General features: G+C 40.6%; 4 protein-coding genes across 4 annotated transcripts; 2 read left to right on the forward strand and 2 right to left on the reverse strand.

Annotated features, from left to right (window-relative positions):
* The first annotated feature begins 61,044 nt into the window (after positions 1–61,044).
* Positions 61,045–174,827, forward strand: LOC128744511 (protein phosphatase 1 regulatory subunit 14B). The gene is made up of 6 exons (XM_053841573.1): positions 61,045–61,243; positions 80,106–80,690; positions 161,517–161,937; positions 162,051–162,125; positions 172,618–172,659; positions 172,810–174,827. Exons 3-6 carry the CDS (start codon positions 161,725–161,727, stop codon positions 172,849–172,851), a joined length of 372 nt encoding a protein of 123 aa, XP_053697548.1. The 5' UTR covers positions 61,045–61,243; positions 80,106–80,690; positions 161,517–161,724; the 3' UTR covers positions 172,852–174,827.
* Positions 174,828–190,673: 15,846 nt separating this feature from the next.
* LOC128744510 (uncharacterized) lies at positions 190,674–215,718 on the reverse strand. The gene is made up of 6 exons (XM_053841572.1): positions 214,423–215,718; positions 191,998–192,676; positions 191,841–191,937; positions 191,547–191,764; positions 191,144–191,448; positions 190,674–191,077 (listed from the first exon to the last, which is right to left on the reverse strand). Exons 1-6 carry the CDS (start codon positions 215,010–215,012, stop codon positions 190,963–190,965), a joined length of 2,004 nt encoding a protein of 667 aa, XP_053697547.1. The 5' UTR covers positions 215,013–215,718; the 3' UTR covers positions 190,674–190,962.
* Positions 215,719–231,024: 15,306 nt separating this feature from the next.
* Positions 231,025–233,645, reverse strand: LOC128744509 (pre-mRNA-splicing factor CWC22 homolog). The gene is made up of 2 exons (XM_053841571.1): positions 232,435–233,645; positions 231,025–232,368 (listed from the first exon to the last, which is right to left on the reverse strand). The coding sequence occupies exons 1-2, from the start codon at positions 233,591–233,593 to the stop codon at positions 231,065–231,067; spliced, it is 2,463 nt and encodes an 820-aa protein (XP_053697546.1). The 5' UTR covers positions 233,594–233,645; the 3' UTR covers positions 231,025–231,064.
* A 15,873-nt stretch (positions 233,646–249,518) lies between these two features.
* Positions 249,519–251,438, forward strand: LOC128740932 (pre-mRNA-splicing factor CWC22 homolog). The gene has a single exon (XM_053836510.1). The coding sequence runs from the start codon at positions 249,519–249,521 to the stop codon at positions 251,436–251,438; it is 1,920 nt and encodes a 639-aa protein (XP_053692485.1).
* Positions 251,439–279,101: the final 27,663 nt, after the last annotated feature.

The following is a 279,101-nucleotide window of genomic DNA, read 5'->3' on the forward strand; positions in this document are numbered from 1 at the left end:
GGAATTTTACCACCACATCCTCGGGCTAAAGGAATGCCGTAAATGCATGTTATATAACACCTTGAACTGAATTGTCAAAATTCGACAATTTGTGCTTTAGGATTGAATTAACAAGTAACTTATTGATCGAAATAATTAGATCATGGATGATTTGTAACTTGAAGATTGATTGTATTGTTGTACAAAGCACAAAAGACATCTGGTGAACGACATTTAGCTTGCTACCCAGCGGCTGCTGGTCGTAAATTTAACTCAAATCATTCCGATCTTCGGAGCAATTGACACTCTCCGACAAATCCTTGACCTTCGAAGTAGCCACAGCCAACCGTTGGTCGTAAAAATCGAACCAAACGTAGACAGGGGTAAGGTACGTGCTAACGAAACTACCCCCCATGGTTTAAACATACCATCCATCAGCGCGAACGATGCAGCTCGTCGACCGGCGGACATTCGTTTCATTCGCGCCTTGTCGAAAAGAAATCGTACCGTACGAAAAGTCAGCCAACCATAAAACGTTCGCCCCAAGCAAAGCGCGATTGTTTCTTGCACGTGTGGTATTCGAGGTAGGTACATATCTTTTAAAGACAAGTTCATTAGGCAATAGCTCAATAGCTCAGGGCTGTGGATTGTTCTTGTTGCTAAATCGGATAAGTTTAACCAAAGGTTAGCAAACAATGGAAAAAGCGTTGATTTGTGTTTGCGATTATATGAAGCGGCATTCAATAATAGACCGTGTTAAATGATAGATATGCACTGGTTAGCTGCCATTGTTGTCAGAAATGTTACCATGCGTCTCCGTTATTAGAGAAATATGCGATGTGTGTAGCAATGTTTTCTGGTTCCCAAGCGATTGCATGGGAATGATTCAAAGGCAAGGAACTTGGATTCCTTATGATTTGAAGCTAAGGGACGTTGAGCGTCAAAACATGATGGGGCTCGAAACCAGAGTTTAAAATCGCCTTAAAATCTTAAACTTGATATTGAATATTCAATTAGACTTGAATTTGGACTAATTTGAACTTCAAATCAAACATGGACACGACATTAGACACGAAGTTTTTCTTAGAATTTTAATTGACAATTTTCGTCTTATTCTCTCACTCGTTTTACCTTGTTTCTGTTCCGTTTTTTTCTTTTTCTGGCTTTTCTACTTTTTGATCCGTATTTTCTACTTTTCTGTACAGTTTTCTTCGCTTTGTTCTCACTTTTCTTCCTTTTTTCCTCTCTTTCTTTCGTTTTTATGTCCTCATTTTCTCTTTCATTATTTCGTTTATTTCGTTTCCTGTCCCATTTTTTCTTATTTCCAGTTGTTCAGTTGTTTTTCTTCATATTTTTCACTCGTTTTTGTTATTTTCTTTCGCATTTCAGACTATCTTCCTCTCTTTTTTCTTTTTTTTACTCATTTCTACTTTTTTAATTCTTTTTATGTCCTTTCCTTTTCATTTCTCGTCTTCGTCTGTTCCATTTTTCCTCTTTTTGGTACTACGTTTTTCCGTCTATACTGTCATGTTTATTCTGTTTTTGACTTCGTTTATTCCTTTCTTCTCCGGTTTTTCCTCTTTTACTTCCTCTTTTACTTCCTCTTTTACTTCCTTTTTTGTCTTTTTCTCTGCCGTTTTACCTTTCTATTTAGTCCGTTTCTGTTTTTCTGTTCCTCTTTTTGTACCATCTTTCTCCATTTGACTCATTTGGCTTCTTTTTCGCGTTTCCGTCATTTCCTCTATTGATTTTCTTTTATTTCTTGCTTCTTTCTATTCTTTCTTGACTCATTTTTCCAATTTTTCTCTTTCGTTTTTTCTTTATTCTGCCAGCTGTTCCCTCTTTCACTGCTTTTCTTTTCTCTTCTTCTATCCCATTTTCCTAGTCCAGATTTTTCTCTGTTCCGTTTTTCGTCTTTTTTCTCCAGTTTATCCTCGTTTTCAGGGTCGCTTTCCTTCTTTTCTTGTAACGTTTTCTATTATTTTCTATCTCATTTTAATTTTATTCCTTTTTCGGTCCCAGTTTTCGTCTGTTTTCGCTTTTTCAATACTTTTCTAACCCGTTTTTCGTTTTGCTCTGCTCCGCTCTTCCTTTTATTATGTCCTGTTTTCCCTTCTTTTCTGGTTTTATCTCTTACGTCTTCCGTCTTCACTTTTTTTCCATTTTCTGTTTCATTTTACCTGTTTTTCTATTCTCGTATCTCCATTTTCCTACTCCCATATTTTCTTCTTTTTTCCTCATTTTCCATCCCGTTTTTACTCTTTAGTTTAGTTCTATTTTCCTTGTCACTTCTTTTCCTATCCCATTTTCCTAAGTCTTGATTTTCCTCTGTTCCATTTTTCGTCTTTTTTCTTCAGCTTATCCTCGTTTTCAGACTCGCTTTTCTTCTAACGTTTTTTGTGATTTTCTGTCTCATTTTGACTTTTTTCTTTTTTCGGTCTTGGTTTTCGACTTTTTTCGCTTTTAGTTTATTTTTCATTTTCTGTCTCGTTTTATCTCTTTTTCTGCTCTCGTTTCTCTATGTTCCTGCTCCCATATTTTCTCGTTTTCTCTTCCTCAGTTTCCATCCCGTTTCTTTGTTCTGTTTATCCTTATTTTCCTTCTCATTTTACTGATGGATTACCCTTCTTTTCTCTCAGATTTTTCCTATTCTCTTCCGTTCTTCATCTTTTTGTCCAGTTTTTTCGTTTTCGTTTTTCATTCCCTAAGAAATGGTGAGAAATCTGGGTCATCTTCATTCCGAAAGCGGGAAAACGTAACAGGAGGAAGCCTAAAGCATACAGACCAATTAGCCTTACATCTGTGATTTTAAAAATAGTGGAAAAAATCATTGATCTTAATATCAAATCGGCACACTTGAAAAGAAGACCGTTGAACAAATTCCAGTTTGCCTACCGAGCTAGAAAATCAACTGAAGCAGCATTTCATACGCTGATTTCAAAAATAGAAAAAATTTATTACCAAAGAAATCTCACTTGCAGCTTTCCTTGATATTAAGGGAGCATTTGACAACGTCTTCCACAATTCTATAAATGTAGCCATAGAGTTACGGGATCAGATGCTTTTCCAATTAGATACGCGCTATGCTAATCATCCGCATAATAATAGCTGTGACGATAAGCCCCCCGGTTGGGGTAACGTTGTTACTATTCGTTGTTACCAGTCAGCATACAGGGTGTTCAATAAGTTCGAATACAACTTTTCATCATTTTGTAAGTGCGCATCATGTGCATTTTGTGTACTGGTATTGGTGTCAGTTTTTTCATCTATATTTCATCTATAACACCATCCGTCGGTACCGGAAGCTCCGGGCGGTCACGTTCCGCGAGGACGCCAGCAGCCAGCAGTTCGTCGAAAAATGAACCGCTCGATCCGGAAGACCGCTGCTGACCTGGATGTGTCGATCGGGACTGCCCATGCCCACACCATCATGGCGACGGACCTGGCATGCAAGCCGTACAAGAAACGCAAGGTTCACGGGGTAACGGAGGCTACAACGAAGAAGTTCGAGGCTGAACAGAGCAAAACTGATACTTTCGCGGCACGCTGGTCAGGAGTTCGTGTTTTCTGATGGGAAACTCTTCATCTTGCAACAGCCGCACAATGTCCAAAATGATCGGCTGTGGGCGCCGACGTTGGCCAGTATCAACATAAACATCTTGCGGTTCCAGAGTGCCGCGTCGGTGAAAGTTGTGGCCCCGGCACTTCGTGACCTCTACGGGAGAGATCATTACGTCTTTCAACAGGACGGCGCACCGTCCCACACGGCGAATATCGTCCAAGCGTGGTGTCGGGAGCTCCCAGCTCCCCGGATCTTAATCCCCTGGACTTTTATGTATGGTCGTACATGCTGGCCAAGCAGAGCGAACATAAAGTGAGCACTACGGACCAATTTAAGAAACTCATTTCCAAGATCTGGGACGAGATGCCCGTGCATCAGGTGCGTGCCGCGTGTGATTCTTTTCAGAAACATCTCAAGCTCAAGTTTACCAAATATGTCGTAAAGGTTCTTAATAAACACTGCTTCAATAAAAATTGACTCAGAAAAGAATATCTTGTATCTTCATTTTTTAAACACATTTTTAAAGTATATTCGAACTTATTGAACACCCACACAATCAGAGCATCCGCCGAAAAGATGGCGCGAAGATAGTGCCAGTTTCTTTCAGAGTTCAGAGTCAGAGTCCATTTATGGAAGTCAGTATGGCACCGAATATCACCCTTCCCTTCCCTTCTTCAGTGTACCAACATGCTCACATAGACTCGGGAAACCATCACAAAAATATAAAATTAGTTCAACTAACCTGCTAGCCATAATAAGATCTTGCAACTCGAAGCACTAAACATTGCATTCTATAAGTTCTATTGCTTTTTCGGTCATTAATTACACTAAATACTGAGATTAGTGACCAATTACTTAATATTCATCACTATATTTTACTTCTTCGCCGTCGGTTTTTCATTAATTTTTTTCAGCCGTTTCAGTCGTCAAATCACTCGCAAAACTTAACTTGAAGCATCGGCGTAACCCGATCAACTGGCAAGGGAGACATCCTCGGCAATCTTGGAAGGCACTAATGCACTTTGCTCCATATGCATCAATCAGCTACCTTCTGGATCACTACACGCAGATTTGGAATTTGAAACCGCTGTCGCATTTCGTTGAAAACCGTCTCCGAGTTTGCGTGCCCGAACTCCTCATGGTAGTGTTGAATCAGTCGCTTTGTGATCTCGTGCGATCGCGATAGAATGATCGGAGATCGGGTACTTCTTGTCGAAGGGGAGTTCCTCGGAATTCGCTAGACTCCCGTCCATACGCAACAGGTCGTCTATCACTGGTGAACTCTTGTAGATGCGGTTATTCTTCTTGACCTTCTCTAACGGCTGCCTAGGTTGGCGTTGCATCTTATCCGGACAACTGTTCCACTGCATATGACGCCACAGGATTTTTTCTACTCACTTGAGTTCATCTTGCTTTAGGGGGGTTTGCACAGTTCCAGTTGATGAACCTGCCGCATCTTTCGCCGCCGCTTTCTCGAGTATTCGATGTTGCTTCGTCGTAGCTCGTATCGTTAAAGTCGACTCGCCACGTCGTTTACGACGGCAATTTTCGATGAAGCGCACCATCGTAGCCGTCACTCGTAGAAGTCTTGTTCACGAAGAAATTGCTTCTACATTCACCACTTCGTGGAACAAAACAGCCCCTCGTACTTCTTCCTCCGTTTCTTCAACGATCGACTCTTTCGATGGCCACGTATCTTCTTTCATGGCCAATCGGACACCTTAGTGAGCTCTAAGATTTCTCCAATGCGGATCTATAGGGTACGAATTGCTTGTAGCGATGTTGGTCGGAGTTGATCCAGCTGCAAACTGTAAGAGAATCTGTCCAGAAAACGGTGCGAGAGATGTCGTACGAATGGTTTTCCAGAACCGACAGACTCCAGCGGGCCCCGATAATCGCGCCCATTATCTCCAGACGAGTTTATTGATTGCCGCTTTATCGGTGCAACCTTCGCTCGTGACATCATCAGGTTGCAATGTACCATGCCTTTCACCACCGCTCGCAGGTACGCCACGCATCCGTACGCATGTCCACTGGCATCAGTAAAGATGTGTACTTTCAACGACTCAACGTCCGTCGGCGCGCTTCGCATCGCCGATGTAGCAATGTGGAATTCGTATGGCTTCCACTTCTGGCAACAGCTCGGTCCACTGCTTTCACAACTCCCAGCACTTAGATGGATAGTGAATGTTGACAACCAACCGAGCGGAGCGAAAAACCCCATCGTGGAAAATTCGAATTCATCTGTGTTCCGATCCCAGATTACTTCTAGAACTCGCTCCTTCAGCGTTTGTTTGTCCTGGTTAAAGTTTCGTTTCTCCCAGACTCTGGAGCACTTCTGGCGAGTTAGACACTCAGTTCCGGATTTCGAAGCCTCCCTTTCGGTGTACCAGACGCACCACTTGTGCCAGGTTTACTGGTTCTTCCATGGATTCAACGCTGTTGAACTAGTCGTCGACGTAGTGCCGTTTAATGATGGCCGCGGCTACTTCCCGGTATCGACCAGCGAACTCGTCGGCGTTTTTGTTTTTTACAAATTGGGCCGAACATAGAGAACATGTCGACCCAACGGTTGCCACGTCCCTGACGTAGATACTCGCTGGATTGTTTGGATTCTTCCTGTAAAGAAGCCGCTGCTTTTGTCTGTCCTCGACGCGAATCTTCATCTGGTGGAACATTTCCTTCACATCTCCGCCCGAAAGCTAGTCGGCATTCTCGGAAACCACAGAGGAGCTTTACCAACCTTTCAGCAGTAGCGAGTTCAGCGAAACTCCTAACACAGTGGCTGCAGTATGCCACACCAAGCGTACCCTATCAGGTTTTTTCGGGTTTGTACAACATTGAGTGGCAGATACCAGACATCGTCTGGTGAAAATCCGGTCAGCTCTTCCACTGTAGCCAAATGAGCGTCTCCTGATACTAGTCGATTTGCTTATTCACGTTCTTCTGCAGACTCGGGTTCTTCTGTAGTCGCTTTTCCAGTTGCTTCATTCTCTTGACAGCCATGGGATAACTGTCCGGGATTCATCTGATTCATCTGACTTGAACGGTAGGCCGGTTTTGAAACGGGCACCTACTCGTTTGGTTGTCCGCTGGAAGATCTCCCGGGCACGTCTGTCCTCCGATCATTCCTGTGGTATCTCTACCACCGACTGTTCCAGAGCGTAATGGCTTTTGAGGATCTCATGTAGGTCCTCGTTCGTTATTGCTTGGTGGTGACCGATGAAATTGCCAGTTCCAACCGTAGTAGAGTGTCGTGGGCCGTATACGGTCCACCGAAGTTTGCAGCGAACCGCACGACTCCGGACGCCCAAACATTAATTCGCCGAGATTCCATTTCCCTGCGTGTGACATCGGCCGTCCACCTAATCGTCAGTCGCTCTTGTACGCCAACGACCCCTTATCGGTCGGCAAGCTTCCGGTCCAACAGCGTTACAGAGGCACCCTCGTCAAGGAATGCCAGTACTGTGATCGAGGTTTCATCACCGTGAAGCTGTACCGGCTCCGTCCGAAACATAGCATAACAATTGGATCGGATGTGTGCACTCAAGCCGACCGTGCACTTCAACCGATCCGCGTACGACAGCTTCTTGAAATCGGCACAATGACGAAGACGGTGTTCTGTGTTTTGGCACATTTTGCATGGCTTCAACCTCTTTTGATCGCTGGAACTGGGCGCTGGATTCTCCTTTGCGTGGCACAGTACAGCGCACCCTTTTCCTTCGGTTTCTTCTTTCCGAATGACGACGATCCGGCTTTGGACTGGTACGCTGGCATGAGATCTACGTCGACATCTGCCTCACAGGCGTCTTCGCGACAATCTCCATAAGGGAATCCATCAGAGTGCGAAGCGTCGGCTCTTCTTTGCTCTTCCGGTAGTGCATCCACTCTCGTTTTTCCCGATCAGGAAGCTTGGCGACCAAAGACTTGATGAGCAACGGATTGACGAGATGTTGCCGAATATCCGCGGCTTCTAAGTGTCCGCAGAGTTGTTCCACGGCATTCCCGAAAGGAACGAAACTATGCAGATTGTCCAAAAGATTCTTTAATAGTTGTTCCGGACGGCCGTAATGGCAACGTATCTCTTTGTAAAATGCACGGAATAGGCACAAGTTTTGGGAATCAATTGAATACTTGGTATGCAAACCTGCAAAATCCGTTCAGAACTGACTAATAACTCAGTCAGTTCCGACTGAAGTTTTTGGAGCGTCTTAGTAGAATACGAAACCTGGAAACTAAATAAAAAGAAAACTTATCAAATTTAATTCTACTATGTATATTTTATTCTTGACAGATACGTATTTCGCCTACGACTTGCAGGCTTCCTCAGTGTCTGTTTTCGAACAGTCTGTCTGAGTTAGGGTAAAGAACCGGTTTTGAACAGTCTAAGCGGGTCACTGATTGTTTTACCTTATTACAAGCGATGGGTTGACTAAGTGGGGGATATCAGCATACCAATCTTCTTGCTATCTTTAGTTCTTCAAGCTGTTACCATTGGAAGACACTATTGTTGAGCTAAACTTTTGATTTTTCGCTTTAAAAGTTGGAGCGGCGGAACTAATTTTGAACAGACCGAACCCATTTTCACCCGCAAGGTGCTTTTTTAAGCAATCCTGAAATCTGAATTTTTTTACGTTCCCTTAAAAAAATCCCTCGAACTTTTCCCCCTATTCAGTAAGTTCGCGTTCCTATCCGCGACCTACTAATCGGCATCTGATGCGTAATCGGCATAGCGTATCGGCATAGATGCGTAAAATGCCATCTGTCTAATTTGTTTATCGGGGCATACACTCACCTCACCGCTCGGCAAACGGTATTCGTCGTCTCTTTTATTCTCTGGTGTTCTTATGGGAAACTGCGAGTTTGACGTCTCACTCGCTGTTCATAAGGATGGTGAGAGAACAAAAGAGGTAAACATATAGCAGTACAAACGATCTGACTCAGAACAGTGCTGTCAAAGCAAATAACATTGAAACACATCGTTGCTTTATTAAATCACTGAGAAAATCTTCGAAAATTATTGAAAAAGCTGTCTTTTGTGTTGTTTTTAATAAAGAAAAATTAATTATGAACATACATTTCTCTTGAAAGTATTGAACCACGTTTTCACCATAGGAGGTTTCAGTTAATTTCAAACTTAAAATTCTTATTTCCAGAACCGAAACAGTGTCTTGGCAACACGATAGTTCATCAGTTGTGCTGCAGCTGCTGCTACTGGTGAACAGGTTTCGTCAATTCAGAATTTGTTTTCAGTTTTGTTAGAAAATAATAAAACTTTCGGCTAGTGACAAAGCCTTAGATAATAGAAAAAAAGAGAGTGAATAATATGGTATGTGACAATTGAGTGCTTGACTTTTAGAGTGGTTGTAATCAGTGCTGAAAAATGTGATGGATTCGTTAGTAGCGAGGTGGCGTTTGCCTTCAGCAGCTGAAAAATGTACGTTTTTGGACAACAATTTTCAATTCATCATGTTTCTTGTCGGAAACCCAATAAATTGTGTTTGTGTGAATCAAATATATGGCTAAGTGATTTGTGAAGATGATCCTATCAAAAGATTTTGAAAATATGAATAAAAAAGTACATTTTCGGCTCATTTATGTTCAACTGATTAAAATAGGTGACACTGCTTAACTCGTTCCTTACCCTATCATATATTTACCGCGTTATCTCTCTTCAATAGTAGGACTTCACTGAATTAACTGCAGAAGTGTAACTCAATACTGTGAATGGAACTGTGAAATTCTGACACTGTGACAGAATCCTGACAACCACTAAAATCCTGGCATACTATGATACCAACAATATGGGTTGACACTGACCCACAATTGTGTGTGATCCATGATTTTCCTTTCCTATAATTCCTTTTAATTTAACCCATAACAATGTGAAGTCCTAATACTGCTCCAGTTACTTTTGCCAACTCCCACGGCAGTTAACGTTTACGCAATTCCATTAGTCAAACCTAACATTTCACGTTGGTCCTCGAACTCGAAAAGTTTCACACAGTCTCTGCATCGCCGGCTTATCGGTGGGATCAGCTTCGCATCGTTCATCTTCCCATAGTGCCGGGACGCGACAGGCCCACCTGCCTGACTGCTGGCTGGGCTTGGTGGTTGGTGACCTACTCCGCGCTTAAATTATACCCACGTGCGGTCGCCCGGCCCAACCGCAAGTTTCATTTTTCTAGCTCCAGTTGATGAAGTGGTTCACGCGCGTACAACAACAACAACGGTTCGTCAACCGCAAACGGATTTGCCCCGTTCGTTGCTGTGGTCGTGGTAAAGTGTACGGATTAGGTCACAACACGGTACTCTCCGGTCGGTCGGGCCGTGTCGCGATTGTGATGGCTTAGGTTTAAGCATTGATGGCATCGTCATCGTCGCCATCATCGTCGTCGTCACCGCCTTTTGAACTCTAAGCAGCTCAGCGCCGCACGATTTCCAATAAGTACTATATACGGCACATTCATATTTCAGCGGATCAGGCTTTTAGGTTTGTGTTTTAGAGCCTCGCGACTGTTCAAAGAGACCGCCCTCCCGGGCGGCGGTGCGGTGTTGTAGGTACATCTGTCCGTCGTCGTCGTCGTTGGGATGGGTAGCGGTGAACGAGATGATCGGCTTTCTGGCGATTGACGGACAACACGTCGAGCCGGCCAGTTGCGCCCATCCGTTTCGTACGCTCCTGTAATTCGAAAGATATATATTAGCGAGAATCGTCAGGCTTGTGCCATTTTGTTCGATGGAGGTCTCTCAATGGGATGTTAAATCAAACAGCGTACAAGCCTTCACCAGTTTACTGGACTAGTGCTGAACAGTGACATTTGCTCTATAATTTTGCGGAGGAGGCTTACTGGTAAGAAGTTTACTGCATTTGGGTTATCCTCTTATGGCCATATGTAAGTTTTAAATACATCCTCCCCTCCGGTCGGTTGCTTTGAAATGGAAAATACGCGGCGTTTGCAGATTTTACAATCGTATATAAATGTTTATTCCTATGAGTTTAGAATGGTACCTTGAAAGATTTTGTTGTGCTTTGACACTGTACTATTTGTTGTGGGAAATTTAGATATTTTAAAATTTGTTGTATTGATTTTTCTTTTTTAATTTGGATTTTCGAATTTTGACTTTTGATTTTTGATCTTTGATTTTTAACTTTTGACCTTTGATTTTTGACTTTTGATTTTTATTTTTGACCTTTGACTTTTGACTGTTAACTTTAAACTTTTTACTTTTTTTTCAGTTCTGACTTTTGACTTTTGCCTCTTGACTTTTGATTTTTCGCTTTTAGCTTTTGAATTTAGGCTTTCGGTTTTTAGTTTTTGACTATAGACTTAATGCTTTTAAACCAAAATAGCTCCGCCGTCCTACTTGATGACTTGATTTTTCACAAAACCAAAATTTCCTTATGAAAAGTCGATAAGGCCATTGCAAATCATTTTCAAAGTTTTTGTCATCCCCCCCCCTTGGAAATTGGCTTGAAAAATTGGGAGGTAAAAAAATAATTTGTAGGATATGAGTTAAATTTTTTTTATAAAATCAGTTGTATGTGGGCTCTACAGCTTGAAAAACTCGAAAAAGGAGTGTACGAGTTGAGTTAACGCTTCTAGCACGAAATAGACAGTGGAATTTCCGAAACTCGGCCAAAAAAATTTTCTTTCGTTTGTCTTTTTGTTCATAGATTTTTGCATGAAAAATAACAACGTTTTAATAAAAGCAAGAATAGATTTTGTTTTCACGTTTAAACTTTAAGTAAAAATGCCTAAAATCCATTATTTTTGCTCGATTTAAAAATTCTCTATGTTTTTTTTTCGCCCTCCCCTTCAGTGGCCCAACACCGGAGGGATACAAACTTTTTTAAATATTTGTAATGATCTAACTAACCTTTAGTTTTTGTCAGAGCACGCTAGTGACTGTGCAACATACTTTGAAAGAAAATCGAGACTTTTTTCACACATTATTCCAAATTCGCAGGCTTTTCGCCTGCGACTTGCAGCCTTCATCAGTGTTAGTTTTCGAATTGATAAAACCTGCTAATCGTAAGCGAAAAGCGTATCTGTCGGAAAAAAATTAGGGTAAGGAACGGCTTAATCATATTCCTATCGGCCTATTTTGATCAGCTGAATGTAAAAGAGTTCAAAATGCAGTAATTAGTTCATATTTTTAGTGTTTTCGGCCAGAAATATGATGAATTAAAAATTGTTCTCAAAAAACTTGCAGGAAAATGGAAAAACTAGAATAAGGCCATTACAAATATTTTATAAAGCTTTTGTCCTTTCAGTGTTGCGCCACTGAAGGGCGAAACAAACAAAGTGATTTTTTCGTTCGACCAAAAAAATGCGTTTTAAGCATTTTTATTTAAACTTTAATCGTGCAAACCAAATCAATTCTTCCTTTTCACATACACGTTATTATTTTCCATGCAAAATCCTACAAAAAAGAAGACAAAAATGATAGAATAATTTTTCTGCCAATTTTCGGAAATTCCATTGTTCGAGTTCTGTTCCACTTCTGTTTCGTGTTAGAAGCGTTAACTCCACTCGAACACTCATTTTTCAAGCTTTTTAGGCTGCAGAGCCCACCGGCAATAGATTTTATAATAAAAATTTGACGAATATCATCCAAATTATTCGAAATTAAAAGTCAGTATCAGTAAAACGGAAAAGAATGTGACCGAAAAGGAGGAAAAGCTCGAAGAATGGAAGAGACGGGAACCGAAAATAGAATAGAAAAAGAATTAAAAAGCGAAAGAGAAAGGAAACTGATTAAAAAGAAGTCGAAACCAAACAGAAAATGGCAAAAACGAGAAAAAACGGGAGAGAAAAGTGAAAAACTGGGGTGACATTGCGATTCTCGTTTCGAAACGAACCAAAATCACTCGAAACGATAATCGCAATGTCACCCCTGGACAAAAACGTGACAAAAAGTCGACCAACGGGTTAGAAAATGAGAAGAAATGCAAGAGGGAGAAAGAATAAAAACCGCAATGGAAAAAAACGAAAAAAACGTAATAGAATGGTACAGAAAACGGGACGCTGAGAGAGAAAAAAGTTGAAAATAAGAAAACGAGGGAGAGAAAGAGGGGGAAACCCTTGGAGACAGAACATAAAAAGGTGAAGAACGGAAAAGAACGAAAAGAAAAATGGAAGAAAAGATGAATGAGAAAAAATGAAATGAAAAAATGAAAAGAAGAATGATAGAAAACGAGAAAAAACGGGAAAAAAAGAGAAAAAACAGAACAGAAACGGTAGTAAACAAGGAAGAAATAAGAGAGCAGAGAAATGGAGAAATAAGTACAGAAAAAGGGGAAAACCAAACAGAAAAAGAAAAAAATGAAGTGAAAAAATTAAAACGTAAATTAGAATTTAGAAATTAGAAAGGAATAAAACGGAAAAACAAAACGCAATAGAGAAGGGGGAAAAGCGGGAAGAACGGAGCAGACGAAACGAAAAAGCAGTGAAAAGCAAATACGAAAACCAGGACCAAAATAAAGTAAGTAGTCAAAACGGGACAGAAAATGATAAAAATTGGAATTGAACAACGAGTAAAAACGGAAGAAGAAAAACGGGACAGAAAATTAAGAGAAGAGGAGCAGTGAAAGATAAAACAACTTAACGAAAAACAATGAAGGCAACGAAAAACAACAGAAAATTAAGAGATGAGGAGCAGTGAAAGATAAAACAACAAAGAAAACTAGAGAAAGAGGGAAAAAGGCGCAAGAAAGGCAATATAGAACAGAAAATAAGTGAAATCAAAATGGAAAAGAAAATTGCGAGAAAAAAGAAATCCGTTTGAGGAAACTAGAAAAGAGGGAAAAAGAGGTACAGTTGGATTTCGATTTTGGCATGGTTCGTTTTTGGCATGGTTCGATTTTGGCACGGACCGATTTTGGCAACAAAAGTATTCGTTTTTGGCAACACAAAAAATTATTTTTGTAAAATGTTAAAATAATCGGTTTATTTGAAATTGATGTTATTTACAATTACTAGACTCATGATTTAAATACACTGGTATCGTTTTTACGCGGTTTTTACTCGACTGTTTTTCAGTGAATTTATGATTATACGCGGTTGTTTCTATGCGGATTTTGGAATTTACGCAGTTTTTTATGAGGTTTTGATTTATATGATTCGTAATCTTAACGTAAAAAATGACTTCAGCGTACATATGATAGTTCTCTAAAACTAAGCAAATATTAGTGTTTCGGTCTATGTATCTTAATGTAGGATAAGCTGTTATGAGTTATTCCATTGACAATTGCGCTCGACTGACACGTTTAAAACTTTCTAGAATAGAATACACTGAAGTCGCTTTTTACGCGGTTTGATTTTCAGTAAAGGTAGCAAACTTCTTGGCTACGCTGGTGAATTTTATGTTAAAGCCAGAAGCTTTGATACGGCGGAAGCGATTTGTGCGAATCTGAAAGCAAAGGCTAGGATGAGAGGGCCTAAAATAATCACGTTGAAGATCAAATAAATAAATGACCCAGGCTCAAACGAGCCGAACTTCAGAGAAACCTGGGAAATACGCGACGAGTAACCCGAGAGCGAATTGAATGGAGCTCAAAACAGCACGAACCACCTCGGCTGACGACTGACGGCTGACGACGACGACGACGAGGAGGAGGAGGAGGATCGTCCTACCAGTCCCGTAAATTTTCTTGTGCTCCAAATAGCTGACTGTGAAGTTTCAACCTTGAATGCGGAGAACAGATTTTTCTTTGACGCCGCTCCTGAAAAACCACGATTTTCAAACTTTATGTACCCTTTTCTCAGAAACTACACAACGTATTGGAACAAACTTTTTTTTGTTTTGTTGGTAGTAACTTGGCAAAGACTTTTATAATTTTTGAGGTTTGTAAACGAAACACACCCTAAAAAAACGAAAAAGAAGAAGAAAAGATGGCTGAAAAAATAAAATTCTGTCTTCTTTTTCTTTTTTCTCTAGCTGTGTTACGTTTACAAACCTCAAAAGTTGTAAAAGTCATGTTAGCCTTCCCCCCAAATTGTCTCCAATGAACTCGCCGAAAAACTGCGTTACACTCAAGTCGCTTTTTACGCGCAGGATACGTCCCGCGTAAATCAAAACCGCGTAAAAAACCGCGTAAATTCCGAAAACCGCGTAAATTCCGAAAATCGCGTAAAAAAAACCGCGTAAATTCCGAAAACCGCGTAAAAAACCAAAATTTCGCGTAAAAAAAAACTTTGTGGATTTCAACACTACGCGAAAAAGTAGACGTTTTGAGCACATCCGCGTAAATTCCGAAAACCGCGTAAATTCCGAAAACCGCGTAAAATAGTCGCGTAAAAAACCGCATAAAAAGCGACTTCAGTGTATTTGCCCAGCAGTTCATATAATTTTCTTCACAACTTGGGCGTTAGAGGGATGAATACATGGCCACTAAAGGGTTAAAAATGACTAACAGCGAAAACATATTGACAAATAATCAATGTATGTTGCATATAGGAATAATTTATTTAGGTTGAAAAAGATCTCGATTTTGGCACGGTCTCGATTTTGGCAACATAGGTGACACGCGTTTGTTGCCAAATTCGAAATCCAACTGTATAACCGGATATAGAAGAAGAAAGTTGGGACCAAAAGTACAGAAAAACAGGAAAAATGGACTAAAGAAGAAAGTAAAATGGAAGATAAAAAAATGAGAAACGGGGATAAAAGGGAAAACCGGAAGTCGAAAACAGAACAAAACATGACAAAAGGAGAAAGAAAACAAGGCAATCCAGCTTTCCACGAGCGAAAATGGCGGCTATTGAGCATAATTGGGCACAATCTTTTGACATTCATTGTACGAGCGTCGAGTTTGCCCTAACGGAGTTACTATGGAAACATCCATGATTGTTTATTGTTCAAGTGTAAAAATGTAAACATTGTTTCAATTTGCAGATCAGCTGAAGTGGAACATAACTGAACGGATTCTAACTTTTGTAGTGGTTTGCGGCCATAATTTTCTGAAAGCACCGGCTCAGGATACTTTTTACAATTGTGCGAATTAAACGTTTGAGTGCACTCAGAGGCAAACATTAACTTCATATTGGTCGATCCGTTGACAAGTTTGCTCGTCTTGATAAGAAACTTTCCGTTGCGTATTTGGCCATTCTCCCTGAAAAGTCCGAAAACTGCGAAGCCACAATCCATAAAACTTCTTATCCGCACAATCATGTTCCTCCTCAGCTGATCTGCAAAATTAAACAATATTTACATTTTTTCACTCCAACAACAAACGATCATGGATGTTTCCATAGTAACTCCGTCAGAGCGAAATCGACGCCCCTGCAATGAATGTCAAAAGATTGTGCCCACTTGTGCTCAATATCCGCCATTATCGTTCGTGGAAAGCTGGATAAGAAGAACGAATATGAAAAACGAGAACAGAAAGAGGTAAAAAGAGTTAAAAAATGACAAAATCGGGAAACGAAAAAAAGGAGAAAAGGAAAAAAGCGAGAGGTGGAAAACGCGAAAGGAAATAAGCAAAAGCGAGTGAAATACTGGACTGAAAATAAGAAAATATGGGACAGGAAACACGTGAAAGAAAAAAAGAAAAAGCGGAAGGAAAGTGAGAGCGACAGTCGAGTAAGTGATACAGAAAAGGAGAAAAATGGAACAGAAAAGAGGTAAACCGTGTGACAGAATAAGACGAAAAATTCTAAGTTCAAGTGTCTATGTCCAGTTGGATGTAAAATTTAAACCTTCGCTTCGCTCACCTTCGCTAAGTCTATAGTTTTGGCCTAATATCAAGAATTTTCAGTTTTCCTGAATCTACATTTCTTGCATTAAGCATTTATTCTTTCCCAACAGAAAAGCAAAGCCGACTGCTATACGTCGTTTGAAAAAAGCAAAAAAAAGAAAAAATTAAAGCTTAAATCGGAAAAAACGGAAAAGAGTACGAAGGAAAACGTGCCAATAACTCGGCATACGGATTGGAAAAAGAGAGAAAAAAAAACAAAAAAGAATTGGCCTGAGAAAAAGAAAAACGAAAAAAAACGTGACAGAATGGGAAAGAAAACGGGACAAAAACAAGGTAGAGAAAGAGAGGAAAATGCTTAGAGACTGGATATAAAAATAGATGAAGAATGAAAGAGAAGAAGAAAAATGGGATGAATAAGAAAATTAGGATAAACTGGACAGAAAAGGAGAAAATACGGGATAAGAAAAAAACGGAGCTTCAAAATGGAGAAATGAAAACAGAAAAAAAGAAAAACGAAACAGAAAAATAAAAAAGACAGTGAAAAAAATTAGTACGGAAGACAAAAGGAAAAAAAGACGAAAACTGGGACCAAGTACAAAGTAAAATGTCGAAACGGGACAGAAAATGATCAAAAATGACATTGGACAACGAGGAAAAACGAAAGAGGAAAACGAGAAAACAGGACAGGAAAGGGAAGATGAGCAGTGCAAGATGAAACAACGAGGAAAAACGACACTCAAAAGAGAATAGAGATCAGAAAACAAAAGAAAAAAAGAAAACCGTTAGGGGAAACGAGAAAAGAGGGAAAAAGAAATTAAACCGGATATAAAATGAGAACAATGTGACAAAAACGGGAAAATGGGGGCAAAAAAAAAAAAGAAAAACGGACTAAAGAAGTAAAACGGAAGAGCGAAAGACGCACAATGGCAGACGAAAAAATTAAACTAGAGAGTAATTCTCGCTGAAACGGGGCCACTACTGACACGAGGTCTTCAAATATTGGAACTTTTGCGCTTAATTGGTTGAAAATGGTTTAAAAATAAGAATTACACTTTTGATACATCGAAATAGTGGACCCCTCGTTCGCCAAGGGGCCTAACACCGTTTCAAAAAAGTTTAATTTTGAGCAAACCTTGGGATATATATCATGTGATATTTCATAAATTTGCCATGAAACAACTAACAAATGGTCCGGTTCTGTGAAGAAGAACAGAGCTTTCAAATGGAATAAAAAAATTTTGGCTGCCATCTTGTATTTGGTCGCCATATTGGATTTTATCAAAAAATCGCGGTTTTCACCTAGAACCCCTCAACCGATTTTCATGTTAAGACCACCATTGGATAGCTGAGAAAAAATGATACAAAAAACATTCATAAAATTAGGTGTGCAATGGCATTAACTGAATAACACCAGTTATTTGTAGCAATGTTCAAAATTTTCATACAAAATCCAATATGGCGACAAAATCCAAGATGGCCGCCAAAAAAATTTATTCCATTTGAAAGCCCTGTTATTCTTCTTTACAGAACCGGGCCATTTGTTAGTTGTTTCATGGCAAATTTATGAAATATCACATGATATAGATCCCAAGGTTTGCTCAAAATTAAACTTTTTTTGAAACTGTTACGCCCCCTGGCGAACGACGGTCCACTATTTCGAGGTATCAAAACTGTAATTCTTATTTTTAAACCATTTTCAACCAATTTAGCGCAAAAGTTTTAATATTTGAGGACCTCGTGTCAGTAGTGGCCCGTTTCAGCGAAAATTACTCTAGAGTAGAATGAAAAAAGACAACTAAAAAACAGAATAAACGTGACAGAGAAGACGGAAAAACGCACCAGTAAAAAGAAAGAAAAACGGAACATACGACGATAAAAAACGAGAAAGGAGATAAAAAGACGTAGGAAAAAGACGAGAACTGAAATCGAAAAAAAGGCATAAAGGAGAAGATAAATGGCGGAAAACGAGAAAGCAAATAATCTAAAGCGAGTGAAAAACAAGAAGAAAAACAGGACTGAAAATAAGAAAATATGGAACAGGAAACGAAGAAAAACGGAAAATCGAAATTAATTTCAAGTAAACCTTCGTGTCTAATTTTGTGACCATTTCCGGTTTGAAATAAAATTTCAAGTTCATGCTAGTTCAAATTCAAGTCTTATTTAATACCATCTTTAGGCTCAATTTTAGGTCAAATGCAGTTCTATCTGGTTTAATTTCAACTTTTTAAATCCAGTTGCACCCGAAAGTCTAAAGTTTTCAACCTATTTGGCTGGTATTTTTGAGATAAGTAATAATAGAATCGACATTCTACGATTATTCCGCTTTTCCAAGCCAAAGCATTCTTCTGAAAGGTCGAGTGTCCCTTCTTATGGTTATGTCAGGGCTCGTGTTATTTTCTTCTTTTCTGTTTATTACTATGGTAGTTACTCTCTTACTATATTGTTGTTGTTAAAGCATTTCAGTGTGAACCTTCAAGAGCGCTTCCACCAATCAACTGAACAAAAATCGTGAGAACTAAGCTTAACAAAACCTAAATAGGTATTAAGTTTACAAGGGCCTCAAATTAATCTGAACTAAAACTGTAACAGTCCCGTTCTTTTTCGTCATGATTTTGACCAATCAACTTTCCGGCAATTAGATCGAAAACTGGAGCAATTGTCACTCAATTAAGCGTCCAACTCATTCGTCATTGTCTAAAACAGCGTAAATAAAATTGCTGCTACATAAAACAGTACGTTAAAAAAGCACCCCATAAATCCAATCACTCATTCCAGAACAATGGAATCCGCTAACTCCCCCGAAAATAAAACGCTGAAACAATGCAGTGCAGCATAGTTTAGCGCAATGCCCAACACTAAGTGCCATGGCAGTAACCAGCAATAAACTAAACTCCACTTTCCGCTTGACAGGCAACACATAACCTCTCTCTCTCTCTCTTTCTCGCTTGCTCTGCTTGTGCTCTGTTCTCTGGCCTGGCTCGGGCAACATAATTAAGTATCGTGCCCGAAAGTAATGAGCTTATTGTTGCAGGACGGATGGAAAAGTGTAGTGAAGTCTGCTCCAGCGATGAATACATAAATACATGAATATGTAGTACGTATCAGCGAAAGCCATCAGCGAGCGCAGCATAGCCCGGTGTAATGCCACACACGGGCCACGGAGCGGGGTCTCTTCCCACTCAAGTAGGTCAAAAGCCACCATCTCGTATATGTACGTTCGTTCCCGTCGCGTTCAGAGCGGCTTCGAAGTGGCGTTCTAGGGAAGTTAAAAAGCTGGAAGAAATCCGAGTTGAAAGATAGCAAGATTTGGGTAAGGTACCGGGCCCCTACGTGGGGTTGGGGCAAAAAAAACCGTGAGATCTCGTGTTTGCTAGCCTGCCTGCATGCATGCCGTAGAATGCGCCATAAGCACATATCAAGTAAGCCATCAAACGACATCGCAGGGTTGGGTGTTAAGCAAGCAAAGTGACTACACTGATGAGGTAATTATTTCGGTCTTGACGAAATTTTTGCCAAGCAAAGCTAAATGAAAAAGTTCTCTGATTAAGCCGGAAGCTGACTTTTCTACAGTTTTGCTTCTACAGATTCTTTTTCCTCCAAAAAAAAAACCCGAATATTTTCTAATCATTTTTACCAAGACGAAATTCTATTGAAATAAAAGAATACCATTCTGATGACAATAACGTAATAAAAGGTTGCCGTGCTTATAAAAAAAATAATTCTGATATTGAAAAGTCAATTTAAAATAATAAATAGTATGGAGCTCTTTCTAAAAGAAATTTAACATTCCTTAAAGTGTTCCAACAACCGTAAACAAACTCGTCGTCAGCTCAAAAGTCTCGACTGGATTCCCAGAAGGTTACTGCAAAAGTAAAACCTATGACTAAGATATCGATAAACCATAGGTAGAACTTTCTAGCGTTTCACATTGCTCACGAAAGCATATTTTATTTACAAAGCAATGTCTGCTGCTTATTAAGAAATAAAGCCGGTTGCTTGCTGCTCATTTCGACTGACCTCGACAGCAAAATATAATAGGAGGTGGAGGTTCGATTCACCGGTCGCCCCCGGACGGTGCGGTGGTGGTCCCGAGCTGCCGAGCTGATTCCGTTTTGTTTGCCGAGATAACGAAAATGGTAAACGGAGATAAAGCCTGCACGAACAAAACACGGTATGCTTCACATCACAGTTCAGCTCAGCTCATTCGAGTCGAAGGATAATGGCCGGATTCCAGCCGGCTCAGTCAGTCAGTCCGACTTCGACTGCACATATGTATGAGGTACCGACTGATTTGGCAAAGAATGCATATTCACACTGTGACCACTCTGTGGTGTGCACCACAGCAGTCAGCTTGGCTTGATCGATGATTCACACACATGTCCGAGCCACAGTAAATGCAAAGTCACCACCGACCGACCGATGATTCATGGGAAGGAAATTAATGAAAGTTTATAAGCAGATGTCGTAGACGTCTGGAAACGGTTGGAAGCAATCACTCCGACGAGTCTAAGTTAGAAAATATAACAAAATTAATGCATTAGAAAACGTATACATGAGCGGTAGCAGTGACACGAGCTAGTCTGGATTAAATTCTAGACGAAATCGATCAAGTTTGCTGAATGCTGAGACGTTTTTGTTTTGGATCTTCCCCTTCACCACACAAAAAAGCACAGTCGGTGAGAGGATCAATTGTTCTTTGAGTTAGGACCTTGTTTGGTGATTGGCATTATTTTGACGGACAGCTATACAGACGGTAAATAAACAATAATAACTTTGAGTTAGATGGCACTTGATGGTATCCTTGACTGCTGTCAATAAACAGCCCTGCATGAAGGCGAATATAAAGCGCATTCAGTGCATACAGTTTTTGTCCTGATAGCATTCTTTTATCCGTCATCCTACGGACATGACTACTGAACTGCTGACAGTGCTTGTCATTCTCCGTTTTCTCCCCTCCCCTGCTGAATGATTGCTCGACTAATCCGTCAGTCAATTTTCTTGCTCTTGACTGATATTTTAGTTCTCAAAGTTTAGTTTTTTAAACTGCCTGCTTTTGTAAATCAACCAAAACCTGGCCGAAAGAAATTAATTAAAACTGCGGAGCAATACTTACGTTTATTGTAATCTCGTTTGCCGCTGTTGGTCGTTCAAAATGACAATGAATGAATGAATGATTAGTATTTGGTTTAATTCATTATTGCCGAGAATAAATGTATGAATGTAGAGTGCGGACACGAACATGAACGCAAGTGATTCGTTCGAATCGTTGGTTTCGGGTTGACAATGTTGAGTTCATTTGATCTGTACTAGACACAGCAAAGTATGAGCAGTATAGTGCGGCAGTTCAAAGGGGCCATCCACATACCACGTGGACAGCTTAGAGGGGGGTGGGGGGTATGAAAGTGTCCACGCTTGTCCACGGAAGGGGGGGAGGGGGTACGGAAAATGTCCACGTGGACAAGTTTTTTTTTTCATGCAATAGAAATTAGAAATAACTCAATAGAACTGCAATAGAAATTTTTTTACAACTCTTGCCTTCTTTGTGAAATGATAAATGTAACGGAAGAATCCACGAATATTCACCACTTACGTGACTCATTTATCACAAAGGTCGCACTTGCGCCAAAATGCATTTTGCCTCAAAATAAAATCCAGCTCGCCAAAAAAAGGGCTTCCATCGACAACCTATTTCCAAAAGGCTTCGCCTTCAAAAAATTTTACGAATCACATTGCGTCGAAAAGGTCTTGTGTTGCGTTGAAGTAGACGGCCAAGCTGAGATGTTCTGGATACAGATACTCTAGACAAAGATACTCTGGACAGAGAAGAATCGTCAAGCGAAAGTCAAGCTATCAGCTTTCTTGCAGTCGATAATAATTTGCAGTAGACAAGATCATAAGAATTAAGGTCCTAACAAATTGCATACGGATTTTAATACGCTGCGGAAAGTTGACGGAAAATCCATGGAAAAACTCAAATTTCCGCAACGCCTAAAAAGCCGTATGCATTGTGTCACGGCCTTTAGACTGGCGCTTCCTTTCACCCACGTCAGCTTTTTGATAAATACTGCATAAATCAAGTTGAAAACAATATTTAGAACAATGCATTTCTGTTTTGTTAAATTTGACATGAGAAAAAAAAATGTTCACGTGGACAAACAGGGGAGGGGGGTGGGGGTTGAGGGAATGTCCACGCTTGTCCACGGAGGGGGACGGGGGGGTTGAAAATTGGTATTTTTCTGTCCACGTGATATCTGGATGGCCCCAAACGTATTGGATAGATTAAATATGAGATTTCTAAGCATTGATTGAGTATCGTATTTTAATTATAACGTAACTGTTTTTTCGACAAAATTGATTAAGCAAGGGAAGGTCAAAAGAAGATGAGGTGGAAAAATGCCGAAGTGCAGAAAAAGAAACGACAATACATTGTATAACAGCAGAAACAGACGCGCTCCTAGGTTGCTTCCTTGGGGTACACTAGCAAGATTGCTATATTTTTGTTTTATCGTGACTCTTGAAGTTTGCAAAATATGATTACAACCATTTGGTGAACTCCTATAAAAGAGATAACGTGATTATTCCGATTGAATTCAGCTCAGATTTTTTCGGATGGTAAATGTTATAATTCGCTTTCGACGTTGACGTGGTACAAATGTGAGATTCATTTTCAGCGATAAGCGGAGCAGGACAGAACGTCTTTTTGTCACCACTGTACTCGCTAGCAGCAACTGGAACTGTGACTAGAGACCTTCAGCGGCAGTAACGATACTACGGTTGTCAAAATTCCCGACCGTTATAACAGTATACGCTGCTTACTTCTATCAGCACTTTTAGAACCGGGTCTCATTTTCCAATTTTAACGTATCTGCCGCTTCTGCAAGAGGCCACAGATTTCTGCGATGACACTGAACACTGTAAGGTTGACTTACAGCATGCAGGCAGTACTATTCTGCCAGACCATTCCCCGTCTGAATCCGATACAGACTCGTCCTGCCTTTCGGGTGTACCCCACTTCGAATTCAGCTTTCCGGGGGACGTCAATACCTTAGATTACTTCACTTTACCATCGCTTCCTGTTATCAATTTATCAATCTCTTCGGCCTCAACAGAATCAGCAGCTTCTACGTGTCGATTCGCATCGCAATTACTATGGATAAAAGGAACCAATTTGTCGGAGGGCCTTGGAGTAAAATCATCGCGGAGATAGCGTGCCATTTTAGTTACTTTTTGTGCTTACAATTTCTTTTTATGGTTCAATGTGTTTATTTTACACATAAATTATTTATTGATTTTGTACTATATGTTAGGTTTACAGACTGTTCAAAACATGCTGGGGTTTTGTACCATCTTGAGTAAGAATATGAGTCTGTCTTCATCTGCCTTGTATACTAGAACCTTTAAGAATTGACTTCATCGAGCCACTTCGCTCGCTTATTGATTTGATTTTGATCGTACCGAACCATTTCTTCCATCTATGATCGTACCGAATCATATAAAGAAGCAAAGCCATGGGTATAAATGTCCTGTTGAGAACTTGACCCATTTATCGACAGACTTCGCAGCCGGTTATTAATTAGAGTGCAGGACAATTACGGGGCTAGTGTAACGATCTTACTGACTCTATAGCAGCACCTCCCAGCCGAGATTCGAACATACGACGACTGGTTTGTTAGGATACCATCGTATCCCGAGGCTAACTGGGCGGCCATATATTTCATTGAACAATGATCATTCCGAATAATTTTACTTATCACTGGTCGTACCATACCATTTAACTCATATATGGTTATACCGAACCATTTTAATGATATCCCATACAGGATCATTTTATTCACCAATGGTTGTTCCACACCATTTAATCTATATATGATCTTACTGAGCCATTTTAAATGCTATACAGAATCATTTTATTCACCAATGGTCGTACCACATCATTTAATTTACATATGATCGTACCGAGACCGCCCAGTTAACTCCGGGGTACGATGCTGGCCTAACAAGGCAGTCGTCGTATGTTCGAGTAAATGTCTGTCGATAAAGAAGGGCCGAGTTCTTAAGGACGTTTATACCCATGGCTTTGCTTAATTTTTTTTTATGGTCGCATCGAATGAATTTAGTCAAATGCCACGCCGAACCATTTTATTCTCCAATGGTCCTACCAAAGTATTTAATTCATATATGATACGAAACCATTTTGATTAAACGCCATGCAGAATTATTTTATTTACCATTGCACTGGCCCCGTAATTTTCCTGTACTCTAACAGCCAGCTGCGAAGTCTGTCGATAAAGAAGGGTAATGTCTAAAGACGGTATAAACCCATGGATTTGCTTTGCTGTGGTCCAGAAAGCCAAATTAGGTGGAATAAATTGTTTACTCAGTAGTCGTTGATTTTAGACTATTTTCGTGTTAGCAACAAAATCTTGATTTAGGAAGCCGCTTTTTTTCGGCATGAGCTAATTTAAGGTGACCGTCAAATTAACCAAGATCCAGAAATTATCTTCAAAACGGAACAAAATAGAGTTAGTAGTTGTTACCCTTCCATCTTTTCACACGCTCTTCCTCTTATCTCCCAGCCACTTGTACAACTTTTAATGGTCCATATGCAAGATAATCGCAGCCACTTTGACTTATTTGGACCCCCCCTTTTTTTTAGCGATCACCCCCCTTTTATCAACCTCCTGTGCTGATTCACTTATGTCAAGAAACCTGTACGCTAAGTTTGCTGAAGAACAGTCAAGGCATTCCGGAATTATGGCGCAACTCGTTAACTTTTATATACTTAAATATGTTTAAACCCCACATATTCAAAGTTGATTTATTTGAGATAGACAAAAATTCCCCCTCCAATTTTTTGGTATTATGCACAGAAAACTACGTTCTTTCAAACGCAATCAACCGATTTTAATTCTACTAGCATCTTTCTGAGATAATAACATTTGAAAACGGCTTATTTTTAACACAAAATTTGATATAACTGTAGAAGTAAAGTAGATAGCCAATTTTTTTTTCACCAAAAGTTGCGTCTTATTGAGCCTCAAAAGTTAGCTGAAGGAGTGTTTTGCGATAAATGCTAAATAAAAAAAATTTGGAGAAAAATCGCAAAATAGAAGAGTCACCCTAACTTGATTCAGGAAAAACGCCCTAATATGGAAACGGTTTGAGATAGAGGGATTCCGTCTTCTGCAATATTACTCAAAATACTTTAAGCTATAAAATTGCTGCAGTGACTCACGCTCTATCTTGTTTCATTTTGAAGATAATTTCTGGATATTGGTTAATTTAAGGGTTACCCTAAAACAGCTCATGCCGAAAAAGTGGCATCCTAATTCAAGATTTTGTTGCTAACACATAAATAGTCTAAAATCAACCACTACTGAGTAAACAATTTATTCCACCTAATTTGGCTTTCTAGACCATAGTGCAATAGTCGTTCCGAACCATTCCATTCATTTATGGTCGAACCGAACCATATACTTCATTGAACAATGTTCATACCGAATCATTTTAATTATCAACGGTTGTACCGAACCTTTTAATTCATCGATGGTCGTACCGAACCATATACTTCACCGACAATGATTGTACTGAATCATTTTAGTTTATGACCATACAGAAACATTTTGATTGCGATGGGTGGCTAAATAGGTAGGGTCGTTTATAGCCATTTCTTTTAATATCCTATGGTCGCATCGGCCCGTCTCATTTATATTCGGAGTTCGGAGCATCTGAGTTTCATCGGAAAGATCGAGACGAAATGAAAGAAAGCAAGGTACTAAACAAGCGTTATAAAAAACATTCTCAAAAAGTTCAGTCATTCAAGTTCAAGTATGGAGTACTCTATTCATACTGGGATAACAAAACATGGATGAAATTATTTATTTTGAATAAAAGTTTTTATTGTATATGCGACTAATATTTTTAATAACATGTAAGAATTGTAAGCCATCGGTTTAGCCTCAGCCGTGAGCGTTGCTGAGACTCCCTGAAACAAGCCGCAGGGTCGGCACGCTTATCCTGGGGTTTTCGCGGGAAAGCAAGGAAATACCTGATATAGTCGATGGAAAACTCACGATTTACCTTTTCACAAATTTATTCACGCTTTCTGGACTTTTACCTTCTACCTTTGATCTTTGTACCACCCACTTTCTTAATCTATCTAACCTTTTATATTTCTTCGACGGGGCCCCTCTTCTTCAGCATACACACACAGCCTGCACCACTTTTCGCCTTCACAACTCGCTGCCGCTCGTGATCGCCACTTCCGGCCTGGAGACACGTCGATTTCATTGACCAGCGGCCTTAGCCGCTCCTTCCGCGTCGGATGCAGGACTCACTCGGGCTTTGCCGATCCGCCAAAGGGTTTTGGCTCAACAGATGATCGTGGTTGATTTTAAACGAACACTGCGAGGTTCTGGGCGTTAGTTGGCTGGCGAGGGCTTCAATTGGCAAAACGGCGTAGGGTGGCATTACCTGTATTCGCTAAGTTACACTCACTTCCTTTATATCTCAGCACTTCTAATAATTGTATAGGATTTTTGGCTTTGTGAAATAGTACTGCTTTTGTTGGTACTAGGTCACTGTAAGTAGACCGTTCGGCTTGAGGTCCTCTTTTCAAATGCTATTTTTGAAAGTTGAGTGTAACTTAAATAAGTATTTAGTGGCAGGTCATTGCCCTACGCCAACGGTTAATGCCTTCGCCTAGTACATAAGCTGAGTCTTCCGCCAGATTGTTTATATTTGCATCTGACGCGAGTCCTGTCATCCGCGCGGCCCTCATTTTCAATCGTTTCCTCCTGGTGGTGGGATATGACAGGTGACAGGCTGCGTACTTAAGGTTGATTGGCTGATTGTTAGCTATCTATTGGGTGGTGTTGGGTGGTACTCTGGGAGAAAGATCATCTACTTCGACAAACATTTCCAGCTTTTACATTTTACAATACATAACATTTAAACGAATTATACAATAAATCTCAATAACCTTCTAAGCGGAGGCTACCAACGCTTAAGGCCCATACAGAATGCATACGGATTTTACTACGTTGCGGCAAATTGACAGTTTTTCCATGGGTTTTCTGTCAAATTTCCGCAGCGTAGTAAAATCCGTATGTATTGTGTCTGGGCCTTTACAGAATTGTTGCTTTGAATATTCCGCATACGCACAGCTATTCAGCTGACCATTCTAGATATGGCAAAGTAGATTGCCTTTTCCCGGTTGGAAAGCAACCTCGTATAAAAATTATTTATTTAGTTTTATTACACTAGTAAATCTATTAGTCAAATTTATTCCGTTTCTCTCACATTTCTGGTTTGAACGGTAAAGACGAATTTTGTTAAAAAGCAAATAAAGGTATTATCTCGCTATGTTTATAAAGCAATATGTAATTATGCTTGCGTACTTGTATACTTTGCCTTTCCTTATTCTTATTCTTCTTATTAATACCAACACAGCCACAATAAAGGATTCCTGGAAATAATTTTAGTTATTTCTAATCATAGAAATATTTCAAATTATTTTCTTGTCTGTATTAACATTTGCAAAATATCAAAGATATATTGCAAATGTTTAATCGGCCAGGCCAACTGTGAAGTATTGCCGCAAAGACGATTATAAGAAATAAATGTTGTGTGAATAAGTTATTCATACATAGATGCATTTCAAAATCAACAAGGGAAGAAGAAACGGGGACGTCTCGTACCAACCGTTTCTGTCTTCTTCTTCTTCAGCAGCATAGAGCCGGGGTGGCTCGTGCTGTTTCAAGCACTCGTCTCCATTCAACTCGGTCTTGGGCCACTCGTCGCCAATTTCCTAGTCGTCTCAGAAGTCGCAAATCGCTCTCGACCTGGTCGAGCCATCGTGCACGTTGGGCCCCCCTGTTCCTGGTGCCGGTGGGGTTGTTGAAGAGGACTATTTTCGTCGCACAGTCGTCCGGCATCCTTACGACGTGTCCGGCCCACCGTAGCCTGCTAACTTTCGCTAGATGTACGATGGGAGTCTCCCCAAGCAGTGCCTGTAGCTCGTGATTCATACGCCTCCGCCACTCTCCGCTTTCAGTTTGTACTCCGCCAAATATCGTCCGCAGCACTTTCCGCTCAAACACGGCAAGGCCGCGTATGTCCTCCGTAAGCAGCGTCACGGCTTCAAGTCCATAAAGAACTACCGGTCTAATAATGGTTTTGTACATTGTTAGCTTCGTGCGGCGGCGTATGCTTCCTGATCGTAGCGTTTTACGAAGGGCAAAGTAGGCCCGATTTCCCGCTTGGATGCGCCGCTGGATCTCCTTACTAGTGTTGTTGTCCGCGGTCACCAGCGATCCCAAATACACGAACTCCTCTACCACTTCTAGTTCGTCGCCGTCAACGGTTACCGTCCGTGGGAGGCGCGCATTTGTTTCCTTTGAGCCTCTTCCTTTCATGTATTTGGTCTTCGACGCATTTATTTTTAGCCCAATTCTCCTAGACTCCGCTTTCAGTCTGGCGTAGATTACTTCCGCCGTCGCAAAGTTCCTGGCAATGATATCGAAGTCATCTGCAAAGCCTAGAAGTTGGCTACTCTTGGTAAAAATCGTGCCTCTCGTTTCGATGCCCGCTCGTCGGATCACCCCCTCAAGAGCGATGTTGAACAGCATGCAGGATAGACCGTCACCTTGTCTCAACCCTCGTCGCGTCTCGAAGGGACTCGAGAGTGTCCCAGAGATGCGTACAAAACACATCACTCGATCCAATGTAGCTCTGATCAGTCGCGTCAGTTTGTCCGGAAAACCGTATTCGTGCATTATCTGCCATAGCTTGTCTCGATCGACTGTATCGTATGCTGCTTTGAAATCAATAAAGATGTGATGCGTGGGCACGTTGTACTCCCGACATTTCTGCAAGATCTGTCGGATAGTAAAAATTTGGTCCGTAGTTGCGCGAGCCCCCATGAAACCCGCCTGATAATTCCCTACGAAACCTTGTGCTATCGGTGACAGCCGGCGTAACAGGATCTGGGAGAGTACCTTGTAGGCGGCATTTATCAGCGTAATACCGCGATAGTTGCAGCAGTCTAGCCGATCACCCTTTTTGTAGATGGGACAAACCACTCCTTCCATCCATTCCTCCGGTAGCTTTTCCTCCTCCCAAATCCTCGAAATAACCCAGTGTAGAGCCTTTGCTAGCGTTTCTCCGCCATGTTTATAAAGCTCTGCCGGTAGGCGGTCCTTCCCAGCGGCTTTATTGGTCTTCAGCAACCTGATTTCTCGTTTGACTTCTTGGAGATCAGGTGCTAGGACATCACTATCTTCCATGGGCGCTCCTAGGTTAATTTCCGTTCCGCCTCCTTCTGCGACTTCGCCATTGAGGTGTTCATCGAAGAACTGCTTCCACCTGTCGACCACCTCGCGCTCGTTTGTAATTAGATTCCCTCCCTCGTCCCTACACATGTCAGGTTTCGGTGTGTAGCCCTTCCGAGTTTGGTTTACCTTCTCATAAAACTTGCGCGTGTCATTAGCTCGGAATAGTTGCTCCAATTCTTCACGATCCCTGTCCTCCTTTTGGCGCTTTTTCCTCCTCAAGATCGTGGTCAACTTGTTCCTAGCTCGTCGGTACTTGGCCAGGTTCTCTCTAGTGGCAATACTTAGATAATTTTTCCAAGCATTTTTTTTCTCCTCCACCGCTTGTTGGCATTCCCCATCAAACCAATCATTTTGTGTACTCCGAGGCTCAATACCTAGTGCCGCGGTAGCGGCCTCTCCGATGGCCGAGCGTATTCTGCCCCAACCGTCTTCGAGGTTTGAAGCACCTAACTCCTCGGAAGAAGGCAGTGCCTCATTCAGTACTCGCGCGTAGTTCTCGGCAGCTTGTGGGTTATCTAGCTGCCTGATGTTCAGCCGAGGAGGGCGGCTTTGACGTGTCCGGTATACGGTGGACAGCTTTGAGCGCACATGTACTGCTACTAGGTAATGGTCAGAATCGATATCCGCACCCCGACGGGAGCGTACGTTCGTGATGTTAGAGAAGAACCGGCCCTCTATGAGAACGTGGTCAATTTGGTTCATTGTACGTTGGTCAGGTGATCTCCAGGTGGCTTTGTGGATATCTTTGCGCGGGAAAAACGTGCTTCGGATCACCAGGCCTCGGGAAGCTGCGAAGTTTATACATCGTTGGCCGTTATCGTTTGTGTCGGTGTGCAGGTGACCAACCGTTTCTGATTAACTGTAAATTTGTTTCGTTGAGAGTATCGTTGCTAATAAAGGTTAAGTGATACTCCGGACCCTCGGGGATGAACTTATGGCATTTAGACCAAAAGCCCGTCTGGAACTGGGCAAGGGTATAGCGCCTTATTTCGCTCACTGAAAATATATAAAATACGCCATCAACCCAAAAGTAGATAATTAAGTATTTTGCAATATATAAAAATTATTTTAACAATAAATGTGGGCATAACTTGATGTTACTGTACAAAATTCGCCGTCACCGTCACATAAAAATTGTCGTAGAATAACTGGTTCAAGAATCTTTGAAACAAGATGTCCGAAGAATCGAAAACTCTCCCCTCCGGGAAAATAGAAGACTCCAAACTTTCCATACATTGCCCTTTGATTTCACAGTAGAGTATATAAAGAATAAATAAATATAAGGAACGTCCTCACCCGATTTCAAATCTGGTACTCAGGTTATATTGCCAATCGATGTCAGTTGAATCGGCCATGTCCTTAAATATTTCCGGAATACTATGGATAAAACGACGAATCTCGATTCAGTGGATAATATTGACAAGTATTCAATTCTTCTGGGAGTTCATGACGGCACATTCTCCGAGAAATATCGGGAACAGATCCTCAAAATGTTAGTTCCAGATAGCAACTTCGAGTATGGAGAAGGTATTTCACAAGAATTTTCACTTCTGTCCGGTTTCGCATAAGCCGCTGAATATTCGGAATTTTTACAGCATAACAATCACATCGAAATTCACTTGAATTTATTATTTCTTTAACACGACACTATCATATTGTTTTCAAAATATCTTCTTGAAACCCTACAAGAGAGAAAAAATTCAGCCGCAAATATTTTTTCGAAAATCTATGAAAAACGTGACAGTAAATTTTTTTCGCGTCCATCCGCAAGCATAGTTTGCTACGATCGTACTTGTATACTTTGCCTTTCCGTGGCAAAACTTGATAAGTATCATATACTTACTACAGACGATTGACATTGACTCACGGAGAATAAAAATGTAGTTTCAACCATATTTATGGTTGTTTTACGCATAAACAAAAAATTCGTTTTGTTTCAAACTGAAATGTATGATTGAAATGAAAATATTTATTGCTATATCAATGTTAACTTCAAATTTAAAAATACTTTACATTTAATTCAAAACTGTTATTTTCTTGATTCAAACAGAATCTCGTTTTGAAACAACAATATTTTCAGGTTGTTATAAAAATATATTATTGAGGCTTAAAGCAACAATCATTTTGTTTGAAACAAACTGGAGCTTTTTCGCTCCGTGCTAGCATATAAACAGTGCAACATTTTACCTTTGTTATACTATAACAAAGGTTTAAAAATTGGTCGAAAAACACGAAATTGATCCGAGGCCCGGAGGGCCAAGTCACATATACCAATCGATAGGGTTCGTCGATTTGAGCAATGTCTGTGTGTGTGTGTGTGTGTGTGTGTGTGTGTGTGTGTGTGTGTGTGTGTGTGTGTGTGTGTGTGTGTGTGTGTGTGTGTGTGTGTGTGTGTGTGTGTGTGTGTGTGTGTGTGTGTGTGTGTGTGTGTGTGTGAGTGTGTGTGTGTGTGTGTGAGTGTGTGTGTGTGTGTGTGTGTGTGTGTGTATGTATGTAATGATTTTTTCTATCGCCTGTTTCTCAGAGATGGCTGAACCGAATCGTTCGCTATTACTTTTGTTTGAAAGGTATTATTGTCTAGTAGATCACTATTGAGTTGCTTCGTGACACGACGTTTCGTTTAAAAGTTATAAGCAAAAATGTGAAAAATACGTGACACGGGTTTCTCTAGAACTACATGACCGATTTCAGCAATCTTAGTATCAAATGAAAGCTCTTATTAAAGCTAAATTATTCAGAAATTTTTAATTGAAAACAAACAAGTAGTTTAAAAGTTATGCTTAAAAAACCTGTTTTGACAGGGTAATAATTATCGCCTGTTTCTTAGAGATGGCCAAACCGATTTATGCGCTATTAGTCTCATTTGAAAGATAATATATCCTAATAGATCACTATTGAATGATTTTTTGATTGGACGTTCAATTTGAAAATTATGAGCAACCGTATACACCACACCAAAATTAACAAAAATTTATAATGATTTTAACCAAGATAATTTACCTAATTTCAATTATTTTAATATCAAACGAGAGGTTTTGACACTACGAATATATATGCAAAATTTCATAAGAATTGGTTTTACCGGTCGAAAGATATTAACCCTCGAACACTCGCGCCAACTTTTGTAACGCAGTTACTCGCACAATAGCCGCAAACCAAAGAAAACGTGTGCACTAGAGTTTTGACTGGGTAAGATTGGTTTTATGTTTATCGAACCTTTGGAAGAGTTTCTTGAAATTAAAAGTTCTATCGTTTGGTGGAATTAAAATTTTGATTAATCCCCCTAAAAGTGAAATAAATAAAATATTTTTCTTCAGTGTTAATATAACACATTGATGTGTTCTGCAAAGTTATAGTGCATATTATTACAAGATATTTTGCTAAAGACAGTAACCTTCTATCTCTGCAGCGAAGATAGAAAAATCTTATTTATTGTATATGAATTTGTAAAATCAGTTTTTCTATTTTTGCTCTTTTTGTAATTGATGAATGACTTTCTAATGTACTACAAAATTGTACAAATAGTAAAAATACACAACTTTGCTGAAAACAGTATACCTGTATGATTGCTTGTTTAGGAACTGTAGAACTTTGATTATAAAAAATACCCTAATTTTGACTACGAATTACTCGACTACCAGCAGACGGATACATTTTAAACATTTTACATTGGGTAGCTTTGCTGCATACAGACACCATTTTTCCATATGGAGAAACGAGAGAAAATTCCACTTGGGGTCAATTGCGGTACACCTCGCTTGCTGATTGCTTCGTTTCTGTGATAGCGGTTTATGCTGATCTATTTTCCCAACAATTTAAATTATTAATGCATTGAATAATTATGACATTTTGCTCAGAATAAGTTCATTGAAGAATATACGTTAGTTAAACAACGATTTGTAACTTTATAACAATATGGCGTTGAAAAACCTACACGTGTTGTACAAAATACAACAGCGTGAGTAACCGAAGGTTAATAAAAATTGATGAAAATTATTCTAGAGAACTCTATTGATGTGAATCAAATAGAATGGCATTACAGGAAATTATGCATAGTTCAAAAACCTATAAACTAGACCTTTACTAGGCAATGTATATGTTAAAGAATAAGATTTCCTATTACAACTTACTTTTATTTGCACTTACTCAAATTAATAACAACTTACTTATCCTTACCCAGCAATTTCATAAAAAAAGGATCTATCAAAATTTAAAAGTGTTCCTATTTTGTTCAAAATTTGTAAACTTATTCAATTTTTAAACATTTTATGTAAACCAACGCATTACGCAACGTTGACCAATAGATGAATTATGTTCCGAAAACGTGTGGATTTCTATCTCAAATAGCAAGCAAGACCGTATAACAAAGGTTCCTTTCACCACTAGGTGGATTAAATCGGGTTTTTTCTCTTTGATTTTAAAGAGAGAAAGCAAATAACATAAGAAAAAATATTTATTTTCAGAGACTCATATCGTCCGCTACCCAATTTTATAATACAGTAAAAAAAAACACTTGACTTACCTTTAGAAACGTCTTAAGATTCTCGGCTGAATCTACTGTTTTCCACTGAATTCATTCCTTTTCTAAAGATTCAAAATGAAAACGCTCATGTTGTTAACAGTTTACCTACCACGGGACAGAGAAAACGACACACTTTCTATTCGATCATGGTGGAGACGCCGACGAAGGTCAGTGATCGATTGCCATTCTTCTAACTAAAAAAACACGACATTATTGTCAACGTAACATTTTTCACCCGCGGTCCCGGCTTTTTTGGGCGATTCTTTCACGTAAACCTGAACAACGAATCTAATTCTTTCCCAAGTAGCACACTTTAGGTGCATTTAGTTGAAGCAACCGGATTACGACTGAAATTAGTCTTATCTCGGTTACCATAACAACTTTGTAATAACCGTGTTAGTAGGGTTCTGTTAAAACAGGAGCTGATCTGTCACGATCTTCATTTGTGTGAAGTCTATTTTACAGCCACAAAGAATCACTCAAGTCTTACTTGTTAGCCAACTGCTGGCGACTGACTGTGGTCAGCAATGCCAGGTCGTTGAACTCGGACGGAATCTTGACCATACCGATGATTGCCGATACGATGATATACTGAACTGTTCATCTTACGACGATAGTGCAACGTAACACAGCTGAGATGGTGTATTGCGCTATCTCAACCAAGAAGAAAGGCTCTCGGAGCGGCTTGTGGATGCGTGGATTGCGCTGAGATAGCGAAAAGAAAGTTTTGTGTTAGAAATTCACGATCTGTCGAAGTCTGGGGCATGCAAGGAGCTACACGAGCGATTACAAATCCTTTTGCTTCTGCAAACATGATTAACAGAACTTCATCCATAAGACAGCTTCCATGGTCTCTTCTATGCGTCGCACCATGCGTTCCCATACGCCACCCATACGGGGTGCGAACAGTGCAACGATAACCATCGATGGACGTTGTCAAATATTGTTAATCTGCCGTGCCAACTGGCGCCAACGAAATTGGTGGCTCCAAAAAATGCTACATCCATAAGGTAAACATCTGGCAGCAGGGTGGCATCGAACCGGGAATGTCTTATTCGCATTCGTAATACGGATTTGGCGGTACATTTCCTTGATGCCCTGTCCGGATCCGATCTACCGTTCTCGTAATCGGCAGATTATCAACGAAAGCTATAGGAGCTATCAGACGCAGAGGTGTGCAGCGTGCTTGATGGTTAGATCAAGTGGAGTAAGAGCTGGAAAGCCTATATTGTAGTTCGCAAGATAAAATTGCAACCATATAGCGAAAATGATATAAACTCCTAAAAACAGTAATGTAATCAGCCCGATTAAACACAGCTTTCTGATCTGGGAATGGGAATGAATCTCTGCAGCATAAAATTAATTCAAATTTATACATTAAAATTAATTTATATTCAATAGCAATGCTTAGTTTTTACAATAGTTTTCCCCAGCTAAACTGCTTCCCAGCAGTCAAACAAACTCAGCTTCTCATGTTCCTGTCTCTAACATTTGGCGGTCTGTGTCGTAGATCCAGTCGTGCGCCTATTGATTGTAGAAAAGTACTCTGCGCTTCCACGTATTATCTGTTGAATAAAAGCAGCGACCAGTGGTAGCTGTACCACAAGACTGCCAAATTGACAGGACTAATTATTAAAATAAAATAGTTCAGCGTTGGAACTTCATGACCTGTTGTAGTTTGGAACACTATTTCGGATCGTTTCGGTTCGCCACAAGGTACGACACTGGTCTAACAAACCAATCGACGTATGTGTGAATCACGACTAGGAGAAACTGTCAAAGTCAGTATGATCGTAGTACTAGCCCCGCCATTGTCGTGTACACTAACGGTTGGTTGTAAAGTCTGTCGAACAAAAAAGTTGGAGGCCAAATTCCTTCGGAATGTAGGGCCGTGGGCAGTGGTGGGTAGAACGTCCGACATTATCTATGACGGACGTTCTACACACCACTGCCCACGGCCATCCACGTTGAGCGCAGGCGCTAAGCGTTATTCTGTCGTAGTCAACTGGCACCAACGAAATTGGTAGCTCCAAAAATTGCCACATCCATAAGGCAAATATTTCTCTCATGTTACATTCGGATCACTGTACCAACGTAAGCAGTAGGAGCTGAACGGGGCCTTTTAAAAGCTGCGGAGATTGAGCCGCAACATCATGAACAAGTCGTTACTTCCCGGGCTTCGTCTCTACCGGAATATCTCTACCGACTGAGCATTTGAATGCTTCAAATGATCAATTTCAAAATGCAACAAGTCCTTGACGGTCAGACTTGAATCGATCCCTACACCAGTAATCGTCATGACTTTTTAGGTCATGAACTTTTAGGTTCTCAGTTACGGTTGAAAACCTGTAAGTCATATATAATACATTGCACTTTATTCATTTAATTAATTTAGACTTTTTGTTGCAGAATAGTTTAACAAGCACTTGTTTCAAGGGTATCAACTGTACACTAATTGAATAAGATACTCTTAAACAAACATGTTTGTTGGGTACTCACCTTGAATATGTTTCAACATGAAGACTTTCTATAATCTTTCTAATCCCAAGTCCTTCGAAAGTTTGACAGCGTTAAAAAACAGAGAGTCATTTTGGTATTGGAAAAATCTGTTCGAGGCTTTTTGTGGCTAAATTAATAAAATGTGTCTTTTTGAGTTTTTAAAATTCCGTTCTACACTGTCAACATTGATAAGTTCAGAGTTCACAAAATTCATTGAAGTTTTGTAAATTATTCAGAAAAAAAATTGATTATTTGATTACAAACATAATTGAAAAGATCTAGTAACCTATGAGAGTGTGTCAACTGTCAAAAATAGATTCAATCGTGGGCTGTAAACTGCTAACCGTTTGTTTCAGGTTGGGCTCACTGCGCAGCAGAAAATTAACTGATTTATGAACCTGATTATTGACTTAAGCCTTGTATCAAAGAAAAAACAGTGAATCAGATAGGTCTTTTATTACATTTTCATTAAGTAGATTTTCATCAAAATAAAACACCGCTATTAAAGGCAAAAACAAAGCAAGCAGTGTTAAAGTTTTGTTCCGCTAAAAACCATAGGGATCATTAACAATGCGTCTGGGGAAATTAAGCAAGAAAATAACTATCCGCTAACCGCACGCATTAGTGCCATTACGCAAATTAATATTTATTGCACGTCGTTTCTTATTCGACACAAGTGACGCCATTATATTGCACTGATTTATGCGTATCTTCAGCCCTCAGCATCACTCGCCGGGCCCGCTGTCCGCTGTGGTGGCTCATGATATGATGGCGGCGTTAACAATTATTCTAGGTTAGTAGGTACGGCGGAAGAACTATAAACAAAAGCAAAATTTCCCCAAGTGTCCTGAGCGCGTCGGTCGGAATATGTGCTCGGTAATAAAGATAATTCCGACGATTGCTAGGCAAAGCTTGAACCAAATTGCACCTCTCATGCAAAAAAGAGGCTTTCCAGTAGGAAGTATTGTCTGCTGCGAATGCACGCGCAGACAATAGGTATTGTCGCCTGTCATCATAGCCAAATGGGGCAAATCGTTATCACCCTCGCAAACAATCTGTGCCAGAGTACATTTTACCTCACGCAGTCCTAGCAACGAATGTCAGAGCACACCATACCTACGCTGTGAAACCAACAGCCAACTCAGACCGCAATGGGGTGGGACTCAATTTGTAAATATTTATCATTACACGAATAGATGGCGCCTCGGGGTGTTTTCATGGCTGCCGCCGGCAGCCATCGCCGCGACGACCGACGTGCCGAAAGTAGGCCAACGAACGGAACCCCAGCTTCCACCACGTCTACATACCTACATACGTCCCGTTTGGTAGAACAAAACACCCAACCGTTGTTGTTATGTAGAGAGAATTGTTGTATAAGCTGGAAAGTCGACCGGAAGTCCTATGAAGTGTGCCATTTTGAATCGCAGCTCTCTTCCGGGCTTCCGGGCTGCGGAGGTGAGACTGCCAACGGGTTGAGTGAGTGATCGTTTTTCTCGAGTGCTGTTTTGTTTGTTTATTTGAACACCATTTAGTGGGTGGAAGGGTTGGATTAGAAAGTTTTTTTTTCGGTAAACTTCGACGATTACCTGTTTTTTTTTGTCCACACTCCCAACAGATAAATTACCCTTATCTTTAAAGTCGTCATTCGACAGAATGTTGCTCTGTTGTTTGCGTATACATAACATGTTTTCGTCCGTTTATCGGTCTGTCTTTTGCATAACCGAAAGAGATAAGAACCCATTTCCGAAGCCCGGTGTTGTAGCCATTATTTACAACATACACGCCAAGCCTTCAAGAGCTAACTGGATTTGTAGACTTTTTTGTAAACTGAACGATTTGAACCGTGGCGCTACGGAAGATAGTTCCTAGCGCTGCTGCTGGCTGGCAGCTGCCAGCTGCAGCCGCAGTCGAACGCGAAAAGGCAGCCAGCCATGTGGAAAAGCCTTCAATTTTTTGTTCAGTTCGTTCATAAGTAGGTACATACCTATCACAAGCTTCATGCACTGGCAGCAAGTTTATGGTGTAATCTGCAACATCTTCGGCGTGCATGATGCGAGCGAGCATTGCTCATCACCCCGCCGATGCGATGCGGTTGAAGGATGAACAACGCCGGAACTGTGGCCGGTGCGGTGCGGGGCCGGTGAATGTTCCACGGTCCGCACACATCATTCATAACATTCATCATCCGCTGTGTGATGCAACTAAGGATCAGCACTTGGGCTTTAGCAAGTGCATCGCTCGGCTCTTGTTGATTCTTGATATTTGGTTTGGTTTTTTGTTCGTGACTCGAACGTTGATTTCAAGAGCACGGCATTTGTTATTAATTTTTTATGTAGATATTGTGTAGTCTTCATTTCACTATTATAAAAGACCACTTAATTGAGACCAAATATTAGATCAGATCAGATCAGTGACTAACCCTCTCGAATATCCAATAAAGAATGAATGCGATTCTTCATGTCACGTTTGTACCATGGGTGAAAATCAACGAACGTTATTACTATGGTTATAGTTACAGTAGGCATTGGTAGTATGATTACCTGGATTATGTAAACGTAGAATTGGTTTATTCAAAACGAATTTGTTTCGACAATAGTTAGATATTGACTGTATTAACTTAGGTATGTTTACTCGTTACTATGGTATGCTTTATAACGGTGACCATGGTTACAATGTGTCTAAGACTTAAAATTAGTTTTCAATGGGACCGCGGGACATGCGACCAACTTCGAATCCTCTCGAAGCCGGACATCTTGGCAGGTTTAAAAAACATCTGAGATAGAAGAAAACGCGGTAGAATTTGCTTGGTACCTAGTAATATAATCGAGCAACTCACTCGGAAACTTGTGCTCCCGTTCACTAGGCCTCGACGACTCACCAGTGCACAATGGGCAAAAACGAGCTCGTAATCCCAAGAATTAGAAGCCGCTGGTTTGGAATCTTAGAAGATACCTATTCTTATGTAAAAAATGCAGGATATCGATTGGTGATGGTTTCATCCAGCGCAGACTTCGGGAAGTGGTTCATTTTGCCCTATTTTACTCAAAAATCATGTTAATAGCTAATCAAACAGTATAAAAACTTATTTGCCGCCCGTGAAACGAACTCAAATAGCTTCCAAATTTTGTCATAACATCAGAAGAATCAAATTCCATCCATTCTATACTGTGCGAAATGCAAGAATAGTCCATTGTGCCTAATTCACCCCCATATACATAGATAACCTAATTCTACAGACGATATCCGCTTGTAGCATAGCCAATCATTAAGGATTTCAGCGTGCCCACAACCTCTTATAAGTTGTAGGAACAGCAGAGAAAACCTGGATTATGCATAAAACGGAAAAAACGCTGTAGAAAATTACCCATTGGGTATTTTCTCTTGAAAATTTGAGTAGAAGTAGTTTGGAGTGTATTGTTCACACTCTATTTTTATCGCGCTCAGTTTTTCGTAAATTGGAAAAAATGGCGTCACCCTAAAAGCAACGTCGCGAATTTATTTTCCGGGGCTACTGTACTTCACCGCCCAGCACAAGTTTGATGTTCCGGAGGAAGTAAGGATGCAGACACTTTCATAGTTTGCCAAAAATACATGATTTGGCCAAGAAATACATCATGTGGCAAACGGAGTGCGCCGTTCATGACTACCGGGACTGTAAACGGGCAGATCTACCTCAAACAGTGTTTACAGAAGCATATGCCTTTTCTGTCGAAGCAACACGAGGGCCCTACGATCTTCTGGCCGGATCTACCTTTGCACCAATATTCAAAGGATGTATTGGAATGGTACGAAGCCAACGGAGTTACTTTCGTACCCGAGAACATGAACGCCTCTAACGCACCGGAACTAAGGCCCATCGAAAAATACTAGACTATTATGAAGCAGGCACTACGGAAGCATCTCAAGGAGGCGTAGTCTGAGGAAAACATGAAGAAAAAGTGGATTTCCGTACAGATGAAGATGCAGCTAGGTTGTACAAAACTTGTTGAGTGGAGTTAAGCGTAAGGTGCGAGCATACGGTTGTGGTATTGAAGTTGAATGAAACAAATATGCTAAAAGCTTACTAATGGGTTATATTTTGTTGTCTGAAAGTTTGAAAAGGATCGGTCAAATAGGTAATTTTCTACAGCGTTTCTTCCGTGGTGCAATTGGATGTGGGACACCCTTTACGCAGAATTGATTTATTTTGCTTCGCCAATAGTTAGATAATGAGTGAACTAACTTAGATAAATATTCTTAATTTGTACCCCGTATGTTGTTTACTCGTTGCTATGGTATGCTTTATAATTGTGACCATGGTTCCGATGCGTCCAGGGCTTACTATGTTCAACACTGTTTGTCAGAGCCGTAGCGTGACATTGTGGGGCTCTTGGCGGAAACCCAGTTTCTTAAGTCAGTGCTCTTTCCAAGTTTATCATTTTTATGTATAAGGGGCAAATACTTAGATGCACTTAACGTATGAACTGATTTCGGATGGCGATGAAAAAGAAAACTCAGTTGGATCTCAATGAAACAAATTTATTTTAAATCCTACGCCTTCTATAAAAATGATTCAAAACCCTGCCAGGTGGCTTTACAGTTGTTCACCGGAATCTTCGCTATGGCCGATCAAAAGATAGACGTCGGCTTATTATTCAACTCTTTCGTGGCCTTGGCGATCAGGCCCTTCTCCGTTTTGACCACAAAATTATTGAAGAAAATGCTTCGTTTGAGCTTAACCCTAAAATTTACTATTGATCGCAGTTGTGAGACGTTGAGAGTTGACAGACAGAGAAGGTGGAACACTCGCCGTGTGGTTTCCGGCTACCTAATCATGCAGTTCGGCGCAGGATTTTCGGAGGGCGCGGCTGCGGGATGTGAGCACACCGGGAGAGAGTTATTTTCTCAGCTGGCTTAGCACAAAGAGAGAGAGAGACTCTTAATCGGTCTGTTTTACACAATCTGCACTTACGCCCTTTGGCGGTTGGGGCCGAATTGTACGTTTGGGCAAAAATTGAGCCACGGGACCTGATGCTGCCGGGAGTCGGCAAGTCAGGTGCCCCTAAGTCAAGGTCTACCTCCGTGCCGATGACTGAATGGCTGGAGGGGTGAAAACATGCCAGTCGCGAACGGAGTGCTTTGGGCATCTTGCCCCTACTGTGCCATGCGGGGCTCTGGCACGGTCGATCTTTGTTGTCCCTTGCGTTTCGTGGGAACAGCATAGTAGTCCTGCCCAATTTCCCTTATGGGTTTTACGCCAAGTGCGTTCTGGCCAACTTAATTGGCTTCGCTTACAATTTGCTGTCTGATCTGTGTTGGAGATTGTTTGTGCATATACTGCGCTAGTCAAATAGTTAGAGTCGCACAAATAAATCTTCAACACAAACGGGCAGCAAATTTGTATTTATGCGAAAAACTTTTTAATGGCTCTGTCACCATCGCATTGGTTCAGGAGCCATATTTTCGCAAGGGGTACTTTCATTCGACGGATATTGGAAACCAGAACTTTGCTGTTTTCAGCAAAACTGGTATGACAAATCCTCGTTTGATGCCCAGGGCATGCATATTGTTGCATAGGTCAATAAGTGCATGCCTTATCTCTGAGTTGACTACTCGAGATATTTGTGCAGTCACAGTAGAACTCGTCGTGGATGATGTCCATAGCCCAAGTAACAATTCCAAGTTTTATTACGTTTGTATAGTGGTTTTCATGACCAATTTCATAAAACCGCTAAGAAAACTATGAGCGCCACCAGAACTTTCTGATGACCGCTATAAAACTGCTTTCTGACCAAGTGGCCCAGTTCTCAGAATGTTTTTATAACCGCTATAAGAATTAGGTCATAAGCTCAAGTAGTCGTATCACGCTCTGCTCAAAGCAGCAATAAAACCGGTTAAGCTTTCCCTGCTTGACAGCCATTGCCATAATTTACAAAAGCTTTTCGCTTTTCGCTTTTCTGGCAAAAGCTAAATAAGTTCACTAACTTTGTCAACTTGAAAATACATCCGTGAGAAGAAAAGTTTAGGTTTTAGTGACAGATCATTCTGAATGATTTGGTTTATAGCGACCAGAATAATGTATTCCATAGAATATTTATTAAATTTTAAACAATTTCATTGGTTTGCAGTATGTGCGCATTTAATTTTATCGTGCATATTGATATGATAGGTCGATAAAAGCAGCGCGCCACTGAAATTTTGCAATTTACGAAAACTGGTTGTTTCAACAAATTGAAAATATTCAGTTAGTCAATCTCAATTTCTAGCAAAACCATTTTAGTTGCTTCGTCTGACAGGAAAACCGGTTGATAATAACTTTTTTTCTGCAAAACACTTTGCTTTGATGAATAGTTGTTTGCGAGCTGAAACAAAATACTAGAATATGGCAATATGGCTTCGCATTGGTATTGAACTTAGGTATTCTTCATAATAGCAGCAAAAAACTGTTTGGTCAGGGTGTTACCGTTTTAATAGCTCTATAAAACTAACAGATTTATTGCGGTTTGACAAGTAACCACGATAAGATCAATTTTGATTGATGCGCCATTTTGTATTAATACGCCACACGTATGGTAGATTTGTAAGAGACGTGGTGCAGCCAACAAGTTTTAACGTGGTAATACAAGCAACCACAATAAATTTGCTTTATTAACAGTTTTATTATGGTTTTCTAGCAAGCTATAAGTGTGTTTGGACTCGTATCCCCTAGGTATTGCGCAATACCACAATAAAACCAGAGGTAATGATTAATACCGCAATAAAACCTTTATAAAATTCAAGTAAAACCAAGTGGCTTTAGAATTGTTACTTGGGAGGCGCTATGTCTACTGTTCTGCATACTTACCACACGATGAACCGTCTCCCAGCGACGATTTCAGAAATGTGGTGAGATACTGCCAATCTAATGGGCTTCCGCTCATTGTAGGCAGTGATGCCAATGCCCATCACATCATTTGGGGCAGCTCGGATATCAATCTGAGAGGCTCTGATTTGATGGAATATTTGAGTAGTACCAACCTTGGAATACTCAACATTGGCAATTGTCCAACTTTCATACGAGCTGGTAGAGAGGAAGTGTTAGATATAACACTCTGCTCTAACAGGATCAGTCATGAGTTGGCACAATGGCATGTTTCAAATGAGACACCAATATCTGATCATTGCTTTATATATTTTGATCATTTGGGTGTCTCCTTGAACGCTGCAACATTTCGCAATCCGAGATTTTCTGACTGGGAACTCTTTGAGGAGGAACTGGCGACGAAATTTCAAGGATTCGAACCGACGATTGAGTCATCGATCGACTTGGATGTGGCTGTAGATGTCACAACATCTTTTATTGCGGACGCTTTTGAAGTAGCTTGCCCGCTAAAAACTATTAAAACGACTAGAGGAACACCGTGGTGGAACTCTCATCTCGCGAAACTAAAGAAACGATGCAGGAGAGCCTGGAATAGACGTCGGAGGGATGGCGTGGAGCCTTTCAAGCAGGCCCGGAAAGCCTATGCAAAGGCTCTACGATCTTCAGCACGCACGAGCTGGCACAGGTTCTGTAGCAACGTTTCCAGTTTCGGCGAGGCAAGTCGACTTAATAAAATACTGTCAAAATCGAAAGATTATCAGGTTAATAACATTCGAAGTTCGAACGGTGAATACTGTTCGAATGACAATGAAATCCTGGAATGTCTCTTTTATAGTCACTTTCCGGGCTGTGTGGAACCTGAAGTTCGAAACGATCCAGAAATCGTTTTAGGTGGCTTAGACTCATGGGCTTTTGCTCGGAGACTTGTCACAACTGAAGCGATTGAGTGGGCCGTGAACAGCTTCTCTCCATACAAATCTCCTGGAACAGATGGAATATACCCTATTCTACTGCAAAAAGGATTCAAGTACCTCAAACACATTCTGAGAAGGATGTTTGTGTGTAGTATTGCTATTGGGTACATCCCAACTCAATGGCGTGAAATAACCATTAAGTTTATTCCTAAAGGTGGACGCGCGACATACGAGCAAGCAAAAAGTTTTAGACCAATCAGTCTAACGTCATTCTTGCTTAAATCACTTGAGCGGATTGTTGATCACCACATCCGCGAAACAAGCTTAGTAGAAGTTCCTCTTCATTCAGCACAGCATGCTTATCAAAGTGGCAAGTCTACAACCACTTTATTACATGATGTGGTGGATAAAATTGAGGTTGCTTTTTCACAAAAGGAATCTTGCTTAGGAACTTTTTTGGATATTGAAGGCGCGTTTGATAACGTATCTTTCGCTTCCATTTTGGAGGCTGCTCGTTATCATAATGTGCCTTCAATAATCATAAAGTGGATAGAACAAATGCTTAGTAACCGATTGCTTTTTTCGTCCTTACGGCAAGCAAGCATTTGGAAGCAAAGTGTTTGTGGATGTCCACAAGGTGGCGTTCTCTCGCCTCTTTTATGGAACCTTGTGGCGGACGGCCTATTGAGGAAACTCAATGGTCTAGGCTATCCGTCATATGGTTTTGCGGATGACTATCTCATCCTAGTAGTTGGAAAGTGCATAAGCACATTATTTGACTTAATGCAGCAGGCACTTCGTGTCGTAGAAACGTGGTGCCGAGAAACTGCACTTTCGGTAAATCCGAGCAAAACATCTATCGTCTTATTTTCAAAACGTAGAAATACCAATGGAGCTCGCGCTCTGCGCTTTTACGATTCGGATGTTGATGTTGTGAACGAAGTGAAGTACGTGGGGTTGATTCTCAACTCCAAGCTTGACTGGTCCACAAATATTGATTTCCGAATTAAAAAAGCGTGCATGGCCTTTGGGCAATGTAGACGAGCAATTGGCAACTCTTGGGGGCTTAAACCCAAATACATACACTGGTTATACACGGTCGTTGTCAGACCAATACTGGCGTATGGTTGTCTTGTATGGTGGCAGAGAGGGGAAGTTGTGACTGTCCAGACAAAGCTAAACCATCTTCAAAGGATGTGTTTAATGGCAATGTCTGGTGCATTTACTACAACTCCTACTGCCGCCCTAGAAGCTATTTTCAATATTAAACCTCTACACTTCCACCTGAAGCAAGAGGCACTAATATGTGCTTATCGACTACACGCGATTGGCCTTTGGCAGTCTGTGGACGGTTCCACTGGTCATACTCGACTGTGGTCGCAAATTGTTGCTGAGGACAAGTTTGCCCTTGCTCCTAGCGATGTAACGCTCATGCGTACTTTCCCGTATAGGACTTTCTCAAGTGACTTTCCTCCTAGAGAGGATTGGATGTCAGGCTACATGGAAAGGAAAATTTCCGACTATGTGGTCTGTTATACCGATGGTTCCTTGTACGAAGGTCGCGCGGGTGCTGGTGTTTACTGCCGTGAGCTGGAATTGGAGGAATCCTATTCGTTGGGTAGTTACTGCACCGTTTTTCAAGCTGAAATCTTTGCAATTATGTGCGGAGCTCAGTTTGCACTTCAGAAAGAACTGATAGGCAAGATTATCTACTTCTGTTCTGACAGTCAAGCCGCTATAAAAGCCCTTTGTGCGGCTAATTCTAAATCTAAAACAGTCATCGCCTGCCACACCCAATTAGAAGAACTAAGCATTCTAAATGCCGTTCATCTGGTTTGGGTTCCTGGCCATTCTGGTATAACCGGAAATGAATGGGCTGATGAACTAGCAAGATCTGGAGCAGAAAAGTCGGTTTTCGGACCGGAACCTGCTTTACCAATTGCGGCATGTTGGATAAAACAAAAGATTCGATCTTGGTTTTCATCTGAACATGTACGTTATTGGGAAAATCTTGAAACTTGTCGTCAAACAAAAAGTTTCATTGTTAAGCCTTGTGAGAAGGTTGCGAAATTTCTTTTGCAACACTCAAAGGTAAATTGCAGTATTCTTGTCAGATCACTGACTGGTCACTGCAGACTAAATTATCATATGGCTACGATTCAGCTCGCTGTAATTGTAATTTATGTGAATCCGACTACGGTACACCATATCACGTAATTTGCAACTGTCCTGCAGTAGCACAATTGCGTCATAGGATCTTTGGATCCTACGTCTTAAATGAATCGGATTTTAGGAAACTAAAATTACGAGACATTTTGATGTTCCTTACCGAAAGCGGTATTGAGCTATAAGCTCTTATTTATCATGAGTATACCCCCCAGGGGGTGTACTTTTGATAAGTTAACTACCAAGGATTGCAGTATCCCCTCGGGGGTACAAAAATCTCTCGGTATATATATGTTTGTGTTTGTCCAAATTCCTCATCCACCCCTTCCTATTCCTCCTGTTTTCCTTCCCGTCCTCATCAGGTAAATGATGACACGGGCAAGATGGGCAAGGCACAAATCTTCCACATGATTGTGAGGAACGTGCTGCTCGAGCCAAAGATGCTGATACCTGATACCTGATACCTTATTATTCAACTCTTTCGTGGCCTTGGCGATCAGGCCCTTCTCCGTTTGACCACAAAATTATTGAAGAAAATGCTTCGTTTGAGCTTAACCCTAAAATTTACTATTGATCGCAGTTGTGAGACGTTGGGAGCGTTGGTGATCGTCGGTACAACCTTTAACTTCAGCCGGTTCATCTCCTCTAGTGCTCTCTTGACTTGATGGGCCAAGGTCAGGTCCGGCCAAAAGACCACATTCTTTGCGCGATACTTTTTATTGAAGGCGGCAATTTCCGATAGGTACTTCATACTATAACTTCGTATCACTTCGTTCACCGTAAACCCTGAAACCCGGAAATAACAGCGGCTTGAACATTCTCTTCTCTCTGATCGTCAGCCTCAGAAGGATCTTCTTCGGGAACTTGGGGCGGAAGATATACTCGACGTCATCACTTACCATTTTGGTGAGTGACGTAAAACTCCATTGCCAGTCTCCAACGTCAAACAGTTTTCGTCGCCATTTATGATTTATGTTTTTCACCAGCATCTTCAGTCGTTCTCTGAGCGATTGCCTGCCACTCAGACTCGACCAACCTCGACTGATGCTTCCGCATAAAAATGCCCATTTTTGTCAAGTACTCCTTCAGGGATTAACCGGTTTCTCTGACCTCCCGACCCAAAGCGCGAAACGATGAGGCCACCTTGCTTTCAGTCTTTATTCTTAGCTTCCGCGCAGCTCAGTCGGGCGGCCGGAATTAGGCCTTTCGCCTTTCTCGCGGGAGAAGATGTTGTGAATGTTAGATTGCTCTATTCGGCGGATACGAGGTGCTTCATCATGTCCAACTTCTTCGCTGGAAGTACGAACAAAGCATCGAGCGCAGTTGTTTGACGGTTTTCACCCTGGGTGCTGCATGCAAATCAACTGGCAAGTGGCATGAAAAATCGCTTAAATCAGTGTAGTATTTAATGCACACGTTATTGCTAATGCTCTAAGAGCTTGCGCCCTTGGCGGGGTCCAGTCTGGCAAACTGTCAGAATAACGCTGACGGATGTGTTGACGCAGTATTCTGTTTGGCTCTTAAGAAACGCCAACACTGGTATCGCGTTCTTGCGGAGGGGGAGAATTGCTTCGAGAGGCATGAATCAGAAACCGAACTGTGCCAACTCCAGTCATGTGCAACGTCAAGGATAGGTGCCTGATTACCGAAAAATCGGAAATGACTAGGCGTTGGAAACAACATTGTTGTTAAATGGTAAACCAGAAAAAGCGGCTAACCCCGCGAAACTCCTTGAGCGGTCGAATGTTACCCCTAGGCCCCGGACATATTCTACATGATGCACTACTTTATCCCGATAAATATAATCAAAAATTACCGAACGAACTTTCCTGGTGAATGCCGTAATTGAGCACTTGTTCGTGTTTATTTTTAATCAACGTTTTTCACAGTATTTGCCGACATGTTCTAAATCGAACTGCAGTTTTAAACAGTCATCCATAGACTTAATGGGAAGAAATATTTTCACATCGTCTGCGTAAATCAGAAGCGCGAAAAGGAGTGGTCCTAAGTGACTTCCTTGCGCCACTCCGGAGTGTACAGTAAACGAACAAGATTTGTTTTCACAAATTTTCACAGCTCTGGAACAAAAACTAAGCTACCTAGCTCAACTCTGTCACTTTCATTCGAAAGGTAAAAAAAATTTGAGTCGAAAATTGCTCTCAAACCTTGAATTTCATGAAATTTAGTAACTTTTTAGAAGCAAAAAGTTTTGAAATAAGTGCTTCTCAAATCAGATTACTCCTAAAAAGGCGTGATAAAACTGATTGCTTATATTTGCCAATTTGAAGTTCTGATACCGTGCTACAATTCGTTCTTTAACGTGAAACGTGAACGTGAAATCTCTTTTGAATTAGTATCTGAAAAATGCACAAATGAATACATCACGCATAGCACAGTAGATCACCGCGTGCGATGGACGCGCTCTGACGTATATGAAAAACAATAAAGAAAGAGACTTCTCGGGTCTCTCTGGGACATTTCTGAAAACGAATGCAGTGTTAAAATGTATTCTCCGAAAGAACTCGTGGACATTCACCTTTGTTAAGGCTTCGCTAATAATGCAGCAACGACAGCTCAGCAGGAGTATGGTTGTAGATTTTCTGATCGTCGGGCGTCGGCTACCTGGTGCATGTAAGTGAACACGCTTCCAGAGATGTCTATGACAACGCACCATCGCTTCCGAGAAGGAACGTTGTTTTCAACGAGGCTTTGAGGGGAGCATCATCAACAAGTAGCGTCAGCGATTGACCATAAAATTCAGCAGATCGTGGGAAATGATCTCAAGACAAGCACAAGGCAAACCCTAAATTTATGAAAAACATTGCTGTTGCTATGATTGACTGAAGTTTTTGGAGCGTCTTAGTAGAATATGAAACCTGAAATTAAATAAAAAAGAAAACTTGCCAATTAAATTCTACTATGATTTATCCTTGGCGGATACGTATTTCGCCTACGACTTGCAGGCTTCATCAGTGTCTGTTTTCGAATTGTTTAGCTGTTATCGTTTTTCTTACGTGTCAGATTGTGTTCGTCGCAAGCGGTGATCTAGTGTGCTATGCAAGATGTATTGATTTGTGCAGTTTTCATATTCTAATTTAACACCTAACATGATACGTTTCAAATGAAATTGCAACGAAACTAAAACAGATAGGCGTTCAACGTCAAAGAACGAATTGTAGAACGGTGCCAGGGCTTCATCTTGCACTATGGGCCAGAAATTAAAATTTCAGGACGAAAATATTTGCGGTTAACCGGCATGTCTCAGCTCAATGTGGTTTTCGGCATCTTTTTGAATGAAAAAATGATGCATCTTTTGAAGGGGTCGTCCAATATTTAGGTGTTACTTTAACAACAATTTAAGTAATAACTTTTTGAGTAATTTTTTTACCTGTTTGGTTTTATAATATTAAAGATAAACCAATTTCAAGTATTTTTTCTGAAGATATCAAACTCCTACCTTTTACCCATTTTCAGCAATAAACCTTTGTTTATAAACGACCCCTCAAATCACATTTCTTCTTGTAACATGTTTATTTCAACAGACAGCTCAATGTGATGTTCTAGACAACATTTTGCACATAAAAGAGGAATATTTTTTCTGAAGACTGTTTTGTTTTTTCTGCATTAATTAATAAGATATAACTGTTTTTAGGTTAAAAACTGTCTGATGAAAAATGTGTATTTTTTCAAGGATGGTATCTTCGAAGAAGTAAAATAATAAAATATAGCGCATCCTTCTGCACTATTAGGGTGACCATGAATTCACCCTAATAGGGGTGATAAAACTTTTGTTTTCCTAAATAAATTTAAAAAAAAGTTTTTTTCTCCAAAAGTTGCAGAACATACCAAAATTAGCAACTTTGCTGAATAAAGTAACTATCTATCTCGTACCAGTTGCGAAATATAATGGTGTGTTAAAAAAGAGCACTTACAAATCAATTACACTCAATAACTTTGCACACGATTATTTTATTGCTTTTAAATGTTCTACAAAGTTATTCAGTATGTTGTAATACATATTTTCTGTGAAGACTGTTTGACGCTAGGACGCATATTTATTAAGTTATTTATTGTATGGAAAAAAAATCCGCGCTATTCCCAGGTATTCCAAGCCATGGTATTCCCAGGTATTCTTTGAAATACACATTTGGGCAGATAGCTTTAATAATTCCCTACAAACTGGTATGCAAACTAATTGCAGATACTTGCAGATGGCTATGATATTCGGATTTTTCATCAGACGGGTTTTAACCTAAAATCGTTTATAAACAAAGGTCTATTGCTGAAAATGGGTAATAGGTAGAAGTTTCCTATCTTCAGAAAAATTACTAAATTACTAAAATTGGTTTATCTTTAATATTTTGAAACCAAAAAGGTGAAAAAAAGTTTACTCAAAAAGTTATTACTTAAATTGTTGTTTAAGTACCGCTTAAATATTGGACGACCCCTTCAAAATATGCATCAATTTTTCATTCAAAAAGTTGCCGAAGACCACATTGAGCTGAGACATGCCGTTTAACCGCAAATATTTTTGTCCCGAAATTTTAATTTCTGGCCCATAGTGTATTGGTAAACTAAAGTAACTAGTTTTATAACACCTTTTTAGAAGAAATTTGATAAAAACGCCTTCAGAAACGCTTAGGTGAAAGCTTTTTACTTCTAAAAAGATACAAAATTTTGTTAAGTAGGAGGTTTAAAATTAATTTTTAATACAAATTTTTTTCAGCCTGCAAATTAAGATAACAGAATTGAGTTAGCTAGAATAGAATAGAGCTAATTTATGGCAAACAGCACCTAAAACTAAAAATGTTTAATAACTCTGTAACGATTGAGATTTGGCCATATGCGTAGAAGGATATTTTTCTTCAAATGTGGTCCTCTGTCACTTCCTGAAATATTTGCACTAAGCTACCTAACGCCCTGTATATACAACCCACCTGCAAACCATTTGAGACATAACCCACGGACGCTCCACGGCGGACCACCTTACGACAAACCCTCGATAAGTTCTGGGAAATCAACTTGCAAACTCACCACTTGTTTATAGACTTCAAGGCGGCGTACGATTCAGTTAAACGAAATGAGCTGTGGTAGATTACGCTTGAACATGGTTTTCCAACAAAAAAACTGAGTAGGATGATACGTGTTACTCTTGATGGTTCAAAATCAAGCGTCAGGACAGCGGGTGTGACATCGGAGTCGTTTGTGACGTTAGATGGTTTGAAGCGAGGTGACGGACTATCAAATTGGCTTTTGCGGATGACATCGATATCATCATCTTAAGGTGGAAGCTGCGAGGATAGGGCTTATCATAAATTCTACCAAAGCAACAGCCTGCAACTCCGTACAAAACTCGCGCTCTATAAGATGTTAATTCTGCTGGTGGTACTCTACGGCCACGAAGCGTGGACGTTGAAAGAGTGCGACCGACGTACTCTTGGCGTTCTCGAGTCTAAGTTCCCGCGAACTCTTCTTGGTGACAACTACACAAAGATACGGATATTGTGAAGCAACTAAAACACGGCAGGCTGCAATGAACTGGTCACGTAGCAAGCATGCCGGATAAGAGACCAGCGAAAACAATATATAACAATGCACCCGACAGAGGCCGAAGACTTTCAGGCAGACTCCGTACCCCTGGGAAGAGCGCTGTTGATGTGGATGCTAAAGCAGCGGATGTTAGCGGCTGCCCAAGACCGAGAAACGCAAAAACGGCTCTTGAATTCGGCACGGATTCGATAAGCCGATTGTCGCCGAAAAAGTAAAGTGCATACTTTGAAAACCGAAACTTTTCGCGTAAATTTAAGGAAAGTTACTATGTCAGTCCTTTGTTTTACAAATTGCATTTCACAATACCTACAAGAACAAAACGAAGAAACGAAGAAATGCAGGTAATTGCCACCATCAGCTCACTGTTTGTCTTTCCGGTTGCCTTGGAAACAAAAAGAAAGTTGTTCTACAATTTCAAAAAGCTCCTCCAATGCTTGCATCGCAGCATGCTTCCCATTTCATCAGTTGAAATATGTCATTGTCTAAGCTTTTCGTTCAATTCGATTGAAATTGATAATCCTTCCGTTACAGTGTTCAGGAGCAAAATAGTTTCAAGTTTTGCAATGCCTCTTCCGCTCGTGCTTCGTAATCCTTTTACAAAGTGCTCAGTTTTTGAAAGATGCTTTGGTTGCAATTTTTTTTACTACGTCCGTTCAACGTAAAATAATAGCACGTGTGAAACGCTGAACGAACACCCGCAAAGAAGCCGTCAAAGTTAGCGCACCATTTTGGAAAGCCAATTTCAAAGGTCATTTCAACGAAGCAAAACAGTTGACTAATTTCCTCTTTAGCCAGCTGCATGGTTGTTCGGTGCTATGGGCTTACAACTCCACAATAGTCGATTATGCAAAGTTATCAGTACTGAGAAGAAAAAAATAAACACAAAACCGTCCGAGGAGGGAGCGAGCAAAAGAGCTTTTAGGCCGCGCTCGCTAAAGTGAGATGTTTCGAGTGCGATTGCAAGTATGGATGAACTGAAGTGCAACCGAGCGGGCCGTAATTATGCTGATTAACTTTTAATCATTGCCGCAAACTGACGAGTTTATGGATAAGTTGAAAAAATGTTGGTGAAACAAAGCCCAGAAGAAAAAATTGAAATTAAAATGCAGAACGTTGAACAGCAAGTTGAACCATCATCATCAACATCATCATCATCATCATCATCATCATCATCATCATCATCATCATCAGCTGACGAGTGGGCTCCTAGTAGATGAAGAGCGCTCTCTGAACTGGACAATCCTCAAGCGTCCGAAACGATTATCGCGCTTTGATGCCGGGAGGAAAAGGCATTATCGCCTGATATCGCCGTAATTTTCTCCCTCGCCCACTTGCTCAAGCTTGCACTTGCGGAAGCTCAGCTCAACTTGTTTCTTGGTTAGGTGCCTAGTATCTTGTGTACTATTTAAATTCTGCCTGCACTCAAACCGAATTGGAAGCCGATAATAATTACCATCATCTGCTGCGAGCGAGGAGGATGCTTGGTGGTTTGGTGTGTGCTAGAGAAGTGTGTAAAAATACAATCCTTTGTTTATCTTTCCGGGAAAGTCTTCATTGTTTGGACATTATCAACAACTGGGGTTTTATAGGGGAAAAAAACTGGTGGGAAATAGCAAACATCAAGAAAGAAAACGCTTTGCTTTGTTTGATAATCAGGAAATGTATTAATTTATTCTCTTTGAAAATGAGTGATAAACTCTGCAGTTTGCTGTTTGTATGCATTTTGCTAGATGCTTAAATTAATTTTTTGCTTTGACCAACTCTGACTTTGCAGAAATTATTCTATTTTAATTATGCAAAGCGATCCCTGACATGGGCGTCAACCTTCCCCTGGAAAGAAAAGTAGGCGAGTTGGCCTGACAGCGGCCAGCTCAATAGCAATGTCAGACGAAGATATTTCTTCCTATTGTTCGTTCTTTAGTGATGGATACTACTATCTGTTAAAGTTTTTATAGCAGTATCGGGAACAACATTTGAATAAAACCTGCAATAAAATTATTTCATTCTAATCACAATAAGAAACTGTTTCAGTCTCATTGTTTTTCCCTCCCTGTGGGCGGAAGCGTTGCTCTACTGTCAGAAGCACCGAACAAAGTGGCCTCCGGTGCTGTCCACCGCCGCCGCCGCTAAAATATGCTTATCACCGGTTGGGATCTGCTCTTATCATTAATCATTAATGACCGCAAACTAATGAACAAGTCGGTGATTGATTTTGCGCGAGCACGCGAGCTTCTGCATAGTCACCCAACCCAAAAAGGTTGGCCTTGCCAAATTGTTGTGCGTTTCCCGTCGTCGCACTGGTTTGCCCGTTTGATTGGTTCACCTCCGTGTCCGATTGGGAAAAAGCAAAACATTGTCCACTTTATTATTGACCGCAACGCGCGCGGTTGCAGATAAAATCAAACTGTTGACATGCACATTTCGGCACAATTTCGTTGTTAAAGTTCATCTATTTGTTTAGCCTATCCCGAAGCTGTTTATTTATTTCGCTGCGTTTGTTTGCAGGACAGTCAAAAGTTGTGTTATTTAGATCGAGGCAGGCCATGGCATTATCCGTTGCTGGCTTGTTTATCATTTCAAAACAAAATGATTCAGCTTATTTCTGTGCAAAAGAGCAAAGTTGTAGTTGTCAAGCGTTTTAGTGACAAATGTGCACTGTGGGAAAACCATTATGTAGGTTTTTCTTTAAAAAATAAATAAAATAACCCGTAATCTGGTTTTGTTTTCGTCCGCAGCTGCTGATACATTGCCAGATCATAAGCTTTATTGCGAATTTATCGGCAAAAATAATTTTCCTTGCTAGAGACATCACCTCGCCCAGTGACTCTGTAGAATTTTCGTCCAGGAAGCTGCCCATAATCCATCTTCACCTACGTTTCGTTGTCCCTAAGAATGCATCCTTCGTACGTAAGAACCTCATTGCACAACTTCCGGACACGTCTTTTGGCCACTAGATTCTACTTTAGTGTCCTGTTTGGAGGTTGCTTACTGGCCCAAAACGATCAGAAATCTTCTCGTAGGCAAATCCTTCTTGAATTTCTTGACGAGGTTTGCTCTAACTGTTCCCAATCCCTTCAAGTACAAGATCCAATCCTTAGTTTAACTTCGACGCTTGCTATGATCCTATCGATAGTGCCGGTTCTGGAAAGGGGCATCCCAAAGCAATTTTCTGTTCGTGGCTTCCATCAAGTATAACTTCTTAGAAACAAAATTAATCGTGATGAACTTTTTAGAACTGAAAGAGAACACATTTCAAAACAAACACCTGTCAAAAAATTCCAGATCCAACCACTAGGAGCGCTGCTGTAAAATAAACAGAGCGTCCAGATAATCAATGACTCGAGTTTGACGTTAGAATTGTTGGCAACCTTCTCGGCTGTTCGTCGAAACCTTACTTAACATCAAACTTAAAATCCTACAAACAATAGATATTATTTAAAATTTTCAATCAAAAACAGCCTAATTGCAAAAAATAATGCTGTATGCTTCATTCTAACTGAATGCGCTTCAAACTTACCTAACCTAAGCTAAGTTGTAATGACAGTTTTCTTGGAGTTTGTGATGTACAGTAACCTTTTTTTCGGTTTTTGTATCGAACTTCTGCGACCAATTGAGACGCAAGCAAATCTCTCTTGTTTTCTGGGGTTTTATGCATCTAACTATCAGAGCTTATTAAACTTCCTTCGGGCTAATTTGAAGAAGAACATGGTAAGTCCACGCTTCGTGCTTCGAGATTTGAGATTTGTGCATAACGAATGAGTGGTTCTAAGAAAGAGTAAACTCGGCTAACTTGTACGCAAGGTGCATTGCGTTTGAGCAGCTAACTAGCCATAATTTGTAGTGGCACATGCTCTATAGACAGAACAGACGGGCAGGACAGACAGATAGGACCGACAGACAGACAGACAGACAGGACGGACAGACAGGACGGACAGACAAGATGAACAGACTGGACGGATAAACAGGACGGACAGGACAAACAGAACAGACAGACAGGACAGACAGACAGGACAGACAGACAGGACAGACAGACAGGACAGACAGACAGGACAGACAGACAGGACAGACAGACAGGACAGACAGACAGGACAGACAGACAGGACAGACAGACAGGACAGACAGACAGGACAGACAGACAGGACAGACAGACAGGACAGACAGACAGGACAGACAGACAGGACAGACAGACAGGACAGACAGACAGGACAGACAGACAGGACAGACAGACAGGACAGACAAACAGACAGACAAGACAGGACAGATTAGACAGACAGGGCAGGCAGAACAGACAGGACGGACACACAGAACGGACAGACAGGATCGACAGACAGAACAGACAGACAGACAGGACAGACAGAACGGCCAGACAGAACGGACAGACAGAACGGACAGACAGAACGGACAGACAGGACAGACAGAACAGACAGGACGGACAGACAGGACAGACAGAACAGACAGGACGGACACACAGAACGGACAGACAGACAGGGTGGACAGACAGGATCGACAGACAGGACAGACAGACAGGACGGACAGAAAGAACAGACAGACAGAACGGACAGATAGAACGGACAGACAGAACGGACAGACAGGACAGACAGAACAGACAGGACGGACAGACAGGACAGACAGAACAGACAGGACGGACACACAGAACGGACAGACAGACAGGGTGGACAGACAGGATCGACAGACAGGGCAGACAGACAGAACAGACAGACAGGACGGACAGAAAGAACAGACAGACAGGACGGACAGACAGAACGGACAGACAAAACGGACAGACAGAACGGACAGACAGTACAGGACAGCACAGACAGGACAGGACAGACAGGACATGACAGACAGATAGGACAGACAGATAGGACAGACAGATAGGACAGACAAACAGATAGGACAGACAGACAGGACAGACAGATAGGACAGACAGACAGGACAGACAGACAGGACAGACAGACAGGACAGACAGACAAGACAGACAGACAGGACAGACAGACAGACAGACAGACAGACAGACAGACAGACAGACAGACAGACAGACAGACAGACAGACAGGACAGACAGACAGGACAGACAGACAGGACAGACAGACAGGACAGACAGACAGGACGGACAGACAGGATCGACAGACAGAACAGACAGACAGGACAGACAGACAGAACAGACAGACAGGACAGACAAGACAGACAGACAAGACAAACAGGACAGACAGACAATACAGACAGACAGGACGGACAGACAGGACGGACAGACAGGATGGATAAACAGGACGGATAGAACAGACAGAACAGACAGGTAGGACAGACAGGACAGGCAGAACAGACAGGACGGACACACAGAACGGACAGACAGACAGGATAGACAGACAGGACAGACAGGCAGGACGGACAGACAGGACAGACAGACAGGACAGATAGACAGGACAGATAGACAGGACAGACAGACAGGACAGACAAACAAGACAGACAGGCAAGACAGACAGATAGGACAGACCGACAGGACAGACCGACAGGACAGACCGACAGGACAGACTGACAGAACAAACTGACAGGATAGGCAGACAAGACAAACAGGACAGGCAGATTAGACAGGACGGACAGACAGACAGGATGGACGGACAGACAGATAGGACAGACAGACAGATAGGACATACAAACAGGACAAACTGACACGACAAACAGACAGACTTACAGGACAGACAAACAAGACATACAGACAAAACAGACAGATAGGACAGACAGACAGGACAGACTGACAGGACAAACTGACAGGATAGACCGACAAGACAAACAGGACAGGTTGAACAGACAGGACGGACGGACAGGGCAGACAGCAAAAAGGCGAACCTGTTTGCTAGGAGTGGAAGGCTACAACGATCACCAGTGTCAATTAACGTTACACTGACGAGTAAAAGTAGTAGTATGCCTTTAGCAAAGCAGGAAAAAGGGCATGGTAAGATGCAGACCCTGATGCTCACGCCAAAGCTTGGTGGTTCCGCACACCGAGATGCAGTAGTGGAGATTAGGGCGAAAATCGATGACCTTTACCTTTAGTGATGAACATGAAATTATCTTTAACGTGTTTTGCATGAAATTTGCTTAGTTGAACGCTAACTCAGCAACATAGAGGCTAGAGGTTTGACCGCGGAAAACGCACTTAGTGAAGACAAGAGGACAATAACTGCCGAAGTGTCGGACACACCGAAAGGGCCTCTAAACTCGAGAAGCCGAAAACCCCCAAAGCTGAAGAACACAGTGAAAGAGTGAAGACGACACAAAAAGAAGCTGCAAAAGATCCGTCGGTCAAGAGCGTGGCCTTCAAGGAGCAGCAAGGCGCTGCTCAGTGCGGTGGTCCAAAAGGGCGAAAAGCAGAACTTAATCTTAATCTAAAACTGTCAAAAGTTAGTCATTGCTTACTATAATGCAAATAAAAAAATAACTTTCTTGTGTTAGGAAATAAAGACATAGTTTCTTCGGCAAAGTTGTAAATATTGTAAAAACAAGCAACTCTACTGAAGAAATAAAATTTCTATCTTTATCGAGTGCTGAACTATAGTGCATATTCTTTAAAACTTCTTTAAAAAGTGGTTTTTCATACTTAACTTCTGTTAGTTGCATTTTACAAGAATATAATGTTCTAGGCAATTATTGAAGTTCTTAAAGTACACGTTTTCGTAGAAGACTGCAAATCTTTTGGACTCTTACTTGCTGAGTTATCCCATATTCAAGCTTTAAATTTCCATAGCTTTACGAGCCCATGGAGTAAAATGGACCAAGCGCATTTATGAATTCAGCACTTCATTTTAAAGCTTAAGTCGAGTACTATAAACTTGTATGGGTTTCGCTTGTCCCCAACCACCCAAATGAGAGTACGGCAAGCATACGTTTTATGTGTTTCGCGTTCGCTAAAGGCTCGATGCACGTCCATTTTTTTATGTTAGTAGAAAGACGCATGGTTTCTTCGGCAAAGTTATGGAGCATATAAAGGTAAACAACTTTGCTAAAGAAATTACATTTCTATTCCTTTCGAGTGCAGAGCTATAGAGTATTATCCTTGGAAATTCTTTAAAAATTTGTTTTTCATACTTAGCTTATGTAAGTAGCATTTTACAGGAATATATGGTTCTAGACGATTATTGAAGGACTCAAAATACACGTTTTTGCGGAAGATTGCAAATCTCTAGGACGTTTCTTTACAAAGTTATCATTTTTGGCTCGTGAAGTTAAGGAAAAATAAAGCTTAAATAAGCGATAACTTTGTAAGAAAAGGTCTTAGAGATTCGCAACCTTCTGCAAAAACATGTGTTTTGCGTCTTTCAATAATCGTCAAGAACCATATACTCTTGTAAAATGCAACCAACATACGCTAAATATGAAAAACTTATTTTTAAAGAATTTCCGAAGAAAGTGTTCTATAGCTTTGCACTCGATAGAGATAGAAATGTCATTTCTTTAGCAAATTTGTATATATTTATATTTTATATAACTTTTCCAAAGAAACCATTTGTCTATCTACGAACACAAAAAAATGGACGTGTATGCGTAAAGCCGTCGAGGCGTGTGCTTTGCAAAAAAGGAAAGGGAAAACTAAATGTCAGATAAAACAAAGCCAAATTTAGTACCGCAAATGTCTAGTTTTTATCTCAATGGTTTTATCATTTTAGTGGTTTTAGCATTTTAATTTAGCTAGATTTTGTCTTAATTACGTCTAATTCCGTTTAGGAGCCCTGTTTAGAGCCCCAGACATAATGCATACGGATTATAATATGTTGCGGAAATTTGACAGTTTTTCTGTCCAATTGCCGCAAATTATTAAAATCTATTTGTATTGTGTCTGGGTGGGGCGTCTGGTTGTTCGAGTTGGTTTAGATATTGTTTTGTTTAATATTTTTCTCGGTTTTTATCCTTATATTTTTTGTCTATTTATTATTCCTCTATTTTCAGTTAATCCAATTGTTTCTAAATTATAGTTATCTATTCTTTAACTACGTTTATCTTTGGTTTTAAATTGTTCAAACTTGGCTTCCATTCCGTAAACTTCCAGGTGGCATTCCAGTTGTGCTGGAAGCCACATTTGGAAAATTGGTAAGAACACTGATAGGGCTATATTTATGAGAAATATAATGTTTTTAACTTTATTTTGAGGGATAGCTGGACATAATTTTGATTGCTTTAAAGATACATAAATTATTAAAAACTATTTGATAGCTTTTTGTCGGCATTGACCAACATGATATAATATAATTTTGTTTTCTATTTGTTGTACATTATGGCCTAAGCACAGTGTTTCATTAATCAATTCGTTACGAAAATTTGGCGTCAAATGTCAAATTTCCTCAACGTATCAAAAAACGGAAGCATTGTGCTTATGTTTTTAAAAAAATATTTGCTAAATAATTTCAATTAATTTTTGTACCACATAAAACCACCCATCGAACCCACCGTGTTGCTGTGCTACTGGCATCGAAGATGATCAACCACCCATCGCCAACTACCGCAAAAGCACACAAAATGAACGGAGGAGCGGAGCAAATGAACACAATTGCACTTTCTCAGAGCTAGAGGTATATGGTGCATTCATTCCGTTTGCAGTTTTTACCATATTGCATATATTGATGTGTGCTTTATTGGGTGAACTTCATTCAATCCACCCATCATAAGCTCCTACAGCAGCCCGCCGATGACCGCTTAAGCAAAGCAGGCGAGCGAGTTTGTCGGGGGGCTTTTCTCCCTCACTCTCTCTTTTTCTCGGTCGTTGTCGATGTTCGCTCGTCGCATGCGTATTCGCTCTTTCGGAGAGATTTTGTCCGGCGCGGTGGAGATCGGTCCTAGCCTAGCTCCCGTCGGACGACCCGTCGGTGGGGCGGCTCAGTTAGGTTTTGGTACTCGCGAGAATCGTTTCAGACTTCTGGCTGGCTGGCAGCTGGATACCTCTTCGGCTGCTGTTGATATTATTTGTGGTGAATTTGCTCGGTGCAGGTGGAACCTATTGTCTGGTATAGAAAGTGTTGTGTTTTTTTTCTGCTCAATCATCGGAAAGGTGTTTGCCAAGTGCCAGGGAAATTGGAAACGTGTGCGAATGAAAATTGTCAATTGAGTGTAAAATTCGTGATTTTTGGTGTGTGTTTTTTTCGTCGGGTGGTGGACGCCGCCGCTGGAGAAAGGAGAAAAAAGGTGATTTTGCTTTGTGCCGATTTTTTTTTGCGCTATAGTTTCTACTAGAGTGCAGTGACCCTATTCCGGAGGCTGCCGTTTTTCTTTCTACCAACCACATCCTCCACATATTTTGTCTTTAACAACCGCGACGCGACTTGGACCCGCTCCAGGAATTCAAATTTTGCAGTCCCGTGTGTGTTCTGCCTGGTTGGACCATTACGTCGGATACCGAACAAAAAAAACCTGAAAAGAGGACAAACGTGTGCGGTAGCTTTGCAGGCGGCAATCGTGACAGGGTAGCACCACGCGCTTTCGGGACCCGCGAGACGACAAGTGTGACAAGGGACGCTTGAGACGGGTGGGCTTTTCTGATTCCGGTTCCTATCCTGCTCGGTCGCGCTGGAGCTGTGCTGTCTGGTTTGGTTTAGTGAACGTGTATTGCTAGAGGTCACACTCGGCTTAGGGGAAAGAAGAAAGCAGGAAAAATACGTGTTTGCGATCCGTGACGAGTTTTTTTTTTTGAGTAGATGGTGCTGCTTTTGTGAATGATGATGATGATGATAATGTTGAAGTTGATGATGATAATGGTAGTGATGATAACTTGAATTCTCAGAAGAAATAATCAAAACGATATCAAACCGGTGGTGGAAGGAAGAAGATAGTAGAACGACTATTTGAACAACAGTACTAACTGGTTGAAAGTTATGGCTGTAGAAAGGAACATAGGAAAATACCGCTTGAAAATGCCGCTAAGTTGTACCGATTAAGCTGGTTAGGAAAGCAAACTACAGAAAATCGACGGCGGTAAAAGTGGTGCAACGCGCGCCGAGTGGTTGGTTGGTTGGCGGCTTAGCGAGAGGCAGCCAATCGAAAAATTGAAGGGAACCGCGCATGTTGTGATGAAGCGAGAAAAGGGTTTTTGTGTTACGCCGGAGCACACGGTGCGGTGTGGTGGTGAAATGTTCGACTGATAAGTGCCTGAAGGCACTAACTATGTTTTATTTCGTACATGAATTTTCTGGGCTAAAAGATAAAAGCTAAGATTAATGATCGTTTTGCGTTTGGTGGCTTGGCTAGCACGGGCAACGGCCTTTTTGTGTTTGGTGACCTACTTGCTCGGTACAATTCGGGCTAGTAAACATAGTTTGGTGTTTTCTATCGCTGATGAAAGGTGTACCGCTTAGCGTTTTTGTACTTTCACTGTTTTTTTGTTTGTTGTAGTAAAAACAAAGGTATAAACACTGGTAAAAAAAAACTAATGGCATGGAGCTGTACACAAAATAATCGGTTTCTGTTAGTATGAACCGAGGACTAAACCATTTTAAACGTTTAAAAGTATTGGCATTGGCAGATCGAGTTTCATAATTGTGGAAAACTTTAACGTTTTTGGTAGCAAAGCAAATTTCTTTAGGATTTGGACCTTCAATTTAAAAGTTATGCTGAAAAATGTTATACAGTAATGTTCCAATTTTGTCTACCCCCGATTTTATCAGCTTTTTATCCCGATTTTGTCAGCCTATAAATTTTGGTCAACTTTTGTGCTTTTAAACATTATTTATAATACTTTTCAGCCTGCTTGAAAGTATTCTGATTCTCTGAGGAAAGTTTTTGAATAAAATGATGGCTTCTTGCGAGTAATTCGGGGTCAAAACTAGAGTATTTTTATAGTAAAAGTTCTATATTTCCTAAACAAGCAAAGGTAGAGGAATACTATATTCAGCAATGTTGTGTATTTTTACTATCTGTACAACTTTGTGAAACATGAAAAAGTCATACAACAACTACAAAAATAGCTAAAATAGCAAAACTGATTTTAACGATTTTTCATGCATGAGAAATAGGATTTTTCTATCTTTGCTGAAGAGATAAAAGGTTACTGTTTTCAGCATAATTTCTTGTAGTAATATGCTGTAAAATCTACAAAGTACACATCAATGTGATATATTGAAACTGAAGAAAAATAAATTGTTCATTGCATTTTTAGGGGGATTAATCAAAATTTGAATACCGCTGAACGATAGAACTTTTAATTTTAAGAAACTCTTCTAAAGGTTCGATAAACCTAAAACCAAGTTTTCCCGCCCAAAGCTAATGTGCACCAAAAAAGGTTCTGGACCAGTGTGCTACGCCCGGTTCATTGAGCTTTCGGTTGACCAATTGAGGGTTAAGCTCTTAAGTCTTGAATTTTGAAAAAAAAATCCCGATTTTTTTTCCCGATTTTGTCAGTTTCCCTATTTTGTCAGTCCAAAATTCAATATGGGACTGACAAACTCGGAATATTACTGTAAAACATTTTTTAAAACTGTTTGTTGCTGTTGATTTTTTGATTCTCTTGAACGTCTCTTATTACAAAAATTTTGAACCAAGTAGTACTATAATAATAAAATGTTGGTGAAACTACGTTGTGGTCCATAAAAAAGTTCACAATATTTTTTTTTCTTATTAATCGATTTCTAATCTTTGAATGGTGAAAAATTCACGGCAGTTCTATTTTTTGTTCCACCGAAAAATTCGGTCGTTATTTCTTTGGGCTGGTACCGAATGACCGAGATCCAAATAGTCGAATCACGAATGGCCGAAATCCAAATGGTCGAATCACGAATGGCCGATTTCCAACAACAGTCACAGATGGCCGAATCACGAAAGGGCGAATCACGAAAGGCCGAATTTTTCCGGAATGTCTAAATCAACAAACAAAATCTAAATCAACAACACATTTTTCGTAAATTCTGAACCTTAGTTTCAGAAAAACAAGACATACTCTGCGTCTTATTTTCTATTTTTGTAGATAGAGTATAGATAATTGATAGTTATTTCTTCCCCTAAGCACGAATGATTTACGTTTATTATAGGGTGCGAGGCATATTGATCGTGTCAGTAGTAAATTCATGATTCGGCCATTAGATATATTATGGCATTTGTTATTTCGACCATTTGTGTTTCGGCCATTCGTGATTCGGCCGTTTGTGTTTCGACCATTCGTAGGTAATCCATTTCTTTGGCTGTAACTCAAGCACAAAGCACCGTGGATGGAAAGCTTTTTCCAGTTAATATGTATTTTTCCTGGAATCCAGTTGACTTCGGGGAGGGACAACCCTGGTTCAACATACTAATCCTCGTATGTTCGAATCTCGGCCTGGAGAGGCTGTTAGAGTCAGTAAACAACTGGCCTTAGCCTCACAATCGTGCTGTTCTCTAACAGTTTACCGAGAAGTTTGTTGAACAAAAACAGAATATCTAGTTTCGAAAAAGGAATGTAGCATCAATGCTTTGCTTTGAAATCAGTGAAAATCGGAAAATTTTCTTTCAGTGAAATACGTCTAATGACTACATCTGCGTCTATCTGACTACAACTACATAAAATTCTACTACCTTTCGAACCAAGGCTGTACGATAGTTTTAAAAAATGCTCAGAGCCACAGTTCAAGCATGCTTCCACCTAAGCCTAGAATGTTATTTGATCATGTCTTCCGATGAAAAAGGGGTTTCTCTATTCATTTTTAGTAGATGGTTTTTGTTAGATCTACCCACTGCTTCCCACAAGCCTCCAAAATGAGGCGCGTTCTGAGAAGATTTATTTAGATCATTTATTTATTTCAGATTTGGATTCTGCAGTCTTTTCCGCTTATTTTGATACTAATTTTCAAATGATCCGTCCACGGGAAGTGGCTGAAAAACGATCATACACATAAGCGTTCCAGCGCGGCGTGGAACAACCACGACGCACAGTGGTCCAAAAGGGCGAAAAGCGGAACTTTTTTCCTAGCGTCCTTTGCTTTCATTTTATCATTTATGATCTTCAGCACTTTTGTTCGAATGAATATCCCCCTTAATCTAAATTTGTCGAAAGTTCGTCATTGCTTACTATAATGAAAGCAAAAAAATAACTTTTTTGTGTTACGAAATATAGACATAGTTTCTTCGGCAAAGTTGTAAATATTGTAAAGACAAGCAACTTTGCTGAAGAAATAAAATTTCTATCTCTATCGAGTGCTGAACCGTAGGGCATATTCTTTCAAACTTCTTTAAAAATTGGTTTTCTTATACTTAGCTTTTGTTAGTTGCATTTTACAAGAATACAATGTTGCAGGTAATTATCGAAGCTCTCAAAATACACGTTTTTGCAGAAGACCGCAAATCGCTTGAACCTTTACTTGCTGAGTTATCGCATATTAAAGCTTTAAGTTTCCATAGCTTCACGAGCCCAAGGGGTAAAATGGGGCAAGCAGATTTATGAAATCAGCGCTTCATCTTACAGCTTAAGTCGAGTACTAAAAACTTGTATGGGTTTCGCTTGTCTCTAACCACACAAATGAGAGGATGGCAAGCATACGTTTTATGTGTTTCGCGTTCGCCGAAGACTCGATGCACGTCAATTTTTTTGTGTAAATAAATAAACACATGGTTTCTTCGGCAAAGTTATGGAAAATTTAAAGGTTGACAACTTTGCCAAAGAAAGGATATTTCTATTCCTATCGAGTGCAGAGCTATAGAGCATTTTCTTTGGAAATTCTTTCAAAATTAGTTTTTCATACTTAGCTTAAGTTGGTTGCATTTTACAGAAATATATGGTTCTAGGCGATTATTGAAGGACTCAAAATACACGTTTTTGCAGAAGAAAGTGACTATAAAAGAGACATTCCAGGATTTCATTGTCATTCGAACAGTATTCGCCGTTCGAACTTCGGATGTTATTAATTTGATGATCTTTGGATTTTGACAGTATTTTATTAAGTCGACTTGCCTCTCCGAAACTCGACACGTTGCTGCAGAACCTGTGCCAGCTCGTGCGTATTGAAGATCGTAGCCCGCTTGAATGGCTCCACGCCATCCCTACGACGTCCATCCCAGGCTCTCCTGCATCGTTTCTTTAGTTCCGCGAGAGGAGAGTTCCACCATTATGTTCCTCTAGTCGTTTTAATAGATTTTAGCGGGCAAGCTTCTTTCAAAAGCTTCCGCAATTAAAGTTGTTGTGATATCTACAGCCACATCCAAGTCGATCGATGACTCAATCGTCGGTTCGAATCCTTGAAATTTCGTCGCGAGTTCCTCCTCAAAGAGTTCCCAGTCGGGAAATCTCGGTTTGCGAAAAGGAGATACCTAAATGACCAAAATATATAGAGCAATGATCAGCTATTGGTGTTTCATTTGAAACATGCCATTGTGCCAACTCATGACTGATCCTGTTAGAGCAGAGTGTTATATCTCACACTTTCTCTCTACCAGCTCGTTAACCGGCTAGCCACGGTCGCCATGACCGATAACAAAATAGATGACGACATGGTCTTCAGCTTTATCGTGCTGATCAACTGCTTCTTCATTTTGCCTACGAAACTATTGGAGCCGATGCTCCGTTTGAGGTTCACCCAAAAATTTTGTATCGGTCGCAGCTGGGGGACCTCCAGTGATCTCTTGGCCTAAGGGGCTGAGGTCAGGTCCGACCAAAGGACCACATCGTCCTTCGTGTAATTCTTCTTAAAATGTCCATTTTGTCCAGGTACTTCTTCACCATTTGGCCGGTTACTCCGATCTATCGACGCACAGTGGGACGGATCAAAAATAGTGAGACATAAGTAACAGCATGGAAACCTTAAGATCAACTAGTTTTTCACAAAAAAAAAAACAATTGACATAAGCATTGACAGGTTTTGTATCTGGTCACCAGATTACCGTTACAAAATTTGCTGATTTAATTCAGAGAACATGCGAAAGCGGTACAAAACTACTGTTTCCATAGTTTTCAGCTATAAAAACTATTGCCCTCATGATAACTTTTCTCAAATGTTCCGACCTAAGTTGTACATGGTGGGATACATCATAAATTGATTCACAGAAAACAAGTAAGATTAGCTGCTCATAGCTGCTTTCCCCCGAGATATACCCCCTTAAAATTACATGTAAAAATTAAAAAACCAGTGATAACTTCTAAACGGAAAAGGATATAGCTCTATTATCTTCGACGAAAATGTGCAATTGAATGTGAATAATAATTTCTTAGAACATTTGTAAAGCAAACGAAGCGTTATTAAAGAGCTGAATTGAAAAACTGTTTTAAGGGTGTCCTCAAGAGTTTGGCCCTAAAACTTCTTTCGTGTAAGAGATAGAAATCTTCAATATTCAACAAAGTTTCTCGAAAATAGTTTAACTACAACTATTCTGTGGGTAGCAATCATTTCTGAATTAAAATATAGAAAATATTTTTTGTATCGGATTAGGGCCACCTTAATGTCCAAATATTTTTTCACCACTAGAAAGTGCTTTTTGAATGAAGAAACTTTTCTGAAGCAACTATTACGCTATGTCTTACGGTTTCGATGCTATTACTTATGTCTCACTATTTTTGAGCCCGTCCCACTGTGCGACGGTCTGCACTATACGGTCGCACAGCATCGTCGGGCGCTAGAACCAGTGTTCGACGCATTAGGTTTTTTTTTTCAAAAGTGAGAGGAATTTGTAAATGCCGGATCGGCCTATCCGGCGGATATGAAGCTGGCAGTACGAACAGAGATACGAGCGTAGTTGCTTGACTGCTGTCGCCATGGCTGATGCAAATCAACTGCTAATGCGAGCACACATTTCACGTGTAGGGGGACATGTCTATAATGTGGCACAGGTGGGCAATACGCCCTAGCTCGTTTATTCCCAAACTTGCACAAATTAAAATGCGAAACTAATGAGAAACTTTAAAATTTGATGAAAACAGCCTACTATGCAAGTTTGACAGTTGTCACTGGCTGTCAACCCAAAACAAAAGTAAATTTGTTTTTTAACAGATTCGGATGTAATTCTTTGCATCGTTTCTGTAAGCTTTTTTGTGGGTAAAATCTGTAAATATCCTGTTGTTGCGATTCGATTGCGTAAAGTGAAGCTCTAAAGCATTATCTCAGGCGAAAAACCGGTGGCTCTTAGTTTGTTTAATTATTTAATATTTTTCCCGGCATATCGTATGCGGCCAATATGCCCCACTTGCGACGGTGCAATATGCCCCATTGCAGATGAGGGTTTAAATACAGATAAATAGATATTAGATAGGCTATTGGCCACTATTAGCCTCAGTTAGTATTGTACAATAAAAGTGCTAGGAATAATTTATCAACCACGTCAAAATTCCAGTTAAACTGCAGATTACTTAACAAAGTGGGGTAATATGCCCTACTTGCAGTATAATATGCCCCATGTAGAAAAGAAAGGCTATCCCAGGAGACCGACACGAGGTTTAATTTATGTGAAAATACAATATTTTGACAATATCTAAGATAGTTTAACTTTCTACAAAATAGAGTAAACATATCAATTGCACAACTGCTTAAAGCACAACGTGGAGTGTATTGTACTGCAGCTGGGGCATATTGCCCGCATAGACGGGAAACCCACACTTTAGACGCCATTTTTAAATAATTCGTAGTATTTTTATCCCACAATATTAAAGGAAGTAAACAGTTGTAATTGATTTTCAACTAGAAAAATAACATATATTCGTTATTATAACGTTAAAATCTTGGGAAGCCCTTTTGAAATGTATCCATTTATTCTTAAGGGGGGGCACATTATACTACATTACCTTATATTTGCGTCTCTCCAATAGCCTCCAGCAAACCCTACACACTTCGAAAAAATCTTGTTGTTTTACGTCTTCTGACCTGCACATAAATGGAACATCGTAAAGCATATAAAATTACGTGTGAAGTCACTTAAAGGCTTGTTTATTACGTGTGGATTTTTGTAAAAATATATCTTTAAAGACGGGTAAGGCTATTTACGTTTTATTTAATGGAAAAATGCATCGGATTTCAGTTTACGTCGAATGTGAGATTCATTTTTTCGTTCTGTGTACTCTACTGAAGGTGAAGGTGCCATCGCTTGACAACAGTGAAGGTGTGTTTAGATTGGCAACATATGGCATGCAACTTCACACGGTTTCCAAGCTGTTGGCCGATGTTTCCAAGCAACATGGCAACGTATAACAAATATTCAGGTGGCAACAGAAGCAACATTGAGCAACAACTTGCAACATGTCACATACCACATGTTGCATTTCACATGTTGCCAAAAAATTGCCCCGTTTAAACGCACCTTGACGTTCGTTAACTATTTTGACATTTCTTCCAGCAAAGCCATCGAAGTAGCCTAGATACTAGCTTGCAAACTATCCAGCTTTCCACGGGCGGTAATGGTGGCTGATGGGTACAAGTTTCTGAAGGGTACAGTTCGGTTTTGACATTCAATGCAGCAGCGGTTACTGCGGTTACTATGGAAGCCACTACGGTTGTTTGCCGGTTGATTGGAAAAATGTAAACATTGTTTAGTTTTCGAAGACCAGCCGAAAAGAAATTTAGTTATTCGGAAGCGCATTTTTGTTTGTTTTGAAATATTGTCACATTGTCCCAATGCAAAGATTATTTCACAAAATGATAGCTAAGAAAGCACAAAAGTTCGCTTCCCTGCAACTAAATTTCTCTTCGGTTGTCTGCAAAAACTAAACAATTTTTACATTTTTCCGCTCAACCAGCAAACAACCGCAGTGGCAGTAACCGCTCCTGCATTTCAGATTTTTGATGTTTATACAGGACGTAATTTATTCGTCACAGAGCACGGATTGAAACGTTCACTGTTCCATCTTCTGACAGTTTTATGCCACTTTAAGTTTTTTAAATTAGTTTCCTCCCTAAAACTAGTAAACCAAAGTAAAGTTCCAGAAAATTGCCTCTGAAATCCATTCCGGGTTTGGATCTAAAGTGGAATAAACACATATTTTAGGAGCTATTAGTATCCATTGGTGAGTTCTAGAAAGACAACCCACTGATTCTGCGTCCCGGATTGCCTCCGTTCCCGAATAGCCTAGGTTCCGGAATAATTTCATAGTGAAAGCGCCGCATATGCCGCATGCCACTTAATAAACAACATCACATCAGGTGTCTCGAAATGTATCAATCAAAGTAAAGCATCAAGGCATATCAAGGAGTCATCAGGAAAGATATCGGTACCGGTTCCGGATTCTTCGTGTTCCCCGGGTTCAAATGGCGCGTACCATGTCTCGTAGCTATAGCAAAATAACTAATGTGAACGGAGCTATCCTATATAGCAAAAAGTCATTTGGCATAACGCTGTTTGGTATTATGCCATTCGACATAAATGCCTTTGGCATAATGGTTATTATCAGAAAATAACTTTTTTTTGGCATAATTGTTAATTTAGCTGGATTACGCCGCATTATTGTTTGTCAGGAGCTAATCCATGCGAGGACTAAGGAAAACTAACTCATAGTCGGTAAACCTAGTGAATCGTCGGTGAGAGGCTGCCCCTCCCGCCTCCCGCCCAGTAGATAGCGTATCCGACGGTGGCACAGTGGTCAAATTTTGAAAAAACGCGGACAATTGGGTATAGAATGCGTAATTTTTCAAAGGTGGTGTCTTTGGAGAAGTTTAATAATAAAATATAGCGCATATTTCTGCACTACTAGGGTGACCGTGAATTCACCTATTAAGGTGATACGAACTTTTGTTTTTTTTTTAAATATTATTTCAAAAAAAATTTTTTTCTACAAAAAGTTGCACAGCACATTAAAATAAGCAACTTTGCAGAATACATCAACAATCTATTTCTTACCGGTTGTGATATATAATGTGTTAAAAAAAGAGCGCCTAAAAATCAGTTATGTTGAAAAACTTTGCACACAATTTTTTTACTGCTTTCAAGTGTTCTACAAAGTTATTCAGTATGCTAAAATACACATTTTCACTGAAGACTGTTTGTCGCTAGGACGCATATTTAATAAGTTATAAAATAAATAAAAAAAAAATTGCGATATTCAAAAAAACTTTTTGAAAAATAATTTTTTTTTAAATTAGTTAAAAAGCAAAAGTTCATATCACCCTAATAGGTGAATTCACGGTCACCCTAATAGTGCAGAAAGATGCGTTATATTTTATTATTAAACTTCTCTGAAGACACCACCCTTGAAAAATTACGCATTTTTTACCCAATTGCTAATGTCCACGTTTTTTTCAAAATTTGACCACTGTGGGTGGGTCACTGATAAACATTCGCGGCCGTCTCACTTTGAGTCACCTAGATAAGCGACCATTTGGTCATGAAATGATGTTTGAGAAATTGTGTCAAGTGGTTCCTTATGGCAAATGGCGTTATGTAGCATTAACGCATTACGACTTCCCCCGGGTGACCTCCGATATGACTACCGTCGATGATTCATTTAAAAAATCAACATATATCAAACGAAGTTCAAACATTTGTTATCTCAAAAAGCAATGTCGCATTCCCCCTAGCAACGCCGGCATAACTTCGGGACCAAATGATGTATGGCCATGGTCTGCAGGAATTATGGCACAAGAAGACATTTTCGAGAAAGTTTTAAAATTTAGAAAAAGAAACAAAAAATTTATGATCATTTCAGTGAATTTTGCGGTGCTTTTATTGATCTAAACCTTAGAGGGGTTGATTATGTAAAAAGTGCAACTTACCAGGTTCATAATGAACTTATTTAAATATAGAAGTTTATATCTAACTCTACTTGTTTACGGTTAACAGTCGACAGAAATGAGCAATGCAATTGAAATTAAGTGTGACAATCAGACAGGGATTGTCTTTTTCGTGTTTGTGTTTAGTACAACCGATTCCGATTTGAAATCGGTTGGTTCGTCTTTAAAAATGATCTTTCATTTAAAATGACCTCAATGACTTCTCGAGTAACATGTTGGGGTTTATTACACACTCAGGCTACGGTGACTTTTATGACCGAAGTTGGACACAATAACTGTAATGAAAGTGCAACAAAGCTCACGTTGTTTGCTTGGCTCGTTCATTATAACGATTTAGTCCTGCAATTTCAATTGATTACAATTGATTGAATTGAATTGATGTTTGTAGGACAAATTTTTGCATACAATGTTTTTACAAAGCAACGAGGAAGACATTGTATGTTGGAAGGATTGATTGATACTGCTCCGATTTGCATTTATGGGTTTGCTAAAAATGTCAAAATCAAAATAAATTTTCTCATTTGTACACTGTCTAAGTACGAAAGTGTTTTGCTGTTATATATTTTATTTTCTGCAGCGATATTGAAAACTTTCAGCCAATATTTCATTTCCTTACATAATAGATAATACTAATAAAATGAATGCATTTTTTATTCTTGCATTTTAACACCAACGAGTGAATGGATTGACACGCTTTTGTGTAGAGGTATTGTTCTCGGATTAGAGCTAGGTTTCAGCCGAGCAAAACTAAAATTGATAGCAACGCTAATGCATGAAGCGCGCACCATTAAACTAAAGCCGACATTTTAACGGTACCGTATAGCATAGCAGCACTAACTTATTGATGGAAAATCTATCCCTTTTCACGAGAATATGCCAACGCGAGGCCAACGAGGCCCGTGTGTGATGCTGTGCGGATGATGTTGTATGATCGTTCGTAGCATAATTCCCGCGCCTAACCTGTACCCTGTCTGTGCGACGCCGTAAAAGTGGGACAACCGTTTTATTTCCTCCCTTGTTGCATATACTACTTATGAGCGCGTCGTTTGGGTGCATTCACAAGAAGACGCTAAGACGTTTGGATTTTGATTGCAGCAACCGGGTGATAATTTGGGTGGAAATTATCATTCAATCAGCTGGAAAACTTTCGTTTGACGTATTTCGAAAAACTCAGCAAGCGCAGGATGCTTGGTTGCTATCACGTTACTCTCAGTTAGTGTCACTAACAATATCAGTTTCGCGTAAAATGGCATTTGAGAGAAAAAAAAGTGTAAAACATCCCATCGTCATAAGACGACGTCGTACCTTGAATTGCTTTTCCAACAACAACAAAAAACCGAGTCCCTCATCAGCTTTCGATCCAATCAGTTTTAAATGACCTTCAATCCGATTTAAGCGATATAATTGATTCCGAACCAACGAATCGATGAAAATCAGTGCTCGAAATGGAATGGTGGCCGGTACGGTACACTACTCGGAATCGGATCTCTCATCTTCGGTGAAATCATCTACCCGTCGTCCACCCGCCCCGTGCGTTGGTTGTTGCGTTGGCTTCCTCCCTCTCGTCCCAGCAAGTCGACCGGCGCGCGACCACCGGGTGGAAATTCCGCAAAGATTTTGTTATTATGGATGCGCTTCTTTTTCTTGCCGTTTTTTTTTTTTCGTCCGCCGAAGAAGCCACGCAAATCGTCGAGACTGCAATTGTTGTTTGTCCGGCGAGTGTTTGTGTTGTAGATGCCCGCATAGTTATGTATATCGGCTCGCTTGAACATACATACGGAGGCATATTCTGTCCGGCATTGGCACCGTTTTGCGAAGTTAATCTTCAGGAACGGCCTTCACCAGACAGCAAAAAAACGGCAGCAGAAGCAGCACCAGCAGCAGCTGGTTGCTGCAACAAAATAAGAAAACAATAAAAAAAACCTCCCCAGACAATTCGCGCGTGTTCGTGTGTGTGTGTATGTGTGGCTATGCGTGTGTTTTTACCACCCAGTTTCACCTTCGGTTTTGTGTTGGGCCGAAGAGCAGTTGCGCCAATCGATTTACTGGTTGTCGGTTTGGTGTTGCGGTGGAAAACACCTTCGATGAATTCGATTTCCACTGCGAGACCGGAGGTAGAGAGTTTTTTTTCGCGATCATTCTCGAAATGTCAAGGAAAATGATAAATTACGTGTCGATTGTTCAAAGCCTGCTTGGATATTTGATGGTTTCGATTGATTCACGTCGTCGTTCAGCATAGGGCTGGAGTGGCTCGTGATGTTTCAAGCAGTCAACTCCAGTCTTGAGTCGGCCTTGGGCCGATCTTCTTGCTAAACTTTCCGGGTTCTAACTGCTCGAACACCACCCTGTCGCCACCCACGAAATTCAGCGTTATCCGGTTCCAGGTATCAATTTTCCATTCCATATCCTTATTTTGTTGTTTGCATCCATATACCGAATGTTCCGTATCGAATTTTCTTGGTTGTTCGTGGTCGGTCCGTTTAGGTGACTTTCCTGTCCACACTAGTGAGTCACGTAATGGTACTACCAACTTGTTTCCTAATTTAGCCGCCTGCTCCAGATCAGCCGTTACCGTGAGACGCTCCCACCGTGGACTGCAGATCCAACAAACATTTTTGTTGAATAACAGCTTCATTTAAACAACATTTTAAAGGTTATGTTTTATTTGTATGAGGGTCTCAAACCATCATAAAATAAATTCATGCCTCCAAACAACCCCACATGCCAAATTTGGTACCTTTTGCTTGATTAGTTCTCGAGTTATGAGGAAATTTGCATTTCATTTGTATGGGAGGCCCCCCATCCTAAAGAGGGGAAGGATCCTTATCCACCATAGAAAAAAATCGTGCCTTCTGAAACCTCCACATGCCAAATTTGGTTCCATTGGCTTGATTAGTTCTAGAGTTATGAGGAAATTTGTATTTCATTTGTATGGGAGCCCCCCCCCCCTCTTAGAACAAGGGGTCTCAGTATACCATAATAAAATATTTACCTCCAAAAACCCTCACATGCCAAATTTGGTTCCTTTTGCTTGATTAGTTTTCGAGTTTTGAGGAAATTTGTGTTTCATTTGTATAGGAGCCCCCCTCTTACGCCCTCCTTAAAATTGCTCTCTAACCCACGTACAAAATTGCTGGTCATTTTATCTATCCAATGACATATAAATTGTTCAGTTTCGTTCAGTAGTTCAGTAGTTATTAGCATTTGAAATCTTTCATTCAAACGTTACACATCTATTTTCGTTTTCACAAAGTGCTTCCCAGTCCCAGTATAGTAAACAAAGACGTAGTCCTACGTCAAAATGTAACCGTTTCGGTCCCTGGCCTCCAGGTGTGTTTCCGAATATTTAGATGTAGAAAATAAGTGCTACAGATGGCCATTCCTCTGTTTGCGGAAAAGTTTATGAGCCTTAAACTGTTATCATTTTTTTCCTATACGAACTCATCACTGCGACCAGTATCGTTGATCTATTATGAAATCGCCCGGGTGTTTGCTGTATGACCTGCACTACATTTCTTTTTGCTATAATCGCTATTGATCGAGCGATATGCTTATTGAATTTTATGCGTGCTTGTGTGTAAATTAATAACCCTTCCTTCAATGCCTTTCTTTACCTTACCCACCTCGCTCTACATGACAGTGCGCAGTCCCTAATTATAGCCATCCCTGACGTGGCAAAACCAGTGCATTTTACTATAAGAGTCTCATTTTTGCACTGTCAAAAGGCCATATCGGGGTAATATAGAATTCAGCATGCAGGAAGGGCGATGAGGGGCCTAAGAATAAACCCATGCTAAAGTCACTTTGACATCGAATTGCCTGTTTCTACTAAGATTCGAACCCATGACCATTAGCTATCAAAGCAGTCTTCCGATTATAGGGTGGAAGAATTCACTGGTCGCTGCGTAGCCGTTGATTGGGCTGTAGTTGAAAAATTTGCCCGGTCAACTGTCAGGATAACTCGTTGCTGTTGCTTTCCCAACGCTATGAAACCGACTTTATGTTCTGCCTTTCTACCGTCACTGTAGTAGATGACATTGCGGCACTTGAATGCAATGTCCGAAATAGAGTCGATTGCATGAACCTCCATTCCTCCGGAATTTGGCCACCGAACCTCGTCGCAACTGCCAAATAGACTCTACAGTGGTTCATAGCCTCTTATTCAGCAACTCCTCTCTTTACCTCCTCGTGATACTACCCGGGATACGAGCAACCTTGGTGGAGATCGGAGCTTCCAACCCCGGTGGAAGCCAAAGGAAAGCTTTTTCGGGCTTCGTTGGCCCTGCAGCGGCAAGGGGGATTGGTGTAGCAGGCTTTGCAAGCCGCCACCACGAAAAATACTAAAGCACGGAACGAAGAACAAGAAAATTCTTACTGGAACAATCGTAATAGACCCACGCGACGAAAAAGGACTTTGGATTGGAAACTCGGAACCTAGGTAAGGCTTGTGGCAAGAATGCCGGACAACTATCCAGCAAAGATGGTGTTCGCCTCAAATCCGGTAGGAACAAGACGACCAGGAGCACAGCGAGCAAGCTGGTCAAACCAGGTGGAGCGAGATCTGGCGGAGAGTACTCGGTGCCAGGAGGAATTGGACAGCGGTAGCCTTCAACCGAACTACGTGGAGAATCTTTGTTAAACAGGCTTTGTCTTAGGACGGCAAGGCGCCTAAGTAAGTAAGTAAGTACCTCGTGAATAGTAGCGACCTTCCCTCCGAGTCGATGTAGCTCTCGAGCAGGCAATCCAGCTCGTGCCGATTCATGGAGAGTTCGGGCATTGCGGGTACGAAGTTTCCAATCGTTAGCCGTCAATAGTTTCCTTGTTCTTTACCGTGTTCTATACTGATTGATCCGTTTCGTGTTTCCATTTTCGTTGTTCTTTGTACGTGAGAGGTTCCGTATACCGTCTACCGACTACCAGAGTCGCGACACCCACGGATGATTCTGCCAGGTATAACCTGAGAGCCGAGGTGGCTCTTGCCGTATCAAGAATACCTCTCCATGGCAGTCGGTCCTGGGCTACTCGTCGTCAATTCGTTGCGCGTCTCGACAATTGTCTTTAACCTGGTCGGGCCGTCTAGCGCGTTGGGCCCCCTATTCCAGGTGCCGGCGGGATTCTTGAAGAGAACGGATTTCACTGCACAGTCGTCCGGCGTAGTCTCCCAACTTTCGCCATGTGTACGATGGGAATCTTTCCTAGTAGTGCCTGCAACTCGTGGTTCATACGCCTACGCCACTCTCCGCTATCCGTTTGTACTCTGCCAAAAATAGTCCGCAACACCTTTCGTTCAAATACGGCTAGTGCACGTATGTCTTCCGTAAGCAAAGTTACTGTCTGTAGAGGACTACCGGTCTGATTAGCGTTTTATACATCATGAGCTTTGTGCGGCGGCCCGTGAGAGGCCAAACGTTGCTTTCTCTGGAGTCTTTTCCTACCATATATTTGGTTTTTGATGCATTGATTTGTAACCCGCATTGGGTTACTAGCCTTCGTTTTTAGTCTGGCGTAGATTGTCTCCGCCGTTCCAAAGTTTCAAGTAATGGTGTCGAGGTCGTCTTTACAAGCAATTTGTTCACAAGTGACCTAAAATTTGTTCCAAAACTTAGAAAAACTGCCAAAGTTACTGATATGCGCCTATTTGTGCTTGAATAAGCAAGATTAAACGCATAACAGTCACAGCATGCCTTGATCCTTGCGTTGTCGGTGACTCGGCAGTACTTTCAAGACCACGTGTCGTTGTTGTTTTGATAATTCACGTGCTCGTTCACTTTCAATTGTTCAAAATTTTCTTTTTGACTCAAATCTCTTCCTGGCCTTTTCTCCTTTTTATTGTAATTTGTTATCTTGAGTTTATAGTGAGGTCGCATGATGAGGTTTGTTTGACTCAAAAGCTGGTCGCTTTCCGGTGAATCCGCACCACTCCCAGAACGTGTCCGAGTATGACCAGTGTGCTCCTGGACACTGTATGTGACAACAAATGAACTATTTCAAACTAGTTTTGCAACTTCGAGGACCGACTTGGAGATGCCACATGTTGTATTTTAGTTAAATTCAGAAACTGATCCCCGTAGAGGTATCTGGAACATTCACGGGCATGTTTCGATGAGCTTGTTCCCACTGTAACTTCGGAATCGTACATCCGACCAAATTCTCCTCAATAGTGTTCTTCTGGGCCATAAAATCTTTCGTTTGCTAGTTGCTACAGTTGAATCGGTCCAGGCATTTTCAAAAAAAAAAAACAGATGCTTATTGATATATTTTTACTACTGTGATTGTTATGCCTTTATTTGTAATAAGTGATCTGACATAGTTTGATATTTTTTTCAACATTTTGGGAACAAAGATAACATTTTTGTTTAAAATATTGAAAGAATAGTTAATTTAAAGATGATTCTCAAGTTTATCTCAAAAGTGGTGAAAAATCAGATGGGACTGTTATGCATTTATGGGCAGTAATAGTAAAAGAATAATCCCTGATTTGTTGAAAACAGACGTGTTTTTGACAGATGGGCACACGCAATTACCGCAACCCATCGAAGCAACGCATATTACACTAATTTTAATGTGAATTTAATTGAATTTAACCGTAAACACCGTTATGGCTATGAAAATGAAGAGCAGCTTCCGAATATTGCCACACTCTATACTTGTTAATTAGGAAATTTTGGCAAAAACTCAAGATTTGATTACATTATTATGTCATTTATTAGCGAAGAATCATGCTGGAACTTTCAACTATCTAGTACGAGGCCTACTTAGTCAGTTGCATATCCATTCCGTTCGTTCTCGGTGCGGATGACAAATCCCCAGCGAGAACTTGACACGTTCCGCTTTCGTTAGCAGCCCGAGGAGAGCCCGAGTCAGTGACTTCCCTTTACTGTTCATTAGGCACACGGAAAAAAAAGTTATTGCCCCCGGGTGGGTGAACTCTGATTCGGTTATAATTTTTGACTACTTCCATGCGGGTCCCACTGGTACTGGAACTGGTACTGGTACTGAAACCTTTAGTAAAGTTCTTCCTCCACCAGCACAGGTGCTATTCCGCCTGCTGCTGTTGCTGCAATGATGGAAGCGGATCTACGCCTCACCGCACGCAACATTAGCGTTCACACTAGCGTGGCGAAACCGGCGAACCGGCGGTTAGAACTGTCAGCCCCGGTGCGGTGCGGTGCGGTGCGGTGAATGACATTTATCAGCGTGCTTCAATCTGACGCAGTAAATTCGCAACGTTTTTTTTTCTAGTTTTAGGAAGCAAAAGAAAATTCTTCAATTTGTTTTTCCTTTGCCAATCAATAAAGCAGTTTTGTGCACACTTTTAAGGAACTTCGTATAGTTGAAGTTGAACATTACTGATGTCAGCAACGAATATACTTCACTAGGTAGAAAGAATAAACAGCGCAACAAGCAGCAGGCGGGAAAAGATAAATCCAATTTATTCCGCTGCCTCGGGTGTTTATGTTAGTTACGGCTTAGGTACGGGCGGTGGTGCGGTGGTGAGTGAAAGAAACAAGTTTCTTATTGACCGTAAACGGAATCGGTGTTTTTTTTTATTTTCTTCTGCCAGAACCTTTTTCCTACGGTTACCGTAAAATAAGCGGCGTCACGCGTCACTATCATCGTTAGTTAGTTTAGTTAGTTAGTTACTTTGTGAGGCCTGCTGGATGGGCCTAAGAGACCTGGGTACGGTACGGATGCCAACGACTTGTTTGCGTTCGCGTGGTGAATCTATTTGCATGCACGATTTTTCAGCTGGGAAAGATCCGAGCGAGAGATGGCCGCCGATAAAACCGTTCACTACACGGGCCCATTATTACCTGTACAGGAAAGTCTTCGGAAGGGAGGCGATAGGCGAATGGCCTTGAATCGAGGCAAGAATGCATAATGGGAGCCGTAGATAATGGTTTATTTTTAAAGCGTAAGAAGCCCAGCACTAGCTGGGAAAGAAAAAAAACAATCTTTTATGCACATATTTTAGAGTGTAGTAAAAATGATCGAAATGTTAATTTCGGCGCCAATCGTACAACTCAGCTGATAATTAACAGCCTTCGGCTGTTATCTCAATGCCGTATAAAATATCCTTATCAATAACACACCGCAGAAGTGTTCACTTCTCTATTATCGCATTGGAATGTAGATAGTTTTTACCCAATTGGATCGTAAAAAGGTGAGCGGTGAGCAAATATGTAATTTACCAACAAATATAGACATTCCTAATAGTTCAATTTACCGATCTCATTGAAAAGCAGCCAAAACACTAATTGAAATGGAGGTAGCAGCCAAAACAAACACGAAAACACTGCCTACCTTGCCTACTACGATTGCCAGTATACAGCCGATGTTTTCTAATGACGTAAATTCCACCCTCTTTTTCCGTTTACTTTCAGAACACATTCATCAACACGAACATTTTTCGGCCCGGGCGTGGAAAGCACTGCTGCTGGGAAGAGCACTGTTGCTGCCGCTGCTGCCACCGTCAACAAACTCATCGCCGAAACACTCCCCCACACTCGTTTACAAACGAACGAACGAACGAAGGGAAAGTTTTACTTTACCGACCCGGTACGCCCGACGACGTCCTTGAATAGCGAAGAGAGTTTTTAAATTATTCGGAAAGTGTCATCCTCGGAGGAAACCCTTGTTCCATTCGATCGGCTAAGCATCCTCGCATCCTGCTAATCAGAATATTCCGTCACACCGACCGACCGACCGAACCGGGGGGAAATACACGGAAGAAAGTGCTTTATTTGTTTGCTGGTGTTTGGGTATTTACTGGTGGGTGTGTGCGTGTGGGCAGAGGAAACGATTTCGTTAGCGTGGGCCATCGAGTAAACTGTGAAAATTGGAAAAGTTTTCAATTTAAAGCACGTGGCAGAACCGTCGCAAGTGTACCAGGAAACGACCGTACCCGGTAGAAGCTACGTTGATCGGAACGAATACTAGCAGACATACGGAAGAGGACATCCGCAAAGGTAAGTTTGATTTGATTTATTGGTTTCAATTTACGATAGAATCCGTCCGGTTTGGCGCATCAATTTGAATTTGTCTGCCTAAATTACACAGGAAAAACATAATTGTCAATTTGTAATAATAATGTATGCGATGTCGCAGTCCGTTGAATGTAAATTTAATATTCAAACCACAAAAATTACAAGCGGGAATAACTGCGCAACGCTATCTATCGCCGTACATCAGTAAATAAATCAAATAGCAGCAGGAAATTTAACCTGCAAAAAAATGACAACTCGAAATTTTCACAACCAACCGCTAACGCGCGACTGCACGGCATGTCAACTGCACTCGGCAACTGCATAAATTTTTCATCCTGGTCCTTGCCAAAAGGCAAAAAAAAGATCCAACTCGCATTCCGCACAGTTTTCAGCTGACGCACGATGCTTCTTTCTTGGCCACCAGCGCAGCGGCGGCGCGGTGTGTCGCCGCACCGGTGAATTTGAAAGCCAATGAATTATGCAATTTTTCAACACGACGCTCGGCGGCTCTTCCCCGCCGTCACTGTCATATCGTCATCATGGACGGTTCCAAAATTTTCGAAACCCAGCCTTAATCTATACGCTTTCCTTCCGCTCTACACTCTGTAGCTGTAAGTAACAAATTATAACGAGAAATTGTGAGTGATAGCATCTGCATATTTTTCCCCATCTCCGCCGAGCTTCGCTGCCGCGTGTATGATATGTGTCATCGTCGTCGTTGCTGGCCAACAACCAGCAATGACCCGCCAATGCGAAAGAAATTTTCAAGCAGAAAAGTATGTTTCTGTCATCTACCTGTCCGGGAAAACATTTTCCTCTCAATTTAGAAGCACTCGACGCTGTTCGCTGTCAATGGCATTCATCTAGTAGTCCGCCACTTCGAACGTGACGTTTGGCTAGCATATTTCAAACGCACATATTCGAGTATTGCATCTAGCTAGTTCTCGCCTGTAACAAAACGATCGGTGCCAAAGTTTGAACGAGAAGAATCAACAAGCAAACCCAACTCTACTGGTACGTATGATGATACTAGTTTGTAGTTCCTTGAAACCACCGACCGGATTCCCTTGTGAGGTGACAAAAAGAATGGTTTTCTAAGTTCGGCGAAACTCCTTGCTGGTCTCGTGGTTGTTACCGTGTGTGCAATGCGCAAAATTGTTTTGTGTCCCAAACATGGAACGACACGGACCCGGGCCGGGGCTCTCGGCTGCTCGGCAACCATGACGTGACGTGAGATGAAACGACGAGATAACGAACGAACCACCCCACCACCCCAGCACCCTACCACCATGCCACGCCACGCCACAGTCACGGGAGGAATTTATTCCGGCAATTATCTGCTTGCGTCATCGCTCTGGCTGGCTGGCTGGCTGGCTGGCTACAATGTATCGGTTGTGGCTGACACTCAAACACACACACACACACATACGTTGGATTAATGAAGTCTCTTTCGGATCGATTGTTGGGATGATGGTGCAATTATTTGTGAAAACATTTCTTCACAAACATGCTTTTTATAGATCGCATTCCCCAGCCAGCGAAGGTAAAGAAAAAGTTAAACTTCTTTGTTGTTATATAGGTAAAAACCTAAAGAAGATATTCTCTCCTTGACAACGCACCCGCTTATTATTGTGGTTGCTTCGATCGATTTCACCGATTGCGAATGAACTTCACCGTGTGTACCGTGCGGGGTCGAACTTCGTATACACCTGAGTAATAGACAGTATCTTTCATCGGAATCCAAAAACATTATTTTTACAAAAAAAAATCTTCTTTTCTTTTAGCAGCATACAGTCGGGGTGACTCTTATGCAGTATCACGAATTTCTATCCGCTGTACACGCCAGCTTCAAATTCGTTTAATAGGGTTTATTCCTAATTCCCGTCGTAGTAAAGAAAGCCACTCTAATTTTGATCATTTCTTAGGTGAATTTAAAGAACACTTCAAATGTTCTGCTGCTGATTTGACTCAAACACACTTACCTTCCGATCCGCGCCCTTCGAATTCACTAAAAAGCGATTATTAAAGCATTTTATTGAAGTTACGCAACTGACTTTATATCTCAAATTCGTCGTTTCGTTTTGAAATCCGTCCATCAAAATTTTTCATTGTCCGAACTAAAAATCACAATAATGTTTACGAACCTAGCGTGCATGTATTTGTGTAGGACGGCATGACAAATGTTGTTCTGCAAAATTTCTGCAGGCCATGCAAGTTTTCCCAGCAGCAGACTAACGACAATGCGTTGAGTGGGTTATTTTTATTTTATGAATGACGGAAATTGAAACGATTAGTCGACATTTTCTTCTCCGTCGCACGAAAAAACGTAGTAGATTTGGCTGTTAGGAATTCTTTAATGAAAAAAGCATTCAAATAGATCTCAGCTCACTTTGATTGATCGCGTATGATAGTTAACAAACTAAAATATTAGGGAATAACTAATTTTGCATTATGTGTCGTAAAAATCGCTGATATTTTTAATAATTTGTGTTGGATAGGACGGGAATGGGCAATTATGATGAAGCAGCAACATACCCTACATTGGCCCCGACCATTCCTGATGCCGGTAGGTTTCTTGAAGAAAACGGACTTCACTGCACAGTCGTCCGGCATCCCTAACGAGGCGGCCGGCCTACCGCAGTCTCCCAACTTTCCCATGGGAAAAGTTCGATGAGAGTCTCTCCAAGTAGGTAGTGCCTACGCCACTCTCCGCTTTTCGTTTGTACTCTGGCAAAAATAGTCTGCAACACTTTTCATTCAAATACGGTAATTGCATGTATGTCTTCCGTAAGGAAAGTTACTGTCTCAAGTCCGTAGAGGATTACCGGTCTGATAAGCGTTTCATCGTCGTCAGCTTTGTGCGAAGGCGCTCGTTCTTTGATCGAAGCGTCTTACGGAAGGAAAAGTAGACTCGATTTCCAGTTTGAATGCATCGTTTAATCTAATTACTCGTATCATTGTCGGCGGTGACCATATGAATTCATCAATCACTTCCAGTTCTTCGCCGCCAATTGTCACTGTCTATGGGAAGCGCACGTTGTTATCTCTGAAGCCTCTTCCTGCGATATATTTGGGTTTTGACGCATTGACTTGCAGTCCTAGTTTCCATTCAATAGCTTTGCTGAACAATATACAGGACCGTCCATGCCCTTGCCGAAATCATCTGCGGAATTCGAAGGAACTCGAAAATGCCCCCAAAACACGCACACATAGCACTTCAGCTTCAGAGTAGCTTCGATCAGCCGAAACAGTTTGTCCGGCAAACCGGTCTCGTGCATTGTCTGACATAGCTGTTCGCGTTTGACCGTATCGTATGCTGCACGGAAATCCACAAAAATATGAATGTTGTAACATTTCCGGAGGAATTGTATAGCAGAGTGAAAGTTTGGTCCACAGTAGGACGGGTCCTCATATAGACTACCTGATATTGCCCTACCAATTCTCTTGATTTTGAAGATCAACCATCGAAGTCCATCGAAGAGTTGCATCCGCCTGTTGACCAACTCGCGCTCGTTTGTAACCAGTTTGCCCTCCTCATCCATATCACACATCAGGCTTCGGAGAGTAACCTCATGAGATTGGTTCACCTTCTCCTAGAACTTACACGTCTTCTTTGCCTGAAATAGTTATTCTTACTCTCTGTCCTCCTTCTGGCGCTTTTCCTCCCTGGGATCGTGGTTTACTCATTCCGCCCTCGTCGATACTTGTCCAAATTCTCCCTCATGGCAATGCTTAGATAGTTCTTCCAAGCTCTTTTTTTCTCAAAATTGCTTGCTGGCATTCCCCGTCAACCCAGTCATTTCCTACACTCGAGGTTTCTTCTTCGACGGCCGAGCGAATCCTTCTGCGCATCGTCGAGTGTCGAACCACCTAGCTCCTCAGAGGAAGGCAGAGCTTCATACAGTAGGTGTGCATAATCTTCGGTAATTCGTGGGTTTATGATGGTGTATAGTTGAAGAAACACATACAAAGTTTCTCGTTGATCGCTTGCCAGTCCATCATGCGATCCGGCATTCTACCCATCATTACAAAGCCTGTTGGTTGCACTACCACTCTGGTAAAATTTGGCCTTGCCGCCACGGGTTCGCCATATCTTCTCGCCTTTTTGACAGATCTTCTGCAATGCCACGATCCCGATCTTTCGGAATTCTAGCTGCTACAGCAGCATCCTATCACCACGAATTCCTAGTTAGTTTGGTTTGAGTAGGTTACAATGCTAGAGCCGTGCTACCGAGTCTCGTGATAGGCTAACCATCTTAGCTTTAGTTCTGAGACTGAATTCAGCCGTCCGCTCCGGATCAAACGCTGTCGTGAGCCGCTTCTAACCTGATGTACAACCGCGCACTTGGAATTAAGGAATCGTCAAGCCATCAAGAGCCACTCCTAGGAACAGACGCTTATGGCTGATACGGTTATTCCTCGCTGCTACACTCAGCGTTCGCCTGAATGCCTCCTACCCAGTCGGTATACGACCTTAATTTCCACCGGGGTTGTTTACCCGATCTCCGCTAAGGTTGCTCTTGCTACATGTCTTGAAATTAATTGTCTGTAGCAATTCTTCAATAGCACGGGGCTATCGTAGAGCGGTTCCCAAGATCTCAAGCCGTTGCCGATGACCCGAGCAGAAAATCATTAGGGGAGATGTCGTCTTCGACCGGGATATCAGTTAGGAGTTGAGAATTGACTACAAAGCTTGCTTCATTTAGAATTGGAACAAACTTTTGCTCATATTGTGGCGCTCTTGGTGGACGTATTTGGAAGTTCTTGGCGCCCACGTATCGAGAATTTTGTTACTTTCACCTATGTATTTTTGACATTCCGCAAAACGACTGTATTTTGTAAACAAACAACAGGGAAGCCGAACGAAAAGGGAAAAATGTGCACAGTCATTTGGAAAATCCATTGTGGTCTGCATCTAGGCTAGCTAAACAGGTGAAATTGCCCAGAAATACCGTATGGCGCGTTATCAAACGGTATGAGGAAACATTGACGATTTGGAAGCCTCAACCTAATCATCGGAGTGGAACTGTCGACCGAATACTGCGTGGTAAGATTTGGAAGACCATTAAGAGGGATCCCAATCTGTCGGACCGTGATTTGGCCAAAAAGTTTGGTGCTGCGCTGCGACTCCGGGAAGGAATCAAGTCGTATCGAGCTAGCAAACAGCCAAACCGAACCATAAAACAGAATAGTGTGGCGCAAATCCGTGCTCGAAAAGCTATACGACCGGGTGCTAACTGAGTTCGACGGGTGTCTTCTGATGGACGATGAAACCTATGTCAAGGCTGACTTCGGACAAATGCCAGATCAACAATTTTTATTGGCAACGGCTCGGGGAGATGTTCCAAGCAAATTTAGATTTGTTTTTGCCGACAAATTTGCACGAAAATTTATGATTTGGCAGGGCATTTGCAGCTGTGGCAGAAAAACGAAAGTTTTCGTTACAAAAAAGACAATGACGTCGGTTCGAAAAGTTCGAGAATTCCTTCGAAACCGTGACGAATAATTTTATCCGTATTTTTTCTTAAAAGTATGAAGAAAATGCTACATTTGTGTAAGAAAAGATCTTGAATTCAATAATAAATAACTGAAATGAACGCAATTGGTTTTGTTTCAATACTATCTGAAGCAAGCATTATATTTTCAACCTCCGCCAGTGCATTCTGCAGGACCTCGTCTGTTGGCAATCTGCTCGATTGTAGATATGGTCAGATTTTTCTTGACTGTACGGATCAACCGCTCCCACGGTCCTCTCATATGTGGTGATAGAAACGGGTTGAAAACCCATTGAGTTTGCGTTGAGTTAAACTCTTTCGCGGACTTAATTGCTGTCCGCAGCTCCATAGTGGTCGCTCGAAAATTGGTACACCGATCGCTGTAAATGATAGCCGGAACGCTGCTTCTAGCCATAATGTTTTGATCGCCATAACACAAGAGCCGGTGGTCAGTGTGGCGTTTTTATTTCGACGGAGTGCACAGAAATTGACCTAACTTCACATAACTTTATGCTGAGAAAATGAAAGTAAAATGTCCTTTGTTTGATGGAAACAGTTACGTGCGGTACAAAAATACTCCTTGTCAATAATTTAGACAATAGATTGAATCTTGTCTGACTATTTCTTGAAAACCCACTGTGCAGTTTGACATAATAGTTTTTATGATCTATCAAATACACGGAATTTGTATAAAAAAACGATTTAAATAATTTTATTTTTCAGCTCATCTCAGAAATTTTAGTGCCGTGCGGTTTTTGTACCAGCACGGTACATGGCTTCAAATGTCTGCGAATGAATGTTCCACATTCAAAAGCAACAATAATGAACTGGAAAACAATTGTAATCGATCTATTTTTGGAAACATCTCATTTAATCTGCCTGTCGCTGAAAAAGGTTCTAGTTTTTCAGTATAAATTGAAATTTATAACTTAGCAGATGGGAGTTCACTGGCCTGTCAACATAATTTTCTTCCTGTCAAATCCAGGTTATGCCACTGTTGTACCTATTTATTGATATTTTTCCAGATTTTATTGTAGAAATGTCTTCGCTAAGACAATTTTTTTCTATCAGAAGTGACTAGAAGTATTAGGTTTGCTTTTTCACTCTATGGAATTCTGTACAATTAATCTGAATTTTGTAGCTGAAAATGATAATATTTAATAAAGAACTGGGGTTCATTGACAAATACTCGGGAAAATGGAGCTTGAGCGTCAGTTTTCATGAAAACTGTCACGTCATATTTTGAATGCAAGCTAAATGAACAACAATTTAATTTAATTTAATTTAATTTATACCTTTCCAACAATCTACTTCTTCAAATTCAGTTAGCTCCGTTACAAATCCAGAACAATCAGCATCTAGTGCCAAAAGCTTGCCAGCCAGCACCGGGAATTATCCACGGCTGCGCTCTGTTTTCCGAATCGGGCGCTCGCTACCTGCCATTATTGCCCAAACCGGGTGACGCCTTCGCCAGCCTTTTCCAGCCAGCCAGCCAGCCAACCGAATCGGGCCATTTCCTCCTAGCTCCAAATAATCCGCTCATTAAATCACCTGTCAATCACATCGCCCGCTGCCATTCCGCTACTAGCAGCAGCAAGGCTGGCCACCACTCATACACAGTTGGAGATGCTCTGGATCGAAATTTGTTCCAAGTCATGCGTGAATTTTCAGCTTCCTGAGTAGGAGCAAACGTGTTTGATTGAACCCACCAGAACCACACAGCAGTGGGCAGTGTGGCACCTTAGGAACTCATTAGCATCGGAACTTTCGTATCCTTCAGAGTGCCCAGAGCACTGACATAACAGAGCATCGATCGGTTGGTCCGTCGGTCGGTCGATGAGCTCGGGTGTAGCAACAGAACGGCAACGGCAAGCAGTTCAAGGGCTTCAGGTTGGAGTTCACAGGGTAAGCAGGGATTTATTTGCTGTCTAGCCATCCGACTTACGACGACGACGACGAGGACGATGCACGTTTCGAGTACCCATAGGTACGTGCGGGGTGGATATTAATTTCGCTGTATCATCTAATCCTTTCATCTAATCCGGTAAAGTGACGGTGGTTTGCGTGTTAAACCACTTCCAGGGAATTGCTCGATTGGTTTCTCTCCTGTTTCTGCTGCTTTCTGTTGCGTTTTAATACACGTGGGTGCAGTTCAATTTTTCAATAAACCACATTAAAGCTATTGTTAGTGTTAAAAGCTTTTTAAAAAAGCAAAATTTAATTTTTCATCATTTCATTTCATTCCATTAAGTTTTTTTTTCGGGTCGATGCTTAACCCAAATTTTAACATGGCTGCATCCACAATAAAAATTTATTCATAGTTAAACGAAAATTATTTATTGTATGTATCAGAAAAAAAGCCATCACAACCGTTCACGGATTAAATAACTTTTATAATCTGACAATTTTCGGCCTTTGGTGTGCCACCAACCGCACACACCACCAACCGTGGTGGTTGGTACGCGACTTTTGGATAGAATTCGGCCGGAATCTGCCGTGCTGTGCCAGAGCACCGTTCAGTTCAGTTACACGAAGCACTTTTCCGATGGCTGTCAGGATGAAAAATGAACCGGAAAACGGTGAAAAGGTGAAAAACGGCGCTAAATTACCTACCGCGCGCTGGTTGATGCCGGTTGGTTGGTTGGGTGAGGAGAATTTTTAAATGGAATTTACAACCGGATGCGATGCACTGGTGAACTTTTATATTTCATCAACCAGCCACAGCGTAAAGAAAGAGGGTTTTCGGGATTTCAGCTAATCCATCTGAAACTAAAGGTGGTAAAAAATGGTTTCATTTAGATTTGGTTGTAATGATCTCACTAGTTTTGGTTTCTCTGTCACTGATTGATCTGGCAGAAAAAAATTCGCTTTAAAATCCGGTAAAAATTAAAACGAAAAAACACTCAGTCCTCGCCTCGAGTTGCAATTCACCCACTGACAAGCGATAATGAATGTAAATAACGGGGCGTTTGTTTATTGGTTTGCAGCCATCATGGATTGCTTTGATCCAAGGTAGGTTGTCAATCGCGTCAAGTTACGTCGCGCTGACGGCAGGCAGGTTAATTGAAAATTGATTGTCCTCGTAATTGTTCTACGTAAACGAGGAAGTGAAAAATTTCGATCACAAAAAATAATCAATGTTTAAATTTGAACAAACGAAAACTTCGTATTGGGGGCCTATCCGCTTTTATGCTCGTGAACGTAATAACATTCCCTGCGGGAATTTATCGTACTTCACCGTAATAATTTCGATTATTTTTTTGCTTGCAATCGAATATATTCCAAATTGTCGCATGACAATAACTCGCTTCTCTACAGTTACGGACTGACAAGTGGTGTGCGTGCTAACTTAATTTTGAACAAACAAACAAATTGATTCAAAATAATCAGAAAAATGGACAAAACAAAACTGTTCGCTATTCCCGCTCATAGAAAGCCGGATAAGATAAGGCCTTTCGTTCATCGTCAACAAGGAGCAAAGATCACATAAAAGACAAGAATGATTGAGATTAAAAACATGACAAAAATTAAGAAAATATAGCAAAAATTTCTACAAATATGACAAAAATGTGACAACGATATGGCAAAACCAAATAAAAATTTATCAAAAATATGCCAAAAATGATATGAAAAAAATAACAATGAAAATTTGACAAAAAATTTGATGACTAAAACAGAACAATAAAAATATAAAACAATACGACAAAAATATGACAAAACACAACCAAAATATGACGAACAAAATGACAGAAATTTATAATTTGATAAAGAAACTAAACCAAAGAACGACACAACCAAAGAAACCAAAGACACGACACAAATATAACAAAAATATGACAAAAATGATAGGGGTGATAGGAAAGATAAAAATGACTGCAAAAAAAACCGGCAAAAATATGACAATATATAGCAACAGTATGATAAAAATAGTACTAAAATATGACCTAATAAAACAAAAATTGAGACAAACACAGCAGCATAACAAAAATCTGGCAAAAAAGTTACAAAAATATAGCAAAAACAAGACAAGAAAGGTAGGCGAATGTCCCCGGTTATGGAACAGGTTTTGGTTTTTGGTCATTGCCTAAGAACGGATTATTTAGTTCCGAATTTTTTTTAAAGCGTTTGAAAGATTGAAGACTTACTTATGTTTTTGCTAAAGACAGCGAATATTTTGTGCTTGAAACAAAAACGTTATAGCGAAATTGGGAGACATAGAATGTGACCAAAAAAAAAGTGTCCCCGATTGTAAAAATGATCGATTTAAGCAACGTCATTTTCCAGGATGCCTTCAACTATTGGCTGCGCTAGTGTGAGATAAGACAAAAAAAGTGTCCCCGATTGTGAAACACTTTGAAAAATCCATAAAAGTGAATAAACATAAAGAAGAAAATAAAGAAATATAAAATGAAAATAAGGTATTACATTCAATTATTTGCATAAGCATAAGCATAAGCATAAGCATAAGCATAGGATACCGCCCGTGTGCTGCTACTCCGTTATTGACCAGGACCGATGAAAATTGCAAAATGATGGCTGGAAAGAGCATACTTGGGACAGCACGCAATTCCTCATTGTGCAACCTTATCAGGTCCCTGCATGCTGATCAATACCGACGCCGGCCACGTCCGAATGCGGGTCCTGGTGGGATGGGAAGGAATATTAGTCTAATACTTGTTTTCTAAATCTAAATTGTAATCAATGCGTGTAAAAACAAAAAGTTCGAGATCTCAAATATGCGGATTTTGCTCTCATATGCCTGAAAAGTGTATTGAAAATGTTTGTGATTATTTTTCTGAATTTTTCATAACCGGAGAACTTGACTGTTTCACAACCGGGGCGCACTACGAGTTTGTAAAAATTTATATAATATTTTTTGAATAAATTATTTCACTTAAAAAAACTTTCCGGCATGTTTTTCCAACACGTTTTCTACAAAACATTCTAAAAGCTGTATTTTGATTGTTGTTTGCTCAAAAGGTAGAGTACAATGAGACGAGACGTTAGTAGTAATTTGGCAGTGCTAGTTCAATAAACATGTCAAAAAAACGATGGGTGTTTCACAACCGGGGCCGTTTTACAACAGGGCACAATCCCCTACTATGAAAACATGACTAAACCTTGACAAAAATATTACGCAAATATAACAAAAATCGGGCAAAATTATGAAAAAAAACTATGACGAAAATATGTCAAAACATGATAACAAACTATAACAAAAATGTGTCCAAGTATGACAAGCGCGGCACAAAAATATTAAAAAAAATTAGCTTCCATAGTAACCACTCCTACATTAGCTCCTGCATTGAATGTCAAAACCGAACTGTGCCCTTCAGAAAGTTGTACCCATCATTCGCCATTACAACTCGTGGATAGCTGGCTAAATATGACCAAAACAGGACAAAAAATGACAAAACTATGATAAAAACAGGACCAGACATGACAAAATATTGCAAAATTATGGTAAAAATGTAACCAAAATATGACAAAAACAGGACGAAAGTATGTCCAAAATATTACAAAAATATGTTAAAAATAAGGCAAAAATATGACAAAATTATTACAAAAATGTGACTAACGTATGACAAAAATAAAACAGGACAGAAATGTGACAATATGTCAAAAATATTACAAAAATATTACAAAATATGATAATATGGAAAAAATAAGACAAATACATGAGAAAAATAAGACCAATATATGACAAATGTTGGACAAGAATATGACAATAATATGTCAAGGATACTACAAAAAAGTGACAAAAAATGGCAGAAATATGACAAGAACACAAAAAAAAACCGGACAAAAATATGTCGAGTAAAACAAATATATAGTAAAAATGTGACGTAAATAGGACAAAAACGTGACAATAATATTGTTGCCAAATTGTGACAAAAGTATACCAAAATACAATAATGTTCCGATTTTGTCTAACCCGATTTTATCAGCTTTTTATCCCGATTTTGTCAGCCTATAAATTCTGTTTAACTTTTATGCTTTTAAACATGATTTATAAAACTTCTCAGTCTGTATGTAACTATTCTGATTCCCTGGGAAGTTTTTTTGAATCAAATTATGCCTTTTAGCGAGTAGTTCGGGGTCAAAATTAGGGTATTTTAATGTTAAAAGTTCTACAGTTCCTAAACAAGCAAAGATAGAGGTATACTATGTTCAGCAATGTTGTGTATTTTTACTATTTGTACAACTTTGTAAAACTGGAAAAAATCATATAACAACTACAAAAACAGCTAAAATAGAAAAACTGATTTTAACTTTATTTCATATGTGAGAATTAGGATTTTTCTATCTTTGCTGAAGAGATAGAATGATACTGTCTCCAGCAAAATTTCTTAATATACCTACTACAATTTTTTGCAGAACACATCAATGTATTATATTGAAACTCACGAAAATAAATTTTTTATTGCACTTTTAGTGGGATTAATCAAAATTTCAATTCCACTAGACGATAGAACTTTTAATTTTAAGAAACTCTTCCAAAGCTTCCATAAACCTAAAACCAAGTTTTCCCGCTCAAAACTCTAATGCACACCAAAAAAAAAGGTTCTAGACCAGTGCACAGTGGTCCAAAAGGGCGAAAAGCGGAACTTTTTTCCTAGTGTGTTTTGTTTTCATTTTATCATTTGTGGTCTTAAGCACTTTTGTTCGTATGAATATCCCCCTTAATCTTAAACTGTCAAGAGTTAGTCATTGCTTACCATAATGAAAATAATAAAATAACTTTTTTGTGTTAGGAAATATAGGCATAGTTTCTTCGGAAAAGTTGTAAATATTGTAAAAACAAGCAACTTTGCTGAAGAAATGAAATTTCTATCTTTATCGAATGCTGAACTGTATGGCATATTCTTTGAAATTTCTTTCAAAATTATTTTTTCATTCTTAGCTTTTCTTGGTTGCATTTTACAAGAATACAATGTTCTAGGCAATTATCGAAGCACTCAAAATACACGTTTTTGCAGAAGACCACAAATCTCTTGGACCTTTACTTGCTAAGTTATCGCATATTCAAGTTTTAAATTACCATAGCTTCAAGAGCCCATGGGGTAAAATGGGGCAAGTGGTTTTGAGAAACCAGTGCTTCATCTTAAAGCTTAAGTCGAGAACTTGTGAACTTGTATGGATTCCGCTTGTCCCCAACCACCCAAAGGAGAGTACGGCAAGCATACGTTTTAAGTGTTTCGCGTTCGCTATAGGCTCGGTACACGTTCGTTCTTTTGTGTTAGAAGAGAAAGACACATGGTTTCTTCGACAAAGTTATGGAAAATATAAAGGCAAACAACTTTGCTGAAGAAATAACATTTATATCTCTATTGAGTGTAGAGCTAGCTAGTGTAGAATGGAGCATTTTCCTTAGAAATTCCTTAAAAATTAGTTTTTCATACTTACCTTATGTTGGTTGCATTTTACAAGAATATATAGTTCTAGGCAATTATTCAAGGACTTAAAATACATGTTTTTGCAGAAAATTGCGAACTTCTAGGACCTTTCCTTACAAAGTTATTGCTTTTGACTCGTTAAATTAAGGAAAAATAATGTTCAAATAGGCTATAACTTTGCAAGGAAAGGTCCTAGAGATTTGCATCCTTCTGCAAAGCCATGTTTTTTGAGTCCTTCAATAACGGCTAGAATCATATACTTGTAAAATGCAACCAGCATACGCTAAGTATGAAAAACTTATTTTTAAAGAATTTCCAAAGAAAATGATAACATGTAACATGAAAATGTAACAAAAATATGGCAAGAACAAGACAAAATATGACAAAACTGCTACAAAAATATGATAAAAATGTGTCAAGAGTGTGACAAAAATATAACAAAAATGTGACGTAAATATGATAAAAACATAACAAACATATATGCAAAGCCATGGGTATAAACGTCCTTCAGAGCATGACCCTTCTTTATCGACAGACTTCGTAACCGGTTATTAGAGTAGGTAGAGGAAAATTACGGCGCTACTCAGTGGTCCAAACAGCGAAATACGTGATCCTGTGATATTGCGCCGAAACGTGAAGTTTTTCGCATGTAGTGTCTTTAGAAACAAGCCCCTTCTTGTGAGAGAAATCTTTGGGTGATCAATTCCCTTAAAAGTAAGATACGAAATTTATTTTCTCGTATATTCGAGATATAGGTCTGGTACTTTCGGCAAAGTTGTAGTAAATATCAATACAAACAACTTTGTCAAAGACACCATACTTGTAACTCTTCATGGAAATTATCTATGAAGCGTTATTCTTGGACAAACCCTTTAAAACAGTTTTCAAACCCTGACTTATTCAGGTTAATTTTTACGTGTTCATAGTGTTCTAGAGTAGTTGTTTATCTTGCTAAAATCAACGTTTCTGTAGAACATTATTATATGTTATTTTCTAAAGTTTCGGAGATTTTAATTTTTTTGGTGAAATATAGTACTTTTTTGAGCTTAAATATTTCCCAAGGTGGCAAATGGTGACAGATCAAACAACTCCTACTTAAAAGTTCACAAAAAAGCCTGTAAAAACAAGTATCAATTGACGGTATCTATTTGTATCCTCAAAAGTTATAGTTGTTTTAAAAATCCATCTCAGTCATGTTTACAAAACAATTAAACTGTACTTCGGATGCAATAAACGCCATTTTGTTTACAAAAAAATAGAACCAAAAATGACAAAAATACAGGATGCTAGGTTATTTGTGACAAAAATATAACAAAATATAACAAAATATGATAAAACCATAACAAAATTATAATAATAATAATACTAAAATGTGACAAAATCCAGAAGAAAATATTGCAAATATGGTAAAAATATGACAAGAACATGAAAACCCTAAGGAAAAATAAAATAAAAAATGACAAAAATTAAGAAAGTTAAAAAATGACAAAAAAAAACTGAAGTTGTTAATCGAAAATATAATCAAAACTGTATATTTGCGAATAAAGCTAGCAAATAATATGACTAAAGACGGCATTGGAAGATTAATAAGCTTTAATTCAGGTGGCATTCCTTCCCTGTAATTGTCCTTAATAGTCGACGAATTACAGCCGGTTTTTCGGAAGTCAGAAACAAGCCTGCTCCGCATTGATGGTCCATCTGCTTATTTCTTTCTGCTGCTCATTTACCATCTGCTTCAAGTAGCTACAATTCTGTTAAAAAAAGCAAATTATTTTAGCGTCCTCTGACTTCAACTTCGTTGAAAACCAAATTGCAAAACAATGACGAATCGAATCGAACTGAGATGCGAAACCTGGCAAAATCTCATCAATATATACAATCGATCAGTCTTGATCGGCACAGAAAATTGTCTTCTGTGTTGTGTCTCATTACAACCATTCAAAATTGACCTCGTCCTAAAGTGATCCTCGTTCGACGATCTACACAAGCATAAAACTCTACAACAGCAGTGTATTGTCTGGCAAAAAAACAATAACGAGCCGACCAGCCTTGTGCGCAGCTGTTTTGTACCACTAATTTTGGGCCATTTATTTTTCACATCTTCCTGCTTTGTTCACTTTTTTTTTTGTTTTGGATTCAACCTGAACAGAGACACAAAAAATAAACGGTCCACCGATTAACTATCATTCGGTCGTGTTCAGAATCATGCTTCGCCCAACTACTGCACTCACCGGACCTGGTAAACCTGGCCGGGAAATGAGTCACAATTCAAATTACGAAAAACTGTAGAATATGTCAGTTCGTGAGAAGAGCCCCTTTTCTAATGAGTCAATTGGAAATAATTTCGCTCAGCATTTCAATTACCAAAGCCACCATCAGGCTGCTACAACAGGGCTGCATACTGTATTGAGATGTTAGCAGCGCTCGGCGAGCGAGCTTTTCTCATCACGAAGAATCGATAATAATCGAGTGTCAATTAGCTAAACCGAACAGGGCATCAGGCAGAGGCAGCTAGCTGGAGGAGGCACAACCAACCGCAAGTATCAAAGTCGTGAACGAATGTCTTTGCGCGCACAAAGTTCATCTTCCCAACAACGGGCAGAGAGGAGCTGTGCATTTCGCCAGCTCAATTAGTTGGTCACGTTTTGCGTTATATTTTACCATAGCTAATTTAGGTTTGAATTCTGCAAAAAAAAAAAAGAATCGAAGTGAGTTTCGGATCGACCACAGAATGGGAATGCCTTAAAAAGTGCCTTTTTGTTGTTTGCTAGCGTATCCTTGGAGTATTGAATTCGTTGAACCGCGCGAACATGTCCCCCCTATTCTGTATATAGAAATTGTGCTCTCTTTTATCACGATACAGCTTGGTAGGTACGCAAAAGCTCGCTTTTTGGTCCTGGCGGCGCCGCCGTTTCAAGCGCACCGTTCCATGAATGGAATGAAAGAATTTTGAACCGAAAGGCAAAGAACTTTGATCGAATTTGGTGAATTGAACCTTATCTGATCTCTATCTACTCTGAATGCCAAATGCAGCGGCGGGACCCACAACCCGCAAGGGCACTTCGAACGAATACGATTGTGCTCTCCATGCTTTATCGTATTATTGCTTGCTGATGTGATAACAATGTTATCATTATTTCTTTTGTATCGTTTTCTTCAACTGAGAAAATAAATACGTACACAAACTGCACGAAACTGTGAGGCAGTCATCCAGACTGCTGCTGAAATTGTTTAGCTTTTTATTGTCTCTTTTTACTATTAGCTTGCGAAAAAGACTGTTTTTACCATCCAACAGTTCGAATTCCACACTATTGAACTTACCTGGTATTAAAATGTTTGACATTTCATACGCCGTTTGTTTGTCCCATCAAATCGCAGCTTGCTGTGTGCAATTTTAGTTTCCTCCGACTGAAAAAGGTTTTGACATTTCGATTGTCACGATTCACGCACGCTACATTATCGACACTCAACCGACACACAATCTATCATCATCTGCATAATGGACGGACAACAAACATCAATGACTCACGGTATTGCTTTCGATTTTTCTTACCCCGCGGCACTATTTATCTACAATTCTACTATCTCGGTTATTCAACCAACAGCTAAACGAACCCAAACAAAGATTTTGAAGTGCAGATGTTGATGAATCACTGGCTGCTAAACGTATAGCGCGTGCAGCTTTGGTTAAAGATACCTATACGTGAGAAATCGATCCGTGGCCATCTGGAAAAAGTGAAACAACCCGACCTCGTTGTGTGGACCCGATTGTATTTTTCAATATGATTTACATAGTTATTCATTGATCCATTGACCCACGACGACGCGACGCAAGGGGTCCAATCAAAACATTGTGGATAGCACAGCAATAAGTATACTTTCGGTCGGTCGGTGTTGCTTGCCAGGGTCCGAGAGTCAGTCATAAAAGACAACGACTTTCCCACGGTCGGAGCACGTTGGTGGTTGTTTGTTATGGATATTGTGCCTGACAAGCTGAGGGCAAATCATGACCGATGGCGGAACATCGTTTTGGCTTTTGTAAATCGATTTTGGAACAGTGGAATTAATTCGATTCAAAGGGCAAATTGAAGCTACCAAATGCGGTCAATGCGGAGTTCAGTTTAGTTGATTAGAAGGTAAACTGAACCTAACGAATGAGAAAAAATTCTAATGAAAGAATTGTCTAGTGGTCTAGAGAAACACAAGGTCTAAAAGAAGGGTTTTTTTATGATTCTAAATTTTGGTTTTAATACTTGAACTCCAATTCTGAGACTGTAAACCTTTGGATGGCCTGGATGATTTGTTAGTTTTTCAGCCGTTACTCAGGATCGAGCTAAACAATTAATTTTTAATCATCAGTTATACCGACTGGTCAAATTACCTAATATGAATTTGAGTTAATTGGTTATTATTGGAGTAGTTGGCCATGAGTGAGCTGTATTTAGTAAGCTATGATACAATACAATTTTCATTCTGTTCTGTTCTGGCGTACTTGCAATAGGTTATGGGGCCCGTTTTTGTCCGTTGCGGATTGAAGCTCTGATTTGAAATGACAAGTTCGACACGCCAGGTTTTGGTAGCTAATGGGTTTTCATGGGTCCATCCGCTATCGAACTCCTCCTTTCGTACGCACCCACGCCTGCCGTACACGACCATCTAGTCCCAAGCCACCTTCTCAATTCGTTCCCTTATCCATTGATTCCTTATTGTTTCATCTACTATAAACACCAAGTCTCTTTCCTTGATATCCTTCACATTCTCGAACCATTTCGACCGTCTTGAGATAACCGGATGATACTCCTTCAACCATCGATTGCAGAATTCGTCTACTAAATCATGTACCAACTTTCAACTACTTCTGAGAGTCGTTCAATAGGTCGTTGGGAAACCGTTTGACTCCCGAAGAACTCCCCAAAAGAAAATGATGTGGAGTTAACGCCTCCTGGTCTGCCGATTCCAACAACGAAATGTATGTTAACGGTCTGGTATTGATCATGACTTCCGCCTCGATAATCACAGTCTCCAACGTCTCATCGTCTGGTTCACGTGGTGTGTCGCCAATCGCTGCTTTAACGGAGCGCACCATCCGCTCCCATACTCCGCCCATATGAGGAGCCCCAGGATATGAGGAGCGAGGATTTTATTTCAGTCCATAATCTGCTTTTGTAACAAATTGTTGGCACCATGGAAGATCGTTCCGTTATTGCGAAAAAATTCAGCTGCTGAACCTCTCCGAGAAACGAAACGTCGAATTGCTAGCACACAGGACTGGGTGGACATACTGTGCACTACCTCCATATGGACAGCGCGAATGCTGAGGCACGTGAAGAGTGCAATCCATGGTTTTACGTTACTGCGTCCCATTTTCACCAAAACTGGCCCGAAGTAGTCGAGTCCTATAAAAGTAAAGGTTCGCACAAAAGGTGTAACACGCACCTTAGATAAGAAAACCATCGGTGGCGGTCTTGCCATAACCTTTCGTACACGAGAATGTCCGCACTCTTTCGCAACCCTTGTGATTAACGTTCGCATTCTCGGAATATGAAACCCCTGCCTCATCTCGTTTATTGTCTCTCGTTTCTCTGTTTGCGGGGCGGAATCGTCGGTGGAACTTGTCCGCCAACTAAAAGGTGATCCGCGATCGCTGTGGTAGAATCGTCGGACGCTTAGCCGTATACGCCACACATGTTGCTACATACATCAATCCTCCCTCGCATTCGCTTAACGCCACATTGCTCCAAGAACGGCCAGAGTTTATAAATGTGACTGGCTTTCGATACTGTAGAACGTTGTAACTGCGATGTTCCATCGATCCTGCTCTACTTCTTCGGGAGACCACTCCTGTGGTGTTGTCTTGACATCAAACAGGATGTCGGCTCGCTTCGATGGCAAAAAAGTGACGAAAAGCCAGTCAAAAGATGTCGAAATGACGACAAATAAACAAATAAGAAAAAACTGAAGAGAAGGGGATAAACTGACGACGAAAGTATGCCGAAACAGCAACGAAAACAAAAATGACTAAAACAACGATAAGCCCTCAAAACAGTTACAAACAACACCAAAAACGATTAACATATGACAAACACGCGATGAAAAGATGGTAAAAAGATCATGAAAACACAGTAAAACTACAACAGAAGAAAAGACACCAAAGTTATAACAAAAAGATCATGAAACGGCGTCGAAACGACATCAACAAGCTGACAAAACGGCTGCACAAGAAAGATGCAAAGACGACAAAAAGGCGAAGAAGAGGTAGCCATCGAAATCATCGAAAAAATGCCAAAAAAAGACAATACAGACGAAGACCAACACTTCAATAGATGACAAAAATAACTTCAAATCGCGTTAAAAAGTGACTAAAAGATGTTGTAGAGAGAGATGCCAGAAAGTCAGATGTTAAAAACAATGTGAAACGACTTACAAAAATAAACAAAAAACGACAAGAAGACGGCCACAGCAGGCGACAGAAACTATAACTTTAAGGACAAGGTCGTCAGAGTCCATTTGTGGCAGTCAGTATGACACCAAATATCACCCTTCCCTTCCCTTCTCCAGTGTATCAACATGCTCCCATAGACTCGGGAAACCATCACAAAAAAAGTAAAATTAGTTCAACTAACCTGCGTAATCAGATCTTGCAACTCGAAGCACTAAACATTGCATTCTATAGGTTCTATTACTTTTTGGGGCATAACTAACACTAAATACTGAGATTTCTGCCCTATTAAAATTCATCACTGTATTTTCACTTTTTCGCCGTTGATTTTTCTTTAATTTTTTTCGGTCGTTCCATTCATCACATCACTCGCGAAACTTGACTTGAGACACAGAAAACTTTAATTTACCACCCAAACAGTTATCTGGTAAGATATTATAATGATTTTGCCCAAACTGTTCACTTGAATTGATATGAAAAACTTTACTTCGTTTCGATTGCAACTCCGAATCCGCGGCCGTCGTTGTTGATACGTTACCAAGGAAACGGGAGTGATGCCATAATTTACGTTGAGCGTGAAATTGGCCAATAATTTTCACTTTTAAATTAACGGTCGTAAAGTGTCCAAAATATACTTCTCTAATATAATTCTCTGATAATAAAATTCACCGTAAACAGCATTTTATGTGATAGAATTGCTGTCGGATCTAGTTCAACAGCAAAAATAGATACGCGATTCTACGTTTCATAATTGTTCATCACAGATTATTACCTGCTGCTAGCAGCTTAGCATAAACTTAGCATAAACAAAATGATAGTGGAAACAGGTACTGAAATCAGTAAAAAAGCAGCTGACCTCTGACGACCTTCACCTTAAGATTTACGGTAATTCTGCCATGCTGTCAATATGAACTTAAACTTAAACTTAAACTATGAACTTAAAGTGATGAAAAGTTGACGGCATGACGACGAGAGGTGACAAAAATACGACGAAAATAACACCGACGAAACATGCTGAGAAAAAGACGAAAAAATGTCGAATATATTACAGAAAGACGACGAACAAGAAAAAGACAGTGAAAAGACAATTTTGTTGTTGTCTTGACAGCAAACAGGACGACGAAAAAATGGCAAAAAAGTGATGAAAAGCCATCAAAAACATGGCTAAATTACGAAAAGATACCAAAACAGCAACGAAACCGACGAAATGCCGCCGAAAACGTGACAAACAATACCAAAAACAGATGTCAAAAACGATGAGCAGACCATAAAAATGCGATAAAAAGATGGCAAAAAAACCATGGAAACACAGTAAAACGACAGCAATAAAATGACAAAAAGATTACACCAGAAAGACGAAAAGACAGCACATAGACGACTAAAAGTCGAACAAGAGATGGTGAAAAACCATCGAAAAATGCCAAAGAGGCAGCAAAAATGCCAAAAAATACGGTATAAACGTAGAACACAGTAAATAGATGCCGAATAGGCGATTGAGAGACAAAAGACTATAAAAAGATGGTAAAACAGCGACATGAAATGACAATAAGGGTTACAAATGATGTCGAAAGACGCCACCAAGTGCAACCAACACGTCGATCTATACCTATAAAAATGAATTTCTATCTGTCTGTCTGTCTGTATGTGCCTTATAGAATCGAAAACTACTGAATCGATCGGCGCATTTGCATCTAGGCGTTTTTGGGGCCGGGGAAAGTTCTTATGATGGTTAGAGACCCCTCTCCCCACTAAGAGGGGGGGGGCTCCCATACAAATGAAACACAAACTTCTGCATAACTCCAGAACTAATCAAGCAAATGGAACAAAATTTGGCATGTAGGTACTTTTGGAGACAAGAATTTTTTCTATGGTTAATGGAGACCCCGCCCCTGCTTAGGAGGGAGATTCTGACCTCTCCTCCTTTAAGAGGGGGGGGATCTCATACAAATGAAATACAAATTTCCTCATAACTCGAGAACTAATCTATCAAAACGAACCAAGTTTGGCATGTGGGTGTTTCTGGAGGCAAGATTTTTTTCTATGATGAATTAAAGCCCCTCTCCTTTTTAGGAGGGGGGGGGCTTTCATACCAATTAAATACAAATTTCCTCGTAACTCGAGAACTAATCAAGAAAAAGGAATAAAATTTGGCATGTGGGTGTATTTGAAGACAAGATTTTTTTCGATGGTGAATTGAGAACCCTCCCCTTTTTGGGAGGGGAATTATGACCCCTCTCCCTTTAATAGGGGGGCCTCCCATACAAATGAAATACAAATTTCCTCATAACTCGAGAGCTAATCAAGCATATGGAACCAAAATTTGGCATTTGGGGGATTTGTAATATGACTGCCCTTTGCTTCTACACGAGAAGATAGACTGTTAGCTTCTACACAATGCAGTCGATTACAGTCTATCTTCTCGTGTAGAAGCAAAGGGCAGTCATATTACAAATTATAAACGTCACCGGGGGAGCGTATGTGTGCGAAAGATGGAATGCTTGGACTGGTAGGACAAAACAAGATCTGAGACTAATTAATACATGGTTGTGGTATAGTTTAAATGCGTAAAGCACTCGAGTACTAATCGAGAAATTGTGAGTTGGAGTCCCACTGCCACGAACTAAACCCAATATATTTTTAGCCGCAGATCAAAAACTTGTCCAGTATTCAGTCTAACATTTTTCGCACCAAACGCTCCTCTGCTTTAATCAAAATAGAGTTTACGTTTGACCGCGAAAAAGTCAGTATCAGTAAAACGGGGCCTCATGAAAAGCGCAATTTATTTGCGCAGCATTTTGCAAGTGTTTCCAATAATATTGCGATCAGTGATACGCAAATCCAGCAAGCTTTAAGCGATGTTCCTTTGGATACACTAAGCATGGATAATTTTACGATAAGTGAGCACTCTGACTCATCCGCTATTAAAACCGTCAAGTCGTCTTTTTCGCCTGGACCTGGTATAATTCCTACAGCTATTTTAAAACAAAGCTCCGATTAACTGGTATCTCCATTGACCCGTATGTTTAATTTGTCGCTGCAGCAGCAATACTTTCCGACTTCTTGGAAAAATTCCTGCATGTTTCCGATCTATAAAAGGGGAGACAAATGCAAATGTCATAAATTACAGAGGAATAACCACTTTGTGTGCTGAATTCAAAATATTCGAGATTGTTATAAAAGACACGTTATTTGCAGCCTACCAGCATTATATAAGCACAACAAGGATTCTTTCCCGGGCGATCTGTAGAAACGAATTTGGTGAATTTCACATCGTTCTGCATAAATAGTATGAGCGCCAAAGCGCAAGTGGATACAGTTTATACTGATTTGAAGGCCGCTTTTGATACCGTTAATCATACTATACTTTCAAGCAAGTTAGAGAAACTTGGATGTACCACAAGATTGTGCAGATGGTTGGAAACTTACCTTACGGATAGGCAACTCTTCGTACAACTTGGCAACTGCCGGTCTACCGCGTTTACAAGTGGTTCTGGTGTGCACAGGGTAGCAATTTGGGACCATTACATAAACGATGCAGCGTTACTACTCAATGAAGGTGGAAGGCTTTTTTTCGCTGATGATCTAAAAATCTATCTTGAAGTCAGAAGAATCGAGGACTGCAGAATGTTGCAGAAGCTATTGGACTTGTTTAGTGACTGGTGCGTAAGGAATCAATTGTTACTGAGTGTGGAGAAATGTTGCGTCATCAGTTTCCATCGCAATAGAGTTCGATTACGAAATTTCCGGATCAAAATTGAATAGGGTAGAAGAGGTGAAGGACCTTGGAGTATTACTTGACGAGAAACTCACCATGAAATCCCACATTTCTGCCATCGTTGACAAATCCAACCGTAGTCTTGGGTTCATATTTAAGATTGCTGTTGAATTCAATGACCCGATCTGCTTCAAAGCTCTCTATTGCTCTATTGTACGGTCAACGCTGGAATTTGCGAGCATCGTTTGGAACCCGCACGAGTCTGTCTGGTCCGCCAGACTGGAAAACGTACAGCGAAAATTTGTTCGATATGCACTTCGTCATCTTCCGTGGAGGGATCAGCGAAACTTAACACCGGACGAAGGCCACTGTCGTCTGTTGGGTTTAAGCACGCTAAGTCAACGTAGACAGATTTCGCAATCGTTGTTTGTCTGCAAGCTTTTAACTGGCGAATATGATGCACCGGTCATCCTATCGCAAATCGGACTCTACGCACCTTCAAGAGTTTTACGACCCAGGATGATTCTACAGGAAGACTCCTATTCAACGCAATATGCTGCCAACTTTCCCATCGCTTCCATGATCAGACAATTCAACTGCTTTGCTGACCTTTTTAATTTTGACGAACCATCACGCATTTACCGCCAACGAATTCGTGCACTTGACAATGCAAATACTAACAATTAAGTAACTTTTAAGTATTCATTTAGACCCAAATTGTTCGATGAATTATACGAATAAATTTTAAATTATAAAAACATTCTGCAAAGCCACCCTTCCCCCCCCCCGCAGAAAGCACATTTGTCTAGGTTTATTTGTTTTCCTAGGTCTTCTGACCTCTATTACTTTCCTTCAGTTCGGTCCGAACGAGCTACAGCGAGAGCAAAACTCGAGATTGTGACAAAGGTCATCCGAGATTCACGATTTATGTACAACACAGTTTAATTTGTGGCAATACGTAGGTTTGTCGGGTCAGCTAGTAAACGATAAAAATAATTTCAAGTCGCGTTAAAAAGAGACTAAAAGACGTTGTAAAGAGAGATGCCAGAAAGTTAGATGTTAAAAAGAGTGAAAAACGACTTACAAAAAAAACATCAAACGACAAGAAGACGACCGTAAAAGGCGAAAGAAACCAAATAACAAAACATAAAAAAAACGGAAAACTTAAGCCAAAGGACGAAACAATCAAACGACCAACAATGAAAGATGAAAGACTGAAAAACAAAGTATAACCGTGAGCACGCCTAATTCTGCGTAATGCATCATACTTTAATCACAAATTAAAACATTCTCAAAGTAAAAAGTGTAAAAAGCATCGAAATTATTTGACACTTTTCAGCAAAACCAACAAACATCTAATACTAACAAACCTTCACAATGAAGCACAAATGTTGATTACGAAGCTAATCAGCAACTTAAGGAAATTATAAGAGACCCTAGGAAAACAAACTGGGATCAGTATAATTTGAAACTGAAGGTTGGAGTCAAGAATTTGAAAGGCTGCTCAAGGACATGTGAAGAACTTGAGGACAACTCAAAACAACTTTCAAACCTGATCCAACAAGCTTATGCTTTCGTGATAAGCTTGTTGGATCAGGTTTGAAAGTTGTTTTGAGTTGTCCTCAAGTTCTTCACATGCCCTGCAAAGGAACGCTCTACGAATAGAGATGTACCTTGGTGAAACAAAGCTTTGGAGAAATTTAGAAAGAAAACTCGGAAATTATTTAACCGGGTAAAAAGAACACAACAGTGGGAGGAATATAAACAAACTCTCACTGCCTATAATAGGGAAATTCGAAGATCAAAGAGGATTCACTGGAGGCACACATGTGAAAACATTGAAAATACTCCAGCAACTGCTAGATTGCAGAAAATCCTCGCTAAAGATCATTCTAATGGGTTAGGTACTTTGAAAAAAGAGGATGGCTCTCTTACTAATTCAACTAAGGAAACATTAGAGTTAATGATGAGAACACATTTTCCCTATTCAATCATTAATACATGCGGAGACCGAAGTGCACCGGCATTGAAACCAGGACAGACATTCACGAAATAGCGAGTGAAATGACTGGGTTAGAAAGAAACAGGAATGATGCTTGTACTTTTGCCAAAAAAAATTTTTACAAGAAGCAAGGTTGAATGGGCGATTGACGCTTTTGAACCCTTCAAATCACCGGATAGGAATGGAATTTTTCCTGTACTACTACAGAAGGGTAAGGCGTTTTTAATACCTATTCTAACAAACCGTTTTCAATCAAGCCTGATACTGGATCATATACCAGCAGTATGGCGACAAGTACGGGTCACGTTCATTCCGAAGGCTAATAAGAAGGATAAGACTTCACCAAAATCCTTCAGGCCGATAAGCTTATCGTCCGTTGTGTTAAAAACAATGGAAAAAATATTTGATGAGCATATAAAGTCATCATATTTAGCCAAAGATCCTTTCAGCGAATATCAATTCGCTTATCAAGAAGGCAAATCTTCAATAACAGCAGTACAAACTGTTGTGAAAAAAAACTAGAAAAGTCTTTTGAAGCGAAAGAAATTTTACTAGGTGCCTTCCTTGACACAGAAGGCGCATTTGATAATTCATCTCATAATTCAATGACGATGAGAAGTACACCTTCGAAGGCATTGGATGCTTTACTCTATATACTTCCATTGCATCAGTTTATACAATTAGAAGCTGAACAAAGTGCTCTGAGGATCAAAAGATCAATGAACCTTTTTGAAGGGGACTTAACAGGTCATCTCAGTATTCTAAACACTATTAGTATTAATCCTCTTGTAACCAGTAATGAAGATTGGATGGAGAAAAAATACAACTTCAACCGAATATTTCGTGTATTTGAGCCTAGACGTGATTCCTGGGAAGATGGTGGTCCCGATATTCGTCCAGGCTCGACAGCTTTCTATACAGATGGTTCAAAAATGGGGTTCAAATCAAGTGGGAGCAGGAGTAACTGGCCCACGAATAGACATGTCAATTTCTATGGGCAGATGGCCAACTGTATTCCAAGCTGAAATACAAGCAATTCTAGAATGTACGACTGTGTGCTTGCGCAGGAACTATAGACATTCAAATATATGCATCATGTCCGACAACCAAGCAGCTCTAAACGCTCTAAAGTCGGCGACATGCACATCAAAACTTGTCTGGCAATGTATTCAATCACTCCAAAAATTGTCTTGTCGTAACCAAGTCAACTTGTACTGGGTCCCAGGTCACTGTGGAATTGATGGAAATGAAAGAGCTGATGCACTAGCAAGACTCGGATCATCTCATCAATTTGTAGGACCTGAGCCCTTCTGTTGCTTATCGGCTTCCGCTTTAAAAATGGAGCTAAAAGCATGGGAATGTACGAAAGTGGAATCAAATTGGAATAACACTTTCAATGCTAGGCAGTCGAAACGTTTTATCTCTCCAAACGTTTCAATGACTCGCAAAATCCGGGAGCTTTCGAAGAAAGATCTAAGCATTTATACTGGTCTTATAACAGGACATTGTCCGAGCCGCTATCATCTGAAGCTAATGGGCAAACTTAATGATGATATATAGTTACGTTAGGAGTTCATTTATATTAATAAAAAAATAAACTTTTATTCACCATCACTTAATCTAATACAGAGTTTACACGTTTTCACTACCTTGAGGTCTAACAAGAACTGACTACTGCTACCGCTAAAGTCTACTTCTGAACCTAAGCTGCTGGCACATTCTGCGTTGTCAGGATTTTCGTGTCCGAACATGCTCCAGGTGTATCCAGGCTGCATCGAAGGCTGCATTCTGCTGTGTCAGGAATCCGGGCGTGCGAAAGTTCTGGGCAAACTCCAGCACGCTGATGTCAATCGATATTGGTGCCGGATGTCTGATGTTGAGGTCGGCAATATTTGTGTTAAGCGTGGCGTGCCGGATGTCTGATGTTGAAGTCGGCAATATTCGCTGCTAAGCGTGTGTTGGCGTCTTTGTCGGCTGTTCCATGTTGAAACAGGGAAGAGCCCACGTGTTGTTGATGTTGGTGCCGCTAATGTCCATAACTTCCCCCACGTTAAATTGAACCGTCTCGGTTCAACTTACTGCGTTGAATTGGGCTGTTGAATTCGTATGAATTTCCTGATGAAACAAATTTCTTTGATGAGGTACGCGAAGAGGATGGTCGCGAATAAGGCGATTATGACAATGCCTCCAACATTCACTAGGACGTCTTTTCGGTTAGTGATTTCTAGGTGATCTATCCTGTGGCGGTTGTTGGTTTGCAAGTCCTGTAGCATCTCCATAGGCTCCATTATCATCTCTGTTTCGTTAACGGTCACAAAGTGTAGTGGGAGAATGTCGGGTTTGTTATCAAATCGAAATGTCTTGCTGTTGAAATGGGTGTTCCCAATGTTAATCGAACAGTTGTTAAATGTTATGAAAAACGTTCCAGTAAGATTCTTTGGTCCATAATCACAAGTATTGTTAAGATGTATGGGGGTGAACGCATTCTTTACCAGGATGCCTTTGTTCTCGATAACTTTAATTTCAGGAGAGCTTGTGTCGCTGACGAACACACATCTGCTTGGTTTACCTCGTAAAAGTTTGTGGTAACAGTCATTGCGTGTTACGTTGATCAGGTTTTCAATATTGCACAAGGAAGTGCTCTCAATTTGGTTGCATTTTTCATGTGTTAGAAATGATTCTTCCTTGCTAGTAATAGCGAATTTGCTATTAATTTTAATTAACTTTCGATTAACTGGTATTGGTTCGATGCGTAGTAATTGATAACTCCCTCTTCTCAGGCTTGGTATTTTGACTATGAAAATGATAGAGGAGTCATTATGGATTGCTGTCATTTCCAAATATTCATACGTTTGGTCGTAGCTTACGACTTCGATTTCCTGTGATTTCAAAAGGCGGGTTGCCAGTTCTAGTTCTGAAGGGTTTAACAAAGCTGTTGAAATTACGTTAAGTCGGGAAAGTTGGACAGCTTCAAATATGGTGTCTAACTGGTGATGAATGGTATCCAGGTTGAAAATGATGTTGTGCATGTGCAGCATGTGTTGCCAATCGACTGACCTATCTAAATTCATGCCTGCTTGTCTAATAAACCTACTGATCTCTACTGATTGTCTGTAAGCTTCTTTTGTTAAATTGTTAATTCTTTTTTCAAAAATATCATTAATTTTTATCTGTTCATTATTTTCTGTAATCAACATATTATTGGAAACTTTCAACAAGTTAATTTGGTTATTTAGATTTAAAAGATCTTCGTTGTCGAGGTTACCAGTAATTGATTTAACAACAGTTCCCAGAATATTAATACTTCTTTGCTGTCTGTCGTTTTGGTGTCAAATTTTGTAAAGTAATGCTAGCTTGATTATGCTTTTGTTTAAGAATTTTGGTTATTTCCTCTAGTTGTGAATTTTGTTCTAAATCTGCAATGATAGTTTCGTATTGTCTCAAGATAGAATGAAATGGATGAAGTTTGAATTCATGAATTAATTTATGGTAACCTTGTTTTATAAAAACTCTTCCTGATTTAATGGCAAATATGCCGGGGTTATTACTTAGGTCGGTTATCTCTAGATGAGATAATGGACTGGGTGTTGATATGATGATAAGGGATAAGGTAATAAGGATTGCGTGTATCATATGTGTCATGTTGTTGCTGAAATGGTAAAGAAAAAGAAACAGAAAAAATTAATATTGGTTACAGTTAAGTCTTCCTTTTGCGTTTCAGTTTAGTTTTATGAATTTTCCTTCCGTTTTCGTCGATGATGTTAGTACGCATGTTATCAACTACTGTTATTTCTCGGTATCTTTCTTGGTGTTTCAAATTATTTCTTTTCCTCTCAAAGACTTTGTCATTTGGTAGAAATTCTTCAGGTTCTTCTCTGGGCCTGTTGATTTTGTCTAGGTTTTTTATCTTCATTCTTTCGTGCCTTGTAGAAAAGTTCCTGTAGAATTCTTCTTTTTGCTTGATTCTTTCATCAAGGTTTGTGGGGACAGAGTCTTCGTTCCGGAATCCGAAAAATAATTCTTTTGGGGTCAACATGGTTTTTGAGTGTATAGAGTCGTTGTAAATAGACACTGCTAGGTTTATTTTTGCTTTGTCTGATAAATCTTTGGTTGACTCTTTGTTCGTTAGAATGTTGTGCAATTCTCTCAATGTTCTATGGACGATTTCTACGGTTCCATTTGATGAGGATTGCCCAACACATGTGAAATGATATTCTATGTCGTGTTCTTCGAGAAATTCTTTTATAGTTGTGGATGTAAAAGAAGCTTCTTGGTCCATGACGAGAAGGGAAGGTTTACCAACATTTGCCAAATAGTGTGTTATTGCTTTTAGTATATGTATTGTGTTACGGGTTCTTATGGGGATAGCCATGGTTAGTCGCGAAAATCTATCGCAAAGCGTTAGGAAGTTATTATTATTAATGATGTAGATATCCATATGAACAATTTGCAACGGCTTCGTGGGTGTTGCTGTTAATTCATATTTTTGTTTATATGGACGTCTTTCGTACTTAGCCTTTTGACAGGGTTTACAGATGTTAATGAACTTCGCGATTTTACTTTTCATGCCTGGAAAGAAATATTTTCGAGAAATGTGGGCTTTTGTTTCATTGATGCCCCTATGGTTAGCATTGTGTTGTCTTTGAATGACTAAGTCTTGTTCGAGTTCGTCTGTGACGTCTTCGAGCATTTTTTCGGTCCAAAAGATTTTAAATGTTTTTGCTCTAGAAAAATAATTTTTGTATATTGTTTGTAAATTCAAAAGTGTGCGTTTATCGCAGAGCAAGCCGTTAATGCAATTTGGTGATGCGTAGTCTTTCAAAATGTTAATGAGGATAGCTGGACTAAACACTGGCTTCCTTATTGTTACTCTATGATAATTTCCAAAGACACTAGTGGCTTCGATATTATCCGCGTCGGAAATTTCTAAGACTATTTGATTCCTAAATTCATTCAGTGGTCTCTCTGTAGAAGGAATAAAATCACCATCATCACTATCAGCTGAGTGCTGGGTCATAGTGGAAGTATTTGAATTTATTTCAGTTTAAACTCTGGATAGAGCATCTGCGTTTCCATTTAGTGTTCCTTTCTTATACTTGATTTCGAATTCAAGTTCTTCAAGCGCTAGTTTCCAGTGAAGAAGTCTCCTGTTTAAATCATTTTTTTGCCTAAGCCAGATAAGGGGTTTGTGGTCAGTCCGAATCTCGAAATGTGTGCCGTAAACATAGGGTCTGAAATGTTTAGTCGCCCACACTATTGCTAATAGTTCTTTTTCGGTGGCTGAGTAGTTGCATTCTGTGTCGTTTAATGTTCTAGAGGCGTACGCTATTGGGTGTTCTTTGCCATTTTCGAATTTTTGGGATAGAACTGCGCCGAGTGCGTAGTCGCTTGCATCCGTTTCAAGAATAAATTTTTTATTAAAGTCAGGGTACTTTAAAATAGGATCCGTGGTCAACAAATGTTTACACTCGGTAAAGCACCTAATAAATTCTTCATCGTGGACAATTTCTGTATCTTTTTTCAAACATTTCGTCAGTGGTTTTGTCAATTTTGCAAAATCTCGTATAAATTTTCTGTAATAGCCTAATAGTCCTAGGAAGCCTTTAATTTGTGTGGTTGTTTTAGGGATTGGCCAGTTGAGAATTTTCTCTATTTTATCCGGATTGGGTTGAATACCATCTTGCGTTATTATATGACCTAAAAATTCACATTGTTTTTGTAAAAATTCACATTTGTCAAATTGGATTTTTAGATTAGCTTGAGCAAGTCGTTGAAGTACTTTGTTTAGGTTATCAAGGTGTTGTTGCAAAGAATTCCCAAAAATGATGATATCGTCTAAATACACTAAGCAACGGGTGCCAATAAGGTTCCCTAGAATGTTATTCATAACGCGTTGGAATGTTGCCGGTGCGTTTTTTAAACCAAACGGCATGCGAATAAATTCAAAGTGTCCCTTATCAGTACTAAATGCTGTCTTAGCTCTGTCTTTAGGGTATACCTGGATCTGGTGAAATCCAGATTTTAAATCGAATGTAGTAAAGTAGATACTACGGCCAAGTTTATCTAGAATTTCTTCAATGAGAGGAATGGGGAATTTATCGTCCACCGTCTTCTCATTTAGCTTACGGTAGTCAATGACGACACGCCATTTTTTCTTGCCGCTCGCATCAAGTTTCTTAGGAACTATCCAAATAGGGGATGTCCATGGTGAAACTGAATTTTGAATAATGCCGTCCACTAACATTTCATTAATTTGTTTTTCAACTTCGGCTTTATGTATGTGTGGGTATCTGTAAGTTTTCGTGTGTACCGGAATGTCGTCGACCGTCTTGATACGGTGCTGAATTCCAGTAGTACAAGAGAGTTTTTCGCCTTCATGGTGAATGATGTTAGAATTTTGCTTGAGTACTTTAAGTAGTTGCCCTTTTTCTTCAGTATTTAAATGCTGTATACGTACGAGATTTTCAAGGTTATCATGTATTGATTGTTTTGCGTCCGTCTTAGAATTTGTATGATTAATTTCAGTTATGTCCGAAATTGGTAGAGTTTTATTTGGGCTTTTCCAAAAGAATGTTATAGAATCGCCAAGATTTGTAGCTGGTACGCTGATGTAGCCATTCTTTGCGTAGTACAAGCCAGAAGGTATAAAAGTCTCCTGAATCTTGAAATCTTTTCGTAAAAAAACATTTCCATTTTTCTGAGGAACTGGAATTTTAATAATTGTAGTACTGTGTGCATTCAACGTTGTCTCTGATGGACCCATTTGTCTAACTTGTAGGTTGACGGTTTTTTGAGGGAGGATCAGCTTATGATTTGCCATGTCCAGCAAAGCTTCTAAGTCAGCTAGTGATTCATAGCCTAAAATTCCGTCGAAAAAATCGTGAAATTTGAATAAGTAGAAGGGGATGTTTCGTTTAATGTTAAAAAGTTGGGTGACAAATTGTTTAGTTGCTTTATGTTTGCCGGAACTATTTTGTATTTGGATAGGTTTGCATGGTTTTTGAAGCGATTTAGGAATAAGGTTTGGAGAAATAAAACTCTTGTTTGAGCCGCTATCGATTAAAATTTTAGCTTTTTTACCAGTGCAAAGATAGATTTCTACAAATGGTAGTCCGTTAATTGCGTTTATCTCTGTGGTAGGTCTTGAAAGGCGATCTGAAAATTTGTCTCCTCATGTTCGCTTTCGGAATCAGAATATTCATGTACGTCATGTTCAGTTTCCTCCTCTTTTGAATCGTCACAGTAAGTATCGTTGTCTTTCGATTCGTGGTTAAAAATTCTATTTTGGTTTGATCTGATAGAAGTGTCTACGTCCATTGGTGTAATTTTTGATCTGTCAGATTTGGGTAGGTTAGAATTTGTATGTTTGTTATACTGAGGTGGTCTATTTGATTGTTGCGGGTTAGAACTAGATGGTTTATAAAGGGATCTTTGAGGGTTTTGCTGGTAGTTGGAAGAGCTCGGAGATTGGGTTTGTTTCTTCGTAATTTCTGCGCACTGAAAACGACAGAGAAAAGCGTATGCAGTTTCAATATTATCTGGTTGTGCTGTTTGGGCATAACCGAAATATGGTTTTTGTAAACCGTTTATAAATGCTGCTAAACATTCCTGTTCTATAAATAAATTTATTGCTTCCCAATGTTCAGCATAAATAGGGTTCTCTTTAGCTAAAGATTTGATGTTAACCATCATTTCTTTATCTTTTTTATAATAGCTGTGAAGAGAGTTTTCCATTTTCAAGTTCCAAATTTGTGTTTGGTACGTTGCAATGGTATTTTTGTCGCCGAAGCTGCTAAGTAAAACTTTTGCTGCTTCTTCAAATGTTTGCGGGTTACCATTAGAGCATAAAATGTCTCTGGCTTCGCCGGTCACTTTGTTTATGATGCACTGTTCGTACATTTCAATTGTTTCGGCTGAAACTCGTTCTCTAAACCGTTCTAACGTTTTACGAACAGTTTGGATCCAAGCCGTAGCTTGTTTTTTCTTGCCATCAAATGTTGGCAAAGATTTTATAGGATCTGGAATCCTGAAAATATCATCAGCGATTTGCTGATTAGGTTGTGCATTTTGTTGTGCACGATAATTATTGTTTTCAATTTGGAGAGCGTTTAAACGTTGCTCCATTGCAAGCATGTTATTGTACATGGCTTGTAAATCAAGTTGATTTTGGTTTTCCTGCATTTTTGTATTGAATTTAAGTGCTTTCACTTTAGGTAAAGGGTTAAATTTTGGCATAAAATTTCAAAATTATAGTGACAACTGATGTTGACAATTAAAATGTGGTAAAATAAAAATAAAATTTACTCACGGTTCTCCTAGTTCTTAAAGGATTAAAATCCACCGTCTCGGTTTTCCAATCGGTTGATTCAAGTCACCTACGTGTTGAGGGATGGCGTTCGATGTGCACTCTATGTGGACGTCTTTGCCGATCAGCCGATGTCTCGTATTGGACACTAAAAACACTTATTCACTTGGGTCAAGTTCTTCCACGTATCGGGAATATTTTCACCAAACACTTAAGTCTTCTAGCTGGATTAATAACCGATTCGTAGAACTAGCCGTACGACTGCGCCAATTACGTTAGGAGTTCATTTATATTAATAAAAAAATAAACTTTTATTCACCATCACTTAATCTAATACAGAGTTTACACGTTTTCACTACCTTGAGGTCTAACAAGAACTGACTACTGCTACCGCTAAAGTCTACTTCTGAACCTAAGCTGCTGGCACATTCTGCGTTGTCAGGATTTTCGTGTCCGAACATGCTCCAGGTGTATCCAGGCTGCATCGAAGGCTGCATTCTGCTGTGTCAGGAATCCGGGCGTGCGAAAGTTCTGGGCAAACTCCAGCACGCTGATGTCAATCGATATTGGTGCCGGATGTCTGATGTTGAGGTCGGCAATATTTGTGTTAAGCGTGGCGTGCCGGATGTCTGATGTTGAAGTCGGCAATATTCGCTGCTAAGCGTGTGTTGGCGTCTTTGTCGGCTGTTCCATGTTGAAACAGGGAAGAGCCCACGTGTTGTTGATGTTGGTGCCGCTAATGTCCATAACTATATACCGCTTTTATTAAATTTTGCTTCTTGCTAATTTCGTAACGAAATTTAAACCCTTTTTTCGGTGTTGAAAAACACAGATAATAAAACTAAGGATTTTCTTCAGCAAAGGCTGACGCCGCTGCACAGATATTCGTGTACTTTCTGCACGATCGAAGTCGGCGGATGAAATTTTAGATACATTCCGGAAGTTCTATGTGATGGAAGCGCCGGACTGGACACAAGGCAAACATGATTCGGGCCGATAATGGTTTGGAATTTCTGAATATCTTGCGAAGTTTGGCATCTGGCATCAAGCCACACTCCGGAACAACAGAGTTGGGATTAGGCTTGGGATTGGGATTGGGATTGGGATTGGGATTGGGATTGGGATTGGGATTGGGATTGGGATTGGGATTGGGATTGGGATTGGGATTGGGATTGGGATTGGGATTGGGATTGGGATTGGGATTGGGATTGGGATTGGGATTGGGATTGGGATTGGGATTGGGATTGGGATTGCGACTGGGATTGTCATTAAACATCGTTGAATATTTTTTACTGCACTAGTACATTTCCATGTTTACTCTATCCAAAAGCCTGTAAAACAAAGCCAAAAGAGTCCTATTTTTTGGTTTTTACTACACTTTTTAATTAAAATACGTATAGAATTGCTTGCCAAACTTTAGACATAAGTTCAACGGTTGAAAGATAATCGCCATCAGCATTCTTTTAATAAAACCAAATTAAAAACTCGCAGAACACCCAAATGGATTGAACAACTTTAGTCCTGTTGTCATATGGAGCGCAAAATTCCGAGAATCTCTCACACCACCTAATGAAATTTCCCCGAGTTGCCACCTTTTTCCGGTACTAGCACGCATTCTTGCGTGAAATGGCACGCGTGCTAACATGTGTGGGCGAATTGCCGGAAAATTTCACTCCCTACTAGCCCGGTCCACTGCTCCTACAGTGCGGTCTTATACTTTTCAGAGTTTTATTTGTTCTTCCGCACTCGCTGGCACTGGCGGGCGCCGTCATCGGAGGACACGAATAAATTTTCAACCTTTTCCTATTCCTACTGGAATGCACAAACAACAACGGATGGCGCCATCGGCAAACTGTGCCATCCATTACTCAGTCGGCGAAAAAAATATTTATCATCCACTTGATGACGATTGCCGCTGCGCTTGGTAGAATGGAAAATTCTTGTCCTCGGGGATCACAGTGGTTGAAACGTCTTTCGGTCGAAGCAATAAATTTCTGCGATTGTTAAAATTGGTCCCGGTACTGCACTTCCGAGTTCCGGTTTTATTCTCCGTTATAGTTCTGCACAGCTCTGGTGAGCTTGAAGTCCCCGTTCTGCTGCATCGCTGCGCTGCTATCAATCGAAACCAATCCAATCGTATCCGTAGAATAATGGTTTTGCACCAACATGCTGATGATGTTGGTTTCCCAATTTATTTACCTGTCATAATCTTAAGTTTAGTTCGTTATGGTTTCCTTGCAAGATAAGACGTTTGAAGGTCAACTCTAGGGGACTGCACCCGAAGGTTAAACATTGACTGACGGTCATGAAAAATAAATGACCCGAAGAAATTCGAACGACCCATTGAATGGGCTATGACTTTGCCATCCGCATAGCGGTCAATGGAAACAAATTGACCCTCATCCGACCAGCAGGTCGGAAGAAAGCCAACTACCGAGTGAAAATTAATAATTCAGCGATTTTCATTCTGCGGCCAGGAAGAAAGAGTTTCCCACCGATTGCGGATGTTACCATAATCATAGTCATTATACGATCCGAGCACCGTAGCAGTGCCGTGTGGTGGTCTGGGACAACGGACAACGCAACGGTGACAGCTCGGTCGTCGTTGGAACATGGTGCTCTCGATGAATCTTGCTGATCCATGCGAAAAAGCACAGGAAAAACAACAATCATTCGAATACCTCATTGCGTCATCGTTCCGTTAGCTTTGTGTTCGCTCCTACCAGATAAGAGAAGCTTCTGCTGCGGTGTGTGGCAGAACCGGTTCACAATGGTTCCGGAGGAACGAAAAATGTGACTTTTTTTTCGGATTGCTTGTTTAAAGTTTCAAATTTACTCGCGCACCAAAAAGAGAAAATTTTACAATTTAAGCCTTCGTTAACATAAAATAACATACTTTCTAAAAAGTAAGCCAATTTTCCGAACGTCGAATCAGCTGTGCGGATGGACTGCTGTCCCGTTGCGTGTTCCGTCTTCTTGAAAACGCAAGACTGATTAATGGTCATGCTCTTGTCCCATAGAGTGAGTGCTTCGAGTGTGCTGCTTGGGATGTGAATCTACAGATGGGCACAGACATAAAACACAACTTACGTATCCGAGACCACCAGTTAGTCAGCCGGGGCCAGCCAGCCAGCGCAGCACAGCGGGACGGATGTTCTATAGGCTGTGGCTCTGTGAACCGGTTTATGCAAAGTGAACAGAGAGAGACCGCTAAGAATAACAAGGCGCGGAACAACTTGCCGAGTGACAGTGTTGACGAAGCGGTTTGAGTGGAAAATGGGTCGCCCAAGCTAACCCATATTTAACTTACACCAACTGGGACGGGAAGGGGAACCGGCCGCGGGTAGGAGAGCGCAACGAGTAATAATCGGCTCCAGAAGCACTCTTGACCGCACCGTGTAATCATGGTGTGACGCTGGCACTGCACTCGCCGGGGGATGAGTTTTGCATCGAACTATATAGGCAATATTAAACCAATATCAAACCAGGATAATGCAAATCAATTATGATGTACCGCACAGAGTTTAGCCACGACACGCAAAATTAATTTTCCTGTTTCATTACAATACAATACAATACAATACAAAAGCAGCAGGTTTTAGGCCAATTAGTCATGGTTAGCTTTGATTGTTCGGCGCTAATGTGGTGAATGTCAGTGCGCGCGGTCATTAGAGCATTTTCATCGGGTTTCCTTTATTGTTTTTTGATTTGTAATAAGCCTATTGTTATCCTTAAATGCCCAGCGTGGTAGCCGTTTTTGGACCGCAAATAAATATGAAAGTGGTAATTAAAAATTGAATGAATAGCCACTTTTGAGTGCACATAAATCGAATCGGCGATAATGTTTATTGTTTATCATTCTGTTTTTCGCAGATACAGAGTATTAAAAGAAATTCTATTGCAACTGGATTCCATTATTCGATTGGTCATACTGCAACGAGTTATCAATTTTTCGATTACTACTCGCCTATTATGATAAGCGAATCGATTGGCAGATCTAGCAGAGTAGGTCGTGGAGTAAAAAAAGCTTGTAACGGCAGCAGATAAGATTAAATTATTTGGCAAAAATCAGCAACCTGGTCAGAGACTTATCACTAATGAGCGTTGGGTTGTTATCAACAAATTATTTTGATCAGTATAACATGATACAGCATAACTAATATGATGGTATATCGCATGTAATAAAATATGTATTATGCGTATTTACAATGGTGGAATAAACACGAATTGGTCTTTTTTGTAATTTTAGCAATTTTTGACGCATATTAGAAACATTTTTGTCAAATTTTTATATTGGTCCTGGTTTTGTCATTTTTTATTGTCTCACTTTTGTCTTATTTTTATCTTGATTTTGTCATATTTATGTCAAGCTGATAGCAGCTGATTGCCCGATTTTACTCGGGGCCCCTTTGTCTCTTAGCCACTTGTAAATCTGTCTTCATTTGGGTAATCTGTGTAGAATGATAAAGTTCTTTTACCTTGTTTGGACCTCTCCCTTTAGACGGTGACCTCCCTTTTCCTCCTCTCTTGTCTCTTGTACAATTGCTATTGGTCCAAATGCAAGCAAAACGCATCCCCTTTACTTACTTGGGCCTCCCCCTTGGGCGTAAAAGATCGCCTTCCGCTCCCCTCGCTTCTCTCTTTTATCCCGCATATACTTATGCATCTATTGGCACTTCAAAAATCGCTACAATCATAAAGAGAAACAAAGGCTTTTTTCCGTATTTCGACCTTCCCCCCTGAGTAGCGACCCACCTGCCTTGTTAGGAACTAAGTTTCGTGGGGAACGGTCAAGCTGTTCTGGATTTATGGTGGAACCTACAGATATACTCACGTTCATCCTGCTCTCCCATGTTGCCTCCCCCAGAGTCAGCGCTCCCATCTAACCCGCCGCCAGTTACGCATCTTCTTCGCATCTTATCTTCCAAAAGTTTCTATTGTAGTTTCTATCTACATTCAATGCAGGAGCGATTTTACTACGGTTACTATGGAAACCACAACGGTTGTTTGCTGGTTGAGTGGACAAATTTACACATTGTTTAGTTTTCGCAGACCAGCCGAAAATGAATTTAGTTATATGGAAGCGCAGTTTGGTAGCAATTCATTGCTGAAATATTGTCACATTGACCCAATGCATAGATTATTTCACAAAATAATAGCTAAGAAAGCAGAAAAATTCGCTTCCCTTAAATTAAATTCCTCTTCGGCTGGTCTGCGAAAACTAAACAATGTTTACATTTTTCACTCAACCAGCAAACAACCGTAGTGGCTTCCATAGTAACCACAGTAACCGCTCCTGCACTGAATGTCAAAACCGAACTGTGCCCTTCAGAAAGGTGTACCCATCAGCCGCCATTATCGTTTGTGGAAAACTGGATACCTAATGGAATAGAAACAAAGCTTTTCTCCCAGATACCTTCCCCCTACCTTCCACCATTTCAAACCTTTCCACTTTAGGGGTCCCTATAGAAGATTTTGTAAAATTTTGGCCAAGCCCCCCTCCCCTCGTTAAATCCTGGTAAGATTTTTTAAAACATCAAAATTCAAGTTACATTTAAAAAGTTAGACAATAAAAGAATATTGAAACAGTCAACGGAGTTTAAACAAGTTCATAAAAGCCAAAGTACCACCGACAAACTAAAAAAACAAACAAAATCAATTATCTGTTGTAAACTTCTTCATAGCCCACTCACGAACCGAACGTATTTCAGCATTGAGGTTGTCAATAGATGTTAGTATATAGTAGTAGTATGGGAAAACCTCCATCATTTCAAGGACCTGCCAATGTATGTGGGTAGAATTACAGTAGATCCAAATTCGATTATCAAATTTCACACTAATGCTGTTACAGAAGGGCCGAAATGGATTGGGCGGACCCACAAGCAGAGGCACTTGTGCGCATTCCGGGGTTATAAGAGTCGCCTTCCAGCATTAGGATCCTTCCATGTACCAACTTTAACCCACGTGATGATTTGTTTGTTTTGAATTGAGAAGTGCCATATTTGCTTCAGACCTCAAGGATTCAGGTTGGTAATCCACTCCATCATCCAGCCTTCCACATTTATGATATCAATAATAATACTGTTAATAATATGATATTAAAATGAAATGTAGCATATATGGGTGAAATTAGAACAATCTCACCAGCAGTCCTTCGTATGGAATAGAGTAGCGCCCTTTGAGGTTTCATAAGTGCTTCTAATAGTTATTTTAATTTTTCATTCTGTTATCCATGTGCAGTATTAAAACTTATTTTGGCCAAATTTTTACTATATAGCAGGAGATGCTTCATAAGCTAAAACGAAAAAAATAATTAAAATAACTTATTAGGCTTACCTATTAGCTAGGCCGTGTGGCTCCGCCGTCTGCCCAAAACCGCGGTTTTGAGATCAGGCAGCCGGGAACCACCCAGCATCGCACCTCCTAGCTTGGCTACTCAAAAGAGCATTACCAGGTACGGCCACGTGGAGGCACTAGGTAGGGGCTCGGGAAGGCTAGAGCTGTATTGGACGCTCCTCATTTGCCATCCTCCTTTCATACGCATGTCAATCGATCAGAAACTACACTAGCGTTCACATAATTCGCATCGATTCACTCTACATGCTCTCTGAACACGTGTCCTCGTTAAGTAGCATACAAAGATCTACTTTGCCTCTTCTAGATGACACGCAACATGATCTTGTCTTGGTATTGGCACTGCGTTGCGTCGAATGTATAGATCTGTAATGACCACCCACGGTTTCCTTGGAAGCAAAATACTGACCCCACTCTGGGCACACACGGCAGGCAAGATCTTTGAGAACAGAAGAATAATGCATCCCATGAAGCATTTTTGAATAATAGCTTATCAAGCGCTTGTTCCATTGGAACAGCTATACATTAGTTGAATAAGCTAATTCTAGTTCTAAGCAAATTCTCGTGACGTCGTGAAGCGATTTTGTGACTGCCTTCCGGGATTGGGATAGGCAATTGCAAAGTAATATGTTGGAATAATAGCATAAACCGATGACATCAGTTGGCTCTGGAGCAAGTAGGCCGAAAGCTGTTTGCCTGAGTGGGCAAAGCTAAAATACTCAGCAGGTTGCTACGCAGGCAGGATGAAGGATTTCGACACTTCACAACTTAACTCATCAGTTTAAAAAAATTCTTGTAACAAGTAACATGGCCTGCTATTTAAAAATGTGAATTTTTCATAATTTTTGTGTATGAAAATCTACGTAAGAAATAGTTAACACTACCACCCACCACCCCCCCCGCCCCATTGTTGGGGACCGCCTATGCCCCCCATTTTGTCAACCATCCTAGACTACTTCCCTTATGTCAAAGAATATGTATGCCAAGTTTGGTGGAGAACGGTCAAGGCGTTCTGGAGTTAAGGTGGAACGTACATTTACACAAACATACACACATTATGCAAAAATATACACATATATGTAAATAGATTTTGTCATATTTTTTCCACATTTTTGTCAAATTTTTGCCATATTTTTGTTTTTATTATCCTTTGTCTGTCGTTTGTCGTTTTTATCAAATTTTTATCATATTTTGGTCACATTTTTGTTATCTTTTTGTCATATTTTCGAAATACTTTAAAGCATTTTTTTCATTTTCGTAATTTTTGTCAAATTCCTGTTATACTTCTATCGTATTTTTGTCATAATTTTCTCCCTTTTTTGACTTATGTGTGTATCGTATGATGCCATTTTTGTCATCTTTGTTGTTTAGTCTTCTTTGTCGTATTTTTCTCGTATATTTTTCACACATATTTTGTCATATTATCACTTTTTGGTAATTTTTTCCATATTCTTATCACAACTTTGTTAAATTTTTATCATATTTTTGTCGTATTTTTGTCATATTTTTGCCATGTTCATATCATATTTTGGTCACCTAGTAGGAATATTTTTGCTATATTTTTGTCATAATTTTGTCTAATTTTTGACATATTTTTATCATCTATTTGGTCATATTTTTGTCATGTTTTTATCATATTTTTGTCGAATTTCTGTCATATAAAAAAAGCCTTGGGCTTAAACGTCTTCTCTAAGACTTGAGCCTTCTTTATCGACAGACTTCTCAGCCGACTATTAGAGTACAGAACAGTTACGGGGCTAGTGCAACAATCCTACTGACTCTACCTAGCAGCAGCACCTAGCCGAGATTCGAACATACGACTGGGTTTTAAGACCAGCATCGTATCTCAAAACCAATTAACTCTCCGTTACTCGCGCTGTTGTATTTTGTAACACCTGTGAACCGATAACTTTATCTCAGTATATCTCGGGATTCCAGTAATAAAGAAAATTACTGTTTTCAGCAAAGTTGATCCGCAGACCATGATCTTTCAAACGGTGGAAAAAGTTTCATAAGTTTTTCACCAAGTGGCATTAGTATTCGAGTAAATTTTATTAGGTTTTAGCATGCCTATAAATCGAAGTTGGCGCGAGTAACGAAAGGTTAAGCGGCTTCTGTCATATAGTCTTATCATATTTTTGACGCGTATCATATTTTTAATATTACTAAAAGTTTTGCTATATTTTTGTCGTATTCTTATCATATTTTTGTCATGTTTCTGTCAATTTTTTTGTCATATTTTTGACATATTAGGCCGTATGAATAAAAGAGCTAGAGGTCTCCCATAAGACTTACACGGGAAAAGCAAAACAAACTGTTTTATTCATACGGCCTATTGCTGCCATATTTTTGTCATATCCTAGTCACAGTTTTTTTTCATGCATTTATAGTAATGTTCCGATTTTGTTAGCCCTATGTTAAATTTTGGGCTGATAAAATAAGAAAACTGACAAAATCGGGAATTTTTTTTTTTGAAAAGTCAAGACTTAAAATTTTGCAATACCGAGGACTTCTACTAAAAATTAAGTTTTAACCCTCAATTGATCAGCCGAAAGCTCAACGCAATCTAAGCAACCCGGCACGCACAGCACACTGCCCAGAACCTTTTTTGGTGCGCATTGGAGTTTTGAGCGGGAAAACTTGGTTTTAGGTTTATGGAACTTTTGGAAGAGTTTTTTTAAACCAAAAGTTCTATCATCTAGCGGAATTCAAATTTTCATTAATGTCCCTAAAAGTGCAATAAAATATTTGTTTTTGTTCAGTTTTAATATAACACATTGATGAGTTCTGCAAAGTTTTTTAGCATATTATTACAAGAAATTTTGCTGAAGACAGTAATCTCTTCAGTAAAGGTAGGAAAACCTATTTCTCATATATAAAAAATCGTTAAAAACAGTTTTTCTATTTTAGCTGTTTTTGTAGTTGTTGTATGACTTTTTCCTGTTCTACAAAGTTGTACAAATAGTGCAAGTACACAACATTGCTGAATATAGTATACCTCTATCTGTACTTGTTTAGGAATTGTAGAACTTTTAATATAAAAATACCCTAATTTTGTCCCTGAATTTCGCACAAAAAGTCATTCAAAAACTCTCCCCAGGGAATCAAAATAGTTTCATGCAGATTAAAAAGTTATATAAATCATGTTTAAAAGTACAAAAAATAAACAAAATTAATAGGCTGATAGAATCGTGATAAAAAGCTGATAATTGCGGGGATAGACAAAATCAGGAGCTGACAAAATCAGAACATTACTGTATCACATTTTTAGAATGTTTTTGTCACATATTTTGTCAGATTTATATCACATGTTTGTCATGTAATTGTCATATTTTCGTCCTGCTCATGTGATATTTTTACAACATTCTTGTCATATTCTTGTCATATTTTTGCAATTTTCTTGCTGCATTTTTGTCTTGTTTCTGTCGTGGTATTTTTTCGTGTTTTAGTCACACTTTTTTGTCATATTTTTGCTATGTTTTCTTTTGTATTTTTGTCATATTTTTGCTATGTTTTCTTTTGTATTTCTGTGATATATTTTTATGACAGCTTTGTTACATATTTGTCATATTTTTGCTGTGCCATTGTCATATTTTCACTGTCATATTTTTGTTATATTTTTGCTGTATTTTGTCATGTTTTTGCTATATTTTTATGGTATTTTTGTCATAATTTTTTTTGCTTTTTCGTAGTATTTTTGTCATGTTTTTGCTATATTTTTCATATTTTTGACGAATGTTTGTCGCCTTTTTGTTTTATTTTTTTTTTGTTATACTTTTGTAGTATTTTTGTCATATTTTTGTCACATTCTTGTTATATTTTTGTCAAAGCATTGTCATATTTTTGTCACTTTTACTCAAGTAGCTGGCAGGCAGTCATGTTTTCGTTAACGTTAGCGTTAGCGTAAACGAGGCATCATATCTTCGCTACGTTTTACACAAGTTAGCTCTTCGGCTGTCGCCGTGATGTTAGCTCCTTGGCAAGGCAAAGCAAATAAAATAAAGGTACCACTTAGCCGCTTTTTTGACAAATTTTTGTTAAATTTCTCTAATGTTTTTCACATATTTGTCCTAGTTTTGTAATATTTTTGTTATATCTTGGTCATATTTTTGTCGTCATTGTCATTTTGTTGACTTTGTTATGTTATGAACGTTACTCTTTACGCTCAACAGTCGTTAGTTTGATAGAATCAATATCCAGTCAATTTCATATTCAGTTGGTTGGATTGACATCACTACGAACTCATGAGTCAAAGTTTCGATAAAATATGATCAAGTATCGACAGTGAAAAGTTAAAAGTGAACCATTGCTTGTAAGAAACCTTAACATTTAGTAAAATTTGTGACACAAACAGCAATCCAACCTAAAAAACGTAATACTTAATGCTTTTATCTGTAAAATCTTACTATTACCAGAGAGTTCGTAGCTTTAACTTTAATTTTTGTCTGATCGCCCTATGAAATATTTGGAGCAAGCGACAAAAGACCTTTCGTATTATTTTGACGACCTTGTCGTTCGTTAAAATAATGTATTTCCTTTCCCTTTGGATGTGGTAGATTTCTCGTTCAAACATCAATCTCCTTACATATTAAGAAATAATTGAGCCATGAATTTCATCACACCACCGCACGGCGTGATTAATCTACTGGTCGGTGTTAGCAAAGCAGGCGTGGGAAATACAAATCCTTTTCAATCCAATTTCATACCGACCGACGCCGTCGTCATGGTTGTTGTCGTCGTCGGTGCCACCAATCTCATGGCATGCATTCCAGAAGGGAAGGAAGGGGCTGAACCGGTTTGCTGGGCCCTGTCGCGTCGGCCCCTGCCACGACACTACTAGACAAGTTGTCGCTTTTGTTTTGTTTCTATTATGTGACATACCAGCCAGTCAGCCAGCCAGCCAGCAGTAACAGCAGCAGGTAGGCTCTCCACCGGGTACCGGTAATGGGACTGGATGGAATGAATACAAATCACACACGGGACAGCCAGCCGTGGCCAACTGCGTGATTTGTGGTCTATGGGGATATAATACGGTGCGCTGCTGGTAACGCGTTTCTGCTTGTCTATCTAATTACTATGTGAACTTGAACGAGACGGTGAGTGATGGCCGGTCTCGCGCTTTCGGAATATGTTTGCGATGTAATTGGCGACTCTCGAAGGTGGTCCGACCGGCGACATTCACCGGAAAATGCGGGACGTTTTTTTTGTGTAATTCTTCTTTGTTTGGCAGCTTTGTACATTAAGAATTAACATTGTTGTGCGTGTCGAAATCTTCGATTTGAATAAATTTAAGTTCTTCTTGCATAAAAGCAAATTAATACATGAAACTGAAACTAACAGCAGTATTTTCTCTTCATTTCAGGTACCTGGCAAACATACTCAAGTATTTCTTAAGGCCCAAACACAATGCATACGGATTTTACTACGTTGCGGATATTTGACAGAAAACCCATGGAAAAACTGTCAAATTGCCGCAACGTAGTAAAATCCGTATGCATTGTGTCTGGGCCTTTAGCGGTAAGCATTGCACAATAAAAGAATGTAGCCATAAAGCAGTAGTAAACTATGCGCTCTGGAAACGTGCTGTTTGCCGTCCACAACTACACAACGGCTACTTGTAGGGACTCTCCATTCCACTGAATGCCGTCTCTCCCATGGTTTTCAAGTACACGGCCTTTTCCTCTTTATTACGCCTCATTAACCGTCGTCGTAGTGCACAGCAACCAACAACGCTAGTAGTACAGTAGTGCTTACAGTTGTCCACTTTTATAGCACTGGAAGGCATTTTTATGCTACCAAAGACCTTAATGTCACATTACGTACTTTCTTTGTTATCTCGTCCTCGTTGCCCTTCGGTCCATATGGTTACGGTTGCCATGAGAACCAAGGCAAGGCTGGGAAAACAATATCAACAAATCATTCGGGCGAATGGGGTTGTGTGACCATGTCAAGTTAAGTTGCGGTAGGTACTTGCTTGCTGGCTGTGCTCTGCCTGCCATTGACATAAAAGCCATTATTATTTTTCTAGTGTGAATATATACCGTACCTATAGTGTGCATTACATGTAATGTCGCTTGGGCGGCCGCCCGCCGTCGAGTGGTTCTCATAGTAACTCCGTTTCAGCATCCCATTATATGCTGTATTGCTGTGTGCTTCAGCATTATCAGTGTGAGGATGTTCGAGTGAAGTGAAGTCTGAAGTGTAAGGAATGCTTTTGTCTACGGGGGGTGTGTTCTGAAGTACCTTCCGGTGCGGTGCGGTGCGGTGGAGTGAGTTTCCTATTGGGACCTAATGTCAATGTCAATATTTGTGTTGTGTCGTCTGGTTGTATTAAGGCTTTTAAATTCTAATGGATGTTTCTGAATTGCAGGTCAATGCAACGGTAATGCATCTATAGTTGCGTGATTCAGTTGACGAGCCATTTTTACCTTTATTGAGCTGCAACAGAATAAAAATCATAGTTCTGGAGAACAAACTGAGCATGGTCTACTTATTGCGAAAACAGATTTCTAAATTTTCTTTCTTTTGATCGCAGCAGTCAGTTCAAGTTTTATTACCTTCTTGATTCTTATCCAGTTCTGGATGAGTTTCATGCTTTACACTCTGTTTCCACCCGAGATGTAAACACTGGTTGGATATAACAATCAAGCGGATATAGCTCAATACGCATAATCGGCGTGAATATATTTGTTATTTGCTTGCGATCCTCCTTCTCGTTCTCCGAGCACGCATCTTACCGTCATCAGACAACGCGATCGAAACGAGATTTTCATTTCTTTTCGAAGCGGCGGCAATGGGCGATGATACCAGGCCACGGTTAATCCACACACACCGGGTCCGAAGCGTGGCGTCGAATAACGCATCTTCGAATCCGAATCCTAAAATTTTGGTCAGTAAATGCCCGTCACTAGCACGATGTGCAATCCCAGCGCTAGTCTACGGCACGGTGAGCAGTGCACACGCTGCTGTTTACGCTTTGGGGCGTGAATCGTTACAGCACCGGCCAGCAAGCAGTCTGACTGAACTGAAGACGAACTTAATCAACGGTAATTGTTGATGATTTTTCTATTTAAACTTATTAAACTTTCTTTGATTGCTCCATTTGCGTATACATACGGTACTGGCTGATGAAGTTGCGTCATGGCTGGTCTCTATGTATGGCAGGAGAAACCCGGCCCCGAGGCTAGAGAGATTAATACACGGCACGTGTAAAGAGCACATGTAATCGTGAAACTCAACTGCTTTATTTATTTCTGGTGGCTTCAATCGAATTTGAACTACAATCGATATCTTTATAGCGACAAAATCTCCTTATAATGGCCAGTTGACCAGTTCGATATGAAATCCAATTCAATTCGGAGAAATTCAATTCTTGATTTTATGATTTCTATTTTAGAGACGGTTTTTTACGATGACGTTTGATCGTTCAGATCAAAGCATGCGGTATAATATCTATTTCAATGGCAATACTAATGGGAACGTATTTATGTTTACACAAAATGAATTAAACGGAAATGTCATTGATTGAACTATCTAAATTACACAACGAACTGGTGATAATATTGACACGAGAACAAGTGTTAAAGTAAATTGAAACAGTTTAATGGATAAATTCATTGAGTCGAAAGTGCAGCTTGACATTCTTCTGTTAAAAACTTCAATCATTCTTCGATTATCAGAAAATGGATCCCACAATGAATCAGTTTGGTGATGTTAAGGCTCACAACCGTCACCTTGTCTCAAAGGAACTCGAGAGTGTCCTTAGGATGCGCACGAAACACATCACTCGTTCCAATATTGTAGCTCGGTTCGGTCGCGTCAGTTGTCCGGAAGACCGTTTTCGTCCATTATTTGCCATAGCTGGTCTCGATCGACTGTATCACATGCTGCTTTAAGTTCAATAAAGCTGTGATGCGTGGGTACGTTGTATTCCAGATATTTTTGTAAGATCTGTTGAGGGGTAAAACTGCGATAAAAACTTCGATACAACCGAATTTGAGTAAAATATTTCGGTACGTTCATTGTGTATTTAAATATATGGTTCGGTACGACCATAGATGAATGTACAACCAGTGATAAGTTAAGAGATTCGATACAATCTATGTTGAATGAAGTACAGTAATGTTCCGATTTTGTCAGCTCCCGATTTTGTCTACCCCCGATTTTATCAGCCTATAAATTTTGTTTAACTTTTGTGCTTTTAGACATGGTTTATACAACTTTTCAGCCGGCTTAAACTATTCCGATTCTTTGCACTATGGGTCAGAAATTGAAATTTCGGGACAAATATATTTGCGGTTGAACGGCGTGTCTCAGCTCAATATAATCTTCGGCAACTTTTTGAATGAAAAAATGATGCATATTTTGAAGGGGTCGTTCAATATTTACGTGTTACTTTAACAACAATTTAAGTAATAACTTTTTGAGTAAACTTTTTTTCAACTTTTTGATTTCAATATATTAAAGATAAACCAATTTCCAGTATTTTTTCTGAAGATATCAAACTTCTACCTTTTACCCATTTTCAGCAATAAGCCTATGTTTATAAACGACCCCTCAAATCACATTTCTTCTTGTAACATGTTTATTTTAACAGACAGCTCAATGTGATGTAGACAACATTTTGCACATTGTGACAACATTTTGCACATAAAAGAGGAATATTTTTACTGAAGACTGTTTTGCTTTTTCTGCATTAATTAATAAGATATAACTGTTTTTAGGCTAAAAACCGTTTGATGAAAAATGTATATTTTTTCAACGGGTGGTGTCTTCGGAGGAGTAAAACAATAAAATTTAGCGCATCTTCGTGCACTATTAGGGTGACCATGAATTCACCTATCAGGGTGATACAAACTTTTGTTTTCTTAAATAATTTTTAAAAAAAGTTTTTTTCTCCAAAAGTTGCAGAAAATACTAAAATAAGCAACTTTGCTGAATAAAGTAACTATCTATCTCTTACCGGTTACGAAATATTATGATGTGTTAAAAAAGAGCACTTAAAAATCAATTACACTCAATAACTTTGCACACGATTATTTTATTGCTTTCAAATGTTCTACAAAGTTATTTAGTATGTTGAAATACAAATTTTCTGTGAACACTGTTTGACGCTAGGACGCATATTTATTAAGTTATAAAATGTATGAAAAAAAATCCGCACTATTTTCAGGTATTCCCAGGTATTCTCTGAAATACACATTTTAGCAGATAGCTTTAATAATTCTCTACAAATTGGTATGCAAACTAATTGCAGATACTTGCAGATGGCTAAGATATTCGGATTTTTCATCAGACGGTTTTCAACATAAAATCAGTTATATCTTATTAATTAATGCATATAAAGCAAAACAGTCTTCAGCAAAAATATTCCTCTTTTATGTGCAACATATTTTCTAGGACATCACATTGAGCTGTCTGTTGAAATAAACATGTTACAAGAAGAAATGTGATTTGAGGGGTCGTTTATAAACAAAGGTCTATTACTGAAAATAGGTGAAAGGTAGAAGTTTTATATCTTCAGAAAAATTAATTGAAATTGGTTTATCTTTAATATTTTGAAACCAAAAAGGTGAAAAAAAGTTTACTCAAAAAGTTATTACATAAATTGTTGTTTAAGTAACGCTTAAATATTGGACGACCCCTTCAAAATATGCATCAATTTTTTATTCAAAAAGTTGCCGAAGACCACATTGAGCTGAGACATGCTGTTTAACCGCAAATATTTTTGTCCCAAAATTTTAATTTCTGGCCCATAGTGCTTTGGGGAGACTTTTTGAATAAAATGATACCATATTGCGAGTAATTCGGGGTAAAAATTAGGGTATTTTTATAGTAAAAGTTCTATAGTTCCTAAACAAGCAAAGAAAGAGGTGTAATTATTCAGCAATGTTGTGTATTTTCACTATTTGTACAACTTTGTGAAACAGGTAAAAGTCATTCAATAACTACTAAAACAGCTAAAATAGAAAGACTGATTTAACCGATTTTTCATTTATGAGAAATAGGATTTTTCTATCTTTGCTGAAGAAATAGAAGATTACTATCTTCAGCAAAATTTCTTATAATAATATGCTGTAAAACTTTGCAGAACACATCAATGTGTTATATTGAAACTGAAGAAAAATAAATTTTTTATTACACTTTTAGGGGGATTAATCAAAGTTTGAATTCCGCTAGACGATAGAAATTTTAATTTTAAGAGGCTTTTTCAAAGGTACTATTAATCTAAAGTCAAGTTTTCCCGCTCAAAGCTAATGTGCACCAAAAAAGGTTCTGGACCAGTGTGCGGGGCCTGCTTCGTTGAGCTCTCGGTTGACCAATTGAAGGTTAAAATTTAATTTTTAGTAGAAGTCTTCGATACTGCAAGGTCTTAAGTCTTGAACTTTTAAAAAGTTTTCGAAAAAAAATGTCCCAATTTTGTCAGTTTCCCCATTTTGTCAGCCCAAAATTCAACATGGGGCTGTCAAAATCGGAACATTACTGTATATGGTTCGGTACGACCATGGATTATCTAAATGGTTCGGTACGGCCATTTATAAGTAAAATGATTCGGTGCTATCATTGTTAAATGAACTACATTGTTCGGTACAACCATAGATGAATTAAATGATTCGGTACGATCGTTGCTGAATGAAGTATATGGTTCGGTACGACCGTACAAAGACTGTTACAACGGTTCAAAAACCTCATGCAGAGGATCCTGCGGGTTCAGAAAGACACAACAAAGCGTGTGAAAGAAAATTTACTTGATAAAATAGAAGGAAGGTTGAGTTGAGTTGGAAAAACAAAAACAGCAGTTATCATGAAGTTAAAGTTTCTCTTAGGCTTAGCCTACCAGTCGAGAATCATCCTCAATGCTGAAAGACCAGGAAACTTGTTTTTCCTCTCAAGCACCTCTGCTACAATGGGACAGAGAGGGTTAAAATCGTATTTCATCTTGTGAGAATAGGAGAGTTGTGGGGGTTGAATATCCCTGATAAACGGTATGAACAGTTCGGTATGTCGTCGTGTCAGCTGTAATCGGTGAATCCGTCTAGAATCCGATCGCTTTCAACAACCTGACTTCTGATCACAGTCGGTCGTTTGCAGTTGGTTAACAAGCAAATCCTGGGGTGTTTCTTTGCTGCTGTAATCTAGGCTTTGCTCACGTAGTAGTAGTGATTCAGATAGAGCAGTAGACTAAAGTTGCTCGTATTCCGGCTGGTACCACGAGGAGGTACGGATAGGAGTTGCTGGAAAAATGCTGAGGACCACCGAGGGGTCTGTTTTATTTCGCTGGTACGCGAGACACCGATGGTACCCAGCAGTTCCCCAAAAGCGTAACATTCTATAGAAAATTAAATGATCTATCCGAATCCATAATGATATTTGAGATTGATGGATTTTGGAGGACGTAAATAAGAAATCCCTAGCGCAAGTCTGAAAAAATCCGTGATTGCAACGGAAAATGTGTGAGAATTTGTATTTGTATTCGAATTCGGAGTTGAAGGTTTATTTAAAATTAATCCTCAAACTAAAGTTGAAGTTATACTTGAATTGAAATTAAATTTGAATTGAAAGCAGAGTTTAAATTTGCCATTTAATATCTTCGCCACACACACTGCTTGCTGAACCCTCCTTCGACGCTCGAGTGTCTGGAGACCCCGGAGATGACATCTATCGGGGTACGGCGGTAGATTTGCTGGATCACACCAAGGTAAATCTCTCACCGCGAGCCTCACAAAACGTTTTTGAATTCGTTCGATGCGTATGTAGATTGGACTTTTGCTATTGCAGTGGTGCGATGCAAGTTGAAGGTGAGTTTGGCGTCAAGCAGTACCCCAAGGTCGCACACTTCATCAACTCTAGTGAGTACATGCTCATTTATTTGATAGTTGTAGACGATTGGACTGGTGATGCGGTGAAAAGTCATTACTTAACATTTCGGGATGCTGATCACAAGCCAGTTTTTCCTGCATCAATCGACAAACAAATCCAAACATCTCTGCAGCCGGACACAGTAATCTATAGAACGAATCACAGCATGTAATTTCAAATCATCTGCATTCAGCAGTTTACATCCTACTCCATGCAGCGTCGCAATATCATTAAACAACAACACAAACAGGAGAGGTCCCATGTTGCTGCCTTGAGGGATACCCTAGCAGTTGGTAAACTGAGAAGAAAAACAGGAGTCGAGCTGCACACGTAGAATTCTGCCGCACAAATAAGAACTGAACTATTTCGTGAAATTCCGAGATGCGCCGAGTCGTGAAATTTTCTGCAGCAGTATTTTATGGTCAATACGATCAAACGCTGCTCTTTCAGATAAGTATAGATCAATCTGTGCTTTTTGTTCCATGTAGGATATACAGGCAGGGATGTCACATATAATTCTGTATTTTTTGTTGGAAAAATCTGACAATCTGTACGGCGAGGAAAAATATCTGTGCAAAAATCTGTCCAATGCAAAACAATGCTGGAAGGTTGAGAAGGGCAGAGGAAATTGTAATGTAGCACAGCAAGCGACATTACGAGAAGCACCAAATTACTTTCAAAAGTACATCTTCTTTTACTAGAAAACCGTTCTCGTGCATTATCCGCCATAGCTATTCGCGCTCGACCGTATCGTCTGCTGCCCTGAAATCCACGAAAATATGACGCGTGGGCACGTTGTATTCCCGACATTTCTGGAGGATTTGTCGAAGTGTGAAAATTTGTTCCGTAACCATGAAGCCCGCCCTACGCATTTTCCTGCTATTGGGAAATAGACGATGCAACAAAATCTGGAAGAGCACCTTCAAAGGTGACTAGGAAGACATGTGAGTTTAAAACATTCACCACCCTGTTAAAAAAAAGCATTACACAAAGACAGCTCAAATTTATACGGAGGAATTAGCAAAAGCATATCAGTTCAGTTGGTACAACAAACTAAAAGCTAAAAAGCATCACTGTAACTGTACTCGGATGTGAAACTAAGGTTTTTTTCTACCAACCAGAAAAATAAACAGAATGACCCATCTGCCCGGATGATGATGATAATGGTGATGACACTGATACGATGGATAATTTTCTCTTGTTCAGCTGACAGTTGTAGCTCACTCACATTCGCTGCTGAACTCTGATCTGATAGTTGGTTTGGTTGGCTAGTTTGTTTGTTCCAACCCGGAACATGTATTTTTTACTTCGGTTAATTTCATTGTTATCATTCTCACATGACGTCGTTTTTCTGTTGCTGTTGCTGGTTCAACGTTTCCCATTCATACATGCCAGCATTGCTCCGCACCGCATCGTACCCTCGGAAACTTTCTTTCCATTCCCCATTGCTTATAAAGCTGCTGTAGCATGAAACAAACCCTACCAGGTTGGGTGAACGTTGACTGCAAAAGTGATTATATGCAAAGTAATCTCATTACTAAGGGTTATCCAGGTCACTGCTCCCCCGTCTATATGAATATACATGGTAAGTAGCATACCTACTCTATCGGTTTTCTAACCGCACCAAAGCAATTGACTCGCTCGTCGACTTGGCCAGGGCGCGCGTTTGTGGGTGACAGAATGAGTTCAACATGCTCACCCGGTGGATTATATTGATGGGTGGAGTCAGTATAAACTAGTGTACGACCGTGCACAATTCATGTGCTGTCACAGACCTGTCACATCCTGTGGTTGGAAGAAAAATCTCAGAATTTTTTTCCTGCAACCCCGGCAGTAGGCTTGGAACTGCACCTTACAAATGTTGTGGTTCAAAGTAGGAAATCCAATCAATAGTCTTGCTCATTGTTTATAAACACACAGTTCTCAGCCCTTCCTGTTCTTGGCTGGCCGATTTTACGAGGAATGTTGTGAAAATTAGCTCATTTGACGCACATGTGGCGTCAAATTAAGCACACGACTGCATTTCGTCTGCACGATAATTGCTGCACTGCACATGCACATTCGTGCCTCGGATCGTTTGCTTTAGCGGTAAAGATTTGTGTTTTTTTTTTGTTTATATAACTATCCACAGCTTGCACAACCCGTTCCGCATAGGCGTAGTGGCACTGTGACTGCGGCACCGGAGATATTTCGACTGACCTTGCCGGTATGCAGCTCGGCTCAGAGCGTATCCGTCCGTCCGTCGCATGGACCGTAATTCCGAAGTGCATGTGCACACAGGCAGCAGCGCTGGAATTATTTATAACTTTGCGCTAATGGGACACCATGTGTGAAGTTTTATGTGTCCGGAGTTGCCGAAGCGGCGATCAGTTTACGCTGGTTGAGCGTGATTCACCACCACACCAGTCAGTAAGTAGGTATAGGCTATTGGACGACTCCACGCGAGCGGATGTTTACAAATTACGCTGCGAATGTAAACAAAGCCCAACATCGGATGTTGGGCTGTAAATATCTCGATTTCAGCATTACAGGCGGGCACTAAATACGTTAACCCAGCCGAAATGACACCGAAGGAAGGTTCATTTTATGGCAAAATTTAGTTGATATGGAGCGAAACTTCACCTTCTACGCCTCCCGCTTGCCGTTGCCTATCGCAACCATCACATAAAAATATGGCAACTAACGTAAACATGAAGCAAGAAGATTTTGCAATTCAAACCACTAAACATTGCGTCCGCTTGGTTGCCACTATTTGGACCACAGATACCTACTAGTAAACGCAGAGATTTATGCTCAATTCTTTTGACCCTTGTGCTCAGCCTGCTTCGAGGGCTCGCAATAGTTTATTTGCAATCGCGAATCTAAAGCACTAAAGTTTGTTAATACGTAACCAAGGCAACAACGCTGATGGATGTGAAATGATGCCAATCTAAATAATTAAGCATGAAGTTTACTTCGCTGTTAAATTATTAATTATTATTAGTGCATAGAAAATATGCTAATGGTATTCATTTCGGTCGTAAGCTGCTTCAATCAGTTAGGAACATTATCAAATGGTTTGCAATGCAAATAGTACCTGCTGCTAGCAATCTTACTGTTTTGGAAATAAATGTCATAACATGAACAAAACGAATGTGGACATAAGCTGGACGTTGAAATTTAACGAAGTAGAATTCTACGTCGGTAAACATTAATATTTTTTAGGCTATCAGCGTCAAAAGACAGATAGCAAAATAGTACCTAAATAACTTACAAATAGTCGTTTCAATCTTCTTTTTCGACCAGGCCTTTCTCGGGCTTCAAAACAGACACCAATGTAGCCTGCAAGTACGAAATACATATCTATCAGAATCATTGACGAAACTAGCGCTTAGCTAAAGCCCCCGGCATTATTTTTCAACCATTTTATTTGGTCGGCCAGGTCCATATTCTAGGGGGGGCTAGATCTCTTCCAGGGGGGCAATCCAAGCCAAACCCAATGGAAATGGAAATTAAAATCCAATCCAAATCTTACCCAATTCCAATCCAAATTTAAATAAACTTCAATCTAAATCCAATCCAAATCCGAACCAAACCATATCCGAACCTAATCCAAATTCTATGCAAATCAATTCCAATCCAATCCAAATCTAATCAAATCCAGCTTAAATCCATTCTAAATTCAATCCAAGTCCTATCCAAATACAATCCGAATATAATCCTAGTCCAGTCCCAATCCAAACCCAAATTCGAATTCAATCCAAATCTATTCAAGTACAATTTATTTTCCAAATTTAAGGTCTATTTCACGCCAGATAGTAAATTCAATTTTCAATTCCATTTGAAGTGAAGCTTGAAGTCCAATTTCAAATCCGATTCCGTGTCCGATTTCATCCCCAATTCCAAGTCCAATTTTAAGTCCGATTTCAAGTCCACTTTGGAGTCTAAATCAAAGTCTAATATAAAGGTAATTTTAAAAACCAATTTCAAATAGAACTTCAAGTCTCAGTTCAAGTCCGAGTTTAAATTACACTATAAATTATCAATCTATTGTCAAGTACATTTTGAATCTAACTTTATAACTACCCTGGATTCAAAAGTAGCGATCGTCGGAATGTTCGGAACTATCGTGGTATTACCAGCCTTTCTGCTGCATCCAAGCTGTCTGAAATAGTCCTACTGAGTAATTTCATTCTCGCTAGAACAAAATGCTATATCTCTACCGACCAGCACGGATTTCTGCCTGGTCGATTCGTAAGCACGAACCTTATGGATTTCACGTCAACCTGTATATTGCAGGCCCTTACGACTTGCAAGGTACTGCGCGTGACGCTGTTCGTCTGTCAGCGTGTTAGCCGCGATTCTCAGCGCGGTCGGTGGATTCTTCTCGGTCGGTGGTTTCTACAGTTGACGGAGGAAGGGGCAGAATTTGTGTCTAAAAATAGCCCAACCACATACGGCGCTACTTTAACTAGGGGGTTGCGCAGTCTCCTTGTGTCCAGCGCCTCTACGGTTCATAGCCATAGGTACACGGGTACCAGCGAGCCAGATGCCCTGGCGGGTGTTTTGGGTTCAAATCCGGTTATAATCTTAGATTATAGCTAGGTTCGATCCATGCACCCTCCAGCATTGGACAAAAGGTAGGAGTCACAACGACTACTTGTTAAGCGTAGCTTCCAATAACCCCCCCTCCCACCTTCCTGCTCTTTCCCCTCCACTCCAAAAACCGCAATTCAAGGTCAAAGACTAAAAAAAAACACGAGTTTGGTCCACTTTTTCCCTTTTTGTTCCGCTTGTTTTCTTCCTGTACCTTTCTATACCGTTTTCTTGGTTTTTGCCCTCACTTTTCTTCTTTTTCCTTCCGTTTTTCCTTTTGTTTCTCGTTCATCTAACGCCTGTTTTCTGTTTCTATGCTTCGATTTTCTTAATTTTCTTTTCCATTTTTCTTATTTTTAATCGTGTTTCTTATTTTATTTTTTTCGTAACTTCCCTTTTCCGTCTTTTCTCTTCCCTTGTTCCTTTATTGTATCCAGTTGTCGTCTTTTTCTAACTTTCTTCCAACTCGTTTTCCGTCTTTATCTGTAATGTTTGTAATGTTTTTCCTCTTTCAGATGACTATTTTTCCCTTTCTTTCATTTTTATTCTGTTTTTGGTCCCCTTTTGCTTGCCGGTTTTCTTTTTTAATATCCCGATTTTCGGAACCTTTTGCCTCACTTTTCTTTTTCTGTCCCATCGTCCCTTTATCAGTCTTGTTTTTCTCGTTCTTTTTATTTTTATACCTTTTTTCTTTTCCTGTTCCGTTTTTCGCCTTTAGATATGATTTTTCTCTAGGTTTTTTAATGTTCCGTTTTTCGTTTCATTTCTTCAGTCTTCCCATTCACATTTTTGTTCCGTCTTTCTCCTTTTATATCCCGTTTGACCGTCGTTTTTTGTTGTTTCCCCTATCGGATTTATTTTTTCTCTCTGGCTAATATCCTGTTTTGGTTTATCTTTTCTGTTCTGTTTTCCATTTTTTGTCTTTGTTTTCCGTATTTTTCTTTCCCATTTACCCACCCTTCTGTCATGTTTTTTTTTCTTTTTTGTCCCGTCTTACCCCAAGCAACAATGTTTATTTATTTAAGAGTTTTATTATACTCTTATGGCTGTTTTAATGACCACTTTTGGTCTTAAATGCCCTCATAAGAGTGTAATAAAACCCATATTGTTACTTGGGACCTTCTTTGGCTCGTTGTTCCTCCTTTTCTCTCTCACTTTTTTCTTTTATTTTTCGCTTCACTGTTTTCTGTCCTGTTTTTGTTCCTTTTGTCCTCTTGTTATTCTCTTGCCGGTCCCGTTTCTCGCCCTTTTTCTTTAGTTTTTCCTCCTTTTCAGTCCGTTTTGCCTGTTTACCAATCTCTTTTATTTTGTTTTTTTTTGTCCCGTTAGCCCGTCTCGTTCGTAGTCCCGTTCTATTTTATTTTTATTATTTTTGGTTCGTTTTTCCTGTTTTGTTTTTCTTCTATTTCTGTCCCATTTTCTCCTTATCCCAATTTGACCTCTTTTTCCCGTTTTCGTCGTTTTTTTTCCTTCGGGTTTTCATTTTTCTCTCTTGCAATTCTTCTTCTTTCTCAGTTTTTCTTTTCTTCTGTTCCGATTTCCATTTCTTGCCTGGTTTTCTGTATTTTCCTTTTCCGTTCACCTACTGTTTCTGTCACGTTTCTTTTCTTGTTCGGTCCCGTCTTTCCTTTAAATGTCTCGTTGTACCCCTCTTTTTTTCGTTTTTTTTTTCTTTTTTTTCTGCCTGCTGTTTCTTCTTTCTCTTTTTTCCTGATTTTCTGTTCCGTTTTCCCCTTTCTTCCCTGTTAGCCCCGTTTTCTGTCCCATTAACTCCTTTTCTATTTGTTTTCGTTTGTTCCGATCTTCCTTTTATTATATCCGGCTTTTCCTGCATTCCTGTTACGTTCTGTTTCATCCCCCGTTGTCTTCCGTGTATAAATAATTTGTATTTTTGTGTTATCCTGTTTATCTTCCCTTTATATACAATTTTTATTTTTGTTGTATCCCGTTTTCATTCTTTTTTCTCTTCATTTTTCTCTTTCCTTTTTCTTCTCGTTTCTCAATTTCGCTGCTCTCATTATTTCTCCTTCTCTTTTTCTCCTTTTCTATGACGGTTTGGTGCCATTTTTTCTGTTTTTTCTCTTGCTTTCTTCCTCTGTTTGCCATCCGTTCTCACCCTCTGAAAACGTGAGAAAAATAGAAAGATTGAGGCAAAAAAGAGAAGCCTGTTTTCGTCTCGATTTCCCTATATTTCTCCCATTTTCTTTTATCTCTTTTATCTCTTTTTACGTCCCGTTTTCCCTCCCATTATGTCACGATTTTTTCTTTTTTCATGCCCGGTTTTATTTTACTTTTTTCTTCTTTTTCCAATCAGTTAAAATTTTGGACGTAAGAAGAGAAGACGTTAATTCAAATTTCGGACGTAAAAAGAGAGAACGTCAATTTATATTTTGGACGTAAAAAGGGAAAACGTTAATTCTAATTTCGGACGTAAAATAGAGGGCGCGGTTCAAATTTTGGACGTCAGAAGGGAGAACGGTAATTGCAATTTTGGACGTAAACCGCCAGGACGTTAATTCAAATTTTGGACGTTAAAAAAGAGAATGTAAATTTAAATTTTGGACATAATATGATATGGCGTCAAAATGCAAATTTCGGCAGTAAAGTAAGAGAACGTCATTTGAAATTTGGGACGTAAAAAGAGAGGCTGGTAATTCAAATTTTGGACGTAAAAAGAGAGGACGTCAGTTCAAATTTTGGACACAAGAAGGGAAAACATTAATTCAATTCAAAAATTTTGGACGTAAAAAGAGAGAACGGCAATTTAAATTTTGGGCGTAAAATAAGAGGATGTCAATTCAAATTTTGTACGTAAAAAGAAGACGTCAGTTCAAATTTTGAACGTAAAAAGGGAGTTATTTTCTTACCGGTCCCGTTTTTCGCCCTTTTTTTAGTTTTTACTCCTTTTCAGCCCGTTTTGCCTGTTTACCAATCTCTTTTATTTTGTTTTCTGTCCCGTTAACTTCTATTTTCTTTTTATTATTTTTGGTCCGTTTTTCCTGTGTTGCTTTTCTTCTATTTCTGTCCCATTTTCCCCTTTTATCTCCATTCCCATGTTGTTCCATCTTTCTTTTTTTTATATCCCTTTTGCCCTCTTTTTCCCGTTTTTGTCAATTCCTCAATCAGCATTCTTCCTTCTCTCTATTCTCTCTGTTGGTTTCCCTTTTTTCTGTTTCGTTTTCCATTTCCTGTCTCGTTTTCCATATTTTTTTTTCTCGTTGAGCAGCCTTTTCTGTCCCTTTCGAGTTTTTTCCAGCCCACGTTTCTTTCTTTCTCTTATTTTGCTTATTTCGCCCTTTTCAGTCTTGGCTTTCCTCTTGTTTTTGTTTTTTTTTGGTTTCATTTCTTGTCTTTTTTCTTCAATTTGTCCTCTTTTACATGCCCGTTTTGCCTGTTTTCCAGTCTCCTATAGTGTATTCTGTCCCGCCAATTGTTTGTTGGATTTCTATTTTTCAGTTTTCGTCTGTCCCGTTCTTCTTTTTATTACGTCCTGATTTTTGTGCTTTTCTGTCGCGTTCTTTTTTATCCCATTTGCCGTTCGTTTATATATAATTTATATTATTCTTCTGTCCCATCTGTCTTCCGTTTACATTAAATTTACATTTTCCTTTTATTCCACTTTTTTTCTTCTCTTCATTTTTCTCCGTTTTGTTCTCGTTTCTCAATTTTGCTGCTCTTGTATTTTCACCTTTTCTTTTGCTCATTTTCTATCACGTGTTCAATTTTCTCTGCTTTTCTGTCTATTTTGTCTTTTTCTTTCTCGATTCCTCGTTTTCTTATTTTCACTTTCTTTCTTGCTCCTGTTCTCGTACGTTTGTTTTTTTTTCTGTTTTGTCTCGTTATACGTCCCATTTTCTCTCGGATTGTGTCACGATTTTTCTTTCGTTTTTCTTTTTTCATACCCGGTTTTCTTCGTTTTTTCTCTCTTGCGTTTAACTTCTTATTCTATCCCATTTGTGCAGTTTTTGTCACGTTTTCTCCCGTGATTTTTTCCGTTTTTTTCTTCTCCAGGAGTTTAGTTTCGTTGCAATTAAATTTTAAACATATCGTTTTGGGTGTTCGATTAGTATCTGAAAACTGCACGAATTAATACTTCGCGCATAGCACACTAGATCACTGCGTGCGCCGCACAGGATTTGAAAGATTTCAAATTCAATTTGAGTCTATTTTCAAGTACGATTTCCAGTCCAATTTCATAACCGACCACAGGTTCCATTTCAAGTCCTAAATCATGTCCAATTTAATGTGTCATTTTATGTTCAATTTCAATCTAATTCATCTCCAGCTTCACCACCGAGTACGGGTCTAATTTGAAGTGCAATTTAATGTCCAATTTGAAGATAAATTTCAAGTGCGGTCCAATTAAGGTCGAATTTCTTTTCCCCATTTTTAAGTCTATTTCGGGTCTTATTTACTTTTAATATCGCCTCCGATTTTAGTACAATTTCAAGTCGAATTTAAGTCCTATTCCAAGACTAATCCCTGTGAAGTCTGTCGATGAAGAATGGCCAAGTCTTAGAAAGACGTTTAAGCCCAACGCTTTGCTTTTCAAGACGAATCTAATTTCATTTTAGCACAATTTAATGTCCCATTTTAGGTACAATTATTTCCAGTTTCAACTATGATTTGAATGTCAATTTAAAGTGTAATGTGAAGTCCAATTTATGTCCGATTTGAGGTGGAACATTATTCCCATTTTAAAACAAATTCTTAGTCAAATTTAATTTCAATTCCAACCCCGATTTCAAGTCCATTTTCAAGTTCAATTTGATGTCCAACTTAAAATTCAGTATGAGCCAAATTTGAAGTCCAATTTCATGTCTGATTTCAAGTTTCTGGACAATCCAGTGATTGAAACCAAATTTAAAATTTAACGCAATCAATTTGCTTTTCGCAAAAATAGTGTCAGATTTAGTTCCAAACTGCGGACTTCTCGGTTACCGAAATTATTTTGTTTTACCTTAAATTTTAGAGAGAAGGTGGGGCACGTGTCCCAGCCTGGGCACGTCAGTAGGTATCCGTCATATTAGTTTTTATTCTGAAATCATCTGGTTGAACAATTATTTACTCAGCAAGAATTCAAGGTACACTTCATGCACTGAATACTGCATAAAGTTCACAATTTACGGCGACGTTTTTGCTACTGTCACTCACTCAGTGCAGGAGGATGTCAGCAACTTTTCATTTTCTCCCAACACGTCGGTACACATTGGACACTTGATATCTGAACCCCAGTGAACAGTCTTGCTTGCGCTGGCTGTCGTAGTCATAGCAACGAATGATAACAACGCGAAAATGCGCCCTCTAGCACTTGCTGCGCTGATGTTGACGCTGCGATGGTGCAATGCAACGCGTCTCGAATGCACCCGCCTCGTCTTGTCGCCGCCAGTCACCTCACCAGAGCAGAGCAAGCACGCATCGATGAACACAATTTCATTTTAATTAGTGCTAGCCAATCGCGTTCATTCTATCCGTCCGGCGTCTTTCCAATCGTGCCGCATCAGAGCAGAGCGCAGAGGAAGCCGTCAGTTTGAAAGGAAGTGAATAAATGTAGGGGAGACCAGGTAGACTTGATCCCTTGGGACACTTGATCCATTCATTGTTTCTCAGTAAATATAATGTTTTTTTCATGCAGAAAAAAAATAAAGTTGTACATTTCATTGAACTAACAAAATTGCAAAAAAAAAATGTAATAAATTTTTACATTGCAAGGAAAATATAATATAATAAGTTTTGCAACGGAATAATTCTCTATACTTCTTTTTTTAGTGAAGTCTAACTTTTTGGCTACGGAGAACTGTCTTGAAATTTTTGAATTGCTTTTCAAACAAAAAATTAGCTAAACATGTTTGTTCATTGATGCTGTATACATTTTACAATAAAACTTGTAGATATTTTACAAAATTAATTTTCAGTAAAACTTACTACGACAGGTACACTTGATCCACATAATTTCAGTGACACTTGATCCTTTTGATAGGAAATGAAGAGCTTGGAGACCGTTATGTCGTAAATAATAAAATGAACAATTCTCCATGTTGTAAACATTCGTTATGTAAAAATCATGAATAGTCCGAAGATCCGGTCAGAACGACAGCATAAATGTTCAATTTGAATGTAATGACACTCAAGCGATATATGACAAAACGAAAAAATGCATCTGAAAAGATCATTTACCAACCGGACTACGAAGGAGCAACCCGTGCATTTGCCAAGGAAGGAGAAAGACTGCTCGAACAAAAAATCATCTGAACAAAACAACTCATCTTCTTTGAAGAATTCTATCATTAAGGTAAATCGATGATTCCGAACAATACAATTATCAAAACACCTGTAGATATAAAACCATTTCCAAAGGCATCATCACGTAAAACTATGCGAAGAGTAAGAAAACGAGGAGATACACATCCTTACAGATGCACCTACGAAATTGAAGCTGGAGGCTGCTCTGATTATTAAACAGGAAAAATATAATGCTAAAAAATTAAAACCCAATGGAAAAGTTCTCGTCGCAAATTATAAAAGATGTCCAAAGCTATACTTTTACAGATCGATGCATTTAACGATTCCTAAATACTTTTTATACTTTTGAAATAAACTGTTGTACACTAAATAATGATACTACATGAACTAGGCATATTTTAATAAAACTCCCAAATGAAAGTTGAGCTTTAAAAATATATATTTGGAAATGGATCAATTGTGCCTGAACTGGGGATCAAGTCTCCCGCATATTTTGAACATGTACAATTTTCTGTACTTTCCAAAATATCCCATATCTTTTGTTTAACGCCACGTATCACTAACTGATAAATTTGTAGGTAGTAAGCTGTATTGCGAACTGCCGAAAAATTGAAAACCCAGGTTTTTTTTCTGGTGGATTTTTGAGAAATATACATAAAACAAAATGGGGATCAAGTCTCCCTTGTTTCCCCTAATCTAACACGTACCGCATCGAGCAGGGTCCGGGTCTGCTCCTGCTGCTGTTCGTTGTGTAAACATGCGATATGAAACGCAAACAATCCGTATTATAAGAATTTGATTTTCGTGGGAGTGATATGAGCGAGCGGATTCGACGGTGTGTATTAGGAGGCTTTGTTTACCGATTCCGACCGACCGCCATGCCACTGCCAGAGCAACAGTTTCCCATCCATCAACGTGGTGGGCAATAAACTCTGCCCCAACTATTGATGGCGGTACAAAACACCATTCGCACACATTGAATCGAGTTTATGTTCGTTTTTTGTTTTGTTTAGTTAAAATCGGAAAGTTAAAGTTAATCGAAAGCTCTGTTAACTTACCCAGCCTACTACCCGGTCATTTGTCTCGGAAGAAAAGTTTTCAGTTTCAAAGCAGGCGTACGCGGCGCGTCGGAAGGGGAATCCACAGCTTCCTTCGATTCAATCTAGCATCTGTAAATAGAACCGCGAGCTGTCATCATCGTCCGACCCGAAGCGGAACGGTTTGACTTTTCAAGTGTACGTAGGTGTTGATTTCATACAATGGCGTGTGTACGGACGCTGGCGCTGGTGCCAATGTTGCTCATATGGAATATATTTTCTAGCAGACTTGTTGCATTTACATCGTAATGTAAAGAAATGAGACAAAATACGCTAGCAAGCGTTCTGGCACGGACCTACGACCGTCGTAACGAATGCAGTGTACAGTACGTAAAAGATATCTATATTAAATCACAGACGAAATAGACATCGCACGGCGAACAAAATACATAAAAACCTACCGGTTTTTTTTTCATAATTTTTTGCTAAAAAATATCAGATGAGAAATCTTTTCATTATTCTGGCAATCATTTGCACTGTGTCTGTGTAGTCTGTGAACGAATTCGATCTCATAATGCAGTACAGTTTCAGTGCAATTTGCTAGCACATGAATTCTGGCAAGTGTTACGGAGCAGAATTAAATTTAATTGTATTACACTCTACTAAAGGCTGTCGGCAAATACTATCAAAAGTTATCTGAAAAGTTAACTATTCTTTGAAATTTTTGCTTTTTTCCAATTTTATTTATGGAAATTGTTGGATAATTATGAGCTTCTATTAATATTTAGCAGACCAATTGATGCAAAAAAAATTTGAATTTTTTATACAGAAATATACGTGTTTAAGAAAAAGCGTAACAAGTTTTGCACAACCCCTTTTAATCCTCCCTCTCCGGTATCAATGACGGCTGTCTCGACTCGACTGGAACGTTGCGTCGGCAACGGCGGCGGTCGTTGAACGGAGTAGAATAAAAAGTTCAATCCCCACAAAACCATGTCCCCCTCACCGTACGCAATCGCGGCGCACTATCGTTCCATTGACAACGACGACGATGACGACGACGCCGGCAGCCAGGCCGTGCACATTTGCGGGATGTGCTTTTAATGAAAGTAATTTACACCCAGACGACGAGGCTCGTACCTTTCCGTACATAACATACCTTTCACCTATCGCTTCCTTTCGCCCTCGAATGAATGAATGAAAGCCTCAATATAACGACCCTGCGCATTTGTTCTTGTTGCACCGAATGGACACGGTGCAATAAATTTACATCCTTTTAGGGGCGACGACCAAAGGGATGACGCGGTTTGACGGGTGTTGCGAAATTATAATAAAAAAGAGTTATTACTCAACGCTTACTGTTGCACTGTCGGTAAACAGAACAGTAGGCATAGCAGAAAACATCGTAAAAACGCAATGAACTTCAGGTATCTTTACGTTTATTTTACTAACCACCGACAAAGTAGGAATTTTAAAATTTTCTAGAATTCTAGCGAAAAAAAAAACTTCTGGATGAAGAATGAAATCGATCGAAAATTTAAAAGCCGTGGGCGGCTGGTGGTGGGTGACTGCGTTCTCGTTTTCATTCTCAACGCTCTCAAAGTTCAGTCAAGCAATTCACTGTTTACTTTCATCATAAAACTGACTTCAACCTGCCTTTCATCGCTGCCAGTAAGGCCGCTTCATCGTCCTGCGGATTGAAGTGAACAAAGGCGAAGCGAACCGCCAGCACCACCCGACAAAGTGCAGTCAGTCAGTCTGTTAGTACCTACACAGTACCGTCTCATGTTGGGTGGGCACCTAGCCTACTACGAACAAGAACCACGATTTTTCGCCCTCCTATAAGCACCGATAAAACAAGCAAACAAAAAACGCTTTGTGGGCAAAATACGTTTTAGTGCTTTTTTTATTCGCTTTTTCCTGAGCAAGAATAGGACTTCACGGGGCGGTGAAGAAAAACTGAATTCCCTTTGAGTCACTGCACTGCACACCTAAAACGAAATGCAGCACCACACCACACTTCAATCGAATCGCAGCAACCGCAGCAGTTCCGGCCCAAGTAACATTTTTGTTGTATAATAGCTTATTAAACTATTGTACAGCTAATTCCCGTAGAACAACTGCTTGATAAGCTGTTATACAACAAAAATGTTACTTGGGGGTTTCTTGACGGAATATCAAGCAGATTTTTTGTTTGTCGTTTCGAACGGTTTGAACGGTTTTGAAAGGTTTTTAGGACGCCCAGCTTATCCGAAGTTTATTTGAAGCTTTCGGAAAACAGTGAAATTCGTCATTACCTAAAGGCGGCGGCTGTGAGTGTGCTAAATTCTCCGAAAAGAAATTTTGTGCACGAGTATCCCATTGTTTGCCGGATTTCTCGTTAACTAAAATTGTCGAGAAAGCAAGCAAGAATTAAGAACAACAAGAGTGAATTACAACAATAGTAGAAGGGTAGCCACCGCCGAAGGGGGGTATTATAAGTTTTTAATGACAAACTTTTTAATAACGTTTTTATAATTTACTAGCTGACTCGACAAACTTCGTATTGCCACAAATTAAACAGTGTTGTACATAAATCGTGAGTCTCGAATGACATTTGCCACAATCTAGAGTTTTGCAAGTTTCTGAGGAGTTCATGGGTGTTTTAATATACAAATTTTCCTCACAGTAAAGTAGAAAGCAACTCCCCCAACTTCTAGAGTTATGAGAAAATTTGTATTTTATTTGTATAGGAGCCCCCCCCCTCCTAAAGCAGAAAGAGGTTTCAATTCACCATAGAAAACATTCTTGTCTCCAAAAACACCCACATGACAAATTTGGTTCCATTTGCTTGATTAGTTTTCGAGTTATGAGGAAATTTGTATTTCATTTGTGTGGAAGCCCCCCCTCGTAAAAGAGAGAGGGGTCATTATTCCCCTCCTATAGAGGGGAGGAATCTCAATTCACCACAGAAAAAAAATTGCCTGCAAAAACACCCACATGCTAAATTTGGTTCCATTTGCTTGATAGTTCTGGAGCTATGCGGAAATTTGTGTTTCATTTGTATGGGAGCCGCCCTCTTAGTGGGGGGAGGGGTCTTTAACCATCATAAGAACCTTCCCTGGCCCCAAAAACCCTTATTTGCAAATTCACGTCGATCGGTTCAGTAGTTTTCGATTCTATAAGGAACATAGGGACAGACAGACAGACAGACAGAAATCCTGTTTTATAGGTATAGACTAGTTGAGCCCAAAGTGAGTTGAGTTGAATCGAGTAGCCTAGTCGACCATTTGAGTCGAGCAGTCGAAACGAATGGTTTAATCAAGCAGCCGGGTCAAGCGGTTAAGTCGAATAGTTGAGTCGAGCAGTCGAGCAGTCAAGCAATTAAGTCGAGTAGTCCAGTCGTACAGTTTATTCGAGCAGTTCAATCGAGTAGTTCAGTTGAGCAGCTGAGTCGAGCGGTCAAGTCGAGCAGTCGAATCGAGCAATAGAGTCGAGCAGTTGAGTCGAGCACTCGAACAGAACAGTTTAGTCAAGCAGTCCAGTCGAGCAGTCGGGTCAAGCGGTTCAGTCGAGCAGTTTAATTGAACAGTTGAATCGAGCAGTTCAGTCGAGTAGCCCAGTCGAGCAGTTGAATCGAGTAGTTAAGTCGAGCTGTCGAATCAAACAAGTCAAGCAGTAGAGTCGAGCAGTCGGTTTGAGTGGCTAAGTCGAGCAGTTTAGTCGAGCTGTTGAATCAAGCTGTCAGGGTAATCGAGCAATCAAATCGAGTAGTCCAGTCGAGCAGTTAAATCAAGCAGTTGAGTCGAGCGTCGAATCGAACAGTTGAGTCGAGCAGTCTAGTCGAGCAGATGAATCATGTTGTCCAGTCAAGCAGTTCAGTCGAGCAGTCGAATCGAACATTCTAGTCGAGCAGTTCAATCGTGCAGTTAAGTCGAGCAGTCGGGTCTAGTAGTAAGTCAAGCAAATGTGTCAAGCAGTCGAATCGAGTAGTTAAGCCGAGTAGTCCACTCGAGCATTTAAATCGAGCTGTTCAGTCAAGCAGTCAAGTCGATCTGTCCAATCAAGCAGTTGAGTCGAGCAGTTGAACCAAACAGTTCAGTCGAGCCGTTCAGTTAAGCGGTCCAGTCGAGCAATAAAATAGAGCAGTCTAATCGACCAGTCCAGTCGAGCAGTCTAGTCAACCAGCTGAGCAATCGAGCAGTCCAGCAGTCGACCAGTGAGGTGACTGAGAATACAACCCATTGCTACGAAAGCATGACGTCCTGTCAGGGACCTGTTTTTAGTTACCGATAAGCCTCTTATAACGTCCTGTCAGAGACCTGGTTTTCGGTACAGACAAAAGCCTCTTATATAAATAGATAGATTGTAGGAATTTATATATACAGATACACAGGAATGTTTAAACTTTTAATAACGAAGATGAGGTGCCAAGCTTTCAAGACATATCGCAGACGAGAATGTTTCATTTTGCATAACAGTAGTTTTAGCAGTTAGCGAAGGGATCGGTAGAAGAAAGTAACGACACACAGGGTCGATGGGATCTGACAGATTGAGATCAGACTGGAAGGGCAAAGATCGTAAGATGAGGGTAAGCGAGGGTCCTTGGAGCAACACTTAAGAAGTTGTGTACCGAAATCTTTTATCCAAGCTGGTGGATTTATGGATCAAACCAAGCTGCATTCGGAGCATTACAACCGGATTCGAACCCACTACTCCTACTTTATCTTCTTGGTTTGGCCCGAAAGGTACCAGATTTTCGTGAAGTCTCGTACATGGGCATAGTTTGTGGACCCATAAACGAAAATAATGTTTAAAAACTCGAGGTCCTACATCTTCCCCTAGTCCTATTTGAGTAATTCTCATTGAAACGGGGCCACTACTGATATGAGATCTTCAAATATTGAAACTTTTAAACTTGATTGGTTGAAAATGGTTAAAAAATGATAATTACATTCTAGAAACTTCGAAATAGTGGAACCCTAGTTCGCCAAGTGGCCCGACAATTTCAAAAAAAAGTAGAATTTTTAGCATTATCTTGTGAACTATATCATGTGATATGTCCTAAATTGGCAATGAAACAGTTAACCAATGGCATGGTTCTGTAAAGAAGAAGAATCAGGGCTTGCAAATAGAATAATGCCCCCATCGTCATCGCTTACTATAATGAAAATAAAAAAATAACTTTTTGTATTACAACATAAAGACATAGTTTCTTCTGCAAAGTTGTAAATAATGTAAAAACAAGCAACTTTGCTGAAGAAATAAAATTTCTATCTTTATCGAGTGCTGAACTATAGGGCATGTTCTTTAAAACTTAATTAAAAATTGGTTTTTCATTCTTAGCTTTTGTTAGTTGCATTTTACAAGAATACAATGTTCTAGGCAATTATCGAAGCTCTCAAAATACACATTTTTGCAGAAGACCACAAATCTCTTGGACCTTTTCTTGCTAAATTATCGCATATTCAAGCTTTAAATTTCCGTAGTTTCACGAGACTATGGAGTAAAATGGGGCAAGTGGATTTATGAAATCAGTGCTTCATCTTAAAGCTTTAGTCAAGTACTATAAACTTGTATGGGTTCCGCTTGTCCTCAACCACCCAAATGAGAATACGGCAAGCATACGTTTTATGTGTTTCGCGTTCCCTACAGGCTCGATAATCGTCCTTTTTTTTGTGTTAGTAGATAGACACATGATTTCTTTGGCAAAGTTTTGGAAAATATAAAGGCAAACAACTTTGCTAAAGAAATGACATGTCTATCTCTATCGAGCGCAGAGCTATAGAGCATTTTTCTTGTAAATTCTTTAAAAATTAGTTTTTCATACTTAGCTTATTGGTTGGTTGCATTTTACAGGAATATTTGGTTCAAGGCGATTATTGAAGGACTCAAAATACATGTTTTTGCAGAAGATTACCAATCTCTAGGACCTTTCCTTACAAAGTTATCGCTTTTGGCTCGTGAAGTTGAGGAAAAATATAGCTTAAATAAGCGAGAGAGGACTATCAAAGAAAGACAAACTATTTATTGCTTTCTCCAGTTCAGAGTTTGATATTACATCAACATCAGTTACATCAACTTGGTCGTAATACAGTTATTAGTAAACTGACAACTATACGTTCCGCAACAAGTTGACATAATCTGCACTGCCGAGTTGTGCTTCAAAGTTGAAAATGATTCGTTAAGTTCTCCTTTTGCTGCCGGCAAAGGTGAAAACGGCAAAGAAAGGCTCCATAAACTCTGTCCGTTGTGGGGGGAAGAAAAAGTTTAGGTACAATGCAACACTGTGGCCCAGCCCAGCAGCGAGTTAGAATAGCAAGTCCTAACATTTTACGAGCTCGTTTGTGTAAAATTGTGAAAGGCAGCAAGGAAAACTTCGGTCCAGTCGCGTTACGCGATGCTGCAAAATGTAAAAGTTTTGCTGGAAAAAGTCGAAGTTGAGCAATGAAGCGGTGTAAATCTTAGCTTGAGGCTAACCGATATTTACCGTTGTGGGTGCGAATGATTTGGCGCAACAACGACGAAGAATGTGATTCTAACCTCAAATTTTGTCAACAGGTTGACACTGTCCTCTACGCGTCATTGTACCGATTTAATCTAGATTGACAATTATTTTAATAACCAGAGCCTCCAAACATGTTTTTTTTTGTACAATTTCCAATCAAAACAGGACAATTTTGTTCCACAAAATACAAAACGTCATTATTCAACGTAAACGCTACGCATTATAAATAAACAAATTATAATCGCCTGCTGCGATCAAGCTGTGGGTTGAAAACCCCACATTATTTATACGACCACCATCGCACCACCAGACAGCTGAGGTGTGAACTGTCGTTCTTTTCCAAAACCTAACCTCCGGTGGGACAATCAAATCAGCAATTTTCCGGTCTCAGGCTTAAACCTACATATATTCGTTTGGACCTGTTTGGAACCGGTTGGAAAAACAACCTCCGCAATTTTCCACCAATTCAACACCGTTGCGCTGTTGTTAGGCGCCGAAAGTGAACATTCAACGCCAATGCTAATTTTTAAATGAACCAATTCTTTTGTTGTGCGTAAATCGTAGCTTTTCGCCGGTTTTGACATGCGGCATAATTGGAACATGTTGCGCAGAGACAGAATAACTGCAACAGTCACAGATGCTTATTTTCATTTCAGTTAGTTTGTGTTGATATGTTTTGCTGTTTTTGCCATTCCTCTCCTTCAGTGATTTGTTATTGTTTGTTCAAAACCCTCCTCATGCAGTATGACGGGTGCAACTCTGAACTTATTGTGTTGGTAATTGCGTGCACTAAACCAAGCAACAGACTGTCACGAGACCGTTGTATTTTATGCATAAGTAAGTAAGCAAGAACCGAGGCAGTGCTATTGTAAGCGCGTTAAGTGCTACAGCAACCATTTAACAGTGTACAAACAAACAAACAAACAGACAAACAACAAGCGCACTCACGCACATCGCAAACCAAACAGTTTGTTATGGAAAATAGCAACGATGCTCAAAAAGGTGTCATTTTCTTTTTGCTGAGTGTTGAGTAAACCCATGATGTGCGCCGTTCGTTATCGTCAATAAATTGAGCACTGAACGGACAAGGAAAACCGAGCGCCTCCATCACACACAACCGTGCATCGCAATAATGGAGGCGAACAATGTTCGACTCAAGCGCGCGGCACCTGCAGTAGCAGGCGGTCGCTCGAAATAGCTCTACAAACGAGGCGTTTGCTCCAATGTCACGAAGACACTGGCTATTTATATCGCGTTACGAATGCAGCGCGCAACATCTGCTGGTGCTAATACTGGATGAATATTTGGATGGCCAGGAACCTTACTGGTACTGTCAGACCGCCGTGTGCAAATCGAAAATTAATATCTCGTCCTGTAACACATGGATATACCTAGGTATAATAACGGGTGAAAAGTTTTCTCCGGTCCCGACTGTGTCGGGAATAATTTTATGGCTGCTTGGATCAAATAAATAAGATCTGATCTGAACTTTTGTGCTAACACTGTGTGTGTGCCACTTTCATGTGACACCCTGCGTCAATGGAATTTTCTTGTTCTTAATTGCGTTGCATTTCTAACAAGTGGAAACATTGAAAGCAACTTTCTGTCTGTTTTTGTGTGTTCTGAATTGAATGCTGTTCTGCCAGTAAGATTAGACTGAACGTTCCTGTATGTGGAACAAATGTTAGTTTAATAGTTTGAATGAATCGAAAACCAATCAACACTCGATTTCCTGACGTAATTTTCATTCGTGAACACTTACGAATTCTATCATAATGGCAGAAGTTTTTACAGCTAGCGCAGAAAATAACTATCAATCACAGTTAGCACAGTCAAAGCACAAACATGGCTTTAATGTTGTTTTCATGGAAACGAACAGAAAACTTTTCACAGCAAGGGGTGAGCAAGAAACTTCAGTCTAAACTTATCTGAACTTACCATGTGGAGCTTGCTTGCTTGGAAGAAAAATATTTCCGTATGACTTTTCGTTTCGATTGCCTGTCTGCGCTAAGACCATGCGGTACGATTCGACAACAAATGAGTTTCATTGATCCTTTTCCGGAAATTTGAGACACGTAACGACTGAGTCGTCATCATCGTTTTCGTCAATCTTTTGTTTAAAGTTTATAGCCTTTGATCCGCTCTAAACCCAGTTTTGAGATTGTTTTTTTTTGATAACCTATAAAAAGTATTCAAAGCCAAGCCAAAAATATGCGTCTCTTTGCCGTGAATATCCGTTTCAGGTTGCAGGTAAATACCAAAAACCATGCGTCTCCACCGCAGTTTTTTTCTGAAGAGCCGATTTCAATAATTTTGATACCAAATGAATGGTATGTTAACTCGTAACATTCATTTTATTTGGTATCAAAATCATTGAAATCGGTTCAGTAATTCGAAAGTTACGATATTTTCAACAACGAAAGGTTAGCGAAAATGCCGATTTTTGGAACCGCCTTAACCTAGAAAGGTGCCTAATATAGAACCACTAGTTGAGCCCGAATCTTACGACCCGCAAAATATAAATATCTGGTCAGCATTCAGAAAACTGCGGATACATTCAATTGGCCAGTGTTTGCGAAGATGTTTAATCTTTGTATTGCTAATTGCAAGGAAAATTGTCCAATCGATAAGTGCGCAATCGCTCATAAAAGTGCACTTGGTTCGGTCTGATTTAACACCGACCATATCGCGACAAGCAATCGACTTGAGCAAGCGGGTCGAGCAGTCGAATCAAGCAATCGAGTCAAGCAGTTGGGTCGAGCAATCGAGTCGAACACTCAAGTCGAGCAGTCAAATCAAGCAGTCAAATCGAGCAGTCAAATCGAGCAGTCAAGTCGAGCAGTAAAATCAAGCTGCTCAGTCAAGCAGTTCGGTCGTGCAGTCGAGTCGAGTAGTTGAATCGAGTGGTCGAGTCGAGCAGTCAAGTCGAGCAGGTAAATCGAGCAGTCCAGTCGAGTAGTCCAGTGAAGCAGTTGAATCGAGTAGTCTTGTCGAGCTCTTGAGTCGAGCAGTCGAATCGAATAGTTTAGTCAAGCAGTTCATTCGAACAGTCGAGTCGAGCAGTTGAGTCGAGCAGTTGAATTGAGTAGTCAAGTCGAACAGTTTATTCGAGCAGCTGAGTCGAGCAGTCGAGTCGAGTAGTCCAGTCAAGTTGAATCGAGTTCAGTCGAGCAGTTGAATCGAGCATTTCAGTCGAGCTTTCGAATCAAACAGAAGTCAAGCAGTCGAGTCGATCAGTCAAATCGAGCAGTTAAATCAAGCTGTTCCGCCAAACAGTCCAGCCGAGCAGTTGGGTCGAGCAGTCGAGTTGGGCAGTTGAACCGAGCAGTCGAGTCGTGCAGTTTAATCGAGCAGTCCAGTCGAGTAGTTTAATCAAACAGTTAAGTCGAGTAGTCCAGTCAAGCAGTTGAATCGAGTAGTCTAGACAAGCAGTTGAATCGAGTGTGTAGTCGAGCAGTTGAGTCGAGCAGTCTAGTCGAGCAGTCGGGTCAAGCGGTTCAGTCGAGCAGTTAAGTCGAACAGTTGAGTGGAGCTGTTGAATCGAGCTGATAGTTACGTCGAGTAATTAAATCAAGTAGTCTAGTCGAGCAGTTGAATCGAGCAATCGGGTTGAGTAGTTGACTGAAGTTTTTGGAGCGTCTTAGTAGAATACGAAACCAAAAAATTAAAAAAGAAGAATCCAATACATGAGTAGTTGAGTCGAGCAGTCGAGTCGAGCAGTTTAATCGAGCAGTCCAGTCGAGTAGTTTAATCAAACAGTTAAGTCGAGTAGTCCAGTCAAGCAGTTGAATCGAGTAGTCTAGTCGAGCAAATAAATCGAGTAGTCTAGTCGAGCAGTTCAATCGCGCCATCGGGTTGAGTCGAGCAGCCGATTCGAATAATCCAATCGAGTAGTTGAGTCAAGCAGTTCATTCGTGCAGTCGAGTCGAGCAGTCAAGTCGACCGTCGAATCGAACAGTTGAGTCGAGAAGTCTACTCGAGCAGATGAACCATGCTGTCGAATCGAAAAGTCCAGTCGAGCAGTTCAATCGTGCAGTTAAGTCGGGCAGTTGAGTCGATTAGTAAGTCAAGCAAATGTGTCAGGCAGTCGAATCTAGTAGTTAAGTCGAGTAGTCCACTCGAGCAGTTAAATCGAGTTGTTCAGTCAAGCAGTCAAGTCGATCTGTCCAATCAAGCAATTGAGTCGAGCAGTCGAATCGAACAGTTCAGTCGAGCAGTCGAATCGAACAATTCAGTCGGGCAGTTCAGTTAAGCAGTCCAGTCGAGCGATCAAATCGAGCAGTCTAATCGGCCAGTCCAGTCGAGCAGTCTATTCAACCAGTTGAGCAATCGAGCAGTCCAGCAGCAGCGTTGCCAGATCAGCGGTTTTCCCGCTAGATTTAGCGGGATTTCAAGTCGGACAGCGGGACTTAATAACCAAACAGCGGCTAGCGGGAATCTAGCGGTTTTCTTAAATAACTCAGCGGGATTTTAGCGGGATCTCGATTTAGCGATATTTGATAGGCAAAAAGAGTGCTGAAAGAGAGGTTGACAGCAAAACACTTCGTTTAGTGACATTCTAATGTCTGCTCATGCATTGGCAGATGGTTCAGTATATTCTGTTGATTATAAAATTCCGTGGTTTTTACCTAGAATGGGATAGTTCTGACAAATACTTATTAGAACTTACTGAAAAAGAAGACCACCAAACAAATCCGTTTTGCACTAATTCGTTGCCAATGGATGGCAAAATCCAACTGATTCATGAATTGGAAACAAAACAACACTTATGTATCTATATACATCATAGGGCCCTATTCTGTAAGTCACGTCGAGCAACTCGGCTCGACTCAGTCACTGTCGTGTGTCGAGTGCAAGAAGAATGGGTAACATAGCGGCTCAATGCACGATCAAAACAAAGCTAACTCTGGCGTCATTTGCTAACCGTTTAGTCACTAGCTTTTTGGCGATGGACTTAGTCGTGTTACTCGACAAAATTGGGTCGCGTGTGACTTACATAATAGCAAAAGTCGACTATTCGAGCAAAGTGACACTCGACGTGACTTACAGAATAGGGCCCATAATTTGGTTTGTATGATAACAAAACCAAAACAAATCGGTGCTAAAACAAAAAAAAAGCCAAGAACAAAGAGCCGATGCGCTTTACAGATATTTTTGATTTTTGGGTGTTTCTAAAGATTGAAACATATCTTCTTTTGTCACCAAAAACCATAACCATTTGCCAGCGTTGCTGAAATTTTGCATGATTTTTATCATAGCTAGACACAGAAAAAGAATTTGTGCTAAAAGCTACTTTCGAAATTTTCGAATGTGTTCTTAGACTCCTTAATCTTATAATTCTTGCGAAATTTCGCAGTAAACTGTCATTATATAAGGGATAACAGAATATTTCGTTTTCTGTTTCCTGAATCCCAAAACTTCGTCAACATGAATGCAGTAAATTTGCATAATGTTCATTCAATTGCAACCTTTCAATTTCAGCAGATCATCCTAATTTCAAATGCAAGCCTTACTGAAATATTGCACCAGAAACGAAAGAATAATATGACTTTCGATTCAGCGGGATTTCTAGCGGGAAATTGATCCTGGCCAGCGGGATTTCAGCGGGAAATCAAGCTCTGGGCAGCGGGAAAATGGGCAATCGACCTGGTAACACTGTCCAGCAGTCAACCAATGAAGTGACTGATGAGAATACAACCCATTGCTACGAAAGCATGACGTCCCCTCAGGGACCTGTTTTTAGTTACCGATAAGCCTCTTATGATGTCCTGTCAGAGACCTGGTTTTCGGTACAGACATAAGACAGGACAGACAGGTTAGAGTCCCACTTACACATTTAAATACGCAATATATTTTTGCCTCATATTGAAGTTACGCAGTTTCATCCAGTCTATCATTCTTCTTACCAAAAGCCCCTCTATTATAATAAAAAATCAGAGGGGTTGTGCAGAAGACACGACCGCATAGGTGACGTAGGACTACGTAAGTCTCTTTGTAGCGATAGTACGATGTATCCATGTATGTAATAATACGATTCTTCATGTATACATGCTGCATGCGTTGTATTCAACGTTTATCAAAGTAGGAACATTGTATACATTCAATTCTCAACAGATTTAGGAGTTATTTCTATGAATTGATTGAATCTATTTTATTAAAACGTATCAGTCACACTAAACCAAACAGTAAATCAATTTTTATGATCTGTTTCTACGTTGAATAGTGCTTTTCCAATAGTAATCGGAACACGCAAGTTTTAACAAAGCTGAAAATTTTACGCAAAACTTTTCTGCGGCTTACAAAAAAGAACACTGATTTACAAGTTGGTCGTCCGCAACGGCGAAAAGCTCAACTTTTCCCTCGTTGCCTATGTTATTGTCGTATTATTCAGACAAGAAAATATAATAAACTCTTCAATTGCTGCGTGGCCCTTAAAAGAACCGATTGTTTGATTATCATAACTCCAGCTTGCAATAAACTTGCACTAACGCACTTAACGTAATTTACTTTTCGATAAATTGGAGTACCGATAACCGCGAACCAGGCACGGCTTGTTGCAACGAACCAACCGGAAAGCCACAGCAGCTATGCGATCGACGAAGTCGTTCGTCTATGGTCATGAGTCACTCTGAAATACCAGTCCAGGTGGCCAGCTGCAAGCGACGTGGGATAATTCTGGTCTTCTGGCTGTCGTGAGCAGCACTTCCGCAGTTAATTATCCCATCACGGCAGCCAGCTCCAGCTTCAATAGTTTCCTTTCCTCAGCAGCCGATGAATACTGACTGTCCACGAACTGCAGACGTGCACGACTCGAGCGTGACTTTGGCTTGTCCTTGATGCTTTCTCTTTTGTCGCGTCCATGCCAGTAAGATGTTGGCAGTAGCTCAGCTAGCGGTTGAATAATGCTGTTCGCCGGCTTATCTCGTGTTATACACCAGAGCAAGCGGCAAGAATCGGTTCCGCCTATTTTTCATGGTCCGTCATTCCATCATCTACGTTGAAAAGAAAATGGAGCATTTCATTTTCAGTCTGAACAAAAGAGCAAAGTTACCACCTTTTGCTGCCAAAGAAAAATTACGTTACGTATTACTGTAGCATTGGCGATGGGTAGATTTGTGTTGCTAAAGAAAACCTAGTGATAAACCCTAAGTTCCAAGTTTCCTAAGCTTCATCAATTACCGAAAACCGTTCTTTTAAGAATGAACAAATTCTTATATGAAGATGCAAAAGATGTCACTGAAACTGCTAATACTAATACTACTTATAGAAAGATATAAAAGATTGTTGTTCTCCACTGATCACAATAAAGTTTATTGGACCAGCAATAACTATTACAACAAAACATTGGGTTTAGTTTTAATGCGTTTTCCTGCGTGTTAGTGTTTAATTTGGTATTAACTTGGTTTTAAATGCTATCACTTGTTCACGGCAGACAAGTTTTCAATGTGACGATTATTGAAATTAAAATTGCTGCGGCACCGCTCGTGTTGCCATGGGGGTACATCACAATAAGGAATCGTCAAGCCAATTAGCAATCAACGAGAATGGGTAGGATTACATTTAATTCTCTTGTAACTTTGTTATAGAATTAAATCAATCAATCAATCAATCAATCAATTAGTTCAATATCAATAGTAAATCAATAGTTTTCTATTCCATTGGTGTAAATAGCTTGGAAATCTATTAGGAATTGACTGAATCATAACCCGAAGCGTGAAAACGCATAACCACTTTGATGACGTCAAGACGTTTCAACAACCAATCACGAAGCGAGAATTCTGGTAAAACATAGGTTCATTGTTTTCAATTTTTCAATAGTTCAACCTCAAGAATCAATACTTTTCTTCATTTGGGTCAATTCTTAGAAGATTTTCCGATCGATTGGTGTAAGAATATTGAAAATTGATCGGTAAAGCACTCTAATAGCTTAGTGTTAGCGTTCAAACCCTGACCGCTTTTCGAGAAAAAACAATTTCGTGAATAGTGGATTTTGGAGCCGTGAATAGTGAATAGTAAGTAATGAATAGTGCGTAGTGAGTAGTAAGCAGGGAGCAGGGAATAGTGAGAAGTAGTTAATATTGAGCAAGGAGTAGAGAATAGTGAGTAGTGTCCCCGCTCAAGGGAGTAGTGAGTAGTGAGTAGTAAGTCATGAGTAGGAAGTAGTGAATAGTGAGTAGTGAGTAATAAACAGTAAGTAGTGATTAGTGTATAGTGAGTAGTGTGCAGAGAGTAACGAGTAAGAAGTACATAATTACTGTGTAGTAGAAGTAAGAAAAAGTTCAAGTCTAGTCTCAAGTCTACAGGGCATTGTTTTTATTCGACGCGACGTGTTTATTCGGCCCTAAGCGCCATCCGAATCTCGGCTGAGAGAGGCTGTTAGAGTCAATAGGATCGTAGCAACTGGCCCTGCAATTGTCCTGTACTCTAACACCTGGCTGTGAAGTCTGTTGTATAAAAAACAGAAGATCAAGCTTCGATAATGGAGTGTAGCACCTAGGATTTGCTTTTTTTGAGTAGTGAGTAGTGAATAGTGCGTAGTGAGTGGTGAGCAGGGAACAGTGAGTAGTGAGCAGGTAGTAGTAAGTAGTGAGCAGAGAGTAGCGGACAGTATGGATAGCGAGTAGTGAGTTGTGAGCAGTGAGTAGTAAGTAGTGAGTTGTGAGCAGTGAGTTGTGAGTAGTGAGGAGTAAATAATGAGCAGTGTGTAGCAGGTAGTGACTAGCGAGTAGTGAGTAATGAAAAATGAAGTAATGGAGAAGTGTGAAGTGAGAAGCAAGAAGCTAGTAATGAAATCTGAGTGGTTACTAAAGAATAGCGAGAAAATAGCAATGAAAATCGAGAAGTTAGTCATGAAAGACTGGAAGTTGGAAATGAAAATCGTAGAGGGTAGTGAGTAGTGAGTAGTGAGCAGTGGATGAGGAGTTAGTAGTGATTACGGAGTAGTCAGTAGCGAGTAGTGAGTAGCAAGTAGTGTATAGTGAATACTGAGCAGGAAGCAGCGAGTAATGAAGATTAATGAGTAATAGAAGCAAGAAGCAGTTCATACCTCGAATTTACACGGCCTTCTTTGTACTCGATCTTCCATCTATTATGCCTTACGACCATTATGCCTGGCATTTGCATTCTTAGCGTTTGTATGCCTCGATCAAAGAGATAGTCGAGGCTCTGTATTTTGCTTACACATCATCATATACTCTTATGTGAGTGAATTGTGTATGTGTGTATGTATGGGAGTAGCCACCATCACCTCAAGGGTTTCCCATTGTATGCAAGTAGAATTACTACAGAATCGAATTTATCTACCCAGCAACTTTCATGTCAATGCTGTTCGCAAAGAATCAAAAGGGGTTGGGTGAATCTATAAGCAATGTCACGTATATGACTCCACGGGAATATAAGACACTCCTTCCAGCATAGACTTCCGGTTTCTAGATACATAACTTCGCCTTCCAAACTTATCTTGCGTGATGATTTGTGTGCTAGAAGGGCGCGTCAAAATCCTCTCCGATCTTATATGACTTGGCCTGGTTACCACATCCCTCATCCCGTCTTCGATTCATTTGATACCCTGATGCTCCTTCCCCTTTACGATAATGATGGTATATGGCAATGTAATAAAATATGTGTTATATGAATATACATTATATGAAGATATATGGACAAAAATAGAACAATCTCACCAGCAGTCCTTCGAATGGAATACAGTTGCGTCATTTGAGTTTCTATGAGTGGCTCCATTATTACTTAAATTTTTTCTTCTGGTATCCATGAACATTATTTAAACTTTTTTCGGCCAGAGTTTTCACTGTACACTGTTTGTTTGAAGTACCTCTCATGAGCTAAAACGAAACAAATAATTGAAATAACTTATATACTTACTAACAAGGTCGTGTGGCTCAGCCGTCACCCAAACCCGCAGTTTTGAGATCAGGCAGCCGGGAACCACCCATCATCGTACCTCCTAGCTTGGCTACTCAAAAGAGCATTACCGGGTAAGGCCACGTGGAGGCGCTAGGTACGGGCTTGGGATGGCTGGAGCTATGTTGGACGCTTCCTCATTTGCCTTCCCCATTTCATACCCCTCTTATGTGAGTGAATTTTCTACAAGTGTTTATTGACTTAAGTATAATTCTCAGTTCTATTAGTTTTGATATGCTTGCGCCAGAAATTTCTTCGATTATTTGCTTTAATAATTTTTTTTTATCCGCTTTTCGATAGTCTAACGTTCTCGTTGATTTGCAAAACACTGCGCCAAAATTTAAATTGAATTTGCTGTGAAAGCTTGCAGTTTCTTTTATTTAGTACAGTAGGATTTTTAATAGCTTTGCTCAATTCAATGTTTGCTACCGTATAAATAAACATGCTTCCATGATTACTAGCGTTGTTTTTCATCTGCGGGTCAACTGCAACTGTGTATCAGATATTACTAACCAGAGATTTTTAATTGCATACCGTTTTCGCTGCCGTAAAAGTATTCGAAATGGTACTTCAAAAGCCTAACGAGAAACAATAAGAAACCAGTTGTAAATATTTTTTTTCTGAATAAATTCTGAATAACAGGTCCCACAATTTTCGCTCCAAGTCCAAATCGAAGACTTCCATTTCCATTGTTAATCAAACGGTTACATTCCGTTCCGGCTTATAAAAACCATAACAATCGCGGCTACCGTGGCACCATAAATTGCCCAAATTAGTCCTAATCATATTAGACCCGTGATTAGTTAACTGTTCGTCGCCACCGTTGCTACCGCCGTCTTTTTTCGGGGAGCAAAAAAACACTATTCTGATGTAGCTTGACTGGTTGGCCACCCAATCCGAACGAGCACCAAACCATGTATTCATTTAGTCCTACAAATTAAAGACGTCTCATTTTTTTTCTATTCTTTTTCCACACTTCCAGACTGACCAGTTCACGCGCCTAGAAACACCGCGTACCGCACAAGAGGAAGAGTGAGAAAAACGGCCGCACCGAAAAGGGGACCCACCACAGTCGTCCCTCGAACCGTCGTCGTCGTCATCGTTTTCGTTTCGTTTCGTTGAGAAACCCCGGAATCCCGGGGTACCGTGATCGCCGCCGACACAACGACAGCAGCAGCACCGCAGTAGCGATGCAGTGCGGAGTTGAAACCATGAATGACTGCGAGCGATCGCCCGGCCGTACCGGGTTGCGGGTCAACTTTACCGAGAAGGGCGAGGTGAAGGAGCGCCGGGAGAAATTCCTCACCGCCAAGTACGGTTCGCACCAGATGAGCCTAATCCGGAAGCGGCTGGCGGTGGAGATGTGGCTGTACGACGAACTGCAGAAGCTGTTCGATCCACCGGTTAGTGTATTCTTTCGAGTTCTTTTGTTGTCTGCTTGCTCTTTGCTTGGAACGAAGAGCAGCAGCAGGTCTGTCTGTTATTTATTGCACTAATTGTGGTTATTTTCCTGCAGACGGAAGCGATAGATGTTGATATAGACGAAATCCTCGATATGGATACCGATGACATCAGAAGATCTCATTTATTTGTAAGTATTTGGTTACTCCCTTATTAGGTGGATGCTTTTATGAATTTGCGTGGTCTCGTGGCTGAAAATAGTTTTCGAAACAAATCCGGGCAATAAATATTAACTGCCTTTTTCTAACGTGGACAGTTTGACGTTTGAACAGCCATCGCACGTCAAACTGTATACTAAAGTGCTGATCGAAGCAAGCCAAATATGTACAGCCCAGTGTCAGTGAACCTCGGTTCGGTGGTCAAGCGCATCGACCGATTGTGATCCGCTTCTTTACTTATTTCGCTCGCGAGAATTGAATCGTCCGTAGTAGACCAGCATCCGCCTCAGCCAGGGACGCCACGCTCCGTTGTTGGACACAAAGAAAGAGCAAAAGGCAGCGGAATGTTCTGGTTTAAAATAATAAACTGACTCACCGAATAATAAACAACGCGCAAATGCGACCATAAGAGCTCCTAGGGCCATTCTCATTGCATTGTCGGCTTCGGTTCGACTTGGCTTTTGTTTCTAGCCTGCAGACCGTGATAATTTCTAGAAAACGTCGAGACACTGTGAGAATGATAATCGTTTAGAAATATTTAAAGCCATACAAGTTGCCGCAGCAGCATGCCGGTCCGTCGTTCAGGGGGCGTAGAATAAAAAGTAAATAAATTTCTATATATAGTACATTAGGGAATACTAACTTTATGAATGTCTTTTATTTTCTTCCGCCCTAAACGCCCACCCGCGCACGGTTAAAGAATGGGACATTTCTTAAGGCTGCACTGTGACTGTTAAAGAAACCGAAAAATTTAAACTGCCAGAAAATAGCTTTTACGGCTGAATGAAGCAGAAGAAGTTCGATGCTTTGTGTGATCCAATTAATTTTATAGCATTTGTCACGCGACTGTACTGGTCGGTGGCAGGTTGACAGGCGAAGAAGAAAACGTTAACTAATTATACAGCAGTTAGTAGGATCGATTATTATCAAATAGAGGCAAAAAAAGCTGAAAACAAAACTTCCTGCCCACTGCAAGGTATTATAAAAAAACACGGTGCTTCGATTAGAAATGCACCGCATTCCTTAATCCGATTTATTTCGTGATCTGTGCTTTGCAGAGGGCGGTCTCTTGCTAGATTATCGAAAGATGTGGCAAAGAGGTAGAAAACCAAGACAATAAAAGAAGTGGAGGAGCGAAAAAATGAGATTATCTGCTGTAATTTCAAGAATTACCTTCTGGATTGTGAGTACTAACAAGCAACTAATTGTTCCTCGTTGATTCCCGTCGACTACCACGGTACTGCCCAAGCGGTCCCTGACGTGCTCGGTCCTGCACGCCATCATATACTTCGTTTTAGACGTATTTATCTTCAATCCAATCTTCTGTCCTTCACTTTTTAGTCTGGTGTACTGATCTTCCACCACCTCAAATGTTCTGCCGACAGCATCCACGTCCGTCAGCAAAGCAGATAAATTGACTGGATTTATTGAAAATCGTGCCCCGCATTTCGATCGCCGCTCGTCTTATAGCACTTTCAAGCGCAATGTTGAATAGCAGGCAGGAAGTCACCTGCGAGATTCGAATTGGTCCGATAATTTACCCGTGATTCTCACACAGCACTGAATCCCATCCATCGTAGCCATGATAAGTCCAATACGCTTACCCGGAAAACCGTCTTCGTCAAAAAATTTCCATAGCTCTTGTCGGTTTACACAATCACTTGCGGCTTTGAAATCGATGAACAGATAATGCATGGGAGATTGGAGTTCGGAATTCGCGGCACTTCTGGAGGATCTGCTGCAGGAGGAAAATCTGGTCCATTGTAGACCGACCCTCCATGAAACCGGCCTGATAACTTCCCACGAATCTATTGGCTATTGGCGATAGTCCATGGAAGATTGCTTTCCCACTTTGTAAATGGCATTCAGGGTAGTGATCGCTCGGTAGTTCTCATAATTCAACTTATCGCCTTTGTTGTAGGTAAGGCAAATAAGCCCGTTTTTCCACTCCTCCGGTAGTCGTTCCGAATCCCGAATTTTGACAATCAATTGATGCAAACTGCTGGCCAACTTGTCCGGGTGCACGGATTACAGAGTTCAAATTTAAGCTAACTTAATAAGTGAAAGATTGGCAAAGGTGGCACGAAGACATTGCAGTTTCAAGTTGCCAGCGTTCGGGGATTTGCTTATTCAATAACCACACGTCTCAATGGTAGGTTTCTTACCATGTGATCGTACAAATACTCTACTAAATACCGATCGAAGATCGGTCCTGAAGAAACGATTGCAAAAAAATCTTGAAGTCAATCCATTCAAAGTGATTTCAAAGTTCAACTATCGCAGGCCTTCAAAAGCCATCCTACCAGCCGATTCCGTTCAGAAGCGATTGAAGTTTAAAAGGGGGAAGGCAGGGAACCAAAGAAAACTGATTGGCAACAAATTCTCTAAATTCTGTTTGTACTTTGTACAGTCTGTCAAAAATCGAGTAAAGAAAGCTTTGCAACGATTGGACTCACAACTTTTTTTAACGAAATTTTTAAGCATTCCTTGACCTTTTTGTGCATGTCTCAATAGATCAAAACGCCGTGTTCGAGTGCAGAGGATAGTGTTTTGGGTAATAGAGTTTTAGGATTTGATCTAAACAAATTTGCGCTTAAAATATTAATTAATTTTAATGTTAACTAAACAGAAGTAAATTTAAAAATGCCAGCAAGCGATGGAGAGGAAAACGAAGCCGCTTGTCTCATCTGTAAAAGGCTAATTTTCATGTCTTTCTGTCCACTTGTTTCTCCACTAATCTCTCCATCTTTCTCTCTCTGTCCCCATTTCACTGGCCCATCTCTATAAAGTACAGTCAAGGTGCATTTTCTACGAAAAATACGTTCTACGTAAATTAAAACCGCGTAAATTGCAAAATTCGCATAAAAATAATCATGTGAAACGCGACTTTAGTGCAATTTGGTAGTAGAAAACCATCCCAAAACAATTGGAGACAGTCAGTGATTGTCTTGCTCTATGGAACACACCATCCCCCTTTGCAAGAATAAAGTAATTTAATGAAATTATTCTCAGCGTTTATTGAACAGCAAATGTTTTTTTAAGAAACAATGTATAACCAAATTTTCTCACCAATCCAATAAAAACTACTACATAGAAAAAAATATGATGGCAAGCTTCGAATAAAAGCTATTGTTCTGCCTTAAAGAAAATTTGTTAAAATATTTTTTGCTTTGTAAGAACAATAAGTGATAGTATGTATATAACATTACATTATTAGTCCAATAGTTCTTACGTTGCACGAAGATACGAAAGTGAAAGTATTTTTTGCTTGTTTGTCGATTATGCGATTTGCAAAAAAGAAAAAGAAAAAACACACCCGGTGCGATGGTGGTTAATCACGAGACTTGCCGGAACGACTGTCGGGAACGCATTGTTTGTTTCTATTGCACTGGCCCAGTAGATAACAATCTATCTTCTCGGCAGTAGAAAAGAGCAGTCATACAAAAATAATATGGTCGCATAGGATACAATTAGCACCCATTTTTAGTGCGTGAACAGCTACCTGGCAAATAACTTGCAAAATAGTTGATTAATGAAGATATTATCTTTCAATTGAATGCCAGGGATTTGATGAAATAGTCACCGATTTGCATAGCACGCTGGAATGTGGCATAGGAGTGTATGGTGCATATACAGTGTGATAGAATTGGGAGAATTAAACAAATATAGATATTACACCACTCAATATACTGCCCATAAACGCATAACAGTCCCATGTGGCTTTCACCATTTTTGAGATACACCTGGGAATCTTCTTTAAATTATCTATTCTTTCAATATTTCAAATAAAAAGGTTATGTTTGTTCCCAAAATGTTGAATATTACCATATTACAAATAAACGCATAACAGTCACAGTAGTGAAAATATATCAATAGGCATCTGTGTTTTGGAAATGCCTAAACCAATTTGACTGCAACAACTACCAAACGGAAGATTTTATGACCTAGAAGAACATTATTAAAAAGAATTGAAATCGAATGTACGGTTCCGAAGTAATAGCCGGAACAAGTTCCGAAATATATGAAACTTTAAACACCTTGAATCACAATAAACCCATCACGCGACACCTCTAAGTACTCGGGTTTACAAAACTAGACCATTGGCAGTCGTCTAAAGTATTCAAGACATGTCCGGAAATGTTCCGGATATCTCTACGCGGATCAGTTTCTGAAATGAACTAAAATACAATGTGACATCTCTAAGTACTCGCAATAGTTTATTTGTCGTCATATAAAGTGTCTAGGATCACATTGGTCACACTCGGACACGTTCTAGGAGTGTTTCCACAGGAAAGTGACCAGTTTCTGAGTCTACACCCACAGTTCCCGAACTTTACATGATGCGCAGAACGACGCTTCTTCGCCACATCTCTCATTCTTTTTCTTTGTCAGCTTCCGTTTTTTTGTGGTTCCACCTGCAGCAGTGAAGTTTCCGTCGGAATCGATGTCAGTGCATGGAACCCTCTCTAAAGGCCCAGACACAATGCATAGGGATTTTACTACGTTGCGGTAATTTGACAGTTTTTCCATGGGAGTAAAACATTCGGGTACCAGCGTGGGTGCGAGCTCCACCTGCCTTTGCACAACCCAGTGTATTGTATATTAGTCTATATTGAAATTTTCCAGTTAATCCAATTAATTATTTTTTTGCATAAAACACTTTCTCCCTTTCCAAAAATTTTTTTTGCGATTGCGTTTCTGCTTATTCCTGAGTTATGACCAAAAAACAATGATTAACTATGAGGCATGACGGGTAGTTGGATTTTACGCCATAACTCAGGAACAAGAAATCCAACTTTCCACGAGTGATAATGGCGGATATTGGGCACAAGTGGGCACAAGTGGGCACAATCCTTTGACATTCATTGAAGGAGCGTCGAGTTCGCCCTGCGTTACTATGGAAACATCCATGATTGTTTGTTGTTCAAGAGTGAAAATATAAACATTGTTCAATTTTGTTGCAGATCAGCTGAAGAGGAACATAATTGGACGGATAAGAAGTTTTATGGATTGCGGTTTCGCAGTTTTCGCAAACTTCAGGGAGAATGTCCAAATACGTAACGGAAAGTTTCTTATTGAATCGAGACACTGTCCGAGAGCAAATTTGGCAACGGTTCGACCAATATGAAAATAATGTTTGCCTCTGAGCAGGCTTGTTATTTCCTCACTCATTGAGCAAAAAGTGCAACTTTTTTTGTTCAACGCAATGAGCAGAACTGCTTTCAGAAATGAGAAATAAATCCACGCAATGAGAAACAGACTAAACATAATGAGAAAAACTGACGCGCAGAAAAATTTCTTAATGCGCTCTTTAAATGAGCAACTTTCGGTTTTGCTCCCAGTCCTCTCGGTAGCAGCAGCACAGCAGTAAACGTGAAAACAAAACAACCGGTGCGCGTACAGCAACTATAGACGCAGAGGCATCAAGACAATCAAAAGTCGTTAAATTTTGAATCTTAGCGGAGAATTACCTTTGTTTATAATGGGACTTTCCTGTTGGTGCGCGTCAAGAAGCAAATGCATGGGAATTCAAATGTTGTCATATCTAAATAACATTTTTCGCACTGTTGCCGTTGTGACATGCCTAACCATATGATGCAGTTGCGTTCACGGGCAGCCAAATTCAACTGAATATACTAAATGTAAGAATCATGATTCAACTGCATTAATGGGTTAATGTTTTTCTGATGGCAATGGTCGCTACTGACAATCGTCGTTTTTTCTCAACGCACTACCCATGTTAAAACTACCCGTAGTTGTCATACGTCAGCGCATCGCATCAACGTATTCAAAGTGTATTAACATTTTCCTCAATGAGTAGTACAGTGTGCGGTTGCTCATACAACTGCGTTCAGCAACAAAGAGAAAAGTTAAAATGAAACGGAGCAGAATAAATCGCGTCGAAGACTGAGCACAGTTTGAATTTTTCTCTTCTCTTTTTTTCTTCTGAGGAGGAACCATCCCTGCCTCTGAGTGCACTCGAATGTTTAATTCGCATGATTGTAAAAACTATTCTGAGCCGGTGCCTTTAGCAAATTATGGCCGCAAACCACTAGAAAAGTTTGGATCCGTTCAGTTATGTTCCACTTCAGTTAATCTGCATAATTAAACAATGTTTACATTTTTACACTCGAACAACAAACAATCATGGATGTTTCCATAGTAACTCCGTCAGGGCGAACTCGATGCTCCTGCAATGAATGTCAAAAGATTGTGCCCGCTTGTGCTCAAAAGCCGTTATTATCGCTCGTGGAAAGCTGGATAACGCTATCGTAAAATTTTCTGCCTTAAAAGTTTAAAACCGGTGTAAAAGAATATTTCAAAAATTTTCCATAGTTTTTCCGACGTGTCATTAGAAGTTACCACCAAACAGAAATCGTATGACAATTTTTTTCTACATGATATTTTTCCCGGATTGCTAAAAAAAATTCCCTACATTTTTATGAGAAAATATTTGCTGAATAATGCTTGGATCCTGAAATATTTTTTGATTTTTTGAAGTAGGTAAATGCTCAAGAAAATCGAGTGTTTGTGCATAATTTAGGAACAACAAAAAACCCTGAAAATTGTGAGGTTACAAGCAAGAAAATAATATTTTTCAAATATTCTTTGAAATAGAACATAATTTTTTCGACTTTTCTTAGCAGTTTTCCACCGCCACAGAAAATTTTGGGAAAAAATTGTTCCAAATAATATTTTTCTTCAATTGCCAAAAAATATTCACACAAAAAATTTCATTCTACTGCTTACTTTTTAAACAAGTGATCTCCGTGATCTGGAATTTTTTAAATGTTGTTCTCGTTCGTAAGACCATTAAAATAGCACGAAATTCTGGCCTCACCGGCACAATCCTGTTCGATAATTTTCAAAAATGTCTTTTTCTCCACTTCTTTTTCGATCTCTCTATTTCTTGATCTCGGTCGATTCCTCCATCTCAATCTCTCTTGATCTCTCACGATCTCTCACGATCTTTCTTGATCTCCCGATCTTTTCTTATTTCTCGATCGCAATCGATCTCTCGTTCTTTATCAATTCTCTCATTCACTTTCAATCTATTGATATTTCTCGATCTTGATTTTTGATCTCTCGATCCTTCAATATCTCGATCACTTGATGTCTTGATCTCTCGATCTCTCAATTTCTGTTGATCTCTTAATTCCTCTATCTCACGATTTCTCAATCTCTCCAGATCTCATGATCCACCTCGATCTCTTCATTTCTCAATCTCTCGATCTGCTGTTCTCTTTCGATCTCATAATTCCTCTCGATGTCTCAATCCCTTCCAATCTCTCGAAGTTTTCTCTATCTCTATCACTCGATCTTTTGATCTTTCGATCCCTCAATCTCTTGATCTTTCGATCCCTCAATCTCTTGATCATTCGATCTCCGATCTCTCTCGATCTCTATCGATCTCTCGATCTTTATCGATGTCTCGATCTCTATCGATTTCTCAATCTCTATCGATCTCTTAATCACTTTATCTGCCTCGATCTCTCTATTTCTCAAAATTTTCTCCTGTTTTCTTTCGATTTCTTGATCTATTTTGATCTCTCTTAATATCATTCGGTATCTCTTGATCTCTGGATCCCTCTCAGTCTATCCATCTTTCGATCTCTTTCGATCCCTCTGGATCTTATCATCCTTCTCGATTTCTCGATCACTCTCTATTTCTCTTGATCTCTCGATTTCTCTCAGTCTCTCATTCTTTCGGTCTCTCTCGATCCCTCTAAATTTTTCAATCCCTCTCGATGTTCGATCCCTCTGAATCTTTCAATCAGTATCGATCTTCGATCCCTCTTAATCTTTCGATTTTCCTCTAACTCTTACAGATCTTTCGATCTCTCAATTCCTTGATCTCGTTGGACCTCTCGACTTCTAGATCTCTTGATTTCTCGATCTCTCAAACTCATGATCTCCCATTTCTCATTCTCTCTCGATCTTCCGTTCGCTTTTGATCTCTCGATCCTTATCGATCTCCCAGATCACTCCAGATCCCTCTCAGTCTCCGATCATTCGATCTCCTTCGATTTCCAAATCCCTCTAGATCTCTATTTCTTGATCTCTTTCGACTTTTCCATCTCTCAATCTCCCTTGAACTCTCACAATCCCTCTCGATCTCTTTTGATTTCCCTATCTTTATTGATTTCTTTTGATGTTTCATTCTCTCGCTCTCTCGATCGTTCAATCTCTCTTGATCTCTTGCTCTGCCTCGATTTCTTCATTTCTTAATCTTACTCGATCTACTGGAGTTTTGGAGCGTCTAAGTAGAATTCGAAACCTAAAAATTAAATAAAAAGAAAACTTATCCAATTCATTTCTACTATGTATATTTAATTCACAACAGATACGTATTTCGCTTTAGAGTTAAATTGGATAAGTTTTCTTTTTATTTAATTTTTAGATTTTTAAGCTCTCTCGATCTCCCGTTCTCTTTCGATTTCTCGATCTCTTTCCATCTCCCTCGATCTCTTTCGATCTCTCCTTCCCTCTCAATTCCACAATCTTTCGATCTCTCCCGATCCCTCTCGATCTCTCTCGGTCTCTTTTGAGCTTTCGATCCCTCTCAGTCTCTCAATCTTTCGATTTCTCTCGATCTCCTAATCCCTCTTGATCTCTCGATCTCTTTTGAACTCTCTTAGTCTTTCTTGATCTCAAACTCCAACTCTTGATTTTTCGATCTCTTTCAATCTCTCGATCTTTCGATTTCTCTCGATCTAAAAATTCCTCTCGATCTTTCGATCTCTCTTGATCTCTTGATCTCTCTAGATCTTTTGAACTGCCTCGTTCTCTCCATTTTATATTTTCTCTCGAACTCCCGTGCTCTTTCGATTTTTCGATCTCTTTCGAACTCTCTCGATCTCTCTCGTTTTCTCTTGATCTCTCGATGCATCTCAGTCTCTCAATTCTTCAATCTCCCTCGATCCCTCTGGATCTCCCAATACTTCTCGATTTCTCGATATCCCTCGATCTCTCTCGGTCGCTCTTGATCTCTCGATCCCTCTCAGTTCCTCAATCTTTCGATTTTTCTCCATTCCTCTATTGATCTCGAGCTCTCGCTCTCTCCATCGCCTCATCTCTCTTGATCTTCCAGTTCCACGATCTCTCTTAGTCTCTTTCGATCTCCCGATCGCCCGATTGCTCTCGACCTCTTGATCTGTTTCGATCTCTTCATTTCTCAATCTGTCTCGATCTTCCGTTCTTTTTCGTTTTCTCGATCTCCTTCTATCTCTCTCGGTCTCTTTTGATCTGTCGATCTCTCGGTCTCTCTCGACATCTGAAATAGCAAATCTAAAAATTGAGCAAGTGGTGAGAGCAAAAAAGCAAGAAAGAATTCCAGATACTGAAGATCACTAAATATAAAGCACACAGTCAGTGTATTCAGTTTTTTACTTTCTGCTCAACAAAAAGATCCACAGTTTAGCTGGTTCATAATGCGAGTAAACTTATTCCGATCTCGCGACGATACATGTGACCTACATGCTTCAACATGGACCTGCAGTGAACCACGCGGGCTTTCTTCAGCCTGCCAAAGAGGGTATTTTCAGCCTATTAAGCGGTGGCCTCAGCAAAATCCATGAATTATCTTGAAACTCTATTTATTCGTCACCAGGTTTTTCATACCAATTGGTTAGATAACATTGGATTACTGAATATCGGAGCGTATTTTGGTATTAATAAAACACTTTTAAATTTGAGTTTTGGTCGCGATAAATGATAAGGGTTGCTGCGGCTATTTTGGGCCTGCGACACTAAATTGTCGACTCAACATTCTAGAAGCGTTCTTGGTGGCTCTACCTTGCGCATTTACAGTAGTGTAAATGATGAAAATAGTTATAACACTTCAAAGCGTACGGGTGCTACATTCTTTTCAGTATTGTTATATGGCGGCAAAGTTTTTATTTTGGAAAGCGCAGCAAAAGAAAAGGAATGTATGCTGAATTTAGCAGCCGTCGGTATCCTACTGTCAATGTTTACGCCGACAAATTTAATAGCATTTGGACAATTTGAATTTATATTCAAATGAGCTAGCCTTGTATATTTAAGTCGCGAGCAATAGGGTTTTTTTTATCAGAATAAGCTCTTCTTTTTAACAAGAACGCAAAAAAATAAATTGCCGAGGGCTTACCAACGGGAACAGATTGTGATTACCCTTTTCTAATACTTCTATACTAAAGCAGTGGGTGGTATTCTAAGAAATACCCGGTGATCAATTGCCTAAATGAAATCAATCAACGAAGTGATTTGGGGCATTATTACAGAATCAAGACAAGTAAAAGATTTCCTAGAATGAAGCATGCTGGAGGCTTGTTTTCGTCGTCATCGTCGGTCCTATTTAGAGCACGCGAGTGCTCTAACGTAATCCTCAGTAAAGCATTTAGCATTGAAACAGAATTCATTTATCACCAGCACCACCACCGCATTGTATAGAAAAAAGCAATAAATATATTTTTCTTTTGCTTACAGAGCCTCCTGTCAGTTTGCAAACGACCTCCCCAAGACATATCGGTAAGTAGCGCCGGGTTGCTATGGTTTCGAAACCCTTTAAATGTTGTTGCGTTGTTCAGTCACCGAATGCCATATACCAATCAAGGCCCATTCGTAACGCTCTGGTGACTTTGTACTAATTTCATTCTACCCATTTCCGTCTACTTTCAGAAATTCATCAGCGACTTGCTGGACCGGGCAAAGACCCTCTGAGCTGGACTGGTCATTTCAGTTTAAATAAGAATGTAATTTTAATATTAAACAAACAAAAAAAATAACTTCAGCCGTAAGGACACACATTATTAAGGAAATGCAAGTGTTAATTTAATCTAAACAAAAATTGTAAAAGCTAAGAAGACAAAAAAACAAACAACAACAAACAGAACGTGCACGAGCGTCATTCTCGTATTGTGTAAGTTGGAACAAAAAACAGAAACAAAAAAAAAAGGTTTAAGATCAATAAGGCTCAAAACGTTTTAGCAAAATCCTGGACAAAATTGAAACTTTGCAATCGAACATAAAATTAAAACAAAAAAAAAATGGCTGGTTCGAACCGGCAGGCCAATGAATCAATTTGATAATCTTGTAAGTGAATATTTTAGATTTGACGTGTAAGGGATAATGTTGTTCACAAGTTATATGAAAAACAACCGTGTTTAGTGATTTACTGTTTTTTTTCTCTCGGCTTAAGTAAAATCTAAGTTAAACGTTCTCTCTTAGTTTTTAACTAGACTAGACTGTTAAGTGGCAAAACAAAACAAAAAAAAACTGCATCGAAGTCTTTATACGCAAAAAGCTTGACAACAATCGTTGGTTTTTTGTTCATCACGTGATTATGACAATGAGGAAATGCAAACAGTGTAACACACGGAAGCGAAGGGATATAGCTGAGAAAGATTTGATTTTTCTCCAAAGAATAATTTAATTATCTGAAAACTAATGCTTAAGTTAGCGGTTACAAATAGATGAAGCAAAAGCGAGCAGGAACATATACAGATACAAATTAAGCTATAAGTTAAACGGGAAAAGAAAGCAGAGTTGTCCCCTTAATATTGTGTTAACAATTTGACATTTCGATGTTGCTCACAGTAATGTTCTCCTAGTTTCTGCCAACCACAAGATTTGCTCATCGCTCGTTTGTTTCGTTCGTTAATTTTTTCGTTTTTGTAAAACCACTGCCAGGAGTGCTGAGGGCTGCCACCTAGCCAAGATGAGGAAAAGCTCAGTTCAATCAAAAACCGAAAGGTGTAAAGGGCTTTTACCGTGCTCACGGTGGACAAATCTTCCGTTTCAATTGAATAAAAAAACATAATTCTGAAGTGTAGTTATTTACAACGCCAAAGGCATGAACTCGGTGAAACTGAAGTCATTGAATTTAGAATAATAAATTGGAATTAAGCAAACGAACGAGAGCCAGTGAAACACGGGATAGTTGCTCGTTACAATGAAAAGAACTACTGAAATAGTATATGTAACATTACACACATGAAAATCATCCATAGAAAACAGAAGGCCAATCTAAAATCATCCAAATCATCTTAACACTGATTTGATGCTTATGCTTTTTCGCTGCAAGTTTATAGCCTTGGTGGAGTTTTGATCATTGCACTGGCGAAACACAAAAAAAGGAAGTTTACTGCTACTGCTCGAGCGTGTTTTTTAAGTATATTATCATTCATATCATTGAGTAACGACAACAAAAGATTAGGCAAATATATCTTACCGTGCACACATGTAACTTCTTCTAAAATATCAGTCTATACAAAATGTTTGGTAGTGTATTCACCGTTCAGCTATTGATAGGATACTATTCACATTTAACAGAGTATGTTTTAGGCTTGGCTTGAGCCGTAGCTCACACATCTTAATCGAAAAATACTGTCAATAACACCCACATGCGAGAAAAAAAACAACAGAAGAACAACCATAACTGTATTTAGAAATGCTAGAAATAAAAAGCAAAACAAAACAAAAACAATAGATTGCCCCAACAAAACACACACACTCAAACAAACAATGCAAAAAAAAAGTGTTTGTACCGTTTCCCCAGGTGGAAATCAATGTGATCCAAATAAGTAAACGTATTTTTGAAAAACTGCAACCAAGCAAAATGCATCATCTGCTTCGATGTCTATAAAACACTGCTCATGCTGATCGTACTTTGTTACGTACGAAGCAGATCAGAATAAACAAACAAACAAACAAACAAACAAACAAACAAACAAACAGAAAAATAGTCGTCGTCCGTAACGGAGGAATGTCCCCAACAAAGGAAAAGAAAAAAACAAGAAAACTGCGGTTGACGAAAGTTTGACCGCACCATAATGCAAAACACGTACATACATATAATTCATGCATGCATTGTTCATAGTGTAATAGTAACTCGATTTAAAAGAGTTTCAGCTTTAGAGCAGAGAGCTGCTGCCGGGCAAGCCAATTTAGAGGAGGAGAGAGCATTGCATTGGTTCAGAAGGTTCAGCGATGGCGCGAATAAAAAGCTCGTAGATTAATGCACAGCATCATTATGAACCGCCATCTGTCTGGAGAACAAAAAAAGGTGTAGGGATTCGGTTATCGGTACATTGTGGCAGTTGGAAAGGGATGTGAATTGACAGGTATGAATGAAAAACAAAACAAAAAAAATAATAAAGAGAATAAAGTTTACAGAAAAATGTGAATATTAGCAGTGTGTGTGTTTTTTACTCTTAAGGTGCGTTTAGACTGGCAACCAAAAAAAACTAAACGTCAGTGTCTAAACCTTTAGCACCTGTGATAATTTGTGTATCCTTTGTGGTTAACACGAATGTGGCGTTACCGCGGAAACCACCTAACGCTCCTGCGGCAGACGCTCGAAACATAGCAAGCTGGGATAAATCGCGTCTTCACTGTTCACTCCAAGGTGAGTTAAAATAGGTGATCTAGTTTTCACAGTTTGTAGAACAGAAGTGCGCGGAACGATTGGTTAGCAACCATCGACGTTGTTTATACATTCAACAGTTTCCGCTTTGAAAATTTCGGTGATCGTCAAGGGTAACCCAGCGGGGGTGAAAAACAAATTTCAACATCAGAAAACCTCTCTTGACTAACCTTGGTTCACTCTATGACAGTTGAAAAACTTTTATTGTTTCGAAGTGAAGTTCCACTGTTTCAGTACCGGTTCTGTCTTTGATTTTGTGAAATAATAGTCTTCAATGGTAAGAAATATTTACTCTTACTTTTAATGGAGTTTTATTATAGTGAAATACGTTATGAATACCGGCGAATGATTCGCGATGTAGGCAAAAACTACAGTCAACCAAAAAAGTAGTCGGATAGCAGCGCATAAATTTTTCTTTTAGCAATTTTGCGCAGTATTTTTGCAAAGACTGGTAGGGTAGATGCTCCAGTAATGGAGGGATTATGTCGGGGGATAGTGTGTAAGGACAATTTGAACGCTCAATTTATCAGTTTCCGATTGAACTACATGATAATATGATGCACCATAGTGTTGGCTTTAAATATATACTAAAATTATACCATTCTGCTGGTTAATATATCTAAAATATTGCTTTTCCTGACATTAGTATGTGCTCCTAAAGTAGTGGTATTGTTCCTATAATAGTGGAAAATTTGCCTATAATAGTGGAATGTTGTTTACCGCCTTAGCAACGCTTGCAATGAGCATGGCAGCAGGTGGATAACAACGTAGGCTTGTTAAAATGCTATGGATTGTTACGAATTTCTTAAGCAATTGCACTCTATTGGACTGTTGAAAAGGAATTTGTAATTTTCGCACCAACATCTTGAATTTTAACTGTGAATCTTAGATAAAACTGTTAACAAATATATATATAACAATAGTAAACGGAAATTATCTCGAAATCCGTCAAAATTATGATATATTTCGAGTTTCCACCACTACTGGTACTACCACAACTACTGGAGCATCTACCCTAACACATATTTTTTAAAACAATGTTTAACTAAAGCATATTTAGATGCACAACAAAAATTCGGGTAAAAGCTTTCCGTTTTGAAGATAGAGTACATATATTTTGAATTGCCTAAAAATGCAGCCAAAAAAGTATACGGACAGTTAACTATTAGTTGAAACAAATGTCCTTTCTCGCTCAACTACTACCTTGTAGGACCATTTACATTCTTGATGACCTGTTTTAATCTGTTTGGGATAAAATTAACAATTTTTCAAATATCCCTCTGTGAATTGCTGATCATTTTTTTTACAACAGCTCGGTTTAAGTCATTTTAATATGAAATCGAATGATTTTTCATTATAGAAATGAAATTATCTAAAAAGATGTTCAAAAGGGTTCAAATCTAGACTGAATACTGATGTTTCGATAGCGCTAGGACAATTGTATAGTGCCTACCGCTTAACCCTTTATAAGGCCGTGGCAATTATTTTGCCACCAACGAAAAATATTTGTTTTGCGTCTATAATGACATCAATATAATTTTAGAAGCAAAATAAAAAATTTTTGTTGGTGGCAATATAGTTGCCACTGCCTTATAAAGGGTTAAAACTATCGACAGTATGTTTAGATTCAACATCCCGGTACAATATGTATGTACCACACAATTATAATTTTGCTTTAATTTTGTCTAAAATTGTTCAGATAATTAAGTTTACACTTAGTTCTATCCAAAAATATATATATCTTTGCTACCTCGGAGCTTTTCATGCACCCCGACGAGGTATGACACCAACAACCCTTATGCAGGAATAACTAAAAGAGAAGGGCTACAAGAGGAAAATCACTCGTCAGCAAGTAAACAAGCAATGCGGTTAGTGTCATGCCATGCTGCCAGAGAGATGAGATCTTAAATATTCAATAAAATGACGATAATTAGGCTAAAAGGTTAGAACAACGATGGGTTTTACTCTCACATCTACCAAATAAATGCATTGGAAGTTTCGATTTCGTACCCGAAAATACTCAAACGTGATTGGCTGAAAGTAAATTCACTAGAATTGTTCAACTTTATGTAAAACTTCCAGCAACTAGCTGTAAAAATCCGTGTTTTTGTTAAAACCACAGAATAGCCACACGTTTTGTGAATGGATTAGTATGCAAACCACCAAAATCCGTACAGAACTGACTGAGTTATCGTCTACCACTTTTGCGTGTCTCGATCATTTTTGTCACTATTTTTTTTAAGAACATGAGCTATCTTACTAGCACGGACATCAGTTTGATTATTACCAGTGCAACTGTAAGCAAACATGTGCTTGATAAAGAGTAAATTGTGCTGCGTTTTTGTTATTGTCAGATTTCAAGCACAGTTCGTTACATGGCTCAACGTCTTGGCTCATAAACTATTATCCTAAAAGTATCCGGATCGGATGTTTTCGGAACAATTCACTGTTCTTACAAAATCTCCCATCAATTAACCGTCGCTCGCCATGCTCTATTTGCTTTATTAGGGTAGTACGGTTTTCTGCACAAATCGATGCAATCCGTTTCCTACAATCTGCTGCCACCAAACTTTCCACAAAAAAGTGTCCTGAAACTCTGAACGATGGTTTTCCGTTTGGTCCGAGTTTATCCTACTGCTTTTCCTATAGCACGCTATTATTTAGCCGATGCTATTAATTAGGCGTCGCTAGCGATCGGCTAGTTATCAAAAGAATAAAATAAAATACAAAAGAAACAATTAGTACAATGCTTAGATTGTGTAACTAAATACTTTCTAATATGCTTTCTTCTTACACGAATCCTTCCACTTTCTAATCCTTTTTTTGTTCCATAGACTTCACTTACCAGTTAAATTGACAACTATTCTGCCTCCAACCAACGTCGAACAAAAACCTATCCGGAAAACTACGGGAATTTTTTTTTCAAGCTACTGCGCCACTGCGAAACCAACGAAAAAATTTTGCCGGTACACATCCGTGTAGCAAGAAACTTTCGCACCAATATGAACTCTATTCACACTCGAAACCAAATTTTCTCGTCGCCACTAAAACTTAACTACCACTTAACGGACTTTCGGGATTTTAACCGTAATATAAAATGCGCCGTTCTTAGTTACAGCTCATGTATTTATATATTACCCTACCAAGGGGTTTGGACATCGATGTTAAAAGATCAATTATTAACTAGTATTCTCTGTAGCTTAAAAGATGATTTCTTGGCACTTTGCTTATTGATTATTTTCATACATTATAGCAATACAGCTAAAAGCTTGTAAAGAAAAGCAACTAACTGACGCAGATCTATGAGCGATTCTGTGATTCTTCGCTCTGAGAGTTGCTACGTCACAGTACATGCATGAATATTCCTTGTTTTCTTACAAAACATCAGTTTCCAGTATATTCTTAGAATTATCGATATAATCGGCTGAGGGGAAAGGATGGTTGCTCTTTGCTATCAGCTCATTTTACGTTCAGGACATTAATTCGGTCTAGCTTCAATGTTCAAATTAGAAAATTGACTGAAGAGAAAGGGTTGCTTGAAACTTTCACAACAATATTTACTTTCAGATCAATTCTCAATCAGAATCAATTCAGAACAATCGATCAATTCTCAGGAAAATTTCTTATGCAAATTGTTGCAAATATCTTTAAAATTACATTGCGTCAACTCGAATTACGATCCTGATGTCCGGTTAGTAAGACGTCGAAGGGGGGGGGGGGGATCCACCAATTATTTCAATTCCTGTGAGTTCTGGTTCTACCAATGTGTCTGGTAATTGAAATACTTCTTAAGCTATGAATATTACATAACAATTTATACTGGAGAAATTAAATATTGCGGAGAAAATGATAGGGTTCCAAATTTATGCATACATTTATGCATTATGCAAGTATCTGTGTAAATCGCATCTATGGTCACGGCACCAGTGCTCGTGATCATCAGTTCACTTACCAACGGGACTGTGATATTCAAAAGAAATAAGTATAGAACGAATGCTGCATTACAAGACTATTACGACCAACACTTAGATCTATTGTGGTGGATCTACATGGACAATAGGGATTGTATGTGCGGAATGCACAATGTATTGTAGGCACGTTAGGCAATCTGCCGCTAGCTTGCAAGTGGTCTAATCAACTCTCGCGCAACTTTTCAAAAGGATCTAAGTAACATTGTGTGACTTTCTTTGGCGTCTCTCTTTTCAAATTAGTTCGGCGTCATAAAAAAAATTTCTTAACGTTTAGCTAAATAGTGATTCCAGCAACCGATTCATACAAAGCCGATGTTTTAAACTATGTTTGCATCGCCGTGGAAAGCGAAAGAGAAGAGGCAGAAAGAGAATCGCTCATTGTTACTTAGGTCCTTTGAAAAAGTCAGGACTCAGTAAATGCCATGCACTTATAGTATGAGCCAGATTACAAACGAATGGCCGAAACCCGAAACACACTGGACGGAATAACAATTCAAATGTTGGGTGTATACTGTCCTTACTCGCTAGCGCTCGTTCGGACTCAACTAACGGATGACTCCTACTAGTCAGTAAACCTAGAAATATGCATGCACCTGAATAGAGGTGATTGTCTGAATTTATGTTATGGCTCCGGTTCTCATTGTGTTGTGACACAGCGATGCCACTCAAGTGCATATTCGTAGAAAAGCGAAACTTTTTAAATTATGTCTAATATTGGTATGCCTAACGTCGCGCACCCGTTAGAAAGAGGCTCCAGAGAAAACAACGTTCACCAGCAGTGGCTTGACGGTGAAGAACTCGAAGTGCCTGATGAGCTCATGTATTTGGGATTTCTGGTCGTCACCGACAATAATACGAGTAAAGGGCCAAACAGAATGCTGCGTCAACGCGTCCGTCAGCGTTATTCTGACAGATTTCCCATGGGTTTACTGTCAAATTGACGCTGACGGATGCGTTGACGCAGCATTCTCATTGGCGTAGCTAGAGGGGGTGCCGAGGGAACCAGGTCCCCTCCAGAATTCTGCAGGCCCCCTCAAGAAATTTTAACATTTGGAATTGAAAATCCAAAACAAAAGCCAGTGTTCCCATTGCGCAGATGCATTTTTTTTCATTAGGCTTCGTAAACGCGACGTTGTCGTCGTTGTCAGTAGCACTCCGGCTCATGCTGTTTCAAGCAGTTGTCTCTATTTAACTCGATCTTGGGTCACTCGTCGCGAATTTCCCAGTCGGCTCAGAATTCACAAATTCGCTATGACGGCATCGCACGACCTCTTTTCTACTAGCTGAATGCGTGAAAATTATTTCCGACATATTTATGCGTTTTGCACTCTGTAACAAATCGCTATTCTGCTTCACGCAAACTCGAAACTAATGTAGGTGTCTCCACTGGGGCGCCGTCATAGTGAATAACTTTCGACCTGGTCGAGCCATCTTGCACATTGAGCCGCCCTGTTTCTGGTGCCGGTGCAGTTGTTTAAGAGAACTGTTTTCTTCGTACTGTTGTTCGCTTTCATTACGACATGTGCGGTCAACCGTAGCCTACTGGCTTTGACCAGATGACGATGGGAATCTCTCCAAACAGTACCTGTAGCATTCATACGTCTCCGCCACTCTTAGCTTTCAGTTTGTACTCCGCCAACTATCGTCCGCAGTACCTTTCGCTCGAACACGGCAAGCGCACGTATGTTCTCCGTGAGCGGTATCTCGGCTTCCAGTCCATAAAGAATTACTGTTCTTCGCACGGCGGCGCATGCCTTTTGATTGTCGCGTTTTGCGAATGTCAAAGTAGGCGCGATTTCCCGCTTAAATGCGCCACTGGATCTTCTTACTAGTGTTGTAATCCGCGGTTACCAGCGATCCCAAATACACGAATTCATCTACCACTTCTAGTTCGTCAACAGTTTTCGTCGGTGGGAAGCATGCGTTTGTTTCCTTTGAGCCTCTTTCTTTCATGTATTTGATCTTCGAAGCGTTTATGCTTAGCCCTGTCCTAGACTCGGCTTTCATCGAACCACCCCCTCAAGAGCGACGTTGAATAGCATGCAAGATTAGATGACACTTTATTTCAAAGGGACACGAGAGTGTGCTTGAGATGCGCACGAAACACATCACCCGATCCAACGTAGCTCTAATCAGTCGCGTCAGTTTATCCTGAAAACCGTGTTCGCTCATTATCTGCCTTAGCTGGTTTCAATCGACTGTATCGTATGCTACTTTGAAATCAATAAAGATGTGTTGCGTGGGCGCGTTGTACTCCTAGCATTTTCGCAAAATCTGTCGGACGGTAACCATCTGGTCCGTAGTTGCGCGGTCCTTGATGAAGCCCTCCTGGTAATTCCTTGTCGATGACAGCCTGCGTAACAGGATCACAATGGAAAATTTTTTGGAAGGCACCCTTGTAAGTAAAGGGGTTCTACTTATGATTCGAGCATGTAGACTTACCGTTTTCTCCCAGGGGGCTTCCTATCTAACCGATGTAAAACGAGTAGAACTTTCCCCGGACGCGCATTGGCTGCTTGGCGAGCACGGGACCGTTGTTCTGCGGGCGGGGCTCTTCTTAGGTGAACGACACGAGGCTGTCACTTGCGGGGCAAACTCTTCTTGTCGGTGGATTTTCTATACTCTTAGCGCACTGACTGACACTTAGTTCGTACACTATAGTGGCTACCACGTGCCCGGGTACATTTTTTTGGAATGGAGTCCCTGCACTGGCTTACCCACCGATATTTTACGGAAACGGGCTATCGAGATAGCAGTTATTATTTTCGCGGACACACTTCACCTCAGGGCACACGGATTCTTCCTTCTCTCCTCGGCGTTTACGCGGACTTCGCCCGAAAAGGCAGATCGACCCTAAATCGTGTTGAGAACCCGCTCGCACGATTTACGCAGCGCGGGTCTAATGCGGTAGATTTAAGTAGCGGGGTTTTTTCCATTTTGTATTTTTGGCACTATGAGGCGGACCGCGTTCAGGCCGGCCAAAACACCACAACCTCCTTTGCGTGATACTTCTTGATGAAGGGAGCAACTTCTGGCGGGGACTTCATGCTGCATATCTGCACATTTACCGCAAGCCCTGAAGGAAAGAACAGCGGCTTGAACATTCCCTTTTCGCTGATCGTCAACTACAGAAAGACCTTCTTTGGGAACTTGGTGTGGGATATATATTTGACCTCATCGCTTACCTCATGGTGGGAAACGCAATGTCTTGCCGTCCAGCGTCATGTAGGACGCGTTATCCTTCACCAGAAAGATGGGTTTTACCAGCATCCTCAGCCTCACCTTCAGCCGTGAATGCCTGTTGCTGGTTCATTTTGGCTTCACCGTTCAACCAGTTGCTTCGACCTCCCCAAGGTGCTGTAAAATGAATCCCCCTTGCTGTCGGTGTTTCTCTTTAGCTTCTATTGCACTTTACCTTTCTTTACCTTGGGTACGTTATAAGTGCTGAATTGGCTACATCCCACGGAAACGAAATGCTTCACGATGGCCAACTTCTTCACCCCGGTATATAGCTGGCAGCATTAAGCGTAGTATACTGACTGTTTTTGGCATGGCTGCTGCAAATCAACGCTGTAAAATTATTTCTGTATACAGTAGGCTTACTACGATTAACGCTACATAGCATAGATGTAATCATCACCATTTGGCTAGATAATCACATAAAAAATCGCGAAAATCAGCTCTAAATTTAATGCATAATTTATGTCCAAAAACCAACGATTGTCTTCCGTTACTACTTACTTAATTGGCCTAACGTCTTATGACAAGGCCTGCGCAGTATAATTTCTCTATCTGTTTCGGTCCATGGCAACTGATCTCCAGTTCCGCGGGCACCCAGTGCTCGCCAGATCTCGCTCCACCTGGTCTTGCCACCTCGCTCGCTGTGCCCCTCTTCGTCTTGTTCCTACCGGATTTGATGCGAAAACCATTTTTACAGGATAGTTGTCCGGCATTCTAGCAACATGTCCTGCCCAACGTATCCGTCCAGCTTTAACCACTTTCTGAATACTTGGTTCGCCGTAGAGACGCGCGAGCTCGTGGTTCATTCTTCGCCTCCATACACCGTTCTCTTGCACTCCACCAAAGATGGTTCCTAGCACCCGCCGTTCGAAAACCCCGAGTGCTCGTAGGTCCTCTTCTAGCAATGTCCACGTTTCGTGCCCGTAGAGGACAACCGGTCTAATTAGCATTTTGTACAGTGTGCACTTTGTACGGGGGCTCAGATTGTTCGACCGCAAGTGTTTGTGGAGTCCGTAGTAGGCCCGACTTCCGCTGATAATACGTCTTTTAATCTCACGGCTTTAATCTCTTTAATTGTTGTCCTCTGTTGCCAGCGAGCCAAGGTATACGAACTCGTCGACTACCTCGAACTCATCCCCGTCGATTACCACGGTGCTGCCCAAGCGAGCCCTGTCGCGCTCGGTCCCGCCCGCCAGCATATACTTCGTTTTAGACGTATTTATCTGCAATCCAATCTTCTCTGCTTCGCGTTTCAGTCTGGTGTACTGATCTTCCACCGCCTCAAATGTTCTGGCTGGTAAATGGCTTGGTAATGCGTACCATCGCACAGTGGTCCCATTGGTATCAGAACACGCGTTTTTTTAATTGCGCCCAAATGGTTGATTATACTGGTTAAGTATGTTCAGAGAAATTTCTCAGCGTTAAAAGCTCTTTCATATGGCATGAACGATTAGTTGATTAATCCCCCTAAAAGTTAGATAAAAAAATTATTTTTTGAACAGTAAGAGATACAGCAAAACAAAGTTCTACAAAATTTTTGAAAAGATTATTATAAAGAACTTTGCCAAAGAAAGTAACCTTCTAGCTATTATAGTTTTAGAGATAAAGAACAATTTTTGTGGAGACTTTACGAAAATCAATTTTTTGACCACAGTTCTTTCTACAATATTTATACGCATTAGATATGTTTGGCAAAGATTTTCTAATAGTCAAATTACATACTTTTGTAGAATATAGTAACTTGCTATCGTCAATATTTGCGGAGAAAATTAAAGTTTTTGTTTAAAAATTAACCAATTTTCAACAGCAATAACTCCCAAACATGCAAATATATTCAAACCATTTATTACCCATGTGAAAGTACAAGAAAAATACTACAAAATGCAAAACAAATTAGCTTGACCCTGGCTATCCCTCTACCAAAGCACTCGCATTGAAAATTGTTACTCGGTTGAATTTAATATGGCGTAGTGTAAAAACCGTGTTATCCCGATCAAGTAAGTGTGCAAAATAAATAATGAAAATGTGTAATCCAAGCAGCATGGATTATTTGTAGAGATACAGAAAAAGATTTTCAAAATTCGTTTTCGGATGAAATTTGATTACTGCAGTTCGAGGTGTACGAATTTCGAAATGTATTTGAAGATTCTTCATCCTCACTATCGCTATTATTGTGCATATCATATGTACTGACCAACAGTTGCAGTAGGTACATCTTCAGAGGACATGGCGTTTTCGTTATTTGGTAGTTCCCTCATGCTAGAAATTACCGGATCAGAAGATTCTAACAGACGGCAGAAGATCCGTATTTGTAGCCATTCTGGAGATCTTCCTTGTATGATGAGTTCGGAACTGTTGTATGTCCTTGTCCACCATTGTCATCATCAGCTCGTAACCACTACCGTTCTACCTTCACATTCAATGGATGTAGGATGAAGTTTTGCGATTTGCTGATCTATGTTAATTTTTTCTTGCAGCGTTAGTGCAGTCGTTTCCTTTGCAAACTGGAGATGCAACGGCCGGCAATACCTGGTCGAAGACGATCTAATTAGGCTAATTCAAAGAAACATATCTGGTCGAAGATGGATGTGGATTTAGGAATATATTCTTTCCATTTGTTACTGCTTTCATGGGAACAATTGATGTGACACAAAGACTTGAGTTGGACTTCGTGCCATCATCATCAATGAATGTTTGCTAATACTTGTTAAGATCTGCGATTCCATCTTCCATCGCAACCGTACTTTACGAAAAAAGTTACTGTCTTCAGTTCTTCATCAGAAAACGTGTCAAGTATTATCAGCTTTCAAGCTGATAATACTTGACGAGGTCTGATATGCACAGTAACAGCGATAGTGAGGATGAAGTTCAAATACACTTCGAAATTTGTGCACCTCGAACTGCAGTAATTAAATTTCATCCGAATACGAATTTTGAAAATCTTAATAATCCATGCTACTTGGATTACACATTTTCATTATTTATTTTGCACACTTACTTGATCGGGATAACACGGTTTTTACACTACGCCATATTAAATTCAACCGAGTAACAATTTTCAATGCGAGTGCTTTGGTAGAGGGATAGCCAGGGTCAAGCTAATTTGTTTTGCATTTTGTAGTATTTTTCTTGTACTTTCACATGGGTAATAAATGGTTTGAATATATTTGCATGTTTGGGAGTTATTGCTGTTGAAAATTGGTTAATTTTTAAACAAAAACTTTAATTTTATCCGCAAATATTGACGATAGCAAGTTACTATATTCTACAAAAGTATGTAATTTGACTGTTAGAAAATCTTTGCTAAACATGTCTAATGCGTATAAATACTGTAGAAAGAACTGTGGTCAAAAAATTGATTTTCGTAAAGTCTCCACAAAAATTGTTCTTTATCTCTAAAACTATAATAGCTAGAAGGTTACTTTCTTCGGCAAAGTTCTTTATAATAATCTTTTCAAAAATTTTGTAGAACTTTGTTTTGCTGTATCTCTTACTGTTCAAAAAATAAATTTTTTATCTAACTTTTAGGGGGATTAATCAAATAATCGTTCATGCCATATGAAAGAGCTTTTAACGCTGAGAAATTTCTCTGAACATACTTAACCAGTATAATCAACCATTTGGGCGCAATTAAAAAAACGCGTGTTCTGATACCAATGGGACCACTGTGCATCGGTGCCTTGTGCACTGGGCATAAAATAGACCCCACAGTGGTTCACAGCCTCTTACCTAGCAACTCCTACCCAACCTCCTCGTGGTACCAGCCGGGATACGAGCAACCTCGGGTGGAGATCGGGTAACCAACCCCGGTGGAAACCAAGGTCGTATGCTGACAGGAGGGTATGCTGGGGAGGAGGGCTCCTTCGAGCTACGTTGGCCCTCCGGCGATACTGTGGGGTTGGTTGCGGGCTTTGCAAGCCTGAACCACTAAACAAACCAAAGCAATGGACTCCGTAAGTAATAATAATAACTCTAATCGGAACAATCGGCAAAGATCCAGGCGACAGAATCAAGGGCCGATTCTTCCATATAAGCATAATTAACGTGCACAGCCCTCACCTCGGAAGTACCGATCATGACAAAGACGAATTCTACGCGCAGTTGGAGCGTGAATACGACCGCTGCCCAAGACATGATGTCAAAATTATCATCGGGGACTGTAATGCTCAGGTTGGTCAGGAGGAGGAATTCAAACCGGTGATTGGACGGTTCAGCGCTCACCCGCAAACGAACGAAAACGGCCTAAGACTTGTCGACTTCGCCGCCTCCAAGAACATGGCCATACGTAGTACCTTCTTCCAGCATAACCTCTACCATCGGTACACCTGGAGATCACCCAACCAGACAGAATCACAAATCGACCACGTTCTGATAGATGGTCGGCACTTTTCAGACATTATCGACGTCAGAACCTATCCGGGCGCTAACATTGATTCGGATCACTACCTAGTGATGGTAAGGATACGTCAAAAACTATCTGTTGTGAACAACATACGATACCGCCGCCCGCCACGGTATAATCTAGCGCGACTGAAGCAACCAGAGGTCGCCGAAAACTACGCGTTATCTCTCGAAACCGCGCTGCCGGAAGAGGGAGAGCTGGATGAAGCCCCTCTTGAAGACTGTTGGAATGCCGTGAAAACAGCCATTAACAGCGTAGCGGAGAACGTCCTAGGCAGTGTGGCACCGAATCGACGTAACGAATGGTTTGACGAGGAATGCCAGCAGATATTGGATGAGAAGAACGCAGCGCGGGTACAAATGCTGCGTAGAGCCACCCGTCAGAACGTGGAGCGATACAAACAGAAGCGGAGGCAGCAAACCCGACTCTTCAAGGAAAAGAAGCGCCACCAAGAGGAGAAGGAGTGCGAAGAACTCGAACAGCTGTACCGCTTTCACGACACACGGAAGTTCTATCAGAAACTCAACGGATCTCGCAAAGGCTTCGTGCCGCGGGCCGAAATGTGCAGAGATAAAGATGGAGGTATCTTGACTGATGACCGTGCGGTGATCGAAAGGTGGAAGCAGCACGACGATGAACACCTGAATGGCGTGCAGGCGGAAGACCATGATAGCGGAGGAAGTGACCACATTGGTGCAGCAAGCGACGAAGATGTGCCACCCCCATCGATAAGGGAAGTTAAAGAAGCCATCCAGCGGCTGAAGAACAACAAAGCAGCGGGAAAGGATGGCATTGGAGCGGAACTTATTAAAATGGGCCCGGACAAGTTGGCCGGCTGTCTGCATCAATTGATTGTCAAGATTTGGGATACGGAACGACTACCGGAGGAGTGGAAAGACGGGGTTATCTGCCCTATCTACAAGAAAGGCAATAAGCTGGATTGTGAGAACTACCGAGCCATCACTATCCTGAATGCCGCCTACAAAGTGCTGTCCCAAGTCCTCTTTCATCGACTATCGCCAATAGCCAATAGATTTGTGGGAAGTTACCAGGCCGGCTTCATGGAGGGTCGGTCTACAACAGACCAAATCTTCACCCTGCGGCAGATCCTCCAGAAGTGCCGCGAATCCGAGTCCCCACGCACCACCTGTTCATCGATTTCAAAGCCGCATATGATAGCGTAAACCGACAAGAGCTATGGAAAATTTTGGACGAAAACGGCTTTCCGGGTAAGCTTACTAGACTTATCATGGCTACGATGGATGGGATCCAGTGCTGTGTGAGAATGTCAGGTGGATTGTCGGACCCATTCGAATCTCGCAGGGGACTTCGACAAGGAGATGGTCTTTCCTGCCTGCTATTCAACATTGCGCTTGAAGGTGTTATAAGACGAGCGGCGATCGAAATGCGGGGCACGATTTTCAATAAATCCAGTCAATTTATCTGCTTTGCTGACGACGTGGATTGTCTTCCGTTATTTGGGCCAATTAAAAATGTGGTAATTTTTGGGTAATTTAGGTTTGGCGATTAGCGAATGGGAAACTTTCGCTAAACTGAGTTTATCGCTTAGAGCTTAGAGATCACCATCGTATACCTGGCAAAAGTCGAGAGGTTATAGAGGGCCGGCCATGTCGCAAGGATACCGAACGACTGTCTAGCGAAATCGGCACCAAGAATGGTGAGACCCAACGAGCTAGTCGGTTCGACCAGGTTGAATTGCAAGTGTCGAGACGTTGAACGAATTAGTGACGAGCTGCCGAGCAGGACCGATTCCACCCAACAAACATTTTTTTTGAATAGTAGCTTGTTCAACCATTGTACAGCTAATTAGTAAGTAACAAGCGTTTGACAAGCTGTTATTCAACAAAAATGTTTGTTGGGCAATGGTGACATAAGCCACCTTGGCTCTTTGCTGCTACAGGAGGATCCCAAGAAGCACATTTTTGGTACTTCTGGTTGCAGCCAGGCTTGGCATACACTTTTCGCTTCGATTTTGCTCTTTTTATTACTGCATCTCAGCCAAGCAATATTTGAAAAAGTGATGTATGGGGCGTTTGTAGAATTAGTTATTATCTACAATATTGCTGAAGTAAGCATTACTATGCCTTTTGTATTTTTGGCGCTATGAGGCTGCTACCCTCTTGGTAGCAAAAAGAGCGCTCTTTTTGCTACCAACGGCATTGCAGCCCTACAGCATCGTAAATACTAAAGATAAAACTTTACTTTCTTCAGCAATATTGTACATAATTACTAGCTCTACATATGCCCCATACACCACTTTTTCAAATTCTGTTTGGCTGAGGTGCAGTAATCAAAAGAGCAAAATCGAAGCGAAAAGTGTATGCCAAGCCTGGTTGCAGCTGATTAAAATTAGTCATTTATCGGTTGTCACCACTGTTTTGTTACAACTTCGCTAGTAGAGATAAGCAGGAAAAGTATAATCGACTGATTTATTGTAATTAAAAGCATTTGAAAGCACAGTTGCCAGAGGCCAGCAGAAAGCTAAATGCCTGTAATTGGTTGATAAATCAAACTTATCGCTGCCGGATCTCTCTGTGCTATTCATTAATAAAGGGCACAAATCTATTTATCCTGTTTTTATCAATGTGATGAAAAAATAATGATCGATTGATACAAAAATTGTTTGAAACATATTTACTATTGAAATTATAGAATGCACCTCAAAGACATAATAAAAGATATTTATAAATAACAGTTTTGCAAGGTGCTGCGTCAATAAGACGGTACCGACCTTCCACTTTTTGAATATCAATGTAATAATGGAAAGTCCTATGCTTATGCTTATGCTTATCAATGTAATAATGGAAATGTGCGATTCAATTCAGTGGTGCAATGAAAAATAGTGGTTAATCGTCTGAACCACGATCAATCATCCAGCCAATCTTCTCCGTGATCGTCAAATTAAGATGACATTTCGATTTTGATCAGTAGTGAAGGAACTTCGTCGTCGGAACCTGTGAATCAAAACTCTCAAGATAGCTAAGCTACTTTTAAGAGGGAGAGATGTAGCAGGCCATGCTCTGCCAATGCTGTCAGTTCAATTTGTTCATTAAAGATTGTCATTCGCAAGTCAAAGCCGAAGCAAAATAAATCAGTTTTAGTTGTTCCGAACTACCAGTTCATTACCGTGGTTACGGCTACAACAGTACGTAATATTTTATTTAAATTGTTTTATTTTTTTATCTAAGAGAAGTAACTGTCAAACTTTCAGATTTTTCATGCCATTCCTATCCCGAATTTAGAACCTCGAAGCTTTGAAATACTTGAAAAACAATCGATTCTAAGGTTCGGTTATAGGTATTACTGCACAATGGCATGATAAGCGTAATAAGAATTCGCCTCAAGGCAGTAGTTAACGCCGCCGTTACGATGATTAGTAATCTGCTATTAATGTTTGTTTATAGTGTACAGCAATATTCAATCTCCATTAGGATTAATGATGTGACGAGTGAGAAATAAACTCATTAAACGTGGTGTCGATAGTTGTATAATATATTATCATTTTGCCTAAATTAATCTTAACACGATTCACTTAGCACAGTTAGGCATACTTAAAATTTGATCAAATATGCTTAGCATCGAAATAAATAGATCCATCATCAAAACTACAATTCGTATACAGTCCATTCTTTCTCAGATCGGTAAAGTTACCCATAAAATCAGTGATTATAATATGGCAGATAGGAATCTCAAGGCGCTTTTGTTGCACCACTATGATGAACAGTATTTACAGCACTGTAAATAAAAATAGAACTCCCTCAAAGGTAGCACGCCTAACCTTTGTAGGAATAGCTCAGTTTATCCTCTCTAGTGGGACACTTTCCTTTCGCCTTGTTGTAGTGTCCATACTCGCAAACAGGCTCGTGGCATCGTCCATCCTTAATGCACCTAAAAAAAACAAGCATCATTTTGCACGTCGTCATAATGACACATCAAACAAGCAAGCTGCATTACCTCCTATTTTCCATGGAAAAATGTTCCAAACCGTGCTTGAACCGATCGCACTGCGGGTGGCTCGATGAGCAATCGCACCGGCAACGATTGTCGTTATCGATCATTCGCTGAAACAGCGCAGGGCAAGTGCAATTCGGTGCCGCCGCCGCCACCGACACAGGCACAGGCACCGTGCCCGATGATAAGCCAGCAATTGCCACCGGATGAACGGCCACCGATGATTCGTGCCGATTGATGCAAGCGCACTCGGTATGGTTTATAAAACTCAGTCTTTCGATTGATGATCTTGACCCTACCGCTTGAACCTACGGGCGATGAGTAAGTAATTAAGAAATTTCTCAGAAATGTTGTATTCTGTTTGTTTTGTTTTGTTTTTCTTCTGCTTAAAGAGGGGAATACCCACAAAAAAGTACAGCTCAATGGTGGTGTTCTTCGAGGATGCGCAGGTTTGCGTTGGCAGACAACAGCCGACATCGTCGCCGCAACGATGCAGAATCGTACAGTGCGGTGTGTACTGTTTGGTGGGATCGTTCGATGCCGGTACCATCTTGGGCTGCGGAACCGAGCAGGAACCCTCCTGTCGAATCTTGCTGGCGTGATGGGACGCCAGCCGGGAAATATCTAGATAAAACAAAGACACACAATCATTTGATTATGATGTTTTTTTTTGGTAAAATATTGGAACTTTTCCACATACCCATTCGATGAGAATGCTTCAAAATTTTTCTTCCTTCCGTTGTCGTCTGTACAAAGGAAGGTCTTGATTGGGTGAAAGCAAGTGCAGAGGAAATATCCTGTAACAAATAGTAACCCCTTCAGTCTATTTCAGATTATGTAAAAACTTTAAAGTTTACCTGATGGTCTTGTTTTAATTCTCCACTGCCCTTCTTGCCCCTAACAGTCGGCCTATGGCTATGTTTGAATGCACTTCCGTTAACTATGGTCATACCGTATCCAGCATCACCTTGTGTTTCGACATGTTTCCTAGCATCATTATCTCCGTTAGAATTTTTACGGTCATCAACTTCTCCATCACCTACGCTATTATCACCGTCGTGACCATCGCCGTCATCCTCGGCCTCGTCCTGCTCCTGCTCCTGTTCCTCGTCCTCATCATCATCCTCATCATAATCATCTTCCTCATCACCATCATCGTCGTAATCATACTCATCCTCATCAATGTGGTGCCGATGCTGCTGCTGCACACCCGCCCTGCTACAATTAGTCCCCCAGCATTTGTTGCTACCGTTTGCTCGGCCTAACGATTTAGTCATTAAATTCGAATCAATTCTATTCTGCTTTTTATTATATGGGGAATTTTGCCTATAACTATTGAGCAGTGCTTGAAAGTATCGTTTGCTGTGAGCGCTTGTTGTTCTTTTTCTATTGGTGGCAATGGCGTTCTGATTAGTTCTCAGTCTATGCGGCGGCTGCACCGCTGGTGCAGGCGATACAGTTGTGTACGAGTACGAGTGAGATCGTCGAAGCTGCGATGCTGTCCGATTGTTTATGTTTGGCCTTTTGTTTACGTGACTGTTGGGATGAAATAAGGAAAGAGCTAAGCATTAATGATCAGAATATGCCGGAAAAAGTCGTTTACTTATGAATGTTATACATGCATTTGAAAAGTGGAAACAGTAATGGTCCAAAACAAAGCGGCGCAAAGGTTTCGAAACAACATAAGAGTATGATCGATTACGGCGCTTGTCAGAGATTTGTTTACTACAAATAGTTATTAGAGGTTATTAAATAGAAAAATATGCTTTTAACTTATTTAACGATGATTACCTATTTTGTAGAACTAATCTGATATTGATTAGCAATAAATGAGTAATCGAATGTTTTCTTCCGTAGGAATTCCTAGTAAGAACTGATTAAGATCTATTCGGATGTATTTGACCATGTTGTTTAACTCTTTCCTTGAGTTTCTGGGTTCTTATATGAATCACAAGTTCGTTGTTTTTTATTTTCTTTTTGAACGACCAAGGTGTCTCGTTCGCTACAATTGTTGTAAGATACTAAGAGATTGTGTGAGTCTTTAATAAAATACTCTTTGAGCGGGTTCGCAGCTTGAACTTTCATACATCAACTCACTTTGTCGCTATAATCGTGGTTGGCTAATAAGGCGTCTCCATCGATTTCAAGGAAAAAGAGGACGCACGGTACTTCGTTGCATTTTTAAACAACTTTACCTCCCGTAAAAAAGTCAGTCTTTTGAGAAACTCCAAAGTATTTGATCCATCGTTTCTTCTGAATTTTTATTTATTGTGTATACAATAACATTTTCTAATACGTAAAATAAGTTTGAAAACAATTTTATGGTTGGCTTTTAATTGCTGTCTAACAGGTGGCAACTAAAATTTTGGAACCTATAAAGCACTTACTCAGCTTTACTTTAATTTCTGCGCAACTAAAATTCATAGTTTATTAAGGACTAATGCCATTGGTCCACATAAGACGTATGAATCCAGCTTTTCACGAACGATAATGGCGGCTGATGGATACAACTTTCTGAAGGGCACAGTTCGGTTTTGATATTCAATGCAGGAGCGGTTACTACAAGGGTTTTTTCCATGTGTGGACTCATTGCTGCGACCAGTATAGTTGATCTATTGTAATATCGCCCGGGTGTTTGCTGTATGACCTGCACTGCATTTCTTTTTGCTATAATCGCTATTGAGTGAGCGATACGCTTATTAAATTTTATGCGTGGTTGTGTGTATTGAGGTTTACCCTTCCTTCAAAGCTTGATCTACTTTACCCACTTATTCCTCGCTGCTAGTACTATCCCATATTATAGCCCTGGCGAGAACTTATTCGAGAACCTCTGACCAGTACACTTAAACTATAGGAGGGACATTTGCACTGTCAAGAGGGTTCAGAGGGTAAATATAGAATTCAGCATGAAGGAAGGGTAAATGGAGGGGCCTGAGAATAAACCCATGCTAAAGTCACTTGACATCAAATGGCTTGATTCTACTAAGATTCGAACCCACGACCACTCGCTTGTCAAAGCAGACTCGGTAACCTTGCGGTTACGGAGCCCCCCTACTACTAGGGTTTCTATGGAAGCCACTACGGTTGTTTGCTGGTTTAGTGGAAAAATGTAATCATTGCTTAGTTTTAGCAGGCCAGCCGAAGAGGAATTTAGTTGATGGAAAGCGAATTTTTGTGCTTTCTTAGCTATTGTTTTGTGAAATACTCTTTGCATTGGATCAATGTTACAATAATTCAGCAAAGATTAACCACAAAACTGCGCTTCCGTATAACTAAATTCCTTTTCGGCTGGTCTGCGAAAACTAAACAATGTTTACATTTTTCCAATCAACCGGTAAACAACCGTAGTGGCTTCCATAGTAACCGCTGTAATCGCTCCTGCATTGAATGTCAAAACCGAACTGTGCCCTTCAGAAAGTTGTACCCATCAGCCGCCATTATCGCTCGTGAAAAGCTAGATAGAACGGCTTTCCTCATCACTTCAAGGTAATGGAGCTTTCGACTAAAATATAACGTTTTCGTATTTGTATGATTTTCCCGTCCTTTACACTACAGTTATGTTCAATTACAGTTTTTTGTTACCAATTTCTCGCAAGAGATGTTTCTCTTCAAACATTCTGTGAAAATCCTTAAGGCCCAAACAGAATGCGACGTCAACGCATCCGTCAGCGTCAATGTGACAGTAAACCCATGGGAAAACTGTCAGAATAACGCTGACGGACGCGTTGACGCAGCATTCTGTTTGGCCCTTTAGTATGATCTCGTAACAATAATTTTAACACCAAAACAAACATACTTTTTGGCTTTCGCTTATCATATGAAAACAACCAAAATCGCTTAAAAACTTTTTAAACATAGTTCGGAGCAGACCAAAAGTGCCAAAAACCATAAACCGATTGAGGATCATTCATCGCTCTCCAATTTTACCAGACCGGTAGAGCTAACAAAGACCTGGCCCGAGCAGAAGCAAAGAGCAAAATAATATAAAAACAATGTCAAACTGTGTTATCTATATATATAAAAATGAAATGCTGTTCGTGTGTCCGGTATAGACTCGCAAACCACTCGACGGATTTTGATGAAACTTGGCATACACATTGCGTATGATGTGAGGAATGTTGTTAGCATGGTTTGAGGCCCCTCCCCCCATTAGAAAGGGGGGCTCCCATACAAATGAAACACAAATTTCTGCATAACTCGGAAACTAATGGAGCAAATGGAACCAAATTTGGCACGTAAACGTTTTTAGAGGCAGATTTTTTTCTATGGTGGTTTGAGACCCTTGCTTCCTTTAAGAGGAGGGGCTCCCATACAAATAAAACAAAAATTTCCGCATAACTCGACTATTAATCAAGCAAATGGAACCAAATTTGGCATGTAGGGGTTTCAAGAGACAAGATTTTTTTCTTTGGTCCCCCTCTAGAAGGGGGGGCTCCCATACAAATGAAATACAAATTTCTTTATAACTCGGGAGCTGATCAAGCAAATGGAACCAAATTTAGCATGTGAAGGTTTTTGGAGGCAGAAATTTTTTCTATGGTAGATTGAGAAACCTCATTCTTCTAAGAGGGGGGCTCCAATACAAATAAAACACAAATTTCCCCATATCTCGACCATTAATCAAGCAAATGAATTTAGGGGTTACTGGAGGCAAATTTTTTTTCTATAGCGTATTGAGATTCCTCTCTCCTCTAGAAGGGGGGAGGGCTATCATACAAATTAAACAGAATTTGCAATATTCGTAAAGTAATCGAACTCGCGAGTGTTGCCGTCCACATTAAAATATAAGATAAATTTGGAACAAAATTGTTAAGAATAAATCGGTGAAGCCTAGATAATGGGTCAAATTAAATAAAAGTAAGATAATATAACACTTATTTTAAAAACAAAAGAAAAGGCAGAGAAAATACATTGTTGAAATGAAAATATGAAGAAAATAATGTTGAGATTACACTAAGTTTATGGTTTCTGACCAGTTTTCAACTGATGAAGTTGGATTGACTGCACTGATATTTTATTACGATTTTGCCAACATTACCATTTTAAGGGTTGGTAATAAAACCCAAATTGTTATGTTGGACTTGCTGCTCGAGTCACAAATGTTGATGCGTTGGATTAGAAATTTGCGGCATGATTCAGGAATATCTTGGGTTGTCAAAAAGAAAGCTCTTGGTTGCAAAATTACAATTAAACAAATCTTCAGGATTATGCATTTACCCCCTTTTTAGAATGGCGTAGCCGGGTCCTCTAGTAATGGTATATTTTGTTATTGAATAGCTATGGAGATACATTGATAACACATTTTGTTATTAAGTAGATATTTAAAACAGTGGTTGTAAGATGAGTTTAATAACTGATTTTGTTATCATATCTTATTTTGGCCTTAAAATGACATTCAATATATTTCATACAATTTTTTTTATTGATTAAAGAGATTTTAGATTATAAATATTTTATAAAATGATTTTTTTATATCTCATGTACTACTGCATTTGTTATTCAATACCTTAATAATACTAAAATATGTTATTCTAAACTCTGAATACAGTCATGTTATTGCTTTGTTATTCAAATAACAGAAGTAGTTGTTTTTTTGGCCTTAAAGGAGTAAAATTTTGATATTATTTTTTGTTATTTTACCAACTATGTCAGCCAAACCAAGACCAAATTTTGGTATGAGTTATTCGATTTCCAATAACACATTTTGATATTATTTTGCTCTTCGCTCCTGCTCGGGGGAACGGGTTTTGTAGTAATGGGCAGAATGCAGCATCGCGTGATAGACTGGAAAGCGACCAACTAGAGGATGTGTACGATGAAGATAAAAGGCCGTTTCTTCAACCACACTATCATGAACGTGCACTATCCATACGTAGGCAGACCCGCTGGGCTTCCCGAGACCTGGTGATCAGAAGCACTTTCTTTTTCCGCAAAGATATCCATGAAGCTACCTGAAAATCACCTGATCAACGAACATTGAACCAAATAGACCATATTCTTATCGTCCATAACCCGTCCTCCTCAGTTAAACATCCGGCAATTAGGCAACGCGCTCGTACTGGATGAAGCTCTATCCTCCGCTTTGAAGCTAGGTGCCTTGAGTCGACCCTCGACGACGGATGGAACAGGATACACTCGACCGTCAATGAGGTCGCAACTGCGATACTAGGTGACGAAACCTCGAGTGCCACGAAATGATTAGTTTAACGGGGAATGCCAGCAAGCACCGGGAGAGGAAAAAACAGACCTTGGAAAAACTATCTAAGCATTGCCACGAGGGAGAATTTGGCCAAGTATTGACGAGCGCGGAAGAGTTGACCGCGATTCTGAGAAGGAAAAAACGCGTGAAGAAGAAAAATGATCGTGCAGAGCAAAAACAACTATTCTGGTCGAATAAGAAGCGTAAGTTCTATGAGAAGTTTAACCAAAGGACACATACCGAAGCCTGATATGTGTGGTGACGTTGCAGGGAAACCTGATCACAAACGAGCGCTAGATGGTCGCCAGATGGAAGCTGTTCTTCAATGAGAATCTCAATGATAATATAACAAAAGGAAACAGAACGAAAATTAACCTCGGAGCCTACAAACGATAACTGCATGCCGGTTTCCGAACTCAAAGAGTTCCGGCGAGCAATCGGTCAGAAGAATAATAGAACCATCGGAAAGGACCGACTCCAGGGAGAACTCTACAAAAATGGCAAAGAACCACTAGCAACAGCCCTTCACTTAATGATTTCAAAGATTTGAAAGGAGGAGAAACTACGAAGAAGTGGAAGGAACGAGTGGTTTGTCCCATCTATAAAAAGGCCGATTGACTCGATTGCTGTAATTACCGCGACATTACGTTGATCAACGCCGCCAGCAATGTGCTCTTTCAGATTTTGTTACGTCGTCTATCCCCAATAGCAAGAGATTCCGTAGGACACTATCAAGCAGGCCTTATGGGGGCCCGTGCGACTGCAGATCAAATTTTCACTCTCCAACAAATCATCCAGAAATGTCGAAAGTATACAACGTGCCCTCGCATCATATTTTCGTAGATTTCAGGGCAGCATGCGATACAGTCAAGCGCGAACTGCTATGGTAAATAATGCACGGAAATGGTTTCCGGGACAAACCAACGCGGCTGAGCCATCGGCATCTGTCTCCAGGTTAGAGGCGGCATATAACAGTGACTGATCCAGAGCGGGCGGCTGACTTATGAGACGCTGTGTCTCGCCAGCTATACCCAAGATGGCAACCCTGTCCGCGAAACTAGGCAGCGCAGCCGTACGGAATAATTGATATGGACCCAGGTAAAAGAAAAAGGACAACGAATATTGGAAACTCGATACCTGGAATGTTAGGAGTAGGGATGGGATACCGGTAGTACCGGAACCGGTAATACCGGTACTACCGACCGATTTTCCAGTACCGAAATACCGGTACTGGCGTGCGAGAATACCGGTATTTTCGGTTCCAGGCACTGATGCTGAAATTCATTTCCGTTGCAGCGGAAATAAAACTGATAATCATCCCTGATAACTTTGTAATATACAACGAAGCTTTTTGTTTCGATAATAGTCACTCTTGACTTCTACCGGGATGGGCTTTGAACCCAGGTCCTCGGCGTAAATGCTAACCACTACACCTAGGTTAACTTCTACGAAGTTTACTGACCGACTACACAACAAAAGAATCAGCCCAGTAGTTTGGTTTGTCAAGGAAATTTCATTCCATAATGTTCATCATTATTAACATTGATTACGACGCTGTAGCCACCTTTTCGCGTATCATAAACAGAAACCATTAATTAGTAAAGAGACGAAGAGTGATAAATAGATCAAATTCAGTACTTCAGGGCAGTTCCAGCTTCAACGAATTCGATTACGCCAAGATACCTAAGAAATTTTTGAAATAAATCGGTTTCCTTCATTTTGCCCTTGACAGGCAAAGCTTTGGTTATATTTTTCGATGCCTTGAGTGCCTTTCACGTGAAGTCGGTAGATTCCAAGAGGGTCTGGCAATTATAATACTACATGGCGTAGCGACGGGGGCGGGGGACTTGGGGGTTTAATGTTGAAGCAAATAGAAATCACCTAGAATGAATGGACGTAAAAAGAGATTCTAGTGTACCTCCGCCGCTCTCCGCTTCCAGTTATTGCTCCGTCAAATATCGTCCGGAAGGCTGGCATGTCCTCCGTGAGCATCGTCCAATCCATAAAAACTACCGGTCTAATAAGGGCTGTGTACTTTGTCCGCATCGTACGGTGGCTATCGTTTGCTTGCGGATGGAAGCGTTCTGCGAAGGGCAGACTAGACTCGATTTTCTGCTTGAATGCGCTGCAATTTGTGTTATCCGCGGCCACCAGCGATCCCAAATACACAAACTCATCTTCCGCTTCTGGTTCGTCACCGTCAACGATTACCGTCCACGAAAAGTGCACGTTCGTCACTTTGAGCCTCTACCAATCATGTATTTGGTGTGCGACGCATTTACTTCTAGCCCAATCATACTAGCCCTTGCTTTTAGTCTAGCGAAGTCGGCCTCTGCCGTTGCGAAGTTTCGGTCAACAATATCAAAGTCATCTCCGTAGGTTAAAAGGTTACTAAGTCCACTGCAAATTGAGTTTCTCGTTTCGGTTTAGCTCGCCGGATCATCTTCTCAAAGGCGATGTTGAAAAGCACGCAGGATAAGCTGTCAACTTGTCTCGACTTCTGCCGCGCCTGGAAGGGACTCAATCCTATTGACTCTAATAGTCTCTCCCAGTCGAGATTGGAATATACGACGTACCACGATGCCAACTGGGAGGCGCAATTTCAACATTTATCTTCTTTTATATCAAATCGATTTTTTTTGTCAAATAAAGAACCCCGAATATAAACCAAAATAGCTTCTGATGATTGAAAATAATTCCCCATTTCCTGAATAATCTCTTTAAGGTTAGGCTATGTCAGATTTTTTTTGAAAAATTTCTGGCTACGCCCCTGTAATACTAAGATTCGTTTTGGCATGGAAGAGAATGCATTGAATGTCCTGTGCATCCCTCTCCTTCTCATCTAGCGGGCTCTCATCTAGCCAGGGTGGCTCATGCTGTAGCAAGAATTTGTCTCCATTGCACTCGGTCCTGAGTACCTGAACTATTAGTCGCTAATTCGTTGAACGTATCGACAACGTCGATTTCAACCTAGTCGTGTAGTTTTGTGTAGTTATGATGTCGTGTTTCTCAGTTGCAACTGAGATTTACAAATCAAATTGTTTGCTGGGCACTTGTTTATAGACCTCAAGGCGGCGTACGATTTAATTAAACGAAATGAGCTATGGCGCATTATGCTTGAACAAAGTTTTCTAATAAAAACTGATAAGGACGATGCGTACAACTCAAATTCAAGCAGAGGTCAACTAAACGAAACTAAGCGGTGTTTCCCATAAGCAATGTGTTCTCGAAAGGTGAAAGTCTCCAAATGTGTTCATTTCTTTGATATCGGTTCGCGATTTAGCCTAGGGGATACTGCACTGGCCTGATGGTAGCTTTTGTTCCCTGTTAAGTCGGCCGTACGGATTCAACCGATGTTAAGTTTGTTGGTGTTTCGTCCGTAAGTTTTAGTTGAGCGTTGCATGGACCTGCCCTGCGGTCTTCTATCCGGACCTGGATTGATTCTAAGACACGCTCCTTCAAGGCAGTGAAGGTTGTCACTGCTCCCTGCAGTAAAACCCATCCCGCCCCATTACAGATGGTTTAAAGCAAGGTGACGCACTATCGAATTTGTTCTTCAAGATTGTATTGGAAGTGGCTATTCAAAGAGCATGCGTGCAGAGAAGCGGTACCATCATTACGAAATTTGGAACGGCGATAGATGGAAATACTTTTGAATACGAATTTGTTTACCTTGGTATATCAGTGCAAACAAACCAATCGACCTTTTCATATATGGAACAAACAAGTCCTTCCATCCATTAGTTCTATGCTAATTCGGTAGAGTTCGGTGTGGAGTCGGTCCATTCTAGCGGCACTATTGGTCTTTAGCAGTTCTATTTCTCGCTGGGTCTTCTCGAGATGGGGTGGGGCACTACTATTGTTTGTGGGTACTCCCAAGTTGAAATAATAGTTTTTAGATTTACTCGTTTTATGACAAAGTAACCACAATCAACAGGCATTCCATCAAAGGCAATATTTTTTGGCGAAACATGGCGAAATATTTTTCTCGTCATTACTTGGATGATTGCATCTGCTTGTAATCAAAAAATCGAATGGCTGTAGGTATACAGCCAATGTTTGTGTTCGCCATACATGTACTTATTTGCCCCAAGTTGCGGATAGAAACATAAACTCTGTTGCAAAACCGTTCAACAGCAATTTTACGGCAAATGAATTGACAGAGAGCATAGCGTTACTAAAAACAAATATTGTTTAATGATTCGCCAATAAGCTCGTTAAACTTTCTGAAGGTTTCCAGCTTACTACGGCTCAACAGAAAGACTAAGAGTTAATTACGTCTATTTGGTTTGATCTTTGACCGCTATGTTAGTCAACTGATTAATGATCAGTTATGGTAAACGTTTTTCTGAACTATTCTTTGAGGTAATAAACCTACTCTGCTGTGATTTCTTGAACCACCTTCGCTTGCAAGGCTTTTTTTTTATTACAATCTGAGTTGAAATCAAACATCTTCTTCGGCTTCTAGGAATACGCTTTCTGTCTTAGTTCCAACGACAGCTCATTGGCAAAAAAAACCGTTCTTTGTTTATTACATGGTTTCCTAGTACGGTGATACGTCTTTTGTGTATGAACATTATCTTTATGTTGTGTACTGTTTCTCACTTCACCGATGTGCTCTTATTTCTGTTTGAAATTTTTCCTTTTGAACCGGGTCAGAAATTTGATCTTCCATTTCACGCTACAATAACCCAATTTTTGTGGTATCGTCATTGCATACGGTGCAGGTTCAACTTTCATCATTCATTCCATTTAACATTTAAGTCTGACGGGAAGCTGCCGTTGATGGTGCTCTCGTGCATACTTTAAGAATAATTAAAAAATGCTTACAACAACGGACGCTGTAATAATTACTTAATGCTTTCAACAGTGGCCGCGGCACGCGGTTACAAGCTCAATTATACCAGCAGCAGAGCCGAAAAATGTCGATGATTGTCATCCCGTCCCGAACGGGAAGTCACGTCGTTAGACAAATTAACACACTGTGACTAGTACTTACATACTATATTGTTTAGTCGGTCGTTGGAAAATGTGTGCTACATGAACGCGTAACCGCGCACAGATAAGTGCAAGTAAAACAAACTGTAGCTAATATTTTAATCACGACGACAACACTTCTGGGTAACGTATTCTTCGTTTGTACGTATGCACAAATATATTTGCACAGCTAGACAAATGAAACAACTGAACTGAACTGAACAAGCCGGTTGTGTCAGATTAAAAAGGCATCCTTTTGCTACGCTGCCTGCCAGCCTCCTCCGGTGACCTGACAAATGGAAGAGAGAAACGCACTACGGTATGATGCTGCTGGGTGGCTGGCTGGGTGATCGATGAATTATGACCGACATGAACCAAAGATTGCCCATATAACGGAATCGTTGCTTCAGCAGCAGACTTGATCCCGAAATTAATGCGAGTTGCTGGCGGTCTTGACAGATCGCGTCGTCGTTGTCGTCGTGGACCCGCGATGTTGCGTTCTAAAATAAACACTCCCTTACAAACTAGAGATAAATTTCGGGATAATTAATGATACGTGTTGATAGCACCTTGGCATAAACCGTAGCTTACTGTGACTGAAAGACAAAAAAAAATAAATACACGTTTCCGTACGTGTCAAGTTTTGGGTCACCACAGTACAAATCAGTAAGCTGTGAAAAACATAGTTAAAGTTGGTTTGATACCTGGGCACTAGCGTGCCCAGGCTGGAGCGCACACTCCACCTTCTCTGTAAAATTTCGGGTAAAACAAATTAATTTCTGTAACCCAGACGTCCACAATTTCAGATTTAATTCTAATTTAATTCCAAATTTCCAACTTTAAGTCTACTTTCAAGTCCAATCCAAATACAATTTCAAGAGCAATTAAAATCCAATTCATGTCCAATTTCAGTTGATACTTTAAGTGCAATTTTAAGTCTAATATCAACTTTGATTTTATGTTCAATTTCAGGTATAATTTACAAAGTTGACGATGTACAAAATGCCAATCAGACCGGTAGTCCTCTACGGACTTGAGACAGTAACTTTACTTACGGAAGACATACCGTGACCGCACATAATTGCGATCAGCTCCTAATTCCGATCACTCAACCTAAATAGTTAATTTTTAGAAAATTGTGCCAAAATCTGTAATGAAAGAGCACGCTTAGTTATTGTGCTATGTGTTTATGTGTCAGTTGTTGAAAAATGACTGCCTTTGGGGCACCGTGCACTTCAAAATAAATTAAATTCGACAGGCAGAAGCAAAAAACGCCATCAAAATGTATTTTCTTAGCCGAAGTGCTAAGCGCACGATCAAATTTGCTAAGATCATAGGGGCGTGAAAACATATTACCTTCTTCGGTATTCTATGATAACTAATAGATACAAGCATATATAACCGTTCTGTATCAAATTTGGCTGAAAAAATGCTGAATTTGCGGAATTTATTCCATTAAAGTAAATTGATCGGAATTATGAACATCATTTTTTTCTGCTTCTAATTCCGATCACTATATCAAAGTTATAAACTGGCAAAATGCAAGCGAACGAAGTTACTATTTGGATTTTAGGATTGATTGCAACATGATAACATGGCAGGATTATCGAAATTTTTTGACGTAGGACTACGTCTTACGGCAAGGTGTCAACCAAAAATTTGGCGTTAAGCCACCGTCACGAAAGAATGAAAAGTTTTGAACGCTAATAGCTCTTCCAATTTAAAACGGGTTTTGATCATAAACGATGCAGCAGTTGTATGGCTTTCTTGAAAAGATTGTTTGCCAATCGCTAAATAGTGAAAATTAACGAAAGCTTTCAAGCTAAAAATTCTCCATACATTTTCCGTATGATAGTCTTGCTTACCAGGCAGGGACGACCATTACACACACCAAGCTTGTGGCTGATTAGCATAAGCAAGCATAAGCATAGGCACAAGCATAGGATTCCGCCCGTGTGCTGCTACTCCGTTATTGACCAGGACCGATGAAAATTGCAAAATGATGGCTGGAAAAAGCATGCTTAGGACAGCGCACTGTTCCTTTTTGTGCAACCTTATCAGATCCCTGCGTGCTGATCAATACGGGTCCGGGGAAGGATATGGGAAGGATATGGGTCCGGGGAAGGATGATCAATACGGGTTGGATGGGAAGGAATGTTAGTCCAATACTTGTTGCTAATAAAGACAAGGGAATTCTCTGCATCTTCACAAGCATCAAGCTTGTGGCTGCTGCTGATTCAAGACAAAGAAGCAAAATAAACTTGCGTGTTTTTTGTTTACTACAGAGCACAGTATAGCCTAGGTGCTACATTCCGATTTGATGGAATTTTGACCTTCTGTTTTTATACGACAGACTTCGTAGCCTGTCAAATCCTTTGACTCTTTCAGTCGAGATTCGAAAATGTGACGTCTAGCTTCCTGATCAGATGATTCTAGCAAAAATCTTACTGAATTATTGCTCAAGTTGATATTTCTATCAAACTTTGTTATAAATGTTTCTACCAAGATTCTATGTTGTTCTGTTACTTATAAAGCGCTTTGTCACAATTTGATTATACAGCAAGACAGAATACTGATTTTTGTTACTCATATGGATATAAACTAGATAAAATTATATCATAATCTATACCTACAAAAAAGGATTTCTGTCTGTCTGTCTGTCCCTATGTTCCTTATAGAATCGAAAACTACTGAACCGATCGGCGTGAAAGTTTGCATATAGGGGTTTTTGGGGCCAGGGAAGGTTCTTATGACGGTTAGAGACCCCTCCTCCCACTAAGAGGGGGGGCTCTCATACAAATGAAACACAAATTTCTGCATAACTCGAGAATTAATCAAGCAAATGGAACAAAATTTTACATGTGGGTGTTTTTGGAGACAAGAATTTTTTATATGGTGAATTTAGACCCCTTACCTTTTTAGGAGGAGGGGCTCTCACATACAAATGAAATACAAATTAATGCATAACTCGAGAACTAATCAAGCAAATGAAACCAAATTTAGCATGTGGGTGTTTTTGTAGGCAATTTTTTTCTATGGTGAATTGAAACCTCTCCCCACTTTAGGAGAGGGGGCTCCTATACAAATGAAATACAAATTTCCTCATAACTCGAGAATTAATTAATCAAATGGAACCATATTTGGCATGTGGGTGTTTTTGGAGGCATGATTTTTTTCTATGATGAATAAGGACCCCTTACCTTTTTAAGAGGAGGGGCTCCCATACAAATGAAATACAAATTTCCTCATAACTCGAAAAGTAATCAAGCAAATGGAACCAAATTTGGCATGTGGGGGGTTTTGCAGGCAGGATTTTTTAATGATGGTTTGAGACCCCTCACCCCTGTGGTAGGGGGATAAGGACTATCATACAAATAAAACAGAAATTTTTGCGTAACTCAAAAACTAATCGAACTCGAGAAATTTTTGACTTTTTCATAAAACATTAATCAATAACAAGACCACCAAAAACTATCAATAGTAACATTAGATAATTCAGCGCGAGACGGCCACAGGCCGCGAGTGTTGCCGGCGACCTGCCGTCGGATTCGCCGGCCACTGCGGGGAGACAGTCCCCCGTAGAGATCACCTCTATCTAGGTTTATTTATTTTCCTAGATCTACTGACCTCTATTACGTTCCATCAGTTGGGTCACCCCTGCGAAATTGTACTTTCTACGAAAAGATTTTCCGTGAAATGGTACATCCCATGTAAGGTTTTTCGCGAAATGGTATTCTGCGAAATTCTATATTCCACGTTATGGTCAACCAAGAATTGGTGTTCCGCAAAAAGGTATTCGGCGAAATGGTTTGTAATGATTTCACGATTTATGTACAACAAATGTAATTTCGAGATTCACGATTTATGTACAACACAGTTTAATTTGTGGCAATACGAAGTTTGTCGGTTCAGCTAGTTTGATATATTTGTGATATGCCTTGAGCAAATTTTGTTACAACTTTAGTTATTTCAACTGCTAACGAGACCAAGTTTATAACAAAACGCAAAGGAGACTTTGTTATAAAATACTTATTATCTAGAACTCATCCTGTTATAAATTTGATATATTCATTTGATCGGGTTATTAAACCAGTGCCGTACCTCCAAGCCAACTGAAAGGCTCAGACGTTTTGCTTTTCTAACGCTGCAAACAAGCGACAGCAACAGCGCAGTATGAACTATCTTATTAATGCGTGTTCTTTTAATATAACAATAACATATTATTTTGAGGACTTAAGTTTTCTCCTAGAACTTTGTTAATAGCTGGATGCGTGAGGCAAATTTCTATACTGAAATACTCCGACTTTGGCACTGGTAAAAATATTCGTTTCTGATATCACAAAATAGCTCGCCTTCCATAAATACGGTACAGCAAGATAATATTATTATTATATTGTTTGTTTTTTCTCACTTTACGCTATTTTACGCTACACATGTACCAATATGGTGTAAAAAGTTTTCTTTAATATTCCAGGTTTCTTCGTGAAAACCAACCTCACGTAGTTCTACGCCAACTAGCAGTCATGTCTGGAACACAACCTTTCTGATTTGATTTTTACTATTATTTATGATCAAAGCTTTATGAAAATGTCGAAGTGACTTAATTTTATTGTAATTGTGACAGTTGAACAAAGATAAAAGAAGTGGAAAGTTTTATAATCCGCTTGCCGATCTTTTGAGTACACAAATTTTATGAATATTAAGCTAATGATAATAACGATCATTAACGCAAGCAGAAGATGACTGGTAAGGGGATTGTCGTCAAACTACATAAAAGCAACACATTTCCGATCCATATGGTACGAGTTGACAAAAGTTTTTTGCTTTAACAGCTCATCATGACGTGATCGGAATTAGATACACCTGTGATCGGAATTAGAATCACCCCTTATAATTGATGATCGGAATTAGATGCACTGATGCATCATACTAAGATGCATTTTTTTAACTTTCGGTAAATAATTTAGGCCTTTTAGTTTTTTTCCATGAAACATAATTGAAAATACTTGCTAAAGACACATACTGTGTTAATAAATATCAAAGCTATATTTTTCAGTAGGGACTCAAAGAAGAATCATGCCTTAGGTGATCGGAATTACGTGCTTTCACGGTACATGCACTTGCCATATTTGAACGAAGATGTTGCGGACTCCTTTTGGCGGAGTACAAACGGAATGAATCACGAGCACCATCGTACCCCGGAGCTAACTGAGCGGGCCGATTCCCATAGATTCCCATCGTACACCTGGCAAAAGTTGAGAAACTACGGTGGGCCGGCCACGTCGCAATGATGCCGGACGACTGTGCAGTGAAATCCGTACTCTTCAAGAACCCCACCGGCACCAGGAATAGATGGGCCCAACGTGCTAGATGTCTCGACCAAGTTGAAGCCGACTTTCGTGTGTCGAGGCGCGCAACGAATTGGCGACCCAGGAGTGGCCCAGGGCCGAGTACAATGGAGAGGAATTCATGATACGGCCAGAGCCACCCTGACTCTCAGCTGGTAAAGTAAGTTGTAAGTAAGTCAAGTATAATTTACAGTCACACATTTACATCTTTCAACTCCAATATGAAGTCTAGTGTCAAGCTTAATTTAAAACCAATTCATTTGTATTTTTACAAATTTTAAGTCCAATTTTAAGTTAAGTGATGGTGTGGTGATGGAAAACTACAAAGAAAAGTTGAAAAATTATGTTCTGTCACATGGAAATTTTTTTTTCATTTTCTAACCTAATTCAAAAATTTCTCTTAGAGCAAACAGTTTCTCATACTTAGCATATTCATAGATGGATTTAGAGCTAGTCCAACTTTTGTTGCTCTCCAGAAAAAAAAAACAAAAAAATGAGACAGAAGGGAAAGCACGAAAGAAAATGTGACAAAAACTGGACAAATGGTATCGAGAAAGGGAAAACGCCAGAGAGAAAAGAATAAATCTTGGCACGAAAAAAGAAAAACGAGAGAAAAACTACAAGCCCTAAGGGTGACGTAGGACTATATCAGATCAATAAATCATAGACTAATGTAAAGTGCATTTCTGCTATATGTATGTTTATAAGAATCTGTGCGTGTTTAAGTCAATGTTCAAAAGAGAAGAGCGAAATATTCAGATTTAATTTTTCATTAAATGCAATGGTGGCTTTGAAACGTCCTTTGAACCTTTGAGACATAGAGATTTCTTTTAAAAATCACTTATGTGCATCATAAAGGTTGAAATAGTAATGAATGACCAGCCCACAGATAATTGTTTTAAATATGATTATGCGTAACTTGACATGTTTCAATAATCTTACTTTAACTCGTTTGTGGCCTTTGAAAGGACCATTGGTTACAAATAACATTAAAGCCAAAGCACGTTCATCGCAAATATGACGTGCCGTTCGAATGTCCTTCTCTTTTGTCGTGAATAACGTGGTAACAGGCACGTAAGTTAGCGGCGTTGATTCGCTGGCTTTCGCTTCGAGAAGGTTTTACTAGTTTACTTTCACAGCTTACCGCTTGTAACATAGCAGAAAATATGGAACATTCGCAAAAATTTCTGTTTTATTTGTATGAAAGTCCTTATCCTCCTACCATAGACGTGAGACCTCTTACGACTCAAACCATCATAAAATAAATTCATGCATTCAATAAACCCCGCATGCTAAATTTAGTTCTTTTTGCTCGATTAGTTCTCGAGCTAAGAGGAAATTTGTATTTCATTCGTATGGGAGCCCCCCTTATTAGAAGGGGAAGGGGTCTCAATACACCATAGAAAAAACTTTTACCTCCAAAAATCCCCACATGCCAAATTTGGTTCTTTTTGCTTGATTAGTTCTTGAGTTATGAGGAAATTTGTATATTATTTGTGTAGGAGTCCCACTTCCTAAAGAGGGTAGGGGTCTCAAATAACGATAGAAAAAATTCTTGCCTTCTGAAACCCCCACATGTCGAATTTGGTTCCATTTGCTTGATTAGTTCTAGAGTTATGAGGAAATTTGTATTTCATTTGTATGGGAGCCCCACCTCTTGGAAGGGGAAGGGGTCTCCGAATACCATAGAAAAAAAATCCTGCATTCTAAAATCCCCAAATGCCAAATTTGGTTCCATTTGCTTGATTAGTTCTCGAGTTTTGAGGAATATTGTATTTCATTTGTATAGGAGCCCCTCCCCCCTCTTTTCTGCCCTGCATAAAATTGCTCTCTTATCCCTCCATAAAATTGCTGGTCATTTTATCTATCCAACGACATATAAATTGTTCAGTTTCGTTCAATAGTTTAGTAGTTATTAGCATTTGAAATCTTTCATTCAAACGTTATACTTCTATTTTCGTTTACACAAAGTGCTACCCAGTCCCAGTATAGTAAACAAAGACGTAGTCCTACGTCAAAAACGTGACAAAATGGAAGGGAAAACGAGACGTTAAAGGATTAAGAAGTAGAAATGTAAAAAAGGGAGGAAAAAGGAGGCAAAAACGAGGAGACTGGACCAGAGCTTGAAAAGGGATCGCAAGTTGACTGTGACTGCGTGAATGCGTACGCTTTCTTGCATTCAACTAAATTCCTCTTCGGCTGGTCTGCGAAAACTAAGCAATGTTTACATTTTTTCACTCAACCAGGAAACAACCGTAGCGGCTTCCATAGTAACCGCAGTAGCCGCTCCTGCATTGAATGTCAAATCCGAACTGTGCCCTTCAGAAAGTTGTATCCATCAGCCGCCATTATCACTCGTGGAATGCTGGACACTCACTCTTAAATGATTCTACTATGTGATTCTTCTCTGTGACAAATAAGGCACTTTTAAGTTCCTACTACCAATTTTTTGGTTAATAAACTACTCTAAATCTGAGTTTGTACACTTTAAGGGCATTTTGTGTAGCTTTAACCACAGAGAACAGATATTTATGTTCATATAAAATTTCATTCAAATGATGTGTAAAGTTTTGAACAAACCATTAGCGACATCTATCTCAGGGTGCACCAGTCGCGCTTCGTCCATGTTCCCATATTCAATATATTTTCTTGCGATATTCTGCATATTTGAATAACTGGCAACTCCAATATCAGTCACTCTAGCAACGATGGTGCTTGTTTATTGAAAGACAACAAACATGTTTTCTTATTCTTTTTGGGCATGGTAAAAAGTGTTTGATATGAGGTAGGTAAAAAGAAATATTTTATGTTCTCATCAATTAATAGCAGTATTTTTAACTTTTTCTTCATAGAAACTTATCACATAAGGGATTATCAAACGTTAAGCCTTCATTGCCATGAAAATACAGTGTAATAAAGTTGGATATGTTGGAACTAAGAACATTTGAAGTTGAGCGGAAGAAACATCGTTGACAACGAATACACTGCTGTTACTTTATCAATTTGATAATAGCTTGGTATCAATTTCGTAGCTCAATATACAGCATAAAAATATGGTTACAGTTCTTGTTTATTTTTAAAGGTTGACTTACTATAGTTACTGTAGCAACGCTGTCCGTTGTAATGTTTTGTACGAATTCAAAGCTAATCGAAGTAATCAAAGCTCGTTCTGTTAGCGATAGGAGCGCCATCTAACGGGAACATTACCACATACTTTCAATATGGCGATTTTGGTTTTTACACATCCCGCGGAATTAAGATGAATGTCTGTTCTCTGTGCTTAACCAAGTTTTGGCTAAATCCAACCAATATACGGGTAAACCCATTTAAGAGTGTAGAGTTTCAGTTTGCTTTTTGTCTTTTTAGCAGTTGTTTTTCGTTATTTTTAACATGTGGCTTTTTGGCATTTTTCTGGGGTCTTTTTTGGCATTTCGTCTTTTCACGGTATTTTTGTCGTCAATAGTTTATTAGCCTTTTCTTCAATGTCTTTTGACTACTTGTCTTTACTTTTCGTCATATTCCCGTCCTCGTTTCGTTGTTCAGTGCTGATTCGTCGTCTTTTTGTCGTTTATTTATTGCTTTTCGCCGTTGTTTTTTCGTCATCTTATCTTATCATCTTATTCGTTACATTATCGTTGCCTTTTCCCCGTCTTGTTGTCATCTCAGCCTTATCTTTGTATTTGTCGTACCTTTGTCATCTTTTTATGACATTTTTGTTGTCTTTTGATGGTATTTTTGCCATTTTTATAGCGAACTGCTCGTTGTGTTATGCATGGCGTTCGTATTCTACGCAGTGCGCAGTGGTATGACTGCGGTAGAAATAAAAGGATTGGACAAAGCCCTGGACTGGACAGAAAAAGATGAAGAACGAAAGAGAATAGAAGAAAAACGAGAGAAAAATAAGAAAAAACATAAAGCAAACGAGAAAGAAAATGAGAATAAACTGGACAGAAAAGGAGAAAAAACGGGACCAAAAAGGAGAAAATATGGGAGCAGTAAAATGGGGTAACGAGAACAGAAAAAGAGGAAAAACGGGACAGAAAATGAAAACAATTGAAAACGGAAGTCAAATGGGATCAAGAAAGTAAAGCAGAACGTGACATAAAAGGAGACAAAGCAGGACATAATAAGAGGAAGAACGAAGAAGACGAAAAAGAAAAACGGAATTGAAAAGCAAAAAAAAACACGAAAACCGGAACCGAAAAAAGGAAAAAGTCGAAACGTAACAGAAAATGACAAATAACACGATAAGAAAAGAGGAAAAACGAGCTTGAAAGCGAGAAAAAAGACAAAAAACGGAGAAGATTAATCAGAGCTCAGGAAAAACGGGACAGGAAAACAAGAAAAAAGATCAGGGAACGAGGAATCAACGGATATATAAAAGGTAAAACGAGAGAAAAAAAAGAGGGAAAACGAGACAAGCGAAGACGGATCAGAAAACAAAAGAACCAAAAGTGAAAAAAGAATAGCGAGAGATAGAAAACTGAAAACCGATAGAGGAAACAAGGAAAACGCGAAGAAAGGTCAAACGGAATAAAATAGGAGACAGATGCAACAAAAAACAGGAAAATGGGATTGAAAAAATGAAGAAAAAAAACGAAAAAGACGTAACACAAAAGATAAAAGAGAAAACCCGGAGAGTTAAAAGAAAAAAGCGAAACAAAAACAGCTTTCATTCTGTTTTCTGTCAGAAAAGGTAAAAAAATGAGAAAAAACGGAACAGACTACAGTGAAAAAACAGAAGAAAACGAGCTAGAAAGAGTTGGATAAAGACAAAATTGAAAATGAAAAAAGAGGAAAAAGAAAAGATGGAAAACGGGGAAAAAATTAATTCAAAGCGAGTTTAAAACATAGGAAAAAATAGGACTGAAAAAAAGAAAACATAGGACGGGAAACGAAGAAAAACGAAACAATGGAATAGGAAATACGGGACAGAAAAAAGGAAAAACAAAAGAAAAAGAGGAAACTCGCATGGAAACTAAGAGCAAACCCCAACAGAACGGAACAGACAAAAAGAAATAACGGAACAAAAAGTGGACTGCAAACGACGGAACTGAAACGGAAGGTGGTAAATGTGTGAATAAGTGAATAAAAGAATAAGACGAACAAGGACAATTCTAATTTCAAGTAAAACTTCTTATCTTATTTCGTGTCTATATCCGGTTTGAGTAAAACTACAAGTTTATACCAGTCAAAATTCAAGTTTATGTTAATATCCCTTGTCAATCTTATTTTCAAGTTCAATTGGTCGGTGTTAAGTCAGACCGAACCAAGTGACAAAACTCTGATTTCGAGAAAAACGCGTTGAAAGTTTGTTTCTCTGTATGGTTTATAGTTAACAATCGTTCGAAATCATCCCATAACAAGCCTGTTTGCAACTTTGATGTAGTTTGGTAGTAGAGTAAATTGTAGTTGTAATTTCTTGATCGTTTGCTGTCATTAACTCATTTTTTTTAAATTTTGCTGCTTGGTCCGGTCTGATTTAACACCGACCAATTGCATGTCCAATTTTAAGCCCAGTTTAAAATCTTATTTATTTCCAATTTTAGGATCAATTTCAAGCCTAATTTCAAATGCATTTCCAATTCTAATCTCTAGTTGAATATCAATTAAAATCTTAAGTTCAATTTCAAATAAAGCATAGCCTAGGTGTTGTATGCCGTTATCGAAACTTGACCTTCTGTTTTTTATACGACAGACTTCGCAGGCAGCTGTTAGAGTACAGGACAGTTGCAAAGCTAGTGCTACGATTCTGTTAACCCTAACAGCCTCTCCCAGCCGAGATTCGAACATACGACGACTGGCCTGTTAGACCAGCGTCTTGCCTCGAGACGAGGCATTTCAAATAAGAACTTCAAATTCCGTTTTGAATTCGATTTCATGTCTAATTGCAAGTAAAATTTTCAGTCCAAATTATTCTAAATTTAAGTCAAATTTTAAATTAAATTTTGGGTCTGATATTCAGTTCAATATGTGGTAAAGCTTTAAGCCCAAATTGGTCCAAATTTAAGTATTATTTAATGTCGTATTTCAAGTCTGATTTTATGTCCTATTTCCTCACTAATATCTAGTCCAGTTCTATGTCTAATTTCTAGTCCAATTTTAACTTCATTTTAAATCTGATTGCACCCGGAGCCCGGAGTTTTTACCATAATCGGTCGGTATATTTGTGATAAGTAATTATAGCCCAACCTTTTGTTTAATTTCTTGACATGCTAGTCGCTATCACAGTCCACAGATCAGCAGGCTGTGAAAAATATAGTTAAAGTTTGTTTGTTTCCTGTATGACAACCAGTAGTGTTTGGTTTTCTAAAACTTTTCAGTACAAAGTTGTTGAATTGTAGGTAATTTATTATTACGAAATTGTGATTAGCCGAGAACTCAGGTAAGCGGTAGTACAGCACTAAAAAGTTTATGGCTTTTTAAAGTTTATTGGCTAGAATTACTCTACGGAAGCAGAAGTTTATGATGGCAATAAAAAATCTATTGAAAAGTGTCACTAGCATTCCGCGGCAATTGCTCAAGAACTTCGTGGATTTAACCCTATCGAAGACAGCAATTGTTCATGCTGACTCCCTACTAAAAGTGGGTTCCAACCTCAACCCATCAATTAGCAGGTGAGGAACAGGTTTGCGTTCAAACGACTCGCCGTTCTTTGCTTGTATTTTAACATCAGCCTAGAATTTTTCTATGCTTTCTGTTTTATTTCCTAACCTAAAAAGGGTTAACTGAATGTAAAAACATTAAAATGCAAGCACCTTAAATTACCGTGTTCAGGCCGTACTGTCTTGAGCTCATCTGGCGTTGCCGCCAGCGAAGATGGATTGCCGGTACCGAGGTTATGCAGTCGCCCGTTGCCGTTACTAGGATGCCTGTGGGTTTTACTGCCGGCGTCGTGGGATACTCGCCGATAGTTGTGAATTGACGGATGATGATGATGATGATGATGATGATGAACATTAAGTCGATTGTTGGCTACTTCAGAATGGTCGTTTCTGTTCAAAGCGCGAAGGGCTCGCACCTCCTTGCTTGTGCTGGCTGGCTGATTCTTCACATGGCGATGCTTCTGATGGCGCACGTGGTGTGCCGCAGACGGCGCGAACGCGTGTTGGTGAAGATTATTATTGGCACTATAATTCATGAAGCTGCTAATAATCATCGATGTATTTAGCTGCAGAGCAGCCGACTTTCCGGCTAGCGCAGCCCGTGGTGACTCATCACCGCCGCCTTGGGCACTATCACCAATGCTTCTTCGTGTAGGAACAAAACTGATACACAATTTCACTTTCAAAAATAAAATTACGAAACAAAGCAGGACAATTTTCGCAACACCAATTAATGAAATCATGGTCGGACCGCTGATATCGAAACTTTCTTCCTAACATTGAAATATTTTTTCTAACTATTCAGAAAAGGCCATCTGATTCCAGCATAGGATGCAGCGAAAATCTTTGGTAAAATGATTCCTTTCTTTTCACTAGTTCAACCACCACCACCGGTCAGCTTAAAATTTATTAGGCACTACTTCTTCTAGTTATCCATCAACGGAATTCCAGTCCGCCAATTAGCCCGTCTGAGTGTCTTGAATGCACCGTGTGAATGACATGAAACAATCATTCTTCAATAACTTTCGGCTTCTCACATTCCGTTTTTCCTTCCCTGTATACCCTTCTTCCTTGGCATGCGGTGATTCCTATTTGATGTTGTAAGGTTTGATATCTTTCTTGTGTTCTTCGTGCTTCTCTGCACCACTTTTCACAACGATCATCTCTTTTTTCAAAAAAAAAAAAGAATACATACAAACAACACTGTTTCACTGTGCGTACTTTGAAATCGATACGATTGATTACGGTGGAGGATGAGTCGAATCCATTCGCATCGGAGATTACTGTCCTAACTAACGTAAACTAAACTTCAACTAAACCGAAAGGCCGCGCCACTAGCACTGACAACAGACAACAACAACAACGTACATTAAAAAGGAATAATTTCAACAATCGTACAGCACACAGCACAATGCTAACTGTCTGTCTGCTCTGCGAACGCGAAACTGAGAGAAGTATCGTTTCACGGTTTTAGCATCACGGGCTTTTACCGCCGCCACGGAACTGAATGAATTTTCAGTTTATCTGTGCCTCGATCATCATCTTTTTACTCAGAACGAACGGCCGTCGTCCGTTGGTGCGCGCGAGAGAAGGAGAGCTGGATGCTGGATGCTTGCTGCCTGCTGCTGCAGCCGTTGCAGCAATGAAAACGAGTTGTGTTCTTAAACCACAAGGTGCGCTACATCTGAATCCGGAGCTGAACCGAGCTGAACTGTTGAAGTAAGATGTTTGGTTTTGTTTATTTTATACCGTCGCAGTCAAACAATGTCGCTCATTGAAGCAAGGATGCTCCTGTTGGTAAGCATTAAAGGTTCTTTCCTCCCAGCCAGCCAGCGCCAGCAGCGGAGTGGTTATCTTGAACGGTGGAAAACAGAGTGGACCATTTTATCCGGTGAGGTTTGTGGCTCCGCCAGGCATCGGCGTGTGTAAACACACGGTTTAAAATGTTCTAACTGACGGTTGCAGCTCGGCTCTTTGATACTTTACCAACAAATTCAGCATTTTGTTATCAGAACAGTAGAGAAATTCTATCCTCACCGTTTCCCAATTGAACCTCCGACCGAGTATCTGGACGTGAAAGATGATAAATCAAGCGCCAAAATAATGTATGTTTTTTAAAGGCGTAATCATAAGTAGGTAGTATTTATCTAACAAAATCAGTAGATAATGGTGACGGTTCTTGTAGCGCATTTGCACTTTAACTCAGCTGGATACTAACCATGTGTTCGATTGTTCCAGTTCATGGTTTTGAATCGATGCTGGAGCATTTAAAATTAAATTCCGAATCGCATTGGATGATCGAATTTGCTTTTACAAGTGGTGCACTAAGATAAGACATGACACATTTTCTCCGTCCCACTTAATCAATCAAGAATTTGCATATCGCTGCGCATATGCGCAGACTCGGAAATAAAGCTATTGAAAATAATTTTTGAAGTCTACGTCGTCTGTATTGAAATTTGCTTTAAACAACGGGGAGCAAAAAAACATTGGAAATGAACAAAAAAATTTAGTAAAATTAATTGTCTGTAGTCGTAAATTGAGTGTACGGTTCTAGCACAAAAGTAATGTGGAATTTTGTCTCTCTTTGGTAAGATCCCATATGGAAAATAACGTGTTATAAACTCAGCAAGAGTAGCTTTGAGTGAAAGAATAGTCGAAACTATTTTCACAATCACTCGCCTAGGCTGGAGCACACTGAGGCACGTGTCCCATCTTTTCTGTAAAATTTAATGTAACACACAGAAAAATAATTTGTAAATGTAAAAGTATTCTGTATAAATTCAATAAAAAGCATTTTAGACTCAGGGTCCAGATATTTTTTTGATTCTAACTGTTTGACCTTTTAGTTCAACAGCAAACTTTGTTATTTCTTAAAGTAGCTATAGCTTCCATAAAAAACCCGAATTAATCCACCTAGCGGCGTGACCTAGCCTTTCTACTGTCACAATAATCATCATTTAATTTCTCAGGAACATCTATGTATAATTAACTTGACTATATTTTTAAATATCCGTTCCGTATTCCTCAAAATCCTTATTTGCCAGTAAAATTCACAACGTATTGCGTAGAATAATTAAATTTTCTTTCCTTGTGTGCGTAGATACTTGTAACACCTTATTTAGTTTTATAATCGGTCGGCCTAAACTTTCGGGCTTCAGAGCCACATAGGAAACTTATTTTGAATTGACAATATGAAATATGTGTTCAGAACAGATTTGTTGCTAATTAATTAATACCATGTGTTCAAAAGTTAGCATCTTTGAAAAACAAGAGTTCAGAAAAATTATTATTATACTTCGCCTTTGAAGACAAATAATATCGACAACAAAATGATTAATCTCAAAATTTTACTATTAGTTTGCTTGGCTTCAATTTTGCAATATATCTGAATTAGAAAAAATAACTGAATAGAGCATTAGATATGAAAAAGAGAAATTGAACTTTTTCTTAGCTGGCGCTCCTTCAGATAATTATTTTTGCATGAAAATCAAAACTTATGCTTTTTTTGAATGTACTTTCATGAAAAGATAGTCATTAGCTTGATCGCATCGTTTTTACAATGTTGGAGGGTTAGGAAAACAAGAGGGTTGCAAAAGCTGCGCCTTAAACATGCTTGAGAATGGGAAATATGATCGATATGATTTTCAGTGTTTGTCATTTTTGATTTATTTGTTGAAACATGATACATGACATAAGACATCTGTCCTTTAAAATGTCATTAACGAAAACAAATCTTACAAAATTACTACCGTGCAACGTTTACTTCCTATTTTTCATATAACATTTCTAAGCTCTATCTATTGATTGAAAAGAGCATCTATTGATGCGCAAAATTTGTTTGAAATTTGTATAAATTTATTTGGAAAAATCAACTCATTTTTAATCCTATACACCACTATACCTTCATGCTTAAATTAACTGCTTTTCTTCGCTGTTTGCTTTTCGTGTACAATTGTGAGTAACAGCAAGTGAACAAAATGACAATTGAAATCTGAAATCAAAGAAAAGAAAAAGCTTTTCGATTGAATCCCATTATTTAATATTTATTTGCAACAGATACGTAGTTCGCCTACGACGTGCAGGCTTCAACAGCGTCTTATTTCAAAGCGTATACGTATCTGTTGCGAATAAATATTAAATAGTGGGATTTAGTCGGTAAAAGTTTTTTCTTTTCTTTAATTTCAAATTTCGTATTCCACTAAGAGGCTTCAAAAATTTCAGACAATTGATTCAGAAAAGTTAGAAACATATTTTCTTGAATTTCAATGCAAATTTAAAAATTGTAAATTGTCATCCCAAGTAACAATTTGAGTTTTATTACACTCTTATGATGACATTCAAGACCAAAATTGGTCATGAAAACCACCAGAAGAGTACAATCAAACTCACATTGTTGCTTGGGATCACATACACACACATACATACATACATACATACATACATACATACATACATACATACATACATACATACACACATACATCACACACATTGAATACAATCAACATTTGTTTTGAATTCACACGTTTTAACGGTTTAATATACGGTGCTTAAGTGTTAAAGTTTAAATAACTTTTGAATGAACTGTCCGATTTTAAATAACTCGGTTTCGTTTGATAGATCTCAGTAGTAATTTTCAAATAATAATAAAATGTGTGATGTTTTTCATTGAATTAATGCTTATATGTTACAAAAATATGTTTTAAATACTATTTTTTCACATTTCTTTATGTAACTTTCAAACTACAAGCCCAATCGTCATGAAATTTGGAAGTTAAGGGTTTGCAAGGCTCCTCTTTCATATGCAATCAATTTTGTTCAAATCGGTTAAGGGACCTATGAGATAATGAAGTCCCATATTTTTCATATTTTTATACATAACTTTTGAACTAAAAGTCCGATCAGTATGAAATTCAGTAGCGACCAATGGGACACCTAGACCTTTCATTTGACACTAAGAACATTAAAATCGGTCCAGCCATCTCCGAGAAAAGTGAGTGAGATTAAAAGCGTCACATACACACACACACACATACACACACACACACACACACACACACACACACACACACACACACACACACATACATACACACACACAGAAAATGCTCAGTTTTCGAAACTGAGTCGAATGGTATATGACATTCGGCCCGCAGGACCTTCTTTCCATTTCCGGTTTTCCAAGTGATTTCTATACCTTTATACTATATATTTATATAGTAGAAAGGCAAAAATGTAGTAAATTTTCTTAGCATATTCACAGACAAAATAGCGATGGATCCAAAGGTAGTCCGTCTTATGCTGATCTCTAGAAAAAGAAGCAAAAATGGAAAAAGGAGACAGAACGAGAAAAAAGGAAAAAAAAGCACGAATGAAGACGTATCGAGCGCTGAACAACCTTAACAGGATAGGAGGCAAAAAAAGGAGGAGGCTAGACAGAAAAAGATGCAGAACGGAGGAGGAAAAAAGAAAAATGAGAGAAAGGGAGCAAAACACCTAACAAGAAAATGACGATTAATTGAACGAAAGAGGAGAAAAGCGGAGTAGAAAAGAAGGAACAGAAAAGAAGAAAATCAGCAGCTGGAAAATGGGTAAACCAGAACAGAAAAAGAGGAAAAATTGGACTGAATGGAGTAAAAACGGAAGACAAAAAGGATACGGGACAAGAAAGAAGGAAAACCAAGTCATAATAAGAGAAAGAACGAAACAACCAAAAACGAACCAAAAACCAAAAACAACCAAAAACGATAAAAAAGCAGTTGAAAAGCGAAAAAACGCAAAAAAGTTAAAACAGGACAGAAAATAACAAAAAAACTGCAAGGAAAACTAATTTTAAAACGATAGAAACGAGACATGAAAAGCAGAGAAAGGGAAAACGGAATATAAACAGAGGAAAAACGATACAAGAACCCGGAACAGAAAACAAGAGAAACCAAACAAATGAATGAAGAACAGAGAGAGAGAAAACAATTGATAAAGAAAGGGAGAAAACAGGAAAAGAGATAAAACGAAAAATACAAAAAGAAAACCGGTGAGAAAAGGGAAAAGGGAGCCATAATCAGAATAAATGAATTAACACAAAAAGACAGGAAACCGGGGCATTCCCGATGAGGAAAAAATAGGAAAAGAGGAAAGGAGATAAAAAGAAAATTTAAAACAAGAGGATTTTGATTCCCTCTTACACATACTCAAGAACGTCCACAGAGGTATTAAATTCACATTTGAGAAGGAACAGAACAATAAACTTCCATTCTTAGAGGTTGTTGTCATAAGGAGTCCCACAAAATTTGATTTCGAAATTTATAGGAAACCCACTAATACGAAACGGGTGATACCTATCACATCCAACCACTCATTTCAAAATAAAATGGCCGCTTTCCACCACATGATTCACCGTGTGGAAACTCTTCCATTGAGTAAGGAAGAAAAAGATAATGAATTAAGTTATATTTTCGAGATTGCCAGGCTGAATGGTTATAAGAAAGAAACCATCCAAGCTATTTTGAATAAAAAAAAGGAAATTCTTCGTAATTCTTTTACGACACTAACCCCTATAGCAGAAGATCTGAAAAGGGTGACTGTCGAGTATGATAGTGGTTTAACACATCAGCCTCATACTACATTTAAGAAGTATGGAATGGATATCGTCTACACTAGTAGAAATAACCAGCTCCAAACACGATTAGGATCCACAAAAGATCCTATCGATATTGTTAAGGAGTACGGTTTCCCACCCAGCACTACACTCAACCCCCGCTAATATGAAAAACAGCTCGTTCAGATTGGAAGAGTTCATTTTTAATCTGAATATTTGGTAACTCTATTCATTTTCATATACGCGCAAGATGCGCACCCTATGAATTTGTTATTTTGATTTGACGAAAACAAACGTTTTGAAAACATTTCAAACATGCGTAAATTCTAAACGTCCGGTTTGTATAAGAGGCAATTAGCTCGGCAGTTTCAACTAAAATGGTCTATTTTGAGTGCTAGCGGAAGGTAAGTTCCATATGAGCTATATTGCCAAAGCTCTTGAGCAAGAGGAAACGCATTAAGTTTTTTTGCTTTTTTTCAATTTACCCGGTCAGCTTTACCGTCAATTGTGTATGACGCTTGATCGGTTTTTAATGTGAATGCATTCATATCACCGGGGTACAGATTAAAAATGTTCATATTAAAGAAGGTCATACCAACGGGGGTACACGGTACAACCCTTTTGATGACAATATATTATACCACAGAACGAGATCGCATCCGTATATATCACAGAACGAGATAGCATCAAACCAATCGATCAACGCAGAAATCACATCCAACCAAGTCATCAGCGCAGAGGTGATGCTGATCAGAGCGGAGAGTTTATCTCACTTCTGGACCACCGAAATAACAACACTTGAGCAATAAGTCTGTCGCATCCAAACTAACCATCGGATAGCATGAGTTAGATTTAATTATATAAGTGTTCAACTACATTAAGAAAATAAAAGTCAGCTCCGTTGATTGTGTAGTAAATAAAGTGCATGTTTTATCTGTGCATGGAGTGATTTACTGGTCCCGAAAGGCGGTTCCAACCTTTGGATTTTACCCGGTACTACTCGGATAACTGGTCATTCTGCTGGGGAGAGAATTCCGTCGGGGCTGGGGGCTGGATCCCCAATTACCCACCAATAGCTATCGAACACTGGAGGCAACGATCCCGTCCCCCAACAGATATATTGAACAAAGCAGGAGTCTACAAAATTGCATGTAGTCACTGTGATAAGATTTATATCGGACAAACAAAAAGAAATTTTGGAATCCGATTCAAGGAGCATGTTTCAGAAGTAACAAAAGCTAAGAAAGAACTACAGGAGAAAGAATTTTACCACTTTAAATCCAAAGTAGCCGAGCACATTTTCGAAGAAGAACATCCCATTACTTCTGAAAACATTAACCTTCTCCGCCCTGTCAATAATATTTGGAAGCTGGATGTTGCCGAATCTCTTGAATGTTATAAAGAAAATCCATCCAATCTTCTAAATAATCAAACAGGTAGTAACATGGAAGTCCCTATCCTCCCCGCCGCAGTCGCGCCTTTCCTGCCAGCGCTCATCAGTCGTCCCGGCCCTGCGTGTGGGTGTAGCGAAAGGGGCTTCCAAAATTCCCTTCCAGGCAAGCGCACTACCACCAATCTAGATCCTCCCGTTAATCCGTCTCCCGTTTCTAGCACATCATCCAACCGGTTACCGAACAGTGCTCGCGACGTCCAGCAAAACATCCACGTGTACTACCAGAATGTAGGCGGAATGAATGCAAGCGTTCACGACTATCTGCTAGCATGTGTCGATAGCCCATACGATATAATCGTTTTAACCGAAACCTGGCTTGACGAACGAACCTCCTCCACACAAATCTTCGGACCGAACTACGAAGTCTTCCGGTGTGACCGAAGTGCGCACAACAGCCGAAAATCAACGGGCGGTGGCGTTTTAGTAGCGGTTCATCGCCAACTCAAGACCTCTGTCTTAGAACACAACGACTGGTTACCTGTTGAGCAAGTTTGGGTGTCTATAAATTTATCCGATCGCTCTCTATACCTGTGCGCTGTCTATTTCCCACCGGATCGAGTAAGGGACGCCGTACTCCTCAAGGCTCATATGGCATCGGTCTCCACAATTTCTTCGGCAGCCTCCGCCTCCGATGATTTGCTAATTCTGGGAGATTTTAACCTCCCCGGGATTAATTGGCGTGAACGCGGCAACGGCTATCTGTTCGTCGACTTCAGCTCTGTAACTCCTCCCCCGATCACTACCGAGTTGTTCGACTGCTGTAGTACAGCCACTGTGCAGCAAATTAACAAAATCACCAATGAAAATGGACGCTGCTTGAATCTCTGCTTCGCTAGTGTTTGCAGTCAGGTTCCAGAATGTATGTTGGCGCCTGCTCCACTCGTTACTCCATCGATGTTCTCCATGTTCTCCATCATCCACCGCTATTAGTTCCGATTTATCAACATACACCATGCAAAACGACCGACTCACCGTTGTCTGTCTATTACGATTTCAACTGTGCCGATTTTGATGCGATCCAAGGTATACTAAACAGTATCGACTGGAACGCAGCCTTGGAAGAGAACAACGTAAATGCTGCCGCCTTGACCTTCTCGCACATTTTAAATTATATCATCGACCGCCACGTACCGAAAAAGACGATACGCATAGAGCCGCACCTGCCTTGGATAAACGCCACGCTACATCGCCTTAAATCTGAAAGAAAGGCTGCCTTGAGGAGGTTTTCAAGGTATAAAACCCAATATCTACGAAACCACTATCAGGCTCTCAATAAGCGCTACAAAAAGTTAAGCCGACACTGCTTCCGCAAATACCTAAACAACGTTGAGCGAAGACTGAAGCGTAACCCCCAGTCGTTCTGGAAATATGTTAGTGCACAACGGAAAGATGACGGTCTTCCATCAGCCATGTTCCTTGGAAGCGACACTGCGACCAAATTGGATATGGTTTGTCAACTGTTCTTGCGAAAATTCTCCAGCGTCTTTGTCGATGAAAGGCTGTCCGAAACAGAAGTATCGACTGCTCTAGACAGCGTTCCAAATCTCAGCGACTCTCTCACTAACCTGTCTATTGATGATTCTATGATCAAGCAGGCCGCTTTGAAGTTGAAAAGCTCAACTTCCAGTGGACCGGACGGCGTACCTTCAATATTTTTAAAGAACTGCATTGATGCCTTGGCTGCTCCAATCCGACGTCTATTTAACTCCTCGATTAGCTCAGGCATATTTCCTTCAGCTTGGAAATCCGCTTACATGTTCCCAGTTCATAAGAAGGGGAACAAAAGGAACATAGACAACTACAGAGGTATCTCTGCCTTATGTGCATTATCGAAACTCTTCGAGCTCGTTGTGTTCGTGCCAATTTCCTCGTTCGTCCAGCAATACATCGCTGATGAGCAACACGGATTCATGCCGAAGCGCTCAACATCTACCAATCTACAGGTATACCTCCATAGTACGTACCCTCGTTAGTACGTACCCTCCATAATACGTACAATTTGCCTCGATAGTACGTACATTTTCCAACAATGATTTTTTTTAGTTTCTATATAAAGCAGAAACATTTTTATGAATATTTATGAGTCAATACAAGCAAATGCGTTTTCAATAATTATAAATTTTTGAATAATATTAGTTATTTCTATAATGTAAAAAAAACATTATTTTAAAATTAAAAACAGTTCTTTAATAGTAAATTAATCAAATATGCGTTCTAAATAACAGTTATTTAAGCATTCCGGGCAGACTCATGGTCGCTACTAGATTTTGCAGATTTTTGCTCAGAGAATTCACCTTTTCTGCGATTCGCATTCTTCCCAACTGCGACGGGAGAATATATGTTGTCGTCATTATACAAGAATTATTTTACTTTCTTCGGAGAAAAAATTACGTTACACTAGTAATTAAACTATCCACATTAATTTGGTTGTAAAGTTAAACAAAATGCATTTTTTTTCTCAGAATTTCGAAGATTGGACAATTATGCTTTTATTTACAAGCGCTTGCTAAATAAAAGCATGTCTGTCTCACATGTATTTTTTTAAATTTTTAACAGTACATTGCGGAAGATAGTTTCTATACTAATGTATGCGCAACCGGAACGCTCCAATAATATTTCAGGACTTTAAGATCGTCATTAAAGAAGCCAAGAAAGACGTCGCGGTCTGGTTTCGAAATACACAATTTATAAATCCCAATATCTCGAAGGCATTCGAAAGACTATATTCAAAAAAGGGCAGCGTCACTGCTAGATACAAACTTGATGAAGTTTGAATTTCGAACTTCAAGTATGCTCTGCTGTCGAAAAAACAACACGAGCTATTTTTTGAAAACTTCCCAAATGAAAAAAAAAAATCCATAAAGGACATTGTGGAATCGAAACGTAGAGAAAAGTCGCTCTATCAAATACTCTTCTCCCTGTCATCGCCGAAGAAAATTGTGCCTGTGTGAAATCTTTGCCGATTAAGAAAAAATCGTGGTAGAACTTTGGTATAAACTTAGAAATAAATATTACTGTCATATTATCTTTTTGTTAAGATATTATCACACTCAATAGAGGCGAAAATTAAAAGAATATTGTTACCTAAATTGGCAAAAAGAAAATGTTTATAATGGACAATATTATTATGGGACAGTTATGCTTTTATTTTGCATATGGAACTGTTCATGTTTGAAATTTTTTGGAAAATTTTTCGAACAAAGTCTGTTTAAATTACAGCTTGTAAGGTAAATTAGGATATAAATAAGCTACTTCCGTATTTTTCTCAAAATCGATTAATATTCACATGGGATAGGTATGCTTTCCTACGCAGATAAGCAGCCTTATAGGAACTTCTCCAATTTACGCAGCCTACAGCTGAAGCTTCGATTATTTAACTATTTCGATTAGTTAACTATTTTCTGTTCATAGCACTCACTCAGTGTCCAGCATATAGACTGGAAGCTCACTCGATTGATATTAGTGGATTTGGAATGAAATATCCCGAATGACGGCTATTGAGCTCCTCTTGTCATGTTTCCTCATTCTAGCATATATTTACAACTATGTACCAAACCTTTACCTAGATTTATTCGATTAAAATATGTAAATTTTCAATTTGAGAAAGAATTTTGAAAAAATAGGTATTTTTGGATTCCTTTTGCTTTACTTTTCAACTAGTTTTTAACATTTGTAGTTTTTTTTCCAAAATAATTTTACTAAGATCATTATTTATTTTATAATATCTGATCTGATCTACCTAATTTGGAAGTTTTAGACAATATTTAGTATAATAAAAATAATACTTTACCTTAAAAATTGTGATTCGATAGTACGTACGTTTCGATAGTACGTACGCTAAACGATGTGCGGGTGTACGTACTATCGAGGTATACCTGTACTAACTCTCACTACGTACGTAACGGACTGCTTTGACGACCGATCCCAGACGGACGTTATCTACACTGACCTCTCCGCCGCCTTCGACAAGCTAAATCATCAAATCGCCGTTGCAAAACTGGACAAACTGGGTATTGGAGGGCCGCTGCTTCAGTGGTTTAAATCGTATCTGACGAACCGTCCCATCAACGTGTCTATCAATGGCTTCACCTCACCGACTTTCACCGCTTTTTCTGGAGTCCCACAAGGTAGCCATCTCGGACCGTTGGTCTTTCTTATTTATTTCAACGACGTCAACTTAATGCTCAAAGGTCCTCGGCTTGTGTTCGCCGACGACCTGAAACTGTTTTCGAAAGTCAACGATTCAACGGACACTCTCGCACTCCAGGAGCAACTGTTGATATTCGCTGGATGGTGCGAACACAATCGCTTGGTACTAAACCCCGACAAATGTGAAGTGATAACGTTCTCGAGAAAGCTGAACCCTATAATATTCGATTACCGATTATCAAGCGTACCCTTACGCCGTGTAGATTGCGTCAAGGATCTTGGGGTACCGCTGGACTCTAAATTGACTTTCAAACAGCATGTTTCATTTGTTGTCGACAAGGCCTGCAGAAACCTGGATTCATCATGCGCATCGCCAAAAACTTCAACGATATTTATTGTTTGAAATCACTCTTCTGTGCGTTGGTTCGCTCTAACCTCGAGTATTGCGCACCCGTATGGAGCCCGTATTACCAAAACGGCGTCATTCGAATAGAGTCGGTACAACGGAGGTTCATCCGCTTTGCCCTCCGTAGGTTACCATGGAATGATCCGTTCCGGCTACCAAGCTACGAACAGCGCTGCAGATTAATCAACTTGGACACCCTGCAAACACATCGGGACGTAACTAGAGCCGTCTTCGTATCAGATGTTCTGACATCCCGGATTGACTGTCCTTGGATTCTAGGAAGACTAGACATCTTAACTCGGTCTCACTTAACGCGGAACAATTCCTTCTTGCATATACCACATCGGAGAACTAACTACAGTACTTTCGGTACTATAACCGACTTACAACGGAACTTCAACCATTTTGTGTCCTACTTCGACTTTGACGTCAGCCGCAACGTGCTGAAAACCCGATTTAGAGCTCTTGCTATTAGTTTTTAAGTAGTCAGTAGGATAGAAAAATCTGTTGACTTTTAATTAATAAACAATAAACAATAAACATTTCACCGCTTTTTTACCTAGCAGGTAATTAAAATGTGTCTCACGTCGAGACCGAAATACGTATTTATCAATAAAACACAGTAGTGGAAATAAAGGATATAAATAACTTTTGTTTCTTCTTTTTTATCGTTTCAGGTATTCTACTAAGACGCTCAAATAAACATTAGTTAATTAGATAAAAAGTGATAGAAAAAGACAAAAAAACTGGAAATGAAAAGAGGAATGGCCAAGAAAATAACAAAACACTGGTGAAAATCAGAGATATGACAGGAAACGAAGAAAAAAACAGAACAATGCAATAGGAAACACGCGACTAAAAATAAGGAACACTATAGAAAAAGGATTTTCAGACATTTTCCCAAATCACGGTAAAGATGGGCCAGCAATAATGACTATTAGCGAAGACTGCATTATTAACTGGCCTCTCTGTTTTTACCTTTGTTATACCACAACAAAGGTTTAGAAATTGGTCGAAAAACATGAAATTCTTCCAAGGCCCGGATGGCTTTCCAATTAAATTCTAAGATGTATATTTATTCTTGACAGATACGTATTTCGCCTACGACTTGCAGGCTTCATCAAGTTCATTCATTCAGGTTCATTCATTCAAGTTCGAAAACAAACACTGATGAAGCCTGCGAGTTGCAGGCGAAATACGAATCTGTTTAGAATAAATATACATAGTAAAATTTAATTGGAGTTTTCTTTGCTATTCAATTGCAGGTAATCGAAAGTGTATAAAACCCCAAGTTTTGATCCGTCATTCCGGACGAGATACGCGGAAGTCCTATAGAGTAGAATGACCATCAGTATAGGCATCCAAAGTATCCAAAGCAAAACATCCATTAACATGCCGGTGTGCCAATCCGCAAATGTAAGCACGGAACCCTGTACGGAAACCCACTTTTTCTAGAAGTCTTCCTCAGATTTGACGTCCTAGGGATGCTTCCGTAATGCCTGTTTCATAATAACCCAGTATTTTTCGATGGGCCTTAGTTCCGGTGCGTTGTAGGGGGTTCATGTCCTTGAGTATGAATGTGACCCTGTTGGCTTCGTACCACTCTATGACGTTCTCTGAATAGTGGCACGAAGTTAGATCCGGTCAGAAGATCGTAGGGCCCTCTTGTTGTTTTAATAGAGAAACCAGCCGCTTCTGTAGACACTCCTTGAGGTAGATCTGCATGTTTACAGTCTCGGTAGCCACAAACGGTGCACTTCGTTTGCCACATGAGCGGATCGCTTGCCAAATCATGTATTTTTTGGCGAACTTTGAAAGTTTCTGCTTGCTTGCTTCCTCTGGAACATTAAACTTATGCTGGTCGATGAAGAACAGTAACCCCGGAAGCTGCCTGAAGTCCGCCTTGACGCAAGTCTCATCATCCATGATGAGACAATGAGGCTTCGGCAGCAATATTAATGCCTGAACGCATTTCAAGGTCAAAGACTAAAAATACGAGTTTAGTTTATTTCATAGGAACGGAGGCTTTCTCCGAAAACCCACACTGAGAATCGCAGCTAACACGCTGACAGACGAACAGTGTCACGCGCAGTACCTTGCAAGTCGTGAGGGCCTGCATAGCGTCGTCGTTCTGCCAGTAAAAAACAAGTTAGATTAAAACTTCTCGGTCGGTGGTTTCTACAGTATACGGACGGAGAGGCACAATTTGTGTCTAAAAATAACCCAATCAGATACGTCGCTACCTTAATAAGTGAATTTTGCAGTCTCCTTTTGTCCAGTGCTTCTGCGCTTCAAAGGTACACCAGCAGTACCAGCGAGCCACATGCCCTGGCGAGTGTTATGGGTTCATCGTTTTTGCAGACAATCTTTCACGTAAATTTGCCCATTCATTGTGTTTGTTGTAATGAATGGATGAGACATTTTGCCACACCGTTTTCAATGGCGCCCACAAAATGATCTTCTAAATCATCGGGTCAGCGACGGATCAAATATTACTGCTGCGGCAAATCCTACAAAAAGGCCGTGAATACATAGCCTAGCGTAACATTCGGGCCTTCAATTTCAGAGCTGCATATGATACCGTCGACCATAAAGAACTCTGAAAACTCTTGGACAATAACGGCTTTCCTGGAAAGCTGATCGTACTCATTATGGGATGGACTGTACGCAGTTTCGCAACCCTGACCTTCTATTCCCATGTCAGGCTCCTAGGCTCTTGACGGTGTGACCTTTCCTCAACCTAGTGAGAACGCCTAGCTCCCAGAGTAGGAGCAAGAAACGTGTTGCCTCGTCACTGAAGCTAAGCTGGCAGACTCATTAGGAGACTCGATAGCGTGGCCCTACTAATAAGACAATCTATCTAAACAAAATTACAATGAAAGATCAAGAAAATTCAACTCGAGACATTCGGCGGAGACAAAGGAGGAGAACTAAGGATATGGAATGCACGCCTGGTACTTGAAACTGTAGGTTGTTGAGTTTCGAGAGCCTCGTCAGGAAAATCTGTCGCAGAAGGTGTTATCCATGACGGCAAAGCCTAATTTTGCCAGAGCGGTGCAGTGTCCAAGGAGCTGGCACTGTGCTTTGTAGCGATGGGCAGAGCGTAGGATTGCGTGATACGCGCAGTTGGAGATGACGGACGTCAGCTGTTCGCCACGGAACATCAAGCTTACACACCGACACAAACTATAACGTCTAGAGATCGTCTGACCAACGAACATTGGACCAAGTCGATCCCAATTCCCATCAATGGAGGGTTGTCCTCTTCTGCTAAGCATTCACCTACTGTATGAAGCTGCTTTGCACCATTTACAAAAAGCGCGATCGGCTCGATTGCTTAAACTACCGTGGCAATGCAATGATCAATGCCGTCTAAGGGGTGCATTCCCAGATCTTATATCGTATATTGTGCCTCGTGCGGGCCCTCTCGACTCTCGAGTCGAGGTTCACCCAGAGCGTTGCAACAAAGGGACCCAACTAATTTTTATTGAATAGTAGATTATTCAATCATTTTATGACCAATTACTGGGTAACAGGCACTTGATAAGCTGTTATTTAAGAAGTCCTAGGCTTCGCGGACGACCTTATCACTAGAAACTTTGCTACGGCCAAAGCAGTCTTCGTTATTTTAAAAGTGCAGTTAACTATTGACGGCTGAACGACTGTACAAAGATATATTTTCTCTTCAAGGACTCCACCGGCATCAGGAATAGAAGGGCTCAAAGTGATAGAAAGAAAGAATGTGCTTTGCCAGATTTAATCTAATTTGCAAGACATTCGTCGAACTGGCGACCAGAGCCGATTATAATTCAGATATTTTCTAGATACGGCACAAGCCAGTCCGACTCTAAGCTGCTAGAAAGAGGGAATACAAGAAAAATGGATTGTCGCAGATGCAGAGTTCAGCAATATTGATGATTAACGTCGTTTGAAAAGCAACTGAAGGCATACCGTAATGGTGCCTTCTGTATTCAAAACCAAGCGTCAATTTAGGCAATCCTGGACATATTCTGAGAGCTGCTAAATAATGAACCAGTAAAAGCCTCGGAGAAACCAAAATTGTACAGGCATGTATGTATGTTTGATAGATTTGAAAGACGTTTGAATAGTTATCAATTAATAATAATAGAACTAGCATTTTCCTAATCATAATTCACAAATGTATTCAAAAATGTTCAGTTAAAATAATTTATCGTCGCTCCTTGCTTCTCTTTCTGCGATGATCAGAGGACCTGTCAGATTCCCTCCTCCTATCGGAGTAATCGCGTTCATCATGGCGATGCCGATGAGTGTCTGCTCTGCCACGTTCATCCCAATCCCGCCTACTGTGATGCTCGGTTTCACGACGATACTCTCTGGTATGAGCTGAACGTTGATCTCGGCTATCATCTCGGCGTTGCCGCTCACTACGATCTTCCACGCCTCTTCTCCGGTCCGAACGGTTATCCTTATGGCTGTCCAATTTACTGTGTCTATCGTTCTTTTGCCTACGATCTTTTTTCTTTTTCTTTTTCGGTCGTTCGTCCTCCCAATCGGAGGAGGAGGCCTCCGATGAACTCGAATCGGAAGAGGAGGACGATGATGGTGATGATGAACTGGAAGATGAACCATCGGCATCTTCTTCTTCCGGTACGGGAGCGGCCACCGGTTGAACAATCTGCTTAGGAGCATTCTTGAGAAAATCACGCAGCTCGTCCGTTAGCCCACCTAAACCAATTGAGGTGAAAAAATTGATAGAAAACCGCGTGTTTTTCGGGTTGTCCCGGGGGAAAATCCCAGCAAAAGGCTCTGCCAGGGTCGGATCTTTGAGTCGATTGTTGAACTTAACAAGACCCATATACTCGCATAGTTCCTGAAACAGAATCTTAATAAAGATTCGGCTAGAACTGGTGGTGTCCTCCTCGTTGAGCCGAACGCAACGCAACACGTCCCAACCGATGGAATCGGTGAAGAGTAAATGAGCGAAAAATTTGCTCACGTTACGCAACCGGTTTGTATCCAATCTGTGCGTTGTGGAGTAGGTATCGATAAAAATCTGCTCAAATGGCTCGATATATATCTTGTTAATCATGCAGAACCTTTGCGCCAGCAGGCCGTAAAACTTTTCGTAAGTTCTCTGCTCGGCACAGCAATCTAAAAACATGTGGCATAATTCCTGCTCCTGTCCTGGCTTCAGTTCCATCTTCATTAGCTTATGTGCACATTCCTCGTAGTCCAAACTGGAATGGATCGTCAAATAGATCGTCCTCCGAAGTGCGATCAAGTTGGTCTCTGTGTTATCCACGATCAACTGCTTCTGATTGCCATCTCCTTCCTCGCCACTACCTCCATCGGAGTCAGCTTCTCCATCCGAATCACTATCGCTTCCACTTCCGCTGGACGAGCCCCCACCATCACCATCATCATCACTATCATCGCTGCCGAGAATCTCCTTACTGATCGCTTTGTATTTAGCCTCATTTTCCTCGTATTCATTGTCCACCTTGAATACATCTGTAATTCGCAAAAAAAAATCATTACCAGTCTGAACAAGTTTAACGACTAATAAATCGAACTTACTGAGAATATCCTGCGTGTCGGTCGCTTCGTCCAGCATTATCAAATGCGTAAACTGATCATCCTCCTCGACCAGCTCCAGCGAATCAATCACGGCCGAATGGTCCTTGAACCCGTCCTTTCGAATTTGAAACACCACCTCAATCATGTACTGCACACGTTTGTCCAACTTTCCCTCGTGCAGAATGTTTTTCAGCATCTCAAAAATAGCGTTGACTCCCTTCCCGGAAACCTCGGTCAGTTTTTGACCGACTTCCTTCAGGAACGCGATTGCCACCTCCACGGAATCATCCGTCGGGTTTTCCACCAGCAGTGTCAGAATTTCCAGCGCAAGAATTTCATGCGCCACCCGTTGATTGACGAGATGTGCCACAAAACGGGACGCCGACAGACAGATGCTTTTGTCGTTTCTACGGAAGCCCCGTTTAAATTGAATTACCAACCGCTTCAGCAGCAGCTCGCCGATGTTCGGAAATTTCGAGTTGATGATGGCTACCAGCGCTGCGTAGACGTGCGTAAAGGTGGGTGATGCTGCTTGCGCTTGAATAATCGATCGACACAACAGTCCACGGCCGCGAACAACATTTTCCCGTAACAGCTCCCGTGTGATAATGCCAATATTGTCCACGTTCACTTTGTTAATGTAACCATGGATGGATTTTTTAAGCGCCTCCCAGGAAATTCGCTGATATGCAGCGGACGTTTTATCCGTAATTTCCGCTTGCATCATTCGCAACTTTGCCGGTGGGATATACGCACCTCCAGTTTTCGATGTCAGCAAATCAACCGTCCTCCGTACTGCCGGCTTTTCATTCTTTAACAAAGCTTCATCCCCTTCCTCCTTGCTAGCAGGTTTCGAGACCGGCGCTGCCGGAGGTTTCTCAACACTATTGCTTCGGGAACGTTCACCAGGTTCCAGACTACGACGGTTTTTCGCTCGGCGGTCACGTTCTCTGGAACGGGATCTTGGCTGTCTACGTTCATCCTGTCTGCTTTTTCTGTCGCGACTACGGGACCGCGATCGGGATCTTGATCTGGAACGCGAACTACGTCCTTTCCGTGAGTGCTTTTTGCGATGCTTATTTTGTTCACTGGGCGGACTGACCGATGCATGGCGGTCGCGCTTTTTCACTCGCGAACGCGTATGTTCCATGTCGGACATTGTATGACACGATTAATTACTGATTAAATTGTTGAAAACTTTTTAATGAAGCTTCTGCGAAATCTGCAAACGTTGAGAAGAGTTTTACGAGTGTGTTTTAGTTTCAAAACACGAAGCTATTTGACAACAGCTGTCAAAGTCGGTCGGTAAAATTCGTATAATTAGGTACACATTGGAAACGATATACTCATTGAATAGGTAAAAAATCACCATCAGCTGAAGGTGAAGAGTAATATGCGGCAGGGGTACCAGATAACCAGATGTGCAGGTTACAAATGGAAGAGTTTAACACCGAAAAAAATCGTATGTTCGTTCAAAACGAGAATCACACACACTTAGGCTGTGAACCATTTCGCGAAATTTTTAACTTTTTGGTTAAAATTTGACAGTTCGATGGTTTTCCGAAAATAACCCTGCTCGGGAGCATGGTTAGTTTTAACCAAGTTCTGAGAGCCAATGAGATATGCACAGGTGAGGAAGAGAGCTTCGACAAGTTTCGCTGATTTTTCGATAGATTTGTTTTACATTGGTATGGATGCTTATCGCATTACAAATTTGTTCAAACAACCCGGATTGAAATGAGATGAATTTTATCTATCAAAAAAAGCAAATGAACATCAAAAATTCCTCCGATTTTAACTCGGACAGAAAAAACAATATTTTCATCCTCACCTTATATGCTCTCATTGAGCAAAAAAAAACTATCAATCCGTCAAATATGAAATGGTTCACATTCTGAACTGATTTTAACCACTCAAGGAGAAATAACCATCGAACTGTCAAATTTTAACCAAAAAGTTAAAAATTTCGCGAAATGGTTCACAGCCTTAGAAAAAAGCACCGAATTCGGTAAAATTTTACCGAAATCTAAACAGCTGAACGTTCGGTAAAATTTTTTATGTTACCAACCGTTACTAAAGATTAGTAAACGTCCAATATGCACGATCGAAATTTTTACCGAAAGTTCAGCTGTTTAGATTTCGGTAAAATTTACCGAACCGTTTAAGTGTGCACAGATTTGCTAATCACTACAGTGCCATAGGAAAAGCACATGTACCGTGGACCCCCGTTCGTTTGACCATTTTTAATCTGAACACTTTTTAATTTGAACCCCGTTGGTTTGCACGACGTGCAAATTAAAAATGGTTCAAATGTCATTCTCAACATGACATCAATTGTTCGATTCGTTTGTACTGACCTAGCGTGTTTAATCGGTTTCACATTTCATTTTCCTAACGATTAAGAGAGAAATCCGATCGGAAAATGCAATATTCGCACTTGCAACTGCCAACTAAAACAAACCACCAAAACAATAACAAAGATCAGGGCGGCCAGTTCACACAGGTTTCAGCATATTTCGGGTTACCAGTTGTTCAAATTAAAAAGTAACCCCGTTAGTTTGCATGAGGAATCGTTCAAACGAACGGGGGTCCACTGTATACAGTGCCAGAGAAACACAGGTATTGCTGATTGCAAGGAAGGTATCTTCGGTCACGGGGCAAATCACTTCAAATTTAATAAATATAATAAATATATTTATGCATATTTACATACTTTTACCCGGGTGCTAAATATATTTACCGGTATTGATCAATATTTTTACGAAAGTTTCCACCTTTCTAATACGATCTTGAGCTGTCAAGTCCCATAACAATATGTGGCAAGAGTTGTTATGATGAGGTGGATACATTTAAAATAGTAAATATTTTTATCATTATTTATCACATATTGAATATTTAAGCAGGAAGTGATTTTCACCGTGTCTTCGGTTATTCGTTACATTCCAAGCAATAAGTGCGCCGAAGAGATCGAAACGATTTAAGCCAAAATAGCATTTTTATGAGCGATGGTGCGCTTATTGATTGGACCAAGGGGTCGGACACTCAGCACATTGTGCCGCGGCACTCCAAAGATACCAAGCGGCACACCTCCGGTTCCATTTTGCATATGAAATGGGAGCACTGCCACTTGTCAAAATCATCTCGCACGGTTGCCAGATCTATCAGATTATAACAAATTTAACAAATCTTGCAGTTCGGCACTTTCGGTACAGCATCGGCACAGTTCGGCTCGTTTCAAGTCGCCTAACATAAAAACGGCTGTGCTGAGTGACCAACCCCTTGATCTAATGTTGGATTGGTTTCTCCCTGAGAGAGATACGCGCAGCCAGTACAACCTGTCAAATGCAGCCAGCCGTTATCGTTGGTCAAAAATGGAAAAGTATTGATAACTCACAAAACTTCTGTTGGTGATTTTTGAAAAACACACATTTAAAATTAATTTAGTCTTGTTTTTTCCACTGGAAATTGAATTTTTTTTAAATGTGAAATACCCGTGGACCAACTACTGTGTTACCTGAGTCACTGCGCATTGCGTTGTATTCCCGGTATCGTGTTGGTTCGAAAGGTTTCGAAAAATATCGCCCTTGTATCGAAAATATCGTTGATTTTGATCACTAAAAATAACGTACTTAAACGTTATATTGCAAGTGCTAGTAGTACGCAATAATTGTATTGTGAAACTGAATTGTTATTTATGCAACTTTTTACAAGTTAAATGCAATAACAAAAGCACAACTTATAAAAAATCGGTTGTTATCGATATTAGCTGCATATGCGTTATAAACGAATAAAACGCATGGTGACGTTTTATTTCAATAAAACGCATATTCGCAGTGAGTCAGGTAAAACAGTAGCACCAAAATATATCATTCTAAAACGCACAGTTTATATGCACAATGAGGATTTCACGCACATGTTTGATTTGTAAACCCGAAAATGAAACCAAACGCAATAGGAAGAAGAAAAACAGCCAAAGCATGAGAAAAAGAGGACCGTCTTCGCAACTCTCTTTCAGGGTTTTCTCGCAAGAGTAAGCTACACAGAAAGAAATTTCAAGGTAGGGTATACTTACAGAGACTATAGATTACAGAGGTGCCAAGACACTCAAAAACCGCTACATTTTGAACGAAAGCGGAGAGTTACCTTTATTTATGATGGTACTCTCCGTTTTGTTTCAAAATTTAGCGGATTTTGAGTGTCTCGGCGCCTCTGTAATCTATATTCTCTGTAGGTATAATACAGCCTGAATTCGTTAATTGGGCCACGACTGCACTCCAGCTGATGCGCTAATTGGGCCGACTGACAGTTGTTAGAAAATTCTAAACTCGAAAATTCCATACAATTTTGACATTCAAGTTGTCACATAGCCCAATTAGCGAACGCCCAATTAACGAACCGCCCAATTAACGAACCACCAATTAACGAAACTTTGCTGTATATTAAAACGTAAAAATGAAAGCACGCACCAGTAAATATATTTCTGTTTAGCCCTACTGTGTTACCTGACTCACTGCGAAATGCATTGTATTCGCGGTATCGTGTTGGTTCGAAAGGTTTCGAAAAATATCGCCCTTGTATCGAAAATATCGTTAGTTTTGATCACTAAAAATAACGTACTTAAACGTTATATTTCATGTGCCAGTAGTACGCAATAATTGTATTGTGAAACTGAATTGTTATTTATGCAACTTTTTACAAATTAAATGCAATAACAAAAGCACAACTTACAAAAAATCGTTTGTTATCGATATTAACTGCATATGCGTTATAAACGAATAAAGCGCATTGTTACGTTTTATTTCAATAATACGCATATTCGCAGTGAGTCAGGTAAAACAGTAGCGTTGTTTAGTCAAAATTGTTATATACTTTCGGCGTTATTCCAATGTATAACAAAAATAACAGATTCGTAGTAAAAATTTGTAGACATTACTATGAAAGCACACAGACATAACACTCGTTTTCCATTCATCGTACCGATAAAACCGTCATTTCAAATTTGGGCTTAGTTGGGAATGTCTCCGTTTTGGTCAAAGTGGCGCTTTTTGACGAAAGAAGGGGAATTCCCCATAAAAAATACTTGCTACTTCGAGGGACACCCATATTGCTATTTGATATTTGGGAATGTCGATCATAGATGGTGCTAGTGTTCAGGCTAAATGTGAGGTACGATTATTTTTGTTGATTTTTCTTCCAAGAGTTATGTCTGTTTGTCTGTGATGAAAGGTTGTAAAATTGTTTGAGAACATGTTGGTTATTCAAGAATCATAGTAAATCTAATTAGCTTTTTCATGGTACTTTCAATAGCAAACGTCTTCAGAAAAATGGTACGAGTTACCATCGTTCTCGTTTCAATATTGAGATACTTTTGTATTTGTTGAAGCATTTTCAACTGACGTTTTTGAAATTTTGACGACGCGGTATATGTCTGTTTGTCTGTGAGGTAAGTCAAGAACATTGTTGCAGGTTCAATTTAGGGAACAGCTTACCTCATTGATTACAATTGCGGTACATTTATTTCCCAGTTCATGGCACATTGTGGCCCACTTTTTTGACATTTAAATTTTGAAATGTTATAAATTGGCAGCCCTGCCAATGTTTGTTATTGAGCTTGCTGACGTTTATCGTACGCACACATCGACGCGCGATTTGTTGTTGCTGTTGTTAGATTTTACATTGATTTTACACGTTTGTTTTTGTTTTCCCCCAGTTATACCCCGGTAAAAAACATACGTTTGAGTGATAAACGATAAGTTTTTATCCAGCTTTTTACGAGCCATAATGGCGGACGTGTTCGTAATATTTGGACAGCATTTTTGACATTTCCCTAATACATCGCACGTTTTCTTTCCGCGCGTTCACGGTAAAACTAAAGGAACGCACAGAAAGAAAACGTGCGATGTATTAGGGAAATGTCAAAAATGCTGTTCAAATATTACGAACACGTCCGCCATTATGGCTCGTAAAAAGCTGGATAGCCTTTTGCACTGGGCTTTGCAAGCTCTATTGTCAAAACGATCAAAACAGTCTGGCTGGGCGCAGGCGAGTTTGGCAGGTTTCACACGATCAGCACCTCAGCGGCACAGTAAGGCACAGACTGAACAAAATTTCTATGAATGAGGTGAACGGAATGTTCTCAGCGACGTACCCTTGGATTTTGCTTAAAATTACCTAAAATTTAGTTAGTGCTAATTAACAGTTTGTCTGTTTCAAATAAAACAAAATTTGGTTCATACCCAAGTAACAATTTCACGCTGATCAAACGCTTTTATAGCTGATTTTATTCAACCTGTGGCTGATCTATGGTTTACGTTTAGAAATGAAAAATGGTGTTTTTTCAGCTCTTAAACATCTAAATCTGGTGATTTTATCAAGCTTCAGGCTAATTAATAGCTGCTTTCGAAGCTGCGATGAAGCTTAATAGAAACTTGTTTGCACTTTTAAATAGCCAATTTACGCAATGCTGTCAATTCTATTTTTAGAACGAGAAATAGTTTTGCAATCTACTTTTCCAGTCGCTTAATCAACGCTTCATCAACCTTTATGCAGCCAAAAAAAATCTATTTTTAAATTTAAAAAAATGGAACGCGTAATTTTTATTTCTCCCGTCAACGCGATATTTTTAGTTTCGAATAACTTTAATTCGTATAAGTGAGCTAAATAATTAAAAATGCATGTCTTTTTTCCGGGAATTGAACCCGCCATCTTTTGATCGATAAGCACTCACCATATGATCCGCCCCATTTGTATCTACAGAACAGACAGTGAGAATATCTTTACATCTGAAGCCTAGCCCGCCTAGCGTGCAGCAGTCGATAATGTCGATAACTGACAAACTTTTGCTGTCAGCCGAATTGCGAAATTCTATGATCTGACATTATGTATGCTGTGAGCCGAAAGAAAACTTGGTGGAAGTTTGTAAAGCCACTTTAACACCCTTAAGCAGCCTTAAAGTAGTTTGAAAGCTGTGAGCCCAATGAAAGCTTCCACTCTACACTTTAACACCTTTAAGCCGCCGTAAAACGGTTTGACGTTTATGGCTGTTTGGAAGCAGATTGTTTAGCAGAAAAATCCGCTATTAAGCTTGTTTATCAGCTTTTGGGAGAGAACTGGTTTGAAAACCTTAAGGTAGCTTAAACATCGCTTATTCAAACACCATTTAAGTGCTTACTTTAAGCAGCTTTGATCGCCTTTAACCAACCCGTAAACAGTCATTGCTCTTGCAATTCAGCTACCGTTGTTACTTGGGTAATATTTCAATCAATAGCACAAAACAAACTATCATTTTGGATTATTTCAACACGTTATGATGCTTGTACTAACTGCAACCCAATTTTTTGTTTGAAATAAACTGAACTGAATTTCTAAATAACAAGAAACAAGAGAATCCAGTTTGCTTTCTCTCATAAATGCACACATCCCATTAATGTCTCAAATTCGCTGGCTTCTACCTACCGGAATTATTCGCCAGTGGACATCCTAGGGCAGGACGTGCCATCTGGCTTCTTACTCTTCTTATTATTATTACCGCCTTCCCGATTGAATATTCTTTGTTACACTCTGCACCACTGTTGCCTGCACATATTATTTTAAGAATAACTTCGTTTGCCGAACAACAGCTCCCGAATATGCCACACTTTATGCGACCAAAATCATGTTTTGCATTTCATTTTGAAAATTAAAATTCGTGTACAAACAAAACTAATGGTGAACCAAGCATAGAACTATAGAATACAAACGAAACCAAAATTCGGAAATAATAACTTATCGTCGTATTCCCACTAATGAGTTTCAGCAACACTGAAAGCGGTACCGCGTTATATTTTCCAATCAACGGTTGTTCGTCGCTTTCAGCCAATCAGAAATTGGGTCAATTTTGGGTCAACGCCACGGTTGACACTTGGCACGTCCTGTCCTAGGTCCTATTTTTTTACCGTTTTTACTAGGAATACTCAGAGGTGAGAGATACGCGGAAGCAGCCATCTTCGGAGCCAATCGAGCAGCGAGAGTTGTCAAAAGGGAGCCAATCGAACACGCATACTTTTTGCTTGAATGTTTGATTAACAAGTATTGAAATAGTTATGAAATCTACTTAAGCCATTGTCACGCACCTTGAATATTATACTCGGACACAATGTGTATAAAGCTTTGCAATGCATTTTACACTGATTAAGTTGAAAGATATATCGCTCTATTGCGCAAAATTGATGTAAACAAAACAGAAGGCGATCATGTTGAAAACAATCAAGTCACACCACAAACTATACAGACACCACGCGTGGAACAAAAAGCATAAATTCTTAGGGACCTGATTCATTTAAAGTGAGTGAATTTCGTCCCTTGCTTATCACATGATCTCACGTATTCATGTGGCTCTCAAACACTATCTATTGCATTTACTCTGCAGGAGTTTTGCAAAACTTAGTCGCACAGCAATCTTAGCAGCCCAATTATCCATATTTGTTATCTGTTAGCTCATTGGTGAAAATATTATTTACATACGATTTTTTTAGAAAAAAGTAACGGGCTATTATCTAGGTTATTATTCGTATTCTAGCCAGTGAAGACTGAGCGAGTATTTCTGTCAGAAAAGCTTTGATGAATCGGACTAGCGTAAAGAAGCATAACTCCATTATTAACAGGCGGTTGCTGATTTGCGTCCTGGCAGCGGCCATCGCGCTACTGTTTTGCCTGACTCACTGCGAATATGCGTGTTATTGAAATAAAACGTCACCATGCGTTTTATTCGTTTATAACGCATATGCAGCTAATATCGATAACAAACGATTTTTTATAAGTTGTGCTTTTGTTATTGCATTTAACTTGTAAAAAGTTGCATAAATAACAATTCAGTTTCACAATACAATTATCGCGTACTACTAGCACTTGCAATATAACGTTTAAGTACGTTATTTTTAGTGATCAAAATCAACGATATTTTCGATACAAGGGCGATATTTTTCGAAACCTTTCGAACCAACACGATCCCGCGAATACAACGCATATTCGCAGTGAGTCAGGTAACACAGTAGTTTCGCTCATGTATGATCCACTATATTTGTTTTCGACATCCCGTACTGACTGTGTGCGAAATACTAGCAAATCAATTCAGATATGCGAAGATACGAGGAACAGAATGAGCGATTCGGATGCAGGAGTCGCGTTCGATCCGAAAAACAACTATCGTCAACTCGCTGAAGGACTTAATAGACGTAACGAGAATGGTGCTTTGATTAGGTGTTGGGTTGACATTGCTCGCTCAATGCCGACAAGAGCTTATGTATCTGTAATCTGTATTCTACTAGAATTTATTGAAAGGCCGACAAAAAGAATAATTTCAATTATAAGAGGGCTAGCAGTAAAGTAGCCGCATATTTTGCCAAAATAGCATTTAGGTAGCATTTAAGGCAACTTAAATGCTTATTGGCTTGCATTTAAATTGCATTGAAAATGCTTATTGATTACCTGGGAAGTCTGTCTAAAAACTCGGAGTTTGGTAACCCAATCCACTACGGTAGTCTTGAATTTAAAAAACTACAAGGTATACAGCCCTAAGGGTTGTACGAAAGGGTGACGTAGGACTGTGTCATATAATACTCATTATATTGATAACATGTTTTAATCGATGAAGTATAACTATGTCTGATCATTAAATCAAAGACTAATGTAAACTGCATTTCTGGCATATGCATATTTGAGTATTTGTGAGTATCATTGTTTGAGTGTTTATTTGTAAAAGAAGAGCGAAATATTCTGATTTAATTCTTCATTGAATCAATGGTGGTTTTGAAAAAAACCGTTTGAAATTGTTTGGTGGCCCTGAAAAGAACTATGTTTGAGCTGATAGCACATCTTAAAAATCAGTACTATAATTACTGATGCCAATAAATAGATGGATGTCGCTATTCGGTCCTTTAGACTGTAGGATGATGGTTGCCCGCTAATAGAGGAGTGATAGGAAATACCAAATCACTGTAAAGTAGAAATGAATTAGTTTTATCAAAAAATATAAGAAATAAGAAATATAAAAATACAATACTTATTTATTGCTTAAATTTAAGATAAGCAATTTATGAGTTGTTCGGGGACCGATTGTAGGAGTAAACTGTTAAAGAATGCCAGCAAAGGGATGAATCGATAGAAAATCGATTTCAATATAAGCGTCAACTATGTGGAACATAGCATTATGTGACTATGATTAACATTTGATGATTGCTAACAGATTTGATACTTACAAAAGATTAATTTAAAGTATTCAATGCCATCACAAATGGCCCCAAAATCGCGAGTTCAAAATCAGGCACCGTGGCTCGGTTATCAAGAAACAGTAAATCGTGATAAAATAAATTTAGCTGCCAATCGAAAAGGGTTCATCGGGAGCGATTGTTGGCATCTGTAAAGGCGAATGACCACTGTTGAAATATATCCGCAAAGGTCCTTGGATTTGCCTCCAATAGCCGCCAAAAATGCTATCGTTGTGGAGAGCGATGTATACCCCTGCATTATTCCCGTGCATTTGCACACCCCTGATAAGTTTATTATATTATACGGCAACACTGCCTAGTCTCTCGTTTCATTCGCGCTAAAAACCTCAACAAGAATACAAGTGCTTTTTATACTTTGCTACAGTTCAAATAAAGTTACCGTCTAAATGTTCACCGCGTGTTTGTGAGTTTACTGCTGGTCTTAATCTAAAGTCCCATACGCTGTTAGTTCCACTCGTTTGTTACTCTGCTTTGTACCAGCCATCAGGTAATGGCCCCAGAAAGTGGACAGTTTTAAGACGGAATCGGTAGTGAAATACAATCCGGTCGCTAGCGTCGTTCGGAGTATCGCGGTAGTGCGAAAAACGTTCTTTGCCTGTGTTTGTGTGCTTGCTTATAGCAGCAACGGCGAGAAAAGTTTATCCGTTGAAAAACGATAGTAAACGTTTTGCTGTTTAGACGAAAGCTAACCATGTCCGAAGTCAAGTTTGCCATTACAAAACTGAATAGCACCAATTGGCAGACGTGGAAGGTGCGAATTGAGAATATCCTGCAAAGAGATGATTTGTGGGATGTGGTTGAAAGGGCCGTTCCGGAGGAAAATGCCCGGAATGATGAGTGGATCAAGAATGACCGAAAAGCAAAGGCAACCATTATCTTGTCGATTGAAGATAATCAGTTACCTGTTGTGAAGAACAGTGTTTTTGCGCATAATGTGTTTGCGGCTTTGAAATCGTACCATGAAAAGACGACGCGTTCGGTACGGGTGTCTCTGTTAAAACGTTTGTGTGCGACAAATCTGTCGGAGCGTGGAAACATGGAAGATCATTTGCGTGAACTCGATAATCTTTTCGACCGACTAGATGCCGCGGGTACTGTGCTTGATAAAGATATTAAAATCTGCATGGTTATGCGAAGTTTGCCATTTTCTTACGATGGAATTGTGATCGCTTTGGACAATCGGGCTGATGAGGATATTTCGGTTGACATCGTAAAGTCGAAATTGATGGACGAATACCATCGTCGCCTAGAGCGTGACAGTGCCGGTTCGAAATCTGAAAAAGCGATGCGTTCAGTTGATAACAAAGCAAAAGAGTTCCGTGTGTGTCATTTTTGCAAAAAGCCGGGGCACTTACGTCGTGACTGCCGGAAGTATAAGGTTTCGCTGAAAGAAGATAATCGTTTCAAGCAAGAAAAAGAAAACCCTAAAGCAAAAATCGTGCAAAGTGAAGAACGAAATGTTGCGTTTACCGGTGTTGGTGAAAAAGTGAATTCGCGTGCGTGGATCATTGACAGTGGTGCAAGCGCCCACATGACAAACGATCGCGATTTCTTTACTTCATTGAAAAATTATTCCGGTGGTTGGATTACGCTTGCCGATGGAAAGAAGATACAAATCCTTGGAGAAGGTAGTGGTATGCTTCGTGGAGTAGACGATCGCGGACAATCAGTGAAAATTGATGTGAATGACACGAAGTACGTTCCTGGTCTGGCAACTAATTTGATATCGGTAGCCAAATTAGCTGAAAAGAAACTAAAAGTGGACTTTAATAGTGATGGCTGTCACATCATGAATGAAAGCGGTAATGTCGTAGCGACGGGTTTCCGTTACGGTGGCCTATACTACTTACGTACAATAGAAGAATCGTATAAAGCGTCATCTGGTGAGCACAACGTTAACTGTCAGCATCAGTGGCATCGGCGGTTGGGCCACAGAGATTGGGCCGCCGCTTAGAGAGTCGTCAAAGAGGGTCTTGCTAGAGGTATCAAGGTAAGCGACTGTGGTTTACGTCTTGTGTGTGAGTGTTGTATGGAAGGAAAGTCGGCCAGACAACCCTTCCCTCCCGTTAGCGAACGGAAATCGCATCAGGTTCTTGACATCGTGCATACGGATTTATGCGGTCCGATGAAAACAACAACTCCCAGTGGTAATCGTTATGTAATGCACCTCATCGATGACTACAGCCGATTCACAGTTACGTATTTGTTGAAGCAGAAGTCCGAGGCAACGGATATAATCAAAGAATATGTTCGATGGACTGAAACCTTGTTCGGAAGAAGGGTCCGTATAATCCGCTCCGATGGAGGAGGAGAGTTCAACAACAACGAATTAAAATCTTTCTATCGATCCGAAGGAATCAAACCACAATTCACCGCACCGTATTCCCCTCAGCAGAACGGTGTGGCTGAGAGAAAGAACCGGACGATAACTGAGATGGCTACGTGTATGCTTATTGATGCTCACATGGAAAAACGTTATTGGGGAGAGGCTGTGCTTACTGCAACATACCTACAAAATCGTTTACCATCTAGATCGCTGCCACAAACTCCTTATGAGCTTTGGTGGGGACGCAAGCCGGATTTGGCACATCTTCGAGTGTTCGGTGCCGAAGCATACGTCCATGTTCCGGAAGCGAAGCGCAGTAAGTTGGACAGTAAGTCGCGGAAGCTGAGATTCGTAGGGTATTCTACAGAGCACAAAGCGTATCGTTTTGTAGATTGTGAAAGTGATTTGATTACCATTAGTCGTGATGCTCGTTTCCTTGAATTGGGGAATGGCACTTCTACGGTTGAGTTCCCAACATCGAGTTCCTCGGGTGGACAACGTTCGGCTCCGGTTGAGGAGGAGATAAAACTGCTTCCCAAGAAGGATGAACACGAAGAGAATGTTTCGGATGGAGAGGATTACGAAGACGCCGAGGACGAAGATCCATTACAGCTTGAAAATATACATCGTCCGCAACGAAACACGCGTGGTGTTGTACCACGGCACCTTGAAGATTACGTACTGGATTATGCCGTGGGTACGGCAGCGTGTGCTACTCAGGAACCAGTGAACTACCAGGATGCCATGAAGATTTCCGAATGGAATGATGCAATGAAAGACGAGATGGAATCACATCGTCGGAACAACACTTGGGAGCTTGTACCGTTACCGAAAGGACAGAAACTTGTCGGCTCCAAGTGGGTGTTCAAGTTAAAGCGGAATGAAGCAGGACAGATTGTGAAACATAAAGCCAGAGTTGTGGCACAAGGTTACGTGCAAAGATATGGTACTGACTTTGAGGACGTTTATGCCCCTGTTACACGGCATGAAACGTTTCGTACCTTGTTGACAGTTGCAGCTAAACGGAATATGATCGTGCAACATCTTGATATTAAAACCGCTTACCTTCACGGAGTCCTTTGAGAAGAAGTGTACATGCGTCAACCACCAGGTTGCGAAGAAAAAGGAAAAGAAAACCTAGTTTGCCGACTTCAAAAGAGCATCTATGGGCTGCGTCAATCCGCGCGATGTTGGAACAAACGCCTTCACGCTACATTGAGTAAGTTTGGCTTCAAACAGTCAAAGGCGGACCAGTGCTTGTATGTGAAGGATTGTGGACATACGAATGTCTTTCTACTGGTCTACGTAGACGACATGCTTGTTGCATCAACCGACAACAGTGAGTTGCAGAAAGTGTTTCGGAGTCTCAGTGGTGAATTTGAGTTGACGAATCTGGGAGATGTTTCTCACTTTCTCGGCATGGAAGTTCGACGAGTTGAAGGAGCTTACAACATTCGTCTGCAAAGCTACATCGAAGAGTTGCTGAAAACACATGGAATGAGTGAAGCAAAACCTGCAAAGTCACCCATGGACCCGGGATATTTGAAGGATCAGTCTGAAAGCAAGCCGTTGGAGGATGCGGCTAAATACAGAAGCGTCGTTGGAAGTTTGCTATACCTATCGGTAGTAGCTAGGCCGGATATAGCGAATAGCGCCGCCATTCTTGGACGAAAGTTTAGTAATCCAACTGAGTTAGATTGGACAGCGGCGAAGCGTGTCCTGCGATATCTGAAGAAGACGAAGAACTATACGTTACGTTTAGGTGGTGCGTTGGATGAACCACTTTCAGGCTACTCGGACGCAGACTGGGCCGGCGATTTACAGAGTCGAAGATCAACTTCTGGATATGCGTTTATGTTCGGTGGAGCTACAATCTCGTGGGCTAGCCGTGGACAGTCGAGTGTTACCTTATCGTCCATGGAAGCCGAATACGTGGCGCTCAGTGAGGCATGCCAAGAGGCCATCTGGCTGAGGCTGCTGCTCGCTGATTTCGGAGAGCATCAAACGGGACCAACTACAATCAGAGAAGACAATCAAGGATGTCTCGCTTTCGTTCGTACTGAAAGATCCAGTCGCAGGTCCAAGCACATCGATACACGGGAGAAGTTTGTCCAGGAATTATGTCAGAAACGGGCAATTGCTCTGGAGTATTGTTCAACCGAGGTGATGATCGCCGACATATTGACGAAACCATTGGGACCAAATAAGCACGAAAGCTTCTGTGGTCAACTCGGATTGGAATAGGCAGTTATTCGGCAGGTGCGATCCATCGAGGAGGAGTGTGGAGAGCGATGTATACCCCTGCATTATTACCGTGCATTTGCACACCCCTGATAAGTTTATTATATTATACGGCAACACTGCCTAGTCTCTCGTTTCATTCGCGCTAAAAACCTCAACAAGAATACAAGTGCTTTTTATACTTTGCTACAGTTCAAATAAAGTTACCGTCTAAATGTTCACCGCGTGTTTGTGAGTTTACTGCTGGTCTTAATCTAAAGTCCCATACGCTGTTAGTTCCACTCGTTTGTTACTCTGCTTTGTACCAGCCATCAATCGTTACCTCCCGATTGCTATCGTTGTTGGCTTCGATCGCTGGTGTTTGCCGCCAAATGCCGTTGCTTTCGCCACCAATAGCCGTCGATGGTAAATACTGACCGTCCGTCAGTGCGATTGTGCGATGAATGAGCAGACGGCGAACCAAGAGTACCATTTTATAGTCACTGGCACTGCCGCTGCTGCTTGTAAGCTAGTGTAGGTGGTGGGGGAAACCATATCGGCTGCTGCTGCTGCTCGAATGATTATCCGACGCTGAATGAGCAAGCATTTTCCATGGAACGTTGAAACGTTAACCATTTAGAAAAGTGAAGAAAAATCTTTTCATTCTTCAATTACTATAGTTCTTATAAGAACTGTTTAAGACCACAACGGCCTACTGCTGAATTCGCTGCCCGTCAGTCGATTTGCTTCCATTTGCTGTTGGTTTGCGAAAATAACCGCCAAAATGCCATTGGGTGCCTCGAATTGTCATCGAAAATGACATTAGATGCCGCAAAGGTCCTTGGATTTGCCTCCAATAGCCGCCAAAAATGCTATCGTTACCTCCCGATTGCTATCGTTGTTGGCTCCGATCGCTGGTGTTTGCCGCCAAATGCCGTTGCTTTCGCCACCAATAGCCGTCGATGGTAAATACTGACCGTCCGTCAGTGCGATTGTGCGATGAATGAGCAGACGGCGAACCAAGAGTACCATTTTATAGTCACTGGCACTGCCGCTGCTGCTTGTAAGCTAGTGTAGGTGGTGGGGGAAACCATATCGGCTGCTGCTGCTTAAATGATTGTCCGACACTGATTGAGCAAGCTATCGAACAATTTCGCATGTCTGCGATGGGGATAATGCAAAATGTAATGTTAAGTGCATCGTGTGGGATTCACGTTGGCCATTGCCCTCTGATTCCGCTTGTCTTTGGGACCGGTGTTGCCGTCAATAGCCATCGATGTTGCCGATTGGATTGGAAAAGGGGTGTGGCTTACAAAGTGGTCTCAAGGTTATCATTTGGATCCAAATCCTTTGGTGTATCTAATTGTCGTCCGTGCCTGTGAAGCTAGGCGATAACAAGGGAAATGTATGGAAAAATTCGACCTTGAATCTTTACACACATTTTCACTATTTAGCGTATAAAAAATTATTATTAGTATGTTACTATAAAATTGCTGGACATTTTATCTATCCAACGACATATTAACTGTTATGTTTCGTTCAGTAGTATAGTAGCTATTAGCGTTTGAAATATTTCATTCAAACGTTACACTTCTATTTCTCGTTTTTACAAAGTGCTACCCAGTCCCAGTATAGTAAACAAAGACGTAGTCCTACGTCAAAAGTTCAAACGATGGTACGCGTTGAAAATTGGTCTATACAGCCTGAATTCGTTAATTGGGCCACGACTGCACTCCAGCTGATTCGCTAATTGGGCCGACTGACAGTTGTTAGAAAATTCTAAACTCGAAAATTCCATTCAATTTTGACATTCAAGTTGTCACATAGCCCAATTAGCGAACGCCCAATTAACGAACCGCCCAATTAACGAACCACCAATTAACGAAACTTTGCTGAATTGCATTTGAACGTTCCGATCAGAAATCTGCTGAAATGCGACCATTTCTGTTTGAAAGTTGGCTTATCCGCCCTTTTCAAATGTTGGTCGACATTTGTAAACGAACCGGCATATCTGGTACCCCTGCCGCATATTACATTTCAGCAGGTAATTTTTTACCTAAGCAATTGGTATATCGTTTCCGATGTGTACCTAATTTTACCTTGAATTTTACCGACCTGAGCGACTTCGATATAGCTGCTCTCAAATAGCTTCATGTTTTGAGATTAAAACACATTCGTAAAACTGTTCTTTAAACGTTCGTAAACATTACAGAAGCTTGCTTAAAAAGTTTTTAATAATTTAACAATCAATAATTAATCGTTTAATACATACAATGTCCGACGTGGAAAATACCCGCTCGCGAGTGAAAAAACGCGACCGCAGTGCATCGGTCGGTCCGCTCAGTGAGCCGAACAAACATCGCAAAAAGCACTCACGGGAAGGACATAGTTCACGTTCCAGATCAAGATCCTCGTCGCGGTCCTGTATTCGTGACAGAAAAGGCAGACAGGGTGAACGTAGAAAACCAAGAGACCGTGACCGCAGAGCGAAAAACCGTCACAGTCTGGAACCAGGTGAACGTCCCCGAAGTAAAAGTGTTGAGAAACCTGCTGGCAACAGAAAACCGGCAGTTGATTTGCTAACGTCGAAAACGGGGGGCGCGTATATTCCACCGGCCAAACTTCGTATGATGCAAGCGGAAATCACCGATAAGACGTCTGCTGCGTACCAACGAATTTCCTGGGAGGCACTTAAAAAATCCATCCTCGGTCACATTAACAAAGTGAACGTCGACAATATTGGCATTATCACTCGGGAGCTGCTACGGGAGAATATTGTTCGCGGCCGTGGACTGTTGTGTCGATCGATTATTCAAGCGCAAGCAGCATCACCTACTTTTACGCGTAGCTACGCCGCTCTGGTAGCAATTATTAACTCGAAATTTCCTAACATCGGCGAGCTGCTGCTGAAACGGTTAGTAATTCAATTTAAGCGCAGCTTCCGTCGAAACGACAAAAGCATCTGCCTGTCGGCATCCCGTTTTGTGGCACATCTCGTCAATCAACGGGTGGCGCATGAAATTCTCGCGCTGGAAATTCTAACACTGCTGGTGGAGAACCCGACGGATGATTCCGTCGAGGTGGCAATCGCGTTCCTGAAGGAAGTCGGTCAAAAACTGACCGAGGTTTCCGGGAAGGGAGTCAACGCTATTTTTGAGATGCTGAAAAATATTCTGCATGAGGGAAAGTTGGACAAACGTGTGCAGTACATGATTGAGGTGTTGTTTCAAACTCGAAAGGATGGGTTTAAGGACCATGCGGCCGTGATTGATTCGCTGGAGCTGGTCAAGGAGGATGATCAGATTACGCATTTGATAATGCTGGACGAAGCGAACGACACGCAGAATATTCTCGATGTATTCAAGGTGGACAATGATTATGAGGAAAATGAGGCAAAATATAAGGCGATCAGTAAGGAGATTCTCGGCAGCGATGATAGTGATAATGATGGTGATGGTGGGGGTTCGTCCAGTGGTAGTGGAAGCGATAGTGACTCGGATGGAGAAGCTGACTCCGACGGAGGTAGTGGCGAAGAAGGAGACGGTAATCAGAAGCAGTTGATCGTGGATAACACAGAGACCAACTTGATCGCACTTCGGAGGACAATCTATTTGACGATTCATTCCAGTTTGGACTACGAGGAATGTGCACATAAGCTAATGAAGATGGAACTAAAGCCAGGACAGGAGCAGGAATTATGCCACATGTTTTTAGATTGCTGTGCTGAGCAGAGAACTTACGAAAAGTTCTTCGGTCTGCTAGCGCAAAAAATCTGCATAACTAACAAAATATACATCGAGTCATTTGAGCAGATTTTTAGCGAAACCTATTCCACAACGCACAGATTGGATACGAACCGGTTGCGTAACGTGAGCAAATTTTTCGCTCATTTACTCTTCACCGATTCCATCGGTTGGGACGTGTTGCGTTGCGTTCGGCTCAACGAGGAGGACACCACCAGTTCTAGTCGCATCTTTATTAAGATTCTCTTTCAGGAACTATGCGAGTATATGGGTCTTGCTAAGTTCAACAATCGGCTCAAGGACCCAACCCTGGCCGAGCCTTTGGACGGGATTTTCCCGCGGGACAATCGACAAAACACACGCTTTGCGATAAATTTTTTGACCGCAATTGGATTAGGCGGGTTGACAGATGACCTGCGTGATTTTTTCAAAAATGATAGCTTTGAATAAATTATAATTCATTAAGAAAAAAAAAAGTTAACTTTTTTATTACTAATTGAACGTTCCTCAAACATAGACACTTTTCGACCGAAGTGTCGTCGTCAACCGTACTCGGTGCTTAAAGCCTTCCTCCAATTACTTCTCACGACTCCAAGTTCCTCCAGTACGTCTATGTAGAGAGCCTCTGTAGGCTAACTCTGCAGTCCAAATCAGTGCGAAAAGCGCAATACATTCTCATTCTTTTTTGTACTGAGCTAGTAATCACACGTGCTTGACTTTGCGACGTCACTGAGCTCCCGTTTCCAGTCCTTTTAGGGTTAACCTTTAACAGGTTATGTGCTCAGCATTTGGGGAAAGTGGAAAGTTTTAAAGTGGAGGCAGTTTAGGCGAAAATAAAAATGGACTTTTCAAAGATAGGTGTCGCCTGGCTAAATAATCGGAACTACCGCTCGTGGGCGTTCAAAGTCCAAATGTTCATGATGAGGGAAGGAACATGGAAGTACGTTTCTCCAGGTACAGCTGCCGAGGCGGCCAGAGCAACGATTGCGTTGCTGGCAGAAGATGGTCAGCACAGTCTCATCGTGATGAAAACGATGGCGAAAATTACGTGGGATGCGCTGAAAACGCACCATCACAAAGCACGATTCTGATGGGGAAAGTTGCGTTACTGAAGGAGATCTGGGACGCCAACTTTCGGGAAGGCCAAAACATGAAGGAATTCATTTACGGGATGGAAGAGCTCTATTCTCGTCTAGAAATTGCTGGGGAAAGGCTCTCGGAATACATGCAAGTCACCATGATTCTACGCAGTCTCCCGAAGGCCTTCGACGCCCTCACCACCGCGCTGGAGAGCCGGTCGGATGCGGACCTCAAGATGGAACTCGAAACTAATCGACGAAAACGAGAAGCTGTTCGACGGAAAATCTTCGGAGGAGCGATTGTTGAAGGCGGAATATGGATCGAAGCCTGCCGCTGTCGGCGCATCAGTGCTGTGTGTTTCTTTTGTCAAAAACCAGGACACAAAAAGCGTTACTGCAAGGAGTTCCTGGCGTGGAACAACGGCGAAGGAAGTGGCGAAAAAAGTAGAATAAGTCGTAACAGGAACAAAAAGTGAAACAAGTGCCCGAAAACGACTCAATGTCGTTCCAGTTTATGGTGCGACAAAATATGAATGCAAATCGATCTCGAACGTGACTGATCAACTCTAGCAAAGGGCCTACAGGATGCTCAACCTTACCACCGGTCAGATCGTGATAAACCGAGATGTTAGGTTCTTGGAGATCGAAAACGAGTCGATCGGTGACGAGACACACTGGCAGGAAGCGACTGAACAACCAACGCCAGCCGAAAGTGAAATGGAATTGGCTCTAACCGAGCCTCCGAAAGTGACAGTGGAGCAAAATGTATTGGAAAATGATTCCGAGGACGAGGAATGCCATGGCTGGGATAACGACGACGTTGCTTGGTTGCAACGATTTCGACTCAACGGTGACGATGCTCATAGCGCTTCGGAACATTATGACCAACTGGATCTAGTGAGAGTGATACAGGAGAGGAGAAGAAGAAATACCGCAACATGTGCGACGTTCTCAAAAAACGACCGCTGGAGAGCCACCGGTCAGATATATATATTTTTTTTTTGTATGCCAGAAGGGCATTGGGTTAAAAGGCCACTGCGACAGTCTTAATGATCGTCTTTTGTGGCAGGCCCCGATTGCTGTACACAGTTTACGGATCGCTCATACCCATTGATGGAGTTGAGCGGAATAGTTGTAATCCTGTGCCCCAATTCGGTACTACATGGTTTATAAAGCCAATGACCGTTTTGGGATTTAGGCTCCATACCTGATATGGAGTAAGAAGGAAACTTCCTAAGAAGTTGTGCCTTGATAATGCAAGAGCTCCGCAATAGCAGAGCAGATGCGCTGAACTTTCTGGTTCAGAGTTACAAAAGCGGCAGGTGTCAGATGATACCTTGCCGATATTCTTTAAATGATAAAGAGCGGGGCTGTGTCCTGTTAGGAGTCCCGTGATCGTGCGTAGTTCACTACGAGTTAAATGGAGTAGTTTTTTAGCTACTGCAGGGTTTGGGTAGATAAACTGTTTAGCTTGTCTACAACCCTGTGTTTGATTCCAACGGGATGCTATTTCTAGCTTTTCCCATGTCATCAGTTCGTTTTTCACGGCGGATGTGGAGGTGCCCAGAAACGGTTCAGGACCAATAAATTGCTGAGCTGATCCTTGTCTTGCTAGGTTGTCAGCAAATTCATTGCCCTCGATTCCGCAGTGACCGGGCACCCAAAGTAATAAAACTTTGTTTTGGCGGGAGAGTTCCCTCAATGCTGTGCTGCACTCCCAAACTAATTTGGACACGTATTTGGCGGACTTGAGAGCCAGTAGTGCTGCTTGGCTGTCCGTGAAGATACCGATTTTCGCATGCCTGTACTTTCGTTTCAAGCATATTTTCGCACAGATGTATATGGCATATACTTCTGCTTGAAAAACGGTGGGCCACTTTCCTAATGAGATAGTTTCCCTGATGCCGGGTCCGTAGACTCCGGAGCCTGTGCAGGCCCCCATTTTTGAACCATCTGTAAAAAAACAGATAGTTCCAGATGGAAGATCTGGCCCTCCATTATTCCACATTGAGCGATCTGTTTCAATCACCTCATATGGAACGTCCATATTGGGCCTGGCTTCCATGCAGTCAGAGACTGAAGTTACTAAGGGTGTCAGACTGAATTCCCGAAGTATGCGAAGATGACCGATTTGGTCACCTTCGAGTATGGTTTTACTCCTTTGCAACCGTAGTGCGCCGAGCTCTGCTTCCTTCTTCACATGAAGATGCAAAGGCAGTAAGCATAGCATTGCCTCCATGGCTGCAGTAGGTGTTGTACGCATGGCACTGGTAACTGTAAGACAGGCCAGGCGCTGAACTTTGTTTAGTTTGGCTTGGACTGTTACCTCGTTCACCTTTGGCCACCATACGACTGCAGCATAGGTTATCCTAGGCCGTGCAATAGTAGTATATGACCAGAAGGCTAGTTGAGGTTTCAAACCCCAGGTTTTGCCAAACAGTGACCTGCATGCCCAGATAGCCGAAGTTGCTTTCTTAACAGCATAATCTAGGTGGGCAGCCCAGTTCAGTTTTTTATCGAGAATTATTCCGAGGTGTTTGACTTCATTACTGAAGCCCAGTCTGACACCATTCAGTATAGGCGGAGTAATGGTATGTTTTCTTCGCCTAGTGAATGGTATAACGACTGTTTTGGTGGGATTTACATTAAGTCCCTCTTGTGAGCACCATAACATGGTGGTGTTTAGAGCTCCTTGCAAGCGACTTGACAGTACTGCGTCAAACTTTCCTCTGACGATAAGTACAACGTCGTCGGCGTAAGCAATGGTCTCATAACCAAGCTGTGACAGCTTGTGAAGGAGTGCGTCGGCCACCAGTGACCAGAGCAGGGGGGAGAGAACTCCTCCCTGTGGACATCCTTTGATCACCGAAATCGTGACCGACGTATCTCCCAATGATGCTGTAATTTGTCTGCTCGAGAGCATTGCTTGAATCCAGCTCATTGTAGTGTGGCCGATTCTCTTTTGACAGAGAGCCGTATTAATTGACGCAAAGGACGTGTTATCGAAAGCGCCTTCAATATCAAGAAAAGCACAAAGTGCCGTCTCTTGATATTTGAGCGATTTCTCAATTAACGTCACTAAGCAGTGCAGTGCGGTTTCCGTAGATTTACCGTGTTGGTATGCATGTTGATTTACATGTAACGGAGAATTTTTTAAAAACTCATTGCGGATATAGTTATCCGTGATTTTCTCCATCAGCTTAAGAAGCGTTGAAGTCAGACTTATCGGTCTGAAAGCCTTAGGCATGGTTTTGTCTTTTTTGCCAGCCTTAGGTATGAACACCACCCTTACTTTCCGCCAATTCTCTGGGATATACCCCAAAGTGAAACTGGCTCGAAAGAGGTTGATGAGCTCGGACATTATAACACCGTCCGTTTTTTGTAAGAAAATGGGTAGAATACCATCCGGACCTGGAGATTTCATTGGTTCAAAAGAGCTAAGTGCCCAATTGATCGAGGCCTCCGTAAACAATCGGCGTGCAAGTAGAACCGAATCATTTGGCACATTGTGTAATGACCCATTCCACTGATGCCCGCCTATGTTTTGCCCAGTGGTCATTGTCGAACCAGGGAAGTGCGTGTTCATCAGAACTTCCAGAGTTTCCCTGGTGGTAACAGTGAGACTCCCATCCTCTTTTTTCAATTGCCCTAGACCATTGCAAAAGATGGCATCGGAAAAGATGGCATCGGAGCGGAGCTTATTAAAATGGGACCAGAAAAGCTGGCCGTTTGTCTACACCGACTAATTGTTAGAATTTGGGATACGGAACAGCTACCGGAGGAGTGGAAAGATGGGGTTATCTGCCCGATCTATAAAAAGGGCGACAACTTGGACTGTGAGAACTATCGAGCGATCACCGTTCTCAATGCCGCTTATAAAGTGCTGTCCCAAATCATTTTCCGCCGTCTATCACCAATTGCGAATAGATTTGTGGGAACTTATCAAGCCGGCTTCGTCGAAGGTCGGTCTACAACGAATCAAATATTTACACTGCGGCAAATCCTCCAAAAGGGCCGTGAATACAGAGTTCCCACGCATCATTTATTCGTTGACTTCAAAGCCATATGCGCCATCGACCGGAAAGAGCTATGGAAAATCATGGACGAGAACAGCTTCCCCAGGAAGCTCATCAAACTGATTAAATCTACGATGGATGGTACGCAGTGCTGTGTTCGGATTTCGGGTGGATTGTCAAGTTCATTCGAATCACACAGAGGGCTTCGTCAAGGTGATGGTCTTTCATGCCTGCTGTTCAACATAGCGCTACAAGGTGTTATGAACCGAGCGGATATCAACACGCGGGGCACGATATTCAACAAATCTAGTCAATTCGTCTGCTTTGCCGATGACATGGATATTATCGGCAGAACATCTGTGGCGGTGGCTGAAAAGTACACCAGACTAAAGCGCGAAGCAGAAAAGATTGGGTTAAAGGTAAATACGTCTAAAACAAAGTACATGCTGGCCAGCGGAACCGAGGCCGAACGACACCGCTTGGGCAGTAGTATATTGATCGACGGCGATGAGTTTGAGGTAGTCGATGAATTTGTCTACCTTGGCTCACTGGTAACAGCGGACAATGATACCAGCCGTGAGATTCGGAGGCGTATTATCAGCGGAAGTCGTGCTTACTATGGGCTCCACAAGCAATTGCGGTCGAGCAGACTAAGTCCCCGTACAAAGTGCACCCTGTACAAGACGCTTATTAGACCGGTTGTTCTCTACGGGCATGAAACATGGACAATGCTCGAGGAGGACCTGCGAGTGCTCGGAGTTTTCGAACGACGAGTGCTAAGAACGATCTTCGGCGGCGTACAAGAGAACGGAGTATGGAGGCGGAGGATGAACCATGAACTCGCACAGCTCTATGGCGAACCCAGTATCCAGAAGGTGGCTAAAGCTGGACGGATGCGATGGGCAGGGCATGTTGCAAGAATGCCGGACAACTACCCTGCAAAGATGGTGTTCGCCTCAAATCCGGTAGGAACAAGACGACCAGGAGCGCAGCGAGCAAGATGGTTAGACCAGGTGGAGCGAGATCTGACGGAGAGTACTCGGTGTCCGAGGAATTGGAGAGCGGTAGCCCTCAACCGAGTTACATGGAGAAATTTTGTTCAACAGGCTTTGTCTTAGGACGGCAAGCCACCTAAGTAAGTAAGTAAGACCATTGCAATGGTCCTTGGACATCGCTTTCTGCAGACGCGTAGCCTCTGGCAGAGTTTGAATGCTTTCGCAAAATTTGACTCGTGATTTCCTTTTGGCTTTGCGTAGCTCAGCGTTGTATTTGGTGAGGGAAGCTCTGTAGTCTTCCCAGTTAGACGTGATTTTGGCCCTGTTGAACAGATGCCTTGCCTTCCGACGGAGATTGCTAAGCGTCTCATTCCACCAGGGCACATCACGGCAAACTGTTCGCGTGTTTACGGGACAGTTTGTGTTATACGCGTCTGTGATCCTACATTGCAGGTCACTAGCGGCGATATCCAGCTCAACTGGAGTTCGAATATTATTGTGACAGGAATTACGTGAGGCAATCAGATGATCCCTAAAGGAACTCCAATTAGTTTTCCTCGGATTCCTGAATTGTTCTCTCTTTAGAGGATTAGCCTCGATGTCGAAAATGATATGTCTGTGGTCTGATAAACTTGGTTCATCAGAGACATGCCAATTTTTGACTTTCTCAGCTATAGAGGCGCTACATAGAGTAAGGTCTAGGACCTCTTGTATGATAGCGTTTATAAAGGTGGGGTCATTCCCTACATTGATTACATTGACATCGTTAGAAGTAAGATATTCAAGTAGGTACTCACCCCTGTTGTTTGTGTCCGAGCTGCCCCATATCGTGTGGTGCGCATTTGCGTCGCAGCCTATCACGTACGGCTTGTTGACTGCTCTGCAGTACCGCACAAGTTCAGCAACCTCGGGCGGTGGTATTTCGTCCTTGTCCCCTGGAAAGTAGGCGGACGCAACGACTATCTCCTGCTTCCCTCTAGTCGTCGGGACTACCACCGTAATGGCAACGACGTCGCGTTGGATGAATTCTGTAATTGGAGAAAATGTTATTCTCTTATTTAACAGAATGGCAGTCCTAGGCTTGGACGGTGTATTACAATAGATCAACTTACCATTAGCGCCGGATAGACCGAGGATCGTGGTATCGTTGATCCATGGCTCCTGGATCAGAGCAGCACTCAGCTGCTCTTTGGTGAACCTCCGGCATAGGACACTAGACGCGCCCTTGGCATGGTGGAGGTTCACCTGGATGCAGCGAAAGCTGCTCATTTGGAGGCAGGATTGCCGTTTTCAGCTTGATCCAGTACTGGATCGAGCCTTGGCGAACGGGTACCAGCAGCGTTTTCGCTGAGTTGAGCGGCTGGGTCGCTCACACCGGCAGGCTTCGGTTGCCGCAGGCGACAGGCCACAGATGTCCGACCCGCACTTAACGGCGGATTGAGCCTCTGAGGTCTGCTATCGACTGGTGATTGCTGCGTACGCCTCTTGCGAGGTTTTCGCGGCGCTCGCCTAGTCTTCGCAGGATTGCATTGTTTAGGTGGCGGCGGGGCACTTCCAGTGGGAAGTTCCGCACTTTCCACCCTCAACGTTGCAGGATTGCATTGTCTTGGTGGTGGCGGGGCGCTCCCAGAAGGGAGTTCCGCTCGTACCTTCCTCGACTTTGCAGCAGAGACTGTTGCGCCTGTGTTGATCAGACCTCTGCCAACCTGTCGCATGCGTGCTTTGCCAAACATAAAATTTAGCGTAAAGCGCTGCTCATTGATCTGACTTGCCGACTTTTGGTCAACCTCCATTAACAGTTCCACGGTATTTCCACGCACAATGCGACGGCGTATCTGCCACGCTTGCGTTGAAAAGCCGTCGTTCTGATTCTGGAGGAATCTCAGGATATTCTCGTCCGTGGTACCGACACTGTCCTGGAAGTACCCTATGAAGGTGTGAGCCTTCGGCAGGTCCTTCGTGTCGTAGGCCCGTAGTTGTGCTCCTTCCCACGGGACGAGAGTAGATGCCGTTTGCTCCAGCCATTTGACCGTGTTCTGGTCAGAGCAAGCCAGTATCAAGTAGCCGTTCTTGAACTGGCAGCTCCTGAACTTGGGTCTAATGGCTGGAGTCTCCTGGTCAGCTATTTGATCCAGAAGAACGGCGCGGACAGTCTGGAGCTGATCCGTAGTGAGCAGGGAAACGGGATAATCAGCCGTAGTTATGGCTACACTGAAAGCATCCATTCCCTGTAGGTGCACCCCGAGGATGGTTTTGGTGCCGAAGGACCCGCGCAGGCTCGACTGCGTGGTCTCTTTTTAGTGGGACCTTTGCTGCTGATGTTCGGCGACGCCGTATCAGCGGATCGTTGCCTTTTGGTAACGACAAGGTCCCGCTGGCTAGGCTGGCCGGCCGGCAGAAGGGCAAGTTCCTCCGCTTCGTCCTTTGAGTAGCCCTTGCTCCGATACCACTTCTGCCGTCGCCGTTGCGCATTGGAGAGACGCTTGGCTACAACTCCGGAAGTCCCAGGTTGCCCCTTGACTTCAGGTAGCGTCACCGGATCGGGAAGGTTATCCGCGTCGCTCTCCGCATTCCCTGTTGGTGAATTCAGGATCAGAGATGAAGCCGAGAGTCCTCTTTCCAGCGACATACTGTCGAGGTTAAAGTCCTCTTCCATCCCTGTATCCATTACTTCGCCAGTATTGTCCGTGCCGATCGGACTGCGCACTTCCGGTCTACCGTCGTGCGCCACCTCTACACCTACTCCGGTGTTTATCACCAACTCTTGGGGGTCGTTGGTTGCCCCATCAATTATTGTTTCAAGGTTATCCATGGCGATGGTTGTACTCTGCTGGGGAGAAAATCAACGGTTCTTTACCAGCTTGGAACAGAGGGAGCAATATACTGCACAGGGTGCTCTGGTACCGTGCAGGCTCCGTTCGACCTTGGGTAACTTTTTTAGACCCCCCCAAGCATTCATCCCTAGGCACGGGTCGCGTTACACCGAGGATTGGGGTCCTCCTCCGCACTTTGCTCAGAATGTAGCATGCTCCTTGACTACTTGCTACATTGAGAGCAAAAGATTTTTACAAGATTTGCCGCGGAAGAGACTCGATGTGCAGTTCCGGATGGATCCACCATAAACTTACCATGGAGCCATCCGGAGCTGCACGCCGAGCGACAAATCTCAACACTCCTCCTTTATCCTGGCTTGTGACAGACAGCTCGGGTCCCGATCCAATTTCCCCATCACTTGTTCACTCTTTTTAGGGAGCCACCCGTGGCGGTTCATCAGCGAAGGTCCGTCACTGGCGGAGTTCAGATATATATAAGAAGCCAACATAGCCCGACCGAACCCAAAACGTTTCATGAATAGCTATTTCCAGTCCACAGTCCGTCAAGTGGAAATGGACGCAATGGACGACGAGATGCGTTGCACCAGGAAAACTGCACTTGGGAGCTAGTGGAGTTGCCTCCGAACAGGAAACTAATTGGGCAAGGGTTTTGCCAAAGATCTGGGACAGAATACGACCAGGTCTTCGCTCCCGTAGTGCAACAGGTAACATTTCGAACAATGTTGACTATCGCAAGTAAGAGAAAGATGATGGCCAAGCAAATCGACATCAAAACCGCTTACCTTCACGGGCGACTTGAGAAGCAGGTTTATATGCGGCAGCCGCCGGGCTGTGAGAACAAAGATCGGAAATAAGTCTGCCGGTTGAAGCACAGCTTGTATGGGCTAAACGAGGCTGCTCACGTTTTTTTATATTGTTTATGCAGGGAGAAAATCTTCATAGACAGTACCTTCACGGTGCCGAATCGGGCTGCACAATCAGCCCATTACTGACCTTGGCTAAGTTATGTCAGGCCCTGTCGTTGCAAACGTTCTAGCCGCTGCAACTCCGTTATCACATCCGTTGCCGCCCTATCGACGGTACCCCATGCGCGCTGTTCAGCGCACATTCTCTGCACGATGTTGTCGGCATTGGTGTCTTCTCCAACGACCGCCAGCATCGCCCGCCAAGTGGCCGCGAAACGCGGGCAGTGAAGCATCACATGCTCCGCCGTTTCCTCGGCTACCGTTCTAACGGGGCAAAAGGGTTTGCTCTTTACCTCGCTATGTCTTCTACCGATCCAGGACGAGATGTTCTAGATCAGCCTATGGGTCCACCTGCCGTGATCAGTGCGATCCCATTCCGCCTGGTAACGCCAAATAGAGTCCAGCCTAACTCTGTCCCTAGCGCCCCTGACGTTCCTCTGTCTATGGCACTCGATGTCCTCACCTAGAAGTATGCATATGGGAATCATGGATGCAAAAACCCCAATCGCACCCAACGATATGGCACGGTAGCCGCACGCAACGCGCAATGCTAACAGTCTGAACACCTTGTTCAGACATGCCTGATAGCGCTTACTCTCCAAACCCGTGCCCATGCCGGTGCACCATACCGTACCACTAACACGGCAACGCGGGCCATCAGGCGTCTCTTACTGCTGCTAAGACCGTAGCCGTTCGGCATGATCTTGGACAGTGCAGTAACCGCCGTTGATGCTTTACCACAAGCATGATCCACATGGCTGTGGCTGGTGAAGTTCAACCTGTTGTCTGCCATAACACCCAGGTACTTCACACTTCAGTTGCAATCACCTGTCCTCCAACGATTTTCAACACTTTCCACCACAGGCGTCAGTCTGCTTAGGATTACCCGCTCTAGCAATTTGCCTTACGTGTCTAATACGCAAATTGTACGACGAGGGATCACCAGGTAGTTTCCCCGGCTTTAGCAGCAGTACCAATCTTGACTTTCCATTTGTCTGGAAATTCACCGTGTACCCCCGTTGGTATGACTTCTTTAATCTGAACATTTTTAATTGTACCCCGGTGGTATGAATGCGTTCACATTAAAAACCGACCAAGCGTCACTCATAATCGACGTTAAAAAAAAGCAAAAAATCTTAATGCGTTTCCTCTTGCTCCGGAGCTTTGGCAACACAGCTCATATGAAACCTACCTCTCTCCAGCACTCAAAGTAGACCATTTTAGTCGAAACTTCCGAGTCAATTTCGTCTTCTACAAACCAAACCTTTAGAATTCGTGCATGTTTGAAATGTTTTCAAAACGTTTGTTTTCGTCAAATCAAAACAACAAGTTCATAGGGTGCGCGTCTTGCGCGTATGTGAAAATTAATAGAGTTGCCAAATATTCAGATTAAAAATGAACTCGCCCAATCTGAACGAGCTGTTTTTCATATTAGCGGGGGTTGAGTGTACCTCTAGGCAGTTCTAAAGCGTCTCTCTAAACGCCGCTTTGAGTGCCTCGTTCGGAATCCCGTCATGACCGGGCGCTTTCTTCGTTTTTCAAACCCCTGGCAATTACGATGAGTTCCTCATTCGTGACCGGAATTAGGACATCATTCGATTGACCGTACGGGGCCGGAGGCCACCAAACTGAATCGTGTTGCGGAAAGAGCCCTTCCACGATGACTTTCAGCTTTTGGGGGCAGGTTTCCTGCGAAGTGGATGTACTCTTCATCTTTTTCATCACCATCTGGTATGCACCACCCCTGGGGTTCCAATCCGCATCGCGGCATAGCTCCTGAAAACAGGATTTCTTGCGACGCCTAACCTCCTTGTTGAGCGCCAACCTGGCTGCTCTAAGTTCGACCCCCCGAGCTTCAGCATCTGCATCGGTCCGCGCCCTCTGCGCTAGCCTTCTCGCTCTGTGGCACCTGGAGCGGAGCTGGCCAATGGTATCAATCCACCAGTATACCGAGCGACGACCGTTCGTTGGCTGCCCCGTCCTGAGCTTAGTGGTATCACATGCCCGTACTAGGACGTTGGTCAACTCACGGGCACTCAGGTTCGAGCGGTTGCTCTCTGCGCTGAGTGCTTCAACGAACAGGTCTTTGTCGAAGGACTTCACTTTCCATCTCCTCCCTGCCGACTTCAACTCGCGTGGCCGTGGCAGCCGTCGTTCAATCGTGTACCGTATAGCTTGGTGATCGCTATTCGTGACTCATCTGACACCGCCCAGCCCATGTTGGCAAACAACGTTGGGCTGCAGAAGTTAATATCGATGATCGCTTGTTGTACCCCCCCCCCCCCCCTACAAAAGGTACTGACGGATCCCACGTTAGCCAGACTTACACCCAGCTTGGACAGAGCTTCCAGCAAGCTTTGTCTTCTAGGGGTAGTGTACCTGCTACCCCATTCGACAGCCCAAGCATTGAAGTCTCCTCCAATGACAACGGGCTTGCGGCCTGTGAGCTCGTCGGTGAGCACGTCTGGCATCCGGCCAAACTGCTCCGGCGACCACCTAGGTGGAGCGTAGCAGCTACAGATGCAGACGCCATTGACCACAACAATCACGAACCCTTCTTGATTGGACGAAACCACCTCCTGGATCGGGTATCTACCCATCAAAGCAATCTCTGCCATCCGACCTGTCGTGTACTACAGAGCGTTTCTTCATTTTCGGCCGTCTGCTAAGACTTCACTCCAATGACTGGCGTTTATCGCTGAAGCGAGAAATGGTCTTACTCAACCGAATTCTCTGCTCTGCGAGTGTGAGTGAGCATTTCCAAATATTTACTCACACTCTAGCTGCTTCGGCATTGGCATAACGAATTTCAAGCCTTTGACTGTGCAACCGAGTATTTCAAACTTCTCTCTTCTCTTTTGCGCTACATGCGAGAAGCGAGGCGATTCAATTTTTTTTCTCTTTTTTTTGCGATTTGTGTAATGCTGTTCCCTGCAAGGAACAGATGAAAGTTTAGGTTTGTGATGACACTGGGGTAAATAGTTATTTATTTTTTTCTTTAATTCCTTTCTATAATATGCATCTCCTACAATCTCCCTCTCTCCCATTCTTCACAAAATGAATAAAGAAGTTAATGGCTTCAATTTGAATTACTGTCTCTTACAAGCCCTTAATCAGCACTAGTACGTAGTTACGTGTTTACCGGATGACATATTTTCGTTTAACATGTTGCGCTCTCTCACTAATGCAAAACTATATGGCAACATCGAATTTAAATTTACCAATACGCCCATTTCGAATTTTCTCATTGGCTCTCATTAAAAAAAATTGATTTGACCACACTTCTTGGATGTCTAAGAAGCGGCGCTTCACACTTCATCATACTGTATCATACCTTCTACCGATGTACTTTGATGTCGTGCGTGAGTACACCCATACGAATGCAAATAATTTGGCGAGACATGAGCATGACAGCTCATTTGTTTACTTTTAGTTTTTCACTGAGTGGAAATGCAACAGGGTCAATCTATTATTAATTAAGGTAAGTATCTAATGAAATAAAGCTTTATTAACCCTTTTGCCTTTTTAGGCTCACTTAACCACAGAACATTATTTGCTACAACAGTTGAGGGAAAGCGATATATAATATGTCGTCGATGATAAAAAAACGTTTCGCGCATCTAAAAGCGAGTGTATTTTATAGTTTCATAGGAAAACGGCTTACTGATAAATGTTATATAATATCATATCTTTGTAACGAGAAGGCTTACGAGTGACTCTTTTTGATCTTTCAGTTTGTTCGCTTTGCGTGGGTAAAGAATCAGACGACTGACTCTTGGACGCATTTAACAGCGGTGTTGATGGGGAATTGCATTTTCCATCGATATCGGACTCAGCATCTTCGTAATCCTCTCGTGAACTGTCTGTAAAGTTAGGTATCTTCTTTACGTCCTGGACGCTACGGGAGTATTGAATGCCCGCATCGTTTCTGATAACCACTTTTGAACCGAGTCGCGCTAATACTGTGAAAGCTTCAGCAGAAAAAGTAGGATCTGTTTTATTCTTTTTTTGGATAGAAACCACTACTTTGTCACCCGCCACTATGTCGCTTAACCTAGCGCCTCTATGCTGGTCAGCATACTGCTTACTTATTAATTTAGCCACTGCGTCAGAATCCAGAACATCATCTTTATCGACGTTACTTAAACGTGAGTCCCACAAGCTTGGGAACGTGCCTCTGTACTTCCAGCCTACTAAAAGTTCGAAAGGCGTCACTCCAAGTCTGGAATGAGGTTTCACGGTGTTGTGTGCATGAACATATTGTTGTAGTGTTTTTCTCCAGTCATTTCCAGCTACCTTTGCCGCAGTAAGGGCTTTGATAATGCCCTGGTTCTGCCTTTCGACAGCTCCGTTCGTCTGAGGGTTTAACGGTATTGATTTATGTAGTTTGACGCCTTTAGCTTCCCAGTAAGAGATAAATTCGCTTCCTCTGAACGGAGGCCCATTATCACTTTGCATAACGAGAGGCAAACCCCAAACATGAAAAATCTTGGATAATGCTACACATGTACTCTTCGTTTCGGTAGATTTAACTTCGATAACGGATAAATATCTTGAGTATGTATCGACACATACAAGAAGCTCTCCCGAGCCGCAGCCTGGAACAGATAAAAAGTCGATTTGCAATATTTGCCAAGGTCCGTCTGGGAGTTTGCGACTTGTTAGGGGAGTTGGGGGATTCTTTTTAGAAATCACAAGACAAATCTCGCACTTTTTGACGAATTCTTCCACATCCTTACTCATGTGAGGCCACCAAAAATGCTCCCTCAAAATACGCTTCATAGCCACGCAGCCGATATGACCTCGGTGTGCTGTGGCCATAACCTTCGTTCGAAGTTGAGATGGTAATACGGTCTTGTCATTCTTAAAAACGATTGGTCCAAAAATCCGTAGCAATTTCGATTGAGCTTCATACCAATGGAGGTGTTTTGGCCATAGGCCGGTATTCAGTGCTGCTCTTAATGCAGAAATCTCCTGATCAGATTCTGATGCCAGCTCCACGTCTGTCCAGGTTATCTCCAAACATCCTTCATCCAAAACGTACAACAAATGTTTATCGCTTTCGTCATCAAAGGGCTCGTCCCTTTGGGTCCTAGCTATAAGACGTGACAAGGCGTCGGCTACATTCGAATTTCCAGAGATACGTTTCACATCAAAATTAAATGACTGGAGCCGCAAAACCCATGACTCAGCACGAGTAACGGCTCGCTTGCCGGATCTGAGCCCACTTCCAAAAATGAATTCGTTGGCCTCGGAATCTGTACGAATAGTGAAGGTCTTACCAGTTAAGTAGAAGGCAAACTTTTCTACGGCCCAAACCATGGCCAACGCCTCCTTTTGGGTTTGCGGATATTTTCTTTCTGTTTCAGACAATACTTTTGATCCACATGAAATAATTCTCGGTTTCCTGTCTTCGTCGTATTGGACTAGAACGGCACCAAGACCGACAGGTGAAGCATCGACGAATAACTCCGTCGCGTCGTTTGGATTAAAGTATCCCAACCTTAAAAGGAAACTCAAATCATTTTCTAGAAACGGATGACTAGTAACAAAAAATGAATCGCGTCTTACCGAGAGATAGTTTTTAACGCTTCAGATTTCAAATAGATGAATTCATCTTCTTCATCTTGCGACCAGTAAAATGAGTCAGATTTTGCTAGGTTTCTCAGTTTTTCAGTCTTTTCGGCCCTTCCGAGTATGAACCTCTCAGTAAAGTTCATAAGCCCTAGAAAACTTTTGACTTCTAGTTGCGTTTCCGGTCTCCGAAATTCTCTTACCGCTCTTATTTTTTCATCTTCAATTCGCATACCGTCGTGTGATAATACAAATCCGATGAATTTTACGGATTGTTTGCCAATCACGCATTTTTTTACGTTAATGTTCACCTGATGCTCTCGTAATCTTTGAAGAACTTTTCGCAAATTCTCATCGTGTTCCTTTCTCGTTTTACCGTGGACAATTATATCGTCGAGGTAGTTTCTAGCTCCATGACAACCCTTAAGAATTTGTGTCTGCAATATCTCCTGAAAGATATCAGGAGCGTTGCAGAGACCGAAGGGCAATCTTTTAAAACGAAAAATGGCTGACCCCGTGAAAAAGTTTGTAAGATGCCTCGATTCCTCTGCTATTTCGACATGAAAAAACGCGCTGGTCAGATCGATTGTCGAGAACCATTTTGAAGCATGTAAATCTGTGAGAATTTCCTCAAGGGTCGGCATCCTGAATGGAGTTCGAATGATCGATTTGTTAGGCCCTCTCCCAAGTAGCACACGTTGTCACAATTGAGTCGCAGCGGCTGATATGCGACAAATTTAAATGTAAAACTTCGGTTACAGTAACCTAAAATATAACAGTTGTGTAACCGAAATAGCGCAACTTATGTAACTAAATCTGGTTGCATTAACAGTTACTCAATAACCAATATGTAACATGTATAGTTACAAAATGGTTACTATTGAAGTTACACATAAACTGTAAATTGACTTTCAATTGGTGGCAAATTAGTTATCTTGTAACTTTTATTGCATAGCGAAAATGTAGCAGGTTTATTATTTCAATCTATGGCTGTCAACGTCAAGCAGTAAATTTAACTGTTGAATATAGAAGAGTGTATAAATTATTATTTCAACACAAATTTTAATGCAGTTTCAAATTTATGGTGAAATGCATGATTCTAGCTTTGAAAAATTCACGCGCTCTTATTTAATATAGCTTTTCGTTACTTACTTCTTTGAAAAATTGATGTTGTAAATCAAATATAAAAATTTAAATTTTAATTTTTTGATTTTTTAAATTTATTCTTAGCAATAATGAATTAGTGGAGCATTCACCTAGAAACCATTAAAAATCAAGTTGTTTTCGCTATCACTTCTATCACAGTAAAATTCATAGCCATTTTGCCTTTGGTTCTAACTACTACACCATCGTCCTTGAAGTTTTGTATCGTTTTCGGCATATTGCATGAAATGATTTTAAGCAGCCATTGTTCATTGTTCACATTGTTGATATCGGGAAAAGGTATTTTTTAGTGATTGTTGTGAAAAGAAAGTGTTAATTTAATATCAAAGAATAGTTTCAGTTTGAATAAAACAGTTACCACCAGTGTTAATCATAGAAGGTTACATTTCAGTTACATTCTAGTTGTACGTAACCTTAGCCTTCGGCCTGGTTACGGTATCGGTTATACGGTAACCAATATTAAATCTGTTGTAGTCATTTATTTCTTATGTCGTCATTTCTAAGTTACACTGTAACCTATTTTCATTGCCGGTTTCGTTTCGATGTAACTTGATCGTTTTGACGTTTGAGAATAATCATCATTTGTTTACTTAATACCAATGTCTGAACGGAGAAGATTCCAAGTACCATCAATTAAGTAAATAAACGCATTTACAAGAGCATTTCACAACCCGTGTACCAATTGTTTATCTTTACCATTAGCAATATTCTTCAGGTCTAGTTTTTCCTTAATCCGTTGTGTTTACAAGGAACAGTGAACAAATTGTTGCGAAAATGTTACTAGCCGACTTTTTTTGACTTCGTAACTGCTCGTAACGGAAAATTAACTGTTTTGCGACCAGCAAGTTGATGACAGTTCGAAAAAAAGGTTTTAATTTGGTCATTTGGTAACTACCTGGTAACTTTTTGAGATTTTTGTCACTAGAAAACTAAAAAGTAACTATTTTTAATTTTATGTAACCTAACTCGTTACAAGTATCCTAAATGTAACTGCTGTGCAACCTTTTTGTATTTTTTTATTTTCATGATTAGTTACAAGTGCTACTTGGGCTCAAATCTACGACGAGTCTGATGTCATCTTTGCCTTTGGGTACGACTAGGAGTGACGAGCAAAACGATTTCTCCATCGTTTCAGTTACTGACTCGATGATGCCCGAAAGCAAAAGGTCGTTCAATCTACGCTCAGTTTCAGCCCGAAATGCTAAAGGGATGTTAGTGAATATGTTTCTTGACGGCGGTTTAGTTTTATCATAGTTAAGAACCACAGCGGGCACGTTGAATCGTGGGAACTCTCTAGTAGACGTTAATGTGAAGATTTCACCAGGCAACAATTTGTTTGTGTCGCATTTAGGTCGCTTTTGATGAATGGGCACATCCAGTCCTACTTGCAATACACAATATCGGATAGCGGTATTTCTACCAAGAAGCGGTCTACCATTATCAATTACATAAAACTTCTCGAAAGTCTGCGGTCGATCTTCGGTGATGAATAATTTGGCAACAAAAGTTGCCACTACCGGAACCTCGTCAACGCAAGCATATGCTTTAAGAGGCCTATCCGCACCTTGCATTATACCAAATAAATGATCTCTTGATGCCTTATTGTTCATCAGTGCTTCAAATAAGTCTCCATTAATGGTATTCACTTCTGCACCGGAATCTATTAGGAATGCTACGCATATTCCCGCAATACATCCCGTAACAATACTGTCTTCATTTACTTTTCTATTTAATTTAAGAGAATCGCAGGGGAGCATGGTTTGTTCCTGTAAGAGGTTGCAATGATTAGATCCAATTTGCCGGATATATTTTTTGTCGCCTAATTCTTGAATTAAAAGAACCAATTCGGTCGTAACAAATACTACTTAATCTGAAAACTAGTTGATAGTTCATTAAATCAATTTTTTTATTTCTTTTCCTCTTTTTTTAATTATTTAGTGACAAGGTAATGGCCTTAAACTCGAACAGTGTTAGCTTTCTTTTTTTTTATATAGTTTAACGTTAAGAGCAAGTAATCTATATTTTATAACAGAACTGATATTTTATAATCGCGACTGATAATCGCTACCGTTGTTGAAAACCTAGCGTAATAATTAGTCACTTACGGGATTGTTCTCTCCGTGATCATTATCTTCCTTGACAAGTGCTGCAATTTTCTTGGGTTTGGGCACTGCCTCGTTTTCATCACCATTTCGTCGCTTCAAAAAAACCGAGGATGGTGGCTCACGGCAGGCACGTTTAATGTGACCTACGTTTTGATAGTTATGACAAATCTTGGTAATCGCGTGACAGGTTCCTGGCAGATGAGTAATGCTGGTGCAACGCCAACATTGGGTTAGAATACGACCTTTTTTGCCCAAAGAACGCTGCTGGAAATTATCTCTAGCCTGCCAGTTGCGTCTGTGGTCCATTTGCCCGTAGCCTTTATAAGTTTCACGTGGACCTAGCATTTTTGTGTGATTTGAAGGACGATGGAAGGAAGATGGTTTAGATGACCCATATGAAACGGCTGCAACCTCCGCGTATGCTGCTGCTTGGGGGTGATTTTTATTAAAAATCTCTTCATTTGCCTTATCGACCTCAGAACCGCGTATCTTTCCTATCAAGTCTGCTACCGTTCCTTCTTTCCGAACAAGTTTGCGACAAACTTCGCGAAGTTTTGAGTTAAATGCATGTAGTTGAATAACGTCAGCAACGTTCTCAGCCAGCTGCTCTTCTTTGAAATCGCATAGTTTCGCCGAAGCAATAACTCTTTTGGCATATTTCATGTCGGACTCTCCTTCTTGTTGTTCCGTACAACGTAACTTTTGACGCTGTAGAAACCTGTATTCTCGAGATCCAAAAAACTTTTGTAGACGATCAATAGCATTAGAGTAAGGCGCGACAACTTCATCTGGTGAACCTTGTAAAGCAGGTGTGCTGTTGAGAAGATCCATAAGCAGTGGACCGGCCCTTATTTTAAATATGTTCATTTTGGTAAATTCGTCCGTTATTCCCACTAATTGAAATGTAGCCTCCAACAGGTTCTTCCAGTCTTCATAGCACTTTCGATTGATCTCGCAGTCATTATCAGCTGGTTTGCACTCCACGATGTGTAATAGTGATGCTACCGATAAGTTGTTAACTGATGATGCGAACATTGATTCGCCTTCGTTAACATGTCGGTCTGCTCGGTTACCGCGTTCGTCAATAACGATTGGTTTTTCAGTTCCATATTTGGCAGTTCTAGCCTTCTTCAGCTTGTTCATAAGAATAGCGTTACGGTTCCTCTCGGATGCGAGGGCCTTTTCCAACTCTTTCACGCTATTAAATTTGCGTTTCCTGTAATGTACAATAGCATTGCTTTAGTCATCATATCATTCATAATTGCATCTCAGTGATTGCAGACAGGGTGCCGAAGACCCTATTATTACCCTTTACTATTTGCGTAAATATTTTGTTACTATTTGCGTGACGGAATTATCGTTCTCAAATGATCGATACCGCTATTTTAATACCAATTAGTATTGTTACTAAGTTACTTGATACTTTTGGATTAAGTTTTCGGTACCAGCAGCATTGAACAATATTGTCCGTTCCCAGTACGCATTTTGATTGGAAAAATATTCCAACTGCCCGACGAAAAAGAAAACTCAACAAAATGTTTAAAAAAAAACTCGATTTAAACTATCGCCGCGGCTACGCAGTGTTTTATGCTGCTTAAAAACGCAAATAAACGATGGCAAAGCATACCAATGCTGAGCACACTCTAATCGCCTTACGGTTTCACCAAGCAAACCATCCACTCGAGGATGCGAACCTTTCCCGTACATGGGAAGTTAATTTTAATTTTCTCACTTAAAGAAACATAATTATTTAAACATTCCTGCAAATCTATCTGAATCCTTCTCTCCCGGGAGAACGCGATTCCAATATGGCGCACGCACACGAACGTGGCCAATTTCAACATCAATATACACAGGAAGTTTATTTTGATTTTCCCGCTCGAGGGGACATAATTGTTTAAACATTCCAGCAAATTTATCTGAATCCTTCTCTCCCAGGAGAACGCGATTCCAATTTGAACATTTGCAACATTTAAATAACAGGAATAAAATTGATGCAACAGCCGCCATTGCAGAAACCAGGCAGCTACGAACAGATCACATCAAGAAACGAGCATCTAGCCGCTCTAAACGCTGCCGCAGTCACAGCCAAGAACACGCCAAAACCGATGGGAAAAATACCACCGAACTGACCAGCTTTCCTTCCTTTTTGGGAAGACCTAATTTACATTAGGAATTTCCAACGAGGGTAAATATGGCTGCAGCAATACTTACTTTTTAGGAGCAGGATTTGCGCCAATGTCGTGTACTACAGAGCGTTTCTTCATTTTCGGCCGTCTGCTAAGACTTCACTCCAATGACTGGCGTTTATCGCTGAAGCGAGAAATGGTCTTACTCAACCGAATTCTCTGCTCTGCGAGTGTGAGTGAGCATTTCCAAATATTTACTCACACTCTAGCTGCTTCGGCATTGGCATAACGAATTTCAAGCCTTTGACTGTGCAACCGAGTATTTCAAACTTCTCTCTTCTCTTTTGCGCTACATGCGAGAAGCGAGGCGATTCAATTTTTTTTCTCTTTTTTTTTGCGATTTGTGTAATGCTGTTCCCTGCAAGGAACAGATGAAAGTTTAGGTTTGTGATGACACTGGGGTAAATAGTTATTTATTTTTTTCTTTAATTCCTTTCTATAATATGCATCTCCTACACGACCCTTGTCGATTACCCAGTTTGCGCCGCCCTGGGGGTCCCGGCAGGGATCCGCGATAATGGCAATATCGCATCCCGTTTCGGCTGCCGTTTGCCAAAGCAACTCCTGTGCCGTCTCACAGTGGTTCAGGTTAATCTGTATAACCTGCACCATTATCGTTGCAAAGCCCTCCTATAAGCCGCACACAGTGGGCCACCTGTGGCATGCTTATTTCCCGCTTCGGCTGTGCAGAGCAAGCACCTGGGGGGATTGCTACATCTCCTGGCGAAGTGGCCATCTTCGCCGCACCGCCTGTACAGCATAGACCGATCGGGGGCCTTAGACTTGCCTGCCCGATGGCCAAAGCCCATACACCTGAAACAGCGTTCGATACACCGTTTCGACGCAAGTCTACAGACTGATCAGCCCACCCTAATTTTGCCAGACGCCAACATTTTGTTGGCGATTGCCTCTGGCACGTTTAAGGTTGCGGTTTGCATATTTCCATATGCCTTCCGCAACCGGATGTCTGCGAGTGCCACATCAACATTAAGCTGATCCCGCAGAGCATCCTTCAGATCAACTGCCGTCGTAATCTCGTCGAGGTTTTTACACTCGACAAGAACACGCTGCGACAGCGCCTTGACCTAGCCCGCTTCGCCCAGGGACTGCGCAACCAGTTGCCTGTAATTCGAGCTCTGGACCGTTGGGTCCTTTTTGAACACGACGAGCATACCCCCGGCCTGGGTTCGGCGGGTCTTCACTACGTTGGCTTCAAGCTCCTGCAACTTGGGGTCCACCCGAACCTTACGCAGGTCAGCGTACGACAGATTACCTGTCAGCTTCACTACTAAGACGTCACTCTTATGGACACGCCTTGGCTTTGGCTCTGCAGCCGCAGCCTCATTCGGTTTCGGCCTAGGCGTAAACCCTAACCACCCGCCAGTCGTCATCCCCGGTCCCGGCAGCACCGTCCGGGACCGCCTCCGCGTGTTCGCTGGTAGAGGCCACCAGCGTTGGTCCACGGTCGGGCGTAGCCGCCTTGCGCTTGGCAAGCGGCGTACGCACGTGACTAGGCATGGCCACAGCCTTAGCGGCTATGACCCGAGCTTCGGCGGTTTCGCATCGCTGCAGAAGCTCCTGCCTCTCCACCTCGGCAGCTATGACGGTAGAGCGGAGGCTCACCGCCAGCTTTTTAATGTCGAGGTGGACATTTGACCTCGAGTTGATGAACGAGTACAACTCGTCCACCAACCTTGCTACTGGCTGGAGGAAGCCCAACTCTCGCCCCAAGAGGATGCACCACGTCCTCCGTTGACATTTTCCTACCGCTGTCCCCCGCCCTCTTGGCTGAGCTCGCAGCGGTAGCCACCGGCGTTCTAACTGGGGTGTTAGACTTTGGTGGAGTCAACTTTCTTTTCGGTATCGCCCCGATTTCGACAGACTTCCCTTCTTGGGTTGCGCCCCCGGTAACAGGGGGCTACCTGTCTTTGCCGGCGCTGATCTCGCCAGCTTACTACTTTTGGCAGATATCATTTTTGCCTCCAGTAGCACCCGCATTCGTGTCCTCGGCACAAATTTTTAAAAAAATTTCCATGCTTATGGGTCCTAACTCTAGGCCGCTATCTCCGCTCGTATTGTGTAGTCGCCTTAACGATCCCATGGTGATCTATGCAAGCAGTGAGGCAATGGCTAGGGACACTCCCCCCTACCCTTCATAGGGGCAGGGATGTCAGTATCCGATCAGCGTTAGTCAGGAATGTATCATCTGAGCCTACACCACCGCAGTTTGACGTGAGTGACGAGCTTTGAACGTACCTAGAGGCCAGCCACGGTTTTAACGGGACGGAAGACAGTTGTACCATTAGTCTACTCGCCGTTTCGGGAAGGTACCACCCTTCTTTACCTAAGATAGTAGAATAGCATAGCTGCCAGCCCTATAGCGCCGAATCCAAACGTTTTTTCCCGCCCGTCCAGTACACCATAATTAGGATCTTCCTGGAACCGATCCTAATGTGCCCACGGCACTCCTGACCCGGCTTTTTCGTTTAAAGTCCTGAGCTCTAACAGGACACTACGGCGTCCGCAGCTGGCTTATAGGAGTTGAGCCCCGCTCGCCTCTTTACATCACTGCGCCACGCTACCCGCAAGCACAACGTGCCCCTCTTTCCCTGTCAGCACACAACTGAGGGTGTAACCAAAGACTGGTATTTGGTCGACCCTAGGCCCAGTTGCGTCCCGGTCGGCACCGCGTGGAGGTAGGGATAAGAGTTCCCGCTCCCATCTTATTGGCTACATGGAGTCGCGCAAAGTCGAATGCGGTTTTGTTCGGCACCATAACCTCGCTGGGTTAGGGCCTTCACGGGCCTCCAAAAGCTGAAAGCTGAAACCAGTTTGGTTGCCTCCGACCCCGTACGGTCAATCGAATGATGTCCTCATTCCGGTTACGAATGAGGAACTCATCATAATTGCCAGGGGTTTAAAAACGAAGAAAGCGCCCGGTCCTGACGGGATTCCGAACGGGGCACTCAAAGTGGCAATCCAAACATATCCCGATATGTTTAGAGAGACGCTTCAGAATTGCCTAGAGGTATACGAATTTTCAGACAAATGGAAAGTCCAAAGATTGGTACTGCTGCCAAAGCCGGGGAAACCGCCTGGTCGTACATGCCAATTTGCCTATTGGACACGTCAGGCAAATTGCTAGAGCTGGTAATCCTAAACAGGCTGACGGCTGTTGGCGAAAAGTGATGTCGGACTGGCAAGCTCGCAGTTTGGCTTCCGTAAGAAGTTAACTGTAGACGCCATAAAGTCCGTGGTGGAGAGGGCCGAGAAGCCTATGAAACGGAAAAGACGAGGCGACAGGTATTGTGCCATAGTCACAATCGATGTCAAAAACGCCTTTAACAGCGCTAACTGGGGTGCAATCGCTGCATAGGATGAGGGTACCGGACCATCTATGCAGGTTGCTTAAAAGTTACTTCGAGAACCGGACACTAGTGTACGACACGGCGGATGGGGCGAAAAGCCCGATTTTCGACCCCACGCTCTGGAATGCCATGTACGATGGGGTGCTGAGGCTCGAACTACCCACTGGGGTCGGGATCACTGGCTTCGCCGATGATGTCGTCCTTACATTGCACAGCGGTTTGATTGCTCTGGAATCGTGAACGTTTTCGGAAATATTTCTGTATATCAATAGGCGCAACGACTGGTGGTTAGCATTAGTTCGGAACTTAAACACAGGTGATGATCAGCAACCGCAAGTCGGCCTTAGAGTCCAAAATAATCGTTGGAGGACAGGTGATTGTCTTCAAACGAAGTGTGAAGTACCTGGGTGTTATGGCAGACACCAGGTTGAACTTCACCAGCCATGATGTGGATTATGCTTGTGGTAAAGCATCAACGGCGGTTACTGCGCTGTCCAAGATCATGCCGAACGGCTACAGTCCTAGCAGCAGTAAGAGACGCCCGTTGGCCAGCGTTGCCATGTCGGTGCTACGGTATGGTGCACCGGCATGGGGCCCGGCTTTGGAGAGTAAGCGCAATCAGGCATGTCTGAACAAGATATTCAGGCTGTTGACATTGCGCGTTGCGTGCGGCTACCGTACCACATCGTTGGATGCGATTGGGGTTATTGCAGCCATGAATCCCCAATTGCATACTTCTAGGTGAGGGCATTGAGTGCCATAGGCAGAGGAACGTCAGGGGCGCTAGGGACAGAGTTAGGTTTGACTCTATTAGGCGTTGACAGGCGGAATGGGATTACACCGATCACGGCAGGTGGACCCATAGGCAGATCCAGAACATATTGTCCTGGATCGGTAAAGACATGGTGAGGTAAACTTTTTCCTTACCCAGTTTCTGTCGGGACATGGATGTGTAACATCTTAAATGTTTTGAGGTGCTTTGATGATTCTCTGGCACAGCAGCACTAGCTGCTAATAAAACGTGTGTTCTTTGTTACGGTTAAAACACAACTGACTTTATTCAATATTTGATTTACAAAGTTTCACTGAGTGTAACGAGACTCCAAAAATGTTCTGTTCCCACGTTAGTGTCTATAGTGGCTGTGTTATTGGAGAAGGCTTTTCCCATGGGACTATGCTCATGGTAAAATGCTGTGTATCAGAATTTAGAAGCATATGATATTATTTAAAAGTGTTGCGCGTGGATTCGAGGAACCACGTAATTCAATTTGTGTCTGGTGCAAGGTAGGGTTAATTCTGCCACACCTACCCCGTTTAGGGAGAACAACGTAATGTAATGGATTGTTCAGTTCTTTAATTATTTGGGAACTAACATTGTTAGAGTCTTCACAAATTTAGTAACTTTTTTGTTTTTACAATGTGTTTCTTCTTTCTTTTGTTTTATTTTTGTATATATACGTGTCATTCCTCCTCCTTTCGGAAAGTTTTTTTTTTTTTTTTTTGTAAGTGAGAAAAGAAAGGATGGAAAATAAAACTAAACTTTAACCAATCGTGATTTATGAACCCCTTGTTTTCTGTTATTATTGTCTGAAATGATAGCATTGGAAATTGAGGTTTCTACTACTTTGAATGGTCCACTATAAATTTGTTCGAGTTTATGGTTGTTTACATTTTTCAAATAAACCATGTCGTTTGGCTGTATAATTGTAGGATTTATATTCTTGTTCATTGTCTCTGTTCTTTTATGTTTTATTTTATCTATTTCGTTCATAATGTGCTTGTTTATTGTTTGTAATCTAAATTTTAATTCTTTCTCGTATGCCTCTAAATTATACAGTGGAGCTATTTCTACGCTATTGCAAAATTCAAATGTATTCACTTTACGGCCAAAAATTATTTCGAAAGGTGCATACCCATGATCGGTATTAGGTGTCGTATTATAATAAAAATTATAGTAGGGCAGCCAGACATCCCAATCACTGTGAACATTGTTTACGAAAATCCTTAAGTATTCGTTTAAACACTTATGGTTTCGTTCCAATGCTCCGATTGTTTGCGGATGATAAGCGGCTGCAAAGGTATGATTTATTTGCAATAGTTTGCATACTTCATCGAAAACACCTCTATACTCTGTTCCTTGATCAGTTTTTATACTTCTCACAGGACCGAATACCAGAATGCAATTTTCGACTACGGCTTTTGCGACTGTTTCTGCAGATTTATTTGGTATCGGCACAGTTATGACGTATTTTGATAAGTCACACTGCATGGTAACCGCGTATCGGTTTCCTTTTTCTGTTAACGTAAAAGGGCCGACAGTATCAATAGATACTACGTCGAATGGTTTATGGGGGGTTGTCGTTTTTACTACTTCTGTTGCGACTGGTGTGGCATGTTTATTAAGCTTACAAAGGTCACATGCCTTAACATAGTTTGATATAGTTGTTTTCATATTTCTCCATGAATATATTGGTTTAATTTTCTTATATAATCGGTTTATACCTACATGTCCACCGATAGGACTATCATGATAATATTTGAGGATTCGATTGATTTCCTCTTGTGTACTTACTATAACAGGCCTTTCGTAAATAATAATGGTAACGTTTTTAAGGTAAGTGTTACCAATTTTCTTGAATAAATTGACGTCAATATAACTAAATAGTAAATCATTTTTCGCAATTGCTAATTTTCTGGGAATTGATCTTCCAGTATAATGCATTTTACTTCCGGGAGTAATTACTCTACCGGGGTCGGTTTTCCGACCTGGAGCTCCATTTTCAATTAGATTAAATATCTGCTTTATAACAGCTTGTTTATTTTGCTCGTTAGTTAAATTGAGAGCAGGTCCTAGGACCTTATTCTTCTTAAAATTTTTATTATTAATGACTAAAACTAAACCCTTTGCGTTTGATTGTATGAGTGATAATTTTGGTAAATTGAATGCTTCTGTTCCACTGATGGCGTCGATCACATGGAGTTGATCAGGCTCCTGAATCGGGACATCATCAGTTCTACTATTGATTTTTCGCTTTAACATGGATCGCGTAATTACATACATGTTTTTCAAGGCTTCTGAGGTAATTTGTATACGCGATAAGGCATCTGAAATGACATTAGAATGACCTTTTATGTACTCTACTGTGAAATTATATTCCTCTAAATCGAGTCTCATTCGCACAAGTTTCGAGGAAGGATTTCGCATGCTGAACAGGTAGACGAGTGGTCTATGATCCGTTCGCACAATAAACTTTCTTCCATAAAGATATGGACGGAAATAAGTTACGGCCCAGTGGATTGCTGTTAGCTCCTGCTCTATGGTGGACTTATTGGCTTCACCTTTAGTGAATGCTTTGCTGGCATATGCAATAGGTAGCTCTATTCCACCATGATTCTGAGCCAGCACGGCTCCACAGGCGATTTTAGACGCGTCAGTTGTCAAAACAAACTCTTTTGAAAAATCAGGAAATTTTAATATAGTTGGTGACATCAATTTTTGTTTTAAAGTATCGAATGCTCGTTGGCACTCAATACTCCAGTTAAATGGAACATTTTTCTTTAGTAATCCATTTAAGGGGCCTGCTATTGTAGCAAAGTCCTTAATAAATCTTCTGTAGTAGTTAGCGAACGCTACAAATCTGCGTGTTTCATCTGCATTACTTGGTACAGGAAAGTTTTGTATAACATGAAACTTGCTTTTATCGGGCTGTACCCCATATTCTGAAATATGATGTCCAAGAAAAGTTACTTCACCTTTGAAAAAATTACATTTTGAAGGATTCAATTTTAAATTACAAAATCTCAGTCTTTCAAAAACTTTACTA

The sequence above is a fragment of the Sabethes cyaneus genome, chromosome 3, assembly GCF_943734655.1.
Source record: "Sabethes cyaneus chromosome 3, idSabCyanKW18_F2, whole genome shotgun sequence".
In the NCBI taxonomy this organism is placed as follows: domain Eukaryota; kingdom Metazoa; phylum Arthropoda; class Insecta; order Diptera; family Culicidae; genus Sabethes; species Sabethes cyaneus.

Excerpts from the sequence above, each read along its gene's own strand:
- LOC128744511 (XM_053841573.1), top strand. The coding sequence starts at position 161,725 with ATGCAGTGCGGAGTTGAAACCATGAATGACTGCGAGCGATCGCCCGGC. Across the intron at positions 161,938-162,050 it reads AGAAGCTGTTCGATCCACCG|ACGGAAGCGATAGATGTTGA; the intron begins GTTAGTGTATTC and ends ATTTTCCTGCAG. Across the intron at positions 162,126-172,617 it reads TCAGAAGATCTCATTTATTT|AGCCTCCTGTCAGTTTGCAA; the intron begins GTAAGTATTTGG and ends TTTTGCTTACAG.
- LOC128744510 (XM_053841572.1), bottom strand. The coding sequence starts at position 215,012 with ATGATTTCATTAATTGGTGTTGCGAAAATTGTCCTGCTTTGTTTCGTA. Across the intron at positions 191,765-191,840 it reads GAAGCATTCTCATCGAATGG|ATATTTCCCGGCTGGCGTCC; the intron begins GTATGTGGAAAA and ends TGTTTTATCTAG. Across the intron at positions 191,078-191,143 it reads TTTTCCATGGAAAATAGGAG|GTGCATTAAGGATGGACGAT; the intron begins GTAATGCAGCTT and ends TGTTTTTTTTAG.
- LOC128744509 (XM_053841571.1), bottom strand. The coding sequence starts at position 233,593 with ATGTCCGACATGGAACATACGCGTTCGCGAGTGAAAAAGCGCGACCGC. Across the intron at positions 232,369-232,434 it reads CGACACGCAGGATATTCTCA|ATGTATTCAAGGTGGACAAT; the intron begins GTAAGTTCGATT and ends TGCGAATTACAG.
- LOC128740932 (XM_053836510.1), top strand. The coding sequence starts at position 249,519 with ATGTCCGACGTGGAAAATACCCGCTCGCGAGTGAAAAAACGCGACCGC.